The sequence below is a fragment of the Dermochelys coriacea genome, chromosome 3, assembly GCF_009764565.3.
Source record: "Dermochelys coriacea isolate rDerCor1 chromosome 3, rDerCor1.pri.v4, whole genome shotgun sequence".
In the NCBI taxonomy this organism is placed as follows: domain Eukaryota; kingdom Metazoa; phylum Chordata; order Testudines; family Dermochelyidae; genus Dermochelys; species Dermochelys coriacea.
Window position 1 is genome coordinate 24,046,781 of NC_050070.1, and position 288,358 is coordinate 24,335,138.

General features: G+C 42.6%; 2 protein-coding genes and 3 long non-coding RNA genes across 8 annotated transcripts; 2 read left to right on the forward strand and 3 right to left on the reverse strand.

Moving 5' to 3' along the window:
• The first annotated feature begins 3,650 nt into the window (after positions 1–3,650).
• LOC122459214 lies at positions 3,651–18,274 on the forward strand. The gene is made up of 3 exons (XR_006279741.1): positions 3,651–5,746; positions 9,074–9,079; positions 18,264–18,274. It is a non-coding gene; the product is annotated as an uncharacterized LOC122459214 (long non-coding RNA).
• Positions 9,557–165,785, reverse strand: VSNL1 (visinin like 1). 4 transcript variants are annotated; one of them, XM_038394154.2, is made up of 4 exons: positions 165,500–165,785; positions 91,804–91,970; positions 12,140–12,355; positions 9,557–10,499 (listed from the first exon to the last, which is right to left on the reverse strand). In XM_038394154.2, the coding sequence occupies exons 2-4, from the start codon at positions 91,963–91,965 to the stop codon at positions 10,302–10,304; spliced, it is 576 nt and encodes a 191-aa protein (XP_038250082.1). In that variant the 5' UTR covers positions 91,966–91,970; positions 165,500–165,785; the 3' UTR covers positions 9,557–10,301. The 4 variants fall into 4 exon arrangements, with proteins under 4 accessions (XP_038250082.1, XP_038250084.1, XP_038250087.1 ...); XM_038394156.2 differs by having other exon boundaries at positions 91,804–91,966; positions 165,500–165,779; XM_038394159.2 differs by lacking the exon at positions 165,500–165,785 and adding an exon at positions 161,904–161,991.
• Positions 165,786–189,122: 23,337 nt separating this feature from the next.
• On the reverse strand, positions 189,123–190,795 carry LOC119852662. The gene is made up of 2 exons (XR_005291767.1): positions 190,734–190,795; positions 189,123–190,464 (listed from the first exon to the last, which is right to left on the reverse strand). It is a non-coding gene; the product is annotated as an uncharacterized LOC119852662 (long non-coding RNA).
• Positions 190,796–206,755: 15,960 nt separating this feature from the next.
• RAD51AP2 (RAD51 associated protein 2) lies at positions 206,756–229,827 on the forward strand. Its single transcript, XM_043510100.1, has 4 exons — positions 206,756–206,766; positions 222,972–227,038; positions 228,422–228,523; positions 229,709–229,827. Exons 1-4 carry the CDS (start codon positions 206,756–206,758, stop codon positions 229,825–229,827), a joined length of 4,299 nt encoding a protein of 1,432 aa, XP_043366035.1.
• Positions 229,828–250,914: 21,087 nt separating this feature from the next.
• LOC119853969 lies at positions 250,915–263,499 on the reverse strand. Its single transcript, XR_005292286.2, has 3 exons — positions 263,292–263,499; positions 254,523–254,620; positions 250,915–251,452 (listed from the first exon to the last, which is right to left on the reverse strand). It is a non-coding gene; the product is annotated as an uncharacterized LOC119853969 (long non-coding RNA).
• Positions 263,500–288,358: the final 24,859 nt, after the last annotated feature.

The following is a 288,358-nucleotide window of genomic DNA, read 5'->3' on the forward strand; positions in this document are numbered from 1 at the left end:
AGCTGCTCCTCAAGATACAGAGGGAAGAGGCTTCAGTGATATTGAGAGCTCCAGCCTGGCCCTTCCAACACTGGTACACATCTCCTGGAAATGTCCATGGAAGTTCCATTACCTTGCTGCTTCTCCTGGACTTAATAACTCAGGATCACAGCCCTCTCCAGCACCCAAACTGTGAGTCGTTGCACCTCACGGTGTGGAAACTCCATGGCTGAACCCCACAGAGCTCTCCTGCTTGGATCCGGTTAGACAAGTCCTCCTTGGCAGTAGGAAACCCACCAGCAGGGCTGCCTACCTTGCCAAGTGGAAGAAATTCTCATTCTGGTTGGCACAGCATCACTCATCCCCAATGTGTGCCTCCATACTACATACTAGACTACCTTCTCCATCTCGAGCAGCAGGGACAGTCCATGTTGTCAATAAGGGTTCAATTGGCCACCACCTCTTCCTTCAATCCATGCTCAGAGGGCCGGTCAGTGTTTGCCAACCCTGCGGTGCCATTTCCTGAAAGGTCTTGACAAGCTATATCCGCAAGTCCAACAACCAACCTGAGACCTCAGTCTGGTCCTTTCCAAATTGATGGGTCCGCCTTTTGAACCAATGGCGACGTGTTCCCTGCTCTACCTGTCATACAAGGTGGCGTTTCTAGTAGCGATAACCTCAGCAAGTAGGGTGTCTGAGCTCAAGGTCCTAACATCAGAGCCCCCTTATACCATGTTCTGTAAGGACAAGCTTCAGCTCAGGCCACATCCAACTTTTCTCCCGAAGGTTGTCTCCCAGTTTCACATCGACCAGGATATCTTCCTCCCCATGTGTTATCCTAAGCCACACTCAAGCAGCAGAGAGCAGAGGCTTCACTCATCGGATGTCCACAGAGCACTAACCTTTTACATTGAAAGAACTAAACCATTCAACTGTTTGTGATCATGGCAGACGGGATGAAGGATCATCCAGTCTCCTCCCAACGAATTTCCTCGTGGATCACATCCTGCATCTGTGAATGCCATAACCTGGCAGAGGTGTCTGCCCCTCCGCTCACAGCACACTCCACTACAGTGCAAGTGCAAGCGGGGGAATAGTCCCGCTATTGTGGGGAACTTTCTTGGCTTCTGCACTACCCTGGTGAAGTGGCCTAGCGAAAGGATCTGAGTCCTTGCTCCCACTCACTTTACCTAGTGGCCTCCCTACCCTTGAGGACTCCCCTTCCACTCTCCTGTCTGGCAGAGTCCTCGCAACCCCAACAAGGCTGGGCCCAAGATTCCTGGGTGGCTCGACCCCCAACCCTGCCATGGTCACCTAGGACAGGGGCTAGGGTGTCCCTACTATGGGGTACACTCTCTGCACAGGGCACTTCTCTGACCCACTGACCATTACATACAAGTTAAAGCAAATGCAAGTTATTTAATCAATTTTTAAAAGAATAAGGAATAATGGGAAAGGTTAAAGGAAACACATCAACCCGCTCTGTGGCAGGGAACATCACAAACAGTGTCTCTGGAATGTCAGGGCAGTTCACAGTCTGTTCCTTGGAAGTCCCAGGCCTTCTTCTCAGGCCCTAGCTGTGCTGCAGGGATGCTGTGGGCTGGACCCTTGCTCTGGTGGTGGCCACACGCTCTCAGGCTCTAAGTGGTAGGACCCTTCTTCCCAGTGTTGCCCCTGCCCTGTCGGGGTTATGATCCAAGCCTGGCCTGTAGAACCTCTTGGCTGAGGCGTCTCCCTGTGCTAGGCCTACTGCCCAGGGTCCCGCTCGGTCTCTCCAGCTGCTCATCGCACCCAGCTCCAGACTGCTCTAGCCCCAGCCGCACCACTCTGTCTCTGCGCTCCTGCTGCTCTGCCTCCAGCTCCCTGGGCTGCTTCTTTGTCCCCTCTGCCTCTGGTTGCTGCAGCTCTGCTCCCAGGACAGGTCTCCTCTGCAGGCTGCTTCTGTGACTCTGCTCCCAGCACTGACCTGCTTCCTGGGCTGGTTTTCTGGCCCCTCTGGCTCTGGTTGCTGCAGCTCTGCTCCCAGGGCAAGTCTGCTCTCTCTGGGTTGTGCCTCTGGCTCTGGGTCTGCAGCTCTGCTCCCAGCACAGGGTCTGTTCTCTCTGGGCTGGTTTTCTGCTCCCTCTGGGTCTGGCACAGCTCTTCTCCCCAGCTCAGTTTGGGCCCCCGCTTTCTCCTTAGCTCGGCCCCCGCTCTGTCTGATGCAGGCGATTTCAGCTTACATGGAGGACGGGACCTCCCTGGCCTCCTGACTCTCTGATTAGCCTGCCCACCCTGTCATTCAGGCTGACCTGGAGCATTGGCCTCTCCCCATTGTTCCTGGGACTATCAGTCTCAGGGTCCTGGTTTCCTATAGACCCTTCCCCTTTTAGTACTGGGAGGTAGCCAACCAAAACACTCCCACTGAATGTTAGTAAGGGGGCAACAGTTACATTCCCCCTTGCTAAAATTCTGCCATAGCCACAATATTCACACCAGTACATCCCGGCCCCATAGTAACACCATATACCCACATCATACCACATCAAAAACCCATTAACAATTATTAAAAGAACATTTAACATATCTAACCTTCCACATTTTCTTCATACTATACATAATATTAATTAAAACACTACAAAGAACCAATAACATAATTATCTCTAAGTCTAACAGGAAGTACACCCTTATTAGCCCTCTGGGACCTTCTTAAAACTGGTGGTTCATTACTCTTATTTTCTGCTTCCCTCAAGCTGACCCAGTATTACCCAAGAATAGGGATTTGGCCATTTTTGTTAGGGTTTGGGTTTACCCCATTGGTTTTAGTCTCCTTTGGAATGCTGCTCTGCCTCCTACGAACCCTGGTGAAGTGGCCTAGAGAAAGGATCTGAGTCCTTGCTCCCATTCCCTTTACCCCGTGGCCTCCCTGCCCATGAGGACTCCCCTTCCACTCTCCTGTCTGGCAGAGTCCTCGTAACCCCAACAAGGCTGGGCCCAGGATTCCTGGAGGGCTTGACCCCCAACCCTGCTGCGGTCACCTAGGATAGGGGCTAAGGTGTCCCCACTCCGGGGTGTACTCTCTGCACTGGGCACTTCTCTGACCCACTGACCATTACATACAAGTTAAAGCAAATGCAAGTTATTTAATCAACAATTAGTTTTAAAAAGAATAAGGGAAAATGAGAAGTTAAAGGAAACACATCAACCCGCTTTGTGGCAGGGAACATCACGAACGGTGTCTCTGGAACGTCAGGGCAGTTCACAGTCTGTTCCTTGTAAGTCCCAGGCCTCCTTCTCTGGCTTTGCTGCAGGGATGCTGTGGGTTGGACACTTGCTCTGGTGGTGGCCACACGCTCTCAGGCTCTAAGTGGTAGGATCCTTCTTCCCAGTGTCGCCCCCGCCCTGTTGGGGTTAGGATCCAAGCCTGGCCAGCAGAGCCCCTTGGCTGAGGCGTCTCCCTGTGCTGGGCCCGCTGCCCAGGGTCCCCCTCGGTCTCCCCAGCTGCTCACCGCACCCAGCTCTGGACTTCTCCAGCCCCAGCTGCACCACTCTGTCTCAGCACTGCTGCTGCTGCTCTGCCTCCAGCTCTCTGGGCTGCTTCTTTGGCCCCTCTGCCTCTGGTTGCTGCAGCTCTGCTCCCAGGACAGGTCTGCTCTCTCTGGGCTGTGCCTCTGGCTCTGGGGCTGCAGCTCTGCTCCCAGCACAGGGTCTGCTCTCTCTGGGGTGCTTTTCTGGTCCCTCTGGATCTGGCCCAGCTCTGCTCCCCAGTTCAGCTCGGCCCCCTGCTTTCTCCTTAGCTCTGCCCCCACTCTGTCTGATGCAGGCGATTTCAGCTTACATGGAGGATGGGACCTCCCTGGCCTCCTGACTCTCTGATTAGCCTGCCCACCCTGTCATTCAGGCTGACCTGGAGCATTGGCCTCTCCCCATTGTTCCTGGGACTATCAGTCTCAGGGTCCTGGTTTCCCATAGACCCTTCCCCTTTTAGTACTGGGAGCTAGCCAACCAAAACACCGCCCCTGAATGTTAGTAAGGGGGCAACAATCCCCTTACACAAGCTTCTTCAGCAGCGTTCCTGGCACAAGTCCTGAGGAAATACGTAGAGCGGCGACGTGGTCCTCCATACATACTTTCACCATGCATTATGCTATTACCGAGCAGGCCAGAGACTATGTGGTCTTCAGTAGAGCTGTGCTCCAATCAGTGGACAGTTCCAAACCCACCTCCTGAACTTGGGCCTGGGAGTCACCTGATTGGAATTGACATGAACAAGCACTTGAAGAAGAAAAAACAGTTACTCACCTTCTCGTAACTACTCTTCTTCGAGATTTGTTGTTCATGTCCATTCTAATACCCACCCTCCTACCCCTCTGTCGGAGTAGTCTGCAAGAAGGAACTGAGGGGATGGCAGGTTGGTTGGGCCCTATATTGAGCACCATGATGGCACCACTCCAGGGGGCACCTGGACCAACCCGATGGATACTGCTAGGAAAAAAATCTTCCAGGTTCTGTGCACGCGTGTGCACACACACCTGATTGGAATAGACATGAACAACAGTTATGAGAAGGCGAGTAACTGTTTTTTCTGGAACTTTTGCACAGTTCTTTTTAAAGCTGTTTTCTCACCCAACATTATATAATGTTAGAGGAATTATTAGTTAATACATTCAATCAAAAAGTAAAATTTGCATGGTGTTATATTAGAAATAACCATACCAAAAAATCTAGCATTATAGGCAGGACAACCTGTGCTTGCTGTTAGTGGATGGGGGTGGGGGGGAAGAGAAGGGAGGCAGAGGGACGGCTGCCAGCTTCAGCAATGTTATTGAGCATGCCTAGTCTGTGTAAGCATGCTCAGTACAAGCCAAGCAGCAAATTGGGGTGGGGAGGGAGAGGGGGCAGGGGCATGTGATCCCTTGTTTCCCCCATGCATAGTGTCCGATGAAGTGAGCTGTAGCTCACGAAAGCTTATGCTCAAATAAATTTGTTAGTCTCTAAGGTGCCACAAGTACTCCTTTTCTTTTTGTCTGACTATAGATAGCTGTCATCCTTCTAATCTTGAAGAGTTCTCTGCTGCTTTGTTTAACATACTTTCTTGGTGCTACAGAATGGGAGAAAACATGTTAGTTTAATTCCTGTAAGGTCTCAGTTTCCTAAACCAGGCAAGTTGTTCCCCAAATGGGAGGAAACCAAGCTCTTCCTAACTTAACTGCCAAGTTTGTTTGAACATTTTTACTATATTTGTCAAAATCACTTTAAACATACATGTTCAATTTTCCAATGGAACTGGAGTTGCTATTTGTATAACAAGATTCTTAATTTTCAGTGTATGTTCTCATGACTAAAAAGTGCAGAATTTGTTGGCAAAATGATCTTTGACTGGAAAACTACCCTCTCATGCTTCCCAAGTGGTTCTCTTTATAAGCCATTTGAGGCTCTCAGGACATCAGCATAATACAAATAGCAAATATTGCCTTTTAGGAAGTTAGATCCCTGATCCTATTTAAACAAGCATGTATGTAATGTCTTGTGCAGATATCATGCAGGCATGCATATCTAACAATTTAGATCTATAGTAAAACAAAAAATAAAGGAAACAAGCATACCACACACAGAGCTGCCAATACCAGGGAATAGACAACACTGGAAGACACGGCACTCTGATAGTATGGTGATGGCCACCAGTATAAAACCCTAGCCTAAGAGACATGAAATATCAGATATTTTTAAATGGCAATTGCTAGGTAGCATGTGCAAAAATATGTAAAACTAAATACAGTTATAACATGTTTACTAAAATGCATATTGGGGGTTAAGATCCATGTGCAATAGCATGTATAGTAAATGTCACAGTAGTTTACTTCTGTTTGCTGTTGTACAATTCTGCTTCTGATTTTGTACTATACCTAGGAACAGTAGTATAGTGTTAACACATGCAGGTGTGTTATACAATAACCTTACTGCTTTGTTTTTGCTATTGTATAATGTAGTGGGAGGTGCTGCTTTAAAAATAAAAATGTTTTAATAGCTTTTGATCATGAAAAATAGGGGAAAGTCTATTTTTCTTTGTTTATTAATTGGATTTTTCAAATTATTCCAAGTAAACTCTCTGGCCCCTTGAAAATGTAAAGCTGTTAGGAGGTTTTCTGCAACTCAGTTTAAATTCAGCCATTCTGCCTGCATCCTTTTGAAGTTGCTGTGGCTCAGGTATAACTCAGTTCTTTCAAATAACCAGCTGTTTTAATTAAAAGGTGGGTTTTTTAACTTTTTGATGCCAAATTTTAAATTTGTCTAGAAAAGCTTCCTTTCAATTTTACTATTTTAACTGACCTCAATGGTCCAAGTTTTCTTCAGTTGCAGGAGGGCAAGATGTCAATGGTTTAAGATAGAGGTGGGCAAGCAAGAGCCCGTGGGACCGTCCTGCCCGGCCCCTGAGCTCCGGCTGGGGAGGCTAGTCTCCGGCCCCTCCCCCGCAGCCTCAGCATGCCACGCTGCCAGCTTCTGCTTCTGCCAGGTAGCGTGAGTGGCATGGCTGTGAGCTCCTGCTGCTCCGAGCAGCATGGTAAGGGCGCAGCGGAGGGGGTTGGATAAGGAGCAGGGGGTTCCAGGGGCAGTCAGGGGACAGGAAGTGGGGAGGTTGGAGAGGAGGTGTGGTCCCTAGGGGACCTGTCAGAGGATGTGGGGGCAGTCAGGAGACATGGGGGGGTTCCGGGGGGGCAGTTAGGAGCAGGGGGGTCCTGGGAGGAGGTGTTCAGGGGACAAAGGAGTGGGGGGGTTGGATGGGTTGGGGGTTCTAAGGGGGGCAGTCAGAGGGCCAGATGGGAGGTAGGGGCCAGGCTGTTTGGGGAGGCACAGCCTTCTCTACCGGGCCCTCCATACAGTTTCACAAAGCTGATGTGGCCCTCGGGCCAAAAAGTTTGCCCACCCCTGGCTTAAGATATCGATGCTCAGTGTTCACGTGTCTAGGTTCATGTGAAGTGGGAGCACACAAACTCTGCATACTTGATGCCAAGGACTATGGTTTTCCTCTATAATACACCTGGTTCTTTGCTCTCTTGCATGAGCTAACCAGTAGCTTAGTTTTAGATTGGTGTGGAACCCTGGTCTCACTACATGCTCTTAAACTACATGGTAAATTTATTAAGATTTACTTACTTCTACTGCCACCAGGAAGAAGTCCTCTAAGGTCCTTGCTGGCAAAATGTGAACCAAAATAATGACATAGCATTTGTTCCCACTGACTTTCTTCAAGATCCAAGAAAATAAGGTGCATAGAAAGTGTGTATAGGCAAAAGGAAAAGTCTGCTTCATCTTAAATATATGCATGCTTCATTACTGCTTTTTTAGATGAACTGCTGGGAGGAAGAGGGCTAGAGTGAAATTACTGCAGCTCTCACTAAATATCCTTCTAGCTTTTATACTCGATCCCAACTTTTCTAGCAAATTCCAGAAATAGGTAGACTTTTCTTAAACTATTTAAAGCAACAGCAAACATTTCTTCAGGCTTTCTATTGAAATCACATGATGTATTTCTTCTGAATATATCAGTTCCTGTAAAGTATAAAACTGTGGGACTGACAGGACTTCATAGGCATCTGTTCTCTTTTTGAAGTTGATTTCCCCTGAATAAATCAGTTCATGCAATTGCTGAATCACCTTGTTCTTGAAATGCTCTTCAGTGAGACTTCTTGGTTCTCAGGTTCTCCTATTCTTGGTACTTTTTAGATAAGGATTTACTTATGCCTCTGATACGGCTGTAGGACTACCAAAAAATAAATGTAGTGCTGCCATAATTACCTTTGTGATGTTTCTATTCAAGTCAGTGGCCATTTTGTACAACACTGCTTTAATGTCTTGAGCTAATTGCCACTGAAATCTGTTGGAGCTTTTTCATTTACTTTAATGTGATGCCCTAAGTGAAATGTAGAAGACCCACTGCAAGTCACAGTAAATAAATGAGTGATGGATATGAGCATTAATTCCAGGAAGTACTCAATATATAATTACTAGCTTAGTGTTTAATAAGCACTTGATTATTTTTAAACTAACATGAATTATACCACTTAATAAATTTAGTGAGGGTACTAATTGCAGTGCCCTACTGAAATTCTGATGCAAAGTTGTAGTTGAAATTTCAGCATTTGGCTGGTTAATGTGAACAGGCAAATTAAATAACATGCCTGTAGTCATGATGAGGATGGACCAACTGAACTGATTCTGATCAAAAGAGGATTAAATTATTAGTGTGCTTCAAGGGAAGGTTTTATGGTGAAAAATCTGCAACATATAGACATGTCAAAACAATGCTTCCTGCCTGGATGCTTATTTATTGACTTGTTTGGAGATGTTTACTCTGACTTGAGACTTAGAGCCCAGCTTGCTTTTTCAGTCTAGAAATGCTGGGATGATTTGTCTTGTTTTTTGAGGCATGATTTGTAGATTGGCAGACCTGCGTGGCTTCTCAAAAGGTAATAAAAGTAATTGTAAGACACTAGAGATTTGCTGTCTTCCCCCCAACTGGCAAACATGGCCACAGTGCATGCATTGTATTTTTCTGCCATTTTTGTAATCCTGTAAAGCATTTTAAAGGAAGTCCAAGGCAAATACACTTAAGAGGGTCTTAACAAGCTGGACAAGTGAAATGTTATCTGCAGTTCTGGGTGAAATGATGCAATACTTTAAAATTGTCAGGAAGTAAAGCAGCCCCTTTTCTTGCAGTTTTAGAGTTTTGAATTAGTGGCTGGTTGGCCTTGAAAATGTTCACCTTACAGTGCTTGTAACCATTGAATCTTAAACTCCTCTCTAGTTACTCTAGTTGCTGCCCTCTAAAGAGTTGTTTTTGAGTGAGAACCTTACTCAGGTGTCTGTCAGTTTTCTCTTCCATAATCAAGACCTCTGAGGAACTTATTTTTAAGCTCCCTAGATAGAATCTTGACCTGAACCTTTTGAATATCAGACTTGATTTAATAGGTCTATATGGAATAACAGCAATGGTGATAGATCCAAGGCATTTAATATAGAGGTATTACATGCTTGGAATCACGGTCCTTTTGTGGGTGGGACATGGGCTCTAATATTCAGTGACTTTTCTGAAGGAGGTACAAGGAGAGAGGAGCTGCAAGTTTACACAGTCGTATCTCAGCTCTTCTGACAATGCTCTGAGCAGTGCCACTGTCCTATTCCTTAGCTGCTTTTTCTTCTGTGAAATATACTGTAGTAGAGACTACTTCTGCAGAAGTAGGATTTGCTGTCAGTGCTATATTAGGGAGACCAGATACTGGAATACCACTGGATAAGGAAGAATTTTGAGGGTGAGCTCCTCTGTATTTTTACCGGCTATTTTCTCTCTGACACGTAGAGTTGAGAATCTGTCCCTACAGATACATGTTGAAAATCACAGCATTTGATTACAATTAATCAAATAAGGCAGTTTGGACAAGAATTAAGTTCTATCTTCAGTTTCATTTACACTGTTTTCTAATGAAATATGTATTTTTCCCAGTATTGTAGTAGCAGATTCTTGTAGTGACTGAATTATATTTTTTCTCTCAGTAGCAACATGCTAAAGATGTGAAATAAGAATTAGGGGGGAAAAGTCAAATGTTATAAATTTATTTTGGACATATATTGCAACCTCTTTAGAAGCTTTTCAAAATTCAGGCAGAAATCAATAAACTTCCAATAAAACTTTTTTAAACTTCCAGTAAAACAATATTTTAAATGTGTATATATACTTTTTAATTAAGGGAACATTTTTAGCAGGATTTACTTAACTTTGTTTATACTGCATTCCTCTGACATAGCTCTTTCCAGATTGAAAGGATGCAAATGAGGTAAGAATTAAGGCAAACCTAAAAGGCATGCAAATGAATTACATTTATATTCACTGACAATACAAGCACATGTGTGGATCAGACTCATGAACTGAGGAACTTTCGCCCCTGTCTGTCCAGTACTACTTTACAGCAGAATGGTGACCTGGTTTATAATCAACAGTTACATTACCATGGGAAGTCAGTGTCACTAACATTACTCAGGCTAGGAGACACATAGCTAGCGTCAGTAAAACGAACAATCAATAGTATTTCACTGCTGCACGGGCTTCAGAGGAATAGGATTGTTATGAAATGACATTGCACACATCACATTGTGGCAGTTTATTTTTATAATATATACTTTTAAAATTCTTTAGCAGATGACATTCTCATGCACACGAGTGTTTCAAACACAAGAAGCAAGTCCATTTATAGGTAGTCCAAGCAATTTGTGTGTGTGTGGAAATAGCTGCAAACTGAATGGAACATCTAAACTTCTGTGCAGTCCATAATGCATTTTACATTAGCTCATTTTTGAATGTCACACTGCAGGAGTAATACAATGGAAGGATCACTCTTTGCAGCTTCTTTGAATTCATCCAGTGTGATCTGGTCATCTTTGTTCTTATCCATCTTGCTGAAAATCTTGTCTACTCGTTGCTCCGGCGTGAGACCATCCTCATTCATTTTCATCATTATCACAGTACCCACCATCTTGTAAATGGCCTTTGGAAAGAAACAAAAAGGAAAATAATGTTAAAAAAATCAAGACTTGGAATCGGTATAATTAAGTGTAGTCAGTGCATGGTTCTGGGTGTCATGATTATATGCAGAGTTGATTTTCTAACTTGAGATGGTGATTATGCCTTCCATTTAGCTTTAAAAATCCCAAACCCATTTGCTTCTGACAAGGAAAAACAGCCTCTTAAATATTTTAATGAAATTCATTAATATAAATACAGGCTTCTTTAAAATAGTTATTCCATTTGTCACTGTAGAACTAATTTGATTCTTTAAACACTTGAAACGTTTGTTTAAAGAAAATCGTAATTGTACTGTTATAAGTGAGTTTCCAATTACAAGTAGATGCATAGTTTTATTTATGATAATCCAGTAGAAGTGTAGTCCTGTAGTCTTAAAACAAACTAGAACAGCACTACAGCTCAAATCCCCCTGTGCTCTGGATCAGATGTGTGTGCACGTCTGGAGTCTGAGGTTTTTAACAACCATCAGCTCTTTGAAACATTTTATACAAAATTTGACTGATCAGTTTTCTACGGTCATATTCGTCAACGGTTTGGAAATTTAATTTTTTTGTTTGTTTTTTGTTACAAGATCATCTTGGACTGGTAAGAAGTAAACATGATCATCTGTGGAACACCAGACCAAGAATGAAAAGATGTTTCCATCAGGTGAAGATTTAAGCTTGTATTAGAACTATATGTGAGTTTGAGAATTCCTATCTGAGGTCCTAGAAGTGTTCAGCTTCTGTTTTTCACACACATCAGAAAATTATCAGATGTACCTCTATTAAGATACAAGTCCATGCATGTGTGCACACACTGCATAGCCCTCAGAAATCATGGAAACTTTTTTTTTAAAAAATCTTTCAATTTGCTAATCATGTTGAGAAACGATACTAAATGATGGCTCTGCATTACACAATTATATCTATTATCAACTGAACAAGTCTGGATAACAAATTTCCAATGTTCAGTGGACACTGGAATATCCTATTAGATAATGGACTATTTTGTGCAACTGGAAATATTACTGTTTGGAGAATCCAACTAAGCTATTGTATGTACTAAAAATATCAAAGTCTATATTCTACACCTCAGTAATCACTAATTTGGCAACATTTTTAGAAGTTACTTCTACTGCACATTTTTATAATGGAAGATCCTAGTTACTAATAGAATTGGCACTCTAATGTTGGACAGATAAGTTCTAACTATCTTAATGTGTTGTGAGATGCAAACTCCTTGGTGAAACTATGCTTTCCACAAACCAGTATTACTTAAAAAGAAAAGGAGTACTTGTGGCACTAACAAATTTAGTCTCTAAGGTGCCACAAGTACTCCTTTTCTTTTTGCGAATACAGACTAACACGGCTGCTACTCTGAAACCAGTATTACTTAGTCAGATTTCAGCATTATCAGCACAGCTTCTATAGAAATACAAGTTTTGTGCATCTGCTGCATGTTTTATGCACAAATTCTTCTGAACTTGGCACTCCACCTATGCCTGCTTGTGTATGTTTGTATCAGGAAATTTGTGTGTATTGGAACAGGTGATACACCTGCCTTATGGAAAATGTTCAAAATGTACAAAAATTGTTTGTAATGCTGTGTAATATTTCTTACCTCTATAATTTCCAACATCTCCACTCTTGTGATTTTACCATCGCCATCTAAGTCGTACATATTAAAGGCCCAGTTTAGTTTCTGTTCAAAACTACCCCTTGAGGTGATGGACAATGCACAAATGAACTCTCTGAAGTCAATGGTTCCATCGCCATTCTTATCAAAGGTTCTGAAGGCATGTTGGGCAAACTTTGAAGCATCTCCATATGGAAAAAACTGGAAAATGAAATATAAATGCAGTCATTGGGTCTTCAAGGAAACAATCTGTCTGCATACAGAAGTATTAAAGTGAAGCTTTTATGAAGACTTAGTCATCTGAACATTTTATTGCATATTCTCAATTTATCAGCAATAAGTATAGTCTCAGTGTCTAATACTCAAAGTGACTCCTTACAAAAGTGCATCATGATACATTGTACAGTAAAGCATTAAGAGCACTTCATAAAAAGAGAAGAAGAAAAAAAAGCTTCCAACAAGGAAATATTAGTTATTTTGTACCTGCCCACTACATTATCTTCAAAGCTAACATTAAAGCAGATCATTCTTAAAGTGCAGCTATGCACTGAGAAGTGATTGCAAATAAAAACAATAGCACGAGGGAGCTAGCAACCCATGTTTGTTTATAGCAGCGACTTCCAGAGGAAATTTGCTAGGTTTACATGTAGAGAGAGGGGTTCTATCGTCCAGCCTTGCAAATTCTGCCTGTCATTTGAAAATCAAGCTGATTTTTTTTTTCTGGCTCAAGTATCTTTCTCAGGAATATTCTGCATTTGAAAAATGTAGCCTAATCTGATTCCAAATTAAGTCAACAGGGATTTTGCCATCAAATGCAGGCGTTAGCCATTAGTTAACAATTCTATTGCTCGTGGATTCTATTCTAGCTTGAACAATTCCAATTCTCTCTGCAGTGTGAATAGCAATGAAAACCTTATCTTTGTGAGAAAGGTAGGTAAACATCTGTGACTTGAATAAAATGTTAGAGAGGGTGATCTTTTAGAGCCATTTTTCTGATCATAACTGCCTTTCACAGCAGGTGCCCTTAAATGGGGTATGGATCATCAGAAGTAGTTAAATTTACAACTGCATTTGCAGTGAGATCTGTTTGAAGTAGAGGAATTATTGCAACAACTGCCACAAGTTCAGATGAACAGCAATGTCTTTATTTTTAAATTCAGTATTTTTGCTGTTTAAGAGAAATCAGTTTTTCTGCAGTCAAGTACATGTGCATGTTTACTGCTGTTTTTTTATTTATTATAACAAATTCACACGTACAGTACAAAATCAGGAACATGTGTTTACTTATGCTGATTTACATAATACAAGTAAATGGGAAATAAACTGAGATCCGACTAAATATTACATTATGCTACTCATGTTTACTTATCAGTTTCTATTAGGTAAAAATGCAGCACATTCTTGTTTAGTCAAAAGATTTTAAATTACTGGTGCATGCATGTCGGGCTGAGACTTTCTAGTACCTGTAATATCCTACTCAAGAGATTCTCTCTCCTATGGGCTCAGTGCAAGAAAACCGTCCTTATTCATGAAGGATGTTTTCAAGTTCATGTTGAAATCCTTCTGAGGGTACAGGGACTTAAGTGCTTCCTGGCTCTGGACATGTGTTCATACAACCCCAGCACCATTGAATCCGATTGAAGTCTTTGGGCACTGCTATGATACAATGCTGCAATGGGGATGGGGGATACCATTTTTTTCCTCTTGACTAATGTTGAATATGAGGGAATCCCTTTAGAACCAGGCCAATCTTTCTGCTGTCTAGGGCCCTGAATGCCACCTCACTATATGCAGTGTGGTACAAGCTTGCACAGGGGCACATGCTGCCTGTGCACTGTAGAACAGAAGTGGATGGGAGTAGGGTAGGCCTGGGATCTAAAGGATCCAAAACTATTCACATCCCATCAGATATTTCCCCCTTGCAGTCCTGAGGCTCTGGTAGCGGGGGTGAAGCAGCTCTGCTGCTGTAACTTTTGTGGCAGGAAGGGGAGGAACAAAAATTAGGATTCCTTCTGCCCTTTACGCTGCTGCCAGCCCACTCCTGCTAGTTTGTGCACTGGGATTAGGCTGTACCCCTTACTGAACACAGAACAAGATGCTCATTGGCATGTGTGAATACCCATTTTTATCAATTGAGAGTATATTAATCTTGGCCCTAGGCCCCTAACCAGATATGTAATCGTACATCTTTGGACTGTAATAGGTTAAGCTACCTTTACAAAGTACAATATATTTTAACCATTCACATTCCGAAAGCTGCACTCATAGAGTGTGTCTGCACTGCAGTGGGAGTGAGCCTCCCAGTCAGGGTGCACAGACGCGCCGTAGCAGGGCTCATACTAAAAACAGCTGCATAGAGATTGCTTTGACATTGCTGCTTGGGCTAGAGCTCATGACTACGCAAAATACAAGTGGAGCATTGGGCCTGAAATCTTAAGCTATGTATGCAGCTATGCCTCAAGCAGGTTTCTAGCCAAAGTTGGATAAAAAAAAATGCAACGTGGTTGTCTACTTTTATCTGTCTTCATGCCCTTCTTTGACTCTGACCTCTACATGTACTTTCTGTAGTGCTGAATGAGCTGATGAACAATGTTGCTTTCCTTGTGTTTGCCTAAAGGATAGTGTATATCAGCCTGTTTTTCAGCTTGTCAAATATTTATGGTCCTTGGCATTACACTCTGCCACCAATAATGACAGCAGCAATGCTAGAAAGGTACAAAGCTAATTTAAACAAAGTTCCAGTGATACATGTTGCCATGCAATAGCACGGTGGTCCCTGAACTATTCAGGGTCATGCCCCCCTGGGGCCAGGGCCAGGAGCAGAGCTCCCCACCTCTGGGGGGCTGGCCTGGGCCCCAGCTGTAGCCCCCCAAATGATCCTCTCTGCTCCCCTAGGCGGATGTGCCCCACAGTTTTGGGACCTCTGGAATAGAGACTTATGAAATGTGGAATTTGAGTGGAAGATTGGAGAATTATAGGAAGTAGCTTTAGCCATTCAATATTAGAATAGTTTTGATTCCCATTAAAATGAAATAGTGCCACAAGACATTTTTATAAAATTATATGGACAGTGTACAGCTTGGAAAGTCTGTTTCTTGTCTGAAGGGGCCTCTGCATATTCCCAACTTTGGGGTGCACCCACCTGCCCATTGCAACAGTAGGCTTTAGGAACCTTCTAGAAGAGCAACACTGGGTGGGGGTATCCTCTCGTGATACCAGACATGCATCACTTAATGCCTAGTCCCCAAACCTCTCACTTCCTGCCTCTTCATGGTCAACATGCCCAGAGAACTTTTACTAGGTCAAACCAAAAGTTTCCTGTTAACATCTTGTGAGGTTTAGACAGAGAATTTTAGGTAGCTTCCGCATTGCTGTGCAGTTTAGACTGCTGAGCTATCTCTGTCCTGGTTCCTGGGCTTATTTCCATTCCAAATTCTTCTCCTATCCCCACAAAATACACCAGGTTTAAGTGGTTCCCTTACATTAATCCATGCACATACCCAAAACCTGATATGCCTCAGGAAAAGCTATTCCATGGATTATTTCACAGTTTCATAGGATTTAAGGCCAGAGGGGATCATTGCATCATCTGGTCCTGTGGTTCCCAAACTTTTTACCTCGCATCCGCCCCTTACCTCTGTCCACCCACCTCCACTCTGAGGCATGGTTAGGGGCTGGGAGTGGGATGACCATCAGAACCAAGGCTGGGTCTAGGTCTGTGTCTAGGAGTGGAGCTGGGGGTGGGGATGGGGCCAGGAGCAGAGCCACAGCTTGGGGGTGGGGAGTGGATCTACAGCTTGGGGGGGGGGCAAGCGGAGTTGCAGCAAGGAGCCAGGGCTGGGGCAGAGCGGGACTGGGTGGTGCTTCCTCCCAGCCTCTTGTCAGAGTGGCCTGAGCCCCGCCGCATCCCCCCAGGGAGGGGGGTGTGCCATAGTTTGAGGACTACTGATGTAGGCTGACTTGTATAGATCATGCCCTTAAACTTCACCCAGGTACCCCTGTATTGCACCCAATAACTTATGTTTGGCTAATGCATACATTCCAGAAAGGCATCCAAGCTTTTCCTGAAGACATCAAGAGATGGAAGATCCACCACTTCCCTTGGTAGCTTGTTCCAATGGTTAATTACCTTCATTGTTTGTTTAAAATAAAACAAAAAACAGGTGCCTACATTTAAATTGGTCTGGCTTCAGCTTCCAGCTCTTGATTCTTGTTATGCCTTGCTCAAGTTGTGCTGCTAAATTAAAAAGCACATTTAGATTCACTATTGTTGCCCCACAAAGGTATTTATACATTGTAACTAAGTCCTCTCTCAATCTTTTGGATAAGTTAAACAAGTTGAACCCTTTAAGTCTCTCGTGATAAGGCATTTTCAGCAGCCCTCAAATAATCTTTGTGGCTCTTTTTCCTGCACCCACTCCTATTTTTCAACATCCTTAAAATGTAGACACCAGAACTGTATGCAGTATCCATTATCAATTTCACCAAGGCCATCCACAGGGGTGAAATCACAGTCCTACTTAACACTCCTGTTTCAATAGCCAAGGATCGCGTTAGCCCTTTTTGTCACAGCAACACAAACCGGGAGCTCATGTTCAGTTACTTGTCTACTGTGACCCTTAAATCCTTTTCAGAGTCGCTGCTTTAAGGCTATGGTACCTTATTCTGAAAGCATAGCCTGCATTCCTTGTTCCGAGACGTAGTCCCTTGAATTTGGCTGTATTAAAACACATCTTGTTAAAATGGGCGCAGGTTACCAAGCAATACAGATCACTCTGTATGATGGCCCTGTCCTCGTAATTATTTATCACTCTGCTAATCTTTGTGACATCTGCAAATTTGATCAGCAGTAAGTTTATAGTTACATCCAGATCATGGATGAAAATGTTGAATAGTGCTGGACCTCACTAGGAACACCCCCATTTGATGGTGATTCTTCATCAACGACCACTTTCTGAGATCTGTCAGTTCTTAATCCATTTAATGTGTGTGTTACTGATATTATGTAGCATTATTTTTTTTAAAAAAAATAGCATGTCATGCAGGACTCAATCAAATGCCTTACAAAAGTTTAAGCAGATGATATTTACTCAGTTACTTCTCAACCAAACTTGTATCTCAAATAATGAAGCTAGGCTGCCTGGCATTAATTATTTGGCAACGGGGATCTTTGATGCTTTGGACCCCAAAGGACAGTCCAAAATTAGGGCCACAATCCCATGCATGCACAGCGATAGAATTAGGCCTGCATTGAGTTTGATGCTTTCTAAAGTGGGGAAGCAGATGTTTTTGATAGCAGGGTTGCCACCTTCCTCACGCTGTAAACTGAAGAAATATTCTTGGTTCATTTTTAGACTTCTTCAGGGCTCAAGGCTTAGTGACCCCAGCATAAGTGAATTCCTCAAGTGTGAAAATCCAAAGGTAACACACTGAAAACTTTCTCTCTCTCATTTTTTGTTCTGGTAATAGCTTACTAAAAGGAAACCTCTTATAAGTCCAGTTACAGGAGAACAAACATACCATTCCTGTTCACATCATTACCAACCTCCGGTGTTCAAAAATCATGAAATTGACTTAAAACAGAATCATAGGACTGGAGGGAACCTCGAGAGGTGATCTAGTCCAGTCTCCTGCACACATGGCAGGACTAAGTATTATCTAGACCATCCCTGACAGGTGTTTGTCTAACCTGCTCTTAAAAATCTCCAGTGATGGAGATTCCACAACTGCCCTAGGCAATTTATTCCAGTGCTTAGCCACCCTGACAGGAGTTTTTTCCAATGTCAACCTAAACCTCCCTTGCTGCAATTTAAGACCATGGCTTCTTCTCCTATCCTCAGAGGTTAAGGAGAACAATTTTTCTCCCTCCTTCTTGTAACAACCATTTATGTACTTGAAAACTATCATATCTCTTCTCAGTCTTCTCTTTTCAAGACTAAACAAACCCAATTTTTTCAATCTTCCCTCATAGGTCATGTTTTCTAGATCTTTAATCATTTTTGTTGCTCTTCTCTGGACTTTCTCCAATTTGTCCATATCTTTCCTGAAATATGGCACCCAGAATTGGATACAATACTCCAGAATTGGAGACCTAATCAAGGCAGAGTAGAACAGAAGAATTACTTCTCATGTCTTGCTTACAACACTCCTGCTAATACATCCCAGAATTATGTTCACTTTTTTTGCAACAGTGTTACACTGTTGACTCATATTTAGCCTGTGATCCACTATGACTCCCAGATCCCTTTCTACAGTACTCCTTCTTAGGCAGTCATTTCCCATTTTGTATGTGTGCAACTGATTGTTCCTTTCTAAATGGAATACTTTGCATTTGTCCTTATTGAATTTCATCTTATTTACTTCAGACTGTTTCTCCAGTTCAGATCATTTTGAATTTTAATCCTATCCTCCAAAGTACTTACAACCCCTCCAGCTTTGTATTGTCCGCAAACTTTATAAGTTTACTCTCTAGGCATCATCTAAATCATTGATGAAGATATTGAAGAGAATTAGACCCAGAGCTGAGTCCTGTGGACCCCACTCATTATGCCCTTCCTATGCCCTTGATTGTGAACCATTGATCTCTACTCTCTGGGAACAGTTTTCCAAGCAGTTATGCACCCATCTTATAGTGGCTCCATCTAGGAATTTGTTTACGATGAGGTTTTGTTTAGTTTTAAGGACTCTTTATTTGCCTTTTGCTTTCTGAGCTTTAGAATGCATTCTGGGTCATATTTTCAGGCTTTTCTCTGAAACCATAAGGGCTGGAAAGTTTTTTTTAAAAACAGAAAACTGAGATTCTCAAAGGATTCCAGCATCCGGGGCTTTAAGAAAAACACCAACTATTGTGAGGTTCATGATAAAATTTCACAGTTTGGCAACACTGTGCTAAATACAAGGCAGTCTAGGGGCAGTGAAAACTAGAGCTCGCTCCTGTGGCAGTTCCACCCAAGTTCTGCAAACGATATCAATATAAACAGTCTAATATTAAATGTATAACAGTGATGCTGTTCCACATTGGTTTGTTCCAACAAGAGCTTGGTGATGATTCAACCCCAGAAGAGAATTAGCATGAACCTAATCTGTTTCCACTGGAGTCTCAGGGAGCAAATTTAGATGAACACTAAATGCCTTTGAAAATCCCAACCTCATCCTGTTGGAGCAGGAGGCTGACCTACTGCATATGTAAGGGGACAGTTGCCCCCTTACAACATTCAGTGGGAGTGTTTTGGTTGGCTAGCTCCTAGTACTAAAAGGGGATGGGTCAATGGGAAATCAGGACCCTGAGACTGATAATCCCCAGGTACAATGGAGAGAGGCCAGTGCTCCAGGTCAGCCTGAATTACAGGGCGGGCATGCTAATCAGGGAGTCAGGAGGCCAGGGGGGTCCTGTTCTCCATGTAAGCCTGGCTCAGACAGAGTGGGGTCGAGTGAAGGAGAAAGCAGGGGCCCGAGCTGAGCTGGGGAGCAGAGCTGTACCAGAGCCCGAGGGACAAGAGACATGGCCCAGGGAGAGCAGATCCTGTGCTGGGAGCAGAGCTGCAGCGCCAGAGCCAGGTGTGGTGAGCAACTGGGGCCAGCCAAGGGGGGACCCTGGGCAAAAGGCCCAGCGCGGAAAGACACTCCCAGTCAAGAGTCCTGGCAGGCCAGACTGGGAGGGGGAAATTAACCCGACCGGGGGGGGCCTGACGCTGGGAAGAAGGGTCCCACCTCCCAAAGCCTGGAGGTGTGTGGCCACCATCATTGCAAGTGTCCAACTCGCAGCATCCCTGCAGCAAAGCCAGGGCCTGAGAAGGAGACCTGGGACTTACAAGGAACAGACTGTGAAGTGCCCTGAAGTCCAGAGACACTGTTTGTAAAGTTCCCTGCCACAGAGCAGGGTGATGTGTTTTCCTTTAACCTTTCCCATTTTTCCTTATTCTTTTTAAAATCAATTGTTGATTAAATAACTTGCATTTGCTTTGAATTGTATGTAATGGTCAGTGGGTCACAGAAGTGCCCAATGCAGAGAGAGTACCCCAGAGTGGAGACACCCTAGCCCCTGTCCTAGGTGACCACAGCAGGGTTGGGGGTCGAGCCCCCAGGAATCCTGGGCCCAGCCTTGTTGGGGTTACAAGGACTCTGCCAGACAGAGTGGAAGGGGAGTCCTCAAGGGCAGGGAGGCCATGGGGTAAAGGAAGTGGGAGCGAGGACTCAGATCCTTTCACTAGCCCACTTCACCAGGGTAGTGCAGAAGCCAGGAAAGTTCAACACAATAGTGGGACCATTCCCCCGCTTACACATAGTGGGTTAGGTACATTGTTATGGTCACTATATTGCGTGAGTTTGCAAGGCTGTTTACATTGTGTATGTATGTGACTCTCTTTCTGATTTTTTAGGATATGAAGCTTCACAAAATCATGCTGTCTCACAAAGTGCATGTTTAGGTTGAGGAGCCTGGCTGTTGTTGAGGAGTTAACACGTACTGCTAAAGGGGACTAATAATCCTTTTGCAGATCTCTGTTACTTTCATTGGTGGTCACTATAAACACTATAGAGAAAGACAAAGAGATGAAGGGAATTGGAAAAAATAAGTTTTGCCCCTCACATAACTAGAGAACCCCGCTAATGTGCCTCACAATTCTACTCCCTGCGAACATCCTTGGTGTAATGTACAAGCCCCTGGGCTCCCAGGCATTCCTTAGACACTGACTGCAAGCTGTCGTTAGTGGTGTTCTGGACTGTCTGTAGCAGAATGAGAAATGCTGTTTTGTCTTCATCAGTCGTGCTTCTGTGCAGTGACTCTGCTCCCCTGTACTGAGAAGTGCCAGAAATGGAGTTGCCCTCCGGAGCCAAGAGGCATAGTGTAGCAGACTATCCCTTTAACCCATTAGAGTGAGCACTGCCGAGTGAATGATAGAGACTGTAGGAAATGGGTCAGGAAGATACTGGGAGCATGTACTGCTGTGAATCAAGGAAACTAGACAAGGGAGCAGGGAAGGAGACCAGCTGCTAATGAGACTAGGTATCTACTGTCTCATCAGAAACACTCTGGAGCCCAGCAGCCAGGCTGAGAGCCCTAGAATTGAGGAGGGTGGGTTAGGATGGACTCTTTAGATAGCAGGGTGAGTAAAAAATAAAGAGGGGTCTTTCTAAATTTGTTCTTGGGGACCCATCCGTGTATCAGTACATCCCTAGTTAACATGAGAGTGTGGGCATAGTCTTGATGTAAGCACAGGACTCCCATTAATCTGTGTTATGCCCATACAAATGGGAATTGAATAATAATCTATTACTCTTCATCAAGGCCAAGAGCTAGATGCGTCTCCTCTGGGCTAACATGAAGGCAATTAAGATGTTCCAAATCTGAGTATTGATACTAATGAGTGAGCTCCATGCTTTTTGCTGTTTCAGTTTCTCCTCCAATTGACAGCAAATACAACATCAGGTCCTTGAATCACTAAATTGGAGCTCTCTTCCCAACTAGGAACTGGAACTTGTAATTGATGCTTGAAATACCCGGAGGAAGCCCTTAAACTTGCACCTATGGATTTCTATTATTATTGCTTCAGACAAATCAAAACTCATTGTCAAAAATGTTTAAAGAAAAAAGGCATGGATAATGTTTCCATTGTGCAGCTTTCGTCTCTGAGAAGATTTCCATGTAAGAAATGGAGCCAAGAACCGATTTAAGAGGAAATTGGCATCTCGCCTGTCCTTGAATTATTTTTAAAACTATCCTTTTATGCTCTCTGCTTCCAAACTAAGGCACATTTAACATGTTTTGTTACAGACAATTGGCCTAGAGATAAAGAAAGGAGGACAAGAACACTGCTGTGCCCTCTATTCCTAGGTAAAAGAAGGAACTGAAATAACCTCCCTCATCTATTCCCAGCAAACAGAACATGAAATTACCTAAATTGGAAAGTTACTTGATTTTTATTAAAGTGGAGAATCTGCTGAGGAGGGTGAAAAGGAAGAGAGAGGTTATTCACATCCACACAATAAAAGGCAAACTTGCTAAATCCACCTTTGTGTGATTTTTAGAAATAAATAAATGCTTAATGTCTATTGCTGTGAGTAGATCAGGAGTACACGTCGGTATATAGAATGTAGCCGATGTCATGGAGAATTAAAGGAATTAAGCTTTATCATTATGAAATCACTAGGTCAGAGAACAACGAAACACACTTCTTTGGTTTTGTTTTGTTTTTGGAAAAGTCCTATATAGTTTAATTGGTCTGAAACTGACAGGGCTGTATAGACATTATAGAACGATTTGGTTGGTTTACAAACTATACGAAGGCTATTGTTCTCTATTAAACTTTTTCTTTTTCATAGTGTGTACAGCATGTTACCTACTGTAAAAATAGCTAATGTTCAAAGGAAAAGGAAAGGAAATGATCCCTAGAAGGCATAGAAATGGTTCTGGAGAAAATGGAATTTACCAGTCAGGCAACCTGCCATAGGCCCAGTACTTGATGTTTCAGAAACAGATAAGGAACCAAGACAGGGATTGTCAAAAGATCCTAAGGGAGTTGGGACACACGCCCATTGAAATTACTAATTCCCTTAGGCTCCTTTGGAAAAACCTAACCGAAACCATGGCCGATTTACAATGTGTTATGTCAAAAGGAACAAAATCCTCCTGGCTGCCATCAGCTTACACCAGGAAGGATGAGACTGATTTACTTTTATCTGTATAGGATCTTGCCTTTGCCATGCATGTTAGTGACCGTAAAATTAGCCATTTATAAAATCAAAGCAAAGTATGTCTTTGTGACCTTGTGCAGCATTGAATTCCATGGCTGACCAGCCACAGACTAGCCAAAGGAAAGGTGAGAAGTTAAATTTAACATTTCTTGCATTTCTGCCTGTCAAATCTCATCTCTTTTCTCATCCATGCTTTCTAACTGGAGTAAAGCAACTGTTTAACAGCCACATCACTCCTTTGCAGTGCTAGGGATCTGCTAACTATTAGAATAAGTAGGCAATTTTAAGGGGGGGGTAGGGGAAGGCTCTTTTTTTGTAATGCTAGTTCCCAGTCTAGGAAAAGAAGATAATTTTAGAGGGTTCTTGTCTCCTGGAAGATTTCTGAGAAGTCTCTCTGTCTCTCTCTGGTTTTGTTCAACTAGCTCAGGAAATAGCTTTAACAGTCCCCAGACCACAGCACTAGGACAATTAATCAAATATCTAGAAGTCTTAGTTATGGCTGCACCTTCATAATTCCAGGAGGTGCCATCCTCAACCAGTAACAGACCTTTGAAAAAGTATTGTCAGCTGCAGCTCCCAAAGCACTCTCTAACATTAATGCTCAGATCCACCTAGGAAAATTATTAACCCCATTTTACACATGGGCAAAACTGAGGCAGAGAGGCAGGGGTGAAAGTAACTCCAAAGACTTAACGGTACGGGGGCCAGGGCTGGCTCTGGCCCCGGAAGGGGCAGGGCCTCATGCGGAAGGAGCAGAGCTGCGGGGTCAACCTCCCACTCCGCCTGGCCCGTGCTGCCTGGGGCTCCAGCGGCGATTTAAAAGGGCCCGGGGCAGCAGCTTCCTTTGTTCTGCGTCGGCGGCCAGGGTGGAGGGGGGGGCAGGCAAAAGATGCAGGGATGTTAAAGCGCTGCTGTGGCAGCGGTTTAAGGAGGTCCTTTGCCGTGGCAGTGCTTTAACCCCACCATCAGTGGCTCTGCTGGTAGGGTCCCTACCAGCAGGGCCTCCGATGGGGTGCAGCAACATTAAAGCGCTCCTACGCCAAAGGACCCTCCTTAAAGCGAGACCGCAGCACACTTTAACGTCCCTGCCCCTTTTGCCTCCCCTGTTGGCAGCCCTGCCGGTAGGCTCTGTACCGGCAGGGCCACCAACGGGGGAGAAGGGGCAGTGATGTTAAAGCGCTGCCATGTGTGGGCTGCGGACAGGTTTGTACCGGCTTCTTACCGGTATGCCATACCAGCTTGTACTGGCTCACTTTCACCCCTGCAGAGAGGTTAAATACATGTCCAAGATCATAGAATGAGCTGGTAACAGAGCCAAGAATAAAACCTGTAATCACCTGCTTTAGCCACTCCCCAACACTCCCTCTACTAAATATGCATATTGTAACTTGTTACAATAATAAATTGTCCACAGCATTGTTATACTATATCAGTGTGGTCCTAAACTTTTGAAAGCTGAGTCCACTTGCTAGTACAGGAAAATAAAAGAAATCACGACTTGACACCCCTATTCTAGAATTGTAATTAAACTGCATTTTAAAATATGGCCTTAAATGTTTAGTTCAGTGATTGCATTGGTTTCCTGTGTGGCCAAAACTTGGTTTTAGTTTAGAAAGTTGAATGTGACTCTAGATCACAGATAGAAAAATCAGCTCATCACAACTCTCTCACCCAGCCTAACACAGGGCTAGAGTCTCTGAGTTTGCCTACATGGAGAAATTTAACAGCAGAATTATATTAGTATAATTAAGCCACTACAGTTATACTAATATAACAACCCTTGTGGACAGAATAAGCATGCCTTTTTCCAGTTTAGTCTATGCCCAAGCTATTTCTCAACAAGTTTAGCATTCATCAAAGGATGTCGGGACAACTTTCATAAGTGCCTGAGTCCTATTTTCAAAAGCGATTTAGGCACATGGCCTCCTAAATCCATTGAAAGTGGAGGAGTGAAATTCTGACTGCATTAAGAAATCTTAAATTCAAACATGTAATCTCTTTACAGTAGCAGAAAGGACTAAAAAGAAATAATCTAATTTCAGTTGATTTAACATACAAAATGTCTGGTATATGAAAAATAGAACAAGTAAAATAATGTATAATAATCTAGCTATGCAGACCAAATTTTATTGTCTAAATTTATTATCAGTACAATATATTTCATTGAAGCAAAATTTGAAAGCTTATCACAACACCTGATTTCAATCATTTTGCAATCATAAAAGCCATCATTTAGATCCCAATGAGACAAGAAATCATGAAAGAAGATCATCTAAAATAAAATGTTTTAATTTATTGACAATTTTGTATTTAGAATTAAATTAGTATGTGGTCGTTTCAGACCTCCAAGAAACTCCCTCAGCCCATAATAAATGTAATAGTGAGAGAATGGATTGTATGACCACTAGGAAAAATAATCGTGTCTTTAAAACTCAAAAAAACCCTACGTTTGTTGGCAAATTAACATTGCAGTGTTTTGGATGAATTAACAATCACCTGTATCATATATTCAGAAACCTACTGGAAATATGAGTCTTCCATTAAAAAAATTTAGAGCATAATTTACCCCATATATGAGAGGGGTTTATGTTTCTACTAAAATCAGCTATCTGGACAGGAAAGTGGAATTATTTGTGAATACAATAAAATGCAAGATGGAAACGTGTGGCATTTCTGAAATTACTAAGCGTGGGATATTTGGTGTTATATCATTTAGCCCAAACATTGTCTACTGACATTTGAATGCACTTTAATACACATATCCTTAATCAGAGGCAGTTGAAACTGTCTCCGTTTATTGATAAGAAAGATGTTATTGTCCGGCTATGCTGAACAAAGAACGGAAGACACTGCATGTGGTTGAATTAGGCAGCAATTCCATTCTTAAATGTCTGGGAGTACCTGGCAATAAATGCACAGTGCAGGTAATTCCATAATCATTTCAATATATACCCAGGGGGCTTCCATCAGCCCTTCCTTTACCCATCCTGGTCCCCAGCCAACCCTCTGCTGGGATCTCACCATCCCTCACATCTTGAATCAGGCATGGGGGGGGCTGTAAAGGAGGGTGGGGTGACTCCCTGCCACACCAGTCGTAGGAGCACTGAATCCCCCATTTCAGCTCCTTTACAGACTACCTCCTTTAAATCCTTTACCAGTCCATTTTATCTGATCAGTGTATCCCTTCTCGATGGAGTACCTGCACCGGTCACCCACCGCATGTTTACATAATGAGTTTTGACATCATAACCTAACTCCCACTTCATGTTCACCCCCAACACCCCAACTGAACCTGCAGGGGGGAAGGTGGAAAAAATCCTCACTTTGCCTTGGCTAGCATGGCAGTGAGGGGAAAATGCCTTCCCAGTCCCCCAAGGAAGAAGCAACTAGCGCAATGCACACAGCCTCACAAAACCTGGTATTTCACCACTTCCATGGGAGGGAGGATGGCTGCTGCTGTGCCTGGTCTGGGTAGAAGAGGGCTTTTCCTGCACCAAAATGGAGCTATATAGTCCCTCCCTCTCTTCCAGTCACCTGGGGCAGATGGATCCCTGTCCCCACACTGACCTGGTCTGTAGCTACAGTGGAAAGTCACTTGCTGGTTCTCTAGCCCTTATAGGAGGACACACCTTTTCCAACAAGCCAGACAGTTTCTCCCACTGCTTAATGTGCAGTGAGGCCAATATGTTAAGTTTTGCTTAGTTGTATTACCTTATAACAAATTCTAGTTTTAAAATGTTAAAGAGTTGTCCAGGGGAAATAGTCTCAAAAAATATAGCAATCTGGGTGCAATGTTCATATTAAAGCCTCACTTCCACTGACAAAGGCATATTTAGTTTGATACCAATACTCAAAATCCAATTTGAATTCTTGTTTGTGAAGGGGCTAGATTTAAACAAACTATTTGCTCAGCATTGTTTGAACTTTGAATGCTTAGTTGGTTACATAAACTGGAGGCCTTTTGAAATGCCTTTGCTGGCATATTGTACAGTACGCAAGTAAAACATTTTCTGGAGAGGGATAGAATTTCAGATGCTACATTTTATCCCTAACTTTAGATATTAATGTTAACAGACTGATCGGAATTAGATAATGTAACTTGTACTCTGTGTATACCAATAGCTTAAAGCTGTCTGAGCCTGCAGTACATTAATACTATGGATATTTTTATCCAGGAAGCTGAAGCCAATGGTACAAGCGCTACATGGAATGCTCCTGATGCTGCTGCAAGGCAGGCCTGTTCAATAGTTCTTTCAGAAGACAATGCATCAGACACGAGGTCAGTTTTTATTGTTCTTTCTGAACTTTCCATATACAAAAATTTTCCCCATGAAATAAAAAGAAAATGTACTCATTTACGTTCTCAGAAGAAAATTATTGTAATTAGAAGTCAACATGCTTGGACTTCAACAACTAGGGCATGAGAATTGAGCTAACATATAGACTTCCTTGGGAAAGTCATATATGATGTGACATGAGGGTGACCTAGAATATCACAGGGCTGGTCTTCGCTATGGGGAGATCGATGCTGCTGCAGTCAATGCAGCAGGAGTCGATTTAGCGGGTCTAGTGAAGACTTGCTAAATTGATGGCAGAGTGCTCTCCGGTTGACCCCCGGTATTTCAGCTCTCCGAGAAGAGTAAGGGAAGTCGATCGAAGAGCGTCTCCCATTGACGCAGTGCAATGAAGACATCAGGGTAAGTCGACCTAAGCTATGTCGACTCCTGCTACGTTGTTCATATAGCTGGAGTAGCGTAGCTTAGGTCGACTTATCACAGTAGTGAAGACTAGCCCATAGCTTCCAACTGCCAGCATCTTTTTGAGCCAAACTACAAATTAACATACGAGAACACACTGCAATGGCTCAGGGGAAGATGGGAGGACAAATGTGGCTTGTTTATAATCCCTACACATTGCATTTCTGTTTCTCCAGAAGGTAAGTTGTAATAGACTTGCACTCCTGATAGATTACATAGCTCAAGGGACATCACCATAACAGATCAAAAATTTGCAAAGAAGAAATAACATTAGGAAAAACTTCATTAGGACACGTGAACTAAAAGTCTATGGGGCAAATCATGACACTCTCACTCATGTTGAGTATTGTTTTATACTTAAGTAGTGTCAATGAAATGATATTGACTAGTAGAGCAGTAAGGCACTATGCAGTAACCTTGACTAGACAAGGATAAAAGGTGTGTTAGAATTTACTTGGTAACTCATTTGAAAAGTTTAGAGAGCACTCACGTTAAATCACCACCTCATGTACCTTCAGCTTTTTTACTTCCCAGAACCTCTTATCCCCATTAGGAGTTCTCAAGCACCTCCTGCCAACTGGGGTGCAGTGGGGGGCTGCCTTGCAATCTCAATAGCTCTTCACCCAGCAATGCATTTTTTGCTCTGTAAAAGCTGAAACTGGTGATGTTGCCCATCAGTCCTGACATGAATACACCCCTGACTTGGAGTGGAGGAGAATAAAGCACTAAAACACAGGATAGAATGCTTTTTTATCAGCTTATGTTACTTCCTTACTTTTTTAAAATAGCAGTTTCTACTCCCATCCAAATGTAAATGAAACCAAAACCACAAATACATTTCCTAAATGCTATGAACAAAATTCACCCCGGATATGTATAAAGTTTGAGAACACTCTTCTCAGTAAGTTCAGTTCATACTTCTTCATCAATTAACATTAAAATGGGGTTTCTTAACATTTATTTCCAATCTCTCATTATGAATGAGATGATTTCTATGCCCTGTGCACTTTATGGCCATAATACTCAGCACAGTACATATTATTACCAATATGGGGTGATGGAAATATTCTCATTTATTTCTGTGGGCTTTGGTTCAGACCCAGGCTGTATGAGAAAATTAATCTTTAAAGCACTTTCTTATAATTCTCTATGTTAATTAAAGGTATCACTAAGTAAGTGTTCATTTAAATCTTTACTTAAAAGATCCACATTTAAAATTTGGTAACAATGGAGCACATCCCATTCTTGTTACTCAGTCCTTACTCAGGCAAAACTCCCATTCTTTACAATGAGAGTTTTGACTGCAGAGGCAGTTAATAAGAACTTCAGAATTTGGCTCAGTGTAAGCAAAGTAATTATAGAAGCTGATCATCCATTAATACTTTAATCAAATGTTAAGTGATTTAGATCTTTCAAATGCACAGGTTTCTATAATGTTCTCAGCCTTCATCCAGTTAGAGCCATACCACCATAAATAGTCACAAATACGCAGTTTGAAGAATACATCTTAGTCAGAGCTATTTTGTTCACACATATGGAAAGTCAAATCATAGTCACTCTGGATTAATTTTATTATGGACGTTCCAGGGGGTTGATTTTAACAGCTACATTGGAACATGTTCCAAATCTTCATTACAGAATGAGATTTCAACATACTGCAATATGACTGGCTACACTGCACACAGGTCTATGTAGTGTGCTCTGTTCACAGTTCAGGATTATATTAAAGAGGGGGCCTTGTCCAAACTGATGTTAACCCACTTGCTAGTATCAGTCTGTTCAGTAGCGGAATCTCAGCAGTTCCCCTGTGTTGGAAACTCACAATGTGCGAGCTGTATTCACCTCATATGTAACTGATGCTTGTAGGACGTTCCCCAGATTTGCAGCACATTTCTATGGAGAGCTTCACAATCATTTTTCTAATAACTGTAAGAGGATTCAAGGGTATAGACATTGTAAAAATACTACAGTTCTGCTCCATCAGATGGTTACATTTGTGTGCTTGAGTAGATAGGATAGTAAACCAGACATTTGCTCTGCTAAGCTATTTCCAGTTTTTAGATGAAGCTGTAGAAATCCAAATTTAATTGCAGGGCCTCTGACAAAGCATGATCATTATTAGTCTTTCTTCACAAATTTTAATAAATATTTTCACTAGGTTGGGTTTATACCCCTTTTAAAATCTTTGGACCACTACGCTACAGCTCAGGCACTGGCTTCTATTGCACTGCAAGAGCTTCACGTCTGTAACCACAGGAACAGTAAGATTATCAAAGCAGCTGATGACATTTACATTGGCTCACCTATAGAACTTCAGCAGGAGATGATAGAATACTCAGTAAAGAAACAGCATTGCTGAGGATGTAATTTTCATTTATCTTAATGCAGTTAGTCCAAGTAGAAGGTGATGCCATTTCAGAATTAGGGGTCTGCTTCTTCTCCCACTGAATTCATTGGTCAAAATCAGGACCTGGGTTCCTTCCCCTTATTGCAATCATTCCATCTTTGCAGAAAACAGCTATGCAATCCTCAGAGGTAATACATCTGCCAGGGTATTTCCCAGAGCTAATACACAAGTCTCTGTTGGATAACTTGGAGAAAGAAGACCAAATTATGGCTCACACGCCAGCACCTCTGTAGTGCAAGGGGTCATAAAGCTGCCCGAAGAAAGCAAATGCAGTGACATAGCCTGAGTATACAGTACTGCAGCAATCCTTGGCTATAGTAACAGTCCCTTTGTAGCCACTGCAAAAGGTGAAAACTAGACCATCCCTGCGATATATAGCCACCTTCTCCTCTCCACTCCAGGCCTTCCTGGGCCCTGCACTAAGCACAGCTCACTCAGACTCAGAGATCTGGTTTTACGTTCATTGGTTAAATCTGCTACCTGATATTCAATGTGAATGCAATGGGTCTATATAAATGGAAGCTGGTTTCAAATTGCACAATGCCTAGTAAGGAACTGGAATTACCATTACTTTCAGCATTAGCATAGGCTGTTGGTAGCACTGCCACGTTGCATCGCAGACGATGGCAGAGTATTTTCTGCTATAAAGCTAATACAAATAAACAGCAGAAATAAAATGTCAGCACCAATGCAAGAAAGTTTAATAATGTTGAGAAATGGCCTAGGAAAAAGACACAAGTAATGCTAAGTATTATTAAAAGTGACTTGTATTAGAAATGCAGGAAAGAGATTTTATGTAACCTTTTTCCCCCAGTTGTTTTTGACCTTAGAGCTATTTTATACACAAACTTTCAGTGATCTGAGTAAACTGGTTTCATAAAATTGATATTGTTATTTCAGTGCAAGTCTCTGTGTGGTTACTCTTGTCCTCTCACAGCCTAACTAAATGAGTTTTAAACCATACCTTTTGTTATTATAGTGCATCTTTGTATGTAGGCCTGTCTTTAGACAGATCGAGTGAAATACTGGCCCCAGTGAAGTCAATGAGAGGTTTGTCATTAACTTTAGTGATGACTTCACTCATCAAATCTTGTCTTCCCCGCTTTTGCTGGAGGTCTCCTTGGAAGACCAGAGAATTGGAACAGTAGTTTTCTTAGCCCTTGATAGAGGGACTTTTGATAAAAAGATTTTCTCTTCCAACTCTCTATTATATATTTGAGTTAAAACAGAAAACAAACAAATCAACCAAATAACAATCTTCTGAACTGTCAAACACACACAGCTTCTACTGACTGCCACAGGAGCCATGGGTGCTCATCACCTCTGAAAATCAGCTCAAATTACTAAGCAGCCAGACTAAAGATTCCTGCTGAGCCTGCAGGTATTCGGGAGATATGCTAGTGAATTATCCTCTTGTTTGAATTATTTGCAGTGTGAGTCTCTTAGGTTTTAGTGCACCACTCACCACTGTAGTGTCAGTGGACTGGAAGGCTTGTTCTTTGTGGAAAGCTTGGTGTTACTGCATGTGGACATTGTTTATTATGGTTATCATAGAAACAGCAGATGGAAAAGATTTATTAGGTCATCCAGTCTATATTCCTGCACATTCAGAACCGACATGAATTAGGAACCACTTAGGTCATGCCAAGCAGGGCAGTACAGACATAATGTTAGTCTCTCTGTGCCTTGGTTCATAGACTATCAGGGTTGGAAGGGACCTCAGGAGGTCATCTAGTCCAACCCCCTGTTCTAAGCAGGACCAAACCCCAATTTTGCCCCAGATCCCTAAACAGCCCCCTCAAGGATTGAACTCACAACCCAGGGTTTAGCAGGCCAATGCTCAAACCACTGAGCTATCCCTCCCCCCATCTGTAAGATGGAGATAATGGTACTTCCGTACCTCAGAGCTGGGTGTATGAGGATAAATAAAGTGAATGGGCTGCAAAAATCCAAATACGAAACATCTGGAGAAGACATTTACCCTCTGCAATGGGGAGAAGTCAAGTTATCTGTTGTTTATCACATATCCTCCGGCAGATCTCATGTGGGGGGCGTGCATTAAAAAGCTTCCAACCTGCCGGATTAATCTCTTTATTCACATTGGTGGAGAATTAGTCATTAACTAGGAGGAAAATGAATTGATTTTCAATCGCTGCTTTTCTGTAATTAGATTTAAACAATGAGCAACCTAATGCAGCCACAGTAGTGCTACAAACCAATGTGCTAGCAGATCAGTTATTACCCACTGCAAACAATCAATCTCACAGAATTATTGCCAAAACAATTAGTATTACTAGTGCATTATGCCATGGCTGGGCCTGATTAAATGCTATTTCTTCTTCTTCTTCCCCATTTGAGTGACAACACTGGAGCATTTCATTTCTTTATTTTAATTTTGGCACAGTTTACACTGCCCCAGGTCAGTCACAATACAGCGATTGAACAATGGCAGAATCCAGCTGTGCTGTAGTTATACCCCAGTTTAATTACAGCATCCCTTCATTTGACACCCATGTTATCTGTTTAGGAACCTGGGAACATACCAGACTGCAGAATGCACCAATCTGGAGCAGATTTGCCCCTTAAAGAAAGCTTCTGACTTCTTTTCCCTTCCGAAAAGGACGTTACTCTCCGAGTGAGTCTGAGCCCTGAAGGATCAGAGCATTAATTCTAATGTCATGCATCCTGTCTCATGCAATTTTTTGAATATCAATTTGTAGCTCCCAAAGAAGCAGGATTAAAAGCTCTAGTTTGTGCAGTTTTCAAAACAAGAGATTTGAAACAGAGATTATCAAACTCTGAGATAATCACCTTACAAATAAGTAGAGGGAGCTGCAAAATAATGAGAAATAGCTCTCTCCAAGCACTTATGGTTCTCATCCCCTAGTTACCTGCGTGCCACATTTACATTAATAATTCTATTCTCAGAGCTTCCCCACAATGTACAGAAATACTATTATCCTGGTTTTACAGAAGGTCGACTGAGGCATAAAGAGACTAAGTGGCCATGATCACTCAGGCCTAATCTACACTGAGGGGGGGGGGGGGAATCGATTTAAGTTACGCAACTTCAGCTACGTTATTCATGTAGCTGAAGTCAATATACTTACTCTCCACTGGCCAGAAAATATACCTGGGGGCCCTAAAGAGGCCACAGCTGACCCACAGAGTGCTAAACTGCCAGCCATGGCCCAAACATGATTTTCAGAATACAGCACCTGTAACTGCAGGATGAGCGCAATGTCCAGGATTTGGTACTGAACACAGAGCCCACTGCCTTCAGAAACAACCTGGAGCTTCCCGCAAGCAGATCTTTATTACACCTCACTCAGACATCATTCTGCCGTCACCATACCTGGACCCAGCCAACTGCATATCCTTGGTGTGGGCCACTACTAGTTGGCCAGCTGAAAGTTGGTGAGCTCAAAAACCAGGTATAATGAAAATGCTGGCTTATTACTGGGTATTGCTTTTACCCTCTAGTCCAGCATCCAGCCAGTAGAGGGCTCCACACTCCCCGTGACGCTGACAGGCCAGATGCCAGCTCTTGCCCAGGCTATAGGTATTAGTTAAGAACTGACAAATTCATAGCTTCAGACCAGGTCACTTGTATATTACTTTTGCTCAAAATAGGCATTAGTCTCATATAAATATATTTAGTATTTAGGCTCTACAAATTGCTTGTAAGTTGCTGCCTGCATTAATCTCACTTGTCAAGAATGGATTTTCTTATAGCATGAAATACAGAAGGTTTGCTTTATAACTTCGAAAATGTTTGCTCTGAACTTGTGAACAGAGGCATGGGTATAATTTCCCTCCCTGCCCCATCCAGAAGGGCTATCAAAATCAGACAGGCCATCAAGGATCATCACGCTACAAAGGATTGGCCCTAGTGCACCAAGGAAATGCTACATACAAGGAAGCTCGTCCTGTGGACGTGGAAGATGAATGAAGAAATAAAATGAAGCCACAGGAAAATTTTCCATCTTTTTGGCTGTTTGGTGTGGGGCCAGAGATTCGAAATGGAAGCCAGAGATCCTCTGGGGATGCCTCCTGGTTCTACCCTGAAAGACACTTTGAATTGACAGATCACTGTAACTCTGTCACTCTCAGGATTTAGATGGTAACTCATCTGTGTCTATATGTTTGCTTGCTTTCACCTGTAAATAGGGTTTCTTTTTTCTTTTTCCTAGTTAATAAATCTTTGGATAGTTTATTACAAGATTGGATACTGGGGTTGTATTTGGTGTAAGATCTATGTAAGCGGGGGAATAGTCCCGCTATTGTGGGGAACTTTCCTGGCTTCTGCATTACCCCGGTGAAGTGGGCTAGCAAAAGGATCTGAGTCCTCGCTCCTGCTTCCTTTACCCAGTGGCCTCCCTGCCCTTGAGGACTCCCCTTCCACTCTCCTGTCTGGCAGAGTCCTTGTAACCCCAACAAGGCTGGGCCCAGGATTCCTGGGGGGCTCGACCCCCAACCCTGCTGTGGTCACCTAGGACAGGGGCAAGGGTGTTCCCACTCCGGGGTACTCTCTCTGCACAGGGCACTTCTGTGACCCACTGACTATTACATACAAGTTAAAGCAAATGCAAGTTCTTTAATCAACAATTAGTTTTAAAAAGAATAAGAAAAAATGGGAAAGGTTAAAGGAAACACATCACCCCACTCTGTGACAGGGAACATCACAAACAGTGTCTCTGGAACGTCAGGGCAGTTCACAGTCTGTTCCTTGTAAGTCCCAGGCCTTCTTCTCCGGCCCTGGCTGTGCTGCAGGGATGCTGTGGGTTGGACACTTGCTCTGGTGGTGGCCACACGCTCTCAGGCTCTAAGCGGTAGGGCCCTTCTTCCCAGTGTCGCCCCCACCCTGTCGGGGTTAGGATCCAAGCCTGGCCTGCAGAGCCCCTTGGCTGAGGCGTCTCCCTGTGCTGGGCCCGCTGCCCAGGGTCCCCCTCGGTCTCTCCAGCTGCTCACCGCACCCAGCTCTGGACTGCTCCAGCCCCAGCTGCACCACTCTGTCTCAGCACTGCTGCTGCTCTGCCTCCAGCTCCCTGGGCTGTTTTCTGGCCCCTCTGGCTCTAGTTGCTGCAGCTCTGCTCCCAGGGCAAGTCTGCTCTCTCTGGGCTGTGCATCTGGCTCTGGGGCTGCAGCTCTGCTCCCAAAACAGGGTCTGCTCTCTCTGGATCTGGCCCAGCTCTGCTCCCCAGCTCAGCTCAGGCCCCTGCTCCCTCCTTAGCTCAGCCCCACTCTGTCTGACCCAGGCAATTCCAGCTCACATGGAGGACGGGACCTCCCTGGCCTCCTGACTCCCTGATTAGCCTACCTGCCTTGTCATTCAGGCTGACTTGGAACATTGTTCATCTCTCCATTGTTCCTGGGGGCTGTCAGTCTCAGGGTGCTGATTCCCCATCGACCCTTCCCCCTTTTAGTACTGGGAGCTAGCAACTAAAACACCCCAATGAATGTTAGTAAGGGGGCAACAGTCCTCTTACATCTAGGATACCAATTGACCTGGGGTAAGTGACTGTTTGTCTGTGACTGGAAGCAACTTGCATGTGGTGTGATTTTTGGTGTAAGTGGCTATTTATCACTAAATCCAGTTTGTCTGGGTGGCCAGGTGGACTGGAGAGGGGACTGTCTGTGACTCCATGGTCAGACTGTTATATTGATCCAGGAAATATCTAGGGAATATGGTAAAGGCTGGAGAGTTGTTAAGGAGGACCCCCAACATTGAGAGACAGGCAGGATGGTATCTACTGTAACAGAGACTGGAGGGTTTGGGGACTGTGTGAAATGGGCTTGCATCATCCTTTTCCCATCAACATCCCTTAGCCTGGGGTTTACCCTATTGACTTCAGCTTTCAATGTTCACTGTGAAAGGCACCTCAAAGTTGGCAAACCTGCCTCAAAGTCAGACTTAGTAATGAAATTGCAACAGGCATGTTTTAAAGTTTCCTCCCAAAGGAAGGTTCATCCATCGATATCTCTGTGCTGACGTAGTACAACAAAAATGAGACAGCTTTTCAAAATACTGCTGGGTCAATAATTTCCAGACCTTCTCTTAAATATCTAACGATGTTAGGGAGCATTGTCAAGGTTGGCAGGCCCAAAGTTATACAAGCTTTTGAAATTTCAGCTATGAATTAAAGAAACAAAATAATGGGCCAAATCAGTCTTGCTCAGGCATAGCTAGAATTAATGTCATAGATTTTAAGCTCTTTGGACAGAGACAGTGTTTTTATTTTCTTAATAGAGTGTTGTGCATACTTATAATTCTTTATGCCAAACCAACCTAATTTCCTTCTTTGACAGGGCTACTGGTCTAGTGGATAGAGAGGAAGCGGGAGAGGTGATATATCTTGACTTTAGTAAGGCTTTTAACACAGTCTCAGATGGCATTCACAAAAACAAACTAGGGAAATTAAGTCTAGATGGAGTTTCTATAACGTGAGTATACAACTGGCAGGAAGACCAAAGAGTAGGTTTCAATGGTTCGCTGTCAAACTGGGAGGGCGTATCTAGCGGAGTCTCACAGTCTTGGGTCCAGTATTATTCAATATTTTGATTAATGACCTGGATAATGAAGTGTAGAATATGCTTATAAAATCTGCAGATGACACCAAGCTGGGAGAGGTTGCTAACACTTTGGAAGACAGGTTTAAAATTCAAAATGACCTTGACAAATTGGAGAAATGGTCTGAATTGAAGAAGATGAAATTCAATAAAAACAAGTGAAAAGTACTTCACTTAGGAAGGAAAAATCAAATGCCCAACCACAAAATGGGGAAGAACTGGCTGGGTTGTAGTAATGCTGAAAAGGATCTGGTCATTATAGTGGATCACAAATTGAATATGAGTTAATAGTGTGATACAGTTACAAAAAAGGCTGGTATCATTGTACACTTTTATTTTTATTTGATTTATTTCAATTGCATGTGTACATAAAACCCATGAGGTATCATGATCTATTCTAGGGGATAGGGCAGAAGGGGAAGTGAGGAAACTTAGGTTCTCTGCCCCTGACTGGCTGTGTCACCTTAGACAACTCTCATTCTCTGTGCTTTATTTTCCCTTTCTATAAAAGGGGAGGTGATATTTACCTGCATTTGTAAAGTGCTGTGAGTTCTACAGGCGAAAAGGATTGTATTATTATTGTTATTAAAAGGGACAGATAATTAAGCACAAATTACAGAAAATAATATAGATGTGATACAGCATGGCCAGAGGGCAGCAGGCGGGTGTTAGAAGGGAGCCTTATTCCCTGTAGAGGGAAGAAAGTTTGTTATAGATTTATTAAAGCACCTGAAGCCAGTCACTTGATAAAATCCCCCTGCTTCAATTAGACAAGAGGAGGAGTTGAAGCAGAGTAGATTAGATTGGTGTTGAAACAGAGTGGATTGGTGTTGGAGCAGAGAGCAGTTTGGAGAAGTGCTGTGGTGGGCTAAAAAGACCAAGACCCTAGGTAAAGGGACACCTGGTTTGTGTAGAGGGAGGGCAGGAAGCCCCACAAGCTGAAGGGTAAGAGAGGGAAGTAGCCCAGGGGAAGGAACCACTAGTTCAAGTGGTTTACTGCTATACCAAGGACCCCTGGGCTGGGACCCAGAGTAGAGGACAGGCCCGGGTCCCTCCCTCTCCACTCCCCTCCTCTAGGATGCTAGTAGGGCAGTTAATACCCTAGTTCAGGGGCAAGAAATGGTGCCCTGATCCCCCCCCTCCCCCAAAGAGAAAGGTGAGACCCATCATAATAGTGCTGGCAATTTGCCACATGGTATTTTCAAAATAAACTCTAGATTATACACTAACTAATTAGCCTAGACCTTGAGGCACTGGGCCAGATCACATCCCCAAGATGCATGCACAGAGCTTTGTCTCCATAAACAGGGGTGCTGGTACATTTTTTTTTATAGTGGGTGGGCTGAGAGCCATTGAACCAACTGTAAACCCTGTATATAATGGAAACCACTTCAAGTTGGGGGGTGCTGCAGCACCTCCTGCACCCCTAGTTCCAGCACCTATGTCCATAAATTCATCTGCCTCTGTCTACTGTTTCCATGGCAATGACTCTGACTCAATAGCAAGTTCTGTGGATCCAGGAATCTGAGTTTGGGGGTGGGCTACCAGAGTGATGGGAAGATGACCGCTGGGAGGCAGCCAGAAGGTGCATAGAGTCAGGTCAGATCTCTCCCAGCTACCAACAGTAAATCTGTCAAAGTATACACAGGCTGCATTAACTTTTACATGGAGTCTCCTCTGTGCCACAGAACCCCAGTGTAAGGAAGGATTCCAGGGGCTACCATGTGCATGGTGGTGCCTGGCATTAGCGCTCCAATGGAATCACTGTTCTAGGAAATGAAAAGCGAGGTGGGGGTACCGGGGCCGGTATGGAGGCACATCACCTTGGAATGGCCATTCCTTTGTCTCAAATTTCCATGATTCATGAGGACAGAGGCAGAACCCACTATTAATTCCATGGAGAAGAAAATCCCAGCCCCATACAATGATGTGGGAAAGACTTAGTGAAGGGAACCCACTTACATCCTTAGAATTCCAGATACTCATGTTAATTTCCTTAGCATAGAGGTAACTACTGATTTTTTTTCCCTCCAATCCAAATTAATGCTGTGAATTTTTCTCCTCCCCATAAAAATTGTCTAAGTGCCTGGAGTTCAAACTGGGCATCTAACGTCTATTTGTCAGAAGAAAGCTACAAGGGCAGGGGTCTATTTATAGGCAAGGCAAAGCACAGAGGGATGCTTCAGGATCACTGTTTTCTTTTAATAAGCACTATCTAAGAAATGTAGTGGAAAATTCAGTCTAATGCAATTTCAGCTGTCCCACAGTACAATTAATTAGTATGCACTGGGGGAACAATTGATGCTTTTCCACACTGAATAATGAATACGAGCAATTGGTTTCACTTTGTTCCCCAAATATTCTGGCAAACGTTAAATATATCAGCTTGTATTTCGACTTGAATAAATGACAGCAGTTACTCAGTGCTTAATATGCAGATAGCAAAAAACAAGGAGGCTCAGTATTGTGGGTGTGAACTGAGAAAAGCATTAGTCAGATATGGCCTCGCTAGCTTTGGACAGAAAAGATCCCATGGAGCGTTAAATACAAAATGTGAGAGAATTGAAAGGACCTCAGAAAAAAGCAGCTATTTAAGAGTTTCTCATTCATTAATGAGAGCTCATGGGCTGAAGCTGAATTTGAACTAGTGTGTAAATCAGGCAGAATTTTTTTTTTTAAGATGGATGGAACAAATTGTCAATGTCGTCAATAAAAGCCATTTCTGTAACCTTGCTCAGGAGGAAGCTGGATGCACTTTTGAAAAGGAAACAATACAAGGGGGGAAAAGCCTTTGAATGCCTCGGCACAGCTTGATAAGATACATTTGCTAAGAATTCCCTAGCAGACCATATCATCTTTGATGTTGCTGTGTTCCAAAAGCAGTGAAGATAAATAAAACGCAATATAGGCAGAAATGGCTGGACTATAAAATACAGTAACCATGGCAGACCTGTTATGCTAGCACTTGGCTTTTGATAAGTGGACAAAGCAAATATAAGATATAAAGCTATAATAAATGATTATGAAGACGCTACCACTTGTATCAAGGTTGCAACCAGCTTCCTTTGTAAAAGATATTTCCTCTAGGGATCATTCTAAGGGGAACATTATCCTTCTCCTTTCTCCACCAGCTGCCCCAGAGCCCTTTACTAGGCCAGATGTGGCGCTCATAGGAGGTGGTTGGTGAGTGGTGTGTGTGTTTGAGGAGAGAGGTAGAGGGAAAACGAATAGAGGTTTCCTGTTAAATAAGAGAAGAGAAACCTGTAATATGCCTCAGCCAGAACATGGATAAAGACAGAAAAATTCTAATGGGCTTGGGGACTCCAGTTATCCCCACAGATTCTGTCAAGATATAAAGAAGCCTGTAGTCTGTGCCACATGGTGCTGGGGCACTAACAGGAAACAGTATATTGGTGTTTCACCCTATCATGAAAGGGCCCACATGACCTACAGGCCCCCTGCAGTGGCAGAATTGGCAGCTCTCCCTGAAATTCCTTAACAGCAGTCCAGAACCCAGCAGGCAGCTTGAGACAGATTGTACATGTTCCTAAGCCGCTATGCCACCGTTCTCAAGTTTTAATTCTATGAGCACTAAACCAGACAAACAGTATTACACTGCCTGACATGACAGACGGGAAGAGGATTATCAGTACAGCACAAGCTGTAAAGGGCCAAAAGATATTGTTTTTCCCTGAACTGAGTCCTCTCAGAGGCATGTCAGAAAGAGTTTGTCCCTCTCTGGTGTAGCTTAGCCTACAGGCTGTAAATAGGCTTCCAATCGCCCTCATGGAGTTAAAACAGCACAGCGGTGCTTAAGCCATTACCCCCTTTCAAAGAGGTGGATCCTATAGCCATTGACATCAGGCAGGGATTCCCCCATGTCTGGGATTCTTCAGCTAGCCAGATCTATTCTGTTTGTGGTGCCTCCGCCTGGTGGATTGTTGCAAAAGGGATGTGGCAGAGCATATTAAACTGCAAGAGTGCAAAGAGCTATACTTCCCCAACAATACGCCAGGTTATCTCTGAAGAAAAATCTACATCCAATTCAGCTAAGCTCTGCTGGGAAAAAAATCTTAGCGGTTGTGTCAAGCTATTTTTAGTTCTCAGAAAACAAAGGACTAATCGTTGCCCCTTCAAAGAATGTTTAGATCCCAGTTCTTTTATTTGCCAGGTTCTTTACTGTCGTTCAGCTGTGGACAATTGGCTGCCTATTCTGAATTGGAGTGATGTTCTTTTTTACTTTTATAATCGTTTTAGCTCTATATAGCTAGCATTGCACCTAGTGAAAGTAAATGGAAGCACAGGCACTGATTTTCAGCTTTCCCCGGGGGTGCTCCACCCCCACTCCACCCTAAAGCCTCACCCCCCACTCCGCCCCTCCCCCTGAAGCCCCACCCTCAATCTGCCTCTTTCCACTCCCTCTCCCCCTCCCCTGAGGCTCCGCCCACCCCATCTCCTCCCTGAATATGCCCTACCCTTGCTCCGCTTCTTCCCCCCAGCTCCTCCTCCCTCTCCCTCTCAGTACCACCTGCCCACTGCTGAACTGCACCCATGATTGGAAGAACTTTTGTGGGTCACAATATTTAATGTTTAATCTCACTAATTCAATTGCTGACCCGTTTCACTTCAGACAGTAGGTCTCTTTCTGGGCAAGAAAGTTATGTATACAAGATAGGGATTTAACATAAGAATGGCCATACTGGGTCAGACCAAAGGTCCATCCAGCCCAGTCTCCTTTCTGCCAACAGTAGCCAATGCCAGGTGCCTCAGAGGGAGTGAACCTAACAGGTAATGATTAAGTGTTCTCTCTCCTACCATCCATCTCCACCCTCTGACAGACAGAGGTTAGGGACACCATTCCTTACCCAACCTGGCTAATAGCCATTAATGGACTTAACCTCCATGAATTTATCTAGTTCTCTTTTAAACCCTGTTATAGTCCTAGCCTTCACAACCTCCTCAGGCAAGGAGTTCCACAGGTTGACTGTGTGCTAAGTGAAAAAGAACTTCCTTTTAAAGTCCTTGTTTTAAACCTGCTGCCCATTGATTTTATTTGGTGGCCCCTAGTTCTTATATTATGGGAACAAGTAAATAATTTTTCTTTGTTCCTATAATTTGACCCAGTCTCAACTTTTGTGACTGTACTCTGTATCCCACTCTCTAACCCAGTGTAATCTGTTGAGTTTCTTTTGCCTAAAAGCAATACAATGTATTTTGAAAAACCCCCAAACAAACCCCCAGGCTGCAAACTGCAGTATCCCTAGACATGCAGACCTTTTCAGACAGGGTTGAGGGGATTGAAAAATTAATAGAAAACCCTAGATAAGGCCAATTTCACTAGTATATGCCTCTAAGGTGAAATTCACCAGTGCGTACAGGGCTGGTACCAGGAAGGCTTTATGTAGTGCCAAGGCCTTGTGTTGACCACCTGGACAGGGTAAATTTCACCCATGGTGAACATGTCAATATTTTCCCCAAGCAGCTGAATGTGATTGACTGAATAAGTAATAGCTCATATCAATACAACATATGAAAGCACTCGTCTTCTAGCATAGTTTGTATTTAACTCTATCCTTAAATCACAGGTGTTATATTGATTACATTGGTTATCTGCTTTGTTATGGAGGACTCGTATTTCCCAAGTTAATAATATAAACTGAATATATGAGCTGTAGTTCAAAGAACAGGATTCCAATAATCAGGCAAAATCTGACATGCTATTTCCCACTTCAAGCCTTCTTTCATGTTGTCTTTAACCATTGACCTGTTATCTGTAATCCTTCAAGGAAACTTACGAATGAACTGGAAAGTCCTGCTGAATTCCTAGTAAAATCCATAAATATCTACAGTGTATGGCAAATAATTCTAAACATTAGTGTTAGATGACAGCAGGAGGTGGTGATTGAATGTGACTGAGATTTGAACATGATGCAAGTTTAAGGTCACAGTATCATCTGGATGAGACTTGTCATTAAGATGAAATGTAATTAAACCTGCCATAGAGATACTGTGCCAGAACAGTTCAGTGTGACAACAAGGTGACCAAAATCCAGAATGACTGCAATGCTAAGAAAAAGAAGCTGGGTTTTTCCTATCACCGCTACATAACTAGGAAAGGGTCCAGCACCACTATTCATAGAATATCAGGGTTGGAACGGACCTCAGGAGGTCACCTAGTCCAACCCCCTGTTCAAAGCAGGACCAATCCCCAACTAAATCATCCCAGCCAGGGCTTTGTCAAGCCTGACCTTAAAAACTTCTAAGGAAGGAGACTCCACCACCTCCCTAGGTAATGCATTCCAGTGTTTCACCACCCTCCTAGTGAAAGTTTTTCCTAATATACAACCTAAACTTCCCCCACTTCAACTTGAGACCATTACTCCTCGTTTGGTCATCTGCTACCACTGAGAACAGTCTAGATCCATCCTCTTTGGAACCCCCTTTCAGACAGTTGAAAGCAGCTATCAAATCCCCCCTCATTCTTCTCTTTCACAGACTAAACAATCCCAGTTCCTTCAGCCTCTCCTCATAAATCGTATGTTCCAGTCCCCTAATCATTTTTGTTGCCCTCTGCTGGAAGTTTTCCAATTTTTCTACATCCTTCTTGTAGTGTGGGGCGCAAAACTGGACCCAGTACTCCAGATGAGGCCTCACCAATGTCGAATAGAGGGGAATGATCTCGTGCCTTGATCTACTGGCAGTGCCCCTACTTATACATCCCAAAATGCCATTGGCCTTCTTGGCAACAACGGCACACTGTTGACTCATATCCAGCTTCTCATCCACTGTAACCCCTAGGTCCTCTTCTGCAGAATTGCTGCCTAGCCATTCGGTCCCTAGTCTGTAGCAGTGCATGGGAATCTTCCGTCCTCAGTGCAGGACTCTGCACTTGTCCTTGTTGAACCTCCATCAGATTTCTTTTAGCCCAATCCTCTAATTTGTCTAGGTCCCTCTGTATCCTATTCCTACCCTCCAGCAAATCTACCTCTCCTCCCAGTTTAGTGTCATCTGCAAACTTGCTGAGGGTGCAATCCACGCCATGCTCCAGATCATTAATGAAGATATTGAACAAAACCAGCCTGAAGACCGACTCTTGGGGCACTCCACTTGATACCGGCTGCCAACTAGACATGGAGCCATTGATCACTACCCATTGAGCCCGATGATCTAGGCAGCTTTCTATTCGCCTTATAGTCCTTCATCCAGCCCATACTTCTTTAACCTGCTGGCAAGAATACTGTGGGAGACCGTGCCAAAAGCTTTGCTAAAGTCAAGGAACACAACGTCCACTGCTTTCCCCTCATCCACAGAGCCAGTTATCTAGTCAGAGAAGGCAATTAGATTAGTTAGGCATGACTTGCCCTTGGTGAATCCATTCTGACTGTTTCTGATCACTTTCCTCTCCTCTAAGTGCTTCAAAATTGATTCCTTTGAGGACCTGCTCCATGATTTTTCCAGGGACTGAGGTGAGGCTGACTGGCCTGTAGTTCCCAGAATATTCCTTCTTCCCTTTTTTAAAGATGGGCACTACATTAGCTTTTTTCCAGTCGTCCGGGACCTCCCCGATCGCCATGAGTTTTGAAAGATAATGGCCAATGGCTCTGCAATCACATCCACCAACTCCTTTAGCACTCTCGGATACAGTGCATCCAGTCCCATGGACTTGTGCTCGTCCAGCTTTTCTAAATAGTCCCAAACCATTTCTTTCTCCACAGAGGGCTGGTCACCTCCTCCCCATGCTGTGCTGCCCAGTGCAGCAGTCTGGGAGCTGATCTTGTTCGTGAAGACAGAGGCAAAAAAAAGCATTGAGTACATTAGCTTTTTCCACATCCTCTGTCATTAGATTGCCTCCCTCCTTCAGTAAGGGGCCCATACTTTCCTTGACTTTCTTCTTGTTGCTAACATACCTGAAGAAACCCTTCTTGTTACCTTTAACATCTCTTGCTAGCTGCAACTCCAGTTGTGATTTGGCCTTCCTGATTTCACTCTTGCATTCCCAAGCAATATATTCATACTCTTCCTGGTCACTTGTCCAATCTTGTAAGCTTGTTTTTTGTGTTTTAAGATCAGCAAGGATTTCACTGTTAAGCCAAGCTGGTCGCCTGCCATATGTACTATTCTTTCTACACTTCGGGATGGTTTGTCCCTGTAACCTCAGTAAGGATTCTTTAAAATACAGCCAGCTCTCCTGGACTCCTTTGGCCTCATGTTGTTCTCCCAGGGGATCCTGCCCATCAGTTCCCTGAGGTTGTCAAAATCTGCTTTTCTGAAGTCCAGGGTCCATATTCATAATGGTCCTTTCTGACCATGGTATCTATGGTCATCTAGTCCAACCTCCTGCACAACACAGGCCACAGAACCTCACCCACCCACTCCTGTGAAAAACCTCTCACCTATGTCTGAGCTATTGAAGTCCTCAAATCGTGGTTTAAAGACTTCAAGGAGCAGAGAATCCTCCAGCAAGTGACCCGTGCCCCATCCTACAGAGGAAGGCGAAAAAACTCCAGGGCCTCTTCCAATCTGCCCTGGAGGAAAATTCCTTCCCGATCCCTGGCGATCAGCTAAATATGGCGATCGGCTAAACCCTGAGCATATGACCAAGATTCACCAGCCAGATACCCAGGAAAGAGTTTTCTGTAGTAACTCAGATCCCACCCCATCTAACATCCCATCACAGGCCATTGGGCCTATTTACAATGAATATTTAAAGATCAGTTCTGCTGCTCTCCTTCCTTGTGTCAGGATCCTGAACTCTACCATCTCATGGTCACTGCCTCCCAGGTTCCCATCCACTTTTGCTTCCCCTACTAATTCTTCTCAGTTTGTGAGCAGCAAGTCAAGAAGAGCTCTGCCCCTAGTTGGTTCCTCCAGCACTTGCACCAGGAAATTGTCCCCTACATTTTCCAAAAACTTCCTAGATTGTCTGTGCACCGCTATATTGCTCTCTCAGCAGATATCAAGGTGATTGAAGTCTCCCATGAGAACCGGGGCCTGCGATCTAGTAACTTCCGTTAGTTGCCGAAAGACAGCCTCGTCCAGTTCATTGCCCTGGTCCGGTGGTCTATAGCAGACTCCCACCACGACATCACCCTTGTTGCTCACACTTCTAAACTTAATCCAGAGACTCTCAGGTTTTTCAGTTTCATACTGGAGCTCTGAGCAGCCATATTGCTCTCTTACATACAATGCAATTCCCCCACCTCTTCCGCCCAGCCTGTTCTTCATGAACAGTTTTATATCCATCCATGACAGTACTCAAGTCATGTGAGTTATCCCACCAAGTCTCTGTTATTCCAATCGCATCATAATTCCTTGACTGTGCCAGGACTTCCAGTTCTCCCTACTTGTTTCTGAGGCTTCTTGCATTTGTGTATAGGCACTTGAGATAACTCGCTGATCATCCCTCTTTCTCAGTATGAGGCAGGAGCCCTCTCGTCTCGAGCTCTCCTGCTCGTGCTTCCTCCTGTTATCCCATGTCCCCAGTTACCTCAGGGCTTTGGTCTCCTTCCCCCAGTGAACCTAGTTTAAAACCCTCCTCACTAGTTTAGCAAGCCTGCTTACGAAGATGCTCTTCCCTCTCTTCGTTAATTGGAGCCCGTCTCTGCCTAGCACTCCTCCTTCTTGGAACACCAGCCCATGGTCAAAGAATCCAAAGCCTTCTCTCAGATGCCACCTGCGTAGCCATTCAGTGACTTCCACGATTTGACGGTCTCTACCCAGGCCTTTTCCTTCCACAGGGAGGATGGACGAGAACACCACTTGTGCCTCAAACTTCTTTATCTTTCTTCCCAGAGCTACGTAGTCTGCAGTGATCTGCTCAAGTTCATTCTTGGTAGTATCATTGGTGCCCACATGGAGAAGCAGGAAGGGGGGGCTTGATGCTTGCAATCAGAGGGCTTGATGAGTCTCAGCAGTCTCTCAGTCACATCGTGAATCCTAGCTCCTAGCAAGCAGCAGACTTCTCGGTTTTCCCGGTCAGGGTGGCAGATAGATGACTCAGTCCCCTTGAGGAGAGAGTCCCCGACCACCACCACCCACCTCCTTCTCTTGGGAGCGGTGGTTGTGGAACCCCCATCCCTAGGACAGTGCATCTCATGCCTTCCAATCGGCAGAGTCTCCTTCTGTTCCCTTCCCTCAGATGTATCATCTAGTCCACTCTCCGCATTAGTACCTGTGGAGAGAACATGAAAACGGTTGCTTACCTGTATCTGCATTGCTGTACATGGACGCTCCCCTTTCTTCTTCTGGAGGTCACATGCTGCCAAATTTCTTCACTGTCCTTCTGTCCCCACTGTGCAGCCTGCTCTGAATCTTCAGTATGTTGTGTCCATAGAAGCATGTCCTGACGTCTGCCAGGAAATCTTCAGTTTCTCTTATGCAACGCAGGGTTGATACTTGTTTCTCCAGACCTTGAACCTTCTCTTCCAACATGAAGAGCAGTTTGCACTTTGTACAGACAAAGTCACTTCTGTCCTGTAATCACACTCCCTTTGAGATGTCAGCCTGAAATCAGAAGAGACCTATCCTGTATTCATGTAGCGATGGATTTAGAGTGGCAGAATGTAACTTTTAGACAGGAACATATTATCCAGGGATGTTTCTCTTGCTGCATTGGCTCTGATCAGGCTTCATATAAGGCAATGAATGTTCTCCAGTAATAGCAAACTATTTTGCTATTTCCACAGACAGCAAAGCTCTCACTGCCTCAGGAGAGGTGACAGCCTATGTATTTAGCCAGCCTTACTAATTTCCAAGATGTGTGGCGATAAATTTTTATATTTTCCCCACATAGAGGGAGATTTTCTGATTAAAGTTTCTCCACGGGCTTTACCAGCTGTCATCTCAATTCCACAGTTATCTCAATTCAAGAGACTATTCTCCATGGCTGGGCTCCTGCACCAATGCAGAGCCCCACTGCCTTCGACAAAGCTCTGTGTGGAAAGCCTTCCACTGAGGTCAGTGGGGGGTCTGTACAGGCATGTGGGTCCAGTCAGCTCGAGTAGTTTGCAGGATCAGGGCCTGTATACATACATACATACCATCACATCTAGGGTGAAGGCAACCAGTGTACAGTATGCTATACAACAGTGAGGGAGCAGAATGGGCAAAGGGCACAGGGCAGAGGCCTGCTCTTTGGGAAAATGCCCAGGGATTCTAGTTTCTATGTAAAGCAGATGGGATCTCAGTTTTTGAGCAGAGAGGCATAGTTTGGTGCAGAATCAGATCTGAATCCTGTCTTCCAGCAAATTCTTTATCAAAAGGATGTCTCTTACTTTAAAACATTAAAAAAAGTGGAAACAGCCAACGAATGGGCTATCCTGAGGCTCTAAGAACTTCACCTTAAATTATGTTTTCAAGTGATTTCCAGGAATTTCTTTGCAGTATTGATTGCCATTTTTAATCCTGCATTAGTACATTTATTTATATTGTATTTTTAATACTAGATTCTCAGCTACACCCAGTACAGTTTGGGCAAAGGTGAAGAAGAGAGTGGAGCACAAAGGAGTTGTCAGTGCAGAGGCGACTCATGCCTGTTGATAGTGAGGAGGCATAGATCTCTGATTCTGCAGGTCTCTGGTATAGCTTAGTCTCTGGGCTGCTATACATTAAGCAGGCCATCAACAACCATCTGGGTGGGACCAGAGCTCAGCTCCTACCCCATTTCATAAAGGTGGACAGAGCATTTGTCATGCCCGGAGAGTCATCAGCTTGCTTGAGCCACTCGGTTTATGACCCCTTTGCCTGGTGGACTCGTTTAAAAAAAGCTGTGACACAGCCTACCCCGTCGCTGGAACACCACTTCTACAACATGTACCAGATTTTTTTTTCCAGGTTAAATTAAAGAAATAAGAGCAGTTTAAGCCTTTTTTCCCCCTCTGCTTACTTAACTATTTTGGCCTAAACATATTTTGACAGGAGAAATAAAGACAAATTGTCAGTAGAACTAACAGAGACAAACTGAATTATGCATTTGCATTACAGGAGAGGCTCTCTCTCTCCCTCGCTAACAGCGCTACTTTTCTTCCAACAGCGCATGTAGTCGAATGCAGAGTATTGCTCTGTCCCTTCATGACTCTTTATAGCTGGCAATACATATTTAGAGCACAGTGATTTTTTTTTCTCTTACACGTCTGTGCCATGTTTCCCTTTCTAAATTCCACCCCGATCAGGAGTCAGGGGTGTGACGCTGGTTTGCTGAACCAATCTGTGTGGAAAGTTTATACACTAATGAATGTAGCCTGATCTATAGATTATGTATTAATTATATTGATTACTTAAGAATTCCCAGTTATCACTTGAGGGTTGATAGGATCCCAAGATCAGGCCCAGTATTATTGAAATTACTGTACAGTTGGGAACCCCGATGTGCACGGTTGTAACTATAGGAACCCTTCTATATTTAACACTAGTTTATGAATACATTTAGCAAAGTCACAAACACTCTAACTCAGTCAGGTAGATAGAGATACTACAGAATGTACATCTGCACATCTATATACTCATGCCATCCCTTGCAGAGCAACCTAAAATGTTAGCCATTATCTTCCTCATCACCATCACCTCCCTCTTCATCACCAGGAGCCATCATTCTGGCTCCTCCAAGGTCTACATCTTTCTCCTCTTGCCACCATGCAATGTTATGCTGACACCACCATGTCTAATGCATATTCAGTAGGGGTTTCCTCCCCTCTTCCTTATTCGTATTTCCTCACCCTACTAATGTTGGAGTGCCTTTCTCCTATCGATTGGCATATGAATGATCTCTACTCTTGTGGTCAGATAACTGTGGATGTTAGTTCATGTTCCTGTGGTTGGTTAGTGGTGTTATGGTAAATTCCAACAAAATTCCGCCTTACACACACTAGTCTCAGTTCCCCAAAACTTGGGGGTTACTGTTGGGCCATTTATCTGTGCCAAAGCTCATAAGCCTTATGCTAACTGCTGACGCTAATGTCTTACAGGGTCCTTGCATTACTGCCAAATATAATAAAGGTATAATGTAATGAAGGCCAGGCAGTGACTATAATAAAGGCAAGCTAGCCCTATAGGCTAAATGGACTAGCATGCAGCCCCTGACCGTGTCCATGGTTTGTTTGGATCTCAGTGTAGCATCCTCTCTTTGTGCAGTCTTCGCTGAGATAGCATGCCAGCTGTGGGCATGTTGTGGAACTCCAGGAACAGTCACCCAAAAGCAATATGACAATGCCTGGTGATGGACTGTACTTATGTTTTAGGATCTCTTATTTCTTCAGTGCCTTGGCTTAAGTTGCTTCCATTGCCACAGAAAAGCTAGCAATGTCAGACTGCAATTACCTATGGAGGAAGGGTGAATTTACTAATCTAGAGTCAAATCCCGAGCTCCTTGCTCTTTTTAGGTCCTTACTCAGACAGACTCCTGCTGGAATCAACAAAGGTGTCAGTTGTGTTTTTATTTTGTGGACACCTAGGCATGAGGAACTGGACTGAGACCACAAATAGTACCATAACACCACTATTTTACATCAGCTACTGTTAATGATTACTGAGCACTACTGACCAATACTGGATTATAACTAGTGTCCTACATATGAAAAGCTAGGTATCTTATTACTTCAGGGCTATTCAGTTCCTACATCCCCTAGGTTCCTAGGTCAACAAGAATGTGTCTAAGTGAGGAATAGGTAAACACTGTGTGCAATAAGTGTTAGGCCCTTAACATTTTGACCCCTGGTTATTTCACTGAATAAGGCAGGCCCACAAGAACAAACAGTTTAATAAGAGTCTACTGAAAACGGCATGACACTTTCAAGGAGAGCTAGAAATGGGATAGTACAGAGGTAATGAGATACAAAGCTTTTCGTATCTAGGTTACTAATTGCAATCCAGCTCCGGTCAATAGAGAACAACACTTATTACTATCTCACAGCCATGTAGTAGTTAATGTATAAAGAGCTGGTGGTCTCAGCCTAGTTCCTAGCATGTAGGTACCCACAAAATAAAAAAAACAAGATCCTCACAGCTGGCACTTCTGTTAACAGCCTAAGCAGAAAGGACAAGGATTGAATGGGCCTTGAGAGAGGACCTCTTCCATTGCTGGAAGAGGAAACTGATGTCAGTTGGACACATTTTAAGAGCTTTAAAACTTCTTACAGAAGACTGAAAGAGATAAGAAAGAAGTTTGAGAGCTGCAGAAGTCATGCTGCCTTGACTAGCGAGTTAGGGTCAGATCCTCAGCTGGTGTCAACTGCAGTAGCTCCGCTAAAGTCAATAGAGCTATGCTGATTTATACCCACCCAGAACCTGGCTTTAAGATTTTTGACAAGCAATACAGAAAAAAGGCGAGCAGCTCAGCACAGATGCGGGAGCTGAGCTGTGGGAAAGGAGCCAGTGCACATACTGTAGTTGAAGGAATGAAAAAGAGACTTGAGAGGGAAACAGGAGGCTTTCTACTCCAAATAATGGTGAGTAAGACAGCACAGAAGCAGACCTTAACTGAGTTCTTTTTCCCCCCATGAAGCTTAACTTTCTGTACATTGGTAAATGGAAATCGTTTCCACTCAGATGAGCCAGTGGGACTGCAGCTCCTGAAATGAGTAACTTTGCATTTGAGAGTTGGAAGTGCATGTGCAGCAGCAATCTACCAACCCCTAGACACTTCTGTGATACTGAGCCAGCCTGCCACATTTCAGTTCCCTGCAGCATTTCAGACATTTGCCACTGGTAAGAGCTATGACAGCGCACGGCCATGGAATGGAAAAGGAGGAGGAGGGTTCTGATTTGGTTTTTCCTTATGCCTTTTAAATTGTGGTTACAGTCCTAACCTGGTAAATTTGATTTGGACACCACAGAGAAGAAATAAATTTAGAATACCCCAGTGTTGCTTTGCAGACATCTTTTCTGTTTAAAAAGATAACTATAATTGCATATGAGTATATTTGTCTAACCACCAGGGTGAAATAGCTGGTATTGCTGTGCAGGGAAGTGGGAGTCAGCAGAAGTAGTAAAAGGTTGCCTACAGTTTGGAAGGCGGGGCTTTGCAGCCGCTGAGTAGATCAGAGAGCGGCAGGCTTCAGGTCAGGGTGGGCTCTCTGCTTTGTGTGTCAGCTGTTTATAAAAGAATGAAATTAATTTTTTGAATACAAGTTCACATTGCAAACTCAACCCAGGGCTATGAAAACCAGGCTGGGTTCTTCCCGCCTCCCAGTAATTACATTTTTGAAGTTGGAACTTAGGGCCCCATCCTGGGAGATGCTGAACAAGAGACTGATGCAACTCCCATGGATGTCATTTGAAGTTTTCAGTCTGTAAGCTCTTTGGGGCAGGAACCACATCTTCCTATTGTGTTTGTACAGCACCCCGCATTATAGGGCACCCTAATAAGGTTGTGGTTGCTACTATAATATAGATAGTGATTATAATGGGAGTTGGATAGGACATCAAGACAGTGGGAGCTGAGACCATTAAGCATCTCCAACAAGACACTCAGTATCATGCAGAATCAGGCTCCTTTTGACTATCCATGAGACAGAATAAAATCCAGTTCAATCTTCTATTGCTTTTGCATGGCAGCAAGATTAAATTCTTATTTTGCCAGTGTAATAAAGAGGTGTTCAAACAGACATAGTTAGCAGAAATCCTGAATAAGTAGGAGACATATTTACCTAGTCGTTTGGTAACCATAGCTACACTTGTAACTGCTGTGTATAGGTCTAGGTGAAGATCATTGATTGATGTTTGTGCCACTCATCATTTTATTAAATGAGGCTGTCAAGGTTCCTTCCCCACTCTGAACTCTAGGATGCACTTAGGATGGAAGAATCCAATGCACCGCTACAGACTAGGGACCGAATGGCTCGGCAGCAGTTCTGCGGAAAAGGACCTAGGGGTGACAGTGGACGAGAAGCTGGATATGAGTCAGCAGTGTGCCCTTGTTGCCAAGAAGGCCAATGGCATTTTGGGATGTATAAGTAGGGGCATAGCGAGCAGATCGAGGGACGTGATCGTTCCCCTCTATTCGACACTGGTGAGGCCTCATCTGGAGTACTGTGTCCAGTTTTGGGCCCCACACTACAAGAAGGATGTGGATAAATTGGAAAGAGTACAGCGAAGGGCAACAAAAATGATTAGGGGTCTAGAGCACATGACTTATGAGGAGAGGCTGAGGGAGCTGGGATTGTTTAGTCTGCAGAAGAGAAGAATGAGGGGGGATTTGATAGCTGCTTTCAACTACCTGAAAGGGGGTTTCAAAGAGGATGGCTCTAGACTGTTCTCAATGGTAGCAGATGACAGAATGAGGAGTAATGGTCTCAAGTTGCAATGGGGGAGGTTTAGATTGGATATTAGGAAAAACTTTTTCACTAAGAGGGTGGTGAAACACTGGAATGCGTTACCTAGGGAGGTGGTAGAATCTCCTTCCTTAGAGGTTTTTAAGGTCAGGCTTGACAAAGCCCTGGCTAGGATGATTTAACTGGGACTTGGTCCTGCTTTGAGCAGGGGGTTGGACTAGATGACCTTCTGGGGTCCCTTCCAACCCTGATATTCTATGATTCTATGATTCTAGGGTACAGATGTGGGGACCTGCAGGAAAACCCCCCTAAGCTTATTCTTACCAGCTTAGATTAAAAACTTCCCCAAGGTACAAACTTTTGCCTTGTCCTTGAACCCTAGCTGCCTCCACCAAGCATGTTAAACAAAGAACAGAGAAAGAGCCCACTTAGAGACATCTTCCCCCCCAAGCCCAACACCCCCCTTTCCTGGGGAAGGCTTGATAAAAATCGTCACCAATTTGTATAGGTGAACACAGACCCAAACCCTTGGATCTTAAGAACAATGAAAAATCAATCAGGTTCTTAAAAGAAGAATTTTATTTCAAAAAAAGGTAAAAGAATCACCTCTGTAAAATCAGGATGGTAAATACCTTACAGGATAATCAGATTCAAAACATAGAGAATCCCTCTAGGCAAAACCTTAAGTTACAAAAAGACACAAACAGGAATATACATTCCATTCAGCACATCTTATTCACCAGCCATTAAACAAAAGGAAATCTAATGCATTTCTAGCTAGATTACTTACTAAGGGAAGTTCTGAGACTGCATTCCTGATCTGTTCCTGGCAAAAGCATCACACAGACAGATAAACCCTTTGTTTTCCCCTCCCTTCTGATCTGAAAGTATCTTATCTCCTCATTGGTAATTTTGGTCAGGTGCCAGCGAGGTTATCTTAGCTTCTTAACCATTTACAGGTGAAAGGGTTCTGCCTCTGGCCAGGAGGGATTTTATTGCACTGTATACAGAAAGGTGGTTACCCTTCCCTTTATTTTTATGACAGAGGCCATTAAATAGGCCTTTTAGAATATGTATGCATATGTTAATTCCTCAAAAATGACAAACAGAACATTTGCCTCAAAAATAACTCACCGGGCTTGAAATTATGGCTGGATGTTGCATTACTGCTGTCATTTTTCACAAAACGTCTATGTTTAGTTCATCTGCTCAGTAACAATGAAATGAAAAGCACATATAATAAACATGCAAAAAAGTAGTCATTTGTTTTCCAAAATAACTTCCTCTTACAGCTCCTCCACTTATACATGGAATTACAGAAGTGATATATTAATGGAGTATTTGAGAGTTTGTGCTATTGGCAGCCTCTTTAAAACAAACAAACAATATTCTTATCTTTTATACTCATTTTAGATCTGACCTGCTGGGTCACATTGGTGCAGGTTATGTCAATTCTGTCCCAGTTAATAAACAGTGATAGACCTAACAAATGAATTAAAAGCTTCAACCCATTTGCCTCCCAGTCAAGAATATCTTCTTGAATGGGAGGTAAATAGGCTGATATTACTAAAGTACAAGTCCTACAGGTGAAATTTTTCAATTTTCATATGTGATTCTGCTAAAAAATTTAATTATCTATCCATGCTAGGCTACAATTTTACCAGTAGATGGTAGTATTGCTTATTACACTTCATATTTTGCAAAAAGAAAAGGAGTACTTGTGGCACTTTAGAGACTAACAAATTTATTAGAGCATAAGCTTTTGTGAGCTACAGCTCACTTCATCGGATGCATTTGGTGGTTTTTTCCACCAAATGCATCCGATGAAGTGAGCTGTAGCTCACGAAAGCTTATGCTCTAATAAATTTGTTAGTCTCTAAGGTGCCACAAGTACTCCTTTTCTTTTTGCGAATACAGACTAACACGGCTGCTACTCTGAAACTACATATTTTGTCTGCCTTTATCAGAAACATTCTATCCTTGGAGAAAGATGGAAAAATGTTGGCCAAATATACAAACCTTTGCTTTGGTATAACTCAAACAACATTCTTGTTTCTTCTAGATTCAGAAGCAGCCAACAGCCTTAACTCACAGCAGATTGCTGGGTCACAAAAACGTCATACCAAAGTCTTAAAACCTCAAAAAATTATACGCCCAGTGTGATATTATTGAGCATTTCAGGGCATGCATGAAAACAAAAAAGAATTCAATAGTTTCTCTAAATTTCACTTAAAATAACAAAGTTCTGTTGCATCACTCTGCAGCTTCCTGCACCATGGCAAGCTCCATACTTGGTTTTGGAAATCTCAGCTTTACCTCTCATAGAAATTGAACTTTAAGAAGTAGAGTGCACTGGAGGAAACATCTGAGGCTTTTCCTCCTGAAGGGATCATGTGCATGGTAGAGCTTCCAAACACCGACAAAGCGTCAGTCCCCAATGGGGCTGAACATGTGGGTGCCAAGGAATATCCCAGTACTGGGACTTGTGAGGTGAGAATAGTAGGTGCCATAGCCTCATCCTGCATCGGCGGTGAGTCTGGTACCAAAAGGCACAAAAGATCTCTAGCAGCTGCACCACACTAGGTGTCGTTGGTACTGATATGGTAGCATGCACTGCAGAAGAAGTAAACACTGTTGAAGGTCCCGGCAAGGAAGTCAGTCTCTATGGTACTGGTAGAGGTGCTGAAGACAACAACTCTACATTGCTAGAATGCAGTACCAGTGAGCACCTCAACAGAGCTTCTCTGACCTCAGTACCCATCTTTTTCTCATGAGACAGAGGAGGATTTAGCCCTCAAGGAAGAGGATTTCTTATGATCAGAAATTGAAGTGCTGGACTTCTGCTGTTGCTTGCATGGTACCAAAAACAGAATGCTGCCTTCTCTCTAGCTTCCGTCAATTCAGGGAAACTGCTATGTCTGGTGGTGTACTTCCAGACTGAGTTAAGTCTGAACTCCACAAGCCGAGCTGCTGCACAGGGTATCAAATAGAGGTGCAAAGCCATTTCCATCAGGATTTCATTAAGCCAAACTTCCCTCAGTTTCTTAGTTCTGATTTTAAACACCTGCAAACAGGGCACTTATATCTGATGTCTTTCTCCCAAACATTTTAAGCAGTAGGAGTGAGGATCTCTAACTCACATAGATTTGTTAGAACCAGAACCAGGATCCTGGGGACTCGGGCATGCTTTGGAACAAAGCTAAAAGCAAACAGTTTTTTTTTAAAAAGAAGAAAACAAATCTCTAAAATGAATACCACTATCTAAACAACAACTAGAACAGTACTACACTATTTACATGGAGGACCTTAAAAATCCTGCTAAAAGGAAAATAGGAAAAAATCAGATGCTCACACACGCTCCAACTACCAATCACAGCTAATGAGAAGGAACTGAGAATTGTTAGGGCAGTGCCACCATCTGTATACATTTGGCAAGCAGCATGAGCATGCAGAGGGAGTACACAGAGGGCACATGTGCTGCCCCAGTAGGCACCACTATGGGAAAAATTCTCCTCCTTCAGTGCACCGGTGCACGGACACCTAAAGTGGGATGAACATGTGTAAGTACTCAAAAAAGAATGAAGCCTACTTGACGAAAACAAAGTGAACTTCCTCAGACTTAGAACAGCTTAAAAACAGGTAAAATTGTAGGGTTAGAGCTAGATTGTTGGCATGGGCAGACAAGAAGTTATGAGGAAATACGTAACCTTTCCAGCTCCAGTAATACTTCCACAAAGGGCAAGTGCAATATTAGTTCTTGCACTCCCAGCAAGAATGACTGAGGCTGTCTCAGAACCACTCAAAAGTGGGTGGGGCAAGACTTTGAGACCTCTTCCCCCATTTTACATTGCCCATAAGAGCCTCTTTTTGAAAATGTGTCACTGCTCCTGCTCTTGCTTCTGCTCCCCTGGCACTGTCAGAGATCTGTGCTGAGTCATACAGAATATTTCCAGGGACTGCGCTGGTGTAAGGGACCTTCAGACCTCCTGTCCTACACTCACCCTATTCCCATTGCGCAGTTTGACCTGTAAAAGCTAGAACAGACCCTTAAACCTTTTCAAAGTCCCTTAACATTAACAATGGAACCATTCTATTACTGTGGCATATACACAATGTTTTTTTACTGAAAATCCAGTATTTGCTTAGGAGGTCAATAAACAAGAGTTTCAAGATTTCTTCAGTTCCCTGGCATGGCAGATTCATTTGAATATAATAATAAATCAGTCCTTTTATGCTGTTAGCAGATTAATGCCAGAGACACACAATTTCAATCCAGTCATTACTGGATGACAACAGGCAAATGGAATATACTACCTCCAAACCCCCCTCATAGCTGATCATCCAAGATTAAAAAGAAAAGAGGATTATTGTAATGATCTGACATAGGAAAAGATGATTTGGGAAGTTTTACAAATGGGGAAGTACGTTTAGGACGTGACATTGATGGGCAAATGCTGCATAAAGCACAGTCAACTCTCCTCTGGAACATACCTCAGTCACATTAATTTAAGGGGGACTAACAGATTTGATGATTAGCAATGAACTTGTTAAGCCCTTGCTCTAATAAAGCTTTGCTATATTCTAGTGAGGTACATATTTCCATCAGCCACGCTTTTAACAGAAGTCATTTAAAAATGTCATGGTCATAATGACTAATATATTGCCCTGCATCATAGCAATTATATTCTAATAGAAGCTGTGCAGTTCACAGGTATTGAATTTGTGAAGTTTGCAATGGGTATTATTATAGAGTGAAGTTGCTGGATTTCATTTATTGATTCATGACTGGAAGAAATGAACATATTAAATGAACATAATAAAGACTGCGCTATTCATTCCTCCAGCCAGAGGAATAAACTATAGGAAAGGACATATAAATGGCCTTTAAAAATGCTCCCAATATTTGCAGACATTTCAGTAAACTCTCATGGCTAAGGGTGTCATTACTTTTATTTATAAAGCCCTTCCCCCGCCCATTCCACGTGTCCAAGGGGATGTGGGATGCTTCACAATTAACTAGGCTTGAAAAATTTCTGCAGCAGCTAATTGCCTGAGGATTAAGTCAACAAACCCAGGTAAATCAGCAAAGTTTATCCAGCTCTATGTCACTGTGGCTAAAGGACAGGATTTTAATACTAAATCTCTTATGTCATTATCTATGAAAAATATATTTTTAAAAAGCTTTTTGGAACAGATACGACACAGTTCTAAGCTAAACTAAAAAGACTGCACAGATGTTAGGGCATGCCCTATGTTCTCCCTCAGGGCCCAATCCTGCACGTTGCTGCATGTCTCCTAGGTGGTGCTGAGCACTCTAATTTCCCATTCAAAGCTCTTTGTGGCAAGGAGCCCCGCTTCTTCAGTATCTGTAAAACGGCATGCACACCAGTGGTGCTAACTACATAAATAAATAAAGAAATAACTAACTAACACTCTCTCTGATTCAGTTTCCCCACCTAGGAATAGTAATAGTTACTTAATCTATTTCATAGGGAGTTTAGTAAGGATAAATTCATTAATGACTAACATTTTCAGATCTGGGTGGCTAAACTTAGGCTCCTCAACCCATAATTTAGGCACCTAAACAAAAGAGGGCTGATTTTCAACTCACACAGAAGTCAATGGGTGATGCGGGTGCTCAGCACCTTAATAATAATCTTAATAACGACTGGTAGCTGAAAACCCAAACTGTCGCACAGGGGTGGCAGTTGTGTCAAGTAATCCGCCATCTGTTCAGTCTCCTTTATATGACCAATTAAATTGTTGCATGCAAAATAGCTGGCGAGTAAGGATGGCGATTGGTTGAGTTACCTCTGCTACAACAATGGTCTAGAACTCTTAGTGTGGCATAGGTACTTGTAAGGCATTTAATTCATAACGTCAAAATGGCTGATACTTTAACAGATTATGAATCCCAGTGTTGACTCAACGTGATGATACGCTGAACAAAGAGGTCTGAACCATGCTTGAAACTGTTTTCGTCGCTTCACATTTACTCACACAGTTTAGGCTTCAGAGTGGCACACGGAGTGACAATCCTAGAACTATAATATTGACAAAAAACTTTTCCTATTGAAACAATCTGGATGAGCCAGGCACAAATTAAAGTCTTATTCTTTATTTATTTAATATTTACATTATGGTAGTGCACAAATGTCCCAACCAAAACTGCGCTAGGCGCTGTACAGAGATAGATACGGTGTCTCCTCCAAGAGCTTGCAATATACATGATTTGTTCCTGTGGGTTTTTCAAACTGGTGAACAACTGGTATTTCTTGCGGGGAAAACAGTTTTTGTTTACTTTATACAAAGTGTCTGAGCCTGGGTTTCATTTGCAAAACAACAGATGATGTGTTTAAGACATGGAGCTTTGTCTTCATCCATTCATTCCAGATCCTTCTTTTGGCCAAAACTGATTTTCTCACAATTATTAAGATGAGACTAACTTTAAAATTAGCACTGAGGAGGCAGACACATCAAACAAAATGAAGCAAACACTCTGGGGACTGAACTGTAAAAACATGGCTTGATGTGCAGCAGAACCACAGTTCACGCATTATTTATTGATTACAGATGTCACGTGATGGGCCCTCAGCTAGTGACATAGTATAAAATAACAACCACATGTTCCTTGTTGCATAATGTAGCAGAGGAGCACACCATAACAATGTATTAGTAAGTCTTCTTACTGGGAAAACTGGTTTCATCTTCAACATGTAACGGCAAAGGGAATGTTGTTGGTGCATGAGTTTCTTGTTGTTTGGGGGGTTTTTTATGTGACACCAGGGCAAGTCAATAACAAAAAAAAAGGAAGACAATGTTGCTAGTGAGTTAGATCAGTGTGTAAAGTTTGGAAGGTTGCTTTGAATGCTTATGCAAACCACTGACTATTTTCTGGCCATCCTGTACCCGTTCAGTATTCCTTGTCTCTCTCTCCCTGGCACTGTCCGTCTAGCTGTGAATTTCCTATCTTTGGCTTACACTGTCCATTTTGTGGAATGGAACTAGATGATAGCACTAACGTGAGGGCACTACTAGCTCTATGGCTTTGTTTCCCCCTCTCCTCCAATTTGAAGAAGCCATTTCCATGGCTGCACTACAGGAATCAGTTTCCATTGCATGGAAGGGGGCAGGATCGGGTGCTGTCTGCTGGGCCTGATCCAACTCCTACTGAAGTCAATAGGACTGACTTCAGTGGGAGGTTGGATCAGGTACTATAACATCATCACCTTGGAATCCCTGATGTATAGGGCCAGTCTAGGTCCAGCTGTCAGAAGAGAGTCATTGCTAAAAATAGCTCCATGCTGTCCCAGCAGTAGTGGGGAGGGAGCACACATATTAGAGGCTCTGGCCTCAATGAATCATCCAAGATCTGGGAGTTCGGGGGTTGCATCTTCAATCAGTTGTGAGGGGGACATGACCCCCTGCCTTCCATACATCCAACTCCTCAGTGGGACCATAAAGATGAAAGGGAAACTTGCTGAGTTTACTACTCCTCTGTCATGGCTTTCCTCACATAAGAGATGACATGGCCCTTTGTTTGTGGCACATATTTACTGTTATTTAAATGCTTACTCTGATCTTGTATATAAAGTTCTCTCAGGATACGTTAGCTCAAATTTGATCAGTTAGGTTATAAACACGACCCCATCTGAGGGTTTTTAATGGCAGGGCTAGCATAACCTTAACTGCAATGGCACAAATGGTACTGTAATAAGATTCTTTGGAGGCTTAGTTTTATTCCCATGGCTTTTCTCCATGGGTGTCAGAGATAGAATCTCTTTATTCCAAGCATTTTATATTAGCTCCTTCAGGTTGTGTAATTCAAAGAGTAATAAGACCTCTTACAAATCATAATACACAGGAGAAAAGGAAAACATAGCCTGTCTCCTTGAGATATCAATTACTTTTCAGAAAAGGGCAAGGAGATATTCAAATGAGTTACCCACTGCTCCTTCTTATACCTTATATTCCTAGTTGAAAGACTTTGTAAAGACAGAGTTAAGGTTCAGACTACATTGCCCTTTAAAACAGCATTAAAATATTATAGTTAATAAAAAATAAAGCACTAGGAATCACAAAAACTCAAAAAATTCACATGCAACGGTTCTGCAGCCCTAACATTAAGTCTACATATAGTTTAATGAGCCTCCCTAGTTGCCACCCCATATTTAAGTCTCCTCTGTTGAGAACATTAATTTGAATCAGTGTGGGCTTTAACTGTATGATAACATAAAGTGTGATTATGTGTATCTGTTACCAGGAGGCTGTCAGTGTAGATTGTGTAGATCCTACTTTATTTTGTTGACACTGGATTTGTCCACAGTGACGGGTTCTAAATTGCTACTACCACCCAAGAAAGAGATTGTGGATAATTCTCTGAAAACCTTCACTCAGTGCACAGCTCGTGCACGTTACGTTACGGATACGTTAGCTCAAATTTGATCAGTTAGGTTATAAACACGACCCCATCTGAGGGTTTTTAATGGCAGGGCTAGCATAACCTTAACTGCAATGGCACAAATGGTACTGTAATAAGATTCTTTGGAGGCTTAGTTTTATTCCCATGGCTTTTCTCCATGGGTGTCAGAGATAGAATCTCTTTATTCCAAGCATTTTATATTAGCTCCTTCAGGTTGTGTAATTCAAAGAGTAATAAGACCTCTTACAAATCATAATACACAGGAGAAAAGGAAAACATAGCCTGTCTCCTTGAGATATCAATTACTTTTCAGAAAAGGGCAAGGAGATATTCAAATGAGTTACCCACTGCTCCTTCTTATACCTTATATTCCTAGTTGAAAGACTTTGTAAAGACAGAGTTAAGGTTCAGACTACATTGCCCTTTAAAACAGCATTAAAATATTATAGTTAATAAAAAATAAAGCACTAGGAATCACAAAAACTCAAAAAATTCACATGCAACGGTTCTGCAGCCCTAACATTAAGTCTACATATAGTTTAATGAGCCTCCCTAGTTGCCACCCCATATTTAAGTCTCCTCTGTTGAGAACATTAATTTGAATCAGTGTGGGCTTTAACTGTATGATAACATAAAGTGTGATTATGTGTATCTGTTACCAGGAGGCTGTCAGTGTAGATTGTGTAGATCCTACTTTATTTTGTTGACACTGGATTTGTCCACAGTGACGGGTTCTAAATTGCTACTACCACCCAAGAAAGAGATTGTGGATAATTCTCTGAAAACCTTCACTCAGTGCACAGCAGCAGTAACCACATATTAGGAAAGGGATACAAAATAAGCCAGAAAATATTATAGTGTCACTACTGTATTTAAATCCATGGTGTATCCACACCTTGAATACTGTATCCAGTTCTTGTTGTCCCATCTCAAAAGGTATATAACGGAACTGGGAAAGATTCAGTGAAGAGCAACAACGATGATCAATATGAAACAGCTTTCATATGAGGAGAGACTAAAAAGATTAGGGCTGTTCACCTTAGAAAACAGATGATTGGAGGACAGAGGACTATAAAATCATGAATGGGGTGGAAAAAAGTTAATAGAAAAGTGTTATTTATCCTTTCACACAATACAAAAACTAAGGGGCACTTGATGAAATTAAGAGGCAGCAGACTTAATACAATCAAGAGGAAGTATTTCTTCACACAACATAGAATTAACCTGTGGAACTTATTGCCATGGGAAGTTGTGATAGCCAGAAGCATAACTGGGTTCAAAAAAGCACTAGATAAATTCATGGAGGATAGGTCTATCAATGGCTATTAGCCATAATGGTCAGGGATGCAACCCCATGCTTGGGGCAATCCTAAGCCTCTGACTATCAAAAACTAGGAGTGGAAGACAGAGATGGATCATTTGAAATTGACCTGTTCTGTTCATTCACCCTGAAGGTGTGGTATGGACCAGTGTCAAAGACAGGATACTGGACAAGACAGACCAGTATGACAGCTCTTATGTTCTTATGTCCAGCACAGCTCTTGCTGTTGGCCAAGGAACTGATGCATCATGCACTGTACAGGACACAGTGCACACAATATTTTAAAATTCTGCAAAAGAACGCTCTATAACAGAGGTTTTCAAGCTGCAGGGTGCGACCCAGTACTGGGTCATGGAACGTAAGGCACTGTGTCGCGGCAGCTCTGGTCAGCACTTCCGATCGGGCAGTTAAAAGTCCTGTCAGCGGTGCTGCTTGGCTAAGGCTAGTTCCTACCTGTTCTGACACCGCGCTGCGCCGCAGAAGTGGCCAGCAGCAGGTCTGGCTTCTAAGTGTGGGGGCCATGGGGCTCTGCGCGCTGCCCCCCGCCATGAGTACTGGCTCTGCACTCTCATTGGCTGGTAGCTGGGGGGGAAGGCGGTGCCAGTGGGTAAGAGCCACGCCGAGACGCTTGCGCGCCTCTTCCTAGGAGCCAGACTTGCTGCTTCCAGGGTGCAGCGTGGTCCGTGGTGCCAGGATAGGTAGGAAGCCTGCCTTAGCACCACCGCTGCACTGCTGACCGGGAGCCGCCCAAGGTAACCTTGCACACCAATCCCCTGCCCCAGCCCTTAACCCCCCCCCAAACCTGGAGCCCCTTCCTGCACCCCAAACCCCTCATCCCTGGCCCCCCCCAGAGCCAACACCCCCAGCCCAGAGCTTTAACCCCCCCACATCCCAACCCCTGCCCCAGCTCTGAGCCCCCCAACCCAGAGCCCCCTCTTACACCCCAAACCCCTCATCCCCAGCCCCACTCAGAGCCTGCACCCCCAGCCCAGAGCCCTGACCCCCTCCCACACTCCAATCACCTGTCCCAGCCCAGAGCCCCCTCCCACACCCTGAACCCCTCATTCCTGGCCCCACCTCGCAGCACTCACCCTGCACTCCAACCCTCTGCCCCACCCTGAGCCCCTCCCACACCCCCAAACCCTCAAACCCAGCTCTACTGGGTCATGGGCATCAACATTTTTTTTCAAATGGGTCACCAGAAAAAAAGTTTGAAAACCACTGCTATATAATCATGCCAGTTTCAATTATTGTGGTCATTTCTTTCAAAATACCTGTCAGCAAGTATGTCTGTAACAACACAGACACAAAATATTCCCCCAGGAGTAGAGAGCTAAAGAAACCCCTACAACAACCCAGTTCTGTTTCTCTGCCCCCTCCTCCAGAGCCCAGCCAGGGGGCCAGACACCCACACCCCTCCCCCCACAGCCAGCTTCGGGGCCCCCAAGCCCAGACACTTGTACCTACTACCCCCCAGAGCCCAGCCACTGGACATCTCCAGCCCAGACACTCACACCCCTTCCCCCCTCCCCGAGCCCAGCCACAGGGCCCACCCCACAGCCCGGACATTTGCATCCCCTACTATCCTAGAGCCCAGCCATGGGATGCCCCCCCAGCCAAGACATCCGTACCCCCACCCCACAGAGCCCAGTTGCAGGGCACCTCCAGCCCAGACACCCACGCCCCCTAAACCCCAGAGCCCAGGGATCCAGAGGGAGAAACAGCCTGAAGCTGGGTCCCAAGCTTGTATGGAGTTTCCTGCATGTTGCCTCCTTCCTTCAGGGTGTGCTGGGAACTGCAACTGCCCGGAACCCTCCAGCTCCCTCCCGCTCCACCCAACAGTGTCTTCTATTTGCAAACTGTGAACTGGACTCTGGGGGGGCTGGGTCCAGCAGCCCGTAGTGGTGGCCAGAAGCTTTGTAGCCCATTTCTGCAAGAGAAAAAGGAATTTCTACACAGAACATTAATGCTAAGCAAATTTTGCATCATGCAATGGTGCAGAATTCCCAAAGGAAGAAGAGATGCACTTGGTGAACTGCAGCTTCTCCCAGTTATATGATGTGTCTTGGTACCTGACCGGAACTGGGTAAATTGGCATTTGAGTGCTCCATGAGGTGCAGAGAGCTGCCACAAAGAGAAAGCCAACATGCTAGCTCTGTGTAGACACCCTTACTCAGGGATGAATGAGACTTGTTATTTTTCCAACTTGGCCAATTACATTACATTTTTTACTAAAAACAATAAAAATTCTCCTTTGGGCAGAGAATAGACCCAAGGATATTTATATAGATAAGAACTTTTCCCAGTAAGTTAGTGTTGCGTGTGCACACACACACTCGCACTTGTGCTTTCTGAACCAGTACATTTCATCTGAAGGACGGCGCCTCCAAGAGTCAGTACAGTACTCCTAACAGAATGATGGGGTATTGGTTCATGCGAACTCAGGGGAAAGTGTTCTTGCAGCACCTGAGTTTTCGTCAGAAATCTGTCAAACTACTAGCCAGTCCAGATTCTCTTCACAAAATGGGATCTAGTAAGATACAACTCAAAGTGGTCTGAATGAATATTGACTTTGACTTTAAATCTGTATTGTGTGTGCTTGGTTGTGACCCAAAAAAAAACCAATCCAAAACAAAGCTCTTTACTGAACACACTTCTCACTTCTCCCCCGGTGAGATGAGGAAAAGAACAAACATGTGATACATGTTTAGTCACTTTGCTTAATACATGACGAGAAGGCACTCAGACACTATTCTGATGAGCAGTATGAGAACGGGAAAGTAAAGTCTACATCAATTTCTGCAGGCTGGTGAAAAAATCAAGGAATTCTTCCAGCAATTCCCTTAATAAGTGAGTGTTGTATTTTGTAACTCTAGAGAAGCTCAAAGAGAGACAGTGTAGGCATCACAATGCAGCATGTCTGCAGGATGCCATGAAGAGTGTGAGGAGCACTGAGGACAAGGTATTTCCTATGAAACGAGACCTGTTTAATAGGTGTTAATGAGTAAGGCACAATAACTGAAAAGCAGTCTTAATACTGATGATGTTGACTAGGAAAACATTCATATTGAACATTGTGCCTTTGCTAATGAGGAAAAATAGAATGTGATTAGATGGAACAATTGCTTTAATCTGGCTATCACATTCTGTTCCTTTCACAAAATACTTGTCAAACTGCTTTCTAACAAATATATGACTGGAGATTAATTATTCAAAAATAAAATAATGCAAAATCTGCTGGCTTCTGTTGTGCATGTAGCAACATCCTTTTTATCCTTTCCCCTTATCCTTTTCTTCAACTGCAAATCTGGTGCTGACAGGTCCCCTCCACCCCCCATGGTAATCATATTAATTTGTGAGTGGGAAAGCTCAGACAGTAAATGAGGTCTTCAATCAATCAACCTGAGACCAGCAATATGCAACTGAGGTATTTTATTATTTTATTTAATCACTACTTAAATGTTTTGGCCAAAATGTCATACTCTTATATCACCAACTACCTTTACAGGTATTAACCAAACAAAGCCTCTGGCTAGTTAAAGAACAGCTAATATGTGCAAAAGCATTTTGAAGCTTGTAACTCAAATTCTGCATTTAAATTATTTCTGTGAAAACCAAGAGCACTAAAAAGAATAGTGCAGATCCATTTTGACAATGCTACGTGCTTAGAATGGCCTTTTAGGACCGTGTGTTCCCACAGGGTTGGGTACCTGGAGTGCAGGAAATAGTAGCAATTTACTATGAAACTTCCCTGAAAAGTTCAAGCAGTAGCTAAATTTTCCATTTGGCATGTTGCCATACTGAATTACTCCTAAAAAAGAGAGTATGTTAAAGAGTTGAAGAAGGTCTTCAAAAAGAAAAAAGAGTGGGAGAAGTCAATGGGAAATAAAGTAGTATGTAACCAAGGTACCGACTTTGAATCATCTCTCTCACTAGACCCAAACAAATCTTGCTGCTTCTTGTACAGCATCACTAAGATCAGGCCTTTCCTCTCTGTACTGACAGCTTAAAGTCTCATCGTCATCCCTTAGTATTTTTGTTTTCACAACTTCCTTCTTTCTGTTTTTGAAAAAATGCCATCTTGCCTCACTTCGTGGTTTGTCACTTCAATCACATCACACACACCCCTTTTTTGCATCGCCACTGACTTCCCCTTCTCTACCACTTCAAACACAATCTACTTGCCTTCACTATTAAGGCCCTTCCTGGTCTATCCCTACCATCCCTATCATTTCTTGTTAGAATCAAGATGTAGAATTCCACCTCTGATCAGCCAACAATGCCACCCTGGATTGTTGTTTTGTCAAATTTTTGGGCAAGCACCATCATGATTCTTTCCATGTTGCTCCCTGTGCATGGAATTTGCTCCCTGTAAACGTCCACAAGGCCACCACATCCTTCTCCTTTAAATTTCTTCTTAAAACTCACCTAGGTGGTGATGCCTACAAAACATTTGATAGCCATTAGGCGGCTGGTGTGCTGTGACTTCGGGGCTACTCCACTATTCAGAACTGTCATTGTTCATTTTTGCTCCCGCCTAAATCTATTTGTCATACCCACTTGCTATCATTCAGCTTTAAATTTAGACTGTAAATTCGTTTGGGCAGAGACCATCTATTTGTTAGAAGATTCTACAGTGCCCAGTAAAATGGAGCCATGGCCTCTCGGCATCATAATACTAACAACAAACTCATCCTCCTGCAATATGTAGGATTCCCTGCAAACACAACATTTAAAAACAAATCTATTTCACATGTTACTGCTGCTATTGGAGATATATGAATTTGTACTGTTATGTAAATAAAGGCATATGAACACATTTGTGGATTTCCAGCCCATCTGCAAATAGCAAGAGGATGGGGGACTCCTGTCAGACAGGCTTGGAAATGATTCATGCTCTGGCCCCCAACTCCACATTATAGCTAAAAGGAGCCCAAGTTACATGTGAATGAGCCCAGTGTTACCTAGGGTTGCCAGGAGTCTGGTTTTTGACTGGAATGCCCGGTCGAAAAGGGACACTGGTAGCTCCAGTCACCTACTGGTCAGCAGTGCAGTGGGGCGAAGGCAGGCTCCTTGCCTGCCCTGGCTCCAGGCAGCTTCCGGAAGCGGCCGGCGTGTTCGGCTCCTAGGCTCTGGAGCAGCCACGGGGGCTCCGTGCGCTGCCTCCGCCCCGAGCACCGGCTCCACAGCTCCCATTGATCAGGAACCGTGGGTCCACTAATGTAAAAAGAAGTTAATAAAAATTATGCTATCTGATCTTATGGAAGCTGACCAAGTCCTTGTATAGTAACAAACTTACTCATTTTGCACTCAAATGCAAACACTCCTTCCTCTGCAAAAACCAAAACCAAAAACCTCTATGCCAAAAAATCAAATCAAGCATGTTCTGAAAGCCTTTTGTTGTTCATTAAATATGTAGTTTATTCCTTGATGCCTCCTGGATATACTGGTATCTAACACTGTATGTGGACCGCTGTTCATGACACAGCTACGCAGTAGCATTTATCAATTCAAATAGCTGTATAAACACCTTTTAATTTTGTTTTCAGCATGAGTAGCCTAAATATAATGAATAAACTTGCTCTCAATTTTTTCAAACAATTATTTTACCTTTAGTAACATCTCTATATCACAGTTATGTTCTCTCTACATACTGTTTCAGAAACAGACATTCTTATTCTAAGCATATTACCCCATCCATCTACTGATTCCTCCTTTTAACAGCCCTGCGATTTAAATCCCAGATTTGACAAGTAACTCAGTCTTGTTGCTAAGCAGCTAGTTGGTCCACATGTAACTGCAATAATGTAAATTCTCACAGTTGCAAAAGTGGAAAGCTCTTGTCTGTAAAAAGCTGATGTTTATAAATCAGCTTGAACCTCAGTAAGTGCCAATATTAGATTAGCAAAAAATTTTCCAACCAAAATGCTGTCTTTAATCCTCAATCATCCAACCTTACACTCTGCTATCTATATAATATAGAGAAGTAGGCTAAGGAGATAATAATCAGCATTTAATTATGGCAGTTGTAACACATTCATCACTGTAGTAACTAGGCCTCATTATGGTTTCCAATAAAGTAGATCATAGAATCATAGATTTTAAGGTCAGAAGGGACCATTATGATCGTCTAGTCTGACCTGCTGCACAACACAGGCCACAGAATCTCACCCACCCACTCCTGTAACAAACCTCTAACCTATATCTGAGCTATTGAAGTCCTCAAATCGTGGTTTAAAGACTTATATTTTCTTCCATCATATTTAGTGGGTGTGTGATGCTGGCAAACCAGCTGCTAGCTTTTGCCAAGACTATAGGCATTAGCTAAGAACTGACAAACTCATAGCTGGTGATCAGTCCAGTTCACCTGTATGTTAGTTTTGCTCAAAATAGGTATTAGTCTTATAAGAGTAAGTTGCTGCTTGCATTAATCCTACTTGTAATGTCTGTATTCCATGCTATAAAAATATTTAAATTGTAATTAATAACTTTGAAAATGTTTGCTCTGAACTTGTGAACCGAGGCATGAGACTTCACCCGACCCCCACCCATCCAGGAGGACTATCAAAATTTAAGTGGCCATTATAAGACAAAAGCTTTGTTAGTTGCCCCATCCACCCATGGAGAAGTATGCGCAGAAAGCCGTGTCCCATTGCTATGAATGCTGGAAGATGGAAATAAAAATAGTTGATGTGAAGATTTTTCATCTCTTTGCTATTTGAATTCTCACAGGGCCAGAGAAACCAAACAGAAGCCAGAGATCCCTAAGGGTTACCTCCTGAAAGACACTTTGGGACAGATCACTACAACTCCGTCATTCTTAGAATCTAGATGGTAACTCATTTGTGTGTATATGTTTGCTTGTTTTAACTGGTAAATAACACTCATTTCTTTCTTATATAGTCTATGGGGTGCCACAGGACTCTTTGCCGCTTTTACAGATCCAGACTAACATGGCTACTCCTCTAATTCTTTCTTATAGTTAATAAACTTTTAGGTAGTTTATTATAGGATTGGCTACAGGCATTGACTCTGGTTTAAGTTGTAGAGAACCAATTGATCAGGGGTGAGTGATGGTTTCTTGGGACTGGAAGCAACCTGAATATGGTGTGATTTTTTTGGTGTAAGTGACCATTTATCACTAAGTCCAGTTTGCCTGGGTGACAAGATAGACTGGAGAGTCTATGGGGACTGTCTGTGACTCCATGGTAAGACTGTTATATTGATCCAGGAGTTCACATTTGTTCCCGCCTTGGTGAAATCTAATTATAGAACATACAACCAGTTTGGGGTGTCTGCTCTGTTTTTGACAGTCTGCCCTAAGGTAGGCACTCACAGTCATGCTTGTGAGCTACTCCAGACAGCCTGACAGGATGAAATTTTGGCCTCATTGAAGTCAATAGCAGAACTCCCATTTGACTTCAATAGAGCCAGGTTTTCAGCTAATGTCTTTTTTTAATGACAGTATATATTTAAACAAACATCAAAACTTGTGTGTGTGTGGTACCTCAGAGCCATCAAAACTTGTGCATGTATATATGAACCCAGAGCCAACCGTCTTGTCACTGCACCTCTGTTTACAGTCAGAGATTTTTGTTTCAGTCCATACTGTGATAGTTCCAGTTGCACCATGCAGAAGCCTGAATTATACCTGAAGTTCCTTTATATAGTGTCTTATTTTTAAGGCATCCAGAAGGATCCAAAAACCCTCTAATGAGTTTTGAATGATCCAAGTCAGAGAGGAAGGATGTGACTTCAAGGGACTACTCACAAGCTTAAAGTAAAGCATATGCTTAAGTGCTGGTTTGATGGGAGACTTGGAGGACTGTGCCCAAGTTCAGCATTGTAACCTTCAGCCCCAATCCTGCATTCTTCGCACACTCAAAAGTCAGTGTGTGTTTGGGGTGTTCAAAAAAATGCAGACTCTGTGTTACTGAAACATTCTACACAATGAGTCAAATTCATACCCGATGTGACTCTACAGACATGCTAGAGATTAATTTGGCCTCTTTTGTATACCCCTGTGCTGTTTGGGCCTAAGGCACTATATAAAACAAATGTGGATTTATTTTTTATGTTTAATGTTACTGCTTTTCATGCAGGAAGCAAGCTGTACAAGAGTCACTTCCAGTGCCCTGTTAAATGGCATGCTTTGAAGCAAACAGTATACCAGCTACAAAAGACTGGACTAGCATCTTGCATGGCTGTTTAGATTAAAAATGATATTTTCATTGCCACTGTTAAATATATCAACATGGTGTTGTGGAGGCTGAATTTGTTTTTAAAATGTCTCTCCAGCCCAAAAAAATCCTCTAACAGGACAGCCTCAAAAGATAGAAGAGATTCCTCTTAGAAGCAGTCCCTCTAAGTCAGTGTTGAGGCACACAGGGGAGGCAGACAAGCAGCGTGGTCCAGGGGATAGGGCACCAGACTGCAACACCTGGGTGCTATTCCTTACTCTGCCACTGCACTGCTGTGTGATCTTAAGTAAGTCATTTCAGCTCTGTTTCCCTTCCTACCTTTTGAGTATAAGTATGTCTACACTACGAAATTAGGTCAATTTTATAGAAGTCGATTTTTAGAAACTGATTTTATACATTCGATTGCGTATGTCCACACTAAGCGCATTAAGTTGGCGGAGTGCATCCTCACTACTGTGGCTAGCATTGACTTATAGAGTGGTGCACTGTGAGTAGCTATACCACAGTTTCTGCAGTCTCTGCTGCCCATTGGAATTCTGGGTTAAGTTTCCAATGGTTGATGGGGCAAAAACATTGTCGTGGGTGGTTTTGAGTACATGTTGTCAGGCCCTCCTCCCTCCGTGAAAGCAATGGCAGACAATCGTTTGTTACCCGTGCAAATGCCATACCACAGCAAGCATGGAGCCCACTCAGCTCACCGGCACCGTACGTCTTGCGGGGGCTGCTGGCAGACACAGTACTGCATTGCTACACAGCAGCAGCTCCTTGCCTTCACGGTGCAGTAGGCCTGATAGCTGTCATACATCTCCTGGATGCTCCTGGCAGACCTCGGTGAGGTCGATCAGAGGCGCCTGGACAGACATGGCTATCCTCCTCTTAAAGCACCAAATGGGAGCCAGAGACTCCAGGTCATTCTCTTCTTTAAGTTTTGTCTCATGGAGATTCAGTCCTGCCTGGAATATCATGCGAGCTGGAGGCTTCTGCCTCAGGCTACTCTCCCAGCCGGCAGCACCGCGCAGTCGCACCTACCTCAGCCTACCCCTTGCTCCCATGGCTCATAAAGCCTGGACAGTAGTAAGGAACAGTTCAACTATAGGTTGAGTAAGTGCAGAATGGTGGTAGAATGTGCCTTTGGACATTTAAAAGCTCACTGGCTCTGTTTGCTGACTTGGTCAGACCTCATCGCAACCAACATTCCCATTGTTTTGCTGCTTGCTGTGTGCTCCATAATATCTGTGAGAGTAAGGGGGAGACATTCATGGTGGGGTGGGAGGTTGAGGCAAATCGCCTGGCATCCAATTTTGAGCAGCCAGACACCAGGGCGATTAGAAGAGCACAGCAAGGCGCACTGCGCATCAGAGAGGCTTTGAAAACCAGTTTCATGACTGGCCAGGCTTCGGTGTGACAGTTGTGTGTGTTTCTCCTTCATGCAAACCTGCCACCTTTGTTGATTTTAATTCCCTGTAAGCCAACCACCCTCCCCGCTTCGAAATAAAGTAACTAGTGTTTTGAAACCATGCATTCTTTCTTTATTAATTTAAAAATAAATGAGATAACGGACAAGGTAGCCCGGGTGGGGTGGGGGAGGAGGCAAGGACAAGGCCATATTGCTTATTGTAGCCACACTAAAAATCAAACTTGTATGAATCACAGCCTTCTGTTGCTTGGACCATCCTCTGGAGTGGAGTGGCTGGGTGCTCAGAGCCTCCCCCCTGCATTCTTGGGCGTCTGGGTGAGGAGGCTATGGAACATGGGGAGGAGGGTAAGAGATTATACAGTGGATGCAATGGGGGTCTGTGCTCTTGTTGGCTTTCCTGCAGCTCCAACAGTCGCTTCATCATTTCCGTTTGCTCCTCCAGCGGATGCTTCGTCATGTCCGTTTGCTCCCCCATTAGCCTCAGCATCGCATCCTGCCTCCGCTCTTTGTGCTCGCTTAATTCTTTCTTGGCCTCTGCCACTGAATGCCTCCATGCATTAAGTTGTGCCCTATCAGTGCGGGAGGACTGCATGAGCTTGGCAAACATGTCATCACAAGTGCGTTTTTTTCACCTTCTAATCTGCGATAATCTCATGCGACATTTCAGGAGTACCAAATCCATTCATCAAATATTTACATAGACTTGCTTATTCGCACATTGCTGAACACTAACAAGTTTTTACTTAAACACCGGATTACGCAAAAGGGTTGATGTAATAGATTTTTCTATTCCCAATGTTTTGTGGCAGGTTTTATTTATTATAATTGGACAAAATTAATTTGTGATTTTTTTCTTTCTAAATTTAATGTTTTGTCAGCTTTAGTTGCTCATTCTTTAGATTCATTTCCATCAGCTACATCACCTAATCACTAGGAATGTTTCCTTTTGGTAGCACCCAATGTGATGATTAAGCAAATATTTCTGGCTCAAATTCTCTACCAGTGTAAATAGGTGCTGGCCCACTGACTTCAATGGAGTTTCACCCCTTTGCGTTGCACTATCATCTGGATGCCCATCAGAGTAATGTTACAATTGAACCACACCTTTTCCCAGTTCCAGCTCCCAACAGACAAATAAAAATAAGTACTATTTTACATAAACAAATTTGTTTTAAAACTGTCTGCATTTTTAAGGATTGTATAAGAGATGATCAGTTACACTCCAGCCTGCTACAACTAGAAAATACAATGCTTAGCATTTACGTAGTGTTTTTCATCTTAAAGTGCTGTACAAACATTAAGTAATCAAGCTTCACAATAACAAAGTGAGGAATGTAAGGAAGCATTATTTTGGCTATGTATTGTAATCATATTGTCTTATTAAGAATTTTCTGGTTTGTGCTTTGTAAAGTAATTATTGTAATTATCATAAAAGCTAATAAAATGTCACAAACAGCTTTTAAAATTTTTTTTTTTTTTTACTATGTATCAACATTAAGCCAAGGAACTAATTTACAGCCTACTATGGGCATACATTTTTTCCATGTATCTCCACTTCTATTTTCTCCTCTTGTCTATGTGAGTAAAGTCCATTTAACCATTTGGGGCTTGATCTTATTTCTGTTGAAGTCAACAGGCCATTTGGCCACCAACATCAATGGGAACAAGACTGGGCCCTTTATTTTTAGCAAACAAATTCAGGAATAAATGGTAAGTGTGGGATTGCCTCAACAGTCTTTACTGGATGTTTGCAAAGAGCTATTATGAATGAAATCTTTGAATGAAATCTCCTACATAGGTTCAAAGCAAAATCATTAACACATGATTGCTTGTGCATCCTTTCACTGGGAAAAAATAATCTGTAAACTATTTTCCTCTGAAATACTTCCAGTAATCATAAAACCTGGATGTTTAGATACTATGGTGATAACGTCTATATAAGTAAGTAGATAGAAGTGTTACATAATGTCTGAATTTGAACTGACCTCTTCTAGATCATCAGAAATACGACCAGAAAAGGCTAGGCTACGTCACTGAAAAACCTTGGAGAGTGAGGAAGATGATAGTTTGATTAGCCCTTAGGAGGGACTTCTGTGATTATATGTCTGTGACTGACTGAAGGTTAATGCTGAAAAGAGTCCCAGTTAGTTTTCCTTAGCTATAAGGATGGCAGTAGTGGGGTAAATCCTCAAAAATTAAGGGTTTAAAAGGTAGGAATATGAGAGGCCTTAGGGCTTTGACAAGCATAATGTGGCATAAATGCTGTAAGTAGGGGTGCTGGGGGTGCTGCTGCACCCCCTGGTTTGAAGTGGTTTCCATTACATACAGGATTTACAGTTTGGTTCAAAGGCTCTCAGCACCCCGCCTATACAAATTGTTCCAGCATCTCTGCACTGTGGATTCCAGAGGAGAAAAGGAAAAGATTGAACATAACTAAATTCCACTGGCCTGATTCTCCCCTCACACTGGAGTAAATCTCAAGTCCAGGAAGTTACAATGGTGCATAACCAACAGAAGGGAGAGGAGCATCAAACCCTATATTTGGATTACTGAGATACCTGAACTGCTGGTAGATCTTAACAATATACACAAGTAATCTGCCTTCCAGGCATATGCAAAATACAGACTGTTTTTTCTTACTCCCTGAAAATGACTGCCTTGAATGGTACCGTGCTTTCTTGTATTATTCTCCATCACAGCCATAAGTTTATAATTACTAGCTAGTCAGCTGCTAAATTGTTGTGGCATTAAGACCATCCAAAGTCGTTTCATAAACAGAGCTTCATCTATGCCCATGGGCTCTAATGTACCTTAATACTGGCTTTCTTTCAAGGCTTTCTCTTTCCCACTGAATCTTTATTATATTCTTAAACTTCTCCACAACAAACTGGTAGATCACAGGGGTTGGAATTATCTAGGCAAATCCACTTTTATTATTGTGATTGTTTACATTACAGTAATGCCAAGAGTTTACAATGTGAATAAACAAGACAGACATAGAATGGGAAGAGAACAGTGAAGTGAAGAGACTTGACTAAGGTCACACATCAGGACCGTGCCAGGGCTAGGAACAGACCCTACCTCAACTGACTCCCAGTCCAGTGCTCTTCCCACTGGCCAAGTTGCCTCTCCAAATGCTATCTTCTGAAAGTTCCTTAATTCCTGAACACTACAACCAGGGTTGGACATGGTGCTTTAACAGCACTGGAAAAGGAAAGACACATCAAGTGCCATCAGCAGTGGTTTTCCATTCTACAAATGCTTTTCTCCAATGGGTGCCAGCAATAACATGCTGCTGGTTGTAACATGCTGCTGCTGGTTGTAGATATTTTGAGTGGCATTGACCTGGTGGCACTAGAAAAGGCTCTGACTCAGCAGATATGAGAGAAAATTAATGTTTGGCTGATGAACTAGAAAACCTGCAGAGCCTGTGAGAATGGAACCCAATAGGAATGCCTGTTCCAGTTTCTCCTACCCTACCCTTTCTCCTACAGCACTCACCTGAGATACGGGAGACCAGGGTTCCTCTATTGATGTGGAGAAAGGATCTGAACAAGGATCTTCCAATTCTCAGGAAGCCAATGGGATATTCCGGGGTGGATCTTTCCAAGCAAGTGACAGTAGTCTCCTGGGACTTCCCTATGGGCTGTCGCGCTGCTTGGACTATGTAGAATGGCCCCACTCTGACATGTCCCTCCTGCACCCAGCCCCACCTCTGGAATGCACCCATGTCAGGGCATCAGAGGGGATCCGTGGAAAGCAGCCTCATGGCTATCCTCCTCAGTTCCTGACCCATGGAAATACTCCCCTCGGCAGACACAGGAATTTTAGAGTATATATTTATACCGCTCCAGTCTTTTACTTGGCATAAAAGAGCCAGAGCAGAGGATCTCACCCCTTGTTGCAAACTTTCATTCACTTGAGTACTCCTTATTCCCATGAGCCATTCACATTGAAATTGGTGATCCTTACAGGATTAAGTCCTTCGTTCCTTTCTTCAACTCACAATACTGTAAGTAGACTAATGACATTCTACCAGGCTGGAATCTGAAACACAGCCCAATATTCTCTTGCAGTGGCTGATGTGTGGGGGCATAAGCCCAAAATGGATGAAACTAAAGAAAAACCCTGGGAGGAGCCACTCCGGGAAAACAAAGAACAATGGCTCAATTATGGAAAACTGAAACACATAATTTGCCAAAGTGAAAGACGCCCTAAGGCAAAATCTAATCATGGCAATAATACAGGAGTAATATTTTCACAGGGATGAACTGTTCTTGAGCAATTTTTTCCCACATATAAAGCACAAACATACTTTTATTCCAACAAATCTATTTGGCAACCACTTTATTTTTGGAATAAATGCATTCATTGTATCCAGGTAAGAAAAGTCCCACTCTGCACTGAACTCAGAATACTCCATTGGATAGAGTTCAGGATCTTATTTCTAGTCCCTGTGCATTGTAATACTTCGGTCTTATTTCACTTGTTGGGGGCTAGGTGGTGGCAGTGGCCTGGGATATACAGAAGGTCAGACTAGATGATCTGGGGGTCCCTTCTGGCCTGAAACTCCATCACTGTATGACTCTCCCAACTAATATCCGCTCCTAAGGATCGCCTTAGGAGAGTTGTGCGAAAGGAATAATTTTCACAAGAACTGGGTAATTTTGGTGAAGTGTCAAATGTCACGTTTACCAGGAAAGCACAGTTTGGGGACTGAATGTGCAGAGTTTCCACTCTGGAAACAAACTGAAAAATTTCACACATTTGTCTCAGGCAAAATGTCATCATTTTCACATACAAATGCTGTGATTCTTACAGCAAAATGAGCCTGTTTTAGAGAAATGAAACGTGTTTTACATCTGTTGTTTCCATGCAAAGGAGAGAAAAAAGAACAATGAAATATTTCACTTTGGGGGGAAACTGTTGAATTACGTGGACTCTCCCACTTTTCCTCCCCCCTTATTTTTTGCTTTCAACTATACTTCCTCCTAAAGTGTTATGGAGCTGCTAGCAGTATCTGCACAAGCAGCTTAGTCTTTTAAAGGTGCAAATAGACTTTATCTGAACATTCGAAGCATGTGCTGTTCTCTAAGGGTCCAGGTAGGAGTCTCAAGTGGAAAGAGAATCTGGAAAAAGTACAATGGGTCTGATTTGTCTTTCTGTTACATACTGGTTTTACATTGGAATAACACCACTAACACTGCTGTGAAAGTAAAATCAGGCCCACTGCATACACCAGTTTCAGACAAGACCTTTTTCTTGTTATGTAGAAAAACTCCCATGGGGGAAAGATTAAAATAATAAGTGTGGAGTACACACATCTTGCAGCAGGTACTCATGTGAGTAATGCCACCGATCCCTGTACTCTGCTTACAGTTTTAACCTAGAACCATAAATTCCTCAGGTTTTCCTTGTTACATAGTATATTTTAACTCTAGTAGAAAATGATTGGTTGCTTTATTATGATAGTGTTCTACAGAACCTTTGTATATACCAATGTATGAACATTTCCATTCTAAACTCTCATTTGAAGATACTTATACTACATCAGCAAACATTTGCTTCAAATGCTCAAAAATTTAAGACACCAGGTAATAGATACACTTCGAAAGAGCTGTTCGAGATTCTAGTCACAGGATTCCCACTGACTTTTATGGGAACCAACCACGTACCTAACTTTGAAAATTAACAATTCTCAGGCCAAGGGCTACTTTATCTATTTACTTTCATTTTTTAAACAATTCTTCAAATTGGATATTGATTTTAATTAAAAAAATTATCTGTTTTAAGCTAAGAGGGCCTAATACTGGAATCTATGATTTTTTAATCCTATAACATGGAGTGCCACAGAGGCCCCTTCTGTTCAGTACAAGGCAGCTAGGGGAATACAGGGAGATGGTTCTGGGTGCAGTGCTATCAGTATGCTGATAACACTCAGCTATGTCTTTGTCCAGCATTGGACAGGGTGCAGTCACTCAGTTTCCTACATCAAGGTCTTGGATGACAGCTAGCAGTCCAAGGTTCAACCCATACCAGGCAAAGGTAATGCTGGAATTGGGGAAGCAACAAGAGGAGATGGCAGGGGTAACAGTGGCTCCTTTGATTAAAAGGGTAACCCTTGCTTCTGTTACCAGAGTTTGTATCCTGGGGATCCTGTTACATCCCTGGCAGCTTCTGAATGTCCAGTTTGCAGCTGTTACAAGAGTGCTGTTTTTCCATCTTTCCATGTGTAGCTCACCCCAATAATTCACACCTTTCTCATCTCCATAGTCACATTGCTGGCCTTCTCGACAATCAGCTCTAGAATCCTACTCATAGACATGGTATGGATTAGCATGATTGCACTGAGGTGGTTTCAACTGTTCTCTTCCCAGGCTTCATCCAGATGATTGATGTCAGCTCCTCTACTTTCAGGCTGAGGAGTCTTGCAAGGATCTATTGTCTCCCCCTTCCGTTTGAACATCCATGTAAAGACGCTAGGGCAAACTGTGAAACAGTAACACTAGCGCTGCATCACATGCACTCCAGATGCAAACTGCAAACACTCCCAGCTATCTAAGGGCACTGCTGAGATCAGCTATTAGATTAAAACAGCCGGCTGAAGTTAATCCTGGAAAGACAGGTAATGCAGGTGGGCAGGGGAAAGTATTCTGAAGTGCTTGCAGGTGCACTCTGCAGGCCTTATTTCACAATGTTTTAGAGGATTTTGGCTACATAATTTTCGCTCTTAATTGTTAGGTACTTAGACATCTCCATCATTACAGTTACATAGCCTAATTACATAATTATCTGTGCTGACACATATTACAAAATTAGGGCGTACGATTACCACATTAGGAAACAGCTACATATTTGAATACAGGGGCATGGGGAAAAATGTACTTGAAGAGGGAGGGAGGGTTACAGGAAAAGAGTATTTCACCTCAGAGAAAGTCAAAACATTGTACTTGGCCCTCATATGAGTGAGTAGGAGCGGGTGCAGAGAACCTCCATTCCCTGTGCACCCTGGACACACCAGTAGTCCCCAGCACTTAGGTGAACTCAGTGACTGCTCCTTCCTAGTGTTTTCCAGTGAGTATGTCATGCCTTTTACAGAAGTTAGTGTTGGTACCAAACTAGAAACTTGTATCCAAATACTCCCAAACATTGGAAACTTTTTCATAACTAGATCCCAAATCATCTCTTGTTAAACAGAGTCCCAGAGAAGTTAAGTGACTTGCTTTAGGTGAGACAAGATAGATGAGGTAACATCTTTTATTGGACCAATTGCTGTTGGTGAAAGAGACAAGCTTTCAAGCTCCACAGAGCTCTTCTTCAGGTCCAGGAAAAGTACTCAGAGTGTCAGAGCTAAATAGAAGGGGGAACAGATTGTTTAGCAAAAGTAGTTAACACATATTCTAAGGGACCATTCAAGGTGTAATGCATCCCAAGATGTTGGGCATGCTATAAGAACACAGACAGGCCACACAGTGAGTTAGTGGCAGAGCTGAGAATCTGTCCAGTTCCTTAGTCTACTTACCGACATACTGGGTCAGCTCTTCAGCTGATGTAAACTGCCATAGCTCCATTGATATGAAGCTACACCGGCTAAGATTCTGACCCTGCTGGCTTTACAGGATGCTGTATAACAGATATTAACATGGCTTTAAATTCTGCTGAGATTTCTGTCCCAAATCTAGGATAGTCAACATATTATTAACCTTATGCCACAAACTTGAAGGGAGTAGACACTGCAAACGGTATCTGGTGAGTCTCCAAAGGTAGAAAGCTGTTATTTCTCTATAGCATCTCTTGACATATTTACTACTCTGGAAACACTGGAGGTGAAGTACCATGGCATGGGGTGAGGTACCACAACTGCTGCAAAGGATAACAGACTGGGAAATAAGAGGGGGAAATGACATACATGAAGGAAGGGATCCGAATCTCTTTAGAACCTAGTCAGATTGACAGTAACATTTCTTTAAGGAACAGGTGGGCCAAACTCATTCAGAATGAGCTTGGAAGGGACGGGAGTAGAAAGACATTGCTGCATCTTCTTAATGATGAACAGTAGGTCTGGAAGACACTCTCCCTAGCCCTTTAGCACCTCAGATCAAAAGCTATATATATGGTGCATTTTGCATATGGTAGAAAATAATCCAGAGTGAGGGGGAATAAATACAGCCTGAAATACCTGATGGTAGGCTTGGAAGAATTTGATTTTTATTTTGATTATAATTTTGACGGGTCATATAAATGGTTATTTTAAGCATTTATTTTTTCAATTTTAATTTTTCACGGTTGTAGGAAATGATGAGGGAATCAGACAATGTGTGGGGTCAGACAATAGTTATTTATTGACAGTAAATGCTGAGATTCAAAAAAATTCAAGCTTTATGACCATTTAACCATCAACATCACATACCAAAATATACAAAATAAATATCCTTAAATCAAACTCTAGGAAATTCTCAAACAGTATTTTTCTTACTTTGCCTAACTGTAAATGACTGTCATTTTTTATCAAAATATTGTTTCATTCTGTAAAGTGAAATCAATGTTCACCAATATCTATTGATAAAAATTTAGTCCTTCCAAGCCTACTCATAGGTCAACAGACTTCGTTGAAAATTGATGGCAAGACTGACACAGGATTTCAGAGCAACGTCCGACCCTATTTTGTTGATTGTCTTATTGTTTTATTGTCTTAACAGTGTTAGTTTTTAGATAATCCCAAATACATTTTGTTGTTAACTCCTCTCTGAGGTAAATAGGGAGATGTTGGTTTACACCTCTGCTTCTGCTTCTCCAGATTAGAGTGAGGTTTTATGAAAGGTTGTACATTCACTTTTGAAGGGAGTGCTATCTCTGCAACCAACAGGCCTAGAAACTCCTTGGGTAGTGTGGATTCTATACAAACCACTCCTGAAAACAAAAAGGGAGCTAGCATTTTTCACTAGTCCTTTAAATATCAGCATATATTTCACTACACTGAATTTTCTTGCTTTTGTCACTATCTTCCAACCTGCATGTTTTCTTCAGTGTTGTTTTGTTGTATTTGAATATACGATTAAGAGAGCAAACTCTCATGCCAAGTCAGTCATCTCAACTCTGCAATTAATAGGTTTGTTGGTGAAAACAGGCAATTCATGTGAGCTTAATTAAACATGAAAAGAGGGAATTTACTCTCACTGAGTAAAAATAAGGTTGATATCCCAAGGTGCTGGGACTGTTCAGGCTATGGTTAGTAGAAACCTGATCTGACTCTCAACTACAGCCTACATAATAATAATAGGCATCTAAACTGATGCCTAATCCAGCACCTGACTGTTGTACTATGCCACAGAACTTCCTAAAGAGGCACAACTATTCATTATTAACCTACCTACCCAAAAGAACACCCAGTGATATATGGGTACTGCACAAAAAAGAACAAAGCCACCGCATATCTCCTGTTTATTCTCTCCCCTCACTCTCTGAAACACTCTTCTCTCTCTCCCATCCTCCCCACATTTGTGCAGGTTTTATTCTGTGGGAAAGCTAACTCAAAGAGCTGAGTTTTGGAATTCACACTGAAAGTGGTGAGATTTGTGGTTATTATAATATTCTCCAGTAAGTGAATTCCACAATCTAGGACATGTTGCTGAGAAAGCCCTGCCTCTAGCTCTTAGTACTATTACTCTTGGGCTTGAAGTTTCATTGTCTTCAAGAAATGTAGCTCTCAGGGGATGTCATCACTACAAAGAGAAAGGCACTCTTGGAGGTATGTCAGACCAGCTCCACAGAGAGTCTTGAAGATCTGAGACCTTGAATCTGATCCAGTATTCTACTCAGAGCCAGTATAGTGAGCAGAGCACCAGGATGATATACACCTGGTGCTTCGTGTTGGTGAACAGGCAGGCTGCTGTACTCTGAACTAACTGAATCTTTTTAATGTTGGATTGCTCAGACATAGGTATAGTGAGTTGCAACAGTCTCTCCTGGAGACCATAAAGGTGGGGATCACTATGGACATTTGGTTTCCTAACATGTTACTGAGTCCAATACAATATTTGGGGCCAATTCAGCCCTGGGATCAGTGGAATTGTACTGTTTACATCAGGCCTCAGTGTGGAACTCAGAGTTCCCATTTGCACCTTCGAAACATGAAGCCTGTTTGTTCAGCCTGAGTTGTGCCTACAAAACAGATACTGAAAATAGATGCATGACACCACCGAAAAACATTCCTATATTTTGAAACAAAATTCCTTGTCTCTCACAATACAAGTTTACTCCAGTATCAAGATAAAATGTCTTATATTTCCCTTAGTTTCAGAGACTCCTTCACAGACCTTGTAATACTGAACAGTTTTTAATATTTTAAACAAGTAGAAAGGCGGATTGTAAAAAATGTGCCACATTAAACTTACTAAAAGACACCAGTTCACCATCTTCATAGTTTTTAAAGCTATGACCAAGCCAAACTTACAGGAGACCTAAAATACCAGAAGATGGTCACAACCTTAATTATAAAGAGGCTACCCTTTATATATAATAATAGATCTAGATCCACAGTGCACATTTGGCTACAATCTAGTCATCTTTGCTATAATGAATCCATAGACCTTGTGTCCTTGCAATTTAAAGAGAACGCTCACTGAATCATTCCAGAGGAAATGAAAACATTTATGCTACAAACACACAAACAAGGCGGAATGCTCTTGCATTCGGAGCACTGGACTCGAACTTGGGAGATCTGATTTCAGTTCCCTGCTCAGTCACAAACTTCCAGTGTGATCTTGGGCAAGTCATTTAATCTCTGTATGCCGGAGTTCCCCATCTGTAAATTAGAGACTATATTACTTCTTTCCTACCACCCTTGGTCTCTCTTGATTATTTAGAGTGTTAGCTCTTTCGGGAAGGGTTTGTCTCTTACTATGAGTATGTTCAGACCTACCACATGGGTTTGCAACATGGTATTTGTGACTCCCATGAACAGGTTTCTTTATGGCTAGATGGAGGCAGGGTAGGGTGAGAGGGGCAGGTCCTGAAAGTTAAGAAAGGGACATTCTAAAACTTTTTTTCTGTTGTAACATGAGGTCATGGTTGGAAAAAGGTTGTGAATCACTGACATAGCACAATGGGGCCCTTATCTTCATTTGGGGACTTTAAGCACTGTTTTAAAACAATAACTACACAAAGAAATCCATGGCCTGACTGTGGCAGCAGGATTGGGCTCTTATTTTGTCAGTGTTTTACTGTATTCCCTGATATTATGTTTTAATGATAGCTTTCTCCCTTGCAGCTGCACCGCTCCTTTCCTTCTGTTTTATCCTCCAGGGAAGTCATAAGCTGTACTTATGAACTCATAGGATTTTGCCTTGGAAATAATTGTGACATTCCAAATTTATCATTACTTGTTCTCTGGGGGATCCAACAAGTAGTAAAGGTGAGCTGTAATGGAACAAAGCCCTTCATAAATAGTGCACAATAGCTTTTGTAATTATCAAATATGCTTTTGAAAAAAAAATCTGTAGACAAATGCAAAATGGAAATGAATTTACATATTTTTGAAGTATCTGGAGAATTTTCCTATTGTGTCTTTCCCTCGTTAAAGTCTTTTGGAATGTGATGTGTGTCAGATTTTTAAATGATCTGGGTTGGATTACCTTTCTACTATCTAATCAGGTTTTTCTTAAGGTTGCCTATCACGATGATATCTTAGTGCTTTTCACACAAAAAAGATAAACACAAAGATATGTTAGCCTTTAAATTCTATGGTTACCAAAAAAACTTTCATTATATTTTATGAGAGAATCTGAATTCAGCAGTTAGGGCCAGACTTTCAAAAGAGCTCACAACCAGATTTTTAAGTGCTCAGTTCCCACAACTGTGGCCAGAATTTCAAAAAAGCTCATCTTAATTTTAAGCCCCTAAATAAGAGCCAGGATGGAAAACTTCCATTGGTTTCAATGGGGCCAAGATTTCAGTTTCAGAACAGCCTGGCATCCAATGTGCTGATCGCATTTGAATATCTTGATACTTATTTTGAAGTCTAAACAAAAGTTGTTGGTTTTTTTTAACTGTGAATGCTGAGCTTTGAAAATCTGGCTGTTAGAGACTGGTCTGAGGAGAGGTTTCCTAAAGTGTTTCTGAGTCCAAGATCTATATATAGAGACAAATATGCGAATACATTACATGTATCATCCTCCTCCCCAATCAAACAAAGAATCGGCTTCACAGTTAATGCTGCCTTATGAGAGAGGGAGATATGGGGTGCTGGACTCATTATGAAGGATGGTCCTTCCATGTGTGTTTCCATGGGAAGAACAGCTTGCCCCTTTGTTTTAGAATTCATGTGAGAAGGCACACCACGTTCCTGGCTTCTACTTAAAAAATGCAAGAAGTTTCTATTATGGTTGTCTAATATGCATAGATGTTTGGCACAACACCCTCCTATTCATGTTGCTAGCGAGGAGAAACAGGAGATATACTGATAGCAAAAACAGCAGTGTTTTGGGAAATTGCAGAAAGACAGTAAGAATCTTGTCATTGCCAGGAATACATTCTTTATGTTAACTACCTTTGTACTAAAAGTAATGTGGTCTTTTCACAGTTTCTCAGAAACCTATTAAATACAATATTAGGGCACCAAATATATATTTCATACTGAAAAACATTACTCTATGATAATTCTATGTTCCAGTGTGCTTGCTTTGTATTTGTGCTTTACAGTTTCTTCTGTTAAGTGCATTCTATATATTTACCTTTAAAAAGGATACATTTACTTTTGAAGAAGTTTGTGTCTTTATCAGGTATTTGTTACAAATGATTTCATTGTATTTTTATCAAATGTTTAGATTTAGATTTAGCACCGAGGGAATACATTTAACATGTTTTCTGTCCATTTGACGTATCCTACAAGTTCCCCATATGAAAAACAGCCAAACAGCATCAATAATGCTGCTGTTCCTTCTCCTCAAAACAGGTCCCCATTTGCATTTTTATCTATCTGTTGCATCTAGTCATGCAGATTGTGAAATCTCTGGGGGCAAGGACTGTCTTTGTTTTACTTGTTTGTGTACATTAGTCCTGACTGGGGCCCTTAGCCCTCCCAAATCAATTAATAATAATAATAATTAATTAATAATGGCTTCTTATCCAATTCCTATAGAAAAAGCTCATTACAAAATTAATACTATTATCTTCCTAGTGGATCCTTAAGTCATAATTATAGATACATACATAGATATGATGTATGACTATATCATATTAGGTATGTATATGCTGCTGGTAAAAAGCATACAGTACATCCTACCAAATGAACTGCCCTATTGTCTAGGAAACTTCTCAGAATTCCAGGAGTGATCTTTACATATAGCTGAATTGTTCCTGAATGTTTACATCCTGTAAGGCACAGACAGACTTCCCTGTAATAAACGGCATGCACAGCTACCTCTGCTCCACTCCCCTCCAGTATACTAAGGGAGAAATGGTTCATTGTCCTGCATTGGTATACTCATCTATTTTCCTTTAATACTGCAATGGAGTGGAACAAGTGAGAATGTACAGTAAAGTACTACAGTGCACTAATTCTCTTTAGCAGGGTTGGACAAGAATTCTCCTAATTTTGTTGTTATGAGAACTATCTCCCTTGTTCTGCTGTCTTGCATACAGTGGCATGAGTAGCAGAGGATGGGGAGGCAGCAGCTTTAAATGCAGAATAAGATGGTGACATCTATGGGCATTAGGATTGGCACCACGGATGCAAGACTCTCACAAGGTTCAGAGTTCAAATAAGTGCCCATAGATTGGATGCTTACCCAGTGCCTGATCCAAAGCCCAATGAAATTAATGAAAATACATTGATTGACTTCAGTGGCCTTTGATGCAGGCACTCAAAACTCAAGTGAATAATCCAAACCCTATAGACAGGAAAAACTGGGCTGGAAACCTCAGGAGAACAGATTCTTTCACAAAATTTCTGACTTTTTTATTTCCAGTCGTGGCAAAAAATTATGAAAGAACAACTTTCCGTATTTTATTTTGGTATTTCTGGTTATAGTCACAGCGGTAGGTAGTAATGGGTGGGAGGGCGGAGGATGCCCACATCCAAACATTAAAAAAGGTTCAGGTTAAGCTCAGTTCTAAACATGGACAAAGGTTTATGGAGGTTCATATTTTATTCAAACCAGTTAATCCTTCTATAATAAGAAGGTTATTTAACACATCGTTCCTACTTTATTATATAAAGCCATCAATACTTAAGCATTATTGTAGAGTTGAAATGGTTGTCTTTGTTGATGAATATTGTTATTTTTACAGAAATGCCTAGATTTCCCAACTGAGATCATCTCCCATTGTGCTAGACATTGTGCAAACATATCATAAGAGACAGTCTTTGCCCTAACAAACTTACAGTCTAAACATAAAACAAAGATAAAGAATAGGAGAAAGGAAGTATTTTTAGTCCCAGTTTACAGATGAGGAACTGAGGCACTAAGATATTAAATGGTTTACAAGCTTACACAGGGACCTGTCTAGGGCAGAGCGAGGAATTGAACTGAGATCTTTAGGGCCTCAGTCCAGTGCCTTCACCCAACAAAAAACATCCTTCCTCACTGTGCAAGTTATCCAGACTCCAAGATGGGCAACTTCTCCCAAAACTGTTTTTGTTTTTTGTTTTGTTTTTCCCCATTTTGTCCAACAACAATCCCTGTGTACATATCTGAACGTCTTAATCCCGAGACCCTACAAATATGTCAGTGGATGGACAAGTATTTTTATGAAGATTTTGAGGAGCTATGTACTTCCTACAGTACATTTTGGCATATACTGAAATTTGGGGTGGGGGTGAGGGGCTGAAATGGAGATCCACCTACCTAATCTTCAGTAAATATTTGAGAATAGAGCCTATTTTGTTCCATACACTCTCAAAATGAGAGAATAGAATTCAGTTGGATCTCAGTCAGGGAATGTGAGGGAGAAACCCAAAACATGAAAAATTATTTGACTAATTAATCAAATCATATTATATTTGTCAGAGCAATTTAAATTAAAACTCAATAATATGTCTTAATAAAATACATAAGGTAAATTCATAAAGCTTTACACCCAATTTATTATTTAATACTAGCCTAAGGTACATTATACCATAATGGCTCTGAATATTTCCTTTCCATTTGAAAGAGTATTGGCGTTTGCTTTCACTGTTTACCCAGAGGACATGCTTGCCATGTTCAGTGACCTGGTTCCAAGAAGTATGACATCATAGGAGCCTATTTTCCACTTAGTATACATACATAACTCATGCTATCATGAATGCCCATTACGCACACTTGCACAGTATGGGGCACATTCATCCCTGATGTAATCCTGCTGAACTCAAAACTTAAAGCAGAATGAATTTGGCCTTTTAAATCAAAATAAGATGTATGGAATCACAACATGAATTCAGAATGCCCATGTTTAGGTTGACTTACCTCCGGTCCCCAATTTTACTTTAATGTATTTTTGTAAATTAATTTCTTATGATGAATATACTATAAACACTAAATAAATACAACCTTCCAGTAAAACTACTGCTAAAACTATTCAGGAGCATTCAGCTCATTCAGCTATGTGGGAACAAAGTCTGGGGTCTAATCTTGATAGCCATGACACCAGTTGAGTCAAAATCACAACAGTAACCCTATACCTTCATATCTCTTAAGGGCTGCACACTGCAAGTCAGTTGCAATGCATAAAAAAACAACTTTATTGAACCTACAAATTTACAGGCAATGTTATATATTTGTATATGCCAATACAAGGTGTTCTATTAAACTGTCTACATATACACATGTTTACAGACATATTTCACTTTTATACAATACTCCATAACAAGTTCTGTAAACAAGCAAACATTCTATCCAGAAGGTCTAGTTGCATGAGTGCTATTCGTCTTAAATTTTGCACAGCCAGGTTCATAGAAAGAACCCCAGTTGCAATGAATTCAGAGCTGATCCTAATCAATATAATTATTGGTGCCACCTCAAACAAAGCAGCAAACTCTCCATTTACCACAAAGCCTTTAAAGAGTAAAAACTAAAATCAAATGAAAACAAGTCACTCATGGGTCTCTATGTAACCACTGAAGCATCTGAAGTAACAATTATGACAATTTTTCAATGCATTGTAAAAACAGAATGAAGTCACCAGACCATAAAACTCTACAAAATTGGCAATTTATATTAATATCACAAGAACATATTATGTCTTGTGATAGTAAACATTGTGGGTGTTTTCCATTGGCTGGCTGAGTGTGGAAGGAGTCTCATTCCTTATATCAAAGTTTTGCCATGAACATTCTAATATCACTCCTTGATCAGACATGTCCAAGTGCATGGTACAAATCCCATGATCAGACAGATGCTGATATCTAAGAGAAAATGTAACACTGAAGTGAATGTAAACCTTGTAATCATCTTCCCAATAAAATATTTATGGAAACCTTCCTGGCTAAAATCCAGTGAATATAACTTGGGAACTTTTTTTCTCCCAACTGGAGGCTCACACTCAACATAAAGAAATCACTTAAGAAATCAACATAAATGTTATACATTCTTACCCTTAATATGTGTTTCAGAGAACTGGAATGCTTAAAATCAAACAACAATGCCTTGTGACTTCTTGTGGTGACCTCTGCTGCAAAAGTCAATTTTCAAATCTGGATTTTTTTCTGTAGTCAGAAGCTAATACTGAATGAGTGTCCCAAGCATCAAGAATCAACCTCCATGGGAACATGGAAAGTAATAATGTCTCAGAGTGTCAGGGAATAACCTGTTAGAAGCATTGACAGTAGAACCTCGGAGTTACAAACACCTCGGAAATGGAGATTGTTCATAACTGAGCAAAACGTTCTTTCAAAAGTTTACAACTGAACATTGACTTAATACAGCTTTGAAACTTTACTATGAAGAAGAAAAATGCCTTTAACCATCTTAATTTAAATGAAACAAGCACAGAAAATTTCCTGATCTTGTAAAAAAAAATTTAAACTTTCCCTTTATATTTTTAGTAGTTTACATTTAACACAGTACTGTACTGTATTTACCATTTTGGGGGAGGGGGGTTGGGTTGGTCTCTGCTGCTACCTGATTGGATACTTCTGGTTCCAAATGAGATTTATGGTTGACCGGTCAGTTTGTAACTCTGGTGTTTGTAACTCTGAGGTTCTACAGCAGTGGCTCTCAACCTTTCTAGCTACTATACCCCTTTCAGGAGTCTGATTTGTCTTGTGTACCCCTAAATTTCACCTGACTTAAAATCTACTTGCTTACAAAATCAGACACAAAACTACAGAAGTGTCACAGCACACACTGAAAAATTGCTTCCTTTCTCATTTTTACCATTTAATTATAAATCAATTGGAATATAAATACTGTACTTACATTTCAGTGTATAGTGTATGGAGCAGTATAAACAAGTCATTGTCCGTTTGAAATATTAGTGTGTACTTACTTTGCTAGTACTTTTTCTGTAGCCTGTTGTAAAACTGGGCAGATATCTGATGAGTTGATTTACTCCCTGGAGGATCTCTGCATACCCCCGAGAGCTCATGTATCCCTGGTTGAGAACCACTGTTCTACAGAATATGCATGAGGGGGAGAGAAACTATGAAGTCATGGATTCATTGAAATCAATGGGAGTTTTACCACTGACTTCAGCAGAGTCAGGATTTTGTCCTGCATGTAGACATATATATATATATAATTTTCAGCCTATAACAAACTAGGCTAAACACATAAGAGTTATGTTAAAACAATATTAGGGGCACTAATTACTAAAATAGGAATATCCAAACACTGGGGAATCTTACTTAGCCTATATTTTCAAACACAAGTGTTACATAAAGGCACTAAAGCTAGAAGCCAGATTTATCTTCTCTGTGTGTTGTCAAAGTTCTCATCCTTTTAAGCAGCAATGAAACTTTATACTCTGTGATTTACATTTTGCACTACCACTCAGTAACAATGGAACTAAATTTTGTCTCTGGGATATTTCTTTCTGGGGTAAAGCATCTTGTGGGAGTCTACAATGACCTCTAAGGATGACTCAGAAACACTTTTGAAAAGGAGAAGTCCTCATGGCTGGGAGATGATATCATAAAACTGTCCCTCCCACATAACCTCCCTCCCCAAATACTTATTTAGACTTTATTCCCCACTTTTTATGTGTAATTTATCAAACAGGAAGCAATGGTTCCACAACAATTAAACACTTTATATATTTTGCTACACATACATATTTTGCAAACGCTTATTTACTTTTCCTACTAACTTGCATGAGAAATAAGATGCAAGTCAATGTAGGACACATGCCAAACACCATTTAAAATGGAGGAAATCAATATCACTCAATCCAAAACACAACGCTCTAAAGCAATAATAGCAGGGTTGTCACAAAATAGGGAGTCACAGTCTTCTGGAAGACAGAACTTTTCAGAATGCTGTTTTAATGTACAGAAATTAAAGTGCACAGATGGTAGCTTAATTCATATACACTGCAGATGGCAGTGTTTGTATAGTAACCTTCACTGGCAGCGGGAAAGGGGCCACTTATAATATTTGTGGGGATGGTGTGGTCCAGGGCTGGGGAAATTCAGGAAAGATGGACTGCAGTTCTATTTCAGATAAATACAAATAGTCCTTGCCTACAGAGATCATTACTGAGTTCCAGGCCATCAAAGCACTGATAAAATTGACTGCAGACATTTTTATTGTTCCTCAACCTAACCCTGTAATTTTCTGAACTAAGTGTTCATCACCACTATCCAATATTTTTCCTACTTAAAATTACTTTGAAGCCTCTGACCTTCAGGCAGTTGTTCCATTTTGAAGAAAATGTAATTACTTTTGTAATATGAATACACATCTCATGCTGTCTCCAACATTTCTCCCCTTACAAAATAAATACATAGTAAAAATAAGAAGACATGGTACGTGATAAATTAATGATTAATAAAAGGAAGGTAACCAGATGTCCTACATCTCATACTCTCTCTCTCATACTCCAAGGACAAGGGGAAACTTAATGAGAAGGAAAGGCAATACATTTATAACATACAAAAAGAAACTTTTTTTCACAGTGCATAATTAGTCTATAGTACTCACTGCCTCAGTACTTCACTGGGGCTAAGAAATGACTGGGAATCAAAAGAGGAACAGACATTTGGATGGGTAATGAGAACATCTACATGATACTCATTTTATAAACCAGTGGCACTGCATGGAGGTATAGGGATCTGCCAAAATGGATCATCTTGCAGGAGTGGGGCCATAGCCCCTCATCCTTCAGAGCATAAAACAATCTCTAATTGAGAGGGTTTAGGAAGACTCTTCCCCTTTGGGAAAATTATATCCTTCCTCTGAAGCATTTGGTATTGGTCACTCTCGGAGACAGAATACTGATCTATTTGAACCACTGGTCCAATTGCAATAGCAATTCCTATGTACAAACCGGTCTGCTCCTTGTTAGTATAGACTTTAATTTGAATGATAGCCATGAAGGATATTTTTGCTCTACACATACTGAGGCATCACTCTGATACCCTTCTTGTGGCTGTGGAATAGGAAGCTAATAAATAACGTACCTTTACATAAAGCTGCTGAAATTCGTCAAGGTTCAGTCTACCACTAGGACAGTCCTTTAGAAATCCTTTGTACCACTGTTTGAGTTCATGTTCGTTAAATTCCGTGCTCTTCACCAGATCCTCCATCACTTCAGGGGCCAGTTTGCTATTCTGTTTCCCCATTCTGCCTTAAGAAAAGCAAATTAATACAATTAGCCAAGTTGCTGTGATCGTTTTAAAACTTGAATAGCAACCAAGCTGGAGTATGCTACTGACAGCCTTGTTTTATGCTCACTGATGCTTTCAGCCAAGCCAACCCCATGCTCTCCCTGATTATTTGGATGCTAAACTATATTTAAATAAGTGTTAGGCTGAATTTGAGAAAAAAACTAAGAAATTCATCTTTCAATTGAAGTTCTTAAGTCCTGCAGAGAGATTGCTGAGTTAGTTTTCAAAATAAATGAGAATTTGCTTAATCTTTTTATCTTTAATAATCATTTAATGTAAAGATTCCACCCCTTTTTCTTTTCTTTTCTTTTTGAGAGGACTAACAGGTTCTTCCTACCAGTGGTTACCATCATATTAAAAAGTGACCTTTCTTTTAGTAACCTTCATAAAGCGGTTCCTAACTATTCCTTGTGTATTCAATTATGAGAGAATGTTCCTTAGGCTGGCATTGTTATTCATCAGTACTATGCTGGGTTGAAAAGGATCTTGTGATCTTTTCGTTGCATTTTAATTCATACATTTCACAAATTCATAGATCTGATATTATTCACAGGTTTCTCTTTAACCTTACCTAGGGGTGAGGGGCATGGCCTCAGGCGGAAGGGGCAGGACTGGGGGTCAGCATCCCCCAGCCAGTCCATCTATGCTCTCTGGCCCACTCTGCCCGGGGCTTCAGCGATGATTTAAAGGGCCCGGGGCTCTGGCCAGCGCTGCCACTACTGTGGCAGTGCTGGCCAGAGCCCCAGGCCCTTTTAAATCACGGCCCCGGGGCAGCTACTTCTTTTGCACCTCCCACTGTCAGCAGCCGGAGGGGGGAGGGAGGCAAAAGGGGCAGCACGTTAACTTTGCTTCCCTTTTTGTGCCCCCCCATCAGTGGCCCTGTCGGGTCGTCACTGCCCCTTTTGTGCCCCCACATTGGCGGCCCTGCCGGTAGGGACCCGGAAGGGCGAAAAAGGGGCAGTGACGTTAAAGCGCTTTAAAGTCAGTAGTACGGGCCGGTACTGGCAGCTACCTTTTACCGGTATGCCGTACCGGTGTGTACCCCCTTACTTTCACCCCTGACCTTACCTTAAACCCCTCCACTGATGCCAGTTCAATGATTGACAGACTCTTTACCATTTATGGCTCCAATCCTGCAAAGGCTTCCACATATGATTAACATTACATTTGTAAGCAGTCCCACTGATGTACATGCGACGTCCCATATGCATGAAGTTAATCACAGGTGGAAATCTTTGCAGGCTCAGGGCCTGTAATATGCCTCGCTCTTGAAATATGAAGTGTTTTACAGTATATTAGTGGGACTACATTTTTCTTTTGATAATTTTAGGTCTTTTTTGTTATATTCACATTGACTAGTACAAATAATTCTCCCTCCCCCCAACTCATTTTTTACTTTCTTAATAATTTTTTTTAGATAATCACATTTTATCTCAATGTGCATTTTTGCAGTCATCAAGACAGTGGATGAATGACAGTGTTGCCATTTCCTGTTCTAGGCTCTTCGGCCTGATCTTGCAAGCCCAGCTCATCTGAGCAATCCTCACTCAAATAAGAAATCCCATTGTATGAAGGGGTGAAGCCCTTACAGAACCAGGACTGAGGAAAAAGGATGAATTCAAACTGGAGCAGGTACAGCGAAGGGCTACTAGGATGATTCGAGGAATGGAAAACTTGTCTTATGAAAGGAGACTTAAGGAGCTTGGCTTGTTTAGCCTAACTAAAAGAAGGTTGAGGGGAGATATGATTGCTCTCTATAAATATATCAGAGGGATAAATACAGGAGAGGGAGAGGAATTATTTAAGATCAGCACCAATGTGGACACAAGAACAAAAGGGTATAAACTGGCCACCAGGAAGTTTAGACTTGAAATTAGACGAAGGTTTCTAACCATCAAAGGAGTGAAGTTTTGGAATAGCCTTCCAAGGGAAGCAGTGGGTGCAAAAGATCTATCTGGTTTTAAGAGTCTACTCGATAAGTTTATGGAGGAGATGGTATGATGGGATAATGGGATTTTGGTAAGTAATTGATCTTTAAATATTCAGGGTAAATAGGACTAATCCCCTGAGATGGGATATTAGATGGATGGGATCTGAGTTACCCAGGAAAGAATTTTCTGTAGTATCTGGCTGGTGAATCTTGCCCATATGCTCAGGGTTTAGCTGATCGCCATATTTTGGGTCAGGAAGGAATTTTCCTCCAGGGCAGATTGGAGAGGCCCTGGAGGTTTTTCGCCTTCCTTTGTAGCATGGGGCACGGGCCACTTGAGGGAGGCTTCTCTGCTCCTTGAAGTCTTTAAACCACGATTTGAGGACTTTAATAGCTCAGACATAGGTGAAGTTTTTCGTAGGAGTGGGTGGGTGAGATTCTGGTGCCTGCGCTGTGCAGGAGGTTGGACTAGATGATCAGAATGGTCCCTTCTGACCTTAGTATCTATGAATCTATGAAAAGAGCTGATTAGCTACCCAAACTGTGAGAGACATGGGAGGGGCTTCTCTTCTGTGCAAAGGGTTCTGGGTTGGGAAGTCCTCATTAAAACCCCCAGCTCCCTCTAAGCTAGAGAGTCAGAGTTAAAGGGTTGATGAGGAAGAGTCAACTGGAGCAGTGGTTCTCAACCAGGGGTCCGGGGCCCCATAGGGGGCCTCGAGCAGGTTTCAGGGGTGCCTCCAAGCAGGGCCAGCAAGTCGCTGGGGCCCAGGGCAAAAAGCCGAAGCACCACCGCCTGGGGCTGATGCCCAGGTCCCTGAGCCCTGCCACCCGGGGCTGAAACTGAAGCCTCAGCAATGTAGCTTCATGGGAGACCCTGTGGCATGCAGACCCAGCCGATTGTCCTGCTTGCCAGCAATTCTGGCTTTTATATGCAGAAAACCAGTTATTGTGGCACAGGTGGGCCGTGGAGTTTTTATAGCATATGGGGGGGGGGCCTCAGAAAGAAAAATGTTGAGAACCTCTTACCTGGAGGAACCTGGGCCTGCAATAAGGCATATGGAGTACTTTGAATGGGTAAATGGACTGACACTATCTTATGGAAAGACATTCTTTGTTGTTCTTTTGGGGTTTTTTATTTAAAATATTTTTGGTACTTTTACTAATAGCCCCTGAACTGTGTCATGCTCATTTCAAAAACCTTCCTTTACACTGTTACGTCTGCCATTCCAGCGATCCATCAGCTCATCACAAAACCATATCTAGGGCTCTTTCTATATAGTGTCTTAAACATCCCTGGTATCACATTGAAGTCACCTGCCAACCTCTGGTCAGGTTCTTCACAAGCCAGCCATCCCACCTTTCACACCAACTGTAGCAAAAAGGCTGTCCAAACAAGCCAGCCAGATGCAGTTCAGAGAGGTGTAAATGACAACACTAAATACAAGACCCTAATCAGGTCCATAATGTGAGGCATTGAAAAATATACTGTGGTGAAACAATCCTGAAGTGGTGGAAGCATGAACAAGTCTTTTCCATCTCTAATATCCATGTGCCCAAGTTAATTTGAAATCCAGAGATTAACTTAAACCTTAAAAAGGAATAAAAACAGACAGGAAAGAAGAATGGAAGTGGAGAAATATAATCATTAATTGCTATGTAGTGAACACAGATCATTTATATCCAATTATTGTCAACACTTGAGATATGAGCTGTATTTATAAACAAATATGTCAGTTCTTTTAGTAATTTTTATATTGGCCCCTGTCGTCTTTTTCCTAAAATGTATAACATCATTTACCTTAATCTCTCCTTGCGGGCCACATGTTCTAAATAGCAGTACTTTGGTTTCATTTTATATGATATTTTCTCCACTATTTTGCTAACAGGGTGCTCAAATTTTCACGTGGTGCTTAGTTGTGTCCTGTGCACAGAAAGGAATAATGTCTTCCCTGGACCAACACCTAGCACTTGTGTTTCTATTTTCCAGTGTAGCATGCACCTTTGGTGCCAGCTCTACATTTCATCTGCAAGTTCAGTTTAAAATCACCTGCCAACCCTTCCCCTCCCTCCCCATTTCAAAATCTTTTTTTCCCTGCAATATTGTGTTTAAACAAGCTTTTGCCCATTTTAAAACGTAGTCTCTTTCTCATCAAGTGAGCTACTCGTTTCTCTGCCCATTTCCATCATTTCAGCACAGCCTGCTTTATTTGGACAGGCTCCCAAGTGTTAGACATCCCTCCTAGCTTTGCGTGGTTAGTGACTGTGATTGATGTATCCCTTTATGCAGTCTCCTGAGTGATACTAGACATGGCACTAAAGCATCTACATCTCTGCTCAGTACCTCTTCCCAAGCTGTCACAGTTCTATTAATAATCTTTGTTTACAGCCCTTCCCATTCCATCATGTAGCCATCCCAGAATTACAGTATCCAAACCAGCTTGTCCCAGGGGCAAGTCACTTTGCCAGAACAGCATGGGTTTCAGCAACAAGAGCATTTTGGACACCAGAAAAAGGGGCACAGTTTCAAAGGATTTACTGGGTATGAAATGAGTGCTGCAAGTATGATATGTGTAAAATAGTGCAACCAATAGGACAAAGTATTATTAGCCAGGAATATCCCAAAGCATTAGGGACAAATTCTGTCCTCTGTTGCACAACCACGTTATGGTGCTGAATAGACATAACTGAAGGCACAACTGGGTTCATAGTTTCCTTAGGGTATTGCCAATATCTAGCAGACAGACCTGGACATGCTCTGCACTTGCTTCCTATGTAAAAATCGTTAGCATACCAAAGAAGCCCATTTTCAATCTTTTATGTTCTTTGTGAATTATAATAATCCTCATGTGGAACAACTATCAATTTATCAATTTTGTGTAGGCAAAAAAACCTAATGCCCTTGCTTCTATTCTCATTTAAACCAGCATAAATAATTGAAGTTGAGCCTTTTGGTCAGGAAGTCATATATTCTTCAGAATATCTGGCCCAGTATTGTCTTTGGGTGCCCCACTTTCCACAAAGCTTGTACTCGGTTAATTTGGCACAGTATATATTTAAAACCCCATACTGGCTAATCTTGTAGTAATACATTTTCCTCCTTGCCCCCACCCCAATTGCTTACAGACTGGCTGATATTTTACTTGTTTTCATGTTTTAACTGGCCTGCTGATTTCCTTTGTTTCTTTTTGCCTTTTAAAAATAGTGCTATATTTTTCAGTCCCCAAGTACCTTCCTTGTTTTCCAAGAGTTCTCAAAGATGACTACCAATACATACAATAACTTCCTTTGCTATACTCATAAGGAGCTTAAAATGAATGTCATCTGGTCTCTTTTATTCATCTATGTCATTTTTACTTGACTTATTAATTTGGATTCTTGATATTTCCATATCCTCATTTTTTGATTTATAATTATATTATTTCTAAATGTATCCATTTATTTACATTGTCCCATTGATTCATATGGCACTTCAGATACGTAAAGCAGACAAAATCCCTTCAGGAAATACCATTCTTCTGTAAACCTCAACTCCATTTTCCAAGAAAAATTATTTTCTCAGTTATGTGGACATAATTATTAAAGTCAATGGAGTTGCTCTGGATTTATACCAATGTATGTGAGCAAACAACTGGCCCAGCATATCTATCTATAATCTCTTCCATCATCATATTCACAGAAACAAGACACTCCTTTCCTGTTTTTCTCTATGATACATGATCCTAGTATTTGCTCACCTGCTTGTTCCACTACAGATTCTTTGATCTGCCTCAAACGCCTTTCAGCATCCTTTGATGCATTTTGCTATATAATGTGAACCTCTCTGTGTATTGTATTAGTGCTAATTGCAATGAACAGTTTAACAGGGAGAAGGATAGTTCAGTGGTTTGAGCATTTGCCTGCTAAACCCAGGGTTGTGAGTTCAATCCTTGAGGGGGTCATTTAGGGATCTGAGGCAAAAATTGGGGATTGGTCCTGCTTTGAGCAGGGGGCTGGACTAGATGACCTCCTGAGGTCCCTTCCAACCCTGATATTCTATGAACAGAAACCTTTCATAAATGATGCTTTCTGTAAAACTTAACCAACATGTAAGGAAGCGATAATTTGGGACTAAAATCTTATGTATTCTCATTAATTTGTTGGTACAGTTAAACATGGTACATTATCTGCTTTGCTCCCATTTGATGCAGGGAACAAAACTAGTTGATCAGTCCTGTCAGGTATAATCCTCCAGTCTACTGTAATTATATCAACTCATTTTTTCCATCTTCTTTTCAACCTCTAGTTCTTTTGTTAGCAAAATACATTTGAATTACAATCTGCAGTAAGACTCCCAGTGTCATATGATTATCAGGTGAGCGCCAAGGCTTTTGGTTGTTGTAGATACAATTAATATTGGTAAAAAACCTATTATTCATAGATTTTACTAGTTAACCATGAGATTTAGTTCAGTCTTCTAGGGTTTCTTTGCATCTCTTATTATTATGGAATAGGTATAATCCGTCCTTAGCAATGAATGTACTAGCTGCCAACACACATTTAATTTTCTAAAATTAAAACATTTTTACATTATGCCACAATAATCATGGTTTACAAAACGTGTTTTTTTCCCTCTGAACATCCATTAATATGCATTAGGCAGAAACAGCAGAGCACAGCTGCACAAACACTAAATTCTTCAAGTTGGCAGAAGGTCACTCGCTCACTATTAGAATCTTTATGTGGAGTAAAATTTTTGTTTAATCTATTCATTTGCTTCCAAATCATTTTAGTATGTCAATATCCAAGAACTGTTGTTCAAGTGTTGCATATTCTGGAGAATGGCACATCAGCCTAAAAAAAAATGTTTTGTTTCTAAGAGACATTCCTTGAACAAATATTTTTGAAACTTCTGTCAGCAAAATAAAAAATCTACTTAATATAACCAGGGCAAAATCAAGACTTTAACTAAAACACTGACTTTAAATACCAGTAATATACACTGAAATACTTCATGTTGAAACCCCTATGAAAGGTAATTGTAATTTGAGTCAAGATTGACTACCGCAAATATAGAGCTTCACTGTGCAACCCTTGCTTGCATTAGGGAGTACCTATTCACATATGTCTACACAAGTGAATAAACAAGATTCCAATACCCTTGCACACAGACTGTAAGATGAATAGTACCTTACTTATATGAATATCAAAGGACTAGATTGCCTCATTCATGTTGAGGAGCAATGGGGGTACTCATCTGAGTGTCGGCTAGAGGTTTGCAACATGGCACAAAGGGACTGCTCAAGGAGTAAGGTACTACTCAGGAGGAGTAAAGGTATCAGTATCTGCCCCAGTGGGATTCCTCATGTAAGAAAGTGCTCACCAACACAAGTATAGGGTTGCCAATTTTAGTTGGACATATTCCTGGAGATTTCATCATGACATAATCTTTAATTAAAGATTCATCTTTAATTCCTGGAGACTCCAAGACAATCCTTACTTAGGCAACCCTAAGTAAGTATTGCACAGTACAGAACATAGTGAGAGCAAGTGAAACCCAAGTCCCCCTCTCTGCACTGAAGTGCTACAAATAATTGATAAAGAAAATATGGAACTAATAAGACACATGCTGAAAGCCAGAAGGTCCAAAAGAATTCAGTATGTTGGGTACCCCGAGAGTTAGGCTTGTCTACATTAACCTGTGGATCGACGGGCAGCTATCAATCCAGCGGGGGTTGATTTATCGGGTCTAGTCTAGACGCGATAAATCAACCGCCAAGCACTCTCCCGACAACTCCGGTACTCCACCAGGGTGAGAGGCACAGGCGGAGTTGACGGGAAAGTGTCAGCTGTCGATTTACCACAGTGAAGACACCGCGGTAAGTAGATCTAAGTACGTCGACTTCAGCCACAATATTCACGTAGGCATTATTCACATAGATGAAGTTGCATATCTTAGATCAATCCCCCTCCCCCCGGCCCCCAGTATAGACCAGGCCTCAGAATTGGAGCTGTTGAGTGCTTTGGAAAATCTGGCCCCTTATTCTGGTGCTTAAATGAAAGTTGGGCTCTTGTGAAAATCTGGCCCAGATTGTGCTCTTGAAAATCTGGTCCTGCACATTTTTGAAAATCTGGCCATGCTGTACTTCACATCTTAGTCTCTTGCTCTGGTTATATCCAAATCTTTAGAGGATGTCTACTCATTTTCTATTCATGTGTAAACACTTTGGGGCTGGCCTCTGGTCTCCATATACTTAGCAAAGTTTTTGCTACCTTTACACTTATTACCCTTACTCATGCTGAGTGGTACCTTACTTCCCAAACAGCCCTGCGCAACGGGTGACATGTAAGCTAAAGCGCTGCAGGGGTAGCCTTGGTAGGCATTACAGCTCAGACACCCTCCCTCCTTCTCCCTTGCTCCTTGGGGAGTACTAATTAGCTGTTGGCCTGTGTCTGATACAACACCCACTGTTCCAGCTCAGCTGTGCTAGCTGGCACATAGCAGGGGACAAAGTCAAGCCTATGCCCACTTCCCATCTCTTCTGCCCACTTGTTCAAGCCCGTGTCAAGTCACAATGCAGCTCTGTATGCACTAGGCAGAACCATCAAACACCATGTGGAATTTCCTTATTTTATATATATACAATTTCTATGGCTCTCACTATGATCTATACTGTGCAATCCTTACTTAGGGTTGCCAACCCTCCAGGATTGTCCTGGAATCTCCAGGAATTAAAGATTAATCTTTAATTAAAGACTGACATGATAAAACCTCCAGGAATATATCCAACCAAAATAGGCAACCCTATGTTGGTGAGCACTTTCTTACATGAGGAATCTGATTGGGGCAGATTCTGATACCTTTACTCCTCCTGAGTACCTTACTCCTTGAGCAGTGCCTTCGTGCCACATTGCAGACCTCTGGCAGACACTGAGGCTGGAGTCAACGTAGCTTAGGTCGACTTACTGCGGTGTCTACACCACACTGGGTGGACAGGAGACACTCTCCTGTCAACTTACCTTACTCCTCTCATTCCCTGTGAAGTACTGGGGTCAATCAGGGAGCATTCTGCCGTCGATTTAACAGGTCTTCACTTGACCCGCTAAACTGACACCCGGTGCGTCAATCACTGGAGTGTCGATCCTGCGGTAGTGTAGACATAGCTTCAGATGAGTATCCGCATTGCTCCTCACAACGAATGAGACAGTCACAATCTGTTCCTTTGTTTGTATAAGTAAGGTACTATAAGGTACTGTTTATCTTACCCCTGCACACATACCATATCATTCATATATATATATATAATGGAAAAATACAGAAAGCAAAAACACTGGGCAAGTGAAGAACTGTTGGCGTAATCTGAAATAACAGACCAATTTTCTTGTTATTTTTTACTATGTTGCTTAACAAATTCCCTGCTGTGCCCTGGTAATAACTACAACTCCTGACCAATCTCAGCATTGTTCCTTTCTCCTCAGGCTACTTCCGACACTGCCTTTCCTCTTACTAATGTCAGCATGAAGGATAGTTGGAAGCAAGACAAGGCTGTGAAACCAGCCTGGTGATTCATCCTTTCAAATATATTTCTTGTTCCACAGAAAAATAGAAATCTAGAGCCAGAACCCACCATTCACACATAAAGGCCAAAAATCTTCTCCAAAGAACCCAGCCTGAGTAAGTAGCAGGGGGAATCTGTGAGTGGAATGGGAGAGGAATTATCCCACCCAAACAAAGGAACAGGAATCTATGACTGGAGTGGCCTGCCCTGGACGACAGCCCTCTCCATAAGCACCCCTGCACAATACTCTCGGAGATACACTGCAGAGGGGTATGCACCTCCAGAATGGCCTCCCCAAACCCTGTCCCAGGCCTTATACAGCAAAGTGGTTCTGCTCCCCAAAGGTCCTCTGCTCCCACAGGAAAGGAGATAGGATTTGTGTCATCATGGCCCAGAAGGGGAAGATTTATCAGAACTGTGCAGCTTTGCAGAATGCAGGAATTTGCTGTATTCTTCCCTTTGGAAGATAGGGAGGAGCCTGAATTCCCAGATTTTCTCTTCACACAGCACGTTGGATGCAACTGTACGATTTTAACCACACTTTTGCCACACAGTGAAACTGAGGCTACAGCCTTATTGAAAAATAAATAAATGGGGATTTTCAGTGTAATGCTACATTGAAGTTAATGGCAACAAGGCACCATTTACTGCTAACAAAACGTACTTCACACACAAAGTGGAGGAAACAAGCCAGATTCTTATTTCTGTTACACCAGAGTAAATCCAGTGCAACTCCACTGACTTTATGCAGTTACTCCAGATTGATACTGGTTTTACCTGAGATCAGATCCTGGTTCAGTGTCTATACCCACAATGGAAACAATCTCTCTTTACTTGGGGGAGAAATGGAGAGTTCTGACATTATACAATGCCATCAAACACACATGTATTCCTAACTTGTTAAAAGAGTTAAATGATACAATTACTGAGTTGTTAAATAATAAACACAGCTGGAGAGAGAAAGTAAGAGGTTTAGGCAAGCAGAAAGAGAATTGTTTTCAGATGCTATGTGAAATGAGATGGACAATTGACTAGTACTAAGATATAAAGCGGAGTGTTCCAAAGAGCAAGTGCTGCAGGGGAGAAAGCTCTAAGAGCAGCAGTGGCCAGATTGTGTGAACTGATGCTTTTTTATACCAACTGTGTGCCCACACCTGACTAGTCCTTCCCCACTTTTCTGCTTATTCTGTTTCCTCTCCTCTTTTGGACAGGGTTTGGCACTTATGACAGATTTCTCAGATAGTTTAGTGATATAAGGCTGGATCTCCAAAAGGGATAATGGGTAGACATGTTTTGTTTTGCTAATGCTGACAGAAAATAACCATCCCAGTATAGGAGACAAGCAGATCAGTGGCCTCATTTCTACTCATGCCTAGCCACAATCAGCTGAAGTGTTCTGTAGGCACTGGGTTGCTGTGAGTTTTAAGGAGAGATTTGTTTTATCAGGACTAAGATGAATATTTCCTTATTGGGACTATTCTCTTCACCTCTGTCCTCATTCATAATAAGTGAAAACAGAACTTCAAAACACTTCCACCACCTATTCTTGTAATATGGGATTTATTCATATGCTAAACACATTCAGCCGAACTTCAGTAATCATTAATCTGATTATTCAGACTGCTTCTCCATCTCAGTACTCATTCAGTTTGATCACTGTGACAAGTTTGCAACATGTTTCATGGTAAAGTTGTCAGTTTCCAGCTGATTTCTGTGAGGTTTTTGATTGCAAGATTGGTTGCTTCCAACAGAACACACTATCTCCCCCTAATTCAGTTCCCCTGAGTTACTGATAAGGAAGTCCACAGTCTCCTCAATATACCAACTTCAACTAGACCACTTAAAGCAAGTTGGGTGGCTGTAATGCCAGTATTGATAGGCATTTCAAAGACTTGCTTTCCAATGGGACAGCCTGCACCATTTTCAAATGTTAAGAGATTAATCCCTATTCAAAATACCATTTCTTGATGCTGAAATATTTGCTAGGTATTTCCCAGTTACAAACTCCTCTTTGGAGAAGATGAGCAGTTCCAGCTATATTTGAACATCAATGCCAACCTCTGTGGGTTCCAGTCTGGGTTCCAGCCTTCCTTTGGAATTGAGACGATATTTGTCAGCGTTATAAGCAATTTACTTTGGTTTTAGATCTTGGTCACCTATGCATTTTAGTCAGACCAGGCATCTCAGTGGTTTTTGATACAACTGAGCATAGGTCGTTGCTCCAGTGACACGATCATTGCTGCTGGGTCTGGAACTGTCCTCTAGTTCCAGTTGTACCTATAAGATAATGTTCAACTGATCTTGATGCACATTTGTGTAATCACTGAGAGACATGTGATAACTTTCAAAGATCTAACCTGTCTCCCATGTTTAGCACTATTGGTAAGATTATTTCACAACATGGGGTAGAGTATCATCGGTGTATTGATGCCTTACAACTGTATCATTCTTGCTCTGGGATGCCTACAAGTTTAGTCTTTACAAAATGTTTGGATGCATTAGAACCACCTTCTCCTCCCCACATGAAACCAAATTCTTGTCAGCAGTTAGAGGTCTTGGTTACGAAGATGCTCTTTCCTCATGACCTGTGTATTGAGGGTACATGTTTGGAGACAGTGACCCAGATTTAGAATCTTGGCATCGCTTCTATGGAACGCATATGTGTCAGAAAGATTTTTGTTTTCTCCCCACTGATTATGCAATTTACAAGGCTGTTCCCTTTTCTAATCTGTGGTAATTTTACAAAAACAAAACACATGCCCTCTTGACCACCAGGTTTGATTGTTGTAATTTCCTCTTAACTGGAATTCCAGCAGTTCATCTGAATTGCCTGCATCAGGCTTACTCACTAGGTTGAACAATCATGATTATTCCTATGCTCCTTATACTTTATACATACAAAATAGCTAAATTACTTTAAATTGGCACTGTTGGTATTAACAGTTTAGATCTTGGCCACATTCAAGACTTCCTCTTTTAGCCTCATCCTGGCAGGTGGCTATGCTCAAACACCATATGACTTCTTATGACTATGCCTTTGAGTCTTAAATGAGTGAGTTCTGCTGTGATGAGCCCAATGGTGTGGACTTCACTCCTTTACATCCATCTCAGCCTCTTCATCATGGCTTTTTAACAATATCTACCCCCCTTTTCTGTAAGTGTTTTAAGCACTCTGCTGGCCTCATATTTATTGTCTTCCTCCTCAGGTTATTGGTTTTTTTGGTACAAACTCTAAAATGATGGGCTTTATTAACCAAATATTTTATTGTGCTAATAATTTAGTGTCCAGAGCACTTTAGCAGGAAGGAAAATGGGTGAGACAGCAATAAAGCTACTCTATGACTACTATTACTCATGTAAATATTTATTCTTTTTTCACCACTCTATTTACAGTTACAAAGTGCAGATTTCCTTAAAGACAATCACAGAACCCAATATGTTAATTGTTAACATGACTTCAGCCTGTCATGAATTGGTATACACTGTGTTCCTGACACTGGTGGTTAACTTAGCAATCAAAATGTTTTTCTAGCTCCTACTTGCTAGAGTATAATCTTGCCTCACTGATTGATCATTATCTCTCTACACTAGAAACTTAATTCAGGTAAGTCTAAGTGTCAGAGAACACTAGTTTATACAGCTTAGGATCTCTCTTATGGGATTGCTATTTACTTCAACCAGGGAAGGAAATGCATTAAGAGGCAAATCAAGTCCCTTTCTTCATCGGTGTGGAGGTTCCCCCCACAGAAGAACTAATGCAGTTATAGAGTACAAAGCACTCCCATGCCCTCCTCATCCTTTGTCTTCACCTCCTTTGTACTCTATAACTGCATTAGTTCTTCTGTGGAGGGAACCTCCACACCGATGAAGAAAGGGAATCCCTACACAGTGTGAAGCCCTGCTCCCTGAGTGGCAATACACAAGAGGTGGGAGAGGGCAGGAAAGTGCTATGGAAGGGCAGGGCCAGAAGGCTCCCAGAGCAGTCCTCCCACTCCCGCACAGCATGGGGAGCTATACAAGAGTCTTAGGAGGCTCCTGCAGCCACTGGGCTAGAGTAACCGCCATGAAACAGTGGTTTCAATCCAGAGAGGAAGTTTCCTCCTATTCTGCGTACCTGTCCTCTGCCTAAGGCCAGGGGATGAGTTCAGGTGCTGGGCCTGAGAGACTTAAATTATGTTTGAGAAAAATCTAAGATACAATCTTAAAACAACGAAGAAAGATCCTATTAGAATGTGTCATGAAATTTTTGCAAAATTATGATTAGATTATGCACACTAAGACTTTTAAAAAGCACATGATATGATCCAAAATCTGCTCCCCATGGAATTGTTCCCCAAATATGCCCTTATTCATGCTGTCAAGGCAGTATGTTTGTGCACCCATATGCTGGGTGTAATGGCCTCACACAATGATTTCCCTCATGCAGGCTGCCCCTGCAAGGAGGATAAGTAATTTGCATGTCAACATGTACGTAGGTAGCATTACTGGGCCTCAAGGAGGACAACATCCTGAAGCCCTTATTCAGTGTTCACTCATTTAGTGCTGCCTCATTGGGAATTTACTTCAATACAGATGTTAGTAGAAACAAAGTACAGACTAGGATTTGATCATTGTAAATAGCTTGGAATCGTCTACTTTTATTCCCCCACTCTTCACATCCCTTCACTAGTTCCCCCTTCTCCAGTGAATCCAACTACTTGTAATCACCTTTAAGGCCCTTCACAGCTATCCTTGACCTAGCTATCATCCCTTACATGGTATTGAGAGGTCGCTTCCTACCTTAGTTCCTTAAATGAAGCTAGCTGTGATGGCCCATTTTTAATTTTTTCCAATATGCACCTTTGAACTTTCTCCCATTCTGCCTTTCATGAATGACAAGAGCTCCCCATAAATATCTACAAAGCCTACTTATTGTCCTCCCTTCAAATTCCTTCTTAAAACATTTATCTGGCAGGATGCATACAAAAAACACCCCCACAAACCCTTAATAATGGTAGGCAGCTGGTTTGCTGAAACCATGCTCACCAGTATCATCTTTTTTCATGCTCACCAGTATCATCTAACTATTTTCCTGGGCTCCCCAATTTGTTTTGTTCACCTATAGCCTTATATGTAGGTTGCAAGCTCTTTGGGGACAGGGACTGTCTCTTTTGTTTCTACTGTGCCTAGCACAATGGGACTCTGGCATCTAAGGGCAACAGCAATATTAATTATTATTATTCCACAAAAATTTCACTATGAGCAGTCTCATGATAATAGGAAAGGCTCAATCAGGCAAAAGGTTCTTCTTCATCCCAGGTGTAGCACCTGGGTCTCTCTTTGCTCACCGTAGTTACAGAAGGAAGGCACTAGTAGCTGTGCTTATTGGTGCAAGAGGGTCTCTGCTAGACAGTATCTGAAGCCACAGGGAAGCGAGGGTAGCAAGACAAGTCCAGCTCCTCTCCCTTTCTGCAGGGAATATCTGCAGCAAAATTAGAAGCAGGGATTCACTCTTACTCTCACCCCCACTCACAGAATACTGGCAGCTTCTCTTCTCCCCCACTACTTTGTGATGAGAGTTTTGCCTGATAAAGGAGTGTGTAAAAAAGTGAACAAGGACATCAGGATTTGTCTCAATAAACAGAGTTTCACCCTAACTGAGATAATTACAAGCAGATTTCACTATTCTCGGTCTTGAATTTACACTCAATTATTGCATAAAAGAAAGAAAAATAAGACTGACCCTCGTGCGATTAGATGTCTTTCGGTCAAATTTATCACTGATGTAACTGAGTGGATTTCAGCTGATGATTTTGACCCTTTGTGCTAAACAACCACAATAATGAAAACCATATGAATGCAGATGCAGCAGCTGTTAATGGAAGTGGTTAGTGTGAATATAGATTAAGGCTTATTTTTCTACCAAAACCCTTTTAAATCTAAACACAGCATCTGTGTTATTATGGCTATTGCTCCCTCAGTACAAAACCCACACTGCACTCATACCTCAGTCATCAGAACTTTCCCCTGTGGCTACTTTTGATGGTACTCAATTAAATGCAGAAAAAATGCATTATCGAGATGACGAAACCTAATTCTGCAGGATGAAATGAGTGGCTTTATGCTTTCAAGTCAGACATAGAGGGATGGTCAAAATTATTACTCAGCTAAGTCAACAACTGAATCATGCAGAACTACTTTTAACTCAAACAGAAAAAAACACTGAAAATTTAACTTATGGCAATATTAAATACAGAAGAAAAATAAAAGAGAGACCTGAAAACTTGTCGTTTTCATGGAAAAAGATGGGCAGGTAAACTGCTTCCTGGGGACTGGATAACTCTTGGACTGGTAATAAAAGAGAAAGCCTTTCAGCCCCAGGTTACTGCTTCACATTCCACCCAAGCCGGTAGTGACTGAAAGTTATTGTAATTTGTCAGCTGTTTGATGATCTATGTGGGATAAGTTGATGTTTTCTCAGTCCAATTCTAAATGGGAAGGTAAATGGTTCACAACAGAGTGAAAGGATGGGCTTGTGGTTAAGGAACTGGGTGAAAATCTGGGTTCTGAAAAACTTCACTTTGTCAGAGATTTACTGTGCTACCTTAAGCAAGTCAATTAATCTTCCTGGCCTCAGTTCCCCACCTATAAAATGGGGGTAATAATAGTTTGTCTGTTTTGTTTATTTAGAGGACAGGACTGTCTCTTACTATGAGTATGTACAGTGCCCAGCACAATGGAGCACCAGCTCTTGGTTAAGGTCTCTAATCTTAAATAATAGTAACCACTGCACTAATTGGCACCCTTATTGGACATCTGGGCAAAGAGGCCAATGTCGGATGGGTATGGAAACTGAATGAGCCTTTCATTGGGTCTTTATAGTTCAGAATTTAGGAATACTGGTGGGGAAGCTTTCACTGGCAGTGCCTGTGCTACACGTGTTACATAGATACTGAGCAAACTTCATTTTCTAGGACTACAGTGTGGGTGAGGTAATATCTTTTATTGGACCAACTTCTGTTGGTGAGTGAGACAAGCTTTCAAGCTACACAGAGCTCTTCCTCAGGTCTGCAAAAGGTACTCAGGCCTGGTCTACACTACAGAGTTAGGTCTACGTAAGGCAGCTTACGTCTACCTAATCCTGTAAGCGTCTACACTAAAATGTAGCTCCCTCCAATGTAATTAGCTCAACACACTGACTTAATACCTCCACCTCCACAGGAGGCAAAGAGCCTAAGTTGACGTAGTTAGGTTGACTCTGTGTCAGTGCAGGTACTGCGCTGCTTACATAGACTGTTGCTGCCTTTCAGAAACCATCCCACTATGCTCCACACTAGCAGTTAAATTGGAGCAAGCCCTCCTGGTGAGGACATGCACCACCAACACAAGGAGCTTAGAGTGGATGTGTAAAATCAATCCAATTACAGTAGTGACCGTCCGTCTACATAACATAGGTTGACTAAGGGCATGGCTACACTAGAGAGTTTGCCGCTGTAAGATCTCTAATGTAGCCACTCTAAACTGATGGAGTGAGCTCTCTCATTGCCTTAACTACTCCAGCCCCTGGGAGCGATAGTAGTTATGTCAGCGGGAGAAGCTCTCCTGCCGACATAGCATCGTCTGCACCAGCACTTATGTTGGTGTAGTTTATGTCACTCAGGGGGTTTATTTATTCACCCCCCGAGTGACAGATTATGCCGACATAAACTGTAGTGTAGACTAGCCTTAATTTTGTGGTGCCGATGTTCCCTGAGAGTGTCACAGTTCAATACAGGATCAAATAGATGGTTTAGCATAAGTAGTTAACACATATTCTAAGGGACTATGCAAAGTGGTAGCCCATTAACAGCCCTTTAGCCATAAAAGAAAAAGAGGGGAGGGTTAGCGGATTACAGGCTGTTGTAATATACCATAAATCCAGTGTCTTTACAAAGACCATGTTCTTTAGTGGCAAGCAAGGTAATGAATGTAAGCTCCCAAGCTTTTGAAAAGTGTTGTGCAGGTTTCCTTTGAGAATGAGGACTGATCAGTCAGCTGTAGAGTGAGGGCTTTGTGAAAAGTGTTCACCCACAGGTGCTGTGATGTTTTTGTCTTTTATCATTTTCCTGTGAGAGTCCATTCAAGAGGGCGGTGATTGTCTGGTTTCACCCACATAGTTTTTATTGGAACATTTAGTGCACTGGATGAGGTACATCACATGTTGTGATAGGCATGTGTAGGGCCGATTGTTCTTGAAAGATGTGTTGTGGAGGGTGTTGATCATTGTAGCAGTGGAGATATGTGTGCAGGTTTTGCATCTGTTGTTCTGGCAGGGTCTGGTACCACTTTAAGTTGGTGTGTCCTCATCTGTGGGGAACTTGCTTCTGATGAGCTCACACAGGAAGATGATAAAAGACAAAAACACCATAGCACCTATGGGTGAACTACTTTTGCTAAACTATCTGTTTGATCTTGTGTTTAGCTGTGACACTCCAAGTACCTTTCCCAGACCTGAGGAAGAGCTCTGTGTAGCTTAAAAACTTGTCTCTCTTACCAACAGAGTTGGTCCAATAAAAGATATTACCTCATCCTCCTCATCTCTAATACCCTGGGATCAACATGGCTACAGCACCACTACATACAACAATAAAAAAAGGAGTACTTGTGGCACCTTAGAGACTAACAAATTTATTAGAGTATAAGCTTTCGTGAGCTACAGCTCACTTCATCCGATGAAGTGAGCTGTAGCTCACGAAAGCTTATGCTCTAATAAATTTGTTAGTCTCTAAGGTGCCACAAGTACTCCTCTTCTTTTTGCGAATACAGACTAACAAGGCTGCTACTCTGAAATCTACATACAACAATGGAAGATTTTCTAGGGCTGTCAATTCAACATTTTCAAAAAACACTAAATTAACTCAATTTTTTCTAAAAGAAACTACTTCTATACAGATAGAAAAATTATGGGTTCAGTAGTCCAGAGGAGCTTTTTAAAGGCAATATATGCTTATACTATCTCGTCAAAAAATAATAATGCACATAATAATTTCTCTTCTTTTCTATTTCACTTGCATTACTATAAGTTAACAATACTGGTATTTGAAATCTGATTGACAGATAACATGCAGGGAGTCTCCCAAATCGTTTTTCCTGAAATAATAAAAAAAGTTTTATAGATGAGAGAGCAAAAGAAAAAATTTCCTAGCAAGGATATTTATTGGAATTGCAACTGAATGTATTCAGATTAATATTGATAAAAGGGGGAGGGGGAAGCCAAAGCAAAAGGAGAGCTCTCTCTTGAAAGAGTTTTTGTTCACAAAAAAGGAATTTCATTATTTATTTCATGCCCTTCATAGCAGGACCTTCAGCCCTGGCCATATCCTTCATAGCCTAAGATTCAAGCAGAAACCTGAGATGCAGAGATATTCATCAACTGCAAACTGTTAGCTATATTCAATATCAATACCAGCATTTTAAAATTAACTCTGTATTGAAGACGACAGGGTAAATAATATGATAAATTTTCTCAAAATATAAATAATACAAGTCCTTTGGCCAAAAAAAAATCCCACATGTAGTCAGATTTTTTTTGTCCTGAAAGAATGTATGTTCTAATTTCAGTACATTACAAACAATTGGCAATTTTTTCCTCCAATGGTCTTCAATGAGAGTTGCACTTGTACAATTTTTTCTCAAAGTTACCTTCTGCAATAGTGGCAATACAACTATGGGTATGTCTACACTGCGAAATTAGGTCAAATTTATAGAAGTCGGTTTTGTAGAAAGCGTTTTTATACAGTCGAGTGTGTGTGTCCCCACAAAAATGCTTTAAGTGCATGTAGTCGGAGGACTGTGTCCACAGTACCGAGGCAACCATCAACTTCCGGAGCTTTGCACTGTGGGTAGCTATCCAACAGTTCCCGCAGTCTCCACCGCCCATTTGAATTCTGGATAGAAATCCCAGTGCCTGATGGGGCTAAAACATTGTCGCAGGTGGTTCTGGGTACATATCGTCAGGCCCCCGTTCCCTCCCTCCGTAAAAGCAAGAGCAGACAATCGTTTTGCCTTTTTTCTTGAGTTACCTGTGCAGACACCATACCATGGCAAGCATGGAGCCCGCTCAGCTAACCATCACGTACGTCTCCTGGGTGCTGGTGGATGTGGTACTGCATTGCTACACAGCAGCAGTTTATTGCCTTTTGGCAGCAGACAGTGCAGTATGACTGGTAGCCCTCGTCAACGTAGTCCTGGGTGCTCTTTTAACTAGGCGCCTGGGCAAACATGGGAGTGACTCAGCCAGGTCATTTCCCTTGTTTTGTTTCATGGCGATTGAGTCCTATCGGCAGTGCACTGTCTTTTAATCTGCAGCCAGCAGAAGATGATGGCCAGCAGTCAGACTGCACCATCTTCTGCCGAGCACCAAAGACGTGATGATGGCTAGCAATCGTACTGAACAGTCTGCTGCCAGCAAGATATATATAAAGATAGATGAAGTGGCTCAAAACAAGAAATAGACCAGATTTGTTTTGTATTCATTTTCTCCTCTTTCCCTCCCTCTGTGAAATCAACGGCCTGCTAAACCCAGTTTTGAGTTCTATCCTTGAGGTTTTCAGTTCTAACCTTGAGGCGGCCATTCAGTTTTTCGCAAAGCCACCCTCTTTGTTGATTTTAATTCCCTGTAAGTCAACCCTGTAAGCCATGTCGTCAGTCGCCCCTCCCTCCGTCAGGGCAATGGCAGACAATCGTTCCGCGCATTTTTTCTGTGCAGACGCCATACCGTGGCAAGCATGGAGCCTGCTCAGATCACTTCGGCAATTAGGAGCACATTAAACACCACACGCATTATCCAGCAGTATATGCATCACCAGAACCTGGCAAAGCGAAACCGGGCGAGTAGGCGACGTCAGCGCGATGACGAGAGTGATGAGGACATGGACACAGACTTCTCTCAAAGCACGTGACCTGGCAATGTGGGCATCATGGTGCTAATGGGGCGGCTCATGCGGTGGAACGTCGATTCTGGGCTTGGGAAACAAGCACAGACTGGTGGGACCGCATAGTGTTGCACGTCTGGGATGATTCCCAGTGGCTGCGAAACTTTCGCATGCGTAAGGGCACTTTCATGGAACTTTGTGGCTTGCTTTCCCCTGCCCTGAGGCGCAAGAATACCAAGATGAGAGCAGCCCTCACAGTTCACAAGCGAGTGGCGATAGCCCTGTGGAAGCTTGCTACGCCAGACAGCTACCGGTCAGTCAGGAATCAATTTGGAGTGGGCAAATCTACTGTGGGGGCTGCTGTGATGCAAGTAGCCAACACAATCAAAGATCTGCTGATATCAAGGATAGTGACCCTGGGAAATGTGCAGGTCATTGTCGATGGCTTTGCTGCAATGGGATTCCCTAACTGTGGTGTGGCCATAGACGGAACCCATATCCCTATCTTGCCACTGGAGCACCAAGCCAGCAAGTACATAAACCGCAAGGGGTACTTTTCAATAGTGCTGCAAGTACTGGTGGATCAAAAGGGACGTTTCACCAACATCAATGTGGGATGGCCGGGAAAGGTACATGACACTTGCATCTTCAGGAACTCTGGTCTGTTTCAAAAGCTGCAGGAAGGGACTTTATTTCCAGACCAGAAAATAACCGTAGGGGATGTTGAAATGCCTATAGTAATCCTTTGGGACCCAGCCTACCCCTTAATGCCATGACTCATGAAGCCATACACAGACAGCCTGGACAGTAGTCAGGAGCTGTTCAACTACAGGCTGAGCAAGTGCAGAATGGTGGTAGAATGTGCATTTGGATGTTTAAAAGCGCACTGGCGCAGTTTACTGACTCGGTTAGACATCAGCAAAACCAATATTCCCACTGTTATTACTGCTTGCTGTGCGCTCCACAATATCTGTGACAGTAAGGGGGAGACGTTTATGGTGGGGTGAGAGGTTGAGGCAAATCGCCTGGCTGCTGGTTATGCACAGCCAGACAGAAGGGCGGTTAGAAGAGCACAGTAGGATGCGGTGCGCATCACAGAAGCTTTGAAAACCAGTTTCATGACTGGCCAGGCTACGGTATGAAAGTTCTGTTTCTTTCTCCTTGATGAAACCCCCCGCCCCTTGGTTCACTCTACTTCCCTGTAAGCTAACCACCCTCCCTTCCTCCCTTCAATCACCTCTTACAGAGGCAATAAAGTCATTGTTGCTTCACATTCATGCACTCTTTATTAATTCATCACACAAACAGGGGGATAATTACCAAGGTAGCCCAGGAGGGGTGGTGGAGGAGGGAAGGACAAGGCCACACAGCACTTTAAAAGTTTAAAACTTTAAAACTTATCGAATGCCAGCCTTCTGTTGCTTGGGCAATCCTCTGGGGTGGAGTGGCTGGGTGGCCGGAGGCCCCCTCACCGCGTTCTTGGGCGTCTGGGTGAGGAGGCTATGGAACTTGGGGAGAAGGGCGGTTGGTTACACAGGGGCTGTAGCGGCGGTCTGTGCTCCTGCTGTCTGTCCTGCAGTTCAACCATACGCTGGAGCACATTAGTTTGATCCTCCAGCAGCCTCAGCACAGAATCCTGCCTCCTCGCATCACGCTGCTGCCACTTTTCAGCTTCAGCCCTCTCTTCAGCCCACCACTTACTCTCCTCAGCCCGCCACCTCTCCTCCCGGTCATTTTGTGCTTTCCTGCACTCTGACATTGTCTGCCTCCATGCATTCATCTGTGCTCTGTCAGTGTGGGAGGACAGCATAAGATCAGAGAACATTTCATCTCGAGTGCGGTTTTTTCACCTTCTAATCTTCGCTAGCCTCTGGGAAGGAGAAGATCCTGTGATTCTTGAAACACATGCAGCTGGTGGAGAAAAAAAAAGGGACAGTGGTATTTGAAAAGACACCTTTTATAGAACAATGGGTACACTCTTTCACAGTAAACCTTGCTGTTAACATTACATACATAGCACATGTACTTTCATTACAAGGTCGCATTTTGCCTCCCCCCACCGCGTGGCTAACAGCGGGGAACATTTCTGTTCAGCCATAGGCAAACAGCCCAGCAGGAACGGGCACCTCTGAATGTCCCCTGAACAAAAGCACCCTATTTCAACCAGGTGACCATGAATGATATCACTCTCCTGAGGATAATACAGAGAGATAAAGAACGGATGTTGTTTAAACGCCAGCAAACATACACTGCAATGCTTTGTTCTACAATGATTCCTGAGTACGTGCTACTGGCCTGGAGTGGTAAAGTGTCCTACCATGGTGGATGGAATAAGGCTGCCCTCCCCAGAAACCTTTTGCAAAGGCTTTGGGATTATATCCAGGAGAGCCACGAATGCCGGGGCAAATTAATCATTAAACATGCTTGCTTTTAAACCTTGTATAATATTTAAAAGGCACACTCACCAGAGGTTCCTTCTCCGCCTGGCGAGTCCGGGAGGCAGCCTTGGGTGGGTTCGGGGGGTACTGGCTCCAGGTCCAGGGTGAGAAACAGTTCCTGGCTGTTGGGAAAACTGGTTTCTCCGCTTGTTTGCTGTGAGCTATCTACAGCCTCTTCATCATCGTCTTCCTCGTCCCCAAAACCTGCTTCCGTGTTGCCTCCATCTCCATTGAAGGAGTCAAACAACACGGCTGGGGTAGTGGTAGCTGAACCCCCTAAAATGGCATGCAGCTCATCATAGAAGCGGCATGTTTTGGGCTCTGACCCAGAGCGGCCGTTCGCCTCTCTGTTTTTTTGGTAGGCTTGCCTCAGCTCCTTAAGTTTCACGTGACACTGCTTCGGGTCCCTGTTATGGCCTCTGTCCTTCATGCCCTGGGAGATTTTCACAAATGTTTTGGCATTTCGAGAACTGGAATGTAGTTCTGATTGCACAGATTCCTCTCCCCATACAGCGATCAGATTCCATACCTCCCGTTCGGTCCATGCTGGAGCTCTTTTGCGATTCTGGGACTCCATCATGGTCACCTCTGCTGATGAGCTCTGCATGGTCACCTGCAGCTTGCCACACTGGCCAAACAGGAAATTGAAATTCAAACATTCGCGGGCCTTTTCCTGTCTACCTGGTCAGTGCATCTGAGTTGAGAGTGCTGTCCAGAGCGGTCACAATGGAGCACTCTGGGATAGCTCCAGAGGTCAATACCATCTAATTGCATCCACAGTACCCCAAATTTGACCCAGCAATTTCAGCGCTAATCCCCTTGTCGGGGTGGAGTAAGGAAATCGATTTTAAGAGCCCTTTAAGTCGAAAAAAAGGGCTTCATCGTGTGGACGGGTGCAGGGTTACATTGATTTAACGCAGCTAAATTCGATCTCAGTGCCTAGTGTAGACTAGGGCTATGATACCTGCACACCCTCATCGTGCGTGTGTATGTTCTACTAGATTCTAGGGCTGCCTAGAAGGATTCAACCTATGACTCGGGGGGGAAGGAAGGGAGCGGGGAAACACAGAAATCATCCAGTGCCATAAGGCACCACAAATCTGCAGTCACTACCACATCAAAACTATGTGCCTCAGCCTGCAAGGATGAAAAGTGAGGACACTGTTCATTTTCTTCTTCTTGCAGAACTGAGATAGACTTGTTTCTTAAATGCTGTATTTCCAGCATTTAGCTGTGCAGCAGCCATCTTTGTTTTGAGGACAAGAGATTAACAGGAAATGTGCAGCAGCCACCTTTGTTTTAGCATCAGTGTATGGACAGATTCTAGCAGGAAGCTACGGGAATCAGTTCAAGATGAGTAACTCAGAGAATGTGCAGTAGGAAAGGTGCCAAATGAAATAGGGGTGGAGGAAAGCAGTAATAAAGTAGATAAAGAAAAACTATTATCACAACAAGGAAAATATGTTACAATTATAAAACTAACCCAATAAAGAGCAAAATTAAATTTACTTTGCCTGAATTCACAGCACTTATATCCACAAGGATGGAGCAGTAGAAATGGACAGATTCAGAAATCTGCTGAATGTTCTTGAAATTCAAAATCTAAAATTATATTTATATTATAGTTATATTTCTGCTAAACTGTAGTTGAGGAAGTAAAATACCTTTATGATTCACTGCCCTACAAAACACCAGCTGGCAGATGCAGATCTCCTTGAGAAAGCTGCCTAAGAGGACCCAGCTATGAAGGCAGCAGTATAGGCTACGCATTCTGAACAGTGGGACTTGCAGTAAATATCCATAATCCTTCATGTGGACATGATGTTTCTTCATAACTCAGAACAGGTCACTTAATTGTCCATTGTTGTTGTATTGTCGATTGAGGCAGACAGTGCATACTTCATTCTGAGAGGCTCAAGGATGAGGATTCCAAAAGCTCTTCAACAACTAGCCATGAATCTGGCACACAAAGGTATCGGTGAGACCAAAACCCCAGTATGAGAGTATGGTTTTGGGGCATACAGATGCTCTTGTTCAAAGGACTGTAAAGACCTGCCAATTAGGGCAGTTAGTGTCTTTTCAAGCCAAAAAGAAATCATGGGTTATATAAGACTAGCAAGAGCATCCAGAAAGCAGTCAACGTTGAGTGTGTTTTATCACAATATCTGTTGATCCTAGATGACAATTATTCTTATTATCTACTGTAGTTCCTATGACTTCGTTGGCAGCTATCACTGTAATCCCTTGCCTACTTAAAGAGTGACCCATAAGTGTTTCCCCAAATGAACCCTAACACTGAGTATTTGTAATGTGAGTAAAATATATTACAACATTTTTTAAAAAGGAATTGAAATGATGTGTGGCAGTCATTCACATGACCACTATGCTTGTATGTTTTCTCCCTTTCCCCAACATTTGTGTGTTTTAGAGTGCAAATTCTTTGGGGCCGGGACTGTATCCTCCCATATGATTATGCAAAGCCTACCACACTATGGGACCTTGGCACTATAAATAATAGAAGAGATGATTCACAACTTGATGTACGATCATCTTGAGATATATTATTAATTTAGAGACTAGGAATCTCAAACAAGGATTTATAGATTCATGTATTTTAAGGTCAGAAGACACTATTGTGATAATCTAGTCTGGCCTCCTGCCATAGAATTTTGCCCAGTAATTCCTGTATCAAACCCAAAAACTTGTGGTTGAGCTACAGTATACCTTCTAGAAAGACTTCCAGTCATGATGTAAATATTTCAAGTAATGGCGACTTCACGACATCCCTTGGTAGATTGGGCTAGGGCTCATTGTGCTAGGAGTCATACAAATATTGACACCTCTATATCAGTGCATGCAGGAAAAACAGTAGAGAAACTCAAAGAAACAATATGGACAAAATTTAAAGCAGACTACAAAAACTAGAGCAAAAAACAAAATAATCATAAGAGCTATTATGGCACTGGACAGAAGATTGGAACTACTGGGTAAATCAAATAAGAAACCACGGGGTGCCAGCAGGCAGGGAACTGCCTGACCTGATTATATTTGTAGTATATTTTTGTTAAAATTACTCACAGAAGTCTCTATATATACAGAGACCTGTTAAAGAATCCTCTCTGGAGTTGAACAAGGAAAGACTTCAAACAATGGCTCTTTGATTTCCTCACTTTCCAGTCTCAGGGTCAAAGAGACAATATTAAAACAAATGAAAACTAGAAAAGCTGTTTGTTTGAAGGTGGGGAAAAAAAGAACCTCATCTCCCCTGACCTGAGCAGGCTGGTGACTTGGGCCAGGCAGAAAGGTCCACGGATCAAGAAACAGCTTCAAGAAGGAGCAGAAGTCTTCTTTCATCAGTTTGTCAAATCCACATTATCCTTCCAAGCCTATGTAAGCACCATCCAATCTGTGCACCAACTGAGGCAGGGATCCACTAGAAAAAAATAGTATGTAATCATGTAATGAAAGACTGCATTATTATGTATACCCATAAAAGGGCCAAATTAAGGTTGCACAGGTAACCTCAATTTGACATTTCCTAACTTTTCAGTTCTTGACTCTGCAACCTTAAATGATCTGGAAAAAGGGGTAAACAGTCAGGTAGCAAAATTTGCAGATGATACAAAACTACTCAAGATAGTTAAGTCCCAGGCAGACTGCAAAGAGCTACAAAAGGATCTCTCAAAACTGGGTGACTGGGCAACAAAATGGCACATGAAATTCAATGTTGATAAATGCAAAGTAAAGCACATTGGAAAACATAATCCCAACTTTACATATAAAATGATGGGGTCTAAATTAGCTGTCATCATTCAAGAAAGAGATTGTGGAGTCATTGTGGGTAGTTCTTTTTTAAAAGCAGCCACTCAATGTGCAGTGGCAATCAAAAAAGTGAGCAATGTTGGGAATCATGAAGAAAGTGATAGATAGACAGAAAATGTTATATTGCCGCTATATAAATCCATGGTACGCCCACATCTTGAATACTGCATGCAGATGTTGTCGCCCCATCTCAAAAAAGATGTATTGAACTTGGAAAAGATTCAGAGAAGGGCAACAAAAATGAGTAGCGGTATGGAACGGCTGCTGTATGAGGAGAGATTAATAAGACTGGGACTTTTCAGCTTGGAAAAAAGATGACTAAGGGGGGGGATATGAAAGAGGTCTATAAAATCATGACTGATATGAAGAAAGTAAAGAAGGAAGTGTTATTCACTCCTTCTCATAACACAAGAACTTGGGGTCACCAAATGAAATTAATAGGCATCAGGTTTAAAACAAACAAAAGTAAGTATTTTTTCATACAACGCACAGTCAACCTGTGGAACTCCTTGCCAGAGGATGTTATGAAGGCCAAGACTATAACAGGGTTCAAAAAATAACCAGATAAATTCATGGAGAATAGATCCATCAATGGCTATTAGCCAGGATGGGCAGGAATGGTGTCCCCAGACTCTGTTTGCCAGAAGCTGGGAATGAGTGACAGGGAATGGATCACTTGATGATTACCTGTTCTGTTCATTCCCTCTGGGGCACCTGGCTATTGGCTTAGCTGCTATTGGAAGACAGGATCTTTGGTCTAACCCAGTATAGCTGTTTTTATGTTCTAACCTTAATAATGTTCTTTTAGCATAGGTTTTTGTGTGCAATTTCCTAGGTTTTTTTTAAAAAAGCAAACTGTCATGAATTTCATCATGTGGCATGATAGTGACACCACATGGGTCATCAGCAGGGATGAAACCTTTAGCTCTATCGTAAAGACCTAACAGATTAACTGACAGCAGAAGCAGATTATCATCCTGTATGTGCAGTAGCAGTGGAGGGGGATGACATGCACACTTGGACAGTTGGTTTCACAGATCTCCACTGACAGCTGTGCTATGCTGAGACTCAGGAACCTTGGGTTCCATTCCAGGCTTTAGAAGGGAGCGTGCTCTCGGTGGCACAAATTCTTCCTCTGCAAACTTAACCCCTTTCGTCTGTCCCCTCCAAACTGTCTTTGTCACAGTCCTGTCTCTTTCCCATTCCTGGAACCTTATCCCAGTCCCATTTTCCTCACCTAGATAGTCCTAGTCTTCACTCCTCAAGCTCTTCATCCCACTCCTAGTCTCTCTCCCTCCTCTGCTCCCAGGCCCATTCTCCTTGTCCAACAATTCCCAGTCCCCCATCTCTTTGCCCAGGCAGTCCCAATCTTCTGCTTTCCCTACTCCCAGTCTCCTTCTCCTGCCAATTCCAGTCCCTCCCAGATCCTCGTCCAATCTGTCTCTTAGCCCCCCAAACTAGTCCCCAGTTACACCCCTCTCATTCCCTGCTCCAGTCTATGCCCCACTAGCTCCAAGTCTCCCACTCCAGACTATTAATCCAATCTCAGTCTCAGCACCACCACTTCAGCCCTGGCTCCTTGTCCCAAGCTCTTTCCCCACCCATTGTACATTCTCCCCTCATAGTCACAGCTTTCTCCATTCCCTTTGGTGACTGATTTTGCAGGAGTAGCAAGAGAAGCTGCGTTTATAATGCTTGAGGCATACTCTTATGCATCTACTGGGAAGAAAACAGATAAGAGGTGGACTTGCTTAAACTACACAGAAAAGCACGTTTACACCATCTTCTTGAAATTTGTACAACTTTTTCTACAAATTTAATTTGGAAGCCAACAGTTAAATAGAGATGGAAAATATATAGAGGTAAAAGACTGCCTGCCTGTTTTACCAGTATTTATGATCTATTTGTTTACTAAAACTAACTGCACTTGTGAAGAATTCCCACCTAATCAATAGCTTTTTTAAGTGAAAATCTTTATTTAGTCTTCTTACTCTATTTACCTCTGTCTCTCCCCAAGTAAATCAAAATGTTTAAATTTAACAGGATGAAAAGGTCAAGAGGAGTTGAAAGCTAAAATACAGCAAATGATTATTATTTTAAGGTTCCTTTTGGGGGTAATCACCTACATTGCTGATTAACCGTTCTGTTCACCTGTCATCTATTATTCTTTCATCCCACTCTTAGGCCAGTTCTACACTTCACACTTTCTTCTTTAGGTGTGTGACTCATGGAGGTGGAGTAACTAAGCTGACGGGAGAGCTCTCTCCTGTTGGTTTAGAGCATCTTCATCAAAGTGCTACAGAGGTGCAGGTGCATCTGTATCAATGCAGTGTTTTTAGTGTAGACAAGCCTTTAATCTTTGCATGCCAATCTTTTCCATACACATTCCACGTTTACTTAAATGGAGTTACACTGACTTACACCATCTGAGAATCTGGTCCAGATTCCACAAAAGGAAACATACTGTCAGTATTCAGAGTAGCAGCCGTGTTAGTCTGTATTCGCAAAAAGAAAAGGAGTACTTGTGGCACCTTAGAGACTAACAAATTTATTAGAGCATAAGCTTTCGTGAGCTACAGCTCAGCCACCAAATGCATCCGATGAAGTGAGCTGTAGCTCACGAAAGCTTATGCTCTAATAAATTTGTTAGTCTCTAAGGTGCCACAAGTACTCCTTTTCTTTATACTGTCAGGACGTAACTTAATCTGCTCTTTTCCAAACTGAAGAAAGAATGGTTTGTATTAATAACAACAGTTAATAATAAAAATCAGTTACAGTGTTTAACAACTTCATATGATAAGGAGCAATATGAAAGCTGAACAATTGCACCATGAAGACTTTTTTGAACTCTGTGAAATGGGGGTTGTACAGGAGACCAAGAAAAGCCTCTTTGCCCCCAATGTAGCATCCACGAAATCATGCATAGAAAAATTCTTCTGAATGGGGTGGAGAACCTGATTCATCTGGATTGTCTCCATTTGGTGGCTGATTTGAGCCCCTTGCACTATAAGAAATGTTAATATTATCTTGAGGTCAGGTTCAGGCTGAGCCGTCTGCACCTGTAGTGGGGGCAGACAACTGCAGAGTGTTGTTTGGTCAAATTTCAGGCTGTCAACCGCTTGGAGGTTGCTGGAAAAATTTCATTCCACAATCTGTGATTTTGATCCAGGTTCTTGGAAGGAGAAGACCAGTCAGGAGAAACTGGGGTCCACTGTTGGTTGAGTTTGTCAGGACAAGGCAGCAGTTCATCCTTTAGAAAGCACTCTGCCCAAGAAACCATTTCTTGACAATCTGGCCAATTATCAAACAGTTTCAAATATTTCCTTTGGGAGTAAATTGAGACAATTCTCAATAGGTTGGGTGTCTCAGATTTCCTTGAGCCTTATCAATCTGCATCCACCCCCCAGGTAAATGGCTCCCTGTACCACAACACCCTACCCCAGCCCTGAACCTCCTCCCACACTCAAACTGCTGCTGCAGCTCGGGCAGCCCCTGAGCCAGTTGCACCAGTTGCAGACATCAGGGAGGTCATAGAAGTCATGGAATCCATGACTTCTATGACCTCCATGATAGACATGCAGCCTTATTTATTCTGCACTATGGAAGAAGACTGAAGACCTGTGTCAGGAATGGCTACAGCTCTGTGAAGACTAAATTAGCAGCAGAGATTTGAATCCCCAGACACACACCCCTTCCCTCTGGGAGCTGAAAGCCATAAAAGAGGTTGTTGCATCAGCATGCTAAGAAACTGAGGAGAGTCTTCTCAGCCAGTGACCATGCTCCAAACTGAGGAGCTCGAGACTGGTAGGAAGTGACCCAGAGATAAACAAAATTTGGGGTAGCTCAGTAAGCAGGACAGGACCTGGTGGAAAGGATGGGCCTGTGTCCCCCTACCTTATCTCCCCTCTCCCCTCCCTGTAGTGACAGAACCTCTAGAGGAGCAATTGGAGCATGATGGAGAGATTGAGGCTGCAGCCAAGGAAACCTCTGGGATTACCAGGCTGGCCGAAACTAAGACCACGACCTGACCATTAGGCCAGCTGGTCATCGGACCATCCTGCTTCAGGGTCATATAAGTACTGAAAATAGGCCTGGGTTTCTTAAGGAATATGGAGTTCTTGGCTGTTCTGTTGGTTGATTTGATTTGCTATGTGGGCTGCAGTTATCTTTAGATGAATCTGCTTTTTTTATTCTGCATGGATATGCATTTTCAATTATAATCAAGATCCTTGTGCATGGGATAGGTGTTTTTTTCTATACATTGAAATAAATAAGTCAAATTAAAAACCCTGCCTCATCATCAGCGAACAGTATGTTATCAAGTGCATCAAGGGAGAGGAGAGTCAGAATTTCTGGGTGCTATTCCTAGCTAAACCTCTGCCTCAGTCAGTGACTGCGGATAATTCATCTATCTATAAAATGGGTAGATAAGCAAGCTCACTGAGGTTTTGTGAGGAAAAACTAGCTGTTTGGCAAGAGCTTGGAGATACATGCAAGAAAGGTATTGTATACATGCAAATATTAGGGGAGTGCCTAATTTCTGCATGGATAGGTGGAGGAAGCAAAGATCTTCTCTGCACTTGAGCCCATCACATGATACAGATCACAACTCTAGTCCTTGCATGCTCCTGAGTGCAAGAAGTACCTCTGACTATTACAATGCCCAAAAGAGGTCTGCAGGGGCCATGACCCTGACTTACCTTGGCACTAGCCAGACACAGAGGTGAGGGGAGAACACTGCAAACTACTACCAGAAGCCAGCACATTCCCTTCTTGTACCTGGGCATAGAAGCATTATGCCTGTATCAGGCCTAATATTTCCTGAGACTTCTGGAAAGGAGTGGGAAGCTTCACACCCATTCCAACATGGGCCAGTGTTTTAAAAGCACAATTTAGTGTATTGTTAACCAAGAGCCCAGTTTTGGTCTAATTCTACTGGAATCCCCATCTTTGGAGGATTCTTAGCCTTGGTCTACACTAGGAGTTGAGGTCGAATTTAGCAGCGTTATATTGATTTAACCCTGCACCCGTCCACACGATGAAGCCCTTTTTTTCGACTTAAAGGGCTCTTAAAATCGATTTCCTTACTCCACCCCGACAAGGGGATTAGTGCTGAAATCGGCCTTGCCGGGTCAAATTTGGAGTACTATGGAAACAATTAGATGGTATTGGCCTCCGGGAGCTATCCCAGAGTGCTCCATTGTGACCACTCTGGACAGCACTCTCAACTCAGATGCACTGACCAGGTAGACAGGAAAAGGCCCGCAAACTTTTGAATTTCAATTTCCTGTTTGGCCAGCGTGGCAAGCAGTAGGTGACCATGCAGAGTTCATCAGCAGAGGGGACCATGCAGAGCTCATCTGCAGAGGTGACCATGATGGAGTCCCAGAATCGCAAAAGAGCTCCAGCATGGACCGAACGGGAGGTATGGAATCTGATCACTGTATGGGGAGAGGAATCTGTGCAATCAGAACTACGTTACAGTTCTCGAAATGCCAAAACATTTGTGAAAATCTCCCAGGGCATGAAGGACAGAGGCCATAACAGGGACCCGAAGCAGTGTCGCGTGAAACTTAAGGAGCTGAGGCAAGCCTAACAGAAAACCAGAGAGACGAACGGCTGCTCCGGGTCAGCGCCCAAAACATGCCGCTTCTATGATGAGCTGCATGCCATTTTAGGGGGTTCAGCTACCACTACCCCAGCCGTGTTGTTTGACTCCTTCAATGGAGATGGAGGCAACACGGAAGCAGATTTTGGGGACGAGGAAGACGATGATGAAGAGGCTGTAGATAGCTCACAGCAAACAAGCGGAGAAACCGGTTTTCCCGACAGCCAGGAACAGTTTCTCACCCTGGACCTGGAGCCAGTACCCCCCGAACCCACGCAAGGCTGCCTCCCGGACCCGCCAGGCGGAGAAGGGACCTCTGGTGAGTGTACCTTTTAAAATACTACACAAGGTTTAAAAGCAAGCATGTTTAATGATTAATTTGCCCTGGCATTCGTGGCTCTCCTGGATGTACTCCCAAAACCTTTGCAAAAGGTTTCTGGGGAGGGCAGCCTTATTCCATCCACCATGGTAGGACACTTTACCACTCCAGGCCAGTAGCATGTACTCGGGAATCATTGTAGAACAAAGCATTGCAATGTATGTTTGCTGGCATTCAAACAACATCCGTTCTTTATCTCTCTGTGTTATCCTCAAGAGAGTGATACCATTCATGGTCACCTGGTTGAAATAGGATGCTTTTCTTAAGGGGACATTCAGAGGTGCCCATTCCTGCTGGGCTGTTTGCCTGTAGCTGAATAGAAATGTTCCCCGCTGTTAGCCACGGGGAGGGTGGAGGGGCGAGCCACGCGCTGGGGGGAGGCAAAATGCGACCTTGGAAAGAAATGTGCTATGTATGTAATGTTAACAGCAAGGTTTACCGTGAAAGAGTGTACCCATTGTTCTATAAAATCTGTCTTTTTAAATACCACTGTCCCTTTTTTTTTCTCCACCAGCTGCATATGTTTCAAGGATCACAGGATCTTCTCCTTCCCAGAGGCTAGCGAAGATTAGAAGGTGAAAAAACCGCACTCGAGATGAAATGTTCTCTGATCTTATGCTGTCCTCCCACACTGACAGAGCACAGATGAATGCATGGAGGCAGACAATGTCAGAGTGCAGGAAAGCACAAAATGACCGGGAGGAGAGGTGGCGGGCTGAGGAGAGTAAGTGGTGGGCTGAAGAGAGGGCTGAAGCTGAAAGGTGGCGGCAGCAGGATGAGAGGAGGCAGGATTCAATGCTGAGGCTGCTGGAGGATCAAACTAATATGCTCCAAGTATGGTTGAACTGCAGGAAAGGCAGCAGGAGCACAGATGGCTGCTATAGCCCCTGTGTAACCAACTGCCCTCCTCCCCAAGTTCCATAGCCTCCTCACCCAGATGCCCAAGAACGCGGTGGGGAGGCCTCCGGCCACCCAGCCACTCCACCCCAGAGGATTGCCCAAGCAACAGAAGGCTGGCATTCAATAAGTTTTAAAGTTTTAAACTTTTAAAGTGCTGTGTGGCCTTGTCCTTCCCTCCTCCACCACCCCTCCTGGTGCTTCTCTCCTCCACCACCCCTCCTGGGCTACCTTGGCTGTTATCCCCCTATTTGTGTGATGAATTAATAAAGAATGCATGAATGTGAAGCAACAATGACTTTATTGCTTCTGCAAGTGGTGATCGAAGGGAGGAAGGGAGGGTGGTTAGCTTACAGAGAAGTAGAGTGAACAAAGGGGCGGGGGGTTTCATCAAGGAGAAACAAACAGAACTTTCACACCGTAGCCTGGCCAGTCATGAAACTGGTTTTCAAAGCTTCTCTGATGCGCACCACACCCTCCTGTGCTCTTCTAACTGCCCTGGTGTCCGGCTGTGTGTAACCAGCAGCTAGGCAATTTGCCTCAACCTCCCACCCCGCCATAAACATCTCCCCCTTACTGTCACAGATATTGAGGAGCACACAGCAAGCAGTAAGAACAGTGGGAATATTGGTTTCGCTGAGGTCTAACCGAGTCAGTAAACTGCGCCAGTGCGCTTTTAAACGTCCAAATGCACATTCTATCACCATTCTGCACTTGCTCAGCCTGTAGTTGAACAGCTCCTGACTACTGTCCAGGCTGCCTGTGTATGGCTTCATAAGCCATGGCATTAAGGAATAGGCTGGGTCCCAAAGGATAACTATAGGCATTTCAACATCCCCTACAGTTATTTTCTGGTCTGGGAATAAAGTCCCTTCCTGCAGCTTTTGAAACAGACCAGAGTTCCTGAAGATGCGAGTGTCATGTACCTTTCCCGGCCATCCTACATTGATGTTGGTGAAACGTCCCTTGTGATCCATCAGTGCTTGCAGCACTATTTAAAAGTTCCCCTTGCGGTATGTTCTCGCCGGCTTTGTGCTCTGGTGCCAAGATAGGGATATGGGTTCCGTCTATGGCCCCACAAGAATTAGGGAATCCCATTGCAGCAAAGCCATCCATTATGACCTTCACATTTCCCAGGGTCACTACCCTTGATATCAGCAGAGCTTTGATTGCGTTGGCTACTTGCATCACAGCAGCCCCCACAGTAGATTTGCCCACTCCAAATTGATTCCTGACTGACCGGTAGCTGTCTGGTGTTGCAAGCTTCCACAGGGCTATCGCCACTCGCTTGTGAATTGCTCTCATCTTGGCATTCTTGCGCCTCAGGGCAGGGGAAAGCAAGTCACAAAGTTCCATGAAAGTTCCATGAAAGTTTCGCAGCCACTGGGAATTGTCCCAGACCTACGACACTATGCGGTCCCACCAGTCTGTGCTTGTTTCCCAAGCCCAGAATCAGCATTCCACCACATGAATCTGCCCCATTAGCACCATGATGCCCACTCTGCCAGGGCCCGTGCTTTGAGAGAAGTCTGTGTCCATGTCCTCATCACTCTAGTCACCGCGCTGACATTGCCTACTCGCCCGGTTTCGCTTTGCCAGGTTCTGGTGCTGCATATACTGCTGGATAATGCGTGTGGTGTTTAATGTGCTCCTAATTGCCAAAGTGATCTGAGCGGGGTTCATGCTCACCGTGGTATGGCATCTGCACAGAAAATAGGCGCGGAACGATTGTCTGCCATTGCCCTGATGGAGGGAGGGGCGACTGACGACATGGCTTACAGGGTTGGCTTACAGGGAATTAAAATCAACAAAGGGGGTGTCTTTGCGAGAAACAGAATGGCCCCCTCAAGGATAGAACTCAAAACCTCAAGGATAGAAATCAAAACTGGGGTTAGCAGGCCGTTGATTTCACGGAGGGAGAGAGGAGAAAATGAATACAAAACAAATCTGGTCTATTTCTTGTTCTGAGCCACTTCATCTATCTTTATACATCTTGCTGTCAGCAGACTGTGTCGTACGACTGCTAACCATCGTCATTTCCTGGGTGCTCGGCAGAAGACGGTGCAGTATGACTGTTGGCCATCATCTTCTGCTGGCTTCTGATTAAAAGACAGTGCACTGCCGGTAGGACTGAACTGCTATGAGACGAAACTTAAAAGGGAAATGACCTGGCTGAGTCACTCTCATGTTTGCCCAGGCGCCCTTGACCTCATTGAGGTCGGTTAAAAGAGCACCCAGGACTATGTCGACGACGGCTACCAGTCACACTGCACTGTCTGCTGCCAAAAGGCAATAAACTGCTGCTGTGTAGCAATGCAGTAGCACATCTGCCAGCACCCAGGAGACATATGGTGACGGTTAGCTGAGCGGGCTCCATGCTTGCCATGGTATGGCATCTGCACATGTAACTCAAGAAAAAAGGCGCAAAACGATTGTCTGCCCTTGCTTTCACAGAAGGAGGGAGGGAAGGGGGGCCTGACGATATGTACCCAGAACCACCCGCGACAATGTTTTAGCCCCATCAGGCACTGGGATTTCTACCCAGAATTCAAATGGGCGGTGGAGACTGCGGGAACTGTGGGATAGCTACCCACAGTGCAACTCTCTAGAAGTTGACGGTTTTCTCGGTACTGTGTACACACTCCCCTGACTACATGCACTTAGAGCATTTGTGTGGGGACACACACAATCGACTATATAAAAATGCTTTCTACAAAACCGACTTCTATAAATTCGACCCAATTTCATCGTGTAGACATACTCTTAGAACAGGTTAGACAAGCACTTGTCAGGGATGGTCTCAGTATACTTAATCCTAAATCAATACAGGGGGCTGGAGTAGATGACCTCTTGAGATACCATAGAGCCCTACAATGCTATTATTCTATGACTTCAGTGGATTTACTCTAGGTTTACATTGCCATAAGTGAAAGGAGAATTGGAACTCAAAAGAGTTTATCTGTATGTTCTTTGCACACAGGAACAGAGATGTCTCATCTTACTCCATCACAAGCTATTGAATTGTTAAGAGAGGCAGAAAAAGATGCAATAAGATAAAGGAGCCTGAAGAGATGTCAGTTATGAAGTTGTCTATCACCCTGTGGTACTAGCCAAAATTCTGTGCTGAGTTGCCTCATTGTTGAATCCTGTTGATCTCATAGGTAAGGAGATGATTATGTCACAAAGGGCACCACTGGCACAGCACCTCGAAATTTGGTCATTTACAGGGACCCCTACTGCCATGCATTAACAGTTTGTTAGTCCACACTGATCAAGTCTCATTCCAAAAGGGCAACGTCAAAACAAACTAATAAACTGTAATGTGTGGGAGAAGGAGCCACAAGGTTGCCATGACCACAGCATCAAATTCTCTATTATTATTTTTAATGTGACTGTGCTGTGAATTATTCATAACTTTACTGTGACAAAATTGTATCCATACTCATTGGGGTGCAACTTAGCACAGAACCTGACCTGCTAAATATCATCTCAAAGGCTAGTGTAGCTGGTGCTTTTCAGATGTCATTTATCTTTAAATGTGCTGGCTTCAGATGTGGCATTAAACATTGAAGGTGGAAGTAACTTTCATAATGCTAATACCACAGAAAGATCTTAGGTTGTTTGAAGCAAATACAACAGTTAGTATAACAAGATTAAAGAAAAGTGTTTTGGAGGACATAAAATCTGGTGCAGAATAAGAGACTCATAACACACTTTGTATAAGGAAAAACCAAAATACAACCACGAATGGTAAGAGAAAGAGGCTCATTCGTCACTGTGTTTGTGCTTCAATTTTATGCCAGAGTAACTATGAAGTTACACTGGCATTAGACTGAAGCACACAGTAGGGAAATCAGGTCCACGGTTTATAAAAATTCTAGCAGTAAAATCATCTGATTTAACTTCTACACTTTGGACAGCAGCAATTCACGAAATAATGGTATGATGAGGTTTTTTATTCTATTCCATTATATTAATAGCACATACCAAAATGAGTATACTATGAAGTAGTTTTGAGAGTTTGTTTCTTTTTTTGCAAAATATGCATGACCTATGCCTTAACCAAAGATGTGTTAATTGGCTCAGTACAACTGGATATATTTTTGATGTACCCATTTTGTATGAATTTTAGTCACGGAAAAAAAGCCAGATAATGAAAAAGATTATGCTTTATTGTATTACATAAGGAATTAGTTGTGCAACTCATCCTTAGAGCTTGTGTATCTAATTTCCAATGTACCTCATCATGAATTAATCCCAAAACTTGAGCTAGACTCCGCTCACAGTTATATTGCAAATAATCCAGGAAAACTCCCTTGAGTTCACTGGCATTTTAATCTGGATTTACACCAGATTAATCAAGATCAGAATCTGATTCAAGGTCTCCAGGTTCATAAATTTTTTTATCTCAAATCTCAGGATACATTTCTTTAGATTCTTTCTTTTCTTAGACAATCTTCATATCAAAATGGAAGTGACATGCAAGTGCTTTTAACTCCAGATTTATTTGAATTTATTTCTTTGGTTTGTCTTCAAACATTAGTTATGGTTATTTTGTCCTTGTCTTTGCTCTCTAAAGCAGTTTGTAATTCTTGAAAGAGGAACTGATTTGTAGTGTGTGTGTGTATATATATATATATATATATATATATATATATATATATATATATATAAAACCAACCACACACTACACTGAAGGGGAAAATACCAAGGTCGAGAGACCTAAAATTAGACTTTGGAGCTCTGCTGTCATTGGCAGTGGTGTGCGTGCATATGCATTGTACCAGGCCTTTGCTCTGCCTCTTCCATTCTTGTGAAATGAACTCTAAAAAGCCTGTTTTCCTTGAAAAATACAGCAATTTCAAGTTAGCAAATGTCTCTAATCCTATGCTTTGCTGGCCTTGGTGAATAGATTTCCCCCCTTCCAAACCTTCCCTGTCAACGGTGCTTTAACAGTGCGCAAGCAAACTGGTGCTCTTTCATAAGCCGTTAAGAAGCACATGGCAGAAATTGCATAAGAAATATATATAGTGTGTTTTGAACACAGATAAGCAAGTAAAAGTGTTCTACAATGGTGGCTGAAGTAACCCTGCAATTTGCAAGTCCCCCCAACCTCAAAGGATATTTGATTTAAGATTTGTATTTTTCTGTTTTGAAAGAAAGCTAATGAACATCCATCCATCATACAGAACAGATAACAGTAGATCAGGGGTTCTCAAACTGGGTGTCTGGACCCCTTAGGAGGTCGCAAAATTATTACATGATGGATCATGAGCTGTCAGCCTCCACCCCAAACTCTGCTTTGCCTCCAGCACTTATAATAGTGTTAAATATAAAAAATGAATTTTTAATTTATAAGGGGGGGGGGTCACACTCAGAGGCTTGCTATGTGAAACGGGTCACCAGTACAAAAGTTTGAGAACCACTGCAGTAGACGGTACTTAGTCATAGCGAAGTGTAATGGAGGTACTCTTGTGCCCCTCCTAGTGGCTAGGTGTGGCAATACAGTCCTTGGTGAATTTTCAGCAGCTTGGTCCTCCACCCGAGTAACAAAGTCCAAATGACCCCCCCTTGGGGTAATAAAGAGTTCAACACACTGTCAGTGCCCTCACCAGGGTCTTTAGCCCTGGCTCTTGGAACCTTTAAATTCAGCCCTTCACTCAGGTGTCTAAACGACCCTTGTCCCCTTCTCACGGCTTAGGTCACTTTTCCAGTGGGGGAACCCAGGCCCGCCCACTACTCCAGGTTCCAACCCAGGGACCCTATAAAACAGCAGCCATTTACTGCTCCCTTCAGTTAGCTGCTGTTATTTCCCTGGGCCTCTTCCCACATGGTTCCTCTAGCTTCACCCCTGATCTTAGGGTTAATGTTCTCAGGTCCTCTCTCATCTCGTCTCACCAACCTAGTCCAGCCCCACCAGGAACTGACCTGATAAGGTCCTGCTGCTCCTTTCATCTGAGCCAGCTGGGCTCTGATTGGCTGCAACCATGCACCCACCGTTGCGGCCCCTTTCCTGGGGCAAGGTGTAGAAGGACTGCGGGGCCTCCAGCAGGGGGACCAAGAGCCTGGTACACCCCGTCACATGAAGTAACAGGGATAACTTAGTCATAAGTTAACTTAGTCAAATACTGCAACCACATTCAATATTTTTGAGGACCATATTGTATTAAGTTTAAGTATCACTGAGGGCCAGGGATTGTATACAACTCCAGGAGGAAGAGTTAGCACAGTTCCTTCAATAAGGTGATTAAGGTGAAGCACGTAGCTCAGAGGTCCCCAAACTGTGGGGCGTGCCTCTCTAGGCAGGCTCAGAGGAACCTTTGGGGGGGGGGCGCTAAGGGCCCCAGGCCAGCCCCCACAGGGGGTGTGGAGGGAGTGCCATCCAACCCCTCCTCACCCCCAGCTCAGCTCTGGTCCTGCCCGCAGCCCCATCCCCAGCTCCCGCCCCCAGCCACAGCCATTGGTCGCAGCTCTGTTCCTGGCCCAAGGCTGATCCAGCAAATAGACAGGACATTCTGTCCAAGGGGAGACGGGGGGGAGGGGGGGAATGACGATGACGTGGGGAACACTTCCATAAGTGTTGGAAAGACTTTAGCCTTGTAAGGTCCCCTAAGACTGATGGGTGACCACTGATAAGCTTTTAGAATGTGTAAAGGAATTTTTATTGGTTTCAATATGCTTTCTCTGCAATGCTTTTACCTGAAGAACAAATGTGTGGTAACTTGTAACTGCTGGCAATACATTAGTTTTAGCCCTTGGAGAGAGAGCAACACACAGGTGCTGGCTGTTTGGCAGAGTGCCTTGCTGAGGATATCTCAGATATTATACACCCTGGGTCAGAAGGGAGTGGACTAGGGTCCCTGGCCAGAGCAGGTGATAGCTGGAGACCTGAGAGCTGACTAGAGTGGACCACAGAGTGGGGACACAGATTCAGTTACCCTAAAACTGTGACAGGTTAGATTCTGATCTCAGTGGCTTCCAAGCAACCTCTGCTATAACCAAGAGGATGGGGGTCTGCATGGGTTCAACTGAGAGCAGAATGTGTTGTAGACGGTCAAATTTAGACCTTATAGGATTTCTGAACATAGAAAGTCACATTAATGTTACAAAAGCAGCATTTCTATTTGTTCCCTATGCAGAACTCTCCATGGATAGCACGAGTAATCTCTGTGAGATATGGAGCGGCTAAACCAGAGAATTCCATACCAAATCTGTGGATGTTGCACCCAACTCCAAGCCTCTCCAAAGTTTGTAAAATGGAGGAAAATAGGACAGAAGCCTAAATTTAGCCCATAATGTGCGATTATTCACAAGGCAATACACACTACTGTGAGAGGGGGATTTTATTATTAGTTAACCTTGTCTGAGCCGAAAGGCAAAAATAGTTTAGGCTGAATACCATATGTTGCCTTATGGCTGAAATCTTCCCCTCGTGTTAGAAAGAAGGCCTCTTTCTAACTCCCTCTGTTAAACAGTTTGGTTGCCTGAACTGGGAAGAAGCATTTACACTATAAAATTTTATCTGTTCCCCTGGAATGTGATGGAGGAACCATTATATTTGGTTTCCCTGGATCCTGTTGTAGTTTTTCTAAGTGTGCAGTATTTCTCAGTCAATCTATAAAGCCTTTTGTTTAGAGGGTTCAAGTGACAGTAACACTAGCTACTGCGTTAAAGAAAACTTAAGTTGTTACTTGTGTACTATTCATTCCAAATGTTGCCTTTTGATGTTTCACGAGAATACATGAAATTGGAAGTGAGTTCCAGAAGTGAATAGTCAGAGTAGTCCAGTTTCAACAAATGTTCAAGCCCAACTGTTGGGAGTTGCTTCATGGGTGTTAGGCTAAATTTATATCCCTATCAATAGCTCAGTTACCTAATGTCTGTATAGCACTATGATATAAATACTAAACGCTATATCTAGGACCTGGGTAGCATGGCAACCAAGTGCTCTTTAAATACCTACCTAGCTAAAATTAGATTAGCTAAAAATGCTTAGTAGCATTTTGTCACTATACCTAAATTACAATATAAGGAATATGTATAAGTAATGCAGCAATTATTTACCTATCCTAAAATGTCAGACTGGATCTCCAGTGTATTACTTGCACTGCTGCTGAAGACCTTGTTATGGCCTTGGGCACTGAATCAAATAGTGATTTTTTTCTGTTAGAGGACTGTGGCAAAGTATATTCCTAGTGCTATTAGACTAAGCAAAGAGGTGAATAGTTGTTAGTGGCCAGAGTAGGTACCAATGACAGTTGAGAAACTGCTGGGCCCAAAACTTGATTCAAAGCACATCAGTGAGCAGCCTGTAGCCAATTCCCTGTAAAAGAAATACCCTTCTTAGTTCAACATCTAGAAGCAATATGGATACTTAATTTTACTACAGTTCAATATTTTCATTTTTTTCTAACTTTTTCTCACCCAATAAGAAAATGCACATGTGTATCTCCACGTGCTTTGCACATGTGCTTTGTCAAGCAGTAATGTCCCCAGGTCATACAGTGCACATCAGACAGTTTGCAGGGAAAGAACTCAGGGATGGAGAACAATTCGTCTTAATATTACCAAAATTTAAATAGACACACTGGCTGTTCCCTGATTCACTGAAACCCTGTAGTGTGCGAAATCATCCTCCCCAAAACAGCATCCGGGTAGACTTTCAAAGCCAATGTGCAGTATTTTTCAAAGGAATGCATGGATAGCGAGGAGGCTGACTTGCAGATTTCTTCTTAAGTAGTGTATCATTCCACTCAAGACGCTGCTACCACTCTTAGGGAATAGGATTGTGAACTTTCTAACAGCAAAAACCCAAATACCCCAGCCCCGCCCCTTCACAGAGTTCATGCCCATGCCCCACCCCTTCTCTGAGGCTTCACCCCCACTCGCTTCTTCTCCCCTCCCTCCGTCACTCACTCTCCCCCACCCTCACTCACTTTCACTGGGTTGGGGCAGGGGGTTGGAGGGCATGAGGGCTTCAGCTGGGGGTGTGGGTTCTGGGTGGGGCCAGAAATGAGGGGTTCAGAGTCCAGGGTCCCTTTTCGACTGGGTGTTCTGCTTCACCCAGGGTGGGAGGTGAACTCTGCAGAGGCACCTCTGAACTCTGGGTCTGCACTGACCAAGGACAGGAACTGTGAGTGGAGTGGAGAGAAGGGATGGGCATGTTAACGAGTCTTTTGGGTTGCTGGACTTAAGAACCCGAGGGGAAAAGGACACTGTCCAACTTTCTTGGGGTGGGTCTTTGGCCCAAATTAACACCAAGTTACTTCTCTCCTTCTATTAAAAGTTTATTTTCTACACTCAGACTCTGTGATGGCGAGTGGGGAAGTATTGCCTCTCAGAGGCACCCAGGGATGGTGTGTAATTTTCCCAGGTTACTGGGTGGGTGCTTGAGCCGGTTCTGTGTTGCATCGATGGAAAAGAACCCCTAGAAATTGAACCCAGCCCTGGTTGCTGCTGGCTCCACCTGACAGAACGGTTACACAGCTATAGACCTGTTAAATGGCAAACCGTTGCTTGGGAGGTGTAATTGGAGAGGAACAGCTGTTTAAGCCCCTATGAACAGGGCACAAATGATGTGAGCCATTTGGGTTCTCAGATAAATTGAACACCCATTCTCAGTGGTCTGCTGGATCTTTGGCTCTTTGTCTTCCTTCAGTGGCCTTGCACTTGGAGACAGGGGACCCATTGTTGGATCAGAGGTCACCAGCAGTGATTGAAGTAGGTTCACTAGGCTTGATGGTAGTGATATTTTCCTTGGACAAACTGTTCTTGGACTACTGCTTCACCAGGTCTTTGCAGCAGCAGCAGAAGAAAGGTGGCACTTGCCACTTTCCTGCTGGAGCTAACTCCCTTTCTAGCATGACTTGGTCTGGCTACCTACTGGCCCAGGGAAGGGAAGGCTTGAGAAATGTCTTCCTGGGCAATGCAGTGAAGAGAGCTGCCCCCAGACCACAAAACCAGCAGAGCTCCCTATCCATGTACTCTGTCTAAGAAGAGTTGCAGACGGAGCAGATTTTCCAGTTAGGCTTCTCTGCTTATCTGCTGTGCTGAGATCAAGCAGAGACATGCCATGGCATGTGCTGCTGCTGTGGCTCAGGAAGAAATGAGAGCCAAGAGTCAAGTGACTCAGCCCCTCTGAACACCTAGAAGTTCTGATTTAGTTCCAGCCAAATTGAAATCCATTTCCACCAGAGATGTAACTTTTAGGCTTTTATTTAGTTTAGAACAGCTTGAGATTCATAGAACCTACAGGTTTCAGAGTAGCAGCCGTGTTAGTCTGTATTCACAAAAAGAAAAGGAGTACTTGTGGCACCTTAGAGACTAACAAATTTATATGAGCATAAGCTTTCGTGAGCTACAGCTCACTTCATACAATTGTGCAACAAGGAGGCCTGTAACTGTAGACGTAGAACAAAACAGGAGGGCTCTTCTTTTCATGAAAAAATTGTCCTTTTTATTGATCAGCTCTAATAATATTTTTTTTAATGTTTTTTCAATGGTTCAGCCATCCTTCCACTGTCTCACCCATTCCCTCCTGAAATAAGCTGGAACAGATAATAGTTCCTATTGCCAACTATTTTATTACAGTGACAAATCTCAGGCACTCCCCACGATTAGCCAGAAGGTGACTAACTATGCCCACGAAAGCTTATGCTCTAATAAATTTGTTAGTCTCTAAGGTGCCCCAAGTACTCCTGTTCTTTTTGTATATACAGACTAACACGGCTGCTACTCTGAATCCTGTAACTATGCCTGGTTATTGGACTGCACTCTGAAGTGTTCCTTTCTCATGATTTCCTTTTCCTTTATTCATGCTGAAACAGATACCTTGATACATCTTTTATGATACCCAAGGAGAAAACTATTTGTAAAACGCGTATTGCCACAAAGTCTGCCTGGCATGCAATCCAGCTATACAGTGCATGAGAGTTCTGCCATGTATGTATTCTGTCATGAAGAATACAAATGAGAACAGACTTGTTGCTGGTTTTTCCACAGATGGCTCCTGTTTTCAAACTCAAATGAGAAAATAACCTGGGACCTCATTGTTCCTCCACTGTACTTTATAAACCATTGGCGTATGGACAGTTTTCATGCAGAGACAAGATGGCTGAGATAGTATCTCTTATTGGACCAACTTCTGTGGGTGAGAGAGACAAGCTTTCAAGCTTCAGAAAGCACACTATATAGGGTTGCCAAACATCCAGGATTGCCCTGGTGTCTCCAGAATTAAAGATTAATCTTGTCATGTGACGAAGCATCCAGGGATACGTCCCACCAAAATTAGCAATCCTAGCTCTATGTAACGTCGAGAGCTTGTCTTTCTCGTCAACAAAAGTTGGTCCAATAAAAGATATTACCTCATCCATCTTGTCTGTCTCTCTAATCCCTGGAACCAACATGGCTACAACAGCGCTGCATCCAGCCATTTGTGAGTGATAAACTCTGCTTTTATTTTACCATTGTGCCATAGACCTAACTAGGAAAAAAACTAACGGAACTCCAAAACAAAAGGCAGTAACAAAGAATCTACAGACAGACCAGTGTTTGAGCCTACATGGAACAGCTGGTATTATAATTCGGTGATAATGACGATATCTACCTCCTACACTATCTCTAAAGAGTCCAACTGCTATCCCAATAGCACATTTCTGTACAAGTTCTTGTATTATTATTATCAACAAGACCCATTGTGAGATCTCAGTGGATGTATCACAAAATCTTGTGCAAGATGTGGAAATTCCAGCTGATTTCACTTTATAGAGTAATGGTCCTCGTATTTTGGCATGTCTTTAGATCATGCTTTAAACAACTTCTTTGTACTGAACACGTATGATTTTGACTAGAAGTATTTTTAACATGATTGTCTTGAATTTTATTAAAAGAATTACATTGTGTTTACATTGGAATAGATGGTGGGACAATATGACCCACTACCCATGAAACCTTGATTTGAAAAAAATACAGGGCAGGGACTCAAACATTAATATCAGCTTTGACATAGGATACCCCAAAGTAGCATGGGGTCAATATGGTTTGAAATAGCTTAGCTGAAACAATCATATAACTCTTGCTGTGCTGGTACTCTGAAAGATACAAGAGAAAAGGTTTTCCAAAAGTGCATAATAGTATATAGCACCAGACTGAAAAGCAGAGTAACTGAATCAGCTTCCTTTTTTGAACTCCAGATTTCATTCCGAAAATCCCCTTTTCAAATACTAGCCTTTTTATTGTATTATCCTTGATATGTGTTTTTGCAAGATATACAGGCTACCAAAATATATAAAGGGACAATGTAAACTACAAATCCACTCAATTTCAAAATGGAATTAAGAAAAATTTCAGTTACTACACCTGTCTCTGGGTCCTTCTGCCACTTGCTGGTGTCTTACAATCAAATTTTACAAATTTTTAAAATGTTTTGATTCCTTCACCTCTGTGACTTCTGGAAAGACCCACACAAATGACAGAGAAGACTAACTGATTATACATGGGAAACAGTTAAACTATCTACACACATAGTGCTGACAAAAGTACATATGAAACAAAAGACAACAGAGAAAATATTTTCTTCTCTAAGCTCTTTCAGTTACACTAATCTTAGAGGTTACTTGTAACAATAGTTGGCAAAATACTGCAGACAAAAGGGTGATTTAAACTGACAGAGTCCGTGTAAATACAATGGAGCAAATCCTCAGCAGGTGTAAATTGGAATGGATCCATTGACATCAGTTCAATGGAGCAGTTCCAAACTTATACCAGCAGAGAACCTGGGCCACAATACTTTAAATATTAGCTTTATTTCATTATGTGTATCCATACATGCTGTACAACACTGACATTTTCCCTTATAGGGCCTGATCTGAAGTCACTGAAAATCTTTGAGTTCAGATCACGTAATACAGCATATCTTTTTGGCAACACATTTGACTTTCACTTCATAACTGAGTACCATTACATTTTCTTAAACCACATCTATAAGTAATCCAAATAATAAATCTGTGTTGGTAACGTATTAAGTCCTTGTATATCTATTTTTGGGGTCATTGCTGATTTAGATTGCTCCAGGGAGAGGTAAAAGCAAACATATTGGAAAGGATATTTCACTATCATCATGCTGTGTATTTGAGACTTCATAGTTTAGGTTTAAGTTAGTTATGTATTTTTATGTGTTTTTTCTCTTCAGTATTATCTAAAAAAGTTACTAAATTAATGTTTTACACTTACAAAAGAAAATTAAACTAACAACATAACAATCCTAATTATTTAAACTCCAAGTATAAAATGCTTAGAATTTTCCATATTTTTTCATTTATATGAACTACTCCCATGATTAGTCTTATGGGATGATGAAGTGAGCTGTAGCTCACGAAAGCTTATGCTCTAATAAATTTGTTAGTCTCTAAGGTGCCACAAGTACTCCTTTTCTCCTCAGTAAGAATTTCCAGGATTCGGTCTCTTGTAGCTGACAAATGAAATAGTGTTCAAATTCCAATCATTTTATACTTTTGTTTCAAATAAATTGATTCATATTTTCAAAGAATGTTGAGATCCTCCCACAAAAGGAACTATATAGTGATTGTCACAGTTTCAGGATATCTGCACCTGTATTCTTCCTCTCACCATCCCTTCCATGGTCCACTCCAGGAATACTCAGCCAGGTCTGAGGATTCCAACTATCACCTGTCTCTGGCCAGCTCCCTTCTGACCAGGGTTAGGGAGCCCCTTGCCTTACACTGTGATATCCCCAGCAAGCCCATCTATCTAAAGGCCAGTACCTATGCTTTGCTTTCAGTCCAGCATCTGTGATTAACATTTCTCTAGGTGCTATAACAGTAGTTACCTGTTGCCACACACCTCTTCCTATGCAAGCACATTTATTCGTCAGCTAAATGCATTACACAGAAAACATAATAAAAACAATAGATGTTCTGACACACATGCTACAAGCTTACCAGTGGTCACCCATTAGTATTATGTGGCCCTAGTAGCCCAAGGTCTTTCCAATCCTTTTGTGGGGGTTCGGGCCCTTGGACAGACTATCCTTTCTGTTTGCTGGATCAGGAAGAAGGGCTCAAGTTAGTTCAAGTTCATCCTTTTATACCAAAAGCCCTTTTATTGTGTCCTAGTCTCTGGAAAACGCAGAACGCAGTATATGGATGGAATGTCTCTGGAGTTTTTTTCATCTCGGTCCCGTAAGGGCCGAGGACATACTGGATGCTTCCTGGAACAGCGCAGAGCCAGAGCAGACAGGGAGCTTGTCTTAACCCCGCTGCACCACTGACCAGGAGCTGCCTGAGGTAAGCGCTGCCCAGACAGAGCCTGCACCCTGAACCCCCACCCCAACCCCCTGACCCAGTCCGGAGCCCCCTCTCACACCCTGAACCCCTAATTTCTGGCCCCACCCTGGAGCCTGCACCCCCAGCTGGAGCCCTCACCCCCCTCCTGCACTCTAACCCCCGCCCCAGCCCAGTGAAAGTGAATGAGGGTGTGGGAGAGCGAGTGACTGGGGTGGTGGGGAGCTGGAGTGAATAGGGGCGGGGCCTCAGATAAGGGGTGAGGCAGGGGGCAGAGAAGGGTGTTCAGTTTTGTGCAATTATAAAGTTGGCAACCCTACCTGAATTACAATTGCTATCTAAGTTTCAAACAGAGATGCTTGAAACTTAGCTGGAAATTGAAATTCAAATGCAGTCACAAGGTAAGAAAGTCAAGCTGAGTTTGCTGTTATCTGCTTATTCACAGCACTCTCATCTTGGATTTCATGTCAAGATGGGGATGCTGTGAATAAGGTCATGTCAATGGGGCCAGAAATTTACCTGCAATACTACAGGTGTGTATTATCCCTCACATAACTGTCATGAAGAATGAAGCATAAATAACAGAAAGTGGATTCAAATGCAACAGGGTTAGAAATGTGTGTTATTTAAATTCTTTAAAATTAGGAACCCATCATAACAGTGTAGTACTGCTGTAAAAGCAAGACTGTAACAGCAATATAAACAATCATAAGATCAATTAAACATGGGACTTACTGATGACAGACCTATAAAGGCTATCCAATGCAGTGTTGTTCCTCACAGTATATTCTTCAGCCCATTTCCAAGTCTAGTTTCAAATGTTTCAAGTGATGGAACTTACCAGTTTAATAAATGGCTCTGGCCCTAATCCTGTAAGGAGCTCCAAAACAGACACATCCCCTCAATGCACACAGAGCTCAGTTGCTAAATTGGAGCATATGTATGGAAATGTGTCCTGACATTCAGCCAAAATATTCCTCCGCTCACCTTCATATCATTATTCCCAGACCATTTGTAGCACCTTAATTTCTCTCCATCCTCTAGGATCTACATCCTTCATCTGTTTATGAGTGTTCATGTCATTCATGCACAGACACACACACGTTTTATCATGATTTACCTAACTAGTTCCTGTAATCTTTTCACAAAAATCCGTTAATCCCCCTCAGCCTTAAATCAATTCATTTCTCTTCTCTGATGTAGCCTAGCATTACTCTGACATTTAAGAATACTGATTAAATGGGGAGAAGCTGTTCAGCTGGAAATGGCAAGAATCAGCTGCATCTTTACTAACGTTCCATTTCCCAACACTTATTTTGAGACTCCTTAGATTTATCCTTCCTCTGCTCCAACAGTTATTCTCTACAACATCTATAAAATTCATCTTTTTATCTCTGTCTCTCTATGGTAAAACTCATTTCTATACTCTGGTAACTTCCTACCTCAAACTAGTCTAACCTTCTCCTTTTCAGCCTCCCTATCTCCTCTCTCTCTCTCTCCTTCATTATGTTCAGTATGCTATAACCCAAATCATCTTCCTCTTCTATCATCCTCATTATATGTTCCTGTGGCACTCTGTGCTTCAAAGCAGCATCCTGGAACCCCCATATTCACCACTGTCATATAATTATGATACTTTTGTACAAAGTATGCCTTATGAGATATCATTTTAAAAGTCTTGATCTCTTGAACATTAATATCCTTTTGGATTGTATGTGCTATCGTTGCATGGGAAGTTATGAAGTTTTACTATGTGTGTGTTACTGAAATATGTTGTGAGGTTGGGAACTCCCACAAGCAGCCTTTCAGACACAACAATGGAGCAGCCAGACACTGCTGATATCCCTTTAAAGGAATCCACACTCCGAAGGACTGTCCCAGGAACTATGTACAATGGAGACTCCTCAGAGATAGCACGTAGACAATGGAGAGTACTTGACTCATGTCACAGTAAAGGGTCTTTCCAGCAAGCTGGAAGAAACTATAAAAGAGAAGTGACCTCATCACTTGGCCTCTCTCCCACCACAATTCACACCTGAAACATGTCCGGAGGACAAAGACTGAACTGGGAAGGTAGTCACAGGCTGAAGGAAAGTTCCAGCCTGAGTATGGAAGATCAGTAACCGGCTTCTATTATCTATCAGGATGAGACATTGCTTGATTCAAATCCTGTCAAGTTTATAGAACTGATTGTGATTTTACTTTTAATTCATAGGTAACCAACTTTGAACTTAAGCTTACTACTTATAATCACTTAAAATCTATCTTTCTGTAGTTAATAAATCTGTTTTCTATTTACTTAAAACAGTGCATGGTTCACTATTTTACATAAAATAGGGGATGGATCACTTGATGATTATCTTTTCTGTTTCATTCCCTCTGAAGCACCTGGCATTGGCCATTGTGGGAAGACGGATACTGGGCTGGATGGACATTTGGTCTGCACCCCGTATGGCCATTCTTATGTCTTATTTGGTGAAGTGCTTGGGAATCTGCTCAGTTTTGCAAGGGCTGGTGCAACGTCCACTTTCCTTGGTAGAAGTGATGGACTGGGTAATAACTTACACTGGTCAGGTTTCCTGACCAGGCAAGACAATACAGCTCCGGATGCAGGCTGGGGAGCTGGAGCTCTCTATGGTAGGTTCATGAGAGACTGGCAAAAGCATCATGTAACTCAGTTGGGTATGGCCCTGCTGTGGATGTCTGTATAAGTGCAGTACTGGAGAGGTTTATAGCCTGTCACAGCATCACAGTGTGAGGGAGCCCACGGTTGGTGGCACAGAGGGCTCATTGGTACCCAGTTCCAGGTTGTACCTGATGGAACCTGTCACAGTTCCCCTTCTTATTCTCTACATTGGCTCCCCTCTTTCTTACACAATCATTTTAAGCATCCACCTTCTTGCAGCTTTAAAGTTCTCACAGCTCTGATCTTGTCTACATCACTGACATGATTTCTGATTACACCATCCTACTACCCCACGTTTCTGCTCCTTATAGGAAAAACTCAAATATGGATCTTGAAATCTGCAGCTCAGGCCCATCTCTACTAGGACAAATTTCTTAATCATTGACATCAAGCACTTTCACTCCCTCCTTCCACTTGCTTCTAGAATCCAACCATTGCCGCTATGCCTGAGTGTGTTAACATACCCATGCAACTCCATTGCCCACTGTTGTGTTCATTTTATTTCATTGTACTAGTTGTGTCTTCAGTATGAATGCCGGTAAGGGCAATGATCTTGTATTTTGCTTTTGGTATGTGTATACATACTATTACTACAGATACAGTACTGTATACATAACACAAAATTTGCTTAATCTCTTACTAATTTGGTTAGATATTGAAACTCGGGAAGGCAGCAGGATATTTTTAAATGATGACCAAGTTGTACAGAAACAAAAGAGATACCATCAATTTTGTTTGCCCAACAGGAAGAAAACCTGCCTACTTCTACAGGTGCTATATCTCATGGGGATATTTTGAATGCCTTAATTCAGTGGTTTTCAACCTGTGGTCTGTGGATCCCTGGAGGTCCGCAGGCTATGTCTAAGGAGTCTGTGAAAAGATTGTTGTTACCATAGAACAGAGGTTTCCAATCTGTGGATCCGCGGACCTCTGGGGGTCTGCAGATTATGTCTAGGATTTCCAAAGGGAATCCGCACCTCTGTTCAAAATGTTTTACAGGTTTGCAAATGACAAAAAGGTGAAAACTACTGCCTTAATGGAAAAACTACATAAAAAGATAAGACTGTTATTAACTGCTGCTTTGGAATTAGCTGAATCAAATAAACATATACATTCATAAACTGGGAGGAGGACAGAGTATGCAGAAGTATGTTAATTTTTTCAGAGACCAGCTTAGTTCAAGCCTGGTGAATAATATCTATGCTTAAATATTAGATGTGGGGATTTACTGGGTATTGTATTGTGGCTATTATGATCCCTAGCTGTTGCTCTGACCTATCTTTATAAAGCTATTCTGAAAGTTTCATGAACCTTCTCTTATCTCTGTAGAAAAGATGACATTGATGCATTGTTATTGTTAATTATTTATATATATTGCTGTTAGTATATGTGCAACTGTACAAGAGGTGAAATGTGTCAATCAAGTAACAGGACCCTGTTTTCAACACCTGGCAGTTTAAAGGCATGAAGTGGAATTTTCAAAATCATTTATGTGACTTAAGGAGCCTCATTGAAACTCATCAGCACCACCCCAGTTTTCAGAATCATAAAAGCGTGTTTTCAGGCTTTCACATTATCAAAGGAGATTGAGTTAAAACTGCTTCTATTGTTGATTTTAATTTTACCCTATATAAGTCTCCCCTCTTCCCAAAAATAAAAGAATAAACCAAAAATGTAATGGGGTGTTTGATAGTCAAATATATATTACTTACTTAACAGGAATTTCTAATACACCCTGCAGAAATTCAGCACTGTGTAAGGCTACTGCTTCTCAAATTGCTTGTAGTTACAGACTGTAAATATTTTAAATTCAAGTGAAAAAACATTTCAAGGAGTCTATTAATCTAAAGTAACAATGCTCATATAATTGCAGTTATTTCAAACAGATCCTTGGTTCATTCTTGTTCAAAGAGAGCAGGATGTGCTTTGTGACCAAAGAACATACATACTGCATTTTATTAGCTAACAACGTAAACACTGTGTATTGAGAGCTAGATACGGGCCGACAAGCAGAAACCTTGATTATAACATAATGGAAAAGAAACAGATAATATGTTGTGCTAGGTCATTATAGCATTTAAAAACCTTTATTTTCCGCTTTCATACCCTGCCACTGTTCTGTACTTGGAAGCCAGAAGAAGTCAATGGGAAACCAGCTCTGATCCTGCCATCAGCTCTATACCTGCAAACCCTTGCACTCATGTGGAGCGCCACAAGAGTTATCAGGACTTCAGACAAATGCAAAGGGCTTGGCCATGCACATCATATTGCAGGAGCAGGGCTTTTGAATGTAGCTCAATATCAGCAGGGGCCCACTAAACTATGTGTATGTAAGCAGGGGAATAGTCCCGCTGCTGTGAGGAACTTTCCTGGCTTCAGCACTACCCTGGTGAAGTGGGCTAGCGAAAAGATCTGAGTCCTCGCTCCCATTTCCTTTACCCAGTGGCCTCCCTGCCCTTGAGGACTCCCCTTCCACTCTCCTGTCTGGCAGAGTCCTCGTAACCCCACCAAGGCTGGGCCCAGGATTCCTGGGGGCTCGACCCCCAACCCTGCTGCGGTCACCTAGGACAGGGGCTAGGGTGTCCCCACTCCGGGGCATTCACTCTGCACCGGGCACTTCTCTGACCCACTGACTATTACATACAAGTTAAAGTAAATACAAGTTATTTAATCAACAATTAATTTTAAAAAGAATAAGGAAAAATGGGAAAGGTTAAAGGAAACACATCAACCCGCTCTGTGGCAGGGAAGTGAGCTTTAGCTCACGAAAGCTTATGCTCAAATAAATTTGTTAGTCTCTAAGGTGCCACAAGTACTCCTTTTCTTATCACAAATAGTGTCTCTGGAATGTCAGGGCAGTTCACAGTCTGTTCCTTGTAAGTCCCTTCTTCTCAGGCCTTGGCTCTGCTGCAGGGATGCTGTGGGTTGGACACTTGCTCTGGTGGTGGCCACATGCTCTCAGGCTGTAAGAGGTAGGACCCTTCTTCCCAGTGTCGCCCCCACCCTGTCGGGGTTACGATCCAAGCCTGGCCTGCAGAGCCTCTTGGCTGAGGCGTCTCCCTGTGCTGGGCCTGCTGCCAGGGTCCCCCTCAGTCTCTCCAGCTGCACCCAGCTCCAGACTGCTACGGCCCCAGCTCCACCACTCTGTCTCTGCACCGATGCTGCTACTGCTGCTCTGCCTCCAGCTCCCTGGGCTGCTTCTTTGGCCCCTCTGCCTCTGGTTGCTGCAGCCCTGCTCCCAGGTCAGGTCTGCTCTGCAGGCTGCTTCAGTGACTCTGCTCCCAGCACTGACCTGCTTCCTGGGCTGCTTTTTTGGCCCCTGTGCCTCTGGTTGCTGCAGCTCCGCTCCCAGGGCAAGTCTGCTGTCTCTGGGTTGTGCCTCTGGCTCTGGGGCTGCAGCTCTGCTCCCAGGACAGGGTCTGCTCTCTCTGGGCTGCTTTTCTGGTCCCTCTGGATCTGGCACAGCTCTGCTCCCCAGCTTAGCTTGGGCCCCTGCTTTCTCCTTAGCTCGGCCCCACTCTGTCTGACCCAGGCAAATCCAGCTCACATGGAGGATGGGACCTCCCTGGCCTCCTGACTCTCTGATTAGCCTGCCCACCCTGTCATTCAGGCTGACTTGGAGCATTGGCCTCTCCCCATTGTTCCTGGGGACTATCAGTCTCAGGGTCCTGGTTTCCCATAAATCATTCCCCTTTTAGTACTGGAAGCTAGCCAGCCAAAACACCCCCACCTAACATATAGATATAGTAGATCAGTGGTTCTCAAACTGGGGGTCAGGACCCTCAGGGGGTTGCAAACTTATTACATAGGGGGTTGCGAGCTGTCAGCCTCCACCCCAAACCAAACCCAATGCCTCTAGCATTTATAATGGTGTTAAATATATTAAAAAGTGTTTTTAATATATAGAGGGGTTGCACTCAGAGGCTTGCTATGTGAAAGTGGTCTCCAGTATAAAAGTTTGAGAACCATTGGAGTAGACAGACAGAAGACAGTAGTACCTGAACCTCTGACATTGTACTTTGGTTCAGAAGCAGCCCTTCTGAAGACAACAGCAGTATATAGAACAATTTGTAAAGAAAAAAACCCAACATCAACAAAAACCTACTCTTGAAATATATTTTAGTTATACAGAAGCTGGATTCAGTCCCTGCTCCCAAATATGAATTGTCCTAATATAATTCCATGGAATCCTTGGATATATTTTTATTTTCATATTGTGATTATATATCATCATGTTATATATGAATATTTACATAGCACTGTAAATGTACATACCGTAGTACTTTACAGAACAGATAAACAGACAATCCAAAAAGACTATAATCTTAAGGCATGTAGTTGAAACAGGGAGGAAAGAAAAGGAGCAATTAAGAGAGGAGATGCAGAAGAATGTACAGATCAAGAGGGGATGAGATGAGGCAGAGGCAATCCTGAAAATTCCAAGTTAGATTTCAATGTAACTATGTAAGAATCTTGAATGGGTAATGTTACTCTCTTACCCATGTGTAATTTATGTATGTATGTATTTAATATGTATGCATTCCAGTAGCACTTGTCATGTGTGAGGTACTGGCCCCTCACAGAAGAATACACAGTTCCTGGCCCCCAAAATCAGTTAAAAAAAATAAGAAAAAGCTTTACGCTAAATAACTAGCCCAATGCTTGTCTCATGTATTCAGAGCACACCCCCACATATGTGGATGCTCTTCTTGTAAGATTTAATGTAAAAAAAATACAGGTAAGTGATGATCCACTCACAATATCTGAGGAGGAAAATGGTACCTTATCATCTACTTCTTTGGGCACTTGGATATGACACTGATACAACAGGCACATTAGAAATACCCTAGATAGACAAAATAAGACATGTCAGTGGTTTTTCACCTTTTCTATATTGGGAACACCTTCTCATCTAGCTGGGATCTAGCAGGAATGCACTTTCCATTCAGTAATATGGGAAAGAGGGTGGCTGTGACCCTTTGACAACGGATCGCCTGGTTGAGAATCCATGAAATAAACTTTTTTAAAGATCAAAATAGACAAGACATACAGACTTCAAAGGCCAAAAGTGTGTGGTAAACTACATGCACACTTTTTCACCCACTCAATGTGCATGCATGCTATGGGCCTGATCCCAAGCCCATTGAAGTCAACTGCCATTGGACCAAGCCCAAGGATACTGATACATCCAGACAGATGCCAAAGTGTATGTGCAGTTTAGTTAATGTGCATTTGACAATATAGCCCCATCTGTCTAAAACATTTTGCTACAAATGAACAAAAATATTTACAATAAATTTTATCCCTTTTGAACTCCTTGTAAAAATCAATTATATCACTTTAAATTTTAATTCTCAAACTAGATTCTATTTCCAAGCAGCCATGGTTTTGCGTTTAATTCAGATTTAGAATCACAGGATTGGAAGGGACCTCAAGTGATCATCTAGTCCAGTCCTCTGACTAATAAGTATTATCTAGACCATCCTTGACAAGTGTTTGTCTAACCTGCTCTTAAAAATCTCCAAGGATGACCTCCTTAGGCAGTTTAGACCAAACTAAACTTCCCTTGCTGCAATTTAAGGCCATTGCTTCCTATACTATCCTCAGAGGTTAAGAAGAACAATTTTTCTCCCTCTTCCATGTAACAACCTTTATGTACTTAAAACTGTTATGTCCCCTCTCAGTCTTCTCTTTTCCAGACTAAACAAACCCAATTTTTTCAGTCTTCCCTCATAAGTCATGTTTTCTAGATCTTTAATCATTTTTGTTGCTCTTCTCCGGAGTTTCTCCAATTTGTCTGCATCTTTCCTGAAATGTGGCGCCCAGAACTGGACACAATACTCCAGTTGATGCTTAATCGGCATGGAGTAGAGCGGAAGAATTACTTCTCATGTCTTGCTTACAAATACTCCTGCTAATACATCCCAGAATGATGTTTACTTTTTTTGCAACAGTGTTACACTGTTGACTCATATTTAGCTTGCGGTCCACTATGACCCCCAGATCCCTTTCCGCAGGACTCCTTCCTAGGCAGTCATTTCCCATTTTGTATGTGTGTTTTTTCTTAAGTGGAGTACTTTGCATTTGTCCTTATTGAATTTCATCCAATTTACTTCAGACCATTTCTCCAGTTTGTCCAGATCATTTTGAATTATAATTCTATCCTCCAAAGCACTTGCAATCCCTCCCAGCTTGGTATCATCCGCAAACTTTATAAGTGTACTCTCTATGCCATTATCTAACTCCCTGAAGAAGATATTGAACTGAAGCGGACCCACAACTGCTCCCTGTGGGATCCCACTCATTATGCCCTTCCAGCATAACTGTGAACCACTGATGATTACTCTCTGGGAACGGTTTTCCAACCAGTTATGCACCCACCTTATAGTAGCTCCATCTAGGTTACATTTCCCTAGTTCGTTTATAAGAAGGTCATGCAAGACTGTATCAAAAGCTTATAGAAGTCTTTTCCAAGAGAGGGGGAAAAAAGCTCCACAGAGTTCCTTAATGTCTCTACTCATGTATATAATTTGAAGAATATGCATAAAAAATTAATTTTTGGTACCACTTACCAAAATACAGCATATGTTCTGTTGTAATGAAACAACATTATCCAATCAGATATGTGCTGGTTAGTTAGTAATCCTCCTAAAAAATAATTTTTAGGCAATGTTATCCATATTGGATATTTAGTAGCTATTAATTCTAGTGACTAGCCACGCAGATTTGAGATGGACTAATGTTATATTTTATTAATTCCTCCATTACATCATGAACAAACTAGTCTCCTTTCACATATTTGCCTCAATCCATCAAAAACCATGTGGAATAATCCCAAACGCCTCCTATGTTAAACAGAATCTCTTCTTTCATTGTTTATAAGACTTTCAGTAGCTTTATATTCCATCTAAACTATAACCGATAAAAAGAATATAAATATACTTCTTGTGTTCTGAACTATCAATTTTTATAAACAAGATGTTCTAATTCTAAATTACTCTCTTCTGGATTAAATACATAGATATTCTCAAAGTCCACAAAAAAGATATCCTTTAAATTGTATTTAGTACCATTTAATATGGAATGATTTAACTTTTCTTCTGGATTAACAAATATTTTTATTAAGTTATTTTATTAAATAACTTTATTAAATTATTCAGTTCCAGTAATACACTATCATAAGTGTAATTACTTCTTAAAATATTGAGATCAAGTTATAGATGCTTTACAAAGTCTGTGTTTAATAAGTGGCGTGGTTAAGTTTAATTTAAAAAAAAATTACTTTGGGGACTGTCTAGCTCAAGGACTGGTAATGGAATATAGAACCTGGAAATGAGATATAAATGTTGAACAGTGAGGGTAATTAAACATTGGCACAGATTGCTAAGGGATGTGGTAATTCTCTATCATTTGGAGTCTTTAAAATCGAGACTGGATTTTTTTTTTCTAAAATATATGCTCTAATTCAACCAAAAGTTATTGGGCTAGATATAGGAATCGCTGAGTGAAATTCTATGGCCTGTGTTATGTAGCTGCTCAGAGTAAATGATCATATTGGTCCATTCTAACTTTAAAAATCTTATGACTCAAAAACCTTTTCTCTCTAGGTCACTACGTAAAGTCAGCAATGATCGAAAGTCTTTATCATCAAAAGGATGAGTAGGACCCTTATATAAACTAGTCTAAAAATTATTAAAATCACCATTAGAGCTTTGCATAATGACAGGTTTCAGAGTAGCAGCCGTGTTAGTCTGTATTCGCAAAAAGAAAAGGAGTACTTGTGGCACCTTAGAGACTAACAAATTGATTTGAGCATAAGCTTTCGTGAGCTACAGCTCACTTCATCGGATGCATTTGGTGGAAAATACAGAAGGGAGATTTATATACACACACAGAGAACATGAAACAATGGGTTTTATCATACACACTGTAAGGAGAGTGATGAGCCATCACCAGCAGCAGGGGGGGGAGGGAGGAAAACCTTTCATGGTGACAAGCAAGGTAGGCCATTTCCAGCAGTTAACAAGAACATCTGAGGAACAGTGGGGGGTGGTGTGGGGGGGAGAAATAACATGGGGAAATAGTTTTACTTTGTGTAATGACTCATCCATTCCCAGTCTCTATTCAAGCCTAAGTTAATTGTATCAAGTTTGCAAATTAATTCCAATTCAGCAGTCTCTCGTTGGAGTCTGTTTTTGAAATTTTTTTGTTGAAGAATAGCCACCCTCAAGTCTGTAATCGAGTGACCAGAGAGATTGAAGTGTTCTCCAATTGGTTTTTGAATGTTATAATTCTTGACGTCTGATTTGTGTCCATTTATTCTTTTACGTAGAGACTGTCCAGTTTGACCAATGTACATGGCAGAGGGGCATTGCTGGCACATGATGGCATATATCACATTGGTAGATGCGCAGGTGAACGAGCCTCTGATAGTGTGGCTGATGTGATTAGGTCCTATGATGGTGTCCCCTGAATAGATATGTGGACAGAGTTGGCAACGGGCTTTGTTGCAAGGATAGGTTCCTGGGTTAGTGGTTCTGTTGTGTGGTGTGTGGTTGCTGGTGAGTATTTGCTTCAGATTGGGGGGCTGTTTGTAAGCAAGGACTGGCCTGTCTCCCAAGATCTGTGAGAGTGATGGGTCGTCCTTCAGGATGGGTTGTAGATCCTTGATGATGCGTTGGAGAGGTTTTAGTTGGGGGCTGAAGGTGATGGCTAGTGGCGTTCTGTTATTTTCTTTGTTGGGCCTGTCCTGTAGTAGGTGACTTCTGGGTACTCTTCTGGCTCTGTCAATCTGTTTCTTCACTTCAGCAGGTGGGTATTGTAGTTGTAGGAAAGCATGACAGAGATCTTGTAGGTGTTTGTCTCTGTCTGAGGGGTTGGAGCAAATGCAGTTATATCGTAGAGCTTGGCTGTAGACAATGGATTGTGTGGTATGATCTGGATGAAAGCTAGAGGCATGTAGGTAGGAATAGCGGTCAGCAGGTTTCCGATATAGGGTGGTGTTTATGTGACCATCGCTTATTAGCACCGTAGTGTCCAGGAAGTGGATCTCTTGTGTGGACTGGTCCAGGCTGAGATTGATGGTGGGATAGAAATTGTTGAAATCATGGTGGAATTCCTCAAGGGCTTCTTTTCCATGGGTCCAGATGATGAATGTCATCAATGTAGCGCAAGTAGAGTAGGGGCATTAGGGGACGAGAGCTGAGGAAATGTTGTTCTAAGTCAGCCATAAAAATGTTGGCATACTGTGGGGCCATGCGGGCACCCATCGCAATGCCGCGTGATTTGAAGGTATACGCTTGTCCCAAATGTGAAATAGTTATGGGTTGGACAAAGTCACAAAGTTCAGCCACCAGGTTAGACATGACGAATTAATCAGGGGATAGTGTTGCCTGACAGCTTGTTAGTCCATCTTTGTGTGGAATGTTGGGTGTAGAGGGCTTCTACATCCATAGTGGCTAGGATTGTGTTTTTAGAACGATCACCAATGGATTGTAGTTTCCTCAGGAAGTCGGTGGTGTCTCGAAGATAGCTGGGAGTGCTGGTAGCCGTAGGGCTGAGGAGGGAGTCTCCATAGCCAGACACTCCTGCTGTCAGGGTGCAATGCCTGAGATGATGGGGCGTCCAGGATTTCCAGGTTTATGGATCTTGGGTAGCAGACAGAATACCCCAGGTCGGGGTTCTAGGGGTGTGTCTGTGCGGATTTGTTCTTGTGCTTTTTTCAGGGAGTTTCTTGAGCAAATGCTGTAGTTTCTTTTGGTAACTCTCAGTGGGATCAGAGGGTAATGGCTTGTAGAAAGTGGTGTTGGAGAGCTGCCTAGTAGCCTCTTGTTCAAAAAAAAAAAAACTTCAAAAACAGACTCCAAGGAGAGACTGCGGAATTGGAATTAATTTGCAAACTGGATACAATTAACTTAGGCTTGAATAGAGACTGGGAATGGATGAGTCATTACACAAAGTAAAACTATTTCCCCATGTTATTTCTCCCCCCACACCACCCCCCACTGTTCCTCAGATATTCTTGTTAACTGCTGGAAATAGCCTACCTTGCTTGTCACCATGAAAGGTTTTCCTCCTTCCCCCCCTTGCTGCTGGTGATGGCTCATCTTAAGTGATCACTCTCCTTACAGTGTGTATGATAAAACCCATTGTTTCATGTTCTCTGTGTGTGTATATAAATCTCCCCTCTGTATTTTCCACCAAATGCATCCGATGAAGTGAGCTGTAGCTCACGAAAGCTTATGCTCAAATCAATTTGTTAGTCTCTAAGGTGCCACAAGTACTCCTTTTCTTTTACCATTAGAGCTGACATCCCTACTGGCAGTTTAAAAGAACAACTGCATGTCAGCTTAAACCAATGCAGCAGAGTAGATACACTCCCTCACAGTTAAAACAATCAAGTTAATTCCATTAATTGATATTGAACTGACTGATTTCTCTAATGCAAAAAGAGCTTACACTAAATAGTCACAGAGACTCTGGCCTTGGCTACACTCCAAAGTTTTGTCAACGCAAGTTACACCGATGATCAAAGACTAGTATAATTACATCACTTGTGCATGTTCACACAACACTCCTTCTGTCAGCAGATAGCACTGACAGAGAGACCAGTGCATTGCCAGTAGCTATCCCACTATGCTATTCACCACCTTCAGCAGCTAGGAGTTGTGGGAAGGCAGAATGGATCACAGCACATGATGAGTGGGGGCTCAATGTCCCATAATGCAGTTTTTTCCATCCCATCATTCCATGGGTCTCTGACAGTTTCGTGGCATTTTTCAATGGCCCGTGTTTACTGTGCGCCAGCCATCTCTGTGTGAAAGGATGGATCCTGCACTGCTTTCTACTATTGTGGTCACTGTTATGAACACATCGCAGCTGGTCATGCAGTATATCATGAGCACCCAATCTGAACAGGAATCAGAGGTGCCTGACCTGCCATGTGCCATGGAAAGAAACAACACCAGATTACTTTTGGCATTCGGCAGCTGCACATGGTGGATCATGGCTGTTGGACTTGGGAAACAAGCACTAAGGGGTGGTATCGTATTGTCATGCAAGTCTGGGATGATGAGCAGTAGCTATAGAACTTTCGGATGCAGAAAGCCACCTTCCTGGAACGGTGTATGGCGCTCGCCCCAGCACTGTTGTGCAAGGGCATCAAAATGAGAGCTGCCCTCTCGGTGGAGAAGTGTGTGGCGATCAAAGTGTGAGAGTTGGCAACTCCAGACTGCTACCAGACAGTTGTGAATCAGTTTGGAGTCGGAAAGTCCACCGTTGGGGCTGCATTAACCCAAGTGTGCAGGGCCATTAATCATATCCTGCTATGAAGGACTGTGACTCTTGGCAATGTGCATGAAATAATGGATAGCTTTGCGGGCAATAGGATTCCCTAACTTGCAGCGGAGCAATAGATGGCACACATCCCAATTTTGGCTCCAGACCATCTTGTGATGGAGTACATCAATACAAAGGGGTACTTCTATATGGTATTGCACGTGCTTGTGGATCACCATGGCCATTTCACTGACATCAATGCATGGTGGTCTGGAAAGGTGCATGACGCATGTATTTTCGGGAACACTGGCCTGTACAGAAAGTTGCAAGCAAGGACTTTTTTTCCAGACCAGAAGATTCCAGTGGGGGATACTGAAATGCCCATAGTGATCCTGGGAGACGCAGCCGACTCCTTACTCCCGTGGTTCATGAAGCCTTACACAGGAAATCTGGACAGCAGCAAGGAGCGCTTCAACAATAGGCTGAACAGGTGCAGAATGACTGTAGAATGTGCCTTTGGCAAAATAAAAAGCTCAGTTGGCAGCTGCCTTTATGCAGCTAGAACCTAATATGAGGAAATATTTCCCATGGTCATAGCAGCCTGATTTGCGCTCCATAAGTATTGGAGGTTAAGGGTGAAAGGTTTCCCCAGGGTGGAGCACAGAGGCAGATCGGCCTGGCAGCTGATTTGGAGCAACCAGTACCAGGCTATTAGGGGGCACAATGTGGTGGGGGGGGGGCTAATTCGAATCAGGGAGGCTTTGGAGGCACCATTTTGACAATGGGCTCCAGTAATGTGTCTTTCTAGTATAGGCACTCTGCCATGCTTTAAACTTCCGTCTTGCATGAAAATTTGATGATTCCTGACCACATCACAATGATCAAATTGCCACTGTGTATTCATTCCAGCCAGCAACAACCACATGTAGGAGACAAAGACTGGTTATCTTTAAGAGAATATGTTTTTATAATACCAATTAACAACACAAAAGGCTGGTCGAGAAGGAGTATAAACAATTGAAGGGCAGTGTAGGCTCTAAGTTGTGAGTAATCACGCTTCATTTGGAAGCTGTCCAAGGGGGTGGATGTGAACAGGGTACAGCTGGCAGGGAAGTTGCAAGGAATATGTGAGAGGATTTGGGAGATCCATGGAAGCAGTTCTCTATGGCTGCAGGGTGGTGAGCATGCATGAATTCTGCCTGTTAGTGTGATTAGGGACGTCACCATATCAATGTTCTCCATCTACTTTTATCATTGGCCCTGGACCATTAAAAGTCGCTACTGGCTCTCCTTTCTGGTGGTGCCCTGTCTATTTAATCATCTTCTTTTTAAAGCTGCTCTCTATGCTCTGCATTCTTTGTTGTTCAGTCTCCTGATGATTGCAGGCACCTCCTCAAAACATTTCCGTCCTTGCTCCTCCTTGGGTGCTTCCTACTTGCAGCGGTGCTCCGACCACTAGTGTTAGAGGTTCCCCTGAACACCACATCCGCAGAAACAAAAGGAACAATAAACAGAAGCATGATTGTTCGTGCACACACAGCATCAAATCATTATAGTAAAATGCACCTTTTTAAAAATATGAATCAGCTTCTCCCTGTCCTTTGGCAAGCACACAGCTCGGCGAAAGCCCTAACCGTGGTGAGTTCAGCCCGGGAGGGAGGTTGGGGTCAGATGAGACAAAGAAACTTTGGTGTTTTGTAAGGGGATCACTGCAGGTGACTAGGACAATATTGTAAATTCTGCCACCCTTTTGCACAGGCAGGGGTCATTGAAGCCGATACCTTTCTTGAAGGTAAGCAAGGATGCAAGGTGCATCTCCTTCACGTGTGCAGCTTAAGATCTGGTACCTATGCTGCTCACCTGTGTGCTGCTTTGGTCCCGAACAAGTGATTGCCGATTGGTGCAGGAAAGTTCCCCTAAAACGAGTGAAGGAACAAAGCCAAGGAAACCTTCGGCAGAGGATTTGCGAGTATGTCCAGGAAAGTTTCTTAGATATCTCTCTGGAGGATTCCCGTGAAATTTTGGTGTGCATTAACATGCTGTTCCACTGTACTGCTTTGCTGCACAGTGGAATGTGAAGCACAGGCTAACAAAGCTAGTCTTGTACATTTTTATCCCTTCACACACTTCTAGAATATACAAAGCAAAGAACAGCTCATATAACCGAGCAGCATCAACTCAAAAAGATCACTTACCAAAGCTTGCCTCTCCCGCATCATGTGCACCAGAGACGGACTGCTGGGACTGGCTAGACCCCTCCAGAGCAGGAAAAAAATGCTGACCTGCCACATATCTGGAAGACCCTGCTGTGTGATCAACATCATTTTCCAATTCAACCACCTTGTCCACAACTTCGTCTTCTAAGTTGAGTCCGCGGACTGTTGTCTCCAGCCCCGCCAAAGTATCCACTGGGCTCTTGGTGGTGGAGGTGGGGTCGCTGCCACGGAGGGTATCCAGCTCTTAATAGAAGCAGCACATCTTCGGCACAGCATCAGAATGACGGTTTGAGTCCGTTGCCTTCTGGTACACCTGCCTCAACTCCTTTATCTCCACATGGCACTGATGTGTGTCCCATTCGTAGCCCTTATCCAGCATACCACAAGAAATCCCATCGTAGGTATAGAAATTCCTACAGCTGGAGTGGAGCTGGGATTGCACAGCCTCCTCTCCCTACTGTACCAGCAGCTCCAACAACTCAGGTGTACTCCAAGCAGAAGAGCATTTCCTACATTGAGCTTTCATGATCAGCTGGGAAGATGCAACGTGAGCTGTCCACACCGAGCAAACAGGAAGTGGAATTTCAAAAATTCTCAGGCCTTTAAAGGGGAAGGGGCAGAAGTCTGTGTACCTGGGTGCAGAGCAGCAGAGTTTGAACTGCTGACCAGAGCAGTCAGGATGGGCATTGTGGGACACCTTCTGTAGGCCATGTGAACTGACATAACCAAACGCAGTGTCTACACTAACACTTTGTTGATATAACTTTGCCGCAAAACACTGTACGGCTCTCTTTGAGGTGGCTTTATTTTGTTGGCAAAGCAAGGGAGTTTTGTCAGCAGAAAGCACACTGCAGTGTGTACATCTTCACTATTTTGTCAATGAAAGCTGACTTTTGTCGACAAAACTCTCTAGTGTAGACAAGGCCTCTGCTCCTCTCTAATGCCTACCACTTATTCCTGCCAGTATGGAAGCATGTTGCTGGGGCAATATGGGAGCTTGCAGTGCCACTGCCTATATCTCACTATGGCTTTTGGGGTATATAGAGGACTTCAGTTTCTAGGGCTATTTCTCAGGTATCTTTGAAAAACACTAAATTCATGTAAAGGGAAATGTACAACCTTTTTTGGTTTGTGGAGTGTTGGGGTGGAGGGGAGAGGAAAGACATTTCTACTACAACTGTCTGCAAATAAGAGAACAGTTATAATTCGATAATCCCAGGTGTCAAATAAGGTGTAGGATCTACTAACAACACACACTGTAGTTCACTGTGATTCAGGCTTTTTGCCACAAGAGAACACAACCCCCACTAATTTAAAGGAATGACACATACACATGAAATACAATCCTGCTCCCACTAAAATAAATGGGAACACTTCCACGAGTTCATTGTGAAAAGAAGGGAGCATGAAAGTGAAACTTTCACAGGACTCCATGGTATTTAGTGAATCTTATAATGGATCTCTGTTTGAATTATCATCCATTAAAAAATCACAGTAACACTAACTACTAATTACAGAACAGCTTTCAGAAGAACTAGGTGTTGTAAAATGGCCATTTTTTTCTTGAAGGAAATTATTCAGCGACCATTATCTCAATAAATTACATCAGCTAAAGTGTAACAAGGCTTGTTCCTGCACATACCTGAACTTGGGCAAACTTAGCACAAATTCTTCTGTTGTTTCTTATACAGCTCCAAAAGTTACTTACATGGGGCTATTGTGGCAGAATTGTTTTAATTGATGGTCAATATATTCAGACACCATGATACGATTGCCTACTATGTTTCTGGTGCCAGAATTTGAGACAGTATTATTTTTAGCACAATAGACTTACTTATTTCTAATTACTTATGTGAAAATTATTTACTTGAGGTCAATTGTGAATTTCATATTTTAGCTAGAATAATCTGTTCCCTAGCCTCCTCAGAAAAGTAACCACTAGAAAGATTGCTGGATATCTTTATATGCTTATTTTTAAATGTATGTTAATTTAAAAGTTTCAGTGCAAAAGAACATCATATCACCCCTACCCTTGCCACAACTTTCCACTTCCCAGTGAGCAAAACACCACTCCTCTCCTCCAACTCCCTCCTTAAACACCATTTATTTTGCTAAGTCTTCCAGCTCTGAGATCACCACTCACAATTTGCCTCACTTCTCACATTTCTATTATTATCCCGTGGATCATATTGATATGAAATAGATTGAAATGTCCTCAGGATTGTCTTTGCTGTAAAGTTTTAAAATAATAATTATTAACATGTACCATTGTAAAATAAATAATATCAAATAGCAATACTAATCATATGGATATGAAGCACTGTCTGGAGAATTTGGATTCCATAAACAAGAACAATTATTTCAGCAGTTGGTGACAGCCACGTTCTTGCTCCCATATGTTTCATTTTGTTTAAAGGGCATTGCACCCATTTTTTCTCAGACTCTGACATGTTTTGCACTCTGAAATTTCAAAAGATAATAAGCACCTTTCTACATGAATGAGCTCAGGAGTTTGAACTAAGATGGCAACATGAGTGTTTTCCCATGCCTTGCCAGTGGTAGCATCCTACCCAAAATGTCATCTTTGCAGCTGTTCCTGTACACAGCATTTCTCTAGCTTACAATTTCTTTTCACTATGCTGCTGCTCTACCCAGTACTCCTGGGCTAATGCCATGTGCAGAAGTTACAGCGCAGGGCATGGATTTTCAGCTTAATGAGGGAAAATAAACAGTGAAGAGCACAGGAGAGAGCGAATATGAAAAAGCAAATAGGACTAATGCATGCAAAATCTGGAAGGGAAGGAACAAAGCTACAGTGGAAACAGGGAAAAGAAATAAACAGAACATGAAGTCATGTGAGACAAATGCAGGAATAACAGACACACAAGTGAAAGGTGCAGATGCAATAATCTGATGGCACCATAACAAACTGCAGGACTAAATTTCAGTCAGTGACGACTGGGGTTAGGAGCTCTGCAGAGGGATCACCCTGTTCTCTAACAACCATAGGCTAAATTGAAGAACCAGGCAGAGTAAAAATCACCATGATGCAAGACCTCTGTAATAGGATTCCTTTAAGACAACTCTAAAAAGGAAGGGGAGAGTAGACATTTAGTCCAGTCCACACTGACAAAACAATGAAGTATAAAAAGTGAGTTTAAAAACCATATTCAAGCTGTTTTAAAACATCATAGGCAAGAAACAGGACAAAATGGAAAGAAGAGGGTTGCAACATTTCATGATATGTGACAGACACCGGTATTTACAATTCTAATTATGTTTAAAACAAGCTTACCCATTAAATCTAATTTCTAATTGCCCAGCTTCCTTAATTAAATCAAATGTAATGTATGTTGTTATTTTAATGATGGTTATAGGCTGATCTTGCATTCTTTGTACAGCCAAAACACCTGTTAAAATCAAAGGGAGTTTCAACTGCTTAAGGCATACAGAATTTGGTCCATTATTATGAATGTAAGAAAAAGATAAATGTACACACTGCATATTGTATCTATAACTATCTTTCTACCTCTCTTTGTATAAATGATTTGATTTCAATCAGGGATACAAAATATAACAAAATTAGAATCCCAAAATAAAAAATTAAACAACTGAAAATTTTATTAATGGAGCTGGAAGATCAGAAATAATAACATACAAAAATGAATAAAGGGAAAATTCGAAGACAATGTGTTTTAAAAAATAATAATGTTATTGGCCAGGAATTTTCTCTATGAAAGTTCTAAAATTTAATTTATTTAAGTTTACTTACCTAAAATGATAAGGAAGCAAAATTTCTGCACATAGGGAGCATCTGGACTTAGATCTAGGTCCTGCCCACTGCTATACTGCAGGTGAAGCTGTTACAGAGAACAAACAGCGGGGAAGTATCACTCCAAAGCACTTACGAAAGCAAAAGGGAGAAAGGTGTGGTGTCACGGCTACAGGTATCAGACTACACACCAGGCCCTCAAGAGGATATGGTCTGCTAGCTAGAATGCACATATAGTCCTCCAGCCAGCTAGTGTATAAGCTACAGATGCAAGATGTTGTATCCTGGGGCATTTCCAGCTCCTTTCAGCAACCAAAGTGAGCCCTGTGGTGATTCCTCTATCATGCCTATCCATAAGAATTCTACCCTGGCCACCAGGATTCCAACAGCAGCAAACTCATCTGCTACTGTCTTTCTTACACTGTACCCATCCACCTAAGCAACTTGCCTTGAAGCTCTAGCCAGGGCAAGATTTGACTTCTTGTTTGTATTATAAACAGTAAGATTTCAAGCTGTAAAAAGAAAAGGAGTACTTGTGGCACCTTAGAGACTAACAAATTTATTTGAGCATAAGCTCACAGCTCACTTCATCGGATGCTCAAATAAATTTGTTAGTCGCTAAGGTGCCACAAGTACTCCTTTTCTTTTTGCGAATACAGACTAACACGGCTGCTACTCTGAAACATGTCAAGTTGTGCCTTTTTTTCTTTCATAGATTTACTCAAACAGATTGGGGGTGGGGAGAGGGAATGAAAACATTTCTGACATTTGCTTTTACAGTACTACAGTTATGTAACACTGTGACAAACTAAACACTGAAAAGGCTAAGTACCATGACAAATTACCACAGTCCCAGGCTTTGAATATGCTTATCAAACGAGAGAACATCTTAATAGACTTAGAAGCAACGTACTAGTAAAGTGTGAAGACATTTTGATGTTTATTCTATGATTAGCTATTCCATTCATTAAATATATTTTTGATGCATATGTGGGATCTATGTATACTGACTTACATCTGCACAAACAAAATCCAAGCAGCCAAAATCTACTTGGTTTACCTCAATACTCCCTTCCCCCCAGACACACACATACACAGACTACTTCTAAAAAACAAAGGTAAAAAATGATAGGTGCAGTTATATGTCAAGGCATACAGCTGTATATGTTTAAAAGCTAAGACCATTCAAAACAACAATTATATTCACAGTCCTGCTCCTACTGAAGTCTATAGCAGAACTCCCATTGAATTCAATGGGAGCAGGAGAATGCCTTTTTTAAAAGGTGAGTATTGTATAATGAAAATTAAAGACATTTTTAATTTTTTTTCTTGATAGTGACAGCAACTCAGACTACTTTATGAATTTATTTATTTACTGGGAGAGTTGTGAATGGAAGGAGAAAAGTAATAAAAGTATTAATTAACTCAGTCCCCAAAACTTAAAATGGATAATGCAGAAGGCTTTTCAATGGAACTGACATTGCTAAACTGTATTCTTTTCAAACACATACTGTCAAAGAAGCCATAGTATGAATATCTGTATACATCTGAGAGCTTGCCATAGAAACAAATGGCTGTGTAAACAATATATTTTGAGGGGACTGGTTAGAATAAATTTTACGAAGATCAAGGTTGTTTTCATACCTTTCTGTTGCTCTGGTTGGTCTAGATTTTGTTGTGTACCACATTCTGCCTAATAAATCCATTGCTTTTACTACTTAGTCTTATGTATAAATGGCCACTGATGATTCTTCTAGCTCAGCAATTTAATACAACAAGAGCAGAATTCAGATCCGCAAAAATGATTGCTATAAAATGTTACCACTGTGGCTACTGAAATCATTAGGAAAGGGCCTCTATCTTTTAATACATCTGCTACATGAACATCCTTGCAACAGCATAGCATTCAAACACCGATTCAATATTTCACTAACTCACCATGTCACAAGCCTGAAAATAATCGTTTCCTTTGTAATTAAAAATGGGTAGATCTTTGGACACTGGCTCCCCTTAAAAATGTGATACTGTTATCTAAAAGGGTTCCCCTTCATTAAAAAAGATTGCATATCCGGATCCCCCTAATTCCTCCAATAGCCTTTCTATAAAATCTTTAGATTCTAAATTAATTCGGAAATCGATACCTTTAAATTATCTCTCGACAGCAGATCTTGAGGCCACCTTGGAGAGGGGAGAAGATTTTTGCAGTGGGGGACTGACAGCTCGAAGGCAGCCGCCGGAAGGCTGCTCTCCGTGCTCACCTGCTGCGCCTCTGCAGCAGCCTCCAAAAGTACAGATCCGCCTTCGCGGCCGCTGCTGCCCGGTGATTCATTGCCAGGCTGCTCACCAGGACAGGGCAGCCGCCTCCTGCAACGTTAACGGGTTGTACAGAGCGCCAAGGAGAGCACCGCGACCTGGGGGATGCCAGAAAAGGCTACGAACTAACCTGCCAAGCCTCCACCTCCACCTGCTTCTGGGGGAGCGCAGGGCACCTGGCGTGGGTGATGCTGGGGCTGTACGCGCTGAAGCCGAGGCCCCAGCAGGAAAGGGAAGGTCGCTTTCCACCAAACATACCCAGCTGGGGCTGTTTTCAGGTTGCCCTCCCCCCCAGGGTCAAACTTTCGACAGACTTTGATGAGTAGGAAACAGGCTGCTCAGCATGCGGTGCCCCTCGGCGGGCAAAAATCCTCCCACTCCGCAGGGGGCTGGGGAGAGCGCCGGTCGGGGGGGGGGGCAGGAGGACCCCAGCGGGGTCGGTTTACGGCCTCCCCGCGCCGTGCCAATTACCGCCGCGGATTCAGCGCAGCTACATAACGTTAGGGTGCAGCCCACCATGCATCGCCCCCCCCCCCCCCCCCCCATCGCCGGGAAGCAGAAAGGCGCATCGGTCGCCTCCGCCTCCTGCGCTCGGGACCGCGTTCCGCAGGGCCACATCTCCAACAGCTTCGAGTCAATGGGCTGAGAGGCGCAGGGCAAAGCAGGGAAGCGCAGTCGGTAACAGCGGACGAGAAATGGCTCGTGTTTGTGGGGTAGGAGGCAGAGGAGGGAACGGCGAGGAATCTGCAGGGTGCAGAGAACGGCCCGGAGGGTCTAATTCCTGCAGATCCAGAAGGTGCGGGAGGATCTGGTATGTGCAAAGCGGAGCCTCGGGGGAGTCTCGTGCGTGCAGAGAGAAGGCTGCAGCGGGCTCTGGTGTATGCAGAGAACGGGTTGCAAGAGGATCTGTTGTGTGCAGAGAGGGTGGCGCGGGGATCTGGTCTGTGCAGAGGGGACTAGTGCGGGAGGCGGGGGGTCGGATGGATGGAGAGAAGGGACTGCAGGGGGGATCAGGCAAGAGAAAAGAGGGAGCTGCAAGGGAAACGTGTGCAAGAAGCTGTAGTGGCGATCCAGTATGCGGAGAGGAGGTAAAGGGCGGGGGAGGCTGGTAGGTGCAAAGTGTGAGCTGCTTGGGTTCTGGTAAAGGGATGCGGGTGGTCTGGTGGGTGCACAGAGGAGGTTGCAGGGAGATCTGGTACCTGGAGAATGGAGGAGGGGTATGCGCAGAGGCAATAAAGAGAAGGTAAAGTTGGTGTAGAAGGGCTTGTTGGGGTTTTAGTAGGAGGTCCAGGGGGGTCGTGTGTGTGTGGAAAGGAGTTGGGGGGCTGGAAGAAACGCTAGGGAAGGACTGGCATGTATTTCTAGCAGCATCTTAAGATACTGAGGGAGGAGGGATCTCGCTCTAAACGGCTGCTGTTAGGCAATGTGGGGTTTCCTCCAGAAGTGTTCAACGTCTTCCCCCTTCTTTCTACCAAACTGTCCCCTGTATCCCATTATTCTGGATATTTCAACTTATGCGTGAGCCTTCTGTGCAGAATGAGACACAATTAAAAAAACCACAACTGTACTGAGCACACACAATTGTTCATGTGCTGACAAACTCCCTTTGCAATTTCAGGAATCTGCTTCTTATAGGTTGGCCAAATACCTGGGAGGGATGGAAGGAGAGGAGAAGGGAAGGTCCCACTTTTGAGGTATACCCCCGCATATGTTTCCTCTTAGCTCTCTAACTCGTTATTTTAAAACGTTTTATTCTTAAACTGCACTTTTGCTGCCCTGGCCTTTCTTCCTTATATGTACTACCTGCGTTGAGACATCCAGCCTAAATTCCCGTAGAGATTGACCTGTCCCCGTCCCTTAGCTATAAAACATGCTAGATTTCTTAATAACACAGAACAGAGCAGTCAGCGACAGCAGCTTTTATGAAACCTTCTTTCTTGACTGGTTGGGTCACCGAGCAAAACGCCTCGATTCCCACACGAGTTCTGCCGATCTGCCTCAACTTGCCTCTCCTTTGTTTTGATCTCTGGAAATGAAATTCTCCTTTCGTCTCCTCTCCCTCCTTCTCACGCCTTCCTTCCTGTGGGAAATGACTTGGAATGCTTTTGTTATCTCCACCCACCTCCATTTTCACCTCGTCCTATTCCCAAGTAAACAGGAGCGCAGCACATTCAGCGTGCAGTTTACCACATCAGAGAAGTGAGATGAGCGCGCTTATTCCAAAGCTTATTTCCTGAAAATATCTTGCAGATGCCACAAAAGGGTGGACCACTAAACGAAAATCTGTCACACTAAACCAAGTCTATCAAGAAAGTAATCGCCAGGATCTCCTAGTAATTTGCTTTTCACAATGGGTTTGATGACCTTGCAGAGGACGACTGATCTTCCTCTTAATTTTCGCATGGTCTGTTTGCACTGGAAAACATAATAACTTTTCTCTATTGCTTTTTCAAGTGATTAGAAATGTCAAAGGTTTCCGGCTATCAGCAAAACATGCCCAAACACAATTATTAAGCGAGCGATCAATGCCTGCTTTGATGTTGTAGTATTATATCATAATCAATATGCAGTCAGTCTCTCATTTTAAAACAGGTCAAGGCAGGATTGCTGTGGACACAACTTTCCCTCCATTTGGTCAATAAACAACAACAACGCACAGAAAGTATTAACAAAGGTAAAACAATGTTACAGAACTTTGCTCGTTACGATTATTTGTAAGCGCTAAAAAGAGGCAGAAATAACCCAATATTGCTTTGAGCTTTTAAGTACTAACATGTGGCACAAACGCCTCCTTCTATTTCCATCCTATTCCAGTTCACTCCGCTTTCACTAGCAGACACTTCTGCCACTTTTCCGGGGTAAAAGAAATGCACCCGACAGGATGTAGACAGTTTGATACTTTACAGCCCTCTCATTTATCCCCCACTTCTATCAGAAACAGAACACACTCGCCATCTGCATCTAGAGATGTATGTATATAGGGAAAGGTTCAATTATAGATTTAGAAATCATATGTAGTTATACTCCTCCTCCCCCTGTCAAACCCCCCTAGCGGACTTTAAAAAGTAATCCTAATCCTTAAATGTCGTGCAGGCAAACACCTCACAATTCACTTTCTCTTTTCACAATCACGAGATGTCGCCCCTCATCCTTTATTTTTTTTTTCCACCAAATGCATCCGATGAAGTGAGCTGTAGCTCCCGAAGCTTATGCTCAAATCAATTTGTAGTCTCTAAGGTGCCACAAGTACTCCTTTTCTTCATCCTTTATTGCTAGCAAACAGCAGAATAATGCAAAATCAACAGCACACTTCTACTGTAACCATGCAAGTTCACCGCATCCATGCAGAAGATACATCGGCGCAAGAAATTCCAACCCCATCATGAACCCTAAATTAGCATCCAAGAGCAAAGGGAACACTTACAGTTTGCGCTATGTGCTGTCACCTGATGCAAAGGATAAAACTCAAAAGGGCAGATTTTTAGAGAGAGAGAGAAGTGTTTAATTCAGGTCAATGGTGAATCGGTCCCTGCCTCTCCCGCTCTCTCTGCGGCTTAATCCCCTTTAGAGCGCGCCTGCCAGCCCAGCAGCTGCTTCACACGGTCCTCCGCTTTGCTCTGCACTGCTAATTCGGGAATCCCAGAGAAATTCAAGGGTCCCTTGCTGGATGGATTGCCTGCGCACGCGCTGCCCGTTCCCCGAGCCGACGGGGTGTGAGATTTGGTTCGCCGAGGGATAGGAGCATGCGCATTCGCAACAGTGAGGCCGCTGCTCTTGCTTCTGCTCTCACCTGCCCTTAGAGATCGGATCCCTGAGCAGAGCCGCGTGGGGGGGCCGGGGGCGGGGCAGGGGAGAGGAAACGAACCAAAGGGCGGGAGGGGGCGACTCAGAAGGGAGATAGAACAGGAAGGGCGAGTGGGTGGAGGAGCAAAACCGAGTGACGAGATCAGTGAAACAGAGGGAAGGCCAAAAAAAGGGGGGGAAAGGAGCAAAACCATTGAGGCGGGGAAGCTGGCGGGCTACCACGCTGGGGAGCGAGAAAAGAGGGGCGATCACGGAAAGACCAACAAAATCGAGGAGGACAAAGGCAGGGGACAAAAATCACAACAGAGAGTGGTGCAAAAATGTGTCGTCGGGGAAGAGCAAACATTTGGGGAGGGGGAAGCAAGTGAGTAAGTGCATAGGGAAAGTGGAAAGGAGCAAAGAAGGGAGGGTACTGGGGAGCATATCTGGAGAGGGGGCGGAGGAAAGAAACGGGGGAAGACAGGGATTAAGGTAAAAGAGGGTTTTTTTTGGTTTTGAACATCACCTTTTCAGACCTTCTGTGACACTCAATTTTTCTTTCATCTTCAGGACAGGTCACCTTAAGAAATGATCAAATATACTGTTGTCCATCATGAACATTAAAATGGATGGGGAATATAGTCTGTTTTGTCTCTGAATTTCTTCAGAGGTTAAAGAAAAAAATATTGGGGCAATACATTGCTTTCACAAAAGCGCCATCTACACACCCTCTACCACCCACACTGGGCTGTTTTATTGCTTGTAGACGAGTGCATTGTCACTGACTGTTATTTCCACAACAATTTCAAACTTTCTATAAGAAAATGGATGTTAGCTGACTATTTTAATTTAGCTAGCCATGTTCCTTCATTAATATGATATAAACAGGTGGACTGACCCCCTTCTTTATCTTGTTATTAATATTAACATAAAAAATGTATTGCGCTAGCACATAGAGGCCAGGGCCCCCTTGTACGAGGCACTATACAGACATGTAACAAAGAGACAATCCCTGCCCTGAAGGTTTTATAATCTATGACCCTTGATCCGGCAAAGATTCACAGGCTGATTAACTTTACACAGCTGGACTAGTCCCACTGACAGTTCGTAATGCATTCATTGAAACAATACATAAATCCAAAGTGTAAGACTGTAGATGGATACAACAAACAGGACAAAGGGAGCAAAGGAAATACTGTAATGCTAACTGTGAAAAGCACTACGCATGGAAACCAGATGTCTGACCATTTTAGAGGGTTTTTTTAGGCATCACACTAGAGAAGAGTTTTTAAGCAAGGATCTGAAGAAAGATATTATTTAATTGCACACAATGATTTAACGCAGTTTAATAATCATTATAATTATTACTGTTAATATATTTGTATGTGAAGTGCCAAAGGCCCAACCAAGTTCAAGGCTGAATTCTGCTAGGCATTGTACGAATACATAGGAAGATACAATACTTCCCCTTAAGAGTTTCCAGTAGATCTGATTTGTAGCATTTTAAAAATTGTATCTTTATTTACTTGACAATTAAAAAAAAATAAATGGGGGGGGAAGCTGAGAAAATTCCAGGACACAAAACCACTTGAGATGACAAAGTTTACTTAGATAGCAAGATTACTTACCACATAATTTACAAAACAAAAACATTTAAAATAATAAGAAGTAATGTTTGCAATATTGTTATAGCCGTGGAGGTCCCGGGATATGAACATGCTTAACAATCTGATCTATCTTGTATTTAGCTTGAACAATCTGGTTACCTTCTTCAGACCTGAGGAAGAGCACCGTCAAGCTCAAAAGCTTGTCCCTTCCACCAACAGAAGTTGGTCCAATAAAAGATATTACTTCACCCACCTTGTCTCTCTCAATAAAAAGAAATAGAATTTCATCCACTCTTGTGTTGTTTGTTCACCTGCCTCAGTTAGAGCTCTCTGAAATTCCTGACATTTTTCTTTAGTCTTGATTAATTTAAATAATTTTGAATCATCTGCGCATTTTGCCAACTCATTGCTCACCCTGTTTTCCATATCCTTATAGCACCTAGTATGGAATCTTGTGGCACCGGATTATTAACTTTTAGCCATGATGAAAATTGACCTTTTTTACTAATATTTTCTATCTTTTATCCAGTTTCTGATTCATGATACTACTTTGCCTCCCACCAGTAAAACCATGTTATTATTTCTGAGTGTCCAACTTAGACACCTGAAAGGGACGTGGTACTGAACACACATCTGAAAAATCAGGCCTCTTTTCCCATCTCTAATGTAGGCAAATAGCTAATGTGTTTTAAAACACAACTTAACATATTTTAACTAAAACAATTTTGAACTGGACTTTGCGTATAGGGGTCCATAGAAGAAAATGCCAAAATACCCATTGACTTAAAGATGGGCAGAATTTTACGCATATTATAGATAGGACAAGTCATGTCATATGTTTTTAAATATGATTTGCCCTGTGTGTACGAGATGCAAAGTCCTGTTTAAAATCATGTTAGTTAAAATATATTTGCAAACACATTTTAAAACAAAATCTGTTTTCTTTATCTAGCTATTCCCAATCTGGAGCATGCAAAATCACTAGTCATTTTTGAAAACATTAGCCCATTCTTTTATCCATAATCTTAAAATATAAATGCAACACAAAAACCTTTTTGAATAAGAAATATATGTAAATAAAATATACCTGCCACACTACACTGATAAGCCTCAATGCAAGTCTATATGCAAACTTAATTTTTCTTTAAATCAAAACTCTAATAAACATTTCTTATTAAACTTAAAACATACAATATTATTAATAAGAAACAGTAATAATAAGCATATTACAGAAATTCTACTGTCAATCAACTAATGTATTAACTGATAATATTTACTATCTAAATATATATATGTATCCTTTAAAAGAAATAACTTACATAACAAAGTTAAGATTTCAAACAATAATAAATAGTGATAAAATAGGGCAGAGTAAGAATAAGGCATTTGGCTTTCTGCTGCCCTCTGCCTCAGGTAGTCACTTAGAGCTTGTGGTAAATGGGTATGAAACATTAACAGATCAGAATTTTAATATTGTATACTCACTTTGCATTTACTGTAAATGGATGCAAATGACCACACAATATGTAAAGTTAGGGAGAATCAGACCCAGTGTGGACAATGTAAGATTTTTCATTTCCTTCCTATGGAGTGCTTTGATAGTGTAAATAATGTAAACCATTGTCATTTTGGACTTGTCTACATAGTGCGCCAATGCAACCAGAGTGATGGTGAATTTTAATGCATACCAATGTAAAGTGCACTAAGTGACCCACATAGAGCCTGCTGGCATCCACTAACGCACACCAGAGAACTTTTTGTGGGTGCCAGTAGGGTTTACATGACTCAGTTCACAACCCATTGGGCACATTGCTGCACTATGTGACAAGTCCTTAGCAACTTTAAGTGGCTTTTGAAACTAAAGACCAGACTGACTACAGTGGAGCTATAGCAATTTACATTAGGTCAGGATCTGATTCAGAGTTTTTGTATTTAGTACAAATTAGAGTTTCTCATTGAACAGGAATGTGTAGGGATAGAAGCATAAATGCGAGACCAGGTGCTTTATTATTTTTTATCTTAGGTACTTATATGACCCCCATACCATAGCATCTGATCATTTTACAATCCTTTAAATATTATTCCTCAGATTATGCCTATGAAGTACTATGATCCCCATTTTATAGATAGTATAATCACAGAGATACTGAGTGATAAGATCACAGAAGATATCTGTGGTGCAGCAGGGAATGGAACCTGAGTCTCTAGAGACCCAGGCAAATGGCCTAACTACTAGACTCTCCTTTCTCACTGTTCACTAAATGTTCTTTCTAAAGATATTGATAAATTATACCATTATATGAATCATTCACAAAAGTTACGCCTATCTGGAACATGTTTAGATAATTAGATCCGGGGTTCTCAAACTTCATTTCACCGCGACACCCTTCTGGACAACAAACTTGCTGGGCGCTCGTGAAGAGATTCAGTTTCTGCCACAGCTCTCTATTACAATTATTATTACAGTAGCATATAGGTCAGAAAAGGCTCTTTTATGATATACACATATAATACACACATATAATAGTAATAGTAATATAGTACACCCATATAATAACAGGCAGTCCCTGCCGTCTATTATCTGTCAGAAATTGCACTTTTGGATTTCTGAATTTTTGAAGGAGAAAAAAATGTATGAAATGTCAGAATTTGCAAAGGAGCAAAGTCTGACAGGAATACATGCTTCCTCCTCCATTCTTCTCCCCCACCTCAACATACATTGCAACCCCAAGGAACAGAGACTTCAGATATTAAAAGCTGCATTCATGAGTCTTCCAAGAGGATCTTTAGGTACTCAATCTCTCAGCAGGTAGCTTGTGGTTAATAAGATGCTTTGCTTTGTTTTGTTTTTACTAAATCCTCCTGTTTTAACAGACACAAATAATTGCAGAGAACTTTTTAAGTGGTTACATTTCCCTTCTCAATTGTGTATTGAACGTTTGCAAGACCCCTCCACACATATGTATTGTACAGGCAGTAATAACAGATTAACTATAACTAGAAGAAATATATATTATATCTATATACATATTTCCTAATATTCTCAAATGCATGTGATGCATTCTTAACAGTGATTTCCCTTACATTTTACTCCTTTTCCCCCTCCTTCTTGGCAGCAGTTTCTTAAGGCCAAAATTCACTTACCTGTTTTGCAGCAAATTGAAAGCAGCAGTGCAGCTGTACAAATTGACAAGAAGAGGCTACTTCAGGACTTTTTGATTAACCAAGGCTGCTAGCGACACAACACAGTTTGAGGGGGTGAAATCCTTGATGCTCTGGAGAAAAAAAAAGTGTGTGTGACCAATGTTATTAATTTCATTATGACTAAAGATTATATATAATATAACCAAGAATCAACACAAATTGCGTTTGATTACATAATTACATTTTACATATATCCATGTATTTGTTATTACACACATATAATTATGTAATTTTCATTATCAATTAATTAATTGATTAATTAATAAATCTCTCCTAAGGATTTTCTTTTTTTACAATGACCATAAGAACTGAGGCAAAACAAATAACATTAATACTAATAATCTAAATTCTTCCCACTTCTGCTCTATTCTCAGTAGCCTTGCCCCAGCCTTATTGCACGATTTTGGTCTGGTCACATAAGCTTTCTGTGTCTGAGTTTATCCCTAGTAAAAAGAAAAGGAGTACTTGTGGCACCTTAGAGACTAACAAATTTATTAGAGCATAAGCTTTCGTGAGCTACAGCTCACTTCATCGGATGCATTTGGTGGAAAAAACAGAGGAGAGATTTATATACACACGCACAGAGAACATGAAACAATGGGTTTATCATACACACTGTAAGGAGAAAAGGAGTACTTGTGGCACCTTAGAGACTAACAAATTTATTAGAGCATAAGCTTTCGTGAGCTACAGCTCACTTCATCGGATGCATTTACTGTAAGGAGAGTGATCACTTAAGATAAGCCATCACCAACAGCAGGGGAGGGAAAGGAGGAAAACCTTTCATGGTGACAAGCAGGTAGGCTAATTCCAGCAGTTAACAAGAATATCAGAGGAACAGTGGGGGGTGGGGTGGGAGGGAGAAATACCATGGGGAAATAGTTTTACTTTGTGTAATGACTCATCCATTCCCAGTCTCTATTCAAGCCTAAATTAATTGTATCCAGTTTGCAAATTAATTCCAATTCAACAGTCTCTCCTTGGAGTCTGTTTTTGAAGCTTTTTTGTTGAAGTATAGCCACTCTTAGGTCTGTGATCGAGTGACCAGAGAGATTGAAGTGTTCTCCAACTGGTTTTTGAATGTTATAATTCTTGACGTCTGATTTGTGTCCATTCATTCTTTTACGTAGAGACTGTCCAGTTTGGCCAATGTACATGGCAGAGGGGCATTGCTGGCACATGATGGCATATATCACATTGGTAGATGCGCAGGTGAATGAGCCTCTGATAGTGTGGCTGATGTGATTAGGCCCTATGATGGTATCCCCTGAATAGATATGTGGACAGAGTTGGCAACGGGCTTTGTTGCAAGGATAGGTTCCTGGGTTAGTGGTTCTGTTGTGTGGTGTGTGGTTGCTGGTGAGTATTTGCTTCAGATTGGGGGGCTGTCTGTAAGCAAGGACTGGTCTGTCTCCCAAGATTTGAGAGAGCGATGGCTCGGATAATAATACTTACCTACTACCGAGGTATTTTACAAGGCTTACTTAATGGAGTGGGTGCAGTTCTTTCCTACATATTTTCTGATGGCATGGAGAAACCAATTGCCTTAGTTTCACAAACATTTGCTATACCTGAGAAAAAATATGTGCAAATAGAGCAAGAAGCTCTCAGCATGATCTTTTGAATTCGGATGTTCCTTTCCTATCTTATTTACATTGCTGATGGATCATCATTACTTTCAATTCTTGGACCAAAAGATGGGATTCTGTCATTAGCTGCTGCTCTTATGCAATTATAGTACTTGCTACTTTCAGCTCATTCCTATACTATTCAATTCCTTAAAGGGACTCAGCATGACAATGCTAATGGGCTGTTGTGCCTGCCATGCCCAAGCTCCTGTCAACCCAAAGAAACTTTGGACAAAGTATTTTATCTCAATTTGATGGATAGGTTACCTATTGCTAACAGATATCAACAAAGAAACTGCTAAGGATGATGTGCTTGTGAAAGGAATGGTACTAAAAGGTACAGTGTTGGATCATAAGAATCCCCAGTTAACACAATTTGTGTTAAATCAGTGTGAATTTTTCCATTGAACCATATGAACTGGAACCATAAACTCACTGAACATTAAATCCCACCAAATGAGGGTAGATCCATCCTCATCATCGTATCCACTCATTATACTCCACAATGAACATAGCCACCATATGGACAACATACCCCCATATCTCAATGTTTGAACTTTGGCCCGTTAAACTTTTATCCCCAATCGGGGAGATTGCAGATTATGAATTCCTTACGCCACTCGCTCCTAAACTGAATTTCGCACCCCTTGATAATCTGTACCTTATTCCCTGATAACCAGAAACTTCTATGCCTAAACTCTGTACCGTTTTCTTTTTACTTCAACATTATCTTAATAAAATTATTAAATCTGTGAATCACAGTTGCATTTTATGAGGAATGCAAGTTATCATTCCAAAATTACTTCAATCTCAGGTTTTGGAAGCTCTTCAATTTCCATCCCACCATCAACCTCAGCCTGGACCAGTCCACACAAGAGATCCACTTCCTGGACACTACGGTGCTAATAAGCGATGGTCACATAAACACCACCCTATATCGGAAACCTACTGACCGCTATTCCTACCTACATGCCTCTAGCTTTCATCCAGATCATACCACTCGATCCATGTCTACAGCCAAGCGCTACGATATAACCGCATTTGCTCCAACCCCTCAGACAGAGACAAACACCTACAAGATCTCTATCATGCATTCCTACAACTACAATACCCACCTGCTGAAGTGAAGAAACAGATTGACAGAGCCAGAAGAGTACCCAGAAGTCACCTACTACAGGACAGGCCCAACAAAGAAAACAACAGAACGCCACTAGCCATCACCTTCAGCCCCAACTAAAACCTCTCCAACGCATCATCAAGGATCTACAACCTATCCTGAAGGACGAGCCATCGCTCTCTCAGATCTTGGGAGATAGACCCAGTCCTTGCTTACAGACAGCCCCCCAATCTGAAGCAAATACTCACCAGCAACCACACACCACACAACAGAACCACTAACCCAGGAACCTATCCTTGCAACAAAGCCCGTTGCCAACTCTGTCACATATCTATTCAGGGGATACCATCATAGGGCCTAATCACATCAGCCACACTATCAGAGGCTCGTTCACCTGCGCATCTACCAATGTGATATATGCCATCATGTGCCAGCAATGCCCCTCTGCCATGTACATTGGCCAAACTGGACAGTCTCTACGTAAAAGAATGAATGGACACAAATCAGACGTCAGAATTATAACATTCAAAAACCAGTTGGAGAACACTTCAATCTCTCTGGTCACTCGATCACAGACCTAAGAGTGGCTATACTTCAACAAAAAAGCTTCAAAAACAGACTCCAACGAGAGACTGCTGAATTGGAATTAATTTGCAAACTGGATACAATTAACTTAGGCTTGAATAGAGACTGGGAATGGATGAGTCATTACACAAAGTAAAACTATTTCCCCATGGTATTTCTCCCCCCCACCCCACCCCCACTGTTCCTCTGATATTCTTGTTAACTGCTGAAATTAGCCTACCTTGCTTGTCACCATGGAAGGTTTTCCTCCTTTCCCCCCCCTGCTGTGGGTGATGGCTTATCTTAAGTGATCACTCTCCTTACAGTGTGTATGATAAACCCATTGTTTCATGTTCTCTGTGTGTGTGTATATAAATCTCTCCTCTGTTTTTTCCACCAAATGCATCCGATGAAGTGAGCTGTAGCTCACGAAAGCTTATGCTCTAATAAATTTGTTAGTCTCTAAGGTGCCACAAGTACTCCTTTTCTTCAAGAAGGTCATTTTGGCATTGTATGGATGAAGGCCATAGTCCAGAGTCATGTCGGGGGCCAGGGATTGACAAAAATATTGAGAGGAAAGCGAAGTGCTGTACTATGTGTCAGCAAATTCAGCATGATCCTGGCCCAGCTCATCATGGCCTCAGACTCCTTGGACACATTTTCACGTGGACTTTGTTGGATCTTTAAACAGTTATATGTTTTTGGTCAGTGTTGATGCCTATTCAAAGTGGCCAGAAGTTTTCTGAGTGATTTCTACTGCAGTTACCAAGACCACTGGATATCTTTGTACCTTGTTTAGTCAATTTGGTTGACTGTTATAGTTGGTGAGTGAGAATGGATCTGAAAAATTTCAGAGGTTCCCATCTTCAACTGAAGTTCAGCACATACATTCTGCTCCATACCATCCTTCTACAAATGGACTAGCAGAACATTTTGTACAAACACTTAAGCATGTCTTAAGAGTGAACAAGTCTATTCTGAGTCATGAGCAGAAATTGGACAATTTCTTGATTGTATACAGGAACACGCACATGCTACTACTCAGGAGTCACCTGCAACACTTTTCTTGAAGTGGCCTTTGCGTACCTATTGAGATCTGCTATGTCCTAATGTTTCTTCACATGTAGCCAAATCCCAAGTTGTGCAAATTGATCAATGATGTGATACTTGTCATCATTCTTTTCAAGTAGGAGACTTACTGTGGACTCGCAACTAGGATTGTGGAATAAAATGTGTACTTGGAGAACTTGTAAAATGCATGCAACCTGTTTTGTCTGTGGTTAAACTATCCCAGGGTATTTTATGGAAACGACCAGTTGCAGCCTTGACAAGTACCCAAGTCCAGGGATGTTCCAGCAGGACTTTTTGTTCCTCTAATCAAACCTTCTTTTACAACTCTAATTATGATGATTTTAAAGAAACTTTGGAACCATATCCTGTTGATTCTTTACCCCAAACTGTTCCTGCCATACCACTATCACCATGTTATCCCAAGAGAATGCAAAAACCAGGAGTATGCTTGAACTAATAAATTGTTTAGTTAGTGAGTTGCTATTCCATGGCAGAATAATTCCCGGGAATTTGAGAGTCTGCAGTAGTCCACCTGCAACTTTTAATTAGCATATATAGTGGCTTATGTTAGCCATGTAAATGATAATGTGTGTATATATTTGGGAAATTTTTTAAAGTAGGGTGGAGGAATGTGATGTCCTGTAACTTTAAATATATAAGCACTCCTTCCTCGCCCGGCAGTGCAAAGCCTCACTTTCATGATGGTTTCAGATTTTGTACCAGAAAAATAAAGCCAACATAGTAAACAGCTTTCTTTCAGTTCCCTCTATGTCTGTCTATCTCCTTCTCTTCTGGGTCCAAATATAACAATGACAAATTTTCATAATAGTCTTAATTCCTGAAAAAATATTTGTTAATTTATTTTACTTCTAGACAGCAGTAATGAATCAGTGCTCTTGAATCAGGAATCTTGGAAGAAGAACATACTGACTAGACCATAGCTATATTTATGAGAACACTTTGTGTTCATATTAAATTTTCATTGGCTCATAGATTCCAAGGCCAGAAGGGACCATTGTGATTATCTAGTGTGACCTCCTTTATAACACAGGCCATAGAACTTCCCCAAAATAACTCCTTGATCATATCTTTTAGAAAAACATCCAATCTTGATTTAAAAATTATCAGTGATGCAGAATCCACCATGACCCTTGTTAAGTTGTTCCAATGGTATTCTCACTGTTAAAAATGTATGCATATGATTGGCAAAACTGTGATGTGGAGGGATTGGATGGAGAGAGGAATTATGACTGTGTCACAGCTAATTTATAATGATAAATTTAAATCATTTGTAGATCTTCAGCAATAATTTGGCTTGCCTTGCTTCGGAGCATGGAACTATCTCCATTTAAAGCATTTACTTACCAATGTATTTGGACGGGATGCATTGGGAGTTCCAGAACCTCCAGAACTTTTATTGTGTTGGAGGAAACTTCCTGGATTTACTTAACCAGTGGTATCCTTTTATAATTTTCTGATCCAAAAAGCTTTGCCAAAGTTTGATAATTTGAGAATTGCTTGGAATAGAGATTTGGATATACAGCTATCTTCAACTCCATGGAATACAAGTGTATCTAAAGTTAAAAAAGCAACTGTAGACCCGAGACTATGGCTTCTTCATGAAAGGACACTTTTTTGAATATACTATATCCCCACGCAGGCTAATGGCAATGAGCCTCATAAATGGTGACTGCTGTTGGAAATGTTGGTGTTATAGTCCCTTTGTACTTCATAAACTCATATTTTTTGGGAGAGCCCTTGCATCAAGAATTTCTGGTATGAGGTTAGTCAAAGGACCAAATTGATATTGGATGCTAAATTGGAGCCCTCCTCTGTAAGTTTTTGTTCTTGGATATATTCCTGATAACTGAAGCTTACCTGTAAAAAAGGTGACATGGTTCCAATATGCAGCTTTGGTTGCTAAAAAATTAATCCTTCAAAAATGGAAAAGTCGATTTCCATCAAACACTGATGCCTGGCTCAGTGATATGGCTGACGTAACAGCAAACAAACAACTGGCATTCCAAAGAAGGGTAATGTCCAAGAAATTCAAAACAATTTGAGCTGACCCTTTAGAGGTCTGTGATTAATATAGACCATGAAGATAGATAGGTCATTTCCCCTCCTTTCCCTTTATCCTAACCCTCTTTACTTACTTTATGTATTATGATGAATCTTGGATTTTAATATATTTGTTGTATTTTAAAAATATAATAAAACTTATATATCCTTATTTTGAGCCTGAATTTGTCTAGCTTCAACTTCCGGCCCTTGGATTGTTTTACTTTTCTTTGCTAGATTGAGGAGCTCATTATTAAATATTTGCTTCCTATGCAGGTACTTATAGACTGTGATCAAGTCACTACTTAACCTTCTTTTTGTCAAACTAAATAGATTGAGCTCATTGAGTCTATCACTATAAGATATGTTTTCTAGTCCTTCAGTCATTCTCATGGCTTTTCTCCAAACTCTCACCAATCTATCTACATCCTTCTTGAATTGTGGGCACCAGAACTAGATACAGTATTCCAACTGTGGTCATACCAGTGCCTACTACAGAGGTAAAATAATCTCTGTACTTCTACTTGATATTCCCTTGTTTATGCATCCAAAGATTGTGTTAGCCCTTTTGGCCACAGTATCACCCTGGGAGCTCAGATTCAGCTGTTTATCCACCCCAAACCCCAAATCTTTTTTGGTGTTACTGCTTCCCAGGATAGATTCCCCCCATCCTCTAAGTATGGCTTACATTCTTTGCTCCAAGTCGTAGACATTTACATTTAGCTCTGTTAAAATGCATATTGTTTTCTTGAGCCTAACTTACCAAATAATACATTTTGCTGTATATCAGCAACCTATTGTCTTCATTATTTACCACTCCCACGCGTTTGTTGTCATCTGCAAACTTTATCAGTGATGATTTTATGTTTTCTTCCAGGTCATTACTAAAAATGTTAAATAGCATAGGGCCAAGAAATAATCCCTGTGGAACCTCATAGAAACCTAAATTTGATGATGATTCCCCATTTACAGTTGCATTTTGCAATCTGTCAGTTAGCCAGTTTTTAATCCATTTAATGTATGCCATGCTCACTTATATCTTTCTAGGTTTTTAATAAAAATTTCATGTAGTACCAGGTCAAATGCCATGCAGAACTTTAAGTATATTACTTCAATATTATTACCTTTACCAACCAAACTTGTAATCTTATTAAAAAGATATCAAGTTAGTCTGAAATGATCTATTTTCCATAAATCCATGTTGATTAGCATTAATTATATTATCTTCCTTTAACTCTTTACCAATTGAGTCCCATATCAGTCTTTCTATTATCTTGCCCTGGATCAATGTCAGACTGACAGGTCTCTAATTATCTGGATCATCCTTTTACCCCTTTTAAATATTGGCACATTAACTTTTTTCCAGTCTTCTGGAACTTTCCAGTATTCCAAGACTTTTAGTTCTGTGATTATTTCTTCTTTATCTGTTAGAAAAAGGTCTAATATAGAATTCCACTGTGTTGGCTGTAACACTTCTTGAGTTAGGAAACTGTCATCTATAATGTTTAGAAATTCCAAGGATGTTTTAGTATTGGCAGCATGAGACCTCTGTCACTCAAATTGAAGTCCTCTATGATCACACAAGCTTTTCCCCCCTACACATTGTAGATAAGTGCATAAGGAAGCAGTCATCCTGTCCCCAGTGTGATTTGGTGGTTTACAGCAGACACCAACTAGTTCCCCATCTTGTGCTCTATCTGTTAGGACATTGATCCACAAGTATTCAAGATCATTTTCTTCTGAGTTATCCATTCCTCCAGATTTCAGTAATACCAACTCGATTAAATTTATGCTCCTAAATGAGCAATTCCAATTCCTCTTGTTTGTTACCCAGGCTCCTAGCACTGGTGTATAGGCAAATCAAGAATTTCCTCTCTTCATATCCTTGGTTCCTTGATTAATTATATTCTCACCTCTCGGTATTGTGCTGAGTGCTCATATCTTCCCTTTTTTTAGCCTCCCCTTTTATCACCGGTTTAACACCATCCTGACCACTCTACCCAGCCTGTCTGAACAAAGTTTGGTCCCCCTTCTATTTGGCACAATCAGATTTGGATCAACATTTGTACATTTGAAAAACAATTTTTTGTCCATGGAGATGTGAAACTTGTGTTTGTGTATCCATTAGATATAAAATGTGTTCATCCGAACATCTAGACACGTGCAGATCATAGAAGAGAAAGCTGGGCTAAACAAAAAATTGTAAAATTCCTCCATATTTTATACAAAACAAAATTATGTCCCCTTTCTCCCCACCAATATTAAGTCATCTGTCTTATTCATATTAATTTAAAGCCAATCTCTTCCTCAGATTTTCTGTCATTGACAGAAATATCCAGCTGGACTACTTATTCCGTCTCACAATCCCAAACTTTTGCAAAACCTGACAAAAGCCTCAAAGCACCAAAACTCCCATTTGTCTCAAACCCAACAGTCAAAGTCATAATCGCCCCTGACAATTTGTACAGTGCAAGTTATGTATTGTCAATACAAAATTCTGTGACACATTGAAAACAAATTAGACTCACATACTTTAAGGTCAGACAGGATGATCATGTAATCTAACCTTCTGTACATTGCTTGCCACAGAACCTCACTTACCCACTCCTGTAATAGACCCACAAGCTCTGGCTGATTTACTGAAGTCCTCAAATAATGATTTAAAAACTTCAAGTTACAGAGAATCCACCATTTACACTAGTTTAAACCTGCAAGTAATCAATGTCCCATGCTGCAGAGGAAGATGAAAAGCCCCCAGGGTCTCTGCCAATCTGACCAGGGGTAAAATTCCTTCCTGACTCCAAATCAGTTAAACTCTGAGCATGTGGGCCAGACCCACCAGCCAGATACCCAGAAAAGAATTCACTGTAGTAAGTCAGAACCCTTCCCACCTGGTGTCCTGCTGCTAGCAGTCACAGATCAGCTACATGTTATTGTAGGCAGTCCCACCATACCATCCACTCCATAAACTTATTAAGATCAGTCTTGAAGCCAGTTAGGTTTTTTGCCTCCACTGCTCCCTTTCAAAAGCTGTTCCAGAATGTTTCTCCTTTGATGGCTAGAAACCTCCATCTAATTTCAAGCCAAATTTGTTGATGTCCAGTTTATATCCATTTCTTCTTGTGTCCATATTGGCGCTTAACTTAAACAACTCCTCTCCATTCCTGGTATTTATCCTTCTGACATATTTATAGAAAGCAATTATGTATCCCCTCAGCCTTTTTTGGTTAGGCTGAATGAACCACACTCTTTGAGTCTCCTCTCATAAGGTAGGTTTTCCATTCCTTGGATCATCCTAGTAGCCCTTCTCTGCTCCTGTTCTAGTTTGAATTCATCTTTTTTAACCATGGGAGGCCAGAATATTCCAGATGAGGTCTCACCAATGCCTTGTATAATGGACTAACACTTCCTTGTCTCTACTAAAAATACCTCGCCTGATGCATCCTGGGACTGCATTAGTGTTTTTCACAGCTGTATCACATTGACAGCTGATAGTCATCCCGGGATCAACCAATACACCCAGGACTTTCTCCTCCTCTGTCACTTCCAACTGATATGTCCTCAGCTTATAGCAAAAAATTCTTGTTGTTAGTCCCTAAATGCATGACCTTGCATTTTGCATTATTAAAATTCATCCCATTTCTATTACTCCAGTTTACAAGGTCATGCAGATCATCTTGTATGATATTCTGATCCTCCTTCATATTGGCAATACCTCCTAACTTTGAGTCATCTGCAAATTTTATTAGCAAAGTCCCACTTTTTGTGCCAAGGTCAGTAATAAAAATGTTAAATACGATTGGTCCCAAGATCTAGCCCTGAGGAATTCCACTAGTAACTTCCCTCCAGTCTGACAGTTCACCTTTCAGTATGACCTGGTATAGTTTCCCCTTTAATTAGTTCCTTATCCACCTTTCAATTCTCATATTAATCCCTATCTTCTCCAATTTAACTAATAATTTCCCATGTGGAACTGTATCAAATGCATTACTGAAATCCAGATGGATTAGATCTATTGTATTTTCTTTGTCTAAAAATCCATTAACTTTTCAAAGAAGGAGATCAGGTTGGCATGATTTACCTTTTCTTAAACCATGTTGTATTTTTCCCAATTATTGTTCACCTGTATGTCCTTAAGTATATTCTCTTTCAAAATTTGATACAAGACCTAGTCTACAATTGAGGTCAAACTAACAGGCCTGCAGTTTCCTGGATCATTTTTTTCTCCTTTCTTAAAAATAGGAATGAGGATATGGAGGTAGAAATTACCACACCCGAGGTGGAAGTCAAACTCAAACAGCTTAATCGGACTAAACTGAAGGGGGGGGGGGAATTCAAGGATCCAGCTGCAGAATTTAGGTCCATCTTGCTGAGGAGAACGTGGAGCTGTGCATGCACTAGCAGTTTATTTAATCTATTTGTTGTGGTATGGGGTTGCATGCCAAAATAGTAATCTATCTTTAGATCCTTTAGTATTAATATACTGATTTGAACAAAGGGTATGTTTGCAGTCAGGAAATGAGTGAACATATATATTATTGTGCCAAACTACTCTACAAAACACATTTATACAATGTAGTAAACCAGTGTTACTTCCTTTATTTGGAAAGACTTGGGCAATTAAGTAGATTGCAGAGGTCACTGGGGTGTAAGGTTCCAGCTGGGAGCTATACAACTTATGAAGTTGTTCTCACACTATTTACGAGACAACCAAGACACACATTCTATGCATGCTTCCTTAGCGGATTAGCAGACACCATGGTTATTTTAGAGCTGGATATTTAACCAAACAGAGGTGCATGTCCTGTGTTTGATAGAAGAGTTGCTGTAAATCATCAGATATTGGAAAACGAGTGGAAGAAAGAGGCTCAGGCCACATCTATGGTAGAGACATTCACCAAGTTAAAAAATGATTGTTCCCCCTCAGTTGATGGAAGTGAACCTTACATCCACTAATATAGCCTTCTGAAGCCATATCTCCGGGTCTACAGCTCCTCAGATTGCTAATCAATGATGGTGGGTCACTAGAGTGCAGCTTCTTTCCACTCCAAGTCTAGGCCCCACAAATCTTGCTTCTCCCCCATGTCCTAATGCAGGGATATTCCTACATCTCCTTCATAATTTCTCTACATGGCTGCTCATCCTTTTTGGCTCTCCATGGTACTGCTGCATGGTGTGCACATAGGTGCTGGAACTAGGAGTGCTAGGGGTCCAGCAGCACCCCCTGGCTTGAAATGGTTTCCATCTTATATAGGGTTTACAGTTTGGTACAAAGGCTCTCAGCACCCCCACTATACAAATTGTTCCAGCACCTCTGGGTGTACATGGAAAACCAAGTGGAAGTGAGTGGGGATGTGAGTATGAGAGGGACTGATGGGAGGGAAGAGGCTTGTGTGTGGCACAGGGTGGGGCTTAGTGGATGTATCAGGATTGTGAGGTGGGCCTAGGTTGGGGACCCCAGTGTCTTTATGCAAAGGCAGCAGCTTTTGAAGGGCTTCCCCAGCAGTGCTATCAGAAATCCTGACATGGTGGGCAACAATGCCAGGGGTTGTCCTCAGTGTACTACAGCTTCAATAGAGACACTCTGCTTCCACTATAGGTACTGGTCAAAAATTTTCCTTTAACATTTTTTCAATAGAAAAGGGCTTTTTTTGGTAAAAAAAACAAACCCAGAATATATTTCCATGGGAAGTGCCTGTTTTCAACAAAATCGTTGGGTTTTTCATTGAAAAATAAAATTTTATGGTTTACAGCAACTGAAATTTTTTTTTTAATTTTCAGGATTTCAGTGATGAAAATGAAACATTGTTTATTTTCACTGGAATTTTTCACTGAAAAAGAAAACATTTCCTAACAATCTCTACTCATCACCATCATCCCAGACCCATTGCACAGCTATAGAACTCACTTGCCCCAGAACCAAACGCTGCATACAAGTTTTCCCTCCTCCCATAGAGCCTATTGTATTATTTAGATGGACTATATGGGCCTAAAGAGTTAAAGGTGTTAACATGACTCTGAAACTATCCAACATTAAATAGCGTTAAACAAGGTTCAGGGTTTGGTATTCAGAGATCTCAGCCTGCTGAGAAGCATGGCAAAGACAGGAATAAAAATCTTTTTCACCTTTTATAACAGATACAGAAAAAGAAATAAAAACACTAAAAGTATTTGAAATATAAAGTATTAAGAGTTTATTTTAACACACCTTGTTCCCTTTCCTTTAGCTGTAGAGAGTCTTCAGAAGAAAAACAAAACCCCTTGTCTGACAGTCTCTTAGTTGGTAATCTTTCTGGAGAAAAGGGGAAAAGTTAGTTCAAATGGGCTGGAGCTGTTGTGATGCTGTTGCTGGTAAAGTCCAATGCTATTGCCTAAAAGAAAAAACAAGACAAAAAGCACATGAAGGGAAAGAGAAGAACAGCAAAGATAGAAAATGTGGCTTCAGTCTCTGCTGTTGACTCTCACTTGCAACCTCGTTGCTGGAAAAAACAAAAGGCACAGCTCATGATCTTATTAGTTACTCTTATTTACACTACCGAGTAGGGTTGCTAACCCTCCTGGATTGGCCAGGAGTCTCTTCACTAGACCTGCTAAATTGACCCCCGCTGCGTAGATCACAGCAGCATCGATCCATGGTAAATGTAGATATGGCCTGCGACCTGGCAAACTTGTACCAGCTTCAGGCAGATTAAGGCATTGCTTTTAGCGACCTTTTTGATCATATGTTCACAGCAGTATTGGAAAATATACTCTTTTGGCTAGTTAAACCAGACTCTTACTAAACAGAAGGCAAAAGGAGAGAGAGAAAAGAAATGAGGGGGAAGAAAAAGCCAGGTGTGTGAGGGGAGACAAAGTCTCAAATTCCAAGTTATGTTCAGGATTTAGTCAAAAGCAGATGAAGGTGGCAATGTCATCTGGGTCCCTCTCTCTGGCCTGGTCAGGAAATCTCTTGGGATTAGAACAATGAAGGCCCAGCAATGTTACAATGGATCCTGGTGTCCCAGGAAATGGTGGGTGTGGCTGCCATAACAATAAAACTTGCTGCAGAGGTTGTTGGCAGACAGCTTCTTTTTCTGCTAATTTTTCACCAAAAGTCTTTTAAGAACCACAAAAGGTAGTGATAGATGGACTAGCTCAACCCCTATTATTTTGGAGATCAATTAGACGTAATTTCCAACACACCGATTTTGGTCCATTGATGTCCAGTCTTCTTGCTTACCAGGCATGATCTGAAGAATCCTTGATTTATATCAGTAGGCCTCTTTGTTTGGAGTAATTCATTCTGTCTCTCTTTTGTACCATTTATTGTTATAGGTTGCTGTGACATTTGATATACTTTCACTCACCTTTTACAGTTGACTTTACAATTAGGGCAAATTAGGCCAACTATCACAACAGGCCCTGTAAATTCCTGCTGACTCCCACCTCTCTTCAAAACACCACACAATCCCTCATGTCTTCTCAAACCGCATCCACTCTGCCTTCCACCCATATATCCATTCTGCCATTCTACAGGCCTGCTTACGACTACATCTTTTCCACTGAGTCCGTTATGTTCTTTGCTGCCGAACCTGCCTCCCTCATCTCTATGTAAAGCAATGATGATTACTCAAAAAAGCAGGTTTGTATCAGAAAACAGAATTGATGGATCTGGGCAGTTCCTTCAAATAGTCTTGGTATAACTGAGTTAAATCATTCTAAATAAGAGGAATAACTGTTTAGGTATTTAATTTTAAATGTAGCTTATAGTCAAGATATTATCAGAATGCATGCGTGTGTGAGATAGTTTTAAAATTTTCCCTCAACCTGTCTGATATGCTTATAATTAAAGGAAAAGTAAATTAAAGAGGAAGGGAAGCAGTCTTATGTGGCTGCTCTGAATGAATGCTATTGTAACACTATAATGAATAAATAATAATAATATAGAGGAATCAGAGGAATCAAAAAGACAACTTTTAGGCTGAAGTACTTCATACAAATGAAGTAGGTATATTGTAAAATAGCAGTGTCAAATACTTAATTTTCTTTCTGTCAGTAAACTACCAAATTCCCTAGCTATGTTTAGGATTTTAGTCTGCATGAGACAGCCATGAAAGTCACAACAATGGATCTCAAGTTCACTAGAAAATACTGAATCTGCAAAAACTTTATTATGTAATCCTTTTACCTTCACCCCAGATCATTCAATTATACAATATATCTATTACTCAAAGACAGGGTCTGCTGAACAACTTGTCTTCCTACTAACTCATTCAAATTCTTTCTTGGTCACCAATTTTGCACGCACACAAATATAATCTACATGATGGCTGAAAGTGTGAGAGAGCTCTAGCCAGATTCTGAGATTGGTCAGCATGTTTCTAGTCATTATCAGCTTCTGTTTTATTCAGCAATGAGGCCATCAGTTTCTGTAATCTGGGAGGTAAACCAAAAATTATGGACTCGATTTTAAATTTAATTTAAAAGCAACTCATTGTACAAGAACCATGCCCCTAGCTCATTAAAATAACTGCAGACTGCTGCTAACTTAGGGCAAAGATAATGCGTTGTAACATAACATTATATCTTTGACATACGTATGCACAGAAGAGAAAGCATATTGGGCTGGAAGATTATTAATAAAAATAAGAAACTAATAGAGGCCTAACACTAGATATTTAAAACACTCTTGCATTGCCTTTTTATCTGAACTAACACTGCTTATGGAAATGTTGAATATATTATTCCATGTGTAAGTTTACAGTTTCGCTACTCAACCCAATATCACAATACGTACTTTTCCCTATTTTTTTGCACTGTTTTATATAAGTATAACATGCTCTGAAAGTTTTAATTTATGCTACTTTAACTGTAAAATGACTTTCAGAAAAAGATGACTATAAAAAGATTAAGTATTAGAGTGTAATTCAGTAAGTTCAAAATTAACTTTGTTACATTATTTTACTTCCTCTGAGTTTCATTTTAGAAAAACTGCATAGAGTATGCTGAGTGTTATTATTTGTCCTACCAAAAAACAGTGCGTAATTGTGAATTGTGCTTCCAAAAGGTGAAAAAATTTGAAGCTTTTGCTGTAAGCCATTAAAACACCTACAATTTCCTTTTTTCCTCAGGTGCTGGCAAAGGTAGCCCTGGTTTTATGATACTTCATTCAAGCAAATTTCAGCTTTGCCAGTAACAGTTGTTTACAGCATTCATCTCAGTCATTATTTTGTATGTAGGACACAACTTACGCATATTAAGCTGGAAATTAATTCCAGTTAGTTCCATATTAAATACATTAAAAGGCAGTTTTGAAAATGTCCAGTGGTATAAGAAATCTTGCAAAGAGCTGGTTTGCAACACCCTGCACTCTCCTAACTGCTTCTTGCTGGATGTTTCTTCAGCTGGATGTGTATGCCATTGTATGCCAAATATTTCTGGATGCCACAATAGTTGGTAATTATTCCTTAGGGAATCAGTAGTAATATGAGTGCAGTGCATTGAAAGGGGTAAGGGAGCAACCAGACAGAGTCAATCCGGACCTCTACACCACACCTGTGATGCTTGGCTAAGAATTTTTGCTGGATTGTAAAGTTTAAAGTTGGGAAATGTAAAATCACCTATTTTTCTAGGGTGCTGTAATCTTTTGAGTTTTTGTAATAGCAGCCCACAAGAAAAGTCTGAACATGTTGTCTATTTTGATAAAAGAAAAGGGAGGACTATGGATAGGGAAGGAATTCAGAATAGAAAGGATCCCGAGAAGGACATTCATTTTTAATTATGTTTATTTTTCCTCCCAGGGAGAGAGGTAGTGCCTGTCATCTGTTTAAATTGTTTGCTAACTACATGATTAATGGGGCTAGATTAACCATGTCTGTTTTTAATTTCTTTAGGGAACAGAATGCGGAGACATGTGAGGTTTATCTGTTGCCATTTAAATGTCCCTCTAGGGGAGCCACTTCCAACTAAACCCAATGAGATCTTATTGCTGCGACTTACTCCAATTTATCTTGTAGCCAGAGAATTTACCCTACAAACAACAGATAACATTGGTATTTACAATATATTGATCCAGATTTTTAATAAATAGGAGCATGTTGTCTGCATATAAAAGGATTTTTGTCTACTGAGTCTCTGTTTGATCCCTTGAATACCTTGGTGTTCCCTAATTACTATTGCAAGTGGTTCTAATGCAAGGGAGAAGAAGGGATATCTGTATCTAGTTCCTTGAAATAGATTAAACAAGGGGAGATATTGTGCTGTTTTTAGGATACGAGAGCTAGGATTGAAATATAGCAGTTTTATCCATGAAATAAAGAATTCTCAACCACAGTTTATCCAGGATACAAAAACAGATATTGCCAGTTCACTCTGTCAAAGGCTTTCTCTGTATCAAGTGAAATGATTGAATGGGAATTTCTAGTGTGCTGATGAAATGCCATAACTTTAACTAAATGATGTGTGTTATCTGAACCATGCCTTTTTAAAATAAATCCCACCTGACTGGGATGAACCATATAACTCATTACTTTATTAAGCTTCTAAGCCAATATTTTTGAAAGTATTTTATATCAATATTGATTAAAAAGATGGGTCTAAAGCCATTACACTTTTACGCATCCTTACCTGGTTTTAGTAGTATAGTTATTAGGGCTTCCCTCTTAGTAGGAGGTAATGGACTTTTCTTTAGGGCATCATTGTAAATGTATAACAACGTAGGGGCCAGAATTTTTTAGAATTCTATGAATGTTGCAATTGGTAGGCCATCAGGGCTGGGTGTCTTGCATGGACTCAGTTCCTCTAGGGCTTTGATTATTTCCTGTAATTGCAAGGGAGAGGCCACCCTGACCTGGTGCTCTGAGATTTGTGGGAGCTTAAGAGTTTTAACAAAATTATTCAGTTCTTCTGGGTCTGGTGGTGAATCATTATTATAAAGAGCCTGATAGAATTTGAAAAAACTGATAATTGATCTCTTTCTAATTAGTAATAGCCTGCCCTTATTCTCATTTGAGCGCTACTATTCAGGATCTTTGACTTCTCACTTTTAATCTAATTTAAGAACTTTTCCCACTCTCTCCCCTGATTCTCATTATGTTTGCATGAGGCTAAAAAGAGCAAATCTGGGTTGTGCTGAAATCAGTCTATTTACTTCATACTGAAGGTTAATTAATTTTAAAAACTTTTCTTTGGAGTGGTAGTTTGCACATTCTGAATCCATGGATATAAGTTGTTTGGTTAATTCCAGGAGTCATGCCTGGCTAGCCATCTATCTACCCACTGAATAGGAAATGATCCTATCCCTAATGAAAAAAACTTTTAGCCTGACCCACCTTATGGGATACACTATGTCTGGTGTGTCACTTTTTTTTAGAATTAAAAAATAATTTCTTCTGTGTCATAGTTCTGAAAATGTTTATCTTTCAGGAGGTAGGAGTTCAGCCTCCATCTTTTATGAGTCCAATTTGTTTCAGGAGGGGAAAATTGTAGTATCATGATAGACTTCATTTCATTATTAAGCATTAAATCCATCAGAAGAAATTGGAAAGAAATCTATTCATGAATGTGTGGAATGTGGGGAGGAAAAAAAAAGTAAAATCCTTCATTGTAGGGTTCTGCAACCACCATATGCTCCTTTGAACCCCAATTCTTCCTTATAATCTCTTATTCATTCTAGTGGGATATAAAATTTAGAAAATATTTAAAAAAAAACACTTGGATCATCTTCATTGGGTCCATATAGGTTAATTAGGGATATATAGAGTCAGATCTTAGCCTTCACTAGAACAAAAAAACCTACCTTCTTCATCTTGATTTACATCTAGAATTTGTAAATTGAATCTTTTATGAAATAATATTGCTACATCATCGGCTGTGGAGGAGAAACTGTTAACCCCCCGCCATCTACCCCCTCCTAAATTTGTCTGCCTCCATGTCATTAAGGTGGGTTTCCTGTAGGAAGATACAGGAAACACTGAGTGTTTTTAGATTAATGATAATTCTTTTTTATCTGATGATTCACTCCATTGATGTTACAGGAAACACAATTTAAAATAGTAGCCATAAGGAGTGCATAAGTCAAATATATCTTTACCAGATTCCTGAATAGTGTCATTGCTTGGGTCATTGTTAATTCTAGACCTAGGAAAGATATATCTGGGTTCCCCCTCACTGCCCTGGGGACACGAGGGAGACAGGAAGAGAAAGGGTAAGGTAGACCATGAAAGGAAAAAAGATAGGAAAATTGAGAAAGAGAAATGAAGCGATTAGATTTGACTAGGATCTCTTAAAAAGACATAATTCTTGTCCAAACTGAAATAGGACCTAATTCCAGAAGGTTTATAAGTGGATGGTCTTGTCACTCACTGCACCCCCCAAACACTCATTTGTGGGTATAACTGGATTCCCTTTAACTTTATAAAACAGAAATAGTCTCATATCAAGGGAGTACATGGTTTCTGCACTATTCACAAAACAAATAGAAAAGGGGGAAGGAGGTTAGCATATCAATTTGAGAACAAGTCTATAGTGGAGATATAAGAAAGTTATTCAGATTGTTAAAGTAACCTTATTTCACCATAACTGGATCATTTGCAGATAAAGGTTTATTAGCAGAACATTTCTGACTAAACCTTACCCTCTCAAGTCTTGTCTATACTGGATTATAATGTGAACAACATTGCCAAATAGGTACATCAGTGTAAATCAGCATAACATTTATTTCAACTCATTTAACATAAAAAAAACCCGTGAAAGAAACCATCCTGAACTGATAATATTGAAAAAATAACTGACAATCTCACAATAACAAATTCTCAGTAAGTTGATGACTCATAATCAGCAATAATTAAGTGTACATTTAGGGCAAGTAGATTGAAACACTGAAATTTACTATAAACCCAGAATCTAGGAAATCAGATGGGGATGAAACAAAATAAAATTGAAGGGAGGGTGGGGGGAAGATTTATTTTTTTTAAAAGGCAAAGAGGAGGTTTGGAAAAGTTACCAGGAAGGACAGTGATTCAGACAGACAACACAAAACACATTTCTCTGTTGAAACCTGCTGATCCATGGATATAATCCCCAGGTCCAGGGGAGTGATTTGCTTGGAGTCAGGATCTTGAAGGCAGATGTGATCCTGGTACTCTGGAATCATGAGGGAGGTGGTGTAAAGTAGATGGAAGCAGAGCAGGTGTGTCCATAATTGTAGCCCTCCAATCTAACAGCAGCAACAGGAGTCCATAGCTTCTTTCCAAGACCAACTGGTGGACCAGAATGGTCAACATTCAATCAAAGATGAGATCCTTCTCTCCCCTGCAACTCACTCCCCAGCCAGCTTCCTCTGCTGATGAAACAAGGGAAGTTCAAAGAAATAAATCTGGGAAGAGAGGAAACAAAATGGAAGGTGTAACAGGGTTCGCTCACCACTGTGGTGCCTGCTGCTGGCTATCTTGGGAATTAGCTCAGTGCCCTCTTCAGGTGGTGCCGCACCACCATCACTTCTACTCTAAGACCCACATTACTCCAAGGACCGTGGTAGCAACTGCAGCAAATTGTCTGCTGACTTCCTCATGGCCCCAGCATCATCTTTTCCCTTGCCTCAGCTTGCAAACCCCAGGAGCCAGCCAGGAGCTGTCTGTCACTCACCTGGTCCCTGCTAGCAGCACTGTTCTGTCTAGGGTGCTGGCAGTTCTCTCAGCCCTCCAGAGAAATAGTCCTTCCTCCCTGGTCTCCCAGCAGAGAACTGCCCTTCTCTGCCCTGCAGCTCCCTTTTTATATGGGCCTGCTTGGCCCTGATTGGCTGCTCCCTTCAGCCTTTCTGATTGGCTGCCTCCTGCACAGCCTCCCTAGGGCTCTGTTAACCCCTTAGAGCCCAGTGTGGGGCAGGCAACTCATCACATACCCTCCCCCTCAAGCCTACAACCCTCAGGGGTAGGAAGGTCTCACACTCTGTGCTACTCTGAGATGCCCCTTTAGTTTATTCTACTGTACCTCTGGTTCCCTCAACTGGAAACACACATCTTTCTTCTCCTTTATAGCATCTCTAAACTCTTCCCTCAGGCATGCCAGGTCTCCTTCTTCCCTTAGGTGGCCATGCTGAGCCACTGCTAATTGGTCTTGTAGTTCTGAATCCCCCAATCCCTTTTCTCTCAGGGTCTGGATCCCCACAGTAGCCTGTTCTACCACTGTGTTTGTTCCTACCACTCCCTGGGTCCTCTCTGCCCCAGTCATTTTGTCTGCAATCTCCTTACCACCTCCTACTGGGTGTGGGAGATGAATCCCTGGCAGGTCTGTGGCCATCACCACTGCATCCACCCAACAGTCTCTGACCCAGCCAGGTTCCCAGGAACCCCTTTCCAATCCCACCTTCTCCTAAGGGGGAAGTGCCTTTTTATATGGGTGCCCCCATGACACCAAAAGCAAGCTCCTTGCCTTTTTTGTTGGCCATGGGCCTCCTATAGTCATTCCTTTGTTCAGCCCCTTCCCATGGGCTAGCCTTGCCCTGACACTGACATAAGGGCACTCCCCCTGTACGTGCCTTTCTTGCCCACAGGCCCAACATGCCTGTCCCCTCCTTGTTTTCCTCACAGGGGGAGGGGGCTCTTGCTCCTTCCCACTCTCTGGTTGAGACTTCAGTCCCCCATCCCAGTAGGGGCAATCTCTTTCCAGTGTCCTTGCCACCCGCACACATAACAATCAGTCAGCCCAGGCACTGGCCTCCTGGCTATGGTGCCTGGCTTCTCCTCATGCTTTCTGCGGCTTCTATTAAACTCTCTCTGCAGGAGCTTTACCAGGGCTTGCTGTTGCTTAACCAGCTGCTCCAAATAAGTCTTGAGGTACCACTGTGTCTCCCATTACTTCTGTTGGTTCTCCAGGATTTCCTGCAGCAGGGTCTTGAGCCTTCCTTGCTGTCTGTCAGTCCCTTTCTGCCAGGGTACTGACCCCAGAGTCCAGCCTGTGACGCACAAGAACCCTTTGCAAAGAAGACCTCTGCATACTCTGGATTCATCATCCCTGCCTTCAATATCTTTCATTTAGTCTCTCAAATTGCCTTGTACCTGGGCAATCATCCCCAAGTCCTCTCTCCTCCCCTTATCTCAGGGGTGACCATGTGCCTACATTCTCCACCATGCGTAACAGGGTTTGCTCACCATTGTGGTGCCTTCTGCTGGCTGACTTGGGAATTAGCTCAGTGCCCTCTTCAGGTGGTGCCTCATCACCATCACTCCTACTCTAGGACCCACACACTCCAAAGACTGCAGCATCCTCTTCAGTGACACAACCCTCTGGCTGTACCACACACTATGTTTCCCGCTTCTGGGGGACCTGCAGTCCAGTCTTTGGCCACTTCTCTTAGTGGCAACTGCAGTGAATTGTCTGGCCACTTTCTTATGGCCCCAGCATCCTCTTTGCCTTTGCATCAGGGCCTCAGCCTGCAAACCCCAGGAGCCAGCCAGGAGCTGCCTATTGCTCCCCCAGCCCCTGCTAGCTGCACTGCTCTGTCCAGGGTGTTGGCAGTTCTCTCTGCCCTCCAGAGACACAGTCCGTCCGTCCGTCCGTCCGTCCGTCCGTCCGTCCGTCCGTCCGTCCGTCCGTCCGTCCGTCCTGGGCTCCCAGCAGAGAACTGCCCTCCACTGCCCTGCAGTTTCCTTTTTATATGGGCCTGCTTGGCCCTGATTGGCTGTTCTCTTCAGCTCTTCTGATTGGCTGCCTCCTGCACAGTCTTCCTAGGGTTCTATTAAGCCCTTAGAGCCCAGTGTGGGGTAGGTGCCCCATCACAGGGGTTTGCCCTGTACAGTTTGTTGCAAGTCTGAGAACTGAATTCCAATACTGCAGCAACCGATTTGGGAAAGTCACTTTAATGCATCTGTCCAGCTATCTGGAGTGACCCAAGGGCATGAGTACCATCCACAGGATAGGCTGTTAAGAAGCAGGGTACACACCCCAAATTGGTTGTGAGTTCTATGCATAGATTTCACCAACCAAGTATCAAGTGTGAACTCGACAGGCACTACAACAGCCTTAACATGGAGCCACAAACAGTCCCCTTGGGTATTCCTATCTATCTTGCCACCCAGGTAAGCTTGACTTTGTGATAGATGGTCCCTTACCCCAAAAAATCAAAACAATATTCAGGTTACTTCCAGTCCCAAAGGGTCAATTGCATCTTAGACCTACACCAAAGACAATGCTTGTAGCTAATCCAATATCTAAAGATTTATTAATTAAGAAAAAGAAATAACAGTTATTTAGAAGGTTAAAGCAGATAAACAAACACATAACGATAAGTTTCAATCTTAGGTTTCAAAAAGTGATAGAAGCTACTGTAATATGCAAGCTCTAAATCTCCTTTAGGGTTAACTCAGGCTAAGCATTGAGGATCCCTTGCATGTGCTTAGAAATGTTGCCCTCCCAAAGTCAAAGCAGCACAAAGATCGAGTTCCTTCTTGTCATGGATTTTTATTCACTTCTCCCAGAATTCAAGCTGAGGAGCTGAGTCCATATGCTCTTCATAGGTGTATGTGTGGGGGCAATTAACAAAGTCTTTGTTCTCTGATGTTTCACAATGGCTCATTTGATTTCAGTGGGCCTCCTTGGTGGGCAGGACCCCTTTCTGTAGGAACCCAGCATTTTGCATTAATAAATGCTCATTTTTCGTTTTATGACTTACAATGCAAACATGCAATATAATCTTGTAACATGGGGTACAGATGTTATAAGTGAGATTACTACATGCAGCATCCTGTAGGCACATCATAAAATCTAAACACTATACACATTCTTATCAATTTAACATCTATTTTAACAATGAATACACAGGTGAGCCAGATTGGTTTCCAGCTACATACTGGTCAGTGTTCAGTTGGAGTCTTGGGGCCTTGGCATGAGCTGGCACTGGTCTGCCAGCATCATATCATCCTGTCTGTATCTTCTGGGGTAGGAGAAGGGTGCTTTTTCTGTAATGAGATCAGATAGCAAAAGAAGCTGAAAGGTGTCATGAAATAAGCATCTTGCCTTCCCTTCTAACTTTGAAAATAGCAGAGAAGGAAATGAAGTGGTCCAAACCCAATCCTTTGACTAAGGCTCTTGACCTATTGAATTTAGCCCTCTTTTTCATCACATCCTTGGTTTAATTTGAGAAAATCATCTGGCGGTGTCCCTTTCATTTTACATTTTTAAGTTCACAGGATTTTTTAAGAAGAAGTTCCTTAATATTGTATTTTTAAAATCTTAAAATTATGGCCCAGGGCTTTGCATTTGGAGGGGTTTTTGGTTCAAGGGAGTGGTATGCTCTCAGTATCTAAGTTCTGACCAACAGAGAGAGACAAGTGTTCTGGAAGCATGGTGAATAAAAATTCCACAGGCCACCCTTTTTCCAGCTCCTCTCGGAGACCCACACTTCTCAGATGTTTTCCTCTTTGATCTTCTCTTGAGATCATTAATCTTCTCTTGCAGTGCTTTTTTAGTCATTTCCTGTTGCTCTAAGATTATATTCATAATATTCACGGTCTCAGGAGTATCTGTTCTCAGCTTCTTCTAGTTTTGATGCCAAGCCTTACAAATTAGTTTGATGGTTACTAGCAATATTTTTGATTTCAGTTATATCTTTAGATATTTTTCTCAAGATGGTCTGCTCATTTGAGATTTGTTTTAGCCAGTGCATAATTTTATCTAGTCTCAGAGAGGCAGCCTCTCTCTGGGCAGCCATCTTGACTGCAAGAGGGTTGTCTGACAACTTCTGCTTTTAAGGGTTTTGTAGAATGTCTGGAGATGAAGCAGCAGCCATAATGGTATTAAATAAAAAGAAAAGAGTTGTACAATAATAACCGATGAATTTTAGATGGAAAAAAGAAATACAGTTGCCGATGGTTGTAGATTTTAAGAGGTGGGGAAGGGAGCTGTAAAGCTATAGAGCCACCATCCTCCCCTTGTAGCTCCTGGAAGCAGGTGCAAGTCTTAATTGTCATTGGCTGTACTTAATCACTAGCCATAGTCAAGTTAATCACAAGGAAAGCTTAGTTACCAGGTATGAGGATGTAGTTAAAATCCTTGGAGGGTTTGAAGAAGAGAAGTAGATCTACACTAACCCTGAAGCAATGCCACTCGTCATAAGTAATGGAAGATATCCTTGACTCTGTCCAGTACACTGAAAGTTACCATGCAATAATTTGAGAAAAAGGAAGTCAGAGCCAAAGTCAAGGGTTCTGTGGACTGAGTTAATTGCTTTGTTATAATGGAAAGAAGAATGCTGCATTCTTAGTGTTTTTGGATGCATGTGACCTGAATACAGCAGCATTGCATACCCACAAAACAAAGGAGTTTTGAACTGTTTGGCAGGCAATACTAATTTCACCATCCTTTATGAAAAAGATGGACAGTGACAGATAAAATTGGATGAGAAGTCCTTGAATCTCTGCAAATTCAGCCCCCTGTACAGAAATTACAGTTTCTGCTATCTTCTATTCAGCATCAAATCTGCAAACAAGGTGTTTCAGCAGAAAAATTTGGATATCTTTTGGTACATACGGAGAGTTAATATAAAGGGTGATGATATGATCATAGCAACAGAGACAGATGAACAGCACAATCAAATTCTGCATCAGGTGACGGGAACAGTACATGCCAAAAACGTCAAATTCAATAAAGAGCATATTTGATTTAAAGTGACAACTATCAAATATATAGGACACACAGCAATGGCTCAAGGAGTTCATCCTGATGGAAAAAAGATAAGGGTTAGAGAAGAGTATGATTCACTCAGATGTTAAAGAAGTCAATCTTAAGTTCCAGAGTAGCAGCCGGGTTAGTCTGTATTCGCAAAAAGAAAAGGAGTACTTGTGGCACCTTAGAGACTAACAAATTTATTTGAGCATAAGCTTTCGTGAGCTACAGCTCACTTCATCGGATGCATGTGGTGGAAAATACAGAGGGGAGATTTATATACACACACAGAGAACATGAAACAATGGGTTTTATCATACACACTGTAAGGAGAGTGATCACTTAAAATGAGCCATCACCAGCAGCGGGGGGGGGGGGAAAGGAGGAAAACCTTTCATGGTGACAAGCAAAATAGGCTATTTCCAGCAATTAACAAGAACATCTGAGGAACAGTGGGGAGTAGTGTGAGGGGGAGAAATAACACGGGGAAATAGTTTTACTTTGTGTAATGACTCATCCATTCCCAGTCGCTATTCAAGCCTAAGTTAATTGTATCCAGTTTGCAAATTAATTCCAATTCAGCAGTCTCTCGTTGGAGTCTGTTTTTGAAGTTTTTTTGTTGAAAAACTGTAATCGAGTGACCGGAGAGATTGAAGTGTTCTCCAACTGGTTTTTGAATGTTATAATTCTTGACGTCTGATTTGTGTCCATTTATTCTTTTACGTAGAGACTGTCCAGTTTGACCAATGTACATGGCAGAGGAGCATTGCTGGCACATGGTGGCATATATCACATTGGTAGATGCGCAGGTGAATGAGCCTCTGATAGTGTGGCTGATGTGATTAGGCCCTATGATGGTGTCCCCTGAATAGATATGTGGACAGAGTTGGCAACAGGCTTTGGTGCAAGGATAGGTTCCTGGGTTAGTTAGCAGTCTCTATGTACAAGAATAAATGGACACAAATCAGACGTCAAGAATTATAACATTCAAAAACCAGTCAGAGAACACTTCAATCTCTCCGGTCACTCGATTACAGACCTGAGGGTGGCTATCCTTCAACAAAAAAACTTCAAAAACAGACTCCAATGAGAGACTGCTGAATTGGAATTAATTTGCAAACTGAATACAATTAACTTAGGCTTGAATAGAAACTGGGAATGGATGAGTCATTACACAAAGTAAAACTATTTCCCCATGTTATTTCTCCCCCCACCCCACTCCCCCCTGTTCCTCAGATGTTCTTGTTAACTGCTGGAAATAGCCTACCTTGCTTGTCACCATGAAAGGTTTTCCTCTTCGCCCCCCCCCCCCCCCGCTGCCGGTGATGGCTCATCTTAAGTGATCACTCTCCTTACAGTGTGTATGATAAAACCCATTGTTTCATGTTCTCTGTGTGTGTATATAAATCTCCCCTCTGTTTTTCCACCAAATGCATCCGATGAAGTGAGCTGTAGCTCACAAAAGTTATGCTCAAATAAATTTGTTAGTCTCTAAGGTGCCACAAGTAATCTTAAGTTCTTAAGTATGGTCCAATATTTGTCTACTGTATCCCTAAAGAAGCAAAACTAATGCTGAGTCCAGTATTGGGGCGGGGGGAGGGAAACTATTGGTCTCTGTGGATGACAGAGCATCAAACAATCTTCACTGACCTCAAATCAGCACTGTGCCAGGCAACAATGGTGGACTAGGGCAGTGGGATGGAGTTAGGGTGGGATGCATACCACATCTTCTCAAAACATGTAGCAAGGGACAACTTTGTCCCATGGTTCCCCAGTACTCCTGGTATTATATATGCCAAAGGCATAATGTCTCAGAGACCTCCCACTGGAACAGTACAATTCTACATACTTTTTTCCTCTTACAGGACTGGAAGGGACTCCTGGGTCATTGAGTCCAGTCCCCTGTTTCGTAGGTAAACCCTCTATATAAACTTGTTTATAAATTTATCAAGCTCCATTTTAAAAGTAATTTGTTTGCCTCCACTGTTCCTATTGGAAGGCTGTTCCAGGACCTCACTCCTCTGATGACGGGTCAGTAACTTTCTCCTAATTTATTCTTGCACTGTTCATACCCATTTGTTCTCCCAAAATTGTCCTTTAAGAAGCATTTCTCCCCTCCCTAGTGTTCCCCCTAATGTATTTATAAAGAGCAATCATATCCCCTCTCAGCTCTCATTTTCCTAGGCTAAATAAGCCACAGTCCTTTATCTCCTCTCATAACATAGGCTGTCTATTCCCTGATCAACCTAATAGCCCTTTTCTCTCCATTTTCATTGACCATTTTTCTTTTAGTTTAAATTATTTTTTGAGGAGGCAGGGGGGAAACTAAGCATTTTTCTTTTAAACAGTGCAAATGAATGTCTTTCTTAGCACTACAGTTCCTGATGTCTACATTTCACCAAGGAGTTGTTCACAAGGAGAAGTTCAAACAACTCTTCAGTTTTGGGTAAAAAAGGATTTTCTTAACCAAAACAACATTTAAAAACAAAAACAAAAAACCTTTTCAGTAAAACAGAAGGCTTATGTGAGCTGTCCTTTTAATCCTAGCTTTTATGAGAGACATTTATGTGTTGGTCATCAGGACTCTGTCAGCACCATACAATTGTCCAATGCCTCCTCATTGCAAATCAAGATACATGCAAGGTAACTTGAAAGCAAAAGGGTAAACAACTCTTTAAATACAGCTCTTTAAACTCAGAAAATACATTGTCACCATGAATTTCCCCAAAATTGCCTTTGATATTTTCAGGATCAGAAATATGGAGGAATTTCTTCAGGAGATGGATGGCAACAAGGAGAACAAAGAACCTCAACAGCAAAATCCAAAAATGAAATGGTCCCAGGTCAATCTCATAGAAATTAATATCATACATATGAACAGAAATGAAGAGAAACATCTCCCTCCACTGGAAAAAAATCCCAGGAAGTGGGATATAAACACAAAAATTTATACAAATACAAAATGACAAAAATACTGGTCAACTCAAGAAATTCTTCTCCAAAATTTAGCTTACTTATTACATGACTTCTAGGATACAGTCCAACATTCAAAAGGAAAGCTCTACTCTAATTTCAGTTTTGTTGGAGTACATGCTACAACAGGTTTCTGAAACGTTCCACAGAGCTGTGGCCTACACATGGAGGCTGATACAATATATTGTATCTCTTAAACCATTGTTCCTTATTGATTAGTGATCTACGGGCACTCTGCTAAAAATATAGTCTTAGAGTTACAGTATGGGTGTAATTCCCCCACTTCCCCCGCCCTTTTATTTTCTGGTGTACAGCCAAAAACCTTATCTACTTGCTCTCAGTTGATATGAAAACTTTCTCAGACAAGGTGACAGCATAGAGCCTTGACCGACTGCAAACAAGTAGTTGCTATTTCAGCACATTTGAGGGAGTCCAGGAAGTTGTTAACGATGCTCAAGAGCTCTTTTGAAGCTGGTGTGGAAATTTTCATTAAGGGCAGATATTCCTGCGTGTATACACGTATACCCTCAGTTAGAAGCTGGAAGCTCCTGACAAATCAGTAGTGAGTTCTGTCATTGTCAGGGGTACAAAACTGGCAGACGTTTTGAGCATCATCAGTGAGATCCAGTTCAGCCCTGCAGGGAGAAAATAGAGCTGCTGGGGGAACCTGGACTGAATCTTAGAGTTGGATACAGTACAGTTTCCTGTAATTTACAGATTAGTTGGACCTTATTGGTCTGCAGCATTTCTATGGTAGGGTATCTGTAAAATCCTTAGTCCAAAGATGGAAAATAAGTAATTTTTTATATATATATAGAAATGGGTTATAGTTAAGGGGATAGGTAAATTTGCTACTTGCCTAAAAGACTGCAGACTTACTTGTGTTATTCTAAGAAGCAATCTTAGATGTAAGTAAGTAGGGCAATGTATTTGTGTGAATAATATGTTATTAACATACAAGGTCTAATAGGTTTCAGAGTAGCAGACGTGTTAGTCTATATTCGCAAAAAAGAAAAGTAGTACTTGTGGCACTTTAGAGACTAACAAATTTATTTGAGCATAAGCTTTCGTGAGCTACAGCTCACGGTCTAATAGGGTTAGGAGAAGGATATTGTAAAATGGGATCCTACCCCACCCTAAATTATCTCAGTGGGATGAGAAGCAACCTGTCTTTCACTGCCCCCGGTGTTACCCAGAGGAACATCTGGGCATGGTTCCCTACCTTTGGGGAGGGGTGGGACACTAGTAACTCCAGAAGACTTCCTTCAATCTACCTAGTGAGATTACACGAGCAGGGCCTTGCCTATTGGATCCCCAGAGCATTCTGGGATTGGGATTAACACTGCAGCCCTGTTACACTCCCTCTTGAGGGACATTACAGCTGTTTGTGAGACCACAGGACTGAGTCTGAACACTGGAGACTAGGGTGAAGGAGCTTCCAAAGACCTCGCCCTTTTGGCATGGTACCTCCTTCCCAGTTGCTCCTCTTACCCAAGTCAGATCTGTTGGTGAGGTGGAGTGCTCCACCTGGTTATTAGACAGGGGTATGTTACTTTTTGGGAATCTAACTTGGGTAGTAGCTTTATCTTGAACTAAACTGTTAAAAAGGGCACATGCCAATACACCAAATAAAATAAAACAGATTTATCTTTCTCAGGAACAGCCTAAAACAGGAGAAAACTTATCAGCAGGTTTCAGAATATACTAAGCAGTTGAAAGGTTTGAAAATATACAAGTCTGACAAGGTGATGTGACTTTTGAGGAGAATATGTAGCTTAAAGTTCCCTGTCCATGATAGAAGCATGGCTGATCACTGCAGTCTTTCAGGCTTGAAATTTCACATTCAGAAAAAGGTAATTTCCATCCACTAATACAGCATCTAAGTTACTGCATTTATGAAGAATCAGGGGACATTGCGAGCAAAGCCTCGGTGAAAAGAATGATGCTAGCACAACTGAAGTGAAATTTGTCACCTGTAGGAATCTGATTGTCAAGTTTAGTGACTTGTTACTAGGTACTTAGAGTTGTACTTCATTATTTTCTGTTCCTGCTTTGATGATCTTTAACTCTCACCTTTATTTCATGTTTTGCTTTGTTCTTTATATTCTCTTGACTTCTCAGTTTTCATTATTGTCTTCTGTAAAAGTAACAAAGATCCAAAACAAATTAAACTTTCTTACCTTTTATAAGACTGTTTTAAATAATAGTTTTAGAAGAAGGAATGTTTTTCTGGAGTTAGGACTTCTGAATTCTATTCTGTTTTGCCACAGATTCACACTGTGATTTTGGCCAGATCACATAGCCTCCCCGTGACTCAGATTACCAATCTGTAAATTGGATATAATAATTATATATCTGTTATGTGTGTTATGAGGATTAGTTAATTGATGACTGTAAAGTGTTTTGAGATCTTTGAATGAAAGCTGCTCTAAAGGTCCAAAGCAAAGAGAAACGTATAAAATCATGGAAATTAGAGATAGAAAGGACTACATGAATGCTAAATTTAATTAAAATCATGTAAAGTAATGGAAATAATTAAATTGATGCTGCTACTTCATAATTAGAAATATGCCATATTAAATTTGTCTTTAGTAACGTGAGTGGAGCTTTTTTCCCTGGAGGCAAACCGAAAAGTTGCACAGGGCTGAATATGTAGAATATGTTTCAATGGAACTATGCCAGTTTACACTAGCTGATTATCTGGCCCAATCAATCACTCATTGCTGCAGAAAGTTTGTGAACTGATACTCATCTCATTTACTCTTATGTTACACCTGTGTGATTAAATCGACTCTCCTGAGTTACATCAGACTGAATTCGGGGAGAAGCAGTCTTTCCTTTATCTGTTGCTAAATTCAGTTGACCTATGAAATAAGAATCTTGGCTGAGATCCTGATGCTGTCTGTGCTATTGTAAAGAAAATGTCCTCATGACAAAAGAATTATCACAAAACAACAACCAACTTCCAATCCCTTCCACAGTCTGCTGCCTGCTTATGACTCACAATACATATTACAAGGACTGTAGGTCTTACAATACTTTAATTGAAAAGTGAGAAGTCTTTATATTCTGAAGAGGATAGTAACAGAACTGAATACTGCAGCACTGCTAGAGCAGAAACTATTAAATATTAAATACTGTATCTCCTAGAAAAAACACCAGGGTTTACTTCTGCTATACAAAAAGCAGCAAATATAAATCATAATGAATCTGCAACTCTGTTATTCAGCTTCCTTATGTTGTTTACAGTCTTCTTTCATTATGGCACTGATTCAGCTATGTATTTATGCATGTGCCAAACTTTAAGCATATAATGGAACTACTCACATGCTTAAAGTTAGGCAGGAACTTTCGTATCTTTCTGAATGAGGGTCTATTACACTGGATACCATTCACTAAGTATTATAAAGCAGAGTTTAGCTGGTCTGACTGACCAAATTCCGGGACATTCCACAGAAAGCTATTTAAGGGCCTAATTGTGCAAATGCTTACTATTAAGCATAGAGTTTACAACCATGAATTGTCTTATTGGACTTCAGTGGTAGTAAGCACTATTCTCATAGAATCATAAAAGTGTAGGACTAGAAGGGACCTCAAAAGGTCATCTAGTCCAGTTCCTTGCACTAAAGGCAGGATTATGCAAGGATTCCCCCCCTCCTCCTTGTAACCACCTTTTATGTAAATGACAACTAAAAATTTTATAATCTTTCCTCATGGGTCATGTTTTCTTGATCTTTACTTATTTTTGTTGCTCTCCTTGGGACTATTTCCAATTTTTCCACATCTTTCCTGAAATGTGGTGCCCAGAACTAGACACAATACTCCAGCTGAGACCTTATCAGCGTGGAGTAGAGCAGAAGAATTACTTCTTGTGTCTTGCTTTCAACAATCCTGCTAATACATCCCAGAATGATGTCTGCTTTTTTTGCAGCAGAGTTACATGGTTGACCATATAGTTGGTGATCCACTATGACCTCCCAGATTTCTTTCTGCAGTACTCCTTCCCAGGCAGTCATTTCCCATTTTGTATGTGTACAGTTGATTGTTCCTTCCTACGTGGAATACTTTGCATTTGTCCTTATTGAATTTCATTCTGTTTACTTCAGACCGTTTCCACAGTTTGTTCAGATCATTTTGAATTTTAATGCTATCCTCCAAAGCACTTATAACCCCTCTCAGTTTGGTATCGTCCACAAACTTTATAAGTGTGCTCTCTATGCAATATTTAAATCATTGATGAGGTATTGAACAGAACCGGACCCAGGAACGATCCCTGTGAGACCCCACTTGATATGCCCTTCCAATGTGACTGTGACCTATCGACAACTACTCCCTAAGAATGGTTTTCCAGTTATGTACCAATCCTCACTCATTTCCAGTGAGTTTTCGAAGATAATTACTAATGGCTCAGAGATCCACTCAGTCAGCTCCTTGACTGTTCTAGGATGTATTTCATCAGGCCCTGCTGAGTTGAATATATCTAACTTGTCTAAATAATTTTTAACTTGTAACATTAGTGTTTGCAGGATTGGGGCCCCAAAAGATGCTTTTTGTTGTTTTTGAATGGTCTTAGAGTGACTAGTTGGTTTAGAGCAAACCTCAAAAATCAACATTATTATAAGTCTGTTTTCCAATGAAATTTCAACAAAGAGTTAAAGAAACTTCTACTTCTGAAGTACAGTTGCCGTCTTATTGCATCAAATACATGTTATTTTTGGAATAAAGGTCTCTGTGGATAAAGTCTGTCTTGGAACTAAACCAACACTTACCACTCTAAAACAGATATGGGAGGCAGACTTTTCCCTGTGGTAGATTAATCAGTAGATGAAATCTGAAAGTTGGACAAGCATATGAAAATTTACCCATGTAGATTCTTATACTATTCTTGTGGGATTATGCAATTTATAAAAATACCAAGAGACAAGAAACTCTGCATGTTGTTTAATTTTAGTCAGCAACACTGAGCTGCTTGTGCACTGGGTCTTTTTAATTATGACCAAATTTTCAGAATTCACTGCTGGTTTAGGGGATTTCTATTTGTGGTGTTCAGCTTGAGATATCTTGGTCTGATTTTTTACTTGTTTGGAGCACCCACAATTTCAAATCAAGTCAGTGGGAGTTGCAAGTGTTCACCACCTCTGAACATTGGGTCCTCGGTGTCTCAGGTTGGACACCTAATATTGAGGCATCCAAAAATTAATGGATATTTCTTGAAAATTTGGACCTTAATATCTTATAATAAAAAGATAATTTTGTGCTGTAATTGTTAGATTGATACTGCATCCAATATGCCTCCTTTCTTATTTCTTACTTCTTACCACTGAATTATATATGAATATAATCAGCCTGTTTTTCAAATCTTAATTTTTTCATAGTTAGAACTCTGAAACCATTCATGGGATTGTTTGTTTCATTTAGCACATTCCATTGCAAACACCTGATCAAACGATAAAACTTATAAGAGTGGAGAAAAACTGCTTATCAATGAAGAAAGGAGGAAGATCAGTTTAAGCCTTATGATAATGCTGTTTCACAGTTATTACCTATAATTAGACTTGAAACTTGTCACAGCAGTGAAACCATTTTAACCTAGTCTGCTGTGTGGAAAGGGAAACTGAGGCATACCACCTCACAGAAGTATCCTATATAGGACATAGAGCGAACAATGGATTGGTTCGCCCCGAACTCTTGAAAGTAGATGCTATTAAGAGCTGACCTGCACCTAAAACAAAGAGGCAGGTCTAATTCTTTATTTGTCTGGCTAACTTTTACTTAGGTGTGTAAAGGGGTTCAGTAACACTGTTGTTCCCATAACAGTACAGAAAGAAACAACAAAGAAAGGGAATGTGGATGGAGGTCTGTGAACAGGGCTTCCACAGCCTAAAAGAAGCTTTATCTAGAGAACCTGTCTTAGCCAGCCCTGATTTTGAGATTCCCGCTATGCATGGATTCTTCCAATGTTGGACTGGGGGCAGTGCTCATTCAAGAAGGGGAAGGTGGTAAGAGACACCCCATTGCACACTTAAGCGAAAAGTTAACATTGGCTGACCAAAATGATACAACAATAGAGAGAGAAGCTACGCAAATGTGTGGGCTGTTAAGCAACTCAAGCCCTATTTGTACAACAGAAGGTATTAAGTGACCTGATATGGCTGCATAGAGCTAATGGAACCAATTCTAGGTTACTTCATTGGAATTTAGCCTTAGAGGAATATGAAAGGAACATAATTCACGTTAAGGGGAAAGAAAATGTAGTGGCAGATGTTAAAAGTGGGAAATTCTTAAGAGATATTCAGGACGGTCTGGAACACCCCTTCCTACCTCAGTTTTGTGTTGGGGGTGTGACACTGTATAAAAAGGAAGATGACTATATTTACACTAAGGTATAACCATTGATGTATCACCACTGACGTATCAAGCAGAGGTCACCCAAGGATCCGTCCTGGGGCCAGTTTTGTTCAATATCTTCATTAATTATCTGGAGGATAGCGTGGATTGCACCCTCAGCAAGTTTGCAGATGGCACTAAACTGGGAGGAATGGTAGATATGCTGGAGGGTAGGGATAGGATACATAGGGCCCTAGACAAATTAGAGGATTGGCCAAAAGAAATCTGATGAGGTTCAACAAGGACAGGTGCAGAATCCCATGCATGCTACAGACTAGGAACAGAGTGGCTAGACAGCAGGTCTGCAGAAAAGGACATAGGGGTTACAGTGGACGAGAAGCTGGATATGAGTCAACAGTGTGCCCTTGTTGCCAAGAAGGCTAACGGCATTTGGGGCTGAATAAGTAAGAGCATTGCCAGCAGATCTAGGGACGTGATCATTCCCCTCTATTCGGGGAGGCCTCATCTGGAGTACTGTGTCCAGTTTTGGGCCCACGCTACAAGAAAGATGTGGAAAAGTTGGAAAGAGTCCAGCAGAGGGCAACAAAAATGATTAGGGGGCTGGAGCACATGATTTATGAGGAGAGGTTGAGGGAACTGGGATTATTTAGTTTGAAGAAGAGAAGAATGAGGGGGGATTTGATAGCTGCTTTCAACTACCTGAAAGGAGGTTCCAATGCGGATGGATCTAGACTGTTCTCAGTGGTAGCAAATGACAGAATGAGTAATAGTCTCAAGTTAAAGTGGGGAAGGTCTAGGTTGGATATTAGGAAAAACTTTTTCACTAGGAGGGTGGTGAAGCACTGGAATGAGTTACCTAGGGAGGTGGTGGAATCTCCTTCCTTAGAGGTTTTTAAGGCTCGGCTTGACAAAGCCCTTTCTGGGATGATTTAGTTGCGGATAGGTCTTGCTTTGAGCAGGGAGTTGGGCTAGGTGACCTTCTGAGGTCCCTTCCAACCCTGATATTCTGTGATTCTATTATGATGATTCACTGTTGTACAATTGTAATAAATCCTATACAAAGTATGCCTTGTAAATTATCATTTGAAAAATTATGATCTATTGAACAATGTTATGCTGTTTATAGGCATGTATTATCATTGTATATGAATCTTTGCTATTGTGTTTATATCTCAAACATGTTGTGTTCCTGGTAACATCCACAGATTTACATTCAGACCAGTCAGCCAAGTTGATGGGCCATTAAGGAGAATCAGCTGTTCCAATGGGCCCCTCCCAAGGACACTTCACAGACCAAATGTACAATCGAGGCCCAGTGACTCAGCCGGGCATGTAGAACATGTGACCCCTGATTCCATGTTTGAGACTATAACTTTCCATGCACATGGGCTGAGGCTATAAATTGGAGACTGCGACATTACCTTCTTGCCGCTTTCCTTCTCCACATCTCTGGACTATGATGTCTATCAAAGGGAAGCTTTGAACAATGGACTGAGGAACCCCAATCTTTTGGGTGATCCAGAGAGACTTACTACAAGCTAGCAGATTTAACATCACTGCTATTTCCTGATCCACAAACTCTGTAATCAACTGTAATGTATATGATTCATTTAACCTTTTAATAACTCTCTTTTCTTTATATAAACAAACCTTTAGTTTTAGTTACTAAAGAATTGGCTACCAACATGGTCTTTGGGTAAGATCTAAAATATATGTTGACTTGTGTGTGTGTGTCTGGTTCTAATCTCTTGATATATGTGATTTCTGGTTTTAATAATAATTTATCACAGAAGTTTGGTTTGTCTGGGTGGTGCCTGTGAGGCTAGAGGGCCTGAAGGGGACTGGCTGTGGCTCCATAATAACTAGTATAGTATTTTGGAAACACAGTTTTGTTATTGGCTTGGAGAAATATTATGATAGAGTAAACCACCAGTCTGGGATGTATGCCCTGTATTCTGGCAGCCTGACCAGAGATTGGCACTCTTGACTGTGTCCCTTACCAAGCAGTGTGACAATCTGGCCACTGAGTTTCTTTTCAGTTTTCATGAAAAATGCAGGTAAATAGAATAGTTAGTTCTCCAGAACTGTAAATCAGGCACTATTCAGAAGCACTTTATTTTTACACACACATGCAATTCATCAACATGGTTTACATGAGAAGTTTTTGGAAGACTTGTTCAATACATATTATATAGCAGGGCTCTGACTGGAAGGGGAAATGGAAAGAAACATCATTATGCTCAGGGAACTGCAAGGACTGATCCCTCCACTGATCCTGCCATGTACATCCAGGGGTGAACATTAGCCAAAGGTTCCCTGGGATTATAATTCACTGGGATTATCTATCCTACCAACAAAAACATATGAGGTTACTCAATCCCAAATCTATACTTCACTCATCAGATCACCATCTAAACCCCTTCTCTAACCCTCTTTTACTCTTATGGTCCGAATATCTTCACCCTCATCTTGAACAATTAATGGAAAACCTTGTTCTGTCTAAAACCAAAACTGCGGAATGGAAAAATGTAAAATCCTAAGGACAGTGACAAGTGTGAAGAACAATTGAGAAAAAATACAGCTATTTTTAACTTTCCCTAGAGATGATTAGAACTGTTCTGAATTCATGCTTTTGAAGCTGACAGTTATTAATAATAATGATTTGTATTGTGGTAGTACCCAAAAGCTATGTCACAAAGTGTGCTCCCTCACCCTGGATTTCTCTTTGCAAGGTGTCCTCACACACTGTTATGTAAGTTTACCAAAACATACTTTGTTTACAGTGTCTTATGCAGCTCCACATCCAATTACCCTATAAGCCTTTCCCAAGCTTCAACATACCCCCTAGGCAAAGGGTGAGAAGAAAGTTTATATTTCTTTGAGATCCTAGGCTTCTTTGTCCTTCCTTTCAGCCTCCTCTTGTCCTTCTTGTCTCCCATTCAACAATTCCCATCTGGGGAGCTGAATCTCCTTGTTAACTGGCTAATCACCCAATTCTCATCAATTACCTTCTACTTCGGCCCATGCAGGGATGCTTACAAAGTGCACAGAGAAGTGGATCAGCTTTAGGCTACTTCTCTTCTCTCACAATCCCCAAGCAAGTTTGGGGCCCCATTTGCTAGCTGCCTTGCAAATACAAAATTCTTGTCTCAAAGGGCTTACAGTCAGGGGAAAAATATATACATGAGGAGAAGGGGGAAGTGTATTAAGATACTAGTAAGGTGATCAGCAGACCATATACTTCTAATTAATTTCACAGTCTCTTTGTCTGTGTGTTTTGCAACATTTTGTACTGTTGTAATCAACTTTTTGTCAATTTCACTTGACAAGATACCATCGTTAGGGGAGCTAAAACAACTGTACATGTTAAAACCATGCTTTTTCTATTTAAAGAAATTGAAAGAAAAAGAATAGAAGCAACAACAATGAAAATATTCCCCCTGTATATCACTACCAAGAGCAATGTTATATGGAACTTTTTATAAAGGATGAACAGGTGCAGTGAAACAATGTAGCTCTGCCAAATTCATTTTTCATGTCAGGTTTATTAACTTAGTTGTTATTCTGACTGCTTAGCTTTTGTCTTACTCAACAAAAACTAAAACATGTTTATCTACACATATTTTAATTATTGTGCTCCATTTAATTTACATTATCCATAGGAGGCTATTTCATGGTAATATGATTTCTTACTTGTATGTCTGGGATTTAATATGAGTGCTTGTTGAAATTATGTTCCTAGTCTATTGTGCAAGTACTTTTATAGAGGACCACAAGAGATTATATTGAAATTATATTAGAGTGTAATTTAATCACAGAAGCATCTAAATTACAACTTTATTGGTTACACCTATGGAAATGATTACAAAAATATCAAAAACTATGTCTTTGCAACATAAAAGTACACTCATAATGCTTCAATACCGTAAGTATTTTTCAGGGTTGCTTTGTACATGCTTCTGGTAAAATATAGAATTATATTGAACTGGTAAGATGCCCATCCTCCAACCTTATCACTGCAGCATACAGGAAATAATAATACCCTTTGAGGAAACCAGCTACGAAATTCAAGATTAATAGGCAGAGTACAAACTAATAGGGACTCCTTTTCCCATTGTCAGGAACCAATAAGAACTTCCCTTGTTAAATTCTAAACTTATCTTTTTGGAAAAAAAGAATAATCACTGTTTCAGGAAAACAACATGCATGAAAAAGGATAATTACGCTTAACCTTTTAAAATTCAGAACTATTTCTGCTTTTCACTAAATGGACTACATATGTATTTCCTAATAATGGTCCCAATTCAGTGAGGCATCCTCACTCAGTAACAGCACTTAAGCACATACTTAAATTTAAATATATGCTTAAGTGCATTCCTGAATGGGGATCAATGAATATGAGATTTACACTTTAAATTTTGGCCTAATTCTGCCACCTTTATTCAAGTTGCTATCAATGGGACTATTCACTGTATCGCTTAATATGAGCTGGGTGGAAGAATTAAGCGCTTAGTAACTGGAAGAGTTAGTGGGCAGTAAAAAAAAACTTGTTAAAATGAGTTCCAGGTCAAGATATCTTACCCTGGAATACACCCAGTTGTATGCAGATAAATTCCTCTGGTTGATGCCTGTACAAATTACGATATTTATTTATATTGTGGTAGTAAGGGCAATAATGGAACAGGGCTTCATTGTGCTATAAAGCCATAACAAAAAGACACAAGTTTCATAGTCTCTGGAAAGGGCCAGCTCTTTGAAGACCATCAAGACATAATACAACCATGTTCTAATTCACAGCCACTAATTGATAGTGTCCTTAATTCCTTAATAGCCTCCATTTGTCTATTGATGTGGACACAGCAGCAAAGTGAGGACAGACACATGCATGGAATTAAGTGGCAGGTTGCAACTTTTTTTAATCTTTCACACAAGGGCAGGATGGTATAGTGCCATCACCCATACTTTCCTATACCCAGCATTTAATTGGTTCTAGTGGGGGATTACAAGACTCTTTACCATATAACCATAATTGGTGCCAGGGTTACAGGGCTCCTTACCATATAACCCTCTCCTCAGCCTATCCCCTAGGACTCAGTTCTCTGCACCCTCCCCACCACAATGGGGACAGAGGGTGCAGCAGGGTGGGAATCTTGGCCCGTGAGGGCCACAGGTCTGACCTCGGCCTGCTAAGGCCACAAGGTCTCACTCTTATCACGAGGCCAAGGCCCATCACCAAAATCCCAGATCTTTTACCTCAGAGAACCATTCATTTTATTCTCTTAAAACCATGCTGGAAACCAGTCATAGGTGGCTCCAGCGACTAGCTTGGTCACTTCTCCCACCCAACTACACTGCCTGGAATCACAATTACTGCCCAGTTCATTCCCTCATGTCCTGTGGGAGCGCCAGAACCATGGTAGAAGTGGGGGGGCCACGCAGCCCCATGCCCCTCTATGGCCCTGCCCCTTCTCTTCTTCCTCTGGTTCCCCACCTCCTCTGTGACCCACCCCCTGCTCCTCCTCTTCTCCCAAGCCCCTGCCCTCCTCCATGGCCCCTTTCCCTGCTCCTCCCTGCTCGAGTCCCTGGCCCCGGGCCAGAAGGAAGCCAGAGTCGGGCAGTGGTAAGAGCCACTCAGGGAGCCCGGGCCGCTGTGCAGAGCTCTGGACCCTCCACCTGCACTGGGTGGCACACCCTGGGGATGCTTTGGGTCTCCCAGACTCCATGCTCAGGGCAGGTGGAGGGTCTGGGGCTCCCCACAGTGGCCCAGGCTCCCTGGGCGGCTCTTACAATGGCCTGTCTCTGGCTTCCAGCCTGGCCAGGGGGCGGGACTTCAGGGGAAAGAGGAGGAGCAAGGGCCAGGCTTCCTGGTGAAGGTAGGGCTAAAGCTCACTTCAGCCCCATACTGGGAAGAGGCTGGCGGGTTGTGGACAAGGGCTGCAGTTTGTGGTAGGGGAGCTGATCCCCTACCCTGCCATGAAGTGCAGCCCCTACTTGCGCTGCTCTGCACATGCCTGAGGCTGGAGTTTGGGGGAGCAATGCATCCCCTGTCCCACAAATTATGTCCATGTGAAAAAGAGGGAGGGGCATGGCTCCCCTAGTCTCCCTGGCTCCAGTGCCTCTGCCTATAGCCATATGTCAGCACCTCCCTCTAACAAATGTACGCTGTCATCCCTGAAGATTTCTGGCTGATTGTAACAGATGTCCCTATACTGTATAACTGAATCCCCTGTGTCCAGGAATATCTTGGTGATCTCTCTATTCATTTTCTTTCTAGCCTTCTCAATGCAGGCTGGGTCTGCAGCTTCCCGCCAGACCTGCCTTGCAAGCATTTCTGGCCATACAATTCTCACCTCTGGCCATGATTGCCTGATTAAGCTAACATCCCTCTGGATTCTGCCCTGTAAATTAACTCCTGTACATCCCCCAAGATCATTCTCCTCAAGGGGAATAAGGCGACTGGTGGAAGGGGCACAAAGGGTCAAGTGACCCTCCCTAGGCTCAAGTGCCCTGCTGCCCCCGGTGGGGAGAGGAAGAGGCGGGGCCAGAGCCTCTCCTCTTCCAGCCATGCTGCCTGGGAGAGCCAGGAAAAGCAGCCGAATGCCAGGGGGAGCCGGCGCAGTAGGAGGACAGAAACCCCATCCCAGGTAACGTGGGGAGGAGAGAGGACGGGGAGAGTGTGGGGGCCCCAGGCTGGGAGAAGTCACATGGGGGGGGTCACGTGGGGAGGTCACATGCTCCCCCTTTAGCTGGTGTCCCGCTTTGTATGCTTCCCTGTCGCCTAGATAGGAACTGATCCCAAAGCATGCCTCTTCTGCTGAACCACTGGTTGCAAACTGCTTTGGGCCTGAAGCCCAGCTGAGATCCAGTTGCTGTCCTGGCTGCCCTCTTGTGGGCCCAATGCACTATAGAGTGCCCACAAATCCAGATATTATATATGCTCTGTGTAGCTTCTGAAACAAACAAGCACATTGGGTTAGTTACATTTTGCCATTCCCTGTCATCTTTTCCTTGTTGCACATCAGTCCTGTAACACCTGGATTTCCTGGGCCTTATTGCCTGCATCTGTCGTGAGCCAAAACCCTCTGCAATCACTGACATCACTCCCCTGATTCTGAAAGAATGAGTACCAAATTTTTTGGTGTTGAGACCACTGTAGCATAAGGGTTTTTCTCAATACTATGCCGAATTAGTATCTTGTCAGGCAGCTGCCATCACCGTATATGAACAGTGGTCCCAGTTGTAGGCCCTGGGTTTTTAGCAAAACTCTTATTGCCTTTACAGGGCACAAGCATACATCTGCACATTCCTTCAACACCACATAAGCCCCCTTCCCTTTCTAGTCTGTTTCTGAGTACCTTAAGTGTAGAGACACCACTCGGGCAGATAGTTGCAAATCTGTTACATTTAACGTATGCTGGGACCAATCCACAGCTGCCAGAGGCACCAACTCATTCACTCTAAAAACTCCAAAAAAGGTAACAAATGCCCTCTTAAATAAAATGGCATCCCTCCCACAGCTGCAGACCCACAGCAGAGCCTGTACTAATTCTGTCAGTGTTTCCAGTGTTATGGGTAACCTGTCATCCCTCTGGCACCTGTCCTTCCTGGGCCACCCTTCTAAGAGTTTTCACACTGGAATGCCCACATGAGTCTGGGAAACCCACCAATTTACTCCACTAGGACATGCCCACTAGCCAGCCAGAGATAATGGAGGGAGCCAAACTGTGGTGGGTCAAAGACACCACATATTGCACCACCTAGTGTAGGTATGGGCCAATCACAGTGAAGCCCTTACTGTGCTCTAAATTCTGTGATCTCTGAAGGCTGGCCTTACAGGCCCTTGTCCCACAGCTGTCTTGAGACAAGTTTCCAGAGTTGTTGGGACATCACCTGCGGATCACTGCTGGCCAGTAGGATGAGTTCCTGGAATCTGTCATCATAGGCATACTTTGACTTCTGTATGAGGGGGGCGGGGGAGAGCTCCAGTCAGGCCAACAGGTCTGCACATGGGGGGGGAGCAAATTCTGTGCCTGCCTGAAGCTTGCAGTTTGGGGGGAGGCACTGCCCCTCTAGCCACCTCCAAATTACACCCATGTCTGTCATCCTGAAATCAAGATAGAGCATCAGCAACACCATTATCCACTCCTGGAACATGCACTGAACGAAAAAGGATATTAAACTGAAAGTAGTATAAAATGAAGGCCCTCCCCAGTCTCATTACCCGAGCAGTCTTAGCTGACGGTCTATTTATATGAACCATAGATTGGTTGTTGCACCAGAAATTTACTTTTTTGTTCTGAAAGTTTGCTCTCCGAATAGTGATTACCACCAATATAGGAAAAAAAATAATCAAGGAATGTGATGTCCCCTGTAATACCCTGACCCACCCAGCTTTCTGGTCACCTCTGTGCACGCCACTGTCCTTGAAAGTAAACTCCAAAACCTATGCCTCCTGAGGCATCAGACTGTACTCACAGCTCTGAACTACCCGTCCAAATCCATATTGAAACTCCACTGAACTCTTCCAGGAATCTTTCCCACACTTCTAAGTCTTCTTTCATTCCCCTTCTCATTCTAATAAAGTGGTGGGGTTTTCGCACTCCAGAGGAGGCTGACACTAGATGGGCACAAAATGCCCAACCAGGAGCCAAAATCCAACATGCAAAACTTAGATGCCCCATGACCTGTATTTCCCTCAGTGCAATTTTATTTGCCCCTTTGAGAGCCTGTATCTGTGCCATGAATGATTCCAACTTCTCTGTAGGTAACCTAGAAGCACCTCAAACTATGCCCGCTTCAATGCCCATGTACATTAAACTTTGGTTAGGTTTTTCTGTTTTTTCCATGGCAAACGGGACCCCAAGGTCCTTGGCTAAGTTCTGAAATGTCTGAAGCATGTAGTGACAGTTGCCTGTCCCTAACCTTGCTGCAAATAAGAAGTCATCAAGAAAGTGTGCCACATGAGACACCCCAATCTCATGTACAAATGCCCACTCCGGCATGGAGCTGAATCTTTCCAAAGTAGCACAGGACACTGAGTACCCCATGGGCATGGCTTTATCAAAATAGTAATGGCCTTCAAACTGAAACTCAAGCAGATTAAAATCTTGTAGACTCATAGACTCTAAGGTCATAAGGGGCCATCATGATCATCTAGTGTGACCTGCACATTGCAGGACACAGAACCTCAACCACCCACTCCTGTAATAGATCCCTAATCTTTGTCTGAGTTAAATCAAATCATGTTTAAAGATTTCAAGTTACAGAGAATCCACCATTTACATTAGTTTAAAGTAACCCATGCCGCATGCTGCAGAGCAATGTGAAAAAGCCCCACGGTCTTTGCCAAACTGACCTGGGGGAAAATTCCTTTCCGACCCTAATATGGTGATCAGCTGGACTCTGAGCATGTGGGCAAAACCCAACACCTGGGAAATAATTCTCTGTAGTAACTCAGAGCCCTCCCCATACAGTATCCCATTACCAGCCATTGGCTATATTTAATGTTAGCAGTTGCAGATCAGATACATGCCATTGTAGGCAGTCTGACCATACCATCCCCTCCATAAACTTATTTAGCTCAGTCTTGAAGCCAGTTAGGTTTTTTGCCCCCACTGCTCCCTTTGGAAGACTGTTCCAGAATTTTACTCCTCTGATGGCTAAATTTTATTCCTCCATCTAATTTCAAGCCTAAATTTGTTGGTATCCAGTTTATATCCATTTCTTCTTGTGTCCATATTGGCACTTAACTTAAATAACTCTTCTCCCTCCCTTGTATTTACCTCTCCAATGTATTTATAGAAAGCAATCATATCTCCCCACAGCCTTCATTTGGTTAGACTAAACAAGCCAAGGTCTTTGAGTCTCATCTCATAAAGTAGAAAACCATTCCTCTGATCAATCTAGTAGCCCTGGGATGCACTGGAAGCAACCGGAATGCAGATTTGATGTTGCATTTTGCCAACAGTACCCTTCTAGGGCCACGCTCCCTAACCATGGCTACCACAGCATCAAATGACAAATATCTCACTGAACACAGCTATAGGTCAATATGGTCATTTACTGATGAGCCCCAGGGGTAAGACAGGTGATGTATCCGTCTGTATTCCCCTTCCCCTTCTTTGGTATTCTGAAACCTGACACTCAGGGGAGATATGTGAAATCTGGCAGTGGGGCCTGCCACTGTCCCTGCTGCCACCTCTGTGATGATCTTTGCCCTTACTGGGTATATCTACACTGCAATTAAAAACATGTGGCTGGCCCATGCCAGCTGACTCAGGCATGTGGTACTGGAGCTTACAGGGTTGTTTAATTGTAGTGTGGACGTTTAGGTTCAGGCTGAAGCCTGGGCACTAGGACTCTACAAGGTGACACCACGTGACCTCCGTCCCCCTTCCTGGTGAGTAGTGGGATGGGAGGGAGCCAAGGCAACAGACCCAGCTTGGGCAGGGTCACCCAGGGACCCTGAACCCCTCCCTACTTGCATACCATGATGTGACCCCCGGGCTCCCTCTCCAGCAGGTGGGGGTTAGAAATGGGTCCTATAGGACTGGCTCCAGCAGGGCTGCCTGGGAACACAGAGGCAGGGCCCTTGCTAGTGGTTCCATGTGATGCCTGGCTCCGTCCCCTCCAGCAGGGGGTCTGGAGAGGGCTGCAGCAAGAAATTCTTCTCCTGCTAGGCCATTTGCAGCTGTCACAGCAGCCTCCTCTTCTCCCTTGAGCAGGAGAGGCATTTGTTGCAGGCTCAACCTGGGCTGCTCCTTTTGGGGACCTGGCAGCCCTGACAGCTTCCTCATGCAGCCCTTGGCCTCCCCACCTCAAGTGGGGCAGGGAGCAGGAAGCCAACATGGTATCCCTGCCCAATAGCAGTCAGACCCACCTGCTGGGGGACAGGGGTATGAGCCACCTGCTGGGGAGAGGGACCCCCTGGCTGGGGAAGACCCCTCACATATTTTCCTCTGCATCCTAAGGAGGAGAAAATCCGCTGCTTCTGAAAGTTGGTGAATAACTGTTAAAGTTATGGCTCCAAATGGCCTCTGCACTGGGATAAATCCTGGGAGGTAGGGAATGCTGGCCAATCAGCACTCCTCGCCCCCAGCCAGCCAGTGGATGCCAGATACTGACAGGGAAGGAGCTACCTATTGTCCCTTGGCAAATGTCTCCCTCCCTTGCTGCTGAGATTGTCCACATTTCACTGCCAGCCCCATCAGTTTTCCCTATGCATTGATGCAGATGAGTGGCATTTTTTAATCTTCCTGAAGACCCAGAATCCTTTACTTCCTTACTCCTGCACTGCAGCAGGCATAGCAGCCTCAAGCCTCAGATGTTTTATAGTAGTATAGGCAAATAAAGAGATTATCTATCTGCTGACATTTCTGATGTGCTGCTGAACAGTTCTCTTTCAAATTCCATCTCCATGTATCAGAGTAGCAGCCGTGTTAGTCTGTATTTGCAAAAAAGAAAAGGAGTACTTGTGGCACCTTAGAGACTAACAAATTTATTTGAGCATAAGCTTTCGTGAGCTCAAATAAATTTGTTAGTCTCTAAAGGTGCCACAAGTACTCCTTTTCTTTTTTGCATCTCCATGTATGTTACGTTTGTTTTGTCGTCAAACCACACAGAAAATATTCTCTAGTTCACTCCTCCTTTAACTATACAAACATTGAAATATATAAAGAACTAAAAGTGAAACCATTTCAAATAAATATGTAAAACTGTTATATCACTGATATAGTAATTTCAAACATTTACAAGATGTGATATTTTCACTAACAGTGCATTTGCCCTACAGCTCCATCTGGCAACAAGAAGACATGAATATATAACTTTCACTTCCAAAGCTGATTTCATTGTAACTTTGAATACATAGTATAATTTAGGGTTTAACTTCCTTTACTGTATTGTTAGAAGTTTTCAGTATATGGGGTTTACAATGACTCACCATATAAACATAAAAGCTGTGTTTATACTTAGAAATGACATACTATTGATCTGATTGTTATCTTTATTATTAGTGATATGTTTTGGAGCAGCACCCTGAGGACCCAAATAGATGAAGGTCCCCCCAATGTGGGCTATAGGCTGTAATTTACAAAGGAAACTGAGGGAGCTGGTCTCCCATGTTTCTTAGGTTCCTTTGAATATTGTAGCTATGGGGCCTGAGTAAAATTTAAAGCCAGTTTTAAAACTTGTTCAGTAAAACTAAACTGGTTTTAAAATTGGTTAGCGTCATAGTGTAGATTTGGTTTAAGGCAACCATATCTATTTTTACTGAACCAGTTTTAAAACGAGTCAATATGTCCCCACTGTTGCCCCTCAGTATGTTATGGGCATTAGCAGAGAGACAGTTTCTGGTGTCAAAAACCTCTGACTATGTTATGGGCACAGTATGTTATAGTGGTGAGGGAGTAGGGGATGGTGTTTTGTGGCCCCGGTATGTCACTATTTAAAAAACAAACAACTTTCCAGATGTCCAGGAGCAAGTTACCCTGGAAAATCTTGGATTTTAATAATTTAAAAAGCAAAATTTGGTTACAGTGTATTTTGCTGTGATTTATAATTTATATAAAGGATGAAGACTCTCCAGTCTGCAGCTGTTCCACTGGATAACTCTGTGTACACATTATGGCCTTCCTGATAACTTGGGGGTCATCTTGGGGGGTGGAGAAACAAATGTTCCCTTTGCCCCATCCCCTCAGGAGCTCAGGGTCTCATTAGCAGAGGGACAGTTTCCAGTGCACACAGACTCTCAGTGTGATAAGGGAATCTTTTTATTACAGTTTCTATTCTGGAGAGGTTGGCCCCAAGGCAAAGCCATTTTGAAGGCATGTAGAGTGATTGCTGTTAGATCTGGGGCTCCCCGCAGCCTTCCTAATCCTGCCATCTATGGGCTCAAATCTGATATCCCTGTGCACACAAATCCCAACCCACTCTGTCCCCTCCCCGGTGAGGCTCCCCACAGCAGAAGTTTGGGTCACTTGATGGGTCCCTCGCCCCCTAAGAGATGAGGGTGGCTGGACTCCTTTTTCAGGGGTCACTCCAAAATGCAAGGTTACTGTGGGGGAGGGATGTACCAACACAGGTGATGTATAGACTAATTCCACCCTTTCCAGGACAAAGAAGCGTTGGGACTTTCCTTCATCCAGTTGGTTCTTCTTTCTTCCCTGGTTTGTGCAGCTCCCCAGTGGCCAAGGAAGCGCAAGTCCCTAGGGCTGTGACCAGTGCAGACTGATCCCAGGGCTAGGGTCCAGGGTGGTGCCATTTGCTAACTCAGCTGGGCTTACATTAGAATCCAGGACACAGGAAAAGCAGGTTGTTAGGGGGCTTATTCCTTCACCCACTTACTTCCCTGGTCCTTCTCGCATGAACAGAGAGCAACAATACCCGAAGTCCAAAGGTGCAAACAATTCAATGTTTATTGGGCTGAACTTCCAGCAAGCATGATTCCAGTTTCCTTCCTTAGTGTCCCCCTTCCCAGCTCTGACACCACAGAGCCTTACACCTGTGTCCCTGTTCCCATTCCTGCCCTTAGCCAAACATGATTCCAATTTCCCCATCCCCATTCCCTGTTCCCATTTCCTCCCACACACCCACCCACTTCCTGATTGACTGCAGACTATATAGTAAAACTTGAGTTCTGCTTAGCTAAACCTTAACCAATCATTTTCCTGAAATTTAACTAACCAATCCTAACATATTGTAACATGATTATTTTCAGAGTAGCAGCCGTGTTAGTCTGTATTCGCAAAAAGAAAAGGAGTACTTGTGGCACCTTAGAGACTAACAAATTTATTAGAGCATAAGCTTTCGTGAGCTACAGCTCACTTCATCGGATGCATTTGGTGGAAATGCATCCGATGAAGTGAGCTGTAGCTCACGAAAGCTTATGCTCTAATAAATTTGTTAGTCTCTAAGGTGCCACAAGTACTCCTTTTCTCTTAACATGATTATGTAACCAATTATATCCCACCATCTTAATTAGTTTACACCCAGCAAAATTAATTACACAGCAGACAGAAACAATCACAGAACCAAACAGAGATTATATAGACAAACAATGGCAAAGTGGGAACTATAATGACAAAACAATACAGAAGTGAGGATTTCACATCCCAGCTATTGATAAGTGAAGTTCTTGCCAGACAGGATGCTATCAAACTAGGTTTCCTTTTACATCTTCTAGGCACTTCCCTTTCTCTGGAGGCGATAGGCATTATCAGGACAGGATTGTATCCTAACGGCCCAATAGCACCTTATTTCAATGTGACTAGTTTGGAATGTGAGGAGGTGACCGGTCGCTTCCCAGCTTATGGCTGCCTCTGCTGCTGAGCCAAAGGCCTTAGCTTCAGAACAGAGCCTCTGACTGTCACAGTAAGGAAAGGACCTTACGCTGGCAGACCCTGATTTTGATTCTTTCTTTTATACCTCTAGAACTAGCCAAGTGATACGAATACACCTAAATTCTTAGAGTATAGGCCTTTACAGACAGGCCTGAATATATAACACAGGTGTTGCCTGAGAGAGGGGCAGGCACCTCCGTGAGGGGGAGACTGCCTGAGAGAGGGAATAGAGGGGCGGGCAGCCTCAGGGAGCGGGGAACCACCTAGAATCATAGAATCATAGAATATCAGGGTTGGAAGGGACCCCAGAAGGTCATCTAGTCCAAACCCCCTGCTCAAAGCAGGACCAAGTCCCAGTTAAATCATCCTAGCCAGGGCTTTGTCAAGCCTGACCTTAAAAACCTCTAAGGAAGGAGATTCTACCACCTCCCTAGGTAACGCATTCCAGTGTTTCACCACCCTCTTAGTGAAAAAGTTTTTCCTAATATCCAATCTAAACCTCCCCCATTGCAACTTGAGACCATTACTCCTCGTTCTGTCATCTGCTACCATTGAGAACAGTCTAGAGCCATCCTCTTTGAAACCCCCTTTCAGGTAGTTGAAAGCAGCTATCAAATCCCCCCTCATTCTTCTCTTCTGCAGACTAAACAATCCCAGCTCCCTCAGCCTCTCCTCATAAGTCATGTGCTCTAGACCCCTAATCATTTTTGTTGCCCTTCGCTGTACTCTTTCCAATTTCCCCTCAGAGAGGGGAGAGGGGCCAGGCGCCACCGTGAGGGGGGAACCACCTCAGAGAGGGGAGAGGGGGGGTGGGCAGCCTCAGTGAGGGGGAAACCATCTTTGAGAGGGGAGAGAGGGGCAGGCACCTCCGTGAGGGGGAAACCACCTCAGAGAGGAGAGCGAGGCACGGGCACCTCTGTGTGTGTGTGTGTGTGGGGGGGGAATTACCTTTGAGGGGACAGGCACCTCTGTGAAGGGGAAACCACCTCAGAGAAGGGCGAGAGGGGTGGGTAGCCTCAGTGAGGGGGAAACTGCCTCAGAGAGGGGAGAGAGGGGCAGGCACCTCCGTGAGGGGGAAACCACCTCAGAGAGGAGAGAGAGGCACGGGCACCTCTGTGTGTGTGTGTGTGTGGGGGGGGAATTACCTTTGAGGGGGCAGGCACCTCTGTGAAGGGGAAACCACCTCAGAGAAGGGCGAGAGGGGTGGGTAGCCTCAGTGAGGGGGAAACCGCCTCAGAGAGGGGTGGGTAGCCTCAGTGAGGGGGAAATCACCTCAGCGAGGGGAGAGAGGGGCAGGCACCTCCGTGAGGGGGAAACCACCTCAGAGAGGAGAGCGAGGCACGGGCACCTCTGTGTGTGTGTGGGGGGGGGGGGAATTTCCTTTGAGGGGGCAGGCACCTCTGTGAAGGGGAAACCACCTCAGAGAAGGGCGAGAGGGGTGGGTAGCCTCAGTGAGGGGGAAACCGCCTCAGAGAGGGGAGAGAGGGGCAGGCACCTCCGTGAGGGGGAAACCACCTCAGAGAGGAGAGAGAGGCACGGGCACCTCTGTGTGTGTGTGTGGGGGGGGATTACCTTTGAGGGGGCAGGCACCTCTGTGAAGGGGAAACCACCTCAGAGAAGGACGAGAGGGGTGGGTAGCCTCAGTGAGGGGGAAACCGCCTCAGAGAGGGGTGGGTAGCCTCAGTGAGGGGGAAATCACCTCAGCGAGGGGAGAGAGGGGCAGGCACCTCCGTGAGGGGGAAACCACCTCAGAGAGGAGAGCGAGGCACGGGCACCTCTGTGTGTGTGTGTGTGGGGGGGAATTACCTTTGGGGGGGCAGGCACCTCTGTGAAGGGGAAACCACCTCAGAGAAGGGCGAGAGGGGTGGGTAGCCTCAGTGAGGGGGAAACCGCTTCAGAGAGGGGTGGGTAGCCTCAGTGAGGGGGAAATCACCTCAGCGAGGGGAGAGAGGGGCAGGCACCTCCGTGAGGGGGAAACCACCTCAGAGAGGAGAGCGAGGCACGGGCACCTCTGTGTGTGTGTGTGTGGGGGGGGGAATTACCTTTGAGGGGGCAGGCACCTCTGTGAAGGGGAAACCACCTCAGAGAAGGGCGAGAGGGGTGGGTAGCCTCAGTGAGGGGGAAACCGCCTCAGAGAGGGGAGAGAGGGGCAGGCACCTCCGTGAGGGGGAAGCTGCTCAGGGAGTGGGGAGAGCTGCCTCACTTAGAGGGGAGAGAAAGGCAGGCAGCTTCACTGAGGGGAACTCCTACCTCACTGTATGGAGGGACAGGACTTAGTTGCTCCTGCCTGCACTGGGTAAATACCCTCCTACGTCAGAGCCATGGGGAACTATTCCATTCCTCGACAAGCCAGTGGCTTTGTAGCTCTCCCCATGGCCATTAAAGTAGGAGATCTGCCATGCTACGGTTTCCCCATGGTCTTTGAATCAGGGGCATGGCACACACCATAAGGCACACTTTAAGCCACACTTCCACTGGTGTGCTGAGGTCAAGCCCTGTAGACACATAGCCCTCAAGTGACCCTGGAAATTGGAGACCCAATCTGCCCACCGTGTTTTTGGTGTTTAATGCTTTTTCTACTTAAAAACTCTGAAAGAGTTGGTGATAATTTGGCTAACTTATATATATTAAAAAAATAGCAATGTGACAGCAATATGTCTACTTTTCTCCTCTTAAATACACATGTTCATTTTGCCCAAATAAGACCATTCCCTGGGTATGTCGCTTTTTTAAACAAAGACACTTCACATAAAGATGCATTTAGATAAACTGAAAAAAGAAAAGGAGTACTTGTGGCACCTTAGAGACTAACAAATTATGCTCTAATAAATTTGTTAGTCTCTAAGGTGCCACAAGTACTCCTTTTCTTTTTGTGAATACAGACTAACACGGCTGCTACTCTGAAACCTGTCATTTAGATAAACTGTTTCTGTGCATTAATGTATTTATAATTTACATAGTGTGTTAGTTATAAATAAACGTTCTCTTAATGAGATGCAATGCTTTTGCCACCCTTTATCTTCCAGGTTGGTTTTGCAGCTATTTCTCTGAGTTTCTCTATAAATCATCACATAGTGACAACAATGCTGGCTGGATTTTGCAGACTGGACAACCTTAAAGGGCCTGCACTCTACATCTGAAGAACTCATTACTAAGGGCTATTTGTTTGAAAAATTGTAATGAATACTCTGATTTTTGGCAAAATTCAATGTGATAAATGATCTAATAATATGATTGATATTTCAAACTCAACATTCTCTTGACACACTGGAGGCAGTTCCTTCCATTTTAACCTCATGCACATCTTGGATTTGTAGTGAATGGATAACTTCTGTCTGGTTAGCTTTAACTTAAACATATGGTGGATACAGAGCAAATATTAATATGGCAATATTGCTATAACTTCCTTATAATAGCAAAGTGGTAATAATATGAATAAGTGGGTTTTTTTGGCTTTATAGAGAAATAGTTCTTAGTTACCTATTTTTGTATTCTGTACAGGTTTAAAATTATTTAAAAGTAAAGTTAATTTTTAATCATTGCATATTTCTTTACATTTCAGGACTGCCAAATCAAGGAAGTACCAGATATTTCTGAGGATTAAAGGCTTGTGTTACCAAACATTTTTATCAATGTCATCAAATGAAGCTGATGGGTACCCATATCCAAAACGAATTAAAATAGAAAATAATCATACAAGCGTAGAGAAAGATGAGCAACAGCAGTTAGAACAAAGAACATACTTTGTGGATGGATGTAGGAAGTCACCAAATAAATCTATATATTTATCAGAAGGATTACTTAATTTCAGTCAAAATGCTTGGAGATTAGAAAAGGAAATTGGTGGTAGAAAAAGAAAAACTAGCATGTGTGAGTTTATAGATTTTAAACCTTGGATTAATGAAAAATTGCAGTGCGAGCTATTAGAAAACAAACTGTTCACTAAAAAATGGAATATTGAAAATGAAGAGCATAATATTATAAGAGATGACTCTTTATTGAATGCAAATGGACATTCTTCTGAAGCAGGATTATACCACATGGGGAATGTAAACAAAAACAGCAAAAATATAGCAGAAAATAATAAAACAGACAATGATAATGATCTGAAATTAAATGCTTCACTTTCATCTTTAAACACAGATTTGTTTCAAGTAAAAACATCAAGTCAGAAAATTGGCACTGATGACAAGTGGAAAGAACACCAGCTTTTAGATGTTCCATTTTTATGTGGCATTAGTTCTACATTTTCTGAAATAAAGAATAAGGACAGAAACAACTGTTTAAAAAAATTGTCCATGGAAGAAAATAAAGATCATTATGGTAATGAGAGTGAATCTGTTGAACAACTAGGTAATAAAGAAAAAAATGCTTCATCACATACATTTCCTACTTTAAAATTGTTTGAAAATATACAAACATTCAAAATCCCCCAAACTAATTTTTTTATGAAAGGGAACATAAGTAAATGTTCTAATGCTTCAAATACATTAAATAGTAACATGTTATCAACTAATTTGAAGGAGACAGAACTGAAGAATTTTAAACATCAAACATATGTGATGCAATCTGAAAAGATTTACTGTTCCCAAAACATATATATGATAGGAAAACAAAAGTTTCAAAATGATAAAAATATTATGAATGCTCCTAGTGTTTGTTCTGAATTTAATGAAAGTAACCACCAATCTGTTAGCAAGCAAAAGTCTTGGGCTTTAGCAGAAGAAGGAGGAAAAACAATTGAGACTGATTTAAGGAACAACATAAATAGTGTGAAGGGTAATCAAATGCTTGCTAAAAGGAATGTCAAGGAGAAAGAGCTAGGAAATGCACAAGGTGATGAAGACCAGGAGCCAAACACATACCTAAGTGTTCACACATACTTTGGTTCTAGAATACCTCAAAGTGATGAATGTAGCAACTCTACCAATATTTTGAAAACATGGGGAAAAGTTAGTTGTGAGGATGGGACATTTAATATACAAGAAACAACTGTTCCATTGATATCAGAAGTACTAAAGAACAGAGATTTAAACATAAATTATGACATGCATTGTGCTAACTATAACAGGAATTTACGTGAAGCAGAATTAACACTTTTTACAACAAAAATACTTGACATCAAAAGATGCTTATCTAAAAGTGTTGTCAGCAAAGGCAATTGCCCTTATAGTACTACACAGGATTTGCCAGATCCAAGAGACACTGACAATATATTGAAGCAGAGAAAGCTGACTAAACTAAAAATCTTCTTTCATGATATGTTATTAGGAGGTCTGAGGGCAAGACCTGGGTCTTTAAATAAAGATGTGCTTAAATATCAAGAGGATGACAGTATCATAGGCTGGTTTCATTTGTATGAAAAGTTAAAGTCAACAGAACAGTACAGAATTCCAGAGCTAATAACCAGTATTAATAACAATAATAACAACAATAGTACACATATTTATTTGCAAGTTACTGTTTCAGAACAGCAAAATGTGAACATGATAAAATCAAACCTTGCTTTTTTCCCCTATAATATCAGTTGTTTACATCCATCTGAAGAAAAATGTATACCAGTGGAGAAAAATCCTTTCTATTGCAGAAAACAAGTTAAGATAAGCTCACACTTAAATAATAGTTTGAAAGGAAACACAGAATCTCAGCAAATATACATAACTTATCCAGGTATGTGTAAAGAAATTATAAATCCTAAATTAGTAAAAAATGTTAGTTTTCAATTACATCATAAATATCAGAACATTCATTATTCTAGCACTGTAGCAGAACACAAGGAAACTTCTTTTCTACACAAAAGAACACTGTTTCGTAACCAACTAAGAGTGTCACCTGAAGGGAGATGTGCCAAACAATACCGCCTCTTATCCAGAGGTAGTACAGGAATGCATAGTATCATTTCATTGTTTGACAGTGAAGAAAAAGATAGTAAAAGGCAACTTTTAGTTGCTAATGGACTGCTTTTACCAAGGGACAATTTTGATAGTTCTTTCTTATGGAAGATAAATTGGTGCAGTACCAAAAAAATATTGACAGAAACAAACCTCGTACTTCTGAATTATTTGCCTTCAATTTCAAAAATGAAATTAGAAAAGTTAAATAATAAATGTTCAAATTTGCACACGCTGGTAGCTACCGTAAAGCAGCAGAAGAAGAAACAAAGAAAAATACATAATATTGCTTTTCCTAAAGAAAAATTGAAAACTCTGCATTCTGTTTTAAGTGAAAATAAAAAACACAGAAGCAGGGGAATCACAAATAGTGTGAACTTTGCACATGAAGCCACAAATCTTATTTCAAAATATCTGAGAACTACTAACAAAGAAAACGTTGACAAAAAAGAGTATGGCAATTGTAGAGAATGGCAAAAAAAATGCTGTAGCAGTCTTCCAAAATTACCTCTTTTTTCTATTTTTGACACATATGAAAAAATTCCTCTCAGTTCTGATTCTGAGGAAATGGACCAGATTCCACTTGTAAGGCAAATTAATTCTAATAATGAAAAATACTTTGAAGAAAGCACAGTCACTAGTATAAAAAATGTTCCCAATGTCCCTGCTAAATCAAATGTTTGTATTCTACCTGAATTTTCAACAACATTCATAGTAAATTGCAACTCTGAGTTACTACCAGACAGTAGAAATAGTCAACATTTAGAAAATGAAAACAAGTATGTACACTTTCTAAATACTGGTTTCAATCATGGAAACATATTTCACTGTTTCTTAGACAATGGCCAATGTTCCACTTCACCATTCTGTTGTGGCCCTTCTACAAATAAAGATGTAATACTAAAAACTGAAGAGGAACATTGCAGGAGTTCCTTGAGTGATGACACAGAAAAACAGTGTGGAGAAATGAACAGCATTTTACAATACCAAATTGTGAGAAATTCTGAAATATCTAATAATAATATGTATTTTAAGGTTCAGAGAGAAGAAACAATGACTTTTTCTCTAGATGAAGACATTCAGAAAGATAGAAATTTTTACACACTCAATTCAAAGCCAATGACTATAAAACAAAATCTTGAAGATTTAGAAGAGGCGAGAGAAATAAGTTCTGTGCAAAATTATATAACTTACAAAAATCAACATCAGACTATACTGCATGGAAGAAGGTCAACTAATTTAATGTTGTCATATTCAAAAGATGAATCTGCAATATGTGTTGTTTCAGGAGACAAATTAATACCACATTTATCCATAATGGACACTGGATGTTTTGAAGATATGACAGATCAGCATTTACCTTCAGAAAGTAAAAACATATCTGAATTTGAACTGAAGAGCAAATTTGATTTAGTGTTGGAAGAGCTTTGTATGTTTCATGAAATTAATAAGGAACATGAAAATAAGCTATCCAAAGTAGAAACAAATACTATACAAGAAAATCCTCTTGAATTGAATAATTCAGAAGGGATTGATGAAAATTTAAAAAGTGTTTCTCAAACAAAAGTATGCATTTCCTTTCCAATCGGTGGTACTACAGCACGGCAAAATATAACTGATAACCAAAGTTCATTTAAAGGAAAAATATTAAGTAGGAATGTAAAGCAAAAAGTACCTCATGAGTTCTGTTCTTCAAGTATGTCAGATGAAGAATTGCTCTATTCACTTTCTGAAGAAGGTAAGCAAACAGAATTATTTAAAAATATTATCTAATACGTTAATAAACATTTAAATAAATACTTGGAAATAAAATTTTGCGCTCTGCTCCCTGGGTGTGTTACTGAGGACATGCGTGTTCTATTGAGATGTGGTGCCTCGGTACTAATGAGGAGCCCTTATCCATACAGTAGCAAGGAAGGATTCTAGCTTATGAACAATTTTTTTGTCCCCCATGTAAAGTCCAAGTATTGAAAATTGTCTTTGCAATCGGGCTTGTGCAAGTATTTGTGGGACAGAATCCTTCCCCAAATGCAAAGCAAATGCAAAGCTCCTGCAGCTTGTGAACTTCAGGAGTGGCAGTGGCTCAGTGCGCGTCCTATGAGACAGCTCTTTAGTAGAAATCTAACACCTACAGACCCCTGTCGTTAGTGTCAAACCTGGAGCCTCTGGAGCTTAGTGCATGAGCCTTTACTGCATGAGCTGAAAGTCACATGGCCTTTAATTAAGGCTGTAGCAGACTCATTAATCTGTAAGTGGTCTCGGTGCCACTAGACAGGACACAGCACTACAACACTGGAGGTGTGTGGGTTATAGAAACACAAAGGAAATAACTTTCTGTATATAGTGCAAAACTAATTTTGTAAAGGAGAAGTACAATTTTAGTTTTAAAAATATTCACTAGAATAGATTATTGCATGGGAACATACATATCTTTTTATGACTATTACTTATGATACTGGTCACTCTGTTACATAATTACATACCTTACGAGGTTTCAGAGTAGCAGCCGTGTTAGTCTGTATTCGCAAAAAGAAAAGGAGTACTTGTGGCACCTTAGAGACTAACAAATTTATTTGAGCATAAGCTTTCGTGAGCTACAGCTCACTTCATCGGATGCATTTGGTGGAAAATCTCCCCTGTGTGTTTCATGTTCTCTGTGTGTGTATATCAATCTCCCCTCTGTATTTTCCACCAAATGCATCCAATGAAGTGAGCTGTAGCTCACAAAAGCTTATGCTCAAATAAATTTGTTAGACTCTAAGGTGCCACAAGTACTCCTTTTCTTTTTGCGAATACAGACTAACACGGCTGCTACTCTGAAACCTGTCAATGACAATAGTGATGAGTGCCATAGAAAAGCCCATGAGGAAATTAATAATTCTCCATAGCAGGGTTTGAATAGTGTACAGTAAATAATGCCTAGGGATACACCTTGAACAATAAGGATAAAACAAAATATTGAATAGCTCCTCATTACTTGAGCATCATCTGTCCCGTGCCCTGAATGAGTCAGAGATCTATGGAAAAATAGTATGTGCTTATGTAATTAAAGACTGTGTCATAATATATTTGCACAAGGTAGTTTAAAAGTTAAATGTGATATTTATGCTTCTGTTTTAAGACTATGTTGATTCAGGTTGTAAAAATCGATTCCCATGGGACCCAGTTTTTTTGTCTCACACATTTATGAGGGAAAGAAGTGACAGTTTACAGAAAGAAAGAGGTAAGAATAAAGTTATTATTCTAATTATGCAAAACATTCCAGTGTTATTAAAATATTACAAAAATGTATGTTATTTATTTCTTTTCAATTTCTCTAGCGCAGCAGTTATGTAGCTTTTTAATTGTTGATTAGGATGGGGGAAGCTTGTCATTCATACTTTATCTTTGAGTTTAGAACATGTGGGCAAATCATACCCTCCTATTCTATAGGTAGAGGACAAAAGCCCCACGAATGTTGAGTGGCACAGGATGCAGAAAGAGGAAGGAGCACTTTCTCTACTGTATTTGCTCTTTGCTTCCAGTATTGTGGAAGTCCTTCCATGGAAGCTCTACAGTGATATACTTCAGGCCAGGGAGTGGGAGGGGAAGCCACGGCTATTTTCTTCAGCATCAACCCCCTCTGCTGGAAAATCAAGAAGTGAATGATGATCCAATCAGCTTTAAATTTCTCACTGTCCCACTTTATGACATGAAACTGGTAATTGAGAGCAGCAACAGCCAGCAGGGAAGTCTAGGAGCAAGCAGCATGATTCCATATAGTGAACAATTTTGTCATGTGCCATGGAACTTTATTAGAATAAGTTAAACAGTACTCTCTCTAAGCTACTCAGTCTCTCCATGTTTCGCTGTAGAGCTGTCTAGAATCTTCCCCAACCTCCTCTGACCTGGCTTCCAGCTATATTTTAGACAATCAGTACATGCACATCCTCCCATCCTTCCCTCTTTTTCCATATAATTAATATTTAACACAAATTCTAGTTCAAGAGGAGTAACCAGCTTTACCACTTGTTCAGGTCTAATTATTGTCTGGTTTTGAGATGCGGTTTTGTCCAGTTGATTCACTTGTATTGTCAAATCCCAAAAGGTGTAGACCACTGTTCAATGGCTCTCCTTAACAAGACTTTTTCCTGGCCATATTTATAATATAGCGACTTGTGTTCTGATTGTTTGAAGTATAATGTAATAAGTTGGTCCTTATTATGGGTACAGTCAAAACTATATATTCTTCATATTCTATGTTTTTTTATAGTATCCATCTCCACTAACTGTCCACTAGTATCCACTAACTGTCGAGTACCCATGGTTGATTTCTGTGTCTTAAAGGAATGTAATGTATATGTACATGATATGAAAATACATTTTTGCTTTCATCCTCGATTTCTTTCTCTTTTGTTTATATATTTAGGAAACTATTTGTCACATGAAATTATAAGAGTGCAACCTCTTAAAACATGCAGTGGCCCTATCAGGATTGGGCTGTCAAGAAAAGCTAAGCCCAAAAAGCTTCACCCATATCTGAAATAATTTCATGGATTCTTTTACCAACCATGAAGCGGAACAGATAATTGGACTATAGTATCACTAATCACTTTGTTTGAAAATTGTTGAACTGTTCTGTAAAACATTAATATAGATTGTTTATGTTTACTATTTCTGGGTTTTACCATATTAATATTGTGTTACTGTTTGGCAATTTATTCAGGATTACTCTTGTGAATATTTGATACTAAAGAGTTTTTATGATGAATATTTATTAGTAAAAATGTTGATAGAAAATAAGACACTATTAAAGTTTATGTAACATTAATAGAAATAAGATATGTATAATAAGCCTCATTTTTAATAAAATATGCAATTTACATATTTGTGTTTTATGCAACAAAATATTAAGATAGTCTGTATGATTTACATGATGTTTAGAATCCAGTTAAAATGACTTGATCAATCAATAGTTATTACAAGCAAATATCTAATTATCATTATTTGTCATGATCTGTTACATCATAAGCTTTTTCCTACAGCTACCAATTATGATGTCCACAAAGAGAGGATTATGATTTAAGGTAAGAATTAAGCAGAAGGAGCAGATAAACTAAAAATAAGATATTTTCATGCTGATGTTCTCAATAATAAATAACAAGGGAATAGAACTATATAAAAATTTGAAGTGTAAGAAGTTAATGTTACATTTTCCCATACATTCTGCTTATATATCATATTCAACTCTTTTATACTTGTAATATTTCTATAGTTCTATTCCCCTATGGTGAATTTTGGCTTTCATATTATTTTTGATAACATATCTAAAAGCAGGGTAGTGCTATACTTATATTATAATTGAAAATGGATGCAAAACCATGTGAGGGGGGAAGTCTTCAATAGTTATTTTGAAATTTTTTTTTTTTTGTATTTTTTTTCCAGCTGGGTTCTAGTTATATGTTGAAAAAATTACTTCAATATGATGTAAAGAACTGCTCATATCAGTTCTTGGAAATCTTTAAAAAATAACTCAGAAATAATCCTCATATATTGTATATTATAGTTAGATCTGTTTTCTAGTTCTTTATTAATAATGACATTTGCATGAAAGCATCAACTGAAGAACAAATGCTAGTCCCTGTGTGTATTTCACATGTGGGTATGTATGTGAGCCATGTGCTGAAGTCTGGAAGTTCTTACAAGCAGTGTTCATTGGTCCACATGTGTGCAGTAGATCTCTCCTTGTGCTCCTGACCAAGGGAATGACAGACAGTGCAGGCCAATGCCTTTCCAGTTGCTTCTTACCGCCACGTGGCCTGTGTCAAAATTGTGTGTCCTCTCTTCCTTCAGCTATTTTGTAAAACCTGTAAATAGATTTGTAACTAGTTTTATTCTTCTTAAACTATTAATATAGTTAGATTTTATAGCATAGTTAGTGTAGCTTATTTTTTCCCCAGCTAGGTATTCATTCCCCGTTGTGTGGGACTATGCCCAGAATCCTGCAATTCAAGAATTGTGTTTCTTGCCCTGACTCCTTCTCCATCAGTGATGAACACAGGTGCTGCATCTGGGTGATATGCATATCTCTGCAAAGTGCAGTATTTGTCACTCATTTCCACCAAGAACTCGAGAAGCTTGTCAGCTTTGCCTTGGGAAACACCTAATGAAGAAGTTTATGAGGCGCCTATCTGATCTGGGCCAGGGTGACATCCCTGTCCATTGGCCCCTCAGATAAGCAGTGCCCCTCCTAATACAGAGTGTTGCCAATGACCTACAGATACCAGTGGAGGAAGTCCAGAACCCACAATACCGGCTCCTGGATATCTTGCAACCTCAAGGACTGAGTAAAGTATCCCTTCTGGTTAATGAGTTCATCCTAGAATTGGATAGAATGGTCTGGCACACCACAGAATCCTGCACCCCCATATCTAAGACTGCTGAGAGACGCTATTATATCCCTGCCAAGGGACCTGAATTGTTGTTCTCCCACCCCACCCCCAACTTGCTGGTGGTACAGGCAGCTACGGAAAGGGCTAGGTCACAAAATCAAATGACCACTCTGATGGACAAGGGCCCAAAGAGTCTCAACTTCCTGTGGAGAAAGGTCTTCGGCTCTGTGAGCCTGCAATTTTGCATCACTAACTATTAGGCCCTGTTAGCAAAATATTACTTTAACAATTATTCCATGCGAGCGAACTTGAAGGACAAGCTCCACCCTGAGATCAGAGCCCAGTTTTAGTCCTTCATAGTGGAGCACAAGTTAGTGGTGAAAACAGCCCTTCAGGCCACAGTTGATGCAACAGATATGGCATACAGAAGTCTGGCCACTGGTATAGTCAGGAGGAAGGATTCTTGGTTACAATCATTGGGATTTCCCAGGGAGGTCCAGAATACCTTTCTAGACCTTCCCTTTGATGAGCTGAATTTCTTTAATGAGAAAATGGACAAATCTCTACACTTGTTAAAGGACTTGAGATTGACCCTGTACTCCCTGGGGATCTACATTTCAGCCCCAAGGAAGAAACCCCAGAGACAAACCTATAAACCAAGGCCATCACCTCCTCATGCATTCTATTACCAGTGCCCAACCAAGCCTCCAACAAAATGCCAGAGAGTTCAGAGGCCTTGCTTTTAAGTCCCCTCTACCACCATGACCTCTACCCATTCCCAACCACTTACAAAAGGCCACTTTTGACATGGATTGAGTCCCACCTACCAACACTGATGCCACCCAACTCTTCTGTGCTATTTTTGGGGGCTCTCACCCCCTTCGCTCACAACCAGCAGTTAATCATGACTGACATTTTGGAGATTATCCATCAGAGGTAAGCCATATAGTTCCTCTGCCTTTCCCCCTAACAAGCCCCCTTCTTGGTCCCTCTTCAGGGACCATTCTCACGAGGTGATTCTTCAACAGGAAGCAGAATCCCTCCTACACTGAGCGGCAATAGAATGCATCCGACCTCAATATCAAGGAGGAGGGTTCTACTCTCCATATTTCCTAGTCCCCCCAAAAAGATGGAGGGTAGAGAAACCTTTGGCAACTCAACATCTTTATACAAAAGTCAAAATTAAGAATGATTACATTGGCATCAATAATTCCCTCGCTTCAGGAGGAGATGTGGTTCGTGACTGTCGACATGAAGGATGTGTAGTGGAAGTGGTTGGGTCATTATAAAACCTAAATCTAATTTCCCCCATACTAATTTCCCCCTACTGTTACTCACACCTTTTTGTCAACTGTCTGAAATGGGCCACTCTCATTACCATTACAAAAGTAATTTTTCCTCCCTTGTAATCCTGCTGTTAATTGAATTGTCTCATTAGACTGACCTCACACTTGATAAAGCAACTCCCATCTTTTCATGTATTTATACCTGCTCCTGTATTTTCCACTCCATGCATCTGATGAAGTGGGTTCTAGCCCACAAAAGCTTATGCACAAATAAATTTGTTAGTCTCTAAGGTGCCACAAGGACTCCTCATTGTTTTTACTTCCATATAGATATTCTGTTACCCGGGGTTTTCAGAACCCCCAGTAGTGGTAATGTAACTGTTTCCTTCCAGGTGGTGTCAGGAATAAATTAATGGGAACACAGCAATTCCATCTGATCAAAGATAAATGCAAGTAAATATACTCTTGTCTAAAACTGCAGTTTATTAGATTTAAGCACACATAGACATAAGCAATATGTTTAGAACATCCCAAATATTTATCTAAATTCTGAGAAGGTATTGAGTATTCAATGGTAGATCAGCGCTGACCAAACGCCTCCCTGCCAGGGACTAAAAGTGCCAAGAAAAATGCCTCTCCAAGGATACCTCCAGAGGAGTGCTCCAAAGTACACTGTATTATCTAGGCTTTTTATAACTAACTTCTACAAAACACATAGGTCATAATGACCCCTACTGGATCATCACTTTTCCTAACTTTCAATAAACTTCTAATATCAGAGGCACCTAGACTCAAGGTTTTTCACCCACTTATCTTCTTTCAGTCTCAGTTATTTACTTTTCTCTCCCCTCCTCCCATTCTGATTAGCAGAAACTGCAGCTAGTTTTAACCCTGCGTCTAAAAGATTGTTTTCAAATTAACCCTTAACTATGTGGTGTTCTGTTTCATTAATTTATGGTGGCTGAATGCACATATGGTTGCAATTAGCTTAATTATACACAAATCCCTCAGATCCAGGGCAACAATTCAGCCCTCCCAAAGCATGTTCCTGTGGTTTATGGTGGGTCGGGAACATTTCCGATTCCAAATCCTTTCCTTTGGACTGGCAACAGCACCCAGACTATGCACAAAAATTTTCTCTGTGGTGGGAGCCCTGATGAGATGTAAGGGCTACACAGTTTTCCTGTATCTGGATGATTGGCTCCTGGCCGCTCCCGCCAGTGGGTCAGGTTGATGGCCGAGTTTCTCATCAAGCTTCTTATAGCCCTGGGTATTTGCATAATCAGAGAAAAGCCTGCATCACCCACAAAGACAATAAACTTTATTGGCATGACATTGGACTCTGCTTCCGCAAGAACTTTCCTGTCCATAGACAGATTTCATATAGTGAGCAACCTGGTTGCATGGACTTCTTACAGACCAAGAACTACAGTGTGAATATGCCCTTCACTGTTAAGCCATACAGCCATGTGCACTTATGTGACACCATTCACCAAACTTCATCTATGATATGTACAGGCCTGGCTCTGCTTGGTCTACTTACTGGACAGAGACCACATCAACTCCAAGGTGACCGTTCCCACTGTTATCCCCAAAAATGGATTTTGGGATGCTGCTACTATAATCTGCTTATTGCCTCCTTATTCTGCTTTTCCTAAGGTAAAAGTTTCTGGGGTTAAGGAAACACTAAAGGACACAGATAAAACTTTCCAATAAAGTAACTGACACAGGTAGTATTATTTCCAAAACAAAGTATCTTTTTATTAAAGTAACTAATAATCCCAACTACAACAGGGTCTAAAAAATCCTAAACAAGGCACAAAATCCCTGACACCAATCCCTTATTGCAAGTTCAAGAGCATTCAAACTATAATAGCATATAGTTCAATGGATTCTAAGCGAAGAAATTTATTACAAGTAGCCAGTTTGAGACATAGCTGACAGCAGTTCCTAAATTGCTTTTAAGTTTATATAGATATGTTGCAATTAAAAACAGAATTTTATGCATTCTTATAAACACACACACACTAACCCTATACAGTATCCTACACTGTATTTATACTGTGCTATAATTAAAAGAATAACAGGCTTATTTTATAAAAAGAAAAGGAGTACTTGTGGCACCTTAGAGACTAACAAATTCATTAGAGCATAAGCTTTCGTGAGCTACAGCTCACTTCATGCATCCGATGAAGTGAGCTGTAGCTCACGAAAGCTTATGCTCTAATAAATTTGTTAGTCTCTAAGGTGCCACAGGTACTCCTTTTCTTTTTGCGAATACAGACTAACACGGCTGCTACTCTGAAAAGCTTATTTTATGAATCCATTGGTGTTTCTTTAAAAATCACTGTTGCTGCCTTATAAATTCTCTGGTCGCTGTTGCTGTTTAGTTCCTAGTTAGTCAGCTTTGCTCTGCTCCAGTTTTCTTTTTTCTCTCTGTAGCAGGTGTTCTGACTTCTTTCCGGCAGACTTTCTTTGCCTCATCTTGCTGGCTTTTTGTCTTTTTTCAATTGTCTCTTTCTCTCTCTCAGGCTCAGACTCCAGACCCCAAAACTGCCAGCTGGCAACTGGCCTTTTATACTGTATTGTAGCTCCCTTCTAATATACCCTACTATTCTTAGAAGCAATTACCTCACTTACACATGCCCAGTATTAACCATTACTTCAGAGCTCAGATTGACAGCTCTGACCTTTAAAACAAGTTGTGACTGGTATGAGTGGACTCTGACCAGCTAGCTCAGGGGTTCTCAAACTGGGGGGTTGTGACCCCTCAGGAGTTACAAGGTTATTACATGGGGGGTCGCAAGCTGCCAGCCTCCACCCCAAACCTCTCTTTGCCTCTAGCATTTATAATGGTGTTAAATATATTAAAAAGTGTTTTTAATTTATAAGGAGGGTCACACTCAGAGGCTTGCTGTATGAAAGGGGTGACCAGTACAAAAGTTTGAGAACCACTGAGCTAGCTATTCAGTTAACTGACCACTCTGTACTGCACATGCTCAGTTGCCACCAGTCTCACACATGCTTACTCTTGTCATTTACCTCAGAGCTGTGATTCTGCCGATCCACACACATACCTGGTTCTATTTTAGAAATCCTAGGTTTTCACTGAGCTTGCTTACTGTCTGCAGTGTTCGTTTCAGTGTGGAGTGATTTTTGCTTATTGAAAATAGAGATTAGAAAACAAAGTGGAGACTGGAGAATTCCTCTGGTAATATCACAAGAGTCATCACCTCCCTCACCTGGGGGTCAAACCTGGAAAAGGCATTCCCTTCAGTACTCCCATCCCCAATATCACCTTCATGATGAACTTCTTCTGGGCGGGGGTTCCCACTTGAACAAACACTGCCCATGGTACCTGGACCCTACAGAAGGCCAGACTACACATCAACATACTAGAACTGAGGGCAGTTTGCCTTCTGTGCAAAACTCATAGGCTCACTCCAGATCCAAGTGATGTCAGACAATGTAACCACCATCATTTACATAAACAAACAAGATGGAGCAATGTCTCTTCCCTGCTGCTTGGAAGCAGTTAGGCTCTGGAACTGGTGCGTCAGAGACCGGACCACAATCCAAGGCACTTACCTCTTAGGTGTTCAGACTTCCTTAGCAGACAACCTAAACAGGCACTTCTCAGTGGACCACGAGCGGGAAATCCATGACTCTATCCTGGGCAAAATATTCACACAATAAGGTACACCTTGGTGGGACCTCTTTGTGTCCTAAATGAACAGAAAACTTTCCCCATATTGCTCCAGAAGAGCCATGGGCCACAGCTCCCAGGGAGATGCTTTTCTCTTGTCCTGGACAAACTACCTTAGACATGCCTTTGCTCTCATTCCCCTGCTTCCACAGGTCATGAAAAAGGTATGTTGTGACAGGGCCAACATCATTCTCCTAGCACCCAACTGACCCAGGCAGTCTTGGTTCAAGAAGTTCCTGACAATGTTTGCCCATCTCTCAATCAAGATACACCACTTTCTGAAGCTCCTAGCTCAGGAGAGGAGCAAAATAAAACACCCCAATCTGGGCTCACTCCACTTCACAGCCTGGTGTTCAGATGCACATTGGAAATAGAATGTTTCTACTCGGCTTCTATTCAGGCTATCCTTACCTAATGTAGGAAAGCTTCGACCAGGACCTGCTACCTGGATGAATGAAGGCATTTCTCTGCCTGCTGCAGCACAATCATAGAATCATAGAATCATAGAATCATAGAATATCAGGGTTGGAAGGGACCCCAGAAGGTCATCTAGTCCAACCCCCTGCTCAAAGCAGGACCAAGTCCCAGTTAAATCATCCCAGCCAGGGCTTTGTCAAGCCTGACCTTAAAAACCTCTAAGGAAGGAGATTCTACCACCTCCCTAGGTAACGCATTCCAGTGTTTCACCACCCTCTTAGTGAAAAAGTTTTTCCTAATATCCAATCTAAACCTCCCCCATTGCAACTTGAGACCATTACTCCTCGTTCTGTCATCTGCTACCATTGAGAACAGTCTAGAGCCATCCTCTTTGAAACCCCCTTTCAGGTAGTTGAAAGCAGCTATCAAATCCCCCCTCATTCTTCTCTTCTGCAGACTAAACAATCCCAGCTCCCTCAGCCTCTCCTCATAAGTCATGTGCTCTAGACCCCTAATCATTTTCGTTGCCCTTCGTTGTACTCTTTCCAATTTATCCACATCCTTCCTGTAGTGTGGGGCCCAAAACTGGACACAGTACTCCAGATGAGGCCTCACCAGTGTCGAATAGAGGGGAACGATCACGTCCCTCGATCTGCTCGCTATGCCCCTACTTATACATCCCAAAATGCCATTGGCCTTCTTGGCAACAAGGGCACACTGCTGACTCATATCCAGCTTCTCGTCCACTGTCACCCCTAGGTCCTTTTCCGCAGAACTGCTGCCGAGCCATTCGGTCCCTAGTCTGTAGCGGTGCATTGGATTCTTCCATCCTAAGTGCAGGACCCTGCACTTATCCTTATTGAACCTCATTAGATTTCTTTTGGCCCAATCCTCCAATTTGTCTAGGTCCTTCTGTATCCTATCCCTCCCCTCCAGCGTATCTACCACTCCTCCCAGTTTAGTATCATCCGCAAATTTGCTGAGAGTGCAATCCACACCATCCTCCAGATCATTTATGAAGATATTGAACAAAACGGGCCCCAGGACCGACCCCTGGGGCACTCCACTTGACACCGGCTGCCAACTAGACATGGAGCCATTGATCACTATCAACATTCTCCAGTCACTGCAAGTATTCTGATAATCTTTATCTCCTGGTCCTAAGGTCTCAGGTCTCTCTATTAGTTTGTTGCAGGTCCACTTTGCAGCGATTAGTGCCTTCCTCCCTCTGGTAGATGGACATTCTGTCTTCACCCATCCAAATTCAGTTTATGAAGAGCCTAATTTGGACACCAGTGATCAAGTCTACACCTCAATGGGACCTTAATCTTTCCTGTTGACACTCTCCAAACTACCCTTTGAACCCTTGTTGACATGTTCCATGCCCCACCTGTCCATGAAAGTTGCATTTTTAGTGGCTATTATTTCAGCCAGGAGGGTCAGCAAGCTGAGAGCCATCATGGCAGACCGCCCTATATGATTTTTCACAAGGAGAAGGTTTCTCTTCACCTACATCCTAAATTTCTTCCCAAAGTTGTTTCTGAATTCTACGTGAACCAAAATGTCCACTAGCAGTCTTTTTTCTGAAACCCCATGCTTCCATCAAAGAGAAGAGACTTCACTCCCTCGATGTCCTATGCGCCCTGGCATTCTATCTGCAAAGAACCAAACCAATCAGAAAATCACCAAAGCTTTTTATTGCCATACCAGAAATATTGCATGGTCAAATGATATCCTCTTAAAGTATCTCTAAGTGGGTTTCAGGATGCATCCTAGAGTGCTACAGGTTAACACATATCCTTCCGCCGGAGGTGTCACAGCTCACTCCATGAGAGCACAGGCTGCCTCTGCAGCTTTCCTGCAGGAGGTCCAGATATCAGATATTTTCAAAGTGGCCACCTGAAGCTCCATCCACACATTTGCTATACACTACATATTAGTTCTTGCTTCTGTTGTGGATTCATAGATTCATAGATATTAAGGTCAGAAGGGACCATTCTGATCATCTAGTCCGACCTCCTGCACAGCGCAGGCCACAGAATCTCACCCACCCACTCCTACGAAAAACCTCACCTATGTCTGAGCTATTGAAGTCCTCAAATCGTGATTTAAAGACTTCAAGGAGCAGAGAATCCTCCCTCAAGTGACTCGTGCCCCATGCTACAGAGGAAGGCAAAAAACCTCCAGAGCCTCTCAAATCTGCCATGGAGGAAAATTCCTTCCCGACCCCAAATATGGCGATCAGCTAAACCCTGAGCATATGGGCAAGATTCACCAGCCAGATACTACAGAAAATTCTTTCCTGGGTAATTCAGATCCCATCCATCTAATATCCCATCTCAGGGGATTAGTCCTATTTACCCTGAATATTTAAAGATCAATTACTTACCAAAATCCCATTATCCCATCATACCATCTCCTCCATAAACTTATCGAGTAGAATCTTAAAGCCAGATAGATCTTTTGCCCCCACTGCTTCCGTTGGAAGGCTATTCCAAAACTTCACTCCTCTGATGGTTAGAAACTTTCGTCTAATTTCAAGTCTAAACTTCCTGGTGGCCAGTTTATACCCATTTGTTCTTGTGTCCACATTGGTGCTGAGGTGAAATAATTCCTCTCCCTCTCCGGTATTTATCCCTCTGATATATTTATAGAGAGCAATCATATCTCCCCTCAACCTTCTTTTAGTTAGGCTAAACAAGCCAAGCTCCTTAAGTCTCCTTTCATAAGACAAGTTTTCCATTCCTCGGATCATCCTAGTAGCCCTTCTCAGTACCTGCTCCAGTGTGAATTCATCCTTTTTAAACATGGGAGACCAGAACTGCACACAGTATTCTAGGTGAGGTCTCACCAGTGCCTTGTATAATGGTACTAAAACCTCCTTATCCCTACTGGAAATGCCTCTCCTGATGCATCCCAAAACCGCATTAGCTTTTTTCACAGCCATATCACATTGGCAGCTCATAGTCATCCTATGATCAACCAATACTCCAAGGTCCTTCTCCTCTGTTACTTGTAATTGATGCGTCCCCAACTTATAACTAAAATTCTTGTTATTAATCCCTAAATGCATAACCTTACACTTCTCACTATTAAATTTCATCCTATTACTATTACTCCAGTTTACAAGGTCATCCAGATCCTCCTGTATAATATCCCGATCCTTCTCTGAATTGGCAATACCTCCCAGCTTTGTATCATCTGCAAACTTTATTAGCACACTCCCACTTTTTGTGCCAAGGTCAGTAATAAAAAGATTAAATAAGATTGGTCCCAAAACCGATCCCTTAGGAACTCCACTGGTAACCTCCCTCCAGCCTGACAGTTCTCCTTTCAGTAGGACCCGTTGCAGTCTCCCCTTTAACCAATTCCTTATCCACCTTTTGGTGTTCATATTGATCCCCATTTTCTCCAATTTAACTAATAATTCCCCATGTGGCATGGTATCAAATGCCTTACTGAAATCTAGGTAAATTAGATCCACTGCATTTCCTTTATCTAAAAAATCTGTTACTTTTTCAAAAAAGATTAGGTTGGTTTGGCACGATCTACCTTTTGTAAAACTATGTGTATTTTGTCCCATTTACCATTGACTTCAATGTCCTTAACTAATTTCTCCTTCAAAATTTTTTCCAGGACCTTGCATACTACAGATGTCAAACTAACTGGCCTGTAGTTACCCGGATCACTTTTTTTTCCATTCTTAAAAATAGGAACTATATTAGCAATTCTCCAATCATTTGGTACTACTCCTGAGTTTACAGATTCATTAAAAATTCCTGCTAATGGGCTTGCAATTTCAGGTGCCAATTCCTTTAATATTCTTGGATGAAGATTATCTGGGCCCCCCGATTTAGTCCCATTAAGCTATTTGAGTTTCGTTTCTACCTCAGATATGGTAATATCTACCTCCATATCCTCATTCCCATTTGTCATGCTACCATTATCCCTAAGATCCTCTTTAGCCTTATTAAAGACTGAGGCAAAGTATTTGTTTAGATATTGGGCCATGCCTAGATTATCTTTAACCTCCACTCCATCCTCAGTGTTTAGCGGCCCCACTTCTTCTTTCTTAGTTTTCTTCTTATTTATATGGCTATAGAACCTTTTACTATTGGTTTTAATTCCCTTCGCAAGGTCCAACTCTACTCGATTTTTAGCCTGTCTCACTTTATCTCTACATGTTCTGACCTCAATAAAGTAGCTTTCCTTGCTGATCCCTCCCATCTTCCACTCCCTGTATGCTTTCTGCTTCTTCTTAATCACCTCTCTAAGATGCTTGCTCATCCAGCTTGGTCTACAACTCCTTCCTATAAGAAAAGGAGTACTTGTGGCACCTTAGAGACTAACAAATTTATTAGAGCATAAGCTTTCGTGAGCTACAGCTCACTTCATCGGATGCATCCGATGAAGTGAGCTGTAGCTCACGAAAGCTTATGCTCTAATAAATTTGTTAGTCTCTAAGGTGCCACAAGTACTCCTTTTCTTTTTGCGAATACAGACTAACATGGCTGCTACTCTGAAACTCCTTCCTATGAATTTTTTCCCCTTTCTTGGAATACAGGCTTCCGATAGCTTCTGGAGCTTTGATTTAAAGTAATCCCAGGCCTCCTCTACCTTTAGATCCATAAAGTTCTTTAGTCCAATCCACTTCCCTAACTAATTTCCTTAATTTTTGAAACTCAGCCCTTTTGAAATCAAAAACTCTAGTTGCAGATTTATTTTTGTTAATCCTTCTGTTCAGTTTGAACTGAATTATCTCATGATCACTTGAGCCAAGATTGTCCCCTACAACCATTTCTTCTATGAGGTCCTCGCTACTCACCAAAATTAAATCTAAAATGGCGTCCCCTCTAGTCGGTTCAGCAACTACTTGATGAAGGAATCCATCAGCTATCACATCTAGGAAAATCTGAGCCCTATTATTATTACTAGCACTGGTCCTCCAGTCTATATCTGGGAAGTTAAAGTCTCCCATGATCACGCAGTTTCCACTAGTATTTACTTTATTAAAAACATTAAAAAGGGCTCTATCCATATCCAAATTAGATCGCGGAGGTCTATAGCACACCCCAAGTACTATCGTAGGAGAGGCTTTACTAGTTATCTTCCCCAATGTAATTTTTGCCCAAATGGACTCTGTTTTATCCATTGCATCGCTTCTTATTTCTTTACATTCTACCTCATCATTGATATACAATGCTACTCCACCACCTTTACCTTTGTTTCTGTCTTTTCTAAACAGCACATACCCTTCAATACCTGTAGTCCAGTAATGACTACTATTCCACCATGTTTCTGTTATCCCTATAATATCTGGTTTCACTTCCTGCACCAGTAGCTCTAGTTCCTCCATTTTGTTACCTAGGCTCCTCGCATTGGTGTACAAACATCTTAATTTTTGCTGTTTGGCCTCGCTCACAGTTTATATCCTATTAGGCACAGTCATTCTACAGCCAGTATAACCTATTAGACTAGTATCCACACCACCCTTGCTCCTTACTTACATTCTCCTACCCACGGCTGTATCCTTCTTACTTCGTCTTCTTCCCTCTCAATGCTAAAATCTGGCGTGGAGATTACCTGGACATCTCCCAACCATCTCCCCCAAATTCCTAGTTTAAAGCTCTCTTTATCAGTTGTGCCAGCCTTGATCCTAGAAGTCTATTTCCTTCCCTACTCAGATGAAGTCCATCCCGAGAGAACTATCCTCTGTCCGTGAATGCCTCCCAGTGGCCATACATCCCAAAGCCCTCCTTATAGCACCACTGCCTAAGCCATCTGTTGACGGTCATAATCTTGTCACACCTTTGTTGCCCTTCTCTAGGAACAGGAAGGATCCCACTAAAGATCACCTGAGCCTCAATTTCCTTAAGCGTTTTCCCCAGCCTAGCATAGTCTCCCTTAATACTTTCCAGCGAGAATCTAGCCATATCATTTGTTCCCACATGAAGGATAATTAGGGGATTCTTTCCTGCTCTTTTTAGGATCCTTTTCAACCTCAGGTCTACATTCTGTATCTTAGCACCCGGAAGACAGCACACCCTTTTATTCTTTGGATCAGCTCTAGTTACAGGCCTGTCTATTCTTCTCAATAAAGAGTCCCCTATCATATAGACCTGCCTTTTCCTGGTGACAGTGCTATTCTCCAGTCTCTCCCCTGTTCCCTCTGGCTGCAAGTTCTTTGCATTCCTATTTTCCCTTATAATCCTCTTCAACCCATCCTGTATCCTCCTGGGGGTGTAGTCTCCCTTGACTCTTCCGCTTTTCCTATAGGACTAGCCTCTCTTCTCTTCTTCCTTACCCTTCCACCTTCAACAAGTACCTGCTGAGCCCCTTCTTCATTTTCCAATTCTGCAAACCTGTTCCTAAGCTCTATTTCTCCTTCACTAGCCCGTCTTTTCCTCTGCCTGGTTCTTTTAGTCACATGCTTCCACTGACCACTTTCCTCACCCAGTCTCCCCTCAAAATTCCCCAGCCCTGCTTCCATCTATGAGTCTGAGCTTTTCCATTAAGATACCTCATATCTTTGCTCCATCATCTGCTCAAACCCCTTCCTAAAGTCAACGAGACTTTCCACCTTCATCTCCAATCCTCGGATCTTTTCCTCCATCAGCTCTATCAGATGGCATTTCATGCAGAAAAAACTCTTACCAGGTCCCCCCTCCAGGATCATGTACATACCACAGCTTCCACATCCAGTCATCTTCAATGTGTCTTCCACTACAGGAGTCACTCCCACAGCTGCCTCCGTATCTGTCATCACCTTCCCACCTAAATCCTGTTAATCTGGGATACACAAGCCACACCAAAAAGACCACCCCCTCCCAGCAAAAGCAAACCCCAAACAAGCACCACAATACAAACTCCCCTTTCAAACTCCCACTCAAACTCCCCTGTTTACAGCTCTGTTTGCTAGCTCCTGTGCCGCTGCAGCAGTGGGATCTGCATTATTGCAAACATCCTTAGTGCTGGCTTCCTCGCAGCCAACTCCAATCTGAGCACTGCTTGTCAATCACCCATATGAGGAATAGACATAGGGACAAGCACTTGAAGAAAAAAGTAGAGGTTACTTATTGTAATTGGAAGTTCTTTGAGATGTGTGGTTCCTATCTGTATTCCACTACCCGTCCTCCATTCCCTCTGCTTTGGATTATGTTGAATTCACAGTAAGGAGAAGAACTGGAGAGGAGTTGGCCCACATTGTCTTTTATGCCCTCAGTTGGGAGTATGAGGAGACCTGCTGCATATGTGCGGGCCAATAGACATTGCTTGTAAGAATTTCTGGACTCAGATGCATGTCGTGCATGCATACCCATGTGTGGAATACAGATAGGGACCACAGATTTCAAAGCACTTTCAGTTACAGTAAGGAAACTCCATTTGTTTCTTCATAGTTTATCTCCCTTTCCTAATTCCCACTCTGTATTATAATAGTCTGCAGTCGGTGATTTACCTGGTTGATTTGAAAATGATCTGATAAATAGAAGAATATGAGAAATAGAGAACAACTTACACATTACTTGATTAGACACTGGACTTTTACTTCTTCTTTTTCAAAATGTGAACCTAATTCACTCTTATACTCTCTAAGGACTCCTATTAATTCTTTCCTTTCATCAGAAATTCTTCAAGGTAGTCTTCCTCCCCAGAGAGACTCTTCAGTCCTCTCATTCCCTACAATACTTTAGATCTTCTTTTTCCCTCCTCCAAATTCTTTTTATCTTTTTAGGCACACACACGTATAAAAAGAGAACTAGAAATAGTAGTACTGCAGTATTAATTGGGGGATGTGTGCAGTGGAGAGGAAATCTGGGTCTACTCCTGTCCATCCTGAAACAAATGACAAAACTACCATTGCCTATAGTTATGCCCATGCTACAAGCAGGATTAGGTACTTCAACTTTATTACCATTAAATAAAGAAAAAGCCCTACAAATTGAGAGTTTTGTTGAGTAAAAAGTGGCTTGGGCCCTGAAACAATTGTATAAGTATGAGCAATTACTGATTATGATAACAGTGATGTTAATAATAAAAAGGAAAGGATACATCATGCTTAGGTTTGATACAAGTACCGCATCTTACATAACTTTTCTAAAGCTGCTGTGGTTAAAAAAGGAAATTGAAATTGGAAGTGATAGTGTATTGCAGATGTTTCAAGAGCTATAGAAAACTATTAATGCATATATAAAATTTGGACCCAATAATTATTTTGTACAGTAATTCTAAATGTACCTAATGAAAAACCAGGGTATCTACTAACATATCTCCATTTTATTTATTAATTTTGCTGCTGTACTTTGTTTACAAATTCAAACAAATTAGTCTCTGGGTGATATGTAAGACACCTTGAATTGATCCTCTAGTGGAGCATGAAAATGCAATTTGTAAAATGTCCTTGTGCTGAACACTGATAATTACATTGCTGAAAAAACAATAGTGATGCATAAAGTTAGGAAACATAATTAGTTATTGGAACAATGTTGATTAAATGGGATTTAAGTGTATTTAATACTATGTCCATTAACTTGGTTTAGAGAGCAAATGGTACAGTAAAAGTAAAATCATGATTTATAATACCTCATGTAATGTTCAGTTGTTCAGTGTTTTCAAACAGCATTCATCTCATAAATGCCTCCCCTTTAGATCTCAAACTGGGTGAAAGTACTGTCAAATTTAGTTTTTATGTCCCAACCTCCTTGCCCAACCAGTCCCAGGCTCCCCCAGGGCTCCGAAAGCCAGCCTCTCCTCAGCACCTCTTCAGTCTCAGCACCTCCTTCTCAAACCCAGCCTCTCAGTTCCTATTTACAAAATTCTCACAATATGCCCATTTTTTACTTTCTACAGTTTGGAGTTTCTAAGTTGTAGGGCTGAAAAAATCATGAGACTCAGAAAGTGAACTATTTTGGTGAATTTTTAATTGATTAGAACTTGGAAACTAACTGATTTTCTTCATCAACATCAGAAAATTCCAGTTTTATCCAAAGATTACATGCTGAAATTTTGGGTCAGATACAGTGTGTTATTCCTATAAAACAAACCGAATGAACTCCTAGTTTTGTTGCAATATAAAATGCACCCTTAACTATGGTGTTGCAATTGCTCCACCATAATACTGTGTTACATCTTGCTATACAATTCTTTCTTTGTTATGTGAGCTCCCAAGTTTTCCACAAGTTTTTTACTGTTTATTTTGACATCCATCTTCTGATCTGCATGGATGAGATACCGTATTTCTAACAGAAACAAACAGCTGCATGACAGAATTGTAAAGTAATATAATGATCTAATAAAACATATGGAGGCTTCTGAGCAGATGAAAAGACTTCATTTAAAATCTAAATGAAATTTGATTTAACTTCTTTATGTATTAAATGTCTTCCCTCTTTATAGCTGGATACTTAAATGTACCAGACATACTAGATATGGATAAGTAGTATGTAGATAGAAAAATATTTACTCTACTTACTAACAAGGACTTGCCTAATCCTATTCTGACTGAAGTAAATGGAAATTTTACCATTAACTTAAAAAAAGTGGGTCATAAGAGTGGATGGATAACATTTCCAAGCAGTGCCATGAGCCTAAAACTTAATAACAAAGTTAATCACAAAAATGACAGAGATAGAGGTCACATTGCAATTAGGTATGAAAATTGGCATTAAAATGGTTATTTTACCATCTTTCCTAAATTTTTAGGACATTGTAGCTTTAACCTCTCACAAAGAACCCTGATAAGCCTATTAGCTTCCTTCTAATTTTATGATAAAAGGTGTATAATTTACTTAGGAATTAGAACTAGAAGTGTGTCTTCAGTTGTTGAGGGAGTACTAATATTAGATAAAGGCAAATTAGATTAGGTAAAATACTTGCTGTGTAGACAAAATATATGATGGTAGGCTAGTTTGCAATCACTGGACCTTGACAATAAAGATCTCCTCTATTTGGATTTGGATATTACTATAACCTTCCTTTCCCTCCTGGGTTACTTGGGAGTAGGCAACTCTCACCTGTTGCCTGGGTGCCTTACCTCTTTAAGGCTAATGAAGATCCTGGGGATCCCCGATTGTTACTGGAAGATTTCAATCCAATTATACTATACCACTCATGTTGCCTAAAGACACTGCTTTTAATTTAAAACCTTAATTCTTAATTTATCTAAACCGATAACCGAGGTTGTAGTCCGCCCTAAGGGAATTGCCAGGGAAGCAAACTAGCCTTGCTGACCCTTGAAAGGACATGGATACAGTCCTCCAATCAAGACTAGACAAGCAAGCAATAAATCTTCAAAAACAAAAACAATATTTTATTTAGAAGTGAGTGGTTACAATAAAATAATAGAAATAGATAGAATAGTGGTTACAGTTAAGTAGGGAATGAAGCAGCCCAACAAATGAAAAACACACTAATGCAGATAATTAAACATTCAATACTAAATACTCATTCAGACCAGACAGACAGCTTTATTTACAAATGAAACCCATACGCTCTTGGATAGCAAATAAAAGAGAATTGGACTCTGTTGCCTGCTGTCAGTGACTCCTGCTTTGCCGACACTTGGCACTGTTTGCTGTTTCTGAGGTAAAAGCACTGTTCTCTGGTGACAGCAATGGAGGCCTGCTTGGCTGCTGCTGCAGTAGCCTCTTACTGTCTGGGTAGCTGGAACAGCCATTGTCTGGGCAACTGTGGAATTCTATGGTTGCTGCTGCTGCTTAGGTAGAGGCTTTCTGGAACCCCAAAGCAAACCCCTCCCAAATCCTAACAAGACTCCACTCAAAAGCTGCCTAAGAATCCTCTTCTTCCCAGGTATGTCTTGCAGCTTCTTCTCTCTTCCAAGGTCCCTATCCCACTACAGGGTTTAGCCTGTTTGCTGTCACCCTTATATACTGTTTGGTCACTCATGCTCAGCCAATCAACTTCCAGCCTTCTGATGGCTCCGTCCCTAGCCCCACCCAGTCACGTGTACCTACATATGATAGGAAGTTGCATATATTCCTATGGGCTACAATGTATCTCTATGAGATTTTGCTGTGTCATTCCCCCCAGGAAGTGATGCAATGCTGTGCCTCTATTGCATCACTCAGAAATGATGCAATACTGTCTCCCAATTGCATCATCCCTATACATTCCTGTGGGCTCCCATGTGTTCCTATGGGGGGTTTTCAGCTGACCTGTGGGTGACCCCTGGAGCTGTCAATCAAAGTTCCTTACTGGAAGTGGAATTTACCATTGCATCACAGGAAATCTAATTATTACATCATAGGTAATGGACCCCTATCTTTCTTAGAGATAGAATCTTCCACAGGAAATGGAACTTTCCATTACACTACCCTATATCTGCTATTACGGATTTTCTAATTTAATCTATTATTAATTTCTATTTAATTAAAGCTTTAATTTTAAAACTAATTACTATTTTAGGCATTCCAAAGGGTCCTGCTACTATCACCACTCTTTTTATTCCCAATTAAACAAATGATAATTTCTCTGAATTTAAACCCCCTTCCAAGGTTTTTTTCTGCAATCCTTCATTTAAGGTCCTGTATGGCAACTCAAAACAGCTAAAGCAAGAATCTTTCGCTACATGATGATATGGGGAATTAGGTGGAAATCTGCTAGTCACTCCTCTGCAATAGTGCTTTTACTCCTATGAATACCTATAGCCGGCAGTGCCTCCACCTGGACAGGCACTGTATATATCTGTACCCTGGTTGCCTCCAGGAACAAAAATATTAATAATGGTTCTTATGGAGGCATCAAAGTTTGGAGATCTGCGGAGTGCACTTGAAGCTACCGAGAGAGATCATGGGACCTCTATTCTGACCTGCTGGATGTCCCTGCCAGTGAAATTTAACTGAAGAAAATTGCTTTTGCAATGCTTTCAGCATTTGTGTGCACATACCTGTGTGAACAGGTATTTTCACACTTCAAATCTGTCCTCTGTCCCTCTGGTTAACAACTGATCATTCAGAAGCCTGTGTGCAGCTTAAAGTATCCAAATACGTGCCAGACATTGGAAAATTCAGCAAGGAAAAGCAAGGGCAAGGATCACATTAAACTGATAAGATCTGCATTTTAATTTAATTTTAAATGAAGCTTCTTAAACATTTAAAAAACCTTATTTACTTTCCATACAACAATAGTTTAGTTATATATTATAGACTTATAGAAAGAGACCTTCTAAAAACATTAAAATGTATTACTGGCATGCAAAACTTTAAAATTAGAGTGTCACTTGGAGATTCCCCATTCACCTACACCTGGGGAATCCCCAGGTAGCTGGTTATGCTGACTAAAAGAAAGTGAAGTGGGGCCACAAATGTTATCCCATAGGTAAAATCTTCAGTTGGTGTAAATTGGGATGGTTCTATTGTTTTCAATGGAGCTGTACTGATATATACCAGCTGAGGATCTGGCCCTGCTATTTTACGTATTTTATCAAAGTATAATAACCTTTTAGTTTTAAGTATGGTCATTGATAAGAGTATCAGGTGGTACATTTTTAGATTCTCATTATTCCTAATTTTAGTTATTTTTAATAGAAATTCACAGTGTTGGAGGTGTATTTGTATTTTAACATTTATATAGAAAAGATTATATATAATTTCTGCAGGATTTTTTAATAAATTCCCATGCCAATGGGTATGAATATGACCTATTTAATACAAAAGAGTATACTTACAGTATAATGGAAATCTTTTAATCATATTACATACTCTGACACACATATTTTTAAACAAACAATAATTTAATGTTTCTTTTTTGTCAGCCTTATGAATTATTGAAGTATGTGATTTCAAAGCCAGCAGCACTCTTCTGAATTAATTTAGGATAAATGCATGTGATTAATAAATGGGTGAATGCAAGACTGACAAAATATAACTTAAATATTAACAGATAAGGGTGACTAGTGTGTCCTGCAGGAAATAGCACTGACACATGTAACAAAGCTTTATTACTACTTCCAGCTACTGCAAGAAATAGCCACTATAGGGTGTGCAATGTACTGCTTGGGGCAGGAGATAAAGGAAGGAGCTGGAACCACTGAATGTGATAAAAGGTTCTTTTCCCAGCAGCCTTAGTGCATTCTGAGGCTGGGAGCAGCTACCCTTGGCAAGAGACACAAACCACATGGACCCCTGCCCCTCTTCCCAAACTGGAACAGGCTGCCTCAGTCTCCTGCCAAGCCTTTCCATGGGTTGGAGCACCCATGGAAAAAAATAGCGGGTGCTCAGCATCCACTGGCAGCTCCGTGGGTTAGCACACTTCCCCTCCCCCTAGCATCCCTGCCCACCAGTAGCCCCAGAGATTGGCCCCTCCCACCACCTCCCTCCTGCCATGATCAGCTGTTCCGTAGTATGCAGGAGATGCTGGGAGCATAGGGGGAGAAGTAGGGGCAGGAAGAGGCAGGGGAAGGGGCAGGGGCAGGGGTGAATGGGGACAGGGCCCGGGGCGGAGTGGGGGTCAAGCACCCCCAGGGATCTGAGTAAGTCAGTGCCTATGATGCAGAACACCCATCCTGACTCCTCTTCCTATTTCTGGGCTTGGCTACACTTACATTTTATAGTGCTCTAACTTGCTGGCTCAGGGGTGTGAAAAATCACCCGAGTACAGCAAGTCAGAGCGCTTTAAAGCGCTAGTGTAAACAGGCTCTGAGGGCTGGGAGCTGTGCTCCCAGTGCTCGGAGCTAATCCCCTCATGGAGGTGGATTACCAGGAGAGCTCTCTCCCAATGCTCACACGCAACCACACTCGCACTTCAAAGTGCTGCCACGGGAGTGCTCCTGCGACAGCACTTTGAAGTTTCCAGTGTAGCCATACCCTCTGATCCCTTGACTTGCCATGCTCCTTCGACTTCCCATACTCCCCATGCAGAGCACCCATCCCAACTTCCCCCAACACCCCAACTTCCCCCTGTTGTATTCATGTAGATGGAATAATGAATGGGTTCCAGTCAGAGGTGTTAACATGACCCTGAAACTGTCCAACATTAAATAATTTAAAACAAGATTTGGTGTACAGATACCTAAGACTGTTTAGTACCATGGCAAATCCTTTAAATCCTTTTACAATTTTTTTTTATTACAAATCCTTTAAAACCTTTTATTAAAGATGCATAAAAGATAGAAACAGAGTTTAAGCATTTCAAATATAAAGTATTAAGTAAGGCTTTCATTTTAACAACAACATTCCTTGTTCCCTTTCTTCCCTTTAGGTGAAGAGAGTCTTTAGAAAGAACCTCTCCTTGTTTAACAGTCTCTTACATGGTATTAAAGATGGTAATAACTGTTCTTTTGGGGAAGAGAGAAGAAGCTATTTAGTTAGCCATACAGTTCCAGTTGTGATTGTGTTGCTGAAGTTCAATCCCATTTCCTAGAAGACAAAAACAAACACACACAAAGGGAGAAAGAAAAGAATAGCAAAGATAGAAAATGCAACTTGTCTCTGATCTTGACTTGCAATCCCATTGCTGAAAAACACAGGCCCAGTACACATTCTTATCAGCCACTCTGAGACCTGGCAAATTAGTACCAGCACCAGATTGTTTAGGGCATTGCTGTTAGCTGCCTCTCTGATCATATGCTCACAGCAGTCTTGCAAAATATATAGTCTTGACTCGCTAAGCCAGACTCTTTATTAAATAAAAGGCAAAAGAAGAAATAGAACAGAAAAGAAATAAGGCAGGGAAGGAAAAGGACACCGTGTGTATGTGTGTGTGTGTGTGTGTGTGTGTGTGAGAAAGTCTCACATCTTAGGTGGTGTTTAGGATTCAACTGAAATTAGTGGGGGTAGCAATGTCACCTGAGTCCCTCTTTCTGGTCAGGTCATTTCTTGGGTTCAGGGTGACAAAGGCCAAATGATATTCCAGTAGATCCAGTGTCCCAGCTAGGGTTATCAGGCATCAGTTTTCGACCAGAATGCCTGGTCGAAAAGGGACCCTGGTGGCTCAGGAGAGCACCGCTGACCAGGCTGGTAAAAGTTGGTTGGCAGTGCAACTGAAGCAGCAACATATTCCCCATCCAGCTCCTAGGTGTAGGGGGATCCAACTCCCTGTCCCAGCCCAGATCCCCATCCTGCACTCTGAACTCCTCATCCCCAGCCTGAAGCCCCCTCCTGCACCCCAAACCCCTCATCCCTGGCCCCACCCCAGAGCCTACACCCCCAGCCAGAGTCCTCACCCACTACTGCATCCCAAACCACTGCCTCAGCCTGGAGCCCCCCCACCGCACCCTGAACTCCTCATTTGTGGCCCCACCCCGGAGCCCACAACTGCAACTGGAGCTCTATCCTTTTGCACCTCAACCCCCTGAGCCAGCCTGGTGAGAATAAGCAAGTGAGTGAGGGTGGGGAAGAGCAAGCGAAAGAGGGAGGAGGGGAATGGAGTGAGCGGGGAGTGGAGCTTTGGAGAAGAAGTGGGACAGGTGCAGAGCCTCAGGATAGAGGGTGGGGCAAGGATGTTGGGTTGCCAACTTTCTACTTGCACAAAACCATAGTCCCAGGAGATGGTTGGGGTGGCAGCCAGAATGGTGGAGCTTGCTCCTTCCCCTTCTTTCTTGGTTGACACTTTGACTCCCTTCTCTTCATCTTCCAAAATCTCTTTGTGAGGGTCCCACAAGGGAGTGTTGGATGAAATAGTCCATCCTTTCATTATTTTGTTCACAAATTAGGCCTAATTTCCACACCAAGTTTGGTTCACTGATTTCTAGTTATGACATTCTATACCTAGGGGGAATGCCCTAGAACCTCCATATTCCACATTTACATATAATTGTGATGTTGCATATAAAGCATGCCATGTGAGATATCATGGGAAAGGTTATGATCTGCTGAAAGCCATTGTTCCATCAAAATATGTGCATCATTAATGCATATCAAATTATCAGAACTGTGTTGTATGGTTTTCACTAAAAAATGCTGTGGGTTTGGGAAGTGCCCAGATATTAGCTCTCCAGAGACAATGACAAGGGAAGAAGTAACCAACGCCTGGGTGGGTGCTGAACAGACATTACCATTCATTGTCTAGCAGAGGAGTTACAATTCAATGACTCACTCACAGGAGACACACCCGGGTAGTGCTTCACCTTGTGACTCAGCAATGCCCACCAGACATGCCTGGACTTATGTTCTTCAAGCACATTGACTAAGGGTATAAAACAGAACACAGTGGCCCCATGCTTGGCCTTTTCTCCTCCCTCCACCTGTGCTGCAAGCAACAAGGACACTCAGAAGACTGAAGATTCCAACAGAGGAGACTGGCCCAGGTTTCAAGGTTGAAACATGGGTATTATGAACTGAAATATCCGGTGGGGTGAGAAAAACTGCTTAATCTAGATGTTGCCCAGACTAATAGGGTTGAGAGTTTAGACTGCATACTTATATTTTCTTTTCTTTTGGTAACCACTCTGACTTTTTGCCTATCACGTATAATAATTTAAAATCTATCTTTTGTAATCAATAAACTTGTTTTACTGTTTATCTTCACCAGTGAGTTTGCCTGAAGTGCTTGGTAAATCTGCTCAGGTTTACAAAGGCTGGTGTGTATCCACTTTCCATTGATGAAATGGTGAACCAATTAATATACTTTCATTGCTCAAGAAAGGGTCTTGGGCAGTGCAAGATGGTATATTCTTAGGGTGCAAGGCTGGGAACTGGGAAGATTTGGTTGGTGCCTTTCTCTCCGATTCATGAGTGGTTCTGGGAGCATTCATGCAATCTAGCTGGATGTGGGGTTCCCCAGGCAGTTGTGCTGAGTGATAACAGTGACTGGAGGGGTTTGTTGCTTGTCACTAGCAAAGCACTGTGAGAGACAGCTCAGGCTGGAGAGTTAAGGGGGCACAGCGGTCCCACAGTCCCAGGCTGCACTTTGGGCATCCCATCATACTAGTCTCAAACTTTTCTTGTTTACCAGACATGATCTTAACACACAGTCCTTGATTTCTATCAGTGGGCCTTTTTGTTTGAACTAATTTAGTCTGTCTGCTCTTTGCACCCTTTCCCATAAATGTTTGTTGTTATTGGTTGACACTTTACAGATTTTCATTCATTTCTCACTGTTGAGCTCTCAGTTAGGGTATATTTGTAGGCCCAATTATCACAACATCCTTCTGTCCCCGATTTTCCCCACTACCCATGCAGAGCAGCCACTCTGACTCCTGTTCCTATCTCTGACAATTTGACTCCCCCATTCTCCATGCAGCATGCCCATCCTGACTTTCTCTGACACCTTGACTTCGTCCTGCTCCCTCTGACTCTCCCTGCTCCCCATTCTTAGTATGTTTAGGTTTCACTCTGGACCTCTGTCTTCCCTGACCCCACATTCAAAGTGAGCTTCTGCCATCTCAGAACTTCTTCCCCAACCTCAAATCAGTGAATCAGCAGACTGTAACTTCCCCTCTGTTTTTCCTCATGTATCCTTGGGGGAAGAGTGATGAATGACATTTACCTGGTAGAGTGTCCGAGTCAAACAGCTTGGATATTTGTTTCTTTGCTGCCTCTGTGGTGTCACCAGTAGACTGCATCCATGTTCTGCCTAAAAAATACCTATGAAAAATGAAAGATTTTGTTCAAAAATATTTCTGTCCAGAGTGGCAGGGTGTGAAAATAGTTAGATCAACACTCTAGTTTCAACATCTGTCAAGAACATTCTAATTGGCAAAGGTATTGTACAATTCTTGATACTAGCAATAGATGAAAGGTTTGCAGTTGTATATGTTATACAATAATATTGTAAAACTGAAATGCAGCATATAAAAGCTTATAATTCATTTGACAAGTTAATTTAATGCATCATGGCTTTATAATGCTAGCGGAAAAAACATCTAATCATATCATAGGACATAGATTACCAGTTTGATTTTAAGGGCCCATTTACACTAGAAATCCTTGCCAGTTCAGTACTGTCAATTAGGGATGTAATTTTTATGACATTTCTATACAGGCAAAAGCCCTAGTGTCTGCACAATTATAGCTGTATAAAAGTGCTGTTTGCCAGTATAGATTATTTCACATGGGGAACTGGTATAAACTATACTGGCAATAGCAATCTTTTGTTGGTACAAGCTGTGCCTAAACTAGAAGGGTTTGCTGGTATAGCTATATCAGTATAACTATATCAGCAAACCTTCTAATGAGACAATGCTTAAGAGTAATTCTTGTTCAAAGAATAGACCTGATTCAAGCCCACTAAATAAGAGGAGAGATTTCCATTGACATCAATGGGCTTTGGATCAGTCTTTATGTGAGAACATGAGATTCTGGGTGGTGACGGTTGGAAAATAATTTTATATCCTATTTTGTTAGCAGCAGACATTGTTTTTTAGCTGACCTGAACCATCCAAATAATTTTCTAGCCAATGATGATACCTGAAAATTGAGAATTATGTCAACAGAACTGACTGTTTACTGCCTGCACACTTTATAAAATGTATTTGTCTCTTTCTCTATTACCATACTTTCTGCCACTGCCTAAATGTGATCGATTTACTGAAGAAACTGGAAATTAAATGCTTCAGTATAAATATGAACACAGCACGTTTTAAAATGTATCCAGAGAGCAAAGTTATCACTGACTTTTTGGAACATCGAGTATAATATATTGATAATTGCATATTTCAGGAAATATAGTTTGTGATGGGGCAAGGCCAGATGGCAATGGAAGAGTACTCCTTTTGGGATCCGGGAAGTGGGCGGGCGAAGCCCGTCCACTGCTAAAGGATCCCCCCCCCAGCTTAGAAGGGGGATCCACAGGACCTAGATTCCAATTAATTTCGGGGGACAACTAATGAAATAACAGGGACAGGAGTGTGGTCAAAAGGTCAAACGAAGGGAACCGGACGGGGACACCGAGCAGAGAACCCCGGACAGCGCCCACTGCTCCTCAAAGGCGTCAAGGGAGTCAGAGGACGCTGCCCAAAGGAACTCTGCCCGGATACGTGAACGGACCGAGGACCGGAAATAGGCCCCACAGTCACAGGACACTCCATCAGCCAACTCCTCACTCTGGTTTTATAGATGGCCATTTTAGCTAGGGCCAGGAGGAGGTCGACCAGGAGATCCTGTGACTTTGTGGGGCCACGGATAGGGAGTGCATAAATAAGAAGGTGAGGGGAAAAGTGCAACCAAAAGCATAATAAAATATTGGTGAGGAGCCGGAATAGGGGCTGCAGCCTAGCACACTCCAGGTATATATGTGCCAGGGTTTCCCCTAACACCACAAAAGGGGCAGGTGTCTGGGATTGAGGTGAACCGTGCCAAGTACACACCCGTGCTCACGGCTCCGTGAAGGAGCCGCCAACTGACACCCCCGGCCGGCCTTGGGACTAAGGTGGAATATAGGCTGGCCCACCGGGGCTCCTCACCCTCCAAAGGTGACAGGAGGTCCCACCATTTTGTATCGGGGTGGGACACGAGAGTGAGGGCATGAAGGGTGTGGAGCACGATTGTGTATAGATGTTTTCTTGGCCTGGTTTGAAAGCAGACCGGCTGCATCTCGTGCAGCCGGCTTACAGTGAAGGGATGGGGGGGGGGGGGGTCGGTTGGGTCCATGGTGCAGGGGTCCAATTAAAAGGTCCGGCGGGCCTGGGGTAGAGGGTGGGCAGGGCATGCCCTTGTGCAGGACCCGGTTGAGATAAACCCGAGCAGCGGGCTGCAAAGCGGCCTTCACCTCCTGAAGTATGCGCCGGGGAGTATAAGGTCTGGAAAGCCCCATGCGCTGAGTGAGCGTCAGGGAACCAGCCAGTCTCCCCGGTCATAGTCCAGGAGGTCTCCGACTCTTGTGACCTCTGCCAGGACCAAGCTCTGGCGCATCGAGCGGGACTCCGCCACCTGCACACGAAGCTGGGGGTTGTGTAGCAGGGGCTCCGCGAGGAGATCTGCCCCCTCGGTGGCCACCACGGACCTGGTCATTGAAAAGAATTTCCAGGTCCGGAGGAGGTCCTGGTAGAAGACCGGCAGCCTGGAGAGGTCTCGCGGAAGACCTCTCGGACGGAGATAAAGGAGCTGCCGGTCGTATCGGAGCCCTCGGAAGCGGCGAAGGAAGGCGTGCACCAGTATGATCCACGCTGGACTACCTGCACCATAAAGGAGCCTCTGCATGGCTTGGAGGCGGAAGACATGGACCTGAGTAAGCAGACATTTCAGGCCCTGCCCTCCCTCCTCCAGAGGTAGATGGAGAACCCCTGCAGGGACCCAGTGCAGTCCTGACCAAAAGAACTCCAGAATCGATGTCCGGAGGTTAGCCAGGAAACCCGGGGCCGGTACCAGAGCATGGACAGGACTAGTTGATTAAGCACCAGCGCTCTCCCTCAAAGGGAGAGGCACCAGAGTAGTCTGTCCATTTCCGGAGCCGCTCTGTCACCCCGCCCTCTAAATTCTGCCAGTTCTCCGGCGGAGAGGGATGCGTGGCAGAAAGGTAAACGCCGAGATAGAGCAGCGGACCGTGCTCCACCGGATGGCCTGAAGCACGGGTAGGAGGGAGCTCGCCTGCCGCCAGTCCCCTACCACCAAGCCAGAGGTCTTGAGCCAGTTGACCCGCGCGGAGGAGGCTGCCGAATAGATGGCCTGACAAGCCTCCACTCGTGCCAAGTTGCCCGGGTCCTGGACCACGAGGAGCACGTCATCAGCGTATGCCGACAGGACCAGCCGCAGCTCCGGCTCCCACAGCACCAACCCTGTCAACCTCCTTCGGAGGAGACAGAGGAAGGGCTCAAATCGCCAGAGCGTACAGCTGGTCCGAGAGGGGGCACCCCTGCCGTACTCCTCATCCGAAGCTGACCGGTTCGGTCAGGGTCCAGTTGAGCCTGACCAAATACTCTGCGGAGGCATACAGCGCCTGGAGAAAACCCACAAACTGGGGTCCGAAGCCAAACGCTTGCAGAGTGCTCAGGAGATACCCGTGATCCACCCTGTCGAAGGCCTTCTCCTGATCTAAGGACAGGAGAGCGAACGACAGACCATCCCTACACCCGAGTTCCAAAAAGTCCCGGACCAGATATAGGTTGTCGAAGATGCTGCGGCCCAGGACGGTGTAGGTCTGGTCTGGGTGGACCACGTCCACCAGCACGGACCCTAGCCGCAGCGAGATGGCTTTTGCCAAGACTTTGTAGTCCATGCTGAGGAGCGAGACGGGACGCCAATTTCGTAAATCGCGGAGGTCCCGCTTCTTCGGCAATGAGGCGAGCACGGCTCGCCTGCACGAAAGAGGGAGGACCCCGCTCTGCAAACACTCAGTCCAGACGGTGACTAGGTCTGGGCCCAGGATGTCCCAGAACACGCGATAGAACTCCACGGTCAGCCCGTCCATGCCCAGAGATTTATTGGTGGGCATGCGACGGAGGGCTTCCGAGAACTCGGCCATAGTGAGAGACAGCTCTAGCCGGTCTCGGTCGCCCACGCTGACCATCCGGAGCTCCTCCCAGAGCACTCTGCAAGTGTTAGGATCGGTTGGATCCGGGGAGAAAAGGCTTGCGTAGAAGGCTTGCGTAGAAGGCTCTCACCCTCCCGCACATCTCCACCAGATCCGTGAGGGGGGTGCCATCTTTGGCCAGTAGGCAGATGACATGTTTTTTAGCCCCCCTCTTTTTCTCCAGGGCATAGAAGAAGCAGGAGCCGCGATCCATCTCCCGAAGGAGATGGATGCGGGATCGAACAAAGGCACCCCGGGCCCGATGGTACTCGAGGGTCCGGAGCTCTCCCGCTTTTCCTGGCATGCTCCGCAGAGGGGTGGATCCTCGGGGCTGGTGGCCAGACGCCTCTCCAGCTCCAAGACCTCCCGTTCCAACTGCTCCATCGCCTCATCCCTCCGTCGGCTGGTGCCCCGGGTGTAGTCACGGCCGAAGAGCCGGGCGTGCACCTTCCCTAGATCTCACCACTGCCGCGCCGAGGAAAAGGCACACCGCTGCCCTTGCCAGGCCAGCCAGAACTCCCGGAAGGACACCACGAAGCCCGCATCCTCCAGCAAGCTGTTGTTAAAATACCAATTGGCAAGCACCGGCCTCTCCGCGCAGAGGGAGGCTGTCATGGTGGCTAAATGATGATCAGAAAATGGGGCCGGCCGGATGCTGGAGGAGTGGGCTCGTGAAAGATGAAAGCGTGATAAATAAATGCGGTCCAACCGGGAGTGGCGCGACCGATGGGCCTCCACCCAGACAAAGGTGAACGTGGAAGTGTCATCCAGGTGGTGGTCGTGCCAGATGTCCACCAGGGAATGGTGTTCGACTATCTCCTGGAGGACGGTGGCGGCGGCCCGGCTCTGCTCGGTCCCTGAGCAGTCCCGCTCCTCAAGGGTGATGTTAAAGTCCACTCCCAGGACCAGGCACTCATGAGGATCCAAGGTGCCGAGGAAGGCGGACGCCTGCTGATAGAATTGCAGCCGCTCCGGGCTCGCTGCCGGGGCATAGATATTGATGAGGTTGACTATGAGTCCCTCCATGTGGACCCGGAGGTGCAGCAGGTGGCCAGGCACAGCCTCGGTGACCCCCAGCACCTCGGGCCGGAGGTCGGGGGAGAACAGGGTCACCACTCCAGCCGTACGAACTGTGAAATAGCTAAGGTAGACCCTGTCCCCCCAATCCAGCCGCCAGCTGTCTTCGGCGGTCGGATCTGTCTGGGTCTCCTGCAGGAAAACCACAGAGTACCCCCCCTCCCGAAGGAAGGAGAGCACCTGAGACCGCGGAGACCTATCCTACAGCCATGGGTGTTCAATGTTGCGTTGGTAAGAGGTGCCATGAGGAGGGCTGGGGGTGATCCTCACTGGCAGAGATGCTCGCGGCTCCCTACGGGCCACGCAGCAGTCTGTAACCTACCCCGTAGGTGAGTAAGGTGTCAATGAAGAGGCCGACCCGCTGGTAGGCCGCGGCACCCTGCCTCCCGGTCCTTTTACCCTCCCCCATGAGGGTCCTTGTGGCCCGGAGGATTTGATTCAAGTCCCCCCATCACTGGAGAGCAAGCTGTACTTGGTTGCGGGAGCCACGGACATCTTCTAGAAACTCCCGCAACTCCTCCCGCAGCGCATGGGGCCTGGGGTTATGGTCTCCTGGTTACTCCCTGGCGGGGCCCTTAGTACAGCCCCATGGCCCACCGAGACGGGCAGACAGGGTGTTGACCCCCCGATGGGGCTCCTGATGGGTTGGCCTGAACGCTGGGGCAATAGGGGGTGGCGGAGGGAGGATAGCAGCCCCTGGTGGGTCGGGACAGGTAAACACAAAGGCCGCTTCCTGGGGGTCATCGATTGGAAAAGGGAAGGAGACAGCCCCAGGGGCAACAATAATATCTCGGGAGGTGGACGGGATAGGGACAGGGGCAGGGGCAAGGTTAGAGGCGATATTCTGGGCTGGGAGAGGGCTCTCAGTGATGCCGGGTGCAGGCTCTATGGTGAATTTGGCAGCCATGGCATCAGGAGGTGGACTCTCTCCTGTAGGGCCCTCTCCCGGGAAAGGGGTCGAATGCTCCTCACCAACGAGGGGTGCCCCTGGTGGCTCAGGTCCCGGCCGCGTGGCACTGGCTGTCGCCTCAACAGGCTTGGCGGCCCTCAGCGGGGTGCCATCTGCAGTTGGGTTGGTGGAGGAGTCCAGGGGCTCCTTGGAGGTGGGAGCGGAAGCAACGATTAGCGGGAGGGAGCATGGGGAAATGGGGGCTGGAGTGAAGTCACCTATATCGAGGCCTGCTGGCATAGGGTCATCCTCCCCCTGGGTGACCGGGGTCAGACCCAGGGCCTCGATCTGCTCATAAATGGATGGGAAATTATTTTCCGCCACCCCGGGATTCTCCCCGCCAGCACCTGATGCGACGGTTGCCTCAGGGCACACTGAGGTTTCAGATGGCACCTTGGGGGTCTCGGAGGGGAGAGACTCCCGTGGACGGGAGATACTGCCTTCCAGTGCTGCCACTTCATCCCCAGCCGGCTCTGGTGGATGGAACACACCCGTGGGTAGAGCCGAAGGCTTGGCATCAGTGCCTCCCTTCCTGGTCTTCCAGGGGGCCTCTGCATCAGATGGAAGGAGCGGAGCTCGAGCGCTTGCACTGCTTCTCCTGGACTAGGGTTCAGCCCTCCATGTCATCATCCGGGGGCTGCCTAGCAGGGGTTGTGTCAAGGGGCAGAGGCGATGGCTCAGGGACTCGAGGGGATAATGGTGGGGCAGCACAAGGGAGAGAAGATTCCCTTGGGGGCGGGCCCTCTCCCATGCCCAGTGGTGTCCCTGCCGCACCCTCCTCCACAGGCCCCGCCAGATTGCAAGCAGCGGGGGCGGGGCTCTCCCGCTCGTCTGGGCATAGTTGGGGAGGTGCCCCTTGGGCCCGAGCGGGAGCAATGGTGGACTGGGAAGGAGGAGGGGTGGTTTTGGGCGCCGGGCAGCCAAGGGCGCCGGCGATGACGGGGCCGGTGCCCTGCCGGGGCTCGGGAGTCCCGGATGCCCCTCCTTGCCAGGCCAAGGGGCAGTCCCTCCAGACCTTCCCCATCGCCCAGCAGAGGTAGCACCGGGCTTACCACGTGGAGTAATGCACCCAGTAATGGGCCCCCTGGTAGGGGACTAGGAAGGACCCCTCGAGCGCCTCTCCATCACGCGCTGCCGGCGGCAGTTGAAGCTGCACTTGCCGGCGGAACGAGAGGACGTGACGAAGGCCGGGGTCTTTGCAGCCCAATGGGAGAGGGCTGATGACAGAGATGGGTTTCCCCAGGGTAGAGAGGGCAGGTAGCAGGGAGGCATTGGGAAGAAAGGGAGTGACGGAGCTCAGGACCAGGCGGACGCTCAGGCCCTCTAGCGGCTCTTAGGGGACAAACACGCCCCCTACTGCCAGGCCCTTCTCCACCGCCTCTTGGGTGGCGGCCTCCGATGATAAGAAGAAGATGACCTTGCCATACATTTTGGAGGCCGCCACAATGGCTGTGGGCCCCACCACCCTCGCCAACGCCCGCACATAGGTCTCCACGTGGGGCGAGGCGGGCACCAGGAGGCAACGGACGCCATGCTTCCTGGTCATGGTGGGAAAGGGGCCCCGACTGCTATAGATGGTAGCGGAGATGGTGGGCGGGAGAGATGACGTAGTGGCAGGCGGGAGGGCTGCCGCCACCTGGGCGTACGCCCTGGGGGCCGGGGGAGGGACACCCGCAGAGCTGGTGGAGGGAACAGTGGGGAGGGACGCCCTAGCTAGTGGTGGGGCTGGGGCATTGACGGCAGCCCCTGCCATGGAAGGCCTGGTCTTTTTAGTGGGGCCCTTCCCCTTCTTCTTCCCCTGGCCCTTCCCGCCGGCTGGGGGGGCTCCCCCCGAATCTGAGGGGGTGAGAGACATGGCACCAGTGGAGGTCACCCCGGTGCCCGTTGCTGCTGGTGCCACAGCGGGGGCGGTGGCAGATGAGGTAGAAGCTTCGGGGGTGATGGAGGGGCAGGCGGGGGAGGGGCAGCTCAGGCTGCTGGAGGGGCCCCACCCATCTCATCCCCCGCCATCATGAGCAGGGAGGGAAGGGGAGACACCAGAAGGAGAAGGGAAGCAGGTTGACCACTCCTCCCCGCTAGGCTGCAGGCAGGGGAGGAGGGCGCCAAAAGGGGGGGCTGGACGGGGGGCAATCAGGGGTTAGGGGTCAGTTGCCGACACAAGGTGGAATTCTGGCTCCTCTTGGTGCACTGGGGGGGATACAACATTGGGGGTGCAGTGAATAGGGTTAAAACTAAAATGGGGAGTTGCACAAGCGCATGGGAGGGAGCATGGGCACACAGAGCAAGGGGCTAGGCAGGCTGGAGGTAGGGCAGGGAAACCAAGGGGCTAGCCTTAGAGGCTGGGGCAGGGCAAACAAACAGAGGCTGCAGGAGGAAATGGGTGGGGCAGGCAAATAAACTGAAGGTAGTAAGCAGGGGCTGGGGCATAAGGGGGGCAAAAGCTGCAAAGCGCAAATGGGGCAAGTAGTAAAGGGCAAAGCTGTAGGATGGGCAGTCCGGGGTGGGGCAGGCGCTTGCACAAGTCTTTTTTAGGCTGGCTGCTGCTTCTGGCCCAAAGGGTGGAAATAGGGCGTGCTCAACAAGCAGCTGAGTCTAGAGGCAGGAGCTGAGGTAGATGGTATACAGCCAGTGGGGGTGGTGGAGGGGGCAGCAGTGGTGGTAGTAGTGGTGGTGGGGGTTGGGGGGACACACAGATGGATCAGGGGGCAGCTCCAGGCCACACCTCCTGTGTCTCTACAAACACAGTCAAGACCCCCACGACAAGAGCACAGTTTGAAAATTACTCAGTCTTAGGGCCCCCTCCACGGTGGTCTGCAAAGTCTCTAGGTACTCCCCACTGGTAGATGGTCCCCTTCTTCTCCTCCTCGGGGCTTCAGCAGCTCCAGGCAGCAGACTCCACAGCACCAGTAGCAGCTCCAGAAACTCCAAGTGGTGGTCCAGGCAGGCAGAAAGGACCCCTCTCAGGTGGTGGTGTCCACAACAGCAGAGGCTGGGATCCCTCACTCCTCCTCTCTGGGGAGTGGGCTAGCAGCCCCCACCCCCGGGGTTGCAATTGGAGCAGTAGCAGCACCCAAGAGTGGGGGGGTCCAGCAACCAGGTAGCAGAGAAGGTGGGACAGGTGTCTGGCCCAGCCAGGGGAGCAGCTAGAGTAGCAGGGAGAGTTTACAGCCTAGCAGCAGGAGTAGCAGCTTCCCACCTCCCTCTAAGCTAAAAGGCTATGGAAGAGTAGGGGGAGATAGATTGATTAGCTCCAGGCTAAACAAATCCCTGGTACTAGGATAAGTGAAATGGCAACTGCTCCAGATCAATTAAGACACCTGGGGCTAATTAAGAACTTTCCAGAAGGCAGGGAGAAGGCTAGGTTGATTGGGACATCTGAAGCCAATCAGGGCCTGGCTGAAACTAGTTAAAAGCCTCCCAGCCACTCAGGTGGGGGTGCATGTCAGGAGCTGTGGGAAGAAGTTGTATGGTTGGAAAGGCTGAATAGTACACACCATCTCAGGGACAAGGAAGGAGGTCCTGAGGTAAGGGTGAAGTGGAGCTTGAGGAAGTGAGGGCTGCTGTGGGGGAAGTAGCCCAGGGAATTGTACATGTCATGTTTCTAAAAGGTCAGCTGATACTATTAGGATCCCCGGGCTGGAGCCTGGAGTAGAAGGTGGGCCCAGGCTCTTTCCCCCCCCCCCTCCAACCTTTGCCCCCTGATTAATCACTGAGACTGGGAGACAACAGAGACTGTGCAAGGAAGGATAACTTCTTCTTGCCTCCCTCATTGGCTTATGATGGAAATGGTTTAGTAGACTGACTCTTCTATCTAGAGAAAGAAGGGTTACATGGAGTTTCATAGTGAGCCTCTGAGGCTAGCAAAATCCACCAGGAAACATTGGACCCATGGAGGCAAGGACAGAGCTTTGTCACAAATTATAGTTTATGGATACAGTGTTTAGTATATATGTAGTGTAGTGAATTATTTCCTTTTACATAGGTTTTGTTATATTGCACATGTGCATTTGAAATATGTATTATGAATCTCAGCAATGCTTTATAAATCTTATTGCTGTTTAGCAGAGAATTTAGTAAAGATATCAATTTTTTTTTTTAAATTAAGTGTCAGGCTATGTGCTAGCTCCCAGTAATAATATTGGAGACCAAAATAATGGTGGCAGGAGTGCATCAGATTGAAGGGGAGCTATTTTTACTATAGGTTATGCTAAACCAAACGTTCAGATCTGAACATCTCCTAACTTTGATGTGTTCAAAATTCACATATAGAACTGAACTATTCATCTTGCAACCAACTCTTATTTTTATATCCTGATGATAAATGCTTTGGATATATAGTATTCATTTGTAAGAAATCCAAACCTTGCTGTAGTGCTTCTAGTATGAGGTCAATCTAAATTCATTGATATAGCTAGAATCTATTTAACTGAGCATAAAACCTAGTCCATGTGTAAAAGTTTCAAAAAGCAACTAAGTATCTTAGGAACCTAAGTCACATGGAAATTCACCCCTCCTACCCCATGGATAGTTTAGAGAGATGCCGTTGGAGACTCTCCTGAAAATCAATGAGACTTGCTCTTCTAAATCATTTAGGTCCAGATCCTCAAAAGCATTTAGGCTCCTAACTCCCAGTGAAATCAATCTAGTCTCATGGTAGCAGAGAGACCGGGGGGGGGGGGGGGGGAACAAGAAGGCTCCTGCAGGACTAGGAGGAATCTGAAAAGGGGAAAATACCTGGAAGACACAGGACTGGAGCAAGCTCCCATGGCTGACCCTGATACAAGGGTATGAACTAGACTTCTGGGGGGGAACCCTGGAAGGCAGTGCTCATTACAAACAGCCTGAAAATTGATGGGGAAAACATTGTTGGCATCCTACAAGAGACAGTGGGAATTGCAGCCTATGATGTAGATGGTTTGCAATGTCTCATGTGACTGAATAGTCCAATCCAAGATTTGCATGATCTTTTGCAGTTATTGCAAATGTATGTATCTTGGATGGGAGCTGTTTGCTTCCTATGGGCTCTTTTCTCTTCAAGCCATAGGAGCCAGCTTCTGTCATGGAATTTGATACCTTGATGGAGACAATGGCACCACTTTTTACGATCACTTGCCAAGATTTCCCATTGGTCAGGATCAATTCCAAATTCCTTCATATCTCATTTGCATATGTCTTTATAGAAAACCTTGGGACAACCTGTTGTTCTTGTTCCCTCTGATAGTTCCCCATGTAGCAAGTTTTTGGGTATGCGTCCATCTTTCAACCTACTCAGCTAGCCCAGCCAATGTAGTCGTCTTTGCTTGAGCAGGGCTGTCACACTTGGTAAATTTGCCTTTTGAACAACTTCTGTGCTGGTGACTTTATCTTGCCATTTGGTGTTGAGTATGCGGCATAAACAGCATAGATGGAAACTGTTTAACCTTTTCTCCTGATGAGCATAAGTTATCCATGTTTCCCCACCATACATGAGAATGCTGAGGATGCAAGCTTAGTACACTAGCATTTTGGTCTTGATGGTAAGCTTTGATTTGCTCCATGCTCTTTTAGTTAGTCTGCCCAAGGTCGTGGCAGCCTTTCCAATGTGAACATTTATGGTCAGGACAGAATTGAAAACCTGCTGCCACTATGACCATAAGTGGTATAACCTGTATTGGTCAATGCTGAGTGCTGGGCAGCAGTTAATTAACCCAGAAACCCCAAGAAGCACCAACAGCTTTGGGCTGATGAATGCCTGAGGAGGGTAGTGGAAACCTTGAAATAGTCAGTTCCCAGCCAATTAAAGGACTTAAAGATCAAGATAAAGAGGACCTTGAAATTGCTGTAAAGAGAGCACCAGGATGATACAACAAGGAATTATGTGCATGTGAGTAAATATATATTTGTGAGTGCAGTTACCTGAACGCAGACTCGTGCTCCTATTTTGGTCCTTGTCTTAAATGTTAGAAAAAAAATATCCATCAGCTCTCTGCTGCATAATATAAATGTTAACTGTGCAGATTAGTATTGCCTGGGGCTATTTTGATTCGTATCTTCAACTATTAAACATGCATTTTTGTTTTTTCCATTAAACAAAACAAAACCAGTTTAAAATTTACCTTATCTCCCATTCACAGCTACTCACATGGTAACTGGCCCCTTTAAAGGGAGTTGGGGACAGCCCCATCTGTGCTTTAATTAACTATCTCCCATTTTGAGGGGTGGGATTAATGGGGTTAGGATTGTGAACACCTGGGCCTCATAAAAAGGCTTGAGAGAGAATAGTTTGGAGGGAGGAGACTGTGATAGAAACAATGGGCAGCAGGTTAGGCCCAGAGATAGGCCTATAAGAAGCAGGGCTGGGAGAAACTCCTGGAATGCCCAGGGAAAGGAGGCAGTGGGAAACCTACTATGAGGAAAAGAGCCCCAGGGAGAAAGCCTGGGGAGGCAGTGCTCAGTTTCAGGAAGCTAGAAGAACATTACAGGACCTGGGAGTAGGGGTGAAATGCAGGGGACTTCACTGTAACTCAACTGGAACAGAAGAACCTTTTGTCTGGAAGTTTATTGGGACTTTCAGTTGGATATTTCTTACCTCTGAAAGAGACTGAACTTGAAATGTCACCTGGCTGGAGGCTGGGGCCTCAGAAGATAGACTGCTGCAGAGCCACATCAACAGACATTAGGGGATGCTAGCCTGGAAGAACCTAGCAACACCATGTTAATGCAGGAGGCAGCGGTCGGGCAGTGAACTCACCCATTACAATTGGACAGTAGGAAAAATTTTCTGTCAAGGTAGGCAAGCACTGGAACAAATTGCCTGGGGAGACTGTGGCATTTCCACCATTGGAGGTTTTTAAGAACAGGTTAGACAGACACCTGTCAGGAATTGTCCAGCTATTAACAGTTCTCCTGCCTTGAATGCAGGGGACTGGACTAGATGACCTCTTGAAGTTCCTTCCAGTTCTACACTTTTATGATTACCCACAAACCAATTTTTCTTCATAAATAATAATTCTACCTAATAAATGCACAGGCAATTTCTTGTATTCCTCATATAAATAACATGAAATTGGAATTTACATGGATTGTAAATCACTCATTAATGGGGCTCATTGTGTAGATCTTAATGTATAGTAAAATATTAATTAATATGGAAGGTGGAACTGCTTTTCTCACTTTTGTTTCACCTGCATTAATAACACTTAATCATCTGCAGTACAATATTTCTTGTAATCTTCACCCATCTTGTTAAGTGCTATGGATTTATTTAAACCTTCAGAGAAAGCTTGAGAGAGAAACTAACCTCTCTGTCTCTCCTTTGTTGTAATGCCAAGTCAGTCTCCCAACTTGAGCCAAATTCTGTGAGATAAGGTGCTTTATTGTATCAAACCATTCCCTCCTAAGGAGAAAATATTAAAACAGTCTTAGCTTGTGCAGGTTCACTATTCCAGGTTTCCTGGATGAGGTCTAGGATGTGTAGTTCTCCCTCTGGTGACTTGAAGGGCAAGAATCGTGTGGAGGCTTGTGGTACCTCCTGGAGCACCAAGAGCAGGTAAGGTAGGAATCTGTCAAGCTCTTATAGGTCTTTGACCTTTTCAAATGTGCCAAGAAGGCCACCTTGGTGAGGCTGAGACTACTTATGTCAAACCTGCTGGTCTGAGAACCTTCCTGCAAATAATTATGGGATATACTGTTGGAGGTTCCTGGATTTACTGCTGGGCTTCCTGCTGTTGATGCCTGACTGCTGACTGGGCCTTCTCCCGGTGTTGCTGTGCTTCAAGTTGGTAACACTGAGCTGCCCCACTGTGACTCCATCTGGTGTTACTGTGTTTCCTGTTGCTGGTGCTGAGCTGCCAAGTACCTCTCTTGATGATGATGATGATGATGATGTGCTTTCAAATGTGCCTCCTGTTGGTGGTGACATGTTTCTGACGTTCATGTTAGGCTGAAACTACACCTCCTGTTTGTACTGTTGTGCTTCAAGCTGGCACTCTTGTTGCCCACTGCTTGCCCAGCTGGCAGTGTTGTGTTTCCTGCTGCTGATGCTGGACTTCCAATTGCTTTCCAAGCTGGCCCTGCCTTGCCTCTTGTTGACATTCTTGTGTGGTCTATTGTAGTTGCTGACTTTGCACCTGCAGCTTAGTCAGATCTGTTGCTGTTCCTGAGCTGTGGTATGGTGCTGCAGATCTGCTGTGCTACTGTGAATGGTTGCAGTTTTTGTACCATGATGTTTCCTCACACTACATAAAAGACACTGTACAGTTGCTCAGTGATGAGAGGAAGCTCCTGTTCACAGTGCACCTGGGAGCAATGACATTAGCCTTGAACAAAGGCAGCAGCTGGATATGGTTTCGAAAACAGTCTATTGCCACCCCAGACTACCTTGTTCCCTTTGAACACTTGGGGCCACTCAAAGTTACAGGGTGAGCTGTGTTTTAGACTCCTTTTAATCCCTCATGAGTAGCTTGACCAGATGTCCCAAACATATAGGGACAGTCCTGATTTTTGAGTCTTTTTCTTATATAGAATCCTATTACCTCCCATCCCCTGTCCCGATTTTTCACATTTGCAGTCTGGTCACCCTACTCATGACTGAACTCCTCAGAGGACAGGCCTGGTTTCCTGCAACTATCTCTGGGTGGAACAACAGTGTTACCATTCCTAAACTGGATCACTGTGCTGCTGCCCCCCATGTTAACCAGATGCATTAACCTGACAGTCGAACTGACTTTGGCACCTGAAGTCTTTTTTTCCTTCAGGAGCCTGAGAGCAGGTGATTAAAGTGACTCAAACAGCTTGTCCAAAGCATTATTTGTACACCCACTGGTACAGGGCATGTAGAGTAAAGGGTAAAACCAGAGATCTATATGCATATTTCCCCTTACTCAACCATTAATCTTTCTTTGCAAGCTTAGTAAGTTCCATTCAGAAAAGTTTCCACCATCTCTGGGCTGGCAGAGACAGCCTGCTTGCTGCAGTTTTTGTGTCTTTCTTAGTGTGTCTCTAATCAACATCTCTCCCCTTGGCAGCTGCAGATAGCCCACTCAGTCCCCCCTAGACCATCCTTCACAACTCTTAGTATCCAGAAGAGGGGAGATGCTGGTGTCAGAATGGGACACTGGTACTGAAAAAAGGGACAAGGCTATATTAGCCAACAGAGGATACAAACTTCCTCCCAGCCTTAGTAAGAAAAGAAGGCACCTTTCCGTCCTTGCAGCAATCATTGATGCTTGAATTTGGTTCAGGCTTGGAGTGGAGATCCTAGTCTGAGTTATCACGTGTCCATCTCCTATGGTCACTATGCTGGTAAAGGCTTCCTCTCCTGGGTCTGGGGCATGTCTGTGCACCCAGCCTGGTTCTTAGGCTAATCCCATAGCCCTGGGTTCAGGCTACCTCTGGGCCTGCTTTCTCCAGAAGCAACAAGTGCTCACTGCCCATGGACTTTCTCCTAAATAACATCCCTGTGCCAGCCAACAGACCCACTGGCAATGATGTAGTCTACAACCAATCCATTGTTCCTATTTGTGTAGAGGTAAGCTCCCATCCTGGGGCAGCATTCTTCTCCTCCAGTGAGAGGCAGACTGGCAGCAGGAAATCAGGAGTGAGATTTCATCCCAATTCCCTAGTCAACCAGTGCTTTGGGACAAAGCCCTTTCCCACCCCCAATCAATCAAAGTTCAAAGGGGAGAGACTAACCGTTCCACAGTGCTGACCTGTTCATGTGGAGTAGGTGCACCCTACAGCAAAGCTAGTTGAAAAACTAGTCTATGGGATTGCATTCCTCTTCGCTAACAAACTAAACTTTGCTTGTCTTTTGATCTGGGATAATAATGCCCTTAGCCCAACTACAAGTCTCTTATTAAATTCAGTTATTTATCATGAAGAAAAAAATTCTTCAAATTCTTCTCACCCTTGAATTTCTTCATGTACTTCCTACTTGACATTTTATCTTTGTCCACAGGGATGTGGTGTTTTCTCTTTCAACCATATGTAGTCATCTGGATGTCATCTTTTCTCTCCACATCAGCTGACTGCCTTTTGCTCTGTGTGCCCACAGTTACTTCAGTGAATGCTATGCTGAATTTGTACTGGTCCTGTGAGAATTACTAACGTTAGCATCACAGGTTTGGCTGGTAATGGAAAGGATGTCATTACCTGGTCCATTTCTCTCTGTCAATGATGAGTTTGACTAAACCAGTTTGGTTATTAGTAACTCTATTGGTGGTGTTAACAGTTTTCAATGGTGAAATAACACTCTGCATCACTTCCCCTTGTCAGTCAAGGCCCAGTTCTGGGATACTTGGCAGATTCCAGTCCAAGTGAAAGAGGCAGAAGCTTCAGTTCCTCTTCAACTCTTCCTTGCTACTGTTGTCAGCTTTCTTGGCAAGGGCCTTTTAAGAGTCTGGGATTTCTTGAAGCTTCCAGAAAAAGTGCAGGAGAGTGACTGTCCCCTTTCCTAGCTCTCTTTTCTTTGTTGCATCTCCTACTTAGAGCCTGCTGGGCTTGGGAAAAGTTCTTATAGGCAAATATCCCCACTGCACCTAATTGCTTTTTCGTGCAGTGCATGTATTGAAGAATAACTGGGTTTTGGTAGACTGACTCTAGGATTCCTTGGGTTTGGCCTCCACATAGCAACATGAAAGGAAACCTGTGGAGGCCTATGGTGCCTCATATATCCAGTTGCACAGTCCTATCAGAATTTTTCAGAAGCTTTTAACCCAAACAACTTTTCAGTTGAAAACCAGGAAATCCTGAGTAAACTTACAATGTTTGGAAACATATGGACTTCAAGCTCATTTTTGAGAATAAAGTTCAACAAATTCCAGCATGCATTGGGATGGCTCCTTTGCTGACTCTGAAATGATTTTTAGGTTTTTCCCCCCAAAGTTTCAGGGTAACAGTTCATGGGTCTTAAATCTGCTAATGTCTCCTTGAATTAGGTCACATTAGGTAATTCTAATGCTGTCACAGTGCTCAGCGCCATGCAAGTTCTGGCCCTAATAAGTGAATATCCGCTTTCTCCAGCTTGAAACTTGAGCACATACTCTTTAGAACCCTGCTTTTCACTGATGTTTATACTTGTCGTCATCCCAGAAAAATATGCCAAAATGCACTTTCAGTAGTAGTCTAAATGGTGTTGCCTCAGCCTGCTTAACTGCTTGCTCATTATCTGATTCACCATATCAGCAGCAGGGTTGTTGCTATGAATAATGAAACTATAAGTTATATAAAAAGTCCTCTCTCTAAGAATCACATAGCCAATTTGAAAAAAGGAGGGCATTGTTTAACTAATCAAGCAAAGACAATGCTGCTAGAGAACAGTAAATATTAATTCTTGCCTGAGGATAGCACTCGGTATGATTGCACAACATTCTAAAAATATGCACTTCCACCAAAAAAGTACTGCCTGAGGAAACAAATGTTTTCTTAGGGCTTTTCAGTCAGAAGGTTATGATTGCAGGGAAGTGGCCAGAGGACAGGGATTTTAGCTGCCCTTTAATGCCATCTGAAGAAGAAATCAGATGCAGCAACTAAAGTATAAAAATGTTCTGTAGTTCATGAGTCCATGGATTTGTAACTTCACTGAAATCATCCATATGAAGCCACATGTTAATAACAAAATAATAGCATTTGGATCGTCAGCACTGTCAAGGTTCCTTCCCCACTCTGAACTCTAGGGTACAGATGTGGGGACCTGCATGAAAACCTCCTAAGCTTATTTTTACCAGATTAGGTTAAAACTTCCCCAAGGTACAAACTATTTTACCATTTGCCCCTGGACTTTATTGCTGCCATCACCACCAAGCGTCTAACAAATATATAACTGGGAAAGAGCCCACTTGGAAACATCTTCCCCCCCCCCCCCCCAAAAATCCTCCCAAACCCTACACCCTCTTTCCTGGGGAAGGCTTGAGAAAAATCCTCACCAATTTGCATAGGTGAATAGAGACCCAAACCCTTGGATCTTAAGAACAATGAAAACGCAATCAAGTTCTTTATAAGAATTTGAATTGAAGAAAATGTAAAAATCACCTCTATAAAATCAGGATGGTAAATACCTTACAGGGTAATCGGTTTCAAAACATAGAGAATCCCTCTATGCAAAACCTTAACTTACAAAAAGACACTAAAACAGGAATATACATTCCATTCAGCACAACTTATTTGATCAGCCATTTAAACAAAACAATCTAATGCATATCTAACTAGATTGCTTATTAGCTCTTTACAGGAGTTCTGACCTGCATTCCTGCTCTGGTCCCAGCAAAAGCAACATGTAGGCAGAGAACTTTTTTTTTCTCTTCCTCCCCCCCACTTTCAAAGTTGGAAGGATCTTGTCTCCTCATTGGTCATTTTGGTCAAGTGCCAGCGAGGTTATCCTAGTTTCTTAACCCTTTACAGATGAAAGGGTTTTTCCTCTGGCCAGGAGGGATTTAAAGGTGTTTACCCTTCCCTTTATTTTTATGACAAGCACTGTTTAGCAAATAAAATTAATTGGTAGCTTATCACAGTGGAATGTGATTGCATCTGACATGTCAAGCTTGCCTAGTAAAACAAAACATTCCTGAGTCACAGATGGATGCAATTTCTTTCTTCAGTTTGGTATACACTTTGTTGTCGTCCTTCATTTCATCCTTTTGCAGCAGTGTAGATTAAGGGCCTGATTCTCTTCTCACTTATACTGGCGAAGCATCATTTTACAGCTGATGTAAGCACAGAGCCAAGTCCTATGCTGAAGCTTTTCAGGAAATGTATTTTTTCCCACAGTTTTGCTGAAAATTTTTCTTCAATTTTTCTTAAATTCTTTGGATTTATTGTAGTGTGGCACTCCATATTCTTTATGGAAATATGCTTGATATGGATATGGCATAACTGAAATATATTCAAGATTGAGCTTGTAAGGTATCATTGGAAAAGTTATAATTTATTGAATGTGATTATCCAATTTGTATACATGTATCATTTCTGTATCTGGAGTTAGGAATATTGACTATGTAACAAGTACAACTGTCATTATACTTGGAGACACTCACCAGACACTAAGCAATCAGCCTTAATGGGCTATTAGGAAAGACAATGAGTCTTTGAAGATGTGGATTTCCCATCTTCCAGGAGTTCCTTCCTGTGGACATTGCAAATAAATCTGGTTTCATGGTTGCTTTGACACTGCAAGGTCAGGTGATAATATCACCTGGTAAAAAGTGCCAACTTGGACACTGCTGGTACTTTTCCACTGGAAACAAAGGCTTCCCACCTTATGTAAATTCTATTTAAGGTTGGGGAGTAAGGAAGACAGGACTCCTTTGCATTGCCTACACAAGAAGAGAGACTGCTGAAAGTACCTGAAATAAAAAAGGAACTAACCTGAGGGGAAAGGCAGGGATGAGTCCAGATTGAGACAGGGGTCCAGTCTGTAAGAAGAAATAACTGGAACTCTAAGCTACAGAAATTCAGCAACTTGCCTAAAACAACATTTAGGGTGAGAACTTATTTCTTGAAACCAGTCTCTTTAAGATCTTAAGTTTTAGTATGCATGTTTTGTTTTATTTGCTTGGTAATCTGCTTTGTTCTGTTTGCTCTCCCTTATAATCACTTAAATTCTGCCTTTTTATAGTTAATAAACTTGTTTTTGTTTGTTAACCCAGATCGTGCAATTTCTAACTGGTGGAGGGAGGAGGAAAGTAGTTGTACATGTCGTCCTCCACACTGAGGGAAAGGGTGAATTTATGAACTTACAATGTATAGATTTCTCTACAGTGCAAGACAATATTATTTTGGGTATACTTTCCAGAGGAGAGCTGTACTTGAGTGCTGGATGATTTCCTAGCTGAGTCTTCTCAGAGAGAGCTGTTTGCAGACTGTGTGATTCTACAGTTAGTGCATCCCTATCTGTGTGCATGTGCTGACAGAGGCTGGAGAGCCTAATTCAGCAAAACAGGGAGAGGGAGCCCAGGCTAGTGGAGCAGGCAGGCTCAGTGAAATCCCAGAACACCATGTGGCATTCCAGAAGGGGGGGGAGATCCAACCCATCACTTATATCAGACTGAACACTTGATTTTTTTTAACTTTTTTTTCTCAAAAGTTTCCATTTAATTGAAGTTATTTCCCATTGAAAAATGACTTGGATGGAAAATTTTGACCAGCTCTACCTTGTGTTCCTAAGCATTAATGATTGAGGATAATTTCTAAAGTCATTATACATTGGTGTAGTGATTCAGCAAAATAAAGCAGTAATGAAAAGGATTTTACAGCAGGAGCAAGTCTTTATTCAGCTTAAATCAAAATAATTCACCATAGGTGAAACAAACATAACTAAAGTCCTCCCCATCAGGGTGTTGGCTCTTACCTCCCAATTTGTATATTGAGCCCTGTCTTCTCTGCATTTAGATTTAGTAGCATCCTTTACTTAAAAGGTTTGTGAAGGGGAAGAAGGTAAGAAACCTAGAGCTCACCTGTTTACCAGGATCCTAGTATTGAACCTGGATCCTCTCACAGTCACTAAGGCAAAAAGTGCACACCTTGCCAAGTGCTAAAGCTCACTGCTGTGTGCACTGTAATACAGATAAATACATGGATTTCTAAAGTTTTAATAAAGTTATAATAAAATAAAAATGAACATGCATTGGTAAGCTAGGAATGTTAACGTTCAACCTAGCCAACAAGGTCAGGAACTTAGGATGGTACAGTATCTGATCACCTGTGGAAACAGTTTGTCAGTCCACCCACCACCCTCTCGTGTATGATAGAAAAGAGACAGATGTGAATGCTTCAAAAACAGTTAACAAAGATTTATTAAGGAAATTGACAATAGCAGGGATAGGTGAATGATAACTAGAATAAACAACCCAATACAAATGCAAGTGTGGCTGCCCCCAATTGGACGTGAAGCCCAGAGACCCGTACAACCCTTAACCTTGGCTATATTCAAACTAAATATAAGGAAAACAAACTATCCCAATACTGTACTGAGTCAGAGGAGACAACTTCCTGTAAGATACACCACCATCAGCTGTTTTATCTTGTTGTCGCTTGAGAGCCTGGGATCCAAATCCTGGACCTCAAACCAAGCTTTGCAGCCTGACTTGAGCTACAAGAGGGAGGAGCACAGGACCATCAGCAAAGATCTACTGGAACCAGGACTGAAGATAAATTCACTAGAATCAGGATATAGGTAGCTGTTCTAGTTCATGAGTGTTGTCTTGGCGGATGGTGGGGTCTGGAGTCACTGAGGAGATCCTCAATGTCCGTGCAAATCAGCGTGATACCTGGCTGCCGCTCCGATGGACAACAAGAATACTCAGGTGCACAGCCCTTTTAATAGGTTCAGTGGTGTGAACCTAGTGGTCTGAACTGGTTCTAACTGCCCCCTAAGAGTCTGTTGCTCTTTTCCCACCACTAGTTTGAAAAGGTGTGAAAGTTCTGACAAGAAGGAGCAACAACATGGAGTCTGAGTTGTCATTATGGCACGACACCATCTTGAATCATGGACTCCATTGATTTCTGTTCCATAATTAACTCCTTTTATACTAATCATTACAGCTAACACATTAATTCAAACATAAACACTAACATTAACATCATTAAACATACATTTAGGGGAAAACTTCCCAACAGGAACTAACATGATGAGTACTGTGCCATAAGTGTATTTATACACTACTTTCTTCCTTCTTCATTGCTAAATTTCTCCCATCTAATCATTCATCCATCCAGATTCTTATATTGGCATCCACCATAGCATCTGAGCATCCTATAACTTGTCTGTCATATTCATGTTATATAGTAAAGCATTTGTCAGAATTTACACTATGCACACCTATGGCACTACATACAAATATTTTTTGGAATAATTTAGAGTTAATAAGGTATCCATTATCATTAAACAACCAAGCAAATACATGCTGCTCCTCACACATGGAAGGGGTGCTCCATAAACTGCCACAAAACTAATTCTTTGTTCTCAAAGTCCCCCGCCCCCACCCCTAAAAACTGTCCTTTGCTATGAGGCCTACAGAAATAACTGACCACAATTAGGCAGCTAGTATATTGAGACCACTGGCTGTCATGTTGAATAAGATTGTCTTATGGTTTCCTTGTAGTCCACCATCAGTCTGTATTCATGTCTTGTCTCTTGACTTATACTTGGATTCTAAGTTCTTTGGGACAGGGAGTATCTTTTCATTTTGTGTTTGTTCAGCACCAAGCACACTGGGATCCAGGACCACCACTAGGACTCCTAGGCATGACAGTAATACAAGTTATAGTACAACTACAACTGCTAATCAGATAACATGGTCTTGATCAAAGACTATCACAGCAGGACAGATTCCAATATCCTTATTCATGTTGAATCTTACTTTACACCACAGATAATCCCAATGATTTAAGAGGGACTGTTTGAGTAGGAAGACTCTTCAATGCCATTGTCACTTAAATCTATGGTAATAGTGGAAAGGGCAGGTCACTGATTTACACAAAGCCATATTTTAGACAAAAAGGAGAAACGTACACTAGAACAATTGCACATCCAATTTCATTTTATTAATGTACCTAAAGAGCTATAATTGCTGTTAGGATGGAGACTTGCTTTAAACTTAACTAAAGAGAGAGGTTGAGGTGAGAAACAGACAAATAAATAGGTTGGTGTGACATTTCTTTGAAGATGAAGAATATATATTTGAACTTTATATCCAAGGAAGAACATAAGGTAGTGCAAGAATTGAATTCATTAGTCACTCTTTAAAATCTTGCCTTATTGCTACAAATAACCTGAGATTACTGTAACTGGAAAACTATGTATTTCCCTATTTATTTTGTTTAAGTGCTGTCAAATGCACAATGTATATCAATTTAACTGGTCCCCCTGCCCTATTTCCAAGGGGAAAACTGACTAACTGAGAAGACCCTTATAAACAAATAGGGGAGTAGAAAAACTTTTATAAATATTTGAAATTAATATTTTAAAAATTAAGAATTCAGAGCATACTTTTTAGGGGTACTCATCAGAAACTGATTTTTTCTTTTAGATTGGTTAATTTTAAAAACAAATATTTAGGAGAAATAGTAGTGGCTGGGCACCCAGAAGCTCGTATGACAGAGAGATGAAGATACAGGAGTAAACAAAAGTGTCCTGAAAGTGTTTCACCTTTATGAGATTAACACTGATGTAAACAAGAGTTCACTGTCTTCTCTGTAATGTTAGTCACCGGCACTAGTATTTTCAGTAATTCTATATAATGAGCAATTTTAACACATTTTCAGCACAAGTACTTTTTTTTGCAATACTTAATGTGTGTGGCAGGAGATAAAACTATTGTTTTATCTAGAGGAAAGTTTTTTAGATGACAATCGGAACTGCTTTGTCAACACAGGAACACAACTCATCAAAATGTTCATTTACCAAATTCCTTGACATTGTCAATCTTCATAATCATGCAGACAAATTCTTTAAATGTTGCTTCTTGATTGATTTTTTTGCTTAACCAACTGATTTTCCTATTCCTCCATGATTTTGGCTGGTACAAGCACTTAGCTTCTCATTGAGGGTTTGATCTAAAGCCCATTGAAGTCAATGGAAAAACTCTCATGGACTTGAATGGGCTTTGGATCAGGCCCTAACTGTAATCAAAATTACACATTTGTCTAGGGCTTCATCTGCTTTCCCTTGTTTTCTTATGGGCAGTTCTTTACTGGCACTGTGTTTTTATGACTGATGGGTTTTTACAGGAAAATCTAAGTGTTTCTTGAATACAAATGTTTAAATAGAATGTTAATACTACCTCCTTACACAGCACATTACCTTTTCAAAGGACTTTGGGCCAGATCCACAAAAAGGCTGTAGTTTCTACTCAGTGGCAAGGGTTCTAAAAGTTAGGAATCACAATGCCTAAATCCCCACTGTCCCAGGAAAATCTCTATATTCCTGCACATGACCTGACCTTTCCACAACCTTTGGCAAAGCCAGTCACCACAGCATCTCACCTTCACTCTTACCATCCAGAACACTGTACTTGCAACCAGTATGTTTGGGATACCCAAGTCTGTTCATCCTTCCAGTACTGATCAAGTCACTGGCAGAGAACATAAGAATGGCCATACTGTCCAAAGGTCCATCTAGCCCAGTATCCTGTCTTCCAACAGTGGCCAATGCCAGGTGCCCCAGAGAGAATGAACAGAACAGGAAATAAAGTGATCCATCCTCTGCCCATTCCCAGCTTCAGGCAAACAGAGGCTAGGTACATCATCCCTGCCGATCCTGGCTAATAGGTCCACCAATGGCTATCTTCCATGAATTTATCTAGTTCTCTTTTGAACCCTGTTATAGTCTTGGCCTTCACAACATCCTCTGGCAAGGAGTTCCACAGGTTGACTGTGTGTTGTGTGGAAAAAATACTTCCTATTGTTTGTTTGTTTGTTTTTTTTAAACCTGCAGCCTATTAATTTCTTTTGGTGGCCCCTTGTTCTTGTATTATGAGAAGGAGTAAATAACACTTCCTTATTTATTTTTCTCTATACCACTCATGATTTTAAAGAACTCTATCATATCCCCTCTTAGTTGTCTCTTTTCCAAGCTGAAAAGTTTCAGTCTTATTAATCTCTCCTCATACAGCAGCTGTTCCATACCCTGATCATTTTTGTTGCCCTTCTCTGAATCTTTTCCAAGTCCAATACATCTTTTTTGAGATGGGGCGACAACATCTGCATGCAGTATTCAAGATGTGGGCGTACCATGGATTTGTATAGCGGCAATATAATTTCTGTCTTATCTATCACTTTCTTCATGATTCCCAACATGGCTCACTTTTTTGATTGCCACTGCACATTGAGTGGATGTTTTCAAAGAACTATCCACAATGACTCCAAGATCTTTCTTGAGTGGTAAACAGCTAATTTAGACCCCATTTTATATGTATAGTTAGGATTGTTTTCCAATGTGCATTACTTTGCATTTATCAACATTCAATTTCATCTGCAAATTTTGTTTCCTGGTCACCCAGTTCTTAGAGATCCTTCAGTTGCTCTTCGCAGTCTACCTGGGTCTTAACTATCTTGAGTAGTTTTGTATCTAAAAATTTTGCTACCTTACTGTTTTACCCCTTTTTTCCAGGTCACTTTTGAATATGTTGAATAAGACTGGGACCAATACAGACCCCTGGGGGACGCCACCTCTCTCCATTCTGAAAACTGACCATTTATTCCTACCCTTTGTTTCTTATCTTTGTTTCCTATCTTTTAACCAGTTACCAGTCCATGAGAGAACCTTCCCTCTTATCCCATGACTGCTTACTTTGCTTAAGAGCCTTTGGTGAGGGATCTTGTCAAAGGCTTTCTGAAAATCTCAATACACTATATCCACTGGATCCCCCTTGTCCACATGCTTGTTGACCCCCTCAAAAATACTAGTAGATTTCCCTTTAAAAAAAAAAACATGTTGACTATTCCCCAATACGTTATGTTCATCTATGTGTCTGACAATTTTGTTCTTCACTAGTTTCAACCAGTTTTCCTCGTACTGGCTTGTATAGCTTAATAGCTTGTAATTGCTATTACGGGGTCACCTCTGGAGCCCATTTTAAAAATTGGCATCACATTAGCTATCCTCCAGTCATTTGTTACAGAAGCTGATTTAAATGATAGGTTACAGACGACAGTTAGTAGTCCTGCAATTTCACATTTTCTTTCAGAACTCTTGGGTGAATACCATCTGGTCCTGGTGACTTATTACTATTTAGTTTATCAATTTTGTTCCAAAACCTCCTCTAATGACACCTCAATCTGGGACAGTCCCTCAGATTTGTCACCTAAAAAGAATGGCTCAGGTTTGGGAATCTCCCTCACATCCTCAACCGTGAAGACCAATGCAGAGAAACTAAATTAATTCTTTGCAATGTCCTTATCGTCCTTGAGTGCTCCTTTAGCATCTCGATCATCCAGTGGGCCTAGTGGTTGTTTAGCAGGCTTCCTGCTTCTCATGTACTTAACATTTTTTTGCTATTGCTTTTTGAGTCTTTGGCTAGCTGTTCTTCACATTCTTTTTTGGCCTTCCTAATTATATTTTTACACTCTATTTGCCAGAGTTTATGCTCCTTTCTATTTTCCTCACTAGGATTTAACTTCCATTCTTTAAAGGATGCCTTTCCCTCTCACCGCTTCTTTTACTTTGTTTCTTATGTTCTTAGAGACCAGACAGACAGTCATTTATGTTTATCAGCTTTTCCATACCAGCTGTCATTCTAGTAGCTGAACATCTCACATACATTCATGAATTTAGCCTCACAACATCCTTGTGATATAGGAAAGACTATCCCCATTTTATAGATGAAGGAGGCACAAGAAGATTAAGATCCTGATCCAGCAAAAACACTTAAGGACATCCTTAGCTTGGTGCGTATGAGTGGTTCCAAACCACATGACTAGTCCTCTTTAGGTAAGCACATGCTTAAGTGCTTTTATGGATCAGCAGCTATGGCCCAGACACTCAAAGATATTTAAGTGTCTAACTCCCATTAAGTTATTAACTCCCATTGAAACCAATGGGAATTAGCCCCAGATCCTCAAAGGTATTTAGGCAGCTAAGTGACTTGCTAAAAGTCTCCAAGGGCCAGGGCCAGAATCTAAACGTACTGAGACTCAATGCATTGCCACAGTCATAAATTCAACCTTCATTTCTCTTCTCTCTACTCCCTTGCTCTCCCTGCTAAATGACTCACAAAAACAGAGAATGTGGTAGTAATAGGAGATTAGAACCACGCCCATTCCATTAAGGTATGTGCTTGCATTATGCAACATCCTGTGTTCTAGTCACTGGTGAAGAGTGAGTTTTGTAACGGCAAAACATAAAGTGGCAGTTAAGAATGGATGGTGGGGACACACGAGACATATGGGACCTGATTCTGATATCACATCTGTGTAAATAAGGAGAAACTCAATTAAAATTAATGGAACTGGGTGAAAGTAAGCATGAGGAGAATCAGATCCCTGCATTCCCATAGACGCAGTTTAAAAAAAGAGCTCTTTTGCCCATACATGAAATAAGACCTTAGAAAAACCTGTCCTAATTTTATTAAGTGATGGCTTCTGTAATTTCATAGGCTGAGAAGTATTTCTCACTGTGTAAAAACTGCAAATTTATTTTGTAATTAAAATTCTCATCAATGTGGGCATTTTGGTGCCTGCTGTTGCCAAGAGCTATGTTTCTGAAAGGTGATATCATGTGTAAATCAGCAACATTGTACTAAAGTTGATGATCTCAAACCACGCTACATCCTACTTGCATACAGGTTTCAAAAATCAGAAAAGACTTGTTCACTAAATATTTTTTTATAACTATTTTGGTAAAATTATTTTATTGATGCATTTATTATGTCTGACAATAGACCTCTATTGCTGTAAATAAGGCATTTATAATATGGCCATCAGCAAAAGACCCAGAAATATCTTTCAAATAACAATATTAAATTCATTTATAATTGGCTGGCTGGCTGCCAGGGATGCAACTAATGTCATTGGACTTGATCCTCCTCTTATACCAATTTTATGCTAGTGTTACTTCATTTACCTTGATTTGGTTTCTGCTGCTTTGAGGGGAGAATCAGGCTGTGTACAGTTTCCCCATCTATAAATGGGTATGATGTATTAACCTACATACTAGGGGGGAAATAATCTACTTCAAAGAGCTACTGGAGGGGTTCATTAGTTTCTGAAGTGCTTTGAGGGTATTGGAGATTTAAAATAATGCTTGGTACTGACATTATTTATCTAGATTTTCTGAAAGTTCTTCTCACCAGGTGAATATGAAAAACAATATAATCGGAGACTGGTGCACCTTTCTTTTGGTTACAGGCCACCTGGTCTGGGAAGGATTTGCTGTAACTACCCTGTCAATGATCTGTAAGGGGCACTTCTTATTCAGAGACCATGAAAGCTACACACCTCACTGTTTCATTAAAAAGCAATCAGCATGTTTCAGACTCCAACCAAGTGTAATTTACCTAAAAGTTAAACTCATAAAAGCAAGTTCAGCAATAATACACATGGAGATAAATCCTTTTCCATCAAGATCACCTAGTGAGCACACAAATATCAGCATCAAAAAAGCACTACTATAGCTAGCATCAAATGGTGCCTTTGTTATTGGATGTTTTAGATTAAATAGCTGCTTCACCTACAGGAAGTCTCTTCATGGCAAAGCTGAAGCATATTGGTAAGTGGGGATGGTGGAACTCTCTGTGGCACTCTGTACTGTACCTCAAGTACCCTGGAAGGAACCCCCATATTTATCACTGTAATATAATGATATATTTTATACAAAGTATGCCTTGTACGGTATCATTTTGAAAGTCTTGATCTGTTGAACATTAATATCCTTTTGAATGGTATGTGCTATCATTGTATGGGAAATTATAAAGTTTTGCTGTGTGTGTTGTTGAAGTATGTTGTGAGGTTGGGAACACTCATAACCAGCCTTTCAGGTACAACAATGGCACACCTAGATGCAGTGATGGCCCATTGAAGGGAATCCGCTCTTTCCCAATGACCATCTTGGATAGAACATACATACAAGGAGGCTGCTTGACCCTCATCAAAGCAAAAGATCCTTTCAGTGAGATGGAAGAAACTATCAAAGAAGGGGAAGTGACATCATGACTTGGTCTCACTCTCCCTTCAACTCAATCTGACCTGCAGGAAAATTCCTTCCCAACCCCACATATGGCACTTAGACCCTGAGCATGTGAGTAAGAACCAGCCAGCTAAGCACAAGATGATACTTAAAAATGCAGTTAGTTTTCTTTATAAACGCCAGTGGCTGTTAATAAAAAAAAAAACAAAAACCTATAGGGTTTAAAGTGTTGTAAATAGTACTGTGTACTACTTAGAATGTCAGGCTGATGTGCATCATCATAGAAATCACTTTTTTTATTCTTTCTACTGAATACTAAAATTGTTTCTATGTGGACATTAAAAGGAAAAAAATACTCAATATACTTTTGTAGAATGTACTGTTTTATACTGTTCTCACAAATTACCTGATGGAAAAATACTGTACACTATCAAAGATAGCCTGTTCTATAATGTTTGTTTACCCTATACAAGTATTCCCCAGTGAAGTGAAGCTGTTCAGAGTTACCATAGCACAAGATGGACACTTGCATGAACCAGCAATAATGTAATGCATGCAATGCAATGCATAGTCTAGCTGCAGCACACCCAGAGCTGATGTCAGTGTGTTTGTGGGCAGGATCCTCACTGACACAGCAGCAGGCCATCTGCCACTGCTAAGGCCCTGGGCTGGGACACAGTGGAGAGTGTGGGCCTGCATCCCCCCCTGCCACCCAACGTGCGGGTGGAAGTCTCCCCCTCTCCCAGGTCCTTCAGAGCCAGGGCCTGGGTCTCCTGAACTTTTGTTTGCTCAGCCTCTGCCTGAGGGCCTGAGCCATGGACTCTTTACCACCCGCCCTAATACAGGGCCTGGGCTTATTGCTTAATGGTTTGCTCCATCCCTGTCCAAGGGACTGGAGCATGGGACTCACTACTGCCCGCCAACTGGGCATGAGTAACTTGTTTTGCCTCTACCGCTGCCACGGCATGAGACCCTGCAGCCAGACTAGTTCCCCAGACATAACCAGGTGGATGTAGCGAGGCAGAGTGGTTCCCAGAGAGGGAGGAGCTCTGGATGAACCCCTCTACACGTCGTGGAGAATGTGGGAATCGGTTCCCCGATCTCTGTGTGAGAAGGGATCTGAGGAGGAGCATGCCCAGTGATCATGGACATGGATAAACTTATTAAGTTCTTGGCCGAAAGCCAACAGCAGCAGGCAGCCCAGCTCCAGCAGCAGTAGCTGGTCCAGCAGCTTGGAACACAACAGCAACAGCTGCTTTCTGGAGCTGGGGCACCAGAACCGGGACCACCAGCAACAATGCCTGCAGCAGTTGGCGACTCTGCTGCCCTGTCCTGCAGAGCCCCAGCCTGCAGGTGCCACTGGTCCACCCAGCATAGCTCCTCCAATTTGATTGACGAAGATGGGCCCCACCGATGACCCAGAGGCCTTTCTTGTGACTTTCAAAAGGGTGGCATTAGTTGCAGGGTGGGCCCAAGACCAATGGGCTACCCCCTTGGCCCCATACCTGACCGGGACTGCCCAAATGGTATGTCGGGGCCTGTCCCCGGACGAGGCATGGGACTACACCCGGGTAAAGGCGGCCATCTTAGATGCCTTGGACGTTAGTCCCAAGACCTTCCGATAGCAGTTCCGAAGCCTGATGGTAGCTCAGGAACTGCAGGAAGCATGCAAGCAATGGTTACAGCCCGAAAGGTGGACCCTGGATGAGCTCACTGAGCAAATTATTCTGGAGCAATTCATTCATATACTCCCATCGTGAGGGAGGTCCTGAGTTCTCCGCCATCGGCCTGCAACGCTAGCCACTGCCATCACCCTATGGAGGATTTCCTCGCTGCTGAAGCACTGGTGGGACCGGCTATCCGAGCTGTCCCACCAGGACTGGAGCACCCTACTCCAGAGAAGAAGGGGGCCACCCGGGTCAAAACACAGAGCCTGACCCCGACCTGCTGAGGGCCCAGTTCAACGAGCCCCGACACCTTGGCCAGTTACCTGAGGGACCAACCTAAGCCCTCCCAGGGGCCCAGTGGGAACACTGCCTCAGCCTGGGCACTCGGACCTCAGACCCTGTTTTTTCTGGGGGAAATATGGCCATTTGCAGTGGGACTGCACCGAGATGGATTGCAGCTTTGGCCAGGTCTTCATAGGAGAAGCCCGCGCCCAACACCCACAGGCCACCAAGATTACAGTGCCAGTGGTTGTTGGGGACTACCCAATCTTGGCCGTAATTGATTGATTCAGGCTGCAGCCAGAGCTAATTCATCAAAGCCTCAGCATCCAGGTTGATCCACATCTGGGGACGATTCGTTTACAGTGTATTCACGGTGACATACAACCCTACCCCAGTGCCCAAGTCTAGCTGACCGTGGATGGGGTCACATGACCGATGGTGGCTGGTCTGGCCCCTTGACTCACGTACCCAGTGATCCTGGGGCGAGAATGGCCAGATTTCCCAGAAGTCCTCCACTCAAACACTTCTGACAAACCCCTACTTCACACCGACTTTTGCCATGATCAAAGGGCAGATTCCACCCTCAGTTGCACTTACGAGCAGCTGGCCGGGGTCGATGGAGGCATAATTGACCCACAGCAGGCGATGCAGTGGCCACACTTTGAACTATCTCAGGAGTGTCTCTATCAGGTAGAGCAGGACTAGCGCACGGGGGAATTCCAGACCCAACTACTCATGCCCCGATGTCTCCAGTGAGCGGTAATGAAATTCACCCATGACATTCTGGCGGCTGGACACTTGGGCCACAAGAAGACTCTAGCCTGAATATTGATGCACTTCTGGCCTGGCGTACACCAGGATGTGAGGAGATACTGGCATTCTGGACAGGACTTAGCTGCCCCCCGCAGACACCCAAGGCCCACCTGGTCCCCATGCCCTTAGTTGCAGTGTCATTCGAGCATGTGGCTATGGACCTGGTGGGCCCCATCCCAAAAAGCACTGCCGGATTTCAGTATGTATTAGTCCTGGGGGATTATGCTACCCATTTCCCAGAAGCTGTACCACTCTGGAGCATCACCGCCCGAACCATCGCGGGTGAGCTCGTGAAGGTCTTAGCTCATGTAGGCTGGCCCCGGGAGATTCTCATGGACCAGGGTACCAATTTTACTTCCTGACTGCTGCAATAGGTGTGCAAGCTCCTGGGGATCAAGCAATTGCACACCTTGGTTTACCATCCTCAAACCGACGGCTTGGTTGAATGATTTAACCGTACCCTGAAGGACATGTTATGCAAGCTCTCCCCAGAGGAACTACGCCAATGGGACCAGCTACTCCCACTCCTGCTGCTGGCAATCCGAGAGGTGCCCCAGTCCTCTACCAGGTTTTCCCCCTTTGAGCTGCTATATGGATGCTGCCCACAGGGGCTGCTAGACCTAATGCACGAAATCTGGGAGGAAGCTCCATCACCAACCCAGGGCCTCAAAATGTCTTCCACCTCCAGGAACACCTCACTCAGGCCGGGTCCCTGGCTCAGGAAAATTTGAAGGCCGCACAAGAAGCTCAGGCCAAGACCTACAATCAGGGCACACGGACCCGCGACTTTCAACCTGGTGATCGGGTTCTGCTCCTCCTACCCTCAAGAGAGACAATGGTGGAGAAAAAAACAAATGAGTTTATCAGAATGGTGACCAGCATGGGGGCCTGTCATAAAAACAAAGGGAAGGGTAAACACCTTTAAAATCCCTCCTGGCCAGAGGAAAAACCCTTGCACCTGTAAAGCGTTAAGAAGCTAGGATAACCTCACTGGCACCTGATCACAATGACCAATGAGGACACAAGATCCTTTCAAAGTTGGAGGGGGGGAGAAACAAAGGGTCTGTGACTGTCTGTGTGATGCTTTTGCTGGGGACAGAACAGGAATGGAGTCTTAGAATTTAGTAAGTAATCTAGCTAGATATGCCTTAGATTATGATTTCTTTAAATGGCTGAGGAAATAAGCTGTGCTGAATAAAATGGATATTCCTGTCTTTGTCTTTTTGTAACTTAAGGTTTTCCTAGAGGGTTTCTCTGTTTTGAATCTAATTACCCTGTAAGGTATTTACAATCCTGATTTTTACAGAGGTGATTCTTTTTACCTTTTCTTATATTAAAATTCTTCTTGTAAGAAATTGAATGTTTTTTCATTGTTAAGATCCAAGGGTTTGGGTCTGTGGTCACCTATGCAAATTGGTGAGGATTTTTATCAAGCCTTCCCCAGGCAGGGGGGTGCAAGGTTTTGGTGAGGATTTTTTGGGGGAAAGATGTTTCCAAACAACACTTTCTCAAAAATAAACCCGGTGAGACGTTTGGTGGTGGCAGTGGAAGTCCAAGGGCAAAAGGTAAAATAGTTTGTACCTTGGGGAAGTTTTAACCTAAGCTGGCAAAAGTAAGCTTAGGAGGTTTTCATGCAGGTCCCCACATCTATACCCTAGAGTTCAGAGTGGGGAAAGAACCTTGACATGGTGGCAGAGCAGTGGGATTAACTTGAAATCATTTTGAGATCAATTTGAGATTTTTTTGAACCAGATACACAGATTTTAAAAGGGAAATGTTTTTTCCTTTGGGCTGCTGGAAAGCAGGTTTCCAACTGGAAGTAGTTGGAGTCTTTCTCTTTGCATTGGGGCCAGAACAGAGACAAAAGGGAATTGTCTTTTGTGAGCTGGAGTTTTCTCTACCTAAATGCAGGATAGTTAACCTCCTGCAGGGAAATTCACCAGTCTTCACAGACCTGAAGTATTTTTTCCTATTTGCCTGAAGCCAAAGCTGTTAGGTGTTTTTTTTGTTTTTTTTTTTTTTCTGTAGGCTGACAATCCCTATCAGAGAATAGGTATCCTATTACAGCACAGGAAAATTTTACAAGCCAAGTTTTGTTCGTTTTATTTCTAACCCTAGAGTGTAAAGTTATTTAAAAAAAAAAGGTAAAGATGACAGAAACCAAGACACTTCACAAATTGGAGTTAGCCAGAATGGAGGCAGCAAGAGAGGCAGAACAACACCGAGAGGCTGCCTACAGGAGAGCAATGGAGGCCAAGGACAAAGAAATGGAGGCAAGGGCCAAAGAACTGGAGGAGAAGGAAAAAGAGGAAGCATGCACTGGAGATAGAGAAGGCAAAGGCTCAGCAGAATATACCAACAAACTCTAGCAATCCTTCTCCAGGTACCACTTCCCATCCCAGAAAGTTCCCCACCTACAAGGCAGGCGATGATACCGAGGCCTTCTTAGAAAACTTCGAAAGGGCCTGCCTTGGGTTACAGCATCTCTACA

What these genes read in the sequence shown, in the direction of transcription:
- VSNL1 (XM_038394154.2), bottom strand. Translation starts at nt 91,965, where the DNA reads ATGGGGAAACAGAATAGCAAACTGGCCCCTGAAGTGATGGAGGATCTG. An exon ending in TTCAGCAGCTTTATGTAAAG is followed by an intron (nt 12,356 to 91,803) that starts GTACGTTATTTA and finishes TTCATTTTCCAG; the next exon opens with TTTTTTCCATATGGAGATGC. An exon ending in AGATGTTGGAAATTATAGAG is followed by an intron (nt 10,500 to 12,139) that starts GTAAGAAATATT and finishes TTCTTTCCAAAG; the next exon opens with GCCATTTACAAGATGGTGGG.
- RAD51AP2 (XM_043510100.1), top strand. An exon ending in CTATTCACTTTCTGAAGAAG is followed by an intron (nt 227,039 to 228,421) that starts GTAAGCAAACAG and finishes TTCTGTTTTAAG; the next exon opens with ACTATGTTGATTCAGGTTGT. An exon ending in CAGTTTACAGAAAGAAAGAG is followed by an intron (nt 228,524 to 229,708) that starts GTAAGAATAAAG and finishes TTATATATTTAG; the next exon opens with GAAACTATTTGTCACATGAA.